The sequence below is a fragment of the Rhinatrema bivittatum genome, chromosome 8, assembly GCF_901001135.1.
Source record: "Rhinatrema bivittatum chromosome 8, aRhiBiv1.1, whole genome shotgun sequence".
In the NCBI taxonomy this organism is placed as follows: Eukaryota; Metazoa; Chordata; class Amphibia; order Gymnophiona; family Rhinatrematidae; genus Rhinatrema; species Rhinatrema bivittatum.
Genome location: NC_042622.1, coordinates 136,263,425 through 136,516,837, shown reverse-complemented (window position 1 = coordinate 136,516,837; position 253,413 = coordinate 136,263,425). Strand labels below are relative to the sequence as shown.

At 43.8% G+C, this 253,413-nt stretch overlaps 2 protein-coding genes across 4 annotated transcripts; both read left to right on the top strand.

Moving 5' to 3' along the window:
• Positions 1-25,810: 25,810 nt before the first annotated feature.
• Positions 25,811-73,954, top strand: PHPT1 (phosphohistidine phosphatase 1). Of its 3 annotated transcripts, none has more exons than XM_029612574.1 (3): positions 25,811-26,035; positions 47,867-47,991; positions 72,781-73,954. In XM_029612574.1, exons 1-3 carry the CDS (start codon positions 25,882-25,884, stop codon positions 72,871-72,873), a joined length of 372 nt encoding a protein of 123 aa, XP_029468434.1. In that variant the 5' UTR covers positions 25,811-25,881; the 3' UTR covers positions 72,874-73,954. The 3 variants fall into 3 exon arrangements, 2 of the variants coding, with proteins under 2 accessions (XP_029468434.1, XP_029468432.1); XM_029612572.1 differs by lacking the exon at positions 25,811-26,035 and adding an exon at positions 27,993-28,211; XR_003858201.1 differs by lacking the exons at positions 25,811-26,035; positions 72,781-73,954 and adding an exon at positions 28,922-33,462 and having other exon boundaries at positions 47,867-47,992.
• A 26,776-nt stretch (positions 73,955-100,730) lies between these two features.
• MAMDC4 (MAM domain containing 4) lies at positions 100,731-234,068 on the top strand. Its single transcript, XM_029614094.1, has 29 exons — positions 100,731-100,865; positions 119,989-120,084; positions 124,580-124,753; positions 128,043-128,168; positions 132,283-132,428; positions 139,080-139,164; positions 139,441-139,566; positions 140,109-140,234; positions 141,104-141,204; positions 150,959-151,117; positions 151,739-151,829; positions 154,562-154,711; positions 158,963-159,088; positions 172,369-172,500; positions 183,859-183,989; positions 189,446-189,539; positions 195,363-195,497; positions 205,703-205,831; positions 206,656-206,786; positions 207,187-207,406; positions 209,664-209,801; positions 210,940-211,064; positions 211,814-211,904; positions 214,062-214,202; positions 217,646-217,780; positions 219,161-219,288; positions 229,991-230,117; positions 231,754-231,920; positions 233,460-234,068. Exons 1-29 carry the CDS (start codon positions 100,820-100,822, stop codon positions 233,514-233,516), a joined length of 3,633 nt encoding a protein of 1,210 aa, XP_029469954.1. The 5' UTR covers positions 100,731-100,819; the 3' UTR covers positions 233,517-234,068.
• Positions 234,069-253,413: the final 19,345 nt, after the last annotated feature.

Below are 253,413 nucleotides of genomic sequence, written 5' to 3'. Positions count from 1 at the left end.
ATTCCAGGTTCTGGAGGGAGACACTGTCTGTGATCCCTGGCCAAGGATTTTCTTTGCAATGACTGGCTAGGTTGGAGAATACAATTAAAAAATGGGGAAAATCCCTGGGAACTTGAGAACTTAAGAATTGCCATGCTGAGTCAGACCAAAGTCCATCAAGTCCAGCACCCTAACTCCAGCAGTGACCAATTCAGGTCGCAAGTACCTGGTAGATCCCAAAAAGTAGATCTAAGTCCTGCTACTCACTTGCAGGAATAGCAAAAAGCTTTCTTTAACCTACTTGGTTAATAATGTATTATGGACTTTTCTTCTAGGAACTTGTCCAAACCTGTTTTAAACCCCGATATGCTAGTTGTCTTGATCACATCCTCTGGCATCAGGCTCCACAGCTTGATAGGGCACTGAGTGAAAAAGTATTTTTGTATGATTTATTTTGAATCTGCTGGTTGTTAGTTTCACGAGTGTCCCCTTGTTTCAGTATTATTTGAAAGAGTAAATTATTTACTCGCTCTACTCCACTCATGATTTTATAAACTTCTATCATGTCACCTCTCAGCTGCCTCATTTCCAAGCTGAAGAGCCCTAGCCTGCATAGCCTCTCATCATAGGAGAGGTGTTCCATCCTTTTTATCATTTTGGTTGCCCTCTGCACCTTTTCTAATTCCGCTATTTATTTATTTTTTTATGTATTTTTAAGTGCTTATTTCCCGCACCCTCCAAAATTTGGGGCGGGTTACAACTAGAACATACATAATAACATAAAATAAGGACACTAGATCGACAACATAAATACAAGCTAAAATAACGTAAAAATAATCAAATGAGGATAAAAATCAAATAAAAATAAAATATGGTTCAAGGAGATCAGAGATAGAAGAGAAATAATGAGGTGATTAGGAAATATATAAATCTGGGAAGGCCTGCAGGAAGATGTGATGTTTGAGAGCTTTTGTAAAATCTTTCTTGTTGGAGATTAATCTTATATCAGGAGGTAATGTATTCCAGAGGATGGGGCCTGTGATTGAAAATGCTCGTTCTCTTGTTATGGTTAAACGTGTTTTCTGGGTAATGGGATTTGTAGAAGAAGCTTGTTTTTAGATCTAAGATTCCTACAAGGAGTGAAATGTGTAGTGCTGCGGGTAACCAAGTGGTGTTATTGTAAATCAAGTTATGAATAATTGTCAGAGTTTTGTATTGAATGCGTCATTTGACCGGAAGCCAATGTAGTTGTTGAAGAACTAGGGAAATATGATCATAAGGTCTGCTATTGGTGAGAAGATGAGCTGCGGAATTTTGTAATACTTGAAGAGGTCGGATAGTGGATTGGGGAAGGCCTAGATATAAGGAATTGCAATAATCTATACCGGACAGAATTAGAGCTTGTAGTATTGTGCGGAACTGATTTGGCTCAAGTAGCGATTTTATGTGTCTGAGAAGGCGTAGCTTATGATAGGATGATTTGAGTAGTATTTTAATGTGTACGTTAAGGTTGAGTTTTGGATCTAGTATAATGCCCAGGTTACGAACTTGTGTCACAATGTTGATGGTGGAGTTATCAATGCGAATAGAAGTTGGTATGTCATCAAAACAAGGGTTTCCTAGAATAAGTATTTCGGTTTTTGATAGGTTTAAACTGAGTTTATTGTATAATAGCCATTTTTTGACGGTAGATAGTGAGAGTTCTAGAAATTTTAGTGTATCGTTCCATGTGTGTTTGGTGGGAAAGTAAAACTGAATATCATCAGCGTATATTCTGTATGTTACCCCTAGAGTGGAGAGTAACTGACAGATTGGAGTAAGATATATGTTGAATAAAGCGGCCGATAATGCGGATCCTTGAGGAACACCTGTGTTTAGAGGAAAGGGAATTGAAGAAGTTTGATTGACTAAGATTTGTTGAAACCTGTTTTTTTAGATATGATTGAAACCAATTAAATACTGTTCCAGAAATTCCTAGGTTAGAAAGTTGAGTTAGCAGGATTTGATGATTTATGGTGTCGAAGGTGCCTGAAAGATCAAGAAATACAGAGATGTAGGAGGTTCCTGAGTCAAAACCGCTATTTATTTATTTATATAATTTATATACCGGAGGTTCCTGTATAATATACATATCACCCCGGTTTACAAGGAACAGTAACTATCGCTATGTCTTTCTTGAGATGGGTAGTTAAGAATGAAGGCTCACAGCCCCATAACCCCAGAAGAGGCCAATGGAGCAAGAAGCCCAAAAGGAGGAGAAAGAAACTGCTGGCCCAAAAAATATTCTCTGTATGCAGATTCACCTTCTGTACAGTGAAAGTGGGATATAGAGAAAATGCAGTTTCACATTTATTCCACAGCAAATGAATATGGAAAAATGTATTTAACCAATAAACTGAGCAGAGAAAATCTGGAGGCCATTGAGAAGCCAAAGATACCCAGAGAAGTTGTATTTAGAGTTCAGCAGGTACCAAGGTTGCCAACTCATGAAAATAATATTTTTTGCTGAAAATCTGTCAGATTTTTATTGACAACCTAACTTTTTTTCCATACACGTTTTGTCCTCTCCATTTTATGCATAGCTGGAATTGCTATGCTTTCATTCATTCTTTATGCATTGAGATATAGTCTCCAAGTAGTGCTCCTTCCCAAGGCCTTAACCTACAGCACTAGAGACAGGTCCCATCGCTCATAATATTTTTACTGACATGAAATTATTTTTTACAGTCATGCCATTTCTGATTTATTTTCTACTGACAGTTGGCAACCCTGGTGGGGCCCTTTAGACTGGATGTACAAATGGTAAATTAAATTTAATATGGACAAGTGCAAAGTGATGTGCTTAGGGAAGAGTAACCCAAATTATAGCTATATAATGCAAGGATCCACATTAGGAGTCACCCCTCAGGAAAAAGATCTAGGTGTCATTGTTGAAAATATGTTGAAATCTTCTGCTCAGTGTACAGCAGCAGCCAAACAAGCAAATAGAATGCTAGGAATTATTAGAAATGGAATGGGAAATAAGTATGGTGTGCAGTTCTGGTCCCCACATCTCAAGAAAGATATAGCAGAATTAGAAAAGGTACAGAGAAGGGCAACCAAAATGATAAAGGGGATGGAACGATTCCCCTATGAAGAAAGGCTAAAGAGGTTAGGACTCTTCAGCTTGGAGAAGAGATGGCTGAGGGAAGATATGATAGAGGTCTATAAAATAATGAGTGGAATGGAAGGAATAAATATTAATCAGTTATTTATTCTTTCAAAAAGTACAAATTACAGGGGACACACAATGAAGTTACTAGGTAATACATTTAAAACTAATAAAAGAAAATCTTTTTTTACTCAAGACATAATTAAATTCTGGAATTCGTTGCCAAAGAATGTGGTGAAAATCATTAGTGTAGCTGCGTTTAAAAATGTTTAGGACAAGTTCCTAGAGGAAAAGTCCATTAACCATTATTAAGGTAGAGTTGCAGAAATCCACTGCTTATTCTTGGGATAAGGAGCTTGAAATCTACCCTTTGGGATCCTGCCAGGTACTTGTAACATGGCTTGGCTACTGTTGGAAACAAGATACTGGGCTTGATGGACCTTTGGTCTCACCCAGTATGGCAAGTCTTACCCTTAACCTAAATACCTTATTAACCAACAGACAGTGCAGTAATTAGTGACTGAAAAATGTGTACCCATCTTGCTCTTAACTCTCAGATCACTTGGCTTGATCATACACCACTGAAAAATGAGTTTTAACACCACACATTCTAACTCTGATCACAGATAGATTTACCTTTGGCACATCCCTAGGCACAGGAGCTGAAAGGGAGGTCCCCTCTGAAGTTACAGACGTGTGTTTGTGTATGGGTGGGGGGTGTTCCCTTGAAAGCTGTATTGGGGCAAGAGGAGAACATCCCTTCTAAAGATGCATCACAATCAGTGAGCACCTCCTTCTTCCTCTGGGTGACCCTCTCTCACTTCAGATCTGCCCCCTTTCCTCTGGAAACAAGAGACTCCTAGACATGTGCCTGCTTTTCCTAGTTGAAAATTGGGCACTAGCTATGATAGTACAGCTATCACAGTTCCAGGTTGCTGTCCCTGTCTTACACACCTTGGAACTGCCCCCAGTCGACAGCAGTACATTTAAAGAGACACAAACTGGCAGCCAGGTGATCTGTCATTTCAAGGCCAGCTACTTCTCATGAAATTGCCACTGTTTTGGATTCAGAAGAATGTCTTTGATTCACAACTTTAGTAAACAGTAACCAACCAATTAGCATGCCTAGAAGCGATAGTATCAGCATTCATGCTACAGTCTGCATGGGTATACCACAAAGGAAATCTCTTTTGAGAGCTACTTTTAAGTTTCTTGCTGGTGGTGAACAGCAATGTAAAAAAGAGCACTTTCTAGTTTTCTGTGGATGATTATTCTGAAGCATCTATCCAACTACTTAAAATGTCTTTTTCACCTTTTTTTCTTTGCACAGTGAGAACACTGCAAAGCTCATGATGTGTTTTCAGACAGCATTCTAGTCTAACATTCTATTCTAAGGACATCAATCACAGAGAGAACACAACACATCCTGAGCTTTCTGATCCATTTTCTCTGTGCAGTAACTTAGCATAAAAATGGTAATTTATGTCAGACAGATGAGTAGATATGGATAAATCTGACTTCATGAAACAGCCACATATGCATACAATCTTAGGGACTCAGTTTTGAACAGCCACTGAAGTGAAGAGAGGATTCGTTTTGCATATTATCACTGATGCCTCTTTATTCTCAGTGGCTGCAGTGACAAATAATGTAGCTGGGTCAGTGGCAAAATACATGCCACTGTGGATGCCCCTTTATGCTATGTAAAATGCCCAGCAGTAATTTCTATGGAGGCAGAGTAGTTGATAACCAGTAATCAGCCTGCTGCGATCTTCACTATCCTCTTGCCAGTCCAGGCCTTGCTGTTCTATGATATTAACCTTAAATTGCACAGATCAGAAGATTAAACACTGGTAGGTTCTGGGGTGGGTGGTGTTAAATTTATTTATTTTTTTACGTATCCCAAGGTATTTTCAGATTTGTAGTTGTATGTTTGCTATGAAAAAAATAAGACTGCAAACTCCCAAATGCTTTCGAATAGGATCCAAGAGTTAAAAAAAGAATGGAAAGTACAGGTCTGATGTTACATAAGAACATACATAAGACTTGCCATACTGGATCAGACCAAGGGTCCATCAAGCCCAGCATCCTGTCTCCAACAGTGGCCAATCCAAGTCACAAGTACCTGGCAAGTACCCAGAAGGGTCTGAAGCTTTCTCTTGCTCCAAAAGACAAAAGCTTCTCAAACACTGAACATCTGTACTGTTTTGTTATTGAAGGCTTTCATATCTCTGTGGGTTCAATGGTATGACCCACAGCAAGTAAGCCCAATTGACACTTAATCATGGAACCACTGAAAATTTTTATTCTATCCATCCTTCTGTCCGTAGATTTTTAAAAACCTACGTGAGCGTCCATGTGCACGTGCTACCTGGTGCGCACACATGGACAGGACACGCGATTTTATAACATGCGCGTGCCGATGCGTGCATGTTATAAAATTGGCGGCGGTGCATGCAAAGGGGGGGTGGGTCGTTTTTGTACACATTCGCGCGGTGACGCATCGGGGCCTTCCCCAGTTCCCTCCCAATCCGCTCCAATTTAGGAGCGGACTGGGAGAGGACTTTCCTACCCCCCTACCCTAACCTCCCTTCCCCTTCCCCTCTGCTCCCCACCCTCTAAAACACAATTTTAAATTTTTTTACCTTTTTTTTTTTTTTTCAAGTTACTTCAGGGCCTGACCTGAAGTAACTTGCGTGCGCCGGCAGCCGGCCGGGATATGACGCTCTGGGACAGCGATCAATGGCGCTGCCCCGGATCGCCCCTTCCAAGAGGCCCAGCACTTGAGCGCGTCCCAGCCTTTACGCGCGTGGCCTCATGGAAGATTCGCCTGGCGCGCGTAAAGGCCGGGATTTACGCACGCAGGACATTTAAATTCTGCCCTAAACATCGGGCCTGGTTTAGTAAGCTTTTTTCCCATCCATTTGCATTTCTTCCCTTCTCATTTATTTTTGCTGGTGCTTATGGAGCTATCCGATCATCCAACCAGTAAGCCTAGAAGTCACTCAGGTGGCTAGGTGCCCTTATGTTACAAGTAAGTTGACTTCCTCTACCATATGTATGTTATCAACATCACTGAATAGGCTTGAAGCTTAATCACTGAAGAACAAACTTGTGCATTTCTCTTGTAAGCCTCATAGAATTCCTGGGATTCTCACCCCTTGGTATCGTAATTTTCCTATATTTTGATCTATACTCTGCCAAGCTTCATTTGGGCTTTTTGGCATCTTCACTCCTCCTAAAGCAGCGGAGAGTGGCCAGCTCTGATCTTTGAATGATAGGGTCCTGCTCCCAAGATTCCCACAAACAGCATTCATCAGCATAAAATGAATTAACTTTAAACATGAATAGGTTTCATTTAGCCTGAAAATCAAACCCGTTTGTGGGCTTTGATTATTGGAGTTGGCCATCCCTTGTCCTAGGTTGACAAGATAGAAATCCAGGGGAAACCAAGCTAAGTTCTTAATCAGACAGCATTCTAGAATTTGTGATTGTTTTTTTCCAATGATGATGACAAAATGCTTGAAAATAGGATTTAAAAAAAAAAAAAAGCATGACTAGAAAATAATTTCCCAGAAGTCATAGTGATCTAGTCATATACCTTCAATGCTGGTCTTCACCAGCTGTACTTGTGGATCTAGAAAATGATGTGTACATATGGGCTGTAAAGACAAGTCAATGAATGTACAGTTTAGTCAGAGAATGTGTTTTAAGCTGTCAATCTGCTAATGTTATAATATTTTCATAGCAAGACTTCAAGTTTACAGATTGTGTGCACAGCTGACACTGTGTCAATAGAAGCCCTTAAACACTAAAGTGTTGAACTTTAAGGGGCAATCTTCTTAGCCTTCAGGGTGAGGTATGAACTTTATTTTTAAAGGGAGATAATGCTGCTGTCACATAAAAGGTGAAAACCGCAAATCTCTAGCTGTTCTGTGATATCTAGACATGGTTTTCGTCACTGGTTGTTGTGAAGATGCTTTTTCTAGATCTAACTTTTTAGACTTGCCAAAAATTTGTAAGAAATGCCTGACATTTTCTAGTTGAGGGGTGGGAGATGGGAAATAAATGTTTTCTTTCAGAATTACGGACAAAGAATGAGCCAGATGTGCGACAAATCTTTACCCTAGACCCAAATTGGAAAAGCCCCTTAGTACATCTGTTTTAAAATATTGTATTGTCCATCCAATAAATTTATAGTGCCTGGAAAGAAGCTGGTGGGGGAAAGGCAGCTGCTTCCTCTAGTGCTTTCAGATGCAGCACCTGCCAACTCAACCTATGACAGGCAGGTGACTCAGCTACCAGCTTTTCCTCTATAGTGAGAGAGGAACATGAATAATTGACCAAAAAGGAACCACCCTGCAACTTTTTACCTCTCTACATATCCTCACTCTGATACAGTATAATAGATATTTTAAGACCTCTCCCTCTTAAGACTATCACATGGCTCCAGGCCACTAGAGATATATTGATGTGAGTTTATTTTCTTAATACGAATTGCACTGCATGCAAGGACTGTCAGTCTTGCCTTTTTTTTTCTTTTAAATCAGGAGGCTACTCACTTCCCAGAATATAGTAGGACAAAAACCTCCAGAACTTGCCTACCTGTTTTGGGCAGTGGAGCATTTTGGTTGGATCGTAGAGATGTATAAGCTGAGCAACTTGTTTAGTTCTCTTGTCCACTTCTCACTGTCCACTTTGAGCACACCACTGTGCTCAAATTTAGATTGTAAGCTTTTTTGCAGCAGGGATGTTGTAAACATGTAAATTATCTTGTACAGAGATGTGTACGCTGATGGAATAATGTAACTAATAAATAGTATTATTATTATAAATGGCATGACATGATATTGATCTCCAGAGGTTCAAGCACATCAGAAGGGATGAAGAAATGCACAACAAATCAAGTGAAAGAGTCAGGAGGTGCAGAAAAAAATACAGAGTGTCGACATTGAAATTCAAAGATAAGAATTTAATAGTGGCACAGATGGCTCTAGGTTGTATATACATGTGCTGGAAATCCCCCAGCATGCACTGTATGGTGAAATTTATACTTACCCATTATTTTCCTTTCCTTTAGTCCTAGCAGACTAGTTCATACAGGTGGGATGTGCCCCCTGGCCAGCAGATGGAGGCAGAAATAAAAATTCAAGGGCTGACTTCACTCCCTATAAAAGACCTGGGGCTGCTTCAGCTCCTCAATATGTAGTGCCAAAGCTAGAAAACCAAGCAGGAGCCATTGTTGGTTCTGATGTCCACAATCGCCATTATAACAAGAACCTACTACCATCACCAGGGTCTCCTCCTTGGATACCAGCCCTAGAACCCAAATACCAATTCCAAGCTCGCAATCAGGACTGCTGCATTCCGCCTTTGGTTCTTCCGAGTGTAGCATTCAGCTGGAACTGCAAAGAGAGAAGAAGAAGAAAAAAAGGACATTAACCCACAAGAATAATTTTCTTAGCCAAACCACAAAGGACAGAGGCTGAGGATACCCTCTGCTTCTCTTTCCCAGGGCCGCATTTCTCTGTTGGCAGAAAGAATTTAGCAAGAAGAGGGCCTATCTGTATGTCTACATATATCTATATACAAAAGAGCCCAATATATAGCAAAACGAGAATGTCCAAAAATAGCTTAACATATATTGCAGAAAACAATAAATCAATAATAATGAGAAAGCTTTAATTTATCATTGGGACCATCATACAACCCTTTTGGTTTTTAGAACGTTGTGATGTTCGAGAAACAAACCTATAGGGTCTTATATAATCATTTGTCCTATTTTCTAATAATTTTAAGTGTAATGACGTCCACCAAAGTGCAAAAAACGTTTTTTACTTCCCCTTCTGATGAATGCAATCTTGCCAAGCCCGATACGATACCATATTTCGCTAGAGCTGCTTCAGGGGCTTCATTTTTATTAACACTTCCAAGCTTCTATAGGAAATTCTTGGTCCCTCAAATATTTTCTAAAAAATAAGAAACCATGTTTTAGCATCCCATCATTCAATGAAAAACAGGATGTTAAAGGCATAGACTTAGAAAATATTTGTGGGACCAAGAATTTCCTATAGAAGTTTGGAAGTGTTAATAAAAATGAAGCCCCTGAAGCAGCTCTAGCGAAATATGGTATCGTATCGGGCTTGGCAAGATTGCATTCATCAGAAGGGAAGTAAAAAACGTTTTTTGCACTTTGGTGGAAGTCATTACACTTAAAATTATTAGAAAATAGGACCGATGATTATATAAGACCCTATAGGTTTGTTTCTCGAACATCACTATTTATTTATTTTTATTTAAAAGTTTTTATATACCGCCCTGGGGGTAGTAGTCTATCCATCTTAGCGGTTCACAAAAAATAAAACATACACAATAGCATCATACATCAACATAAAATCTTAACATACATGATAATCATTACATTATAATCACCTTGCAACAGATACTAATGAATATCAACAGAATTGAAAAGGTCACTCAATTATATTATGGGGTACATTTTCAAAAACAGCGAGCGCGCGAACAAAAGTACGCTGGATTTTATAATCCAGCGTACTTTTATAATCTTATAAAATCCGGGGTCGGTGCACGCAAGGGGGTGCACATTTGTGCAACCTGCACGCGCCAAGCCTGGCGCGCGCTGCCTGTTCCCTCCGCCTCCCCTCACCTTCCCCTCCCTTCCCCTACCTAACCCACCCCCCCGGCCCTATCTAAACCCCCCCACCTTTGTCGGCAGATTTACGCCTACCCGAGGCAGGTGTAAATCTGCGCACGCCAGCAGGCTGCTGGCGCGCCATCACCCGACCCGGGGGCTGGTCCAGAGGCCTCGGCCACGCCCAGAACCTCCCCCTGACCCCACGGACATGCCCCCTCCCGCCCCTTTTACGAAGCCCCAGGACTTACACACGTCCTGGGGCTATGTACGCTCCGGCAGCCTATGCAAAATAGGCGCGCGAGTGCCCTGCGCGTGTAAATCCGGCCGGATTTACACTCGCAGGGCTTTAAAAATTCGGCCCTATATGTGCAAGTAAATAAATACGTTTTTAATGCTTTTTTGAACTCATTATGATTAACTGTTAGTCAGATATATTCAGGAATAGAGTTCCACAGAGTAGGTCCTGCAACAGAAAAAGCTCTTTTTCTGGTTAATGCTAAACTTGCAGATTTAATTGTTGGAATTTCCAGCATACTTTTATCCATGGATCTAAGCTGTCGGTTAGGTTTATATAATCTTAACATTGAACATAACCATATTGAATTAGGGTTGTGTATTAAATTATGAATTGTAGATAAGATTTTATATGAAATACGAAATGATATAGGAAGCCAATGTAGATTATACAGAATTGGTGTAATATGGTCTCTACGTGTAGCATTACATAATACACGAGCTGTTGTGTTTTGAACAAGTTGCAGTGGTTGTATTGAACTTTGAGGCAGACCGAAATATAAAGCATTACAATAATCTAGTGTGGACAATATTAAAGCCTGAGTAACAGAACGAAAATCTTTTGGTAGCCATAGAGGTTTTATTTTTTTCAACATATGTATCTTGAAAAATGATCTTTTTACTACTTCAGAGATGTTTTTGGATAGTGATAACTGAGAGACAATAATCATTCCTAAATTCTTAGCAAACAGTTTAATGGGCATGGATTGATTTTCAAATGTAAAAAATTGAGGAGGTTTGTTCTAAAACCAAAAGGGTGGTATGATGGTCCCAATGATAAATTAAAGCTCTCTCATTATTATTAATTTGTTTTCTGCAATATGTTTTAAGCTACATATATCTATAGGCATGTGTGTGTATATATTACATGCATACATACACACACATATATATATTAGCAGATTCTTAAAGCACTTGATGGAAGAGCTCAAAACGCCTCAGCAAGTGCTTTAAGAATCTGCTATTGAAGTGCTGCACATAAAACATATTGAAGGCTTGTCTGTTTTGAGCAACAACGTTTTGAATAGCCAGTGTGTGTTGTTCTCAAAGATTCCCTGCAGAAGCCATTCTCAGATGGTGAAACAAGGGCCTTCAGTTAAGTATATTTAACTATTTAGCTATTCATTTACACTACACTATATTCATCAGACTAAGCAGCTATAATATAGAATGTATTTCTACAAATGGTGCTCTTTGGTGTATCTATCCCATATTTTGGAAGGCAAGACTATGACTGAGTAGTTCACATAAAGATACAAGAAAAATATTTTAAAAACCCCAATTAATTATAAAAGCTTGAAGCCGCTCGGCACAATATGCAACGTTCCAACGAATTTGCTTGCTACTTCAGTGGTAAGTTATGAACTGGCTTTTTCCCTCATTTTAATTTTATTTAATACAATATGAGGTAGATCTTCAAACGATACGCAAGCACATGCTGCGCGAACAAAAGTACGCTGGATTTTATAAGATACGCGCGGATCTTATAAAATCCGGGGTCGGCGCGTGCAAGGCTGCACAAAATCGGCAGCCTGCGCGCGCCGAGCCGCACAGCCTGCCTCCATTCCCTCCGAGGCCACTCCGATTTCGGAGCGGCCTCAGTGGGAACTTTCCTTCGCCCTCCCCCCACCTTCCCCTCCCTTCCCCTACCTAACCCACCCCCCCGGCCCTATCTAAACCCCCCCCCTTACCTTTGTCGGCAAAGTTACGCCTGCTGAAAGCAGGCTAACTTTGCGTGCGCCGGCCGGCAGCCCCGCTCCGTCCTCCGGTCCCGGGGGCTGGTCCGGAGGCCTCGACCACGCCAGCGCCACGCCCCCGGGCCCACCCCCAAAACGCCGCGTCGTTTCGGGAACGCCCCCAGACATGCCCCCTCCCGCCCCTTTTCGAAAGCCCCGGGACTTACGCGCGTCCCGGGGCTTTACGCGCGCCGGCGGCCTATGCAAAATAGGCGCGCCGGCGCGCGAGGGCCCTGCGTGCATAAATCTGGAAGGATTTACATGCGCAGGCCTTTTAAAATCCGCTCCTATATACATAACTTTCCTATTTGCCACTGCATGTTTTAAATATTATAGTTGAAAAATGTTCTTGCAATTAGAGCATTCCTATTACTGCTATACAACTATACTACTATACAACGCTAATCACCTGTGATTTTGGCTTTACCACTATAGTTTTACCTCTCTCTCTCTACATATATAGCAGGTCCATCTATTTGGATCAACATTCCTTCAAGCCTCCGACTAGAACCCTGTCTCATTACATTCAGGAAAAAACTTAAGACGTGGCTATTCCTCCAAGCCTTCGATGATCCTCCAGACAACCCTTAGTCTTCTTTATCCACACTTGGACGTAGAAGATTAAAGTCTGACAACCATTCAAACGAAGAACTCTGGCACTTACTGATTAAAGCATCTTGCTTTAATCCAAATTCCTTTTGGACTATGCTTCTTTAATTATTTTTTGGCATTTAACTTCCTTCCAGCTTTTAAGCTTCCCAAGTTTTTACTCCTTGTTAAATGTAACTTTATCTTATTCTCTTCTCTTGTTAATTACTTTTATTTATTGCTTCTGTTATACCCTTGTTTTATGTAAACCGATCCGATATGGTTTATTTACTATGAAGGTCGGTATAAAAAAGTGTTAAATAAATAAATATATATTTATTTATTTATTGAGAGATTTTTATATACCGCGGTACGTATAGTTATACATCGCCTCGGTTTACAGTAAACATTAATTTTAGCAACAGGCTTTACATTAAACAGTTTATACAATAAGTAAACAGAAAAGTAAATATAAGTTAGCAACAGCTTTTATATATAACAGTTTATAGAGTAAGTAAACAATTCGCAGCTTGAGGCTTTACATAAATAATGTTTAAATAGACCAAAATATAACTACTGTAACAATAATCAACCATGTATGTTTAATTTAAATAATTATATATATCCACACTCACACATATAAGTCACTCGATCCCCTTTTATTTTATTTTTTTTTACCACAGTTCTTTTCTTGGGGTGGGTCCTGGACTAGTCTGCTAGGACTAAAGGAAAGGAAATTAATGGGTAAGTATAAATTTCACCTTCCTTTTCATCCTGCAAGATTAGTCCATACAGGTGGGATGTAACTGAGCAGCCCGGGTGGGAGTTACTTAGGCATACTTCCAGGATTCTCATATTAGTTGCTATATCTATTTTTTTTTTTCATTTAAAAATATTAATTTCTAATATTCTGTCAATGTATATTGAGATGCCCTTGTAGCTGCCCTACAGATTTCTCCTAGTGTCACTGGTCTGCCCGGTGCAGAGGACGCTGCCTGGCCTTTGCCAAGTGCACTTTTAGGTTCCGAACCTTGCCTTTGCTTTTAGCATGCACGCTGCCGTAAATTGCTTCCTTAATCCATTACGCACTTACTGCCTTGCTTTTGAAGTCACTTCTTTCTTGCAGGTCTCTGCATCCAAATATAACCTCCCGCTTGAGTTCTTGCACTCATTAGGAACTCGTATCCTCGAGGAGCCTTAAGCCTATCTCATGATCTGAGCTTCCACTTCTACTTTAACCTTTCACAATAAAGAAAATCTTGAATGACATGTCTCATTATTGTCAAAACATCAGGGGGGGGCATATTGGGCATGTGATCCCCCCCCTTTTTTTTTTTGGAAGGACTACTCAAAAATAGAGATGTGTATCTTTTTTTTTTTTTTCGGTTCGTGGTTCAGTTCGAGTCCCCTGCAGCTAATTTTGTTTTTTCCACAGTTCAGGATTTTTTTTTCTTGGTTCCCGAGTCTCGTGTTAGTGCTGTGTTTTTCTCAATGTAAAACGCCCATCTCGTATCAGCCTGACACGGGATCATGTTTCGAACAACCGTTCTTCATCAGGGTGCTATCCTCAAAATGTCTGTTGATGTAGTGGCACAAAATCAGAAACGATGATGTCATTTTGACATTCGAAACATGATCCCGTGTCAGGCTGATAAGAGATGGGCATTTTACGTTGAGAAGAACACAGCATTCTGCATAGGGAATTACCTTGGAGAAAATAGTTTTCTGGTGGCTGTTTGACGTTATTCACACAAGATAAGTTATGGTATTATAATTATACAATTTGAAAAACCAATGTTTATTTGATATTTTTCTAAAGTGCATAACAAAAAAGAAAAAATAATGGGACTTTATCTTCAGCCTTATGTATAATCATAGGTCTACGAGAATTAAAATGTTTAATTACATTTCTCTGATGACGCCTATTATGATGGTCTATAATATAATAGCATAAAGTCGTTGATGAGATGGAGTACTGTGGTTTTACATATAAATACGTGCATTTCTCTATATGAAAACCCACAAAATGTTTTTGACACAAGCAGCAGGAGAGAGGCTATTGAGACTGCCTCAAGACTGAGTATCATTGCCTTTCCAAAGGTAGTCTTCCTTTTACTCTGTTAGAACCTTCTATAGGTTCTAAGAGATTTTTTTTTTTGTTTTTAACAAGGTACTGAACCTTCTAAAAACCAGAACCCGGCCAGGAGATAGAGTAAGAAAGGGCACTAGAACTTGGATTTCACAACCAGGTTCCAGTATTATAATCATCAGCTCTGCATGTGAGTCCAGCCCAGGAGGTTACCAGAGTGTTGCAACCGTCGCTGACAGACGTCTCCACCCCGCCCACCTTACCTCTGTGGCGACGCCCTCTTTGCTTGTTGGATGTTTGGCTGCCACGGCGTCATCTTGCCGTCCTCCGGCGTCCCCGGACCGGCAAAACGCTGCACTCCGCCATGTTTCCCAGAAGCCTAAGGGCACGCGTGCGGCGCGGCCCCGACTCAAGTACCAGCAGTGGCGCTAACCCCCTGAGATGACGTCATCCGCACCGGATATTTAAGGCCTCTGAATTCGCTAACTAATCGAGTTAGCAAGGATTCCAAAGGAAAGGTTTCTTATGCTCCTAGCTACTCTGCCTCCTCGGACTTACCAGGGGTACCCGCTCCTCGGGGGCCTCGTTTCTCTTTTTCCTTTCAGGTTGCAGTCTGGAACCGGTACTCGCTCCTTGAGGGCCCACATTCTCGGACCTGCTTCTGAATACCACTTCTGCCAGGAAGTCATCGCTGCCTACTACACCAGTGAGTTACCATCTTTCCCTCAGAGCATTCCCTGGAACCAGATACTCGCTCCTCGAGGGCCTAATCCATTCCAGCTCCTGGGCTGCTTCAAGAGACTATTGTGTGAGTGTTACCATCAAGGTTCTGTTCCTGAACTCTGCATACCCTGCCTACTCACTATACTTAGTTTCTCTACAGCTCAGCCATCCTGGGATCGCTGTTCCAGTATCTGAGGGACTACAGCCCAGCCTGGCACTTCCAGCTCACTACTGCCACCTCTGGTGGTTCAATATACTGTTTAATAAAAGAACTAGTGTGTGTCTGTATCCAAATTCTGAGCCTCTCGGGATCTTCCCCCGGGGGCAGATGACCCCGGGGGCAGATGACCACGCCCCCGGGATCTTCCCCCGGGGGCGTGGTCATCTGCCATCAGCCCAAGGATCCACCCACAACTATCCCAAACAATAACACAGAGTTCCAGGGAGATAGTCAGCCAACTGTAGTCAGCTGCACAGCCTTCTCATTAGCACTTCTGCAACTCCTAATTGGCCTTGCCTGCCTCTTGGTAAAACACCCTCACAGGAATTTCTCACAGTTGAGAACTTGTTACTTCAATTACAAAACATAGGTACCTTTACCTGAAGCTGGCTCCAAAAAGTAGATGGGTACAATAGCCCATGTAAAACATATTGACATTCTCCCATTCAAGGAGACATGCTGATTTCCTTTGCCTTACCTGTGGTATCATCTTCTTCGATTCAGGCTCATACCAGGGACAAATCAGTCCCTATGCCTGCTGGCCTGAGAGCCCACTCAACCAGAGAAATCAGGTCCTATGCCTGCCATCTTGGGAGTCTGTGTTTACCAGGACATTCAGGCCCTTTGCCTGTTATGTGGGAGCCCACTTCCACCAGGACCCATTTCCTGGGCTTCTGCTTCCAGCAGGACTTCCAGGACCCTTTGCCTGTATTTGGGGCTCTTTGACTGTTTTCCTGGGCTTTTTGCTTCTACCGGGATATTTTAGGATTCTTGCCTGTTTTCCTAGAAGCCCGGATTGCAGTTACTGCTGCTAAAGACATCACAGGAATAAGTTATTAAGAATCCATCTATTTACCAGTCTACGCATCTGCTGAGGCAGAGACATGTTGAGGAGCTGAACCAGCACCACGCCTTTTATAGAGAGTGAAGTCAGCTCTTGAAATTTGTCTCTGCCCCACCTGCTGGCCAGGGGGCACATCCCATCTGTATGGACTAGTCTGCAGGACGAAAAGGAATTCACATTAGCTGCTTCTGGAGGGCCTAACAGCTGAAATGCATAAAAGATATGGGGCAAATCAAAAGAGGCTAACAGCAACAAAATAAAGATATATGCACATTCTACTAATAATCTGAAAGGGTCATAACAAAGATCTGATATATATGGAAACTAGCACCATGTATACCAGAAATATGCAAATGAGTGTACAACAATAAGTAAAATCAAATATGGAATCATAATTTCTTACCATTGATCCAAAAAGTCTCAGAACACAAGTCTGATATCTATGCAGACTAGCAACATGTATATCCAAGAACAATCCATCTAACTCTTAAAAAACAGCTGAGACCAACAGCACCAAAAAAAATCACGTTACAAAATAACCAATCAAAAAAGCAAAGATATAACATACAACTAACTTACAAATACATCAAAAACATCATTAAAAATTATCAAAATGTATATATGACATATTAGGAACATTTAATGTATTGGAAGAAAGTTAAATAAATAATGCCAAAGACTCTCAAAGACCTGCACAAAAGCTACTCAGCACCTACATAGCCAAAACAAAACTAACTCCAGAACTCAGCAACACCCTATCAGGCCAATGCAATACCGTGCACTAGGTCTACTGCATGGCTTAACATGCGATTGGAAGCACGTTTTGGATGCGCATCCCTAGCCTCTGATGCAATACAGGGATTAGCGCGTCCAAAACCTGAGTCCAGTAGAGCACATAGCTAATAGCACTCATCACATGCAAATTCCATGTAGATGAGACTATTAGGTATTATGCCGCAATGCCAGAAATTGCCGCACGGCCAAGGAGCCCATTTTAACGAGGCAAATTTAACACCTGCCTGGGGGCTGGTGTTAAGATATGCCACAATCAAGGGCTCACTTAAAAAAGAAAATTATACTTTCTGTGATTCCTCCTACTAGTATCATCACAGAGTCATATTAAAAAAAAGTCACGAAAAAAAATTTCTGGGTGCCCAATATACACCCACAATATACACAATCCAGGCCATGTCTATTGTGGGTGTATATTGTGCCGATAGCAGGAGAAAATGGACACTCATATTGAGCATCTGTTTACTAAGCCGCACTGACAGCCACCTTTCCTGGGCGCCCGATGCCGAGGAGGTGCTAGGGACGCACAATTTCTCCTAGCGCCTCCTTTTTCCTGTGGTAGCTCATGTTACTATTAAATTGCGCGCCCGGGAGAGCAGGCACTCAATCATGAGCACCTGTTGTATGCACACTGATATTGCATCGGCCTGTATGAAAAGGCAATGCTGCAAATATTACACCAGACCCTAGAACACCTCCTGTTACAAAACTGACCAAGCCAGACTGCTACAGACCCCTACACAGAATCTAGACGTTAGCAGAATACCTGATCTCACGCACACGTGCAGAACACAGACCCTCACCAAATACAGAATAAGTAACCACAAATTAGAAATAGAAACATGCAGACAAAACGGAATTCTTTGTTGCTCTCATCTGTTCACTTCAGCCTTCCCTCCTGTTCCCTGCACACTGCCTGGGAAGGTTCAAGGCAGTGGCCAGTAGAGTCAATGGAGCACAGCCCTATGCGCATATGCCTAGCAAAGGCCCTGATGCAGCCCCTAAAACTGTGCCACACTAGGTGATCGCTCAGTTCACCTCATGGAAGAATCAGCCCTGAGTTTATCTCATGCATATTTATGTGGAAATTCTGCAAACCTGACTGGCTGTGAGGTCACCAGGACAGGTTAAAGAAGCACTGGTCTAGCTAGCAGTGGCCAGGATGCCAGAAAAGTGATGATGCACTAGAAATCCCCAAATTCATTTCAGTCAGGAGTTACAAAAACAAACAAACCAGAACTAGATGAAAGCAGCCCCATGTTCATGTTGCTATCTGATCACCACTGTTCCCTCTAAAGCTGTGCGTGTGTGTGCTCATGCACACAGGTCATGAACTCTGTGCACGCAGCAAAACATAGCGCACACAGGAAATCCTGATATTATTTGCATTATACTGACTTGTAATGCACAAATTTGTTCTTGACTTATAAAAAGTTGCACAAAAAATGTGAGGGAATATTGCTGATCATCATATTATAGGTCTAGTTTGTCTGAAAAAATAAATCAGAGCTGCATGTTGCAGAACTCTCTGAAACATATTATTTAGATCTGCAGTTTTCAACTAAGTCATTGGGCCCCACCTGACCAGTCTGGTTTTCAGGATATACCCAATGCATGAGAAAGAGCTGCATGCACTGCTTCCACTGTGTGCAAATATATGTCTTCATGCATATTCATTGTGGATATTTTGAAAACCAGACTGAGGACCACTGATTTAGATATGTTTCTTTTAAGGAAAGTAGGCCTGCAAGCCCAAAATGTGAGCTACTAAAAGAGTGCTGGATCAGCATGACACACGTAATCTAGGTCAGTTGACAGATGTGTTATTCATAAAGAAGCCTCATGAAAATGCAAATATTTTTCAGTGCAAACTAGCTGTTGGGTATCAGTGGTTAAATATTTAGCATCACTACTTTGTATTTGGTTGTCTGTGTCAGTTTTGGTTGCATGCAAGTGTGGGTTTTGTTTCTTTCAGCTTTGTCTTTTTGCCATGTTGTGGATGCCAGATTAAAGCTAATGTTTCTCTCCTCTCTAGTCCAGCGCCTTTCGTGATCATTTTATACCTGTCCTTACCTTCCAAAGCCTTTATAGCACATTGGGCACATGAACAGTGAGCATCTGAATACTGCATAGGACTGTGTGCATCAGATGAGTGCTTAGAGCAAGTGAACGGAATTATTATCAGTCTCTTCTTTCTGTAACAAGATTATGTTCCTCTTAACAGCATAAAGACCTTTTTGAACATATATTTACAAAAGCACTCTTCTAACAGGCGTGCTCTTAAGCAGAGCTGTATTGAACTATGAAATATTTGTATAATGGGCTGGTCACGTTTGTGAGAGGGTAGGTTAGTTCCCAGGTTCATCTAATTCTTGGCCTCTCTCTGCTGAAACAGCCAGTGAGGATGCAGGTTTTGGACAGTGGTTTCACTGACCTGGACGTCATCTGCTGGGACCTGGGCTGAGATCAACCAGTTCATTTTGCATAAGCTGCAGAATGGTTTTCATTTGCTAATGGCATTCAGTCACTGTCGATCTGATCCGGATTAGATTCAATGACCCAGAAGTGAAAGAAGGTATCCTTGTACCAGCTCACCAAGCCCTCCATTTTTCCCACTAAACAGCTCTTATTTTTTTTTTTTTTTGTAACCTTTATTTATAACGTTTTAACATTTACAACCACAATCAGGTACAATGTGCAGATTATCATGCGGTCACAATCCCCATCCATCCCTCCCAACCCCAGCCCAGACCCCATCCCCCCCCCCCCCCCCACCGTCCGCTATGTCCCCTTGACCAAACAATACACGTAAAGCAATTGGAACAACTGTTGTACCAATAGACATTACCAGGGAATACAGTGCCATGAAATACATGAAATACTTGAAAATATATGAAAGACCTATAGCCTAGAGACAATACCCATCTCAGAAAAAACCACAAAAAAAGAATAAGAAGAAGAAGAAAAAAGAAAAAGAGAGTCCAGGTGAGTAGTCCAGACGTTGATGGAGCCGGCCGAAAGGGTCCATTTCAGGAGGAGAAGTCTAAAATCTTACTCCTGGCTCGCTGATGTAAGGTCAAGAGATATGGGTTCCAAATTTCCAGAAACTGGGCTTGTTTGTTAGACGACAGGGAAACTTTCGCCGTTATCTGTTCATATACCACCATCTGATGAAGTTTTAGACGCCATTGCGTAAAGGTTGGCGGGTTTTTTTCCATCCAGTGAGATAGAATGGCCTGCTTGGCTAAGAGAAAGCCTTTGCGTAAGAAACGTCCCAGTGCACTAGTGTGTGACCCCAACCCTGGGTCTGACGAGAGATGGAGCAAACACAGCTGCGGGTCCCGAGGAACAACACAATCCCACAGCCTCCCCATATAGGCCAAAACTTTCTGCCAAAAGATGCTGATAAGGCAGCAGTCCCAAATGTTATGCCGGAGATTGGCCCCTTCCGACCCACATTTAAAACAAGCGGAAGAGGTGGTCATCTTCCATTGGCAGGCTTTGGCCGGAGTAACATAAATTCTGTGGAGCAACTTGAATTGGACTTCTTTTAATTGTACATTATCCGTGTAGTAGCCAATGGTGCGGAAGCAAACTGCCAGTTGCTTTGGGGAAAGCTGACCTAGCAGATCCTCATTCCAGCGATCCGTCAGGTGGTTCAACCAGGCTGTGGAGTTTAAATTGGTAAGTTTCGGAAACATCGTGGCACAAGAACAGCTCTTATTTTTATAAGAGGGATTTCATATTCTTAGGGTCAGAATCACAAAGTTAATGTAGTGCTGAGGTACATGTTACCCTAAGAGTATGAGAGCGCTCTGGTAAGAAAAAGGGCAGCTGTTAACATATAAATCCATCATGGATAGTAGCAATAGAGGCCGTTTTTTTTGTATTTGTGTACCTAAAAATCCTAGTTTGTGTTTCCTTCTGTCCTCAGATTGTGGCAGTAGATTTAGCTGAGATGCCTTTACACTTGCCTATCTATCTCATACTCAGGGCAACAACGCTGGTATATAATTAGTTGGCATCTCAAAAAGCCCATTCCTCTAACAGGGGATCCAAAGGCTAGGGCATGGGGGCAGGCCTTGGGGGCTGATTTTATAGTTTAAGGGGAGGGGCTGGGGCAGGACCTGTGATGGAGCCATTAACTTTAAAGCATCTTTCTTTTTTTACACTATGGCCACCTCCAGGTGTGATGGGAGAGAGGGAATGGAGGTGGTATGGCCAGGGTGGGCCAACATTTTTGTGCTGGTCCGCATTACGAGTTATTGGCCACAACAGGACTTGGGGGGACTCCCCTTTGAAGCTCCTCGGCGTGACAATCAAACCCACAGCCCTAGCTGCTGCAGGCATTTTAGTATCCAATAGGCTTATGCACCACCATTTTTAGTAGCTGAGGAGCCCCTGCAATCAAGGATCCCAGCCTCTTCTAAAATCAGCAAATCCTTCAATCCAAACTTCCACCTCTCTCTCTCTCATATACACACACGTTCATTCATACATGCTCACACTCATGTACCCTTCTATCCTCTCTTCTTCATACTCTCCTCTTTCATTTCCTCCCTCCCTCCCTGTCCTCTCACTCACCTTTCAGTCATTCACCTCCTCCCAGTCACTCCCTCCCCTTCCTTCTCATTTATGCCCTCTCCTCCCTTCTGAGTCACTCGCCCCCTCAGTCACTCAACTACCTAAGGTTGCCAGCGTACAACTGTGAAAATTCAAACACTTGGATGTGTGGAGAAAAATGTTCAGCTGTGTCCTTCTACACAACTATTTTATTTATTACTTGCCTTATTACTAGAAAACTATGCACAAAGTAAGGTACAACCAAATGATCCCAAATATAAAATACCAATAACATTCTATTAGAATAGTCAAGAAAACTACAATTACTTATCAAGTGCCTCCCCCCACCATTAAGAAAATATACATTTGATTTGAAGAATCATAAATATTTGTCAATTATCAGTCACCCAAACTTTCTAATAACTCATGAAATCTGTTTTTCCCCATTACTGTTGCTTATCCCTTGAGCCAGTGATTCATCTCATAGTAAGATACAGATGAAACCCAAATTGGTCCATCCAGTCTTTTCAGCTGAGATTCCTATGCTTTGGGTAGATGAGCAGACAAAATGTTAGGAATTATTAAGAAGGAAATGGTGAATAAAACGGTGGATGTCATAATGCCTCTGTATCGCTCCATGGTGAGACCGCACCTTGAATACTGTGTGCAATTCTGATCACTGCATCTCAAGAAAGATATAGTTGCACCGGAGAAAGTACAAAGAAGGGTGACCAAAATGATAAAGGCTAAAGAGGTTAGGGCTGTTCAGCTTGGAAAAGAGACGGCTGAGGGGGGATATGATAGAGGTCTACAAAATCATGAAAGGACTTGAACAGGTCAATGTAAATCAGTTATTTACTCTCTCAGACAATAAAAGGACTAAGGGGTACTCCATGAAGTTAGCAAGTAGCTCATTTAAAACAAATCAGAGAAAATTCTTTTTCCTTCAAGCCATAATTAAGCTCTGGAATTCATTGCCAGAGAATGTGGTTATGGCAGTTAGTGTAACTGGGTTTAAAAAAGGTTTGGATAAGTTCCAAGAGGAGAAGTCCATAAACTGCTATTATTCACTAGGGAATAGCCACTGCTTGTTGCCAGCATTAGTAGCTTGGGATCTATTTGTTTGGGTACTTGCCAAGTACTTGTGACTTGGATTGGCCACAGTTGGAAACAGGATGCTGGGCTTGATGGACCCTCGGTCTGACCCAGTATGGCAAATCTTATGTTCTTATGAGCAAACATATTCCCACATGCAACCCAAGACCAACTTCTCCCCACTATTTTGTGTTTTTTACAGGGTAGCCTAGTGGTTAGAGCAGTGGGCTGGGAAACCAGGGTTCAAATCCGACCGCAGCTCCTTGTGATCTTGAGCAAGTCAATATACCTTCCATTGCCTCAGGTGCAAACTTAGGGCCTAATTCACTAAGACAGAAACTTTCAAACTGATGCACGTGCGCAAACGTGCACGCATTTGCCGGCACGCGCACATGAATGCGCAGATTTTATAACATGCGCGTTTATGCACACGTTGTAAACATAAGAACATAAGAACCTGCCATACTGGGTCAGACCAAGGGTCCATCAAGCCCAGCATCCTGTTTCCAACAGTGGCCAATCCAGGCCATAAGAACCCGGCAAGTACCCAAAAACTAAGTCTATTCCATGTTACCATTGCTAATGGTAACTAGAGATGTGAATCGGAACCAGAATCGGTTCGGATTTCAGTTCCGATTCACATCTCTAATGGTAACATGTAATATTGATACTTAAGATATTTTTCCTCACCCAATTTAAAAAAAAAAAAAAAAAAAAAAAGGCTGGTCAGAAAGACTGACTGACAGCGGCACAGACCTGGCTCCAGTAACGGTTGATGATAAGCAATGAGGCATCATCTGTGGCCTGCCGGTGCTCCAGCTTCTCAATGTGCTCCCGCAGCTCATCCCGCAGCTACCCGCGTGCAATTTTATATCAATGCACATGTGCGTGCGAATACAGTCTCAACTGCGTAAGGAGGGGGGGGGGGGGGGGATTTTAGTAGGTATGTGCAGCAATGCAATAGGCCTAATCCCAATTCCCTCCCAGTTCGCCCCAGTAAAGAAGCAGATTTCCTAAACCTCCCACCTAACTTGTCTCCCTTTTACCCTTCTAGCTCCGACCCCTAAAACCCCTTTGACTACCCTTTTTTTAAATCTAACTACTTGCACGCTGCCATAGCAGAAGCAAGTTACACGGTTGTGGGATCCCGGGGTGCGCTACTGCATGGATGCAGTCCCAGCCTGCCCATGCCCCAGCCTAACCTTTTTTCGTGTCTGTATGGGTCTCTTAAAATCCACGTGGCCCGCGCGCATCCCTGTCACATGCATATCTCCCGGATTTGCAGTGCACAGGGCTTTTAAAATTCACCCTTAAGGTTTTTCTCCCATTTTGTGTCTATGGGAAAAATGGCTAGTGAATCAGGCCTCTATTTATTTATTTAAAATTTTTATATTCCGCCTATCTTGCTAAGCAGCCCCTATGTTGTAAATCCTCTGGGGATAGAGAAATACCTACAGTATGTGAATGTAATCTGCTTTGAAGTGCCAAAAATCAGAGCATAAATACATATAAATAAAGATCTAATATCACACCACTTTACCCACCAGTGCCATCACCGGGCCAGTGCAAGAGTATGAGGTGCCCTAGGCAAAGCTTATAGCCTTTCACAACTCTCTCCCTCACACACAATTAAAAATGATGCAGTTATAACAGATTTGATCCCCAATAATATGGATTCAGAGCAGGACACAATACTGAAGTCCTTCTCCTGTCCCTTTTTGACACCTTCAGATATGGGTTTGACTCTGGCACTGAATTCTTCTTAGTGCTATTGGATTTGTCAGCAACTTTTGACACCAACTGATCACGCAATACAAGTCCGCCAACATAGGGAAATAGGAATTGACAGTGTAGTACTGAAATGGTTTTCATCTTTTCTGGATGGGCGAAGTTACAAAGTTGTAGTCCCAGGAGCTCAATCAATTCTTTTTAAGCTAAAAACTGGTGTCCCGCAAGGATCCGCCTTATCAGTAGTGCTGTTTAATATATACCTTGCTCTCATTCGCCATATCTTTGTGCAGCTTGATGTCAATTATCGAATCTTTGCCAACAACATACAATATTTTGTTCCTATAAGGGCTTCTTGTGAGGATACCCTTGCAAAGGTTTCTACTTGTCTTAAAAGACAAACTGTGGTTGACCCAAAACAAATTGATACTAAATATGGCTAAAAGAGAGATCCTATATTTGGCGAGATTTCTACCTTAAGAAATTCCTAAAAAAATAAATGTAGGAAGAATCACAGAAAGTAACACCATACAATAAAAACGTCTTGATATAAAAAATTTCGGGGCACACAATATATACTCACAATATACACACTCCAGGCTGTATATACTGTGCATGCATATTGTGCTGGTAAAATAGCTGCCACTGGAAAAAAAAAGGACGCCTGTAAGTTGAGCGTCCCTTTTCCTAACTCACGCACAGTCATGTCTCCTGGGCTCTCGATGCCATGGATGTGTTAGGAACGCATAATTTATCCCTAGCGCGTCCTTTTTAGCGCATCAGCTCATTTGCTTATTGCATTGGGCACCCAGGAGAGGTGATTGTGTGCTTGTTAAAAAAAAGTATGTCCAGTTTATACACATTTTTAGCACGTCCATATTGCATCGACCTGTAGATGTGTTTAGAGGGCTGGATTGAGAACCTTATGGTATAGTTAGCCATAAAAATCTTTCGCTTTCCAAATCTGTCCTGGTGACTCCAGAGTCAGCCAAGTTTTCAGAATAGTCACAGTAAAATTTACGCTATAGACCCATATATGCAAATATATTTAATTATTGATTACAGATATCCTGAAACCCTGACTGGCTGTGGGGTCATGAGAATAGATTTGAAAAGTCTGCTTCTGCTGCTGCCACCTCTCTGCCTGTTATTATATGTTTCCATCCATTAATATTAGTTCTAGGACGCTGCACAGCTTTACTTGTCGGCTCAAAACAGTACAGCGCATGCTTCCCTTTAAGAAAGTCATTTCTGCTTTTGTCTCTCGATTGGCTGGTTACTGACTAGGGCTTCCTATTCGGCGATTCGATTGGCTGTGGTGTAATCTCTCTACCTTTTATGTCAGTTGTAATTAGTCAAGATGGGTTGCCACTCTCTTCCTTGGTTGGATGAGAGTCGGTTGACGAGCTGCTTACAGAAGCAAGATGGCAGCCGAGAGTCTGGCTGAGATCCCGGAGGTAGACATAGAGCCGGATGGTGTGTTCAAGTACGTCCTGATCCGGGTGCACGCGACCCGCCCTCCCAGCTCTGAGGATAGTAAAGACATCGTGCGGGGCTATAAGTGGGCCGATTACCACGGTGAGGAAATACGAAGGGGGGGGGGGGGGGTCTGAGGGAACGGTAGACTGGTGTCCGGCATTAATGAGTGGTAAAGCTTCTCGCCACTGTGTGGCAACAGAGGCAGTCTGTGCTGCTGGGCGCACGATTTGCGATATTAGGACAAAACCGGCAAGCCTTGCGCGCGTGCGCACTGTGTAAGAGCTGTGAACGCGCAGACTCCCCCCCACCCCGCCGCGCGCGTCTCTTAGCGCCTTGGAGCATGCGCGTTCCACGCTGCCAACTCCCATTCTTACCGTCTAGTCCTAGGGAAGGCAATGGAAAAAAAGGTAGCACGGCGGCTTAGGAGCAGGGTAAACGCGGCCGCACTTTACAGGACAGACCTGTACGTGAGGCCCTCTGAGTCCTTTAAGATATGGCAGCCCCACTGACCTGGGGCCACAATCGCATGAATTTTTGGCATCTAATAACACTGTGCTATTTTTTCACGCAGTAATATCATGGGATTCACAAAGTGGCAGTGCCAAGTAATACCCCGGGACTTTACCCCCTGGGAAAAATAGCACACCTTAGGAAATGACTCCTCAAATTTAAGCACAGGGCTTTTACATGGGTTTCCCCAGCTCTGCACTCTAACCAGTATTTTACAGTGTCAATGAAGTTATATCTGCCTTTTATCATTTAGATTTTATAAGTGTAACCCCACCCTGGTGTGCCATCTAGCATGGGTGAAGCCATAAAGTTATTTATACTCTTTGGGGCAGGGATCCTGACTAACTCTTGCTTCTCCTTTACTTCCCAAGGTGTAGATTCGCTGGACTGGGGGGAAGAAAGGAGTCCTCTCAGGTCCCGATATGTTTTGGACGCATGTCCTTAACCCCCGATGCAATAAGGGGGATCAGCGGATCCAAAATGTGTCCAAACAAAGGAGTAGCTAATAGCGCTCATCACATGTAAATGCCATGTAGATGAGGCTATTAGCTATTACCCCGCAATGAAAAAAATCCCCATGTGCCCAAGGCACACTTTTTAAGCAATAAAATTTTACACCTGCCCTGGAGCAGGCATAAAGTTTCCCCACACGTCAAGGGCTCAACTTAAAAAGAAAAAAGCCCTGCTTTTCTGTGGTTTCTCCTAAGTAGGAAGAATCACAGAAAGTAACACCATACAATAAAAAAGTCTTGATATAAAAAATTTCAGGGCACACAATATATACTCACAATATACACACTCCAGGCTGTATATACTGTGCATGCATATTGTGCTGGTAAAATAGCTGCCACTGGAAAAAACGGACGCCCGTAAGTTGAGCGTCCCTTTTCCTAACCCACGCACAGTCATGTCTCCTGGGCTCCCGATGCCATGGATGCGTTAGGAACGCATAATTTATCCCTAGCGCATCCTTTTTAGCGCATCAGCTCATTTGCTTATTGCATTGGGCACCCAGGAGAGGTGATTGTGTGCTTGTTAAAAAAACGTATGTCCAGTTTATACACATTTTTAGCACGTCCATATTGCATCGACCTGTAGATGTGTTGAGAGGACTGGATTGAGAACCTATGGTATAGTTAGCCATAAGAATCTTTCGCTTTCCAAATCTGTCCTGGTGACTCGAGTCAGCCAAGTTTTCAGGATAGTCACAGTAAAATTTACGCTATAGATCCATATATGCAAATATATATAGATATCCTGAAAACCTGACTGGCTGTGGGGTCATGAGAATAGATTTGAAAAGTCTGCTTCTGCTGCTGCCACCTCTCTGCCTGTTATTATATGTTACCTTCCATTAATATTAGTTCTAGGACGCTGCACAGCTTTACTTGTCGGCTAAAAACAGTACAGCGTACACTTCCCTTTAAGAAAGTCATTTCTGCTTTTGTCTCTCGATTGGCTGGTTACTGACTAGGGCTTCCTATTCGGCGATTCGATTGGCTGTGGTGTAATCTCTCTACCTTTTATGTCAGTTGTAATTAGTCAAGATGGGTTGCCACTCTCTTCCTTGGTTGGATGAGAGTCGGTTGACGAGCTGCTTACAGAAGCAAGATGGCAGCCGAGAGTCTGGCTGAGATCCCGGAGGTAGACATAGAGCCGGATGGTGTGTTCAAGTACGTCCTGATCCGGGTGCACGCGACCCGCCCTCCCAGCTCTGAGGATAGTAAAGACATCGTGCGGGGCTATAAGTGGGCCGATTACCACGGTGAGGAAATACAAAGGGGGGGGGGGGGGTCTGAGGGAACGGTAGACTGGTGTCCGGCATTAATGAGTGGTAAAGCTTCTCGCCACTGTGTGGCAACAGAGGCAGTCTGTGCTGCTGGGCGCACGATTTGCGATATTAGGAGGCCCTGCCTCTTGAGGCGAGGGCCGTATAACTGGGCTGACGTGCTGTAGGCAGGAGGAGGGAGGGGGGGTGAGGCAGCTGGGCTAGGTAGGAATAGGGGCGGACAATAGGATTAGTGGGGCCAGTTCAAACCTGGGCATGAGCCAGAGACAAAGAAGGCTGCCTCTCGGAGCTCAGGTACTTAGAGGTAGTACGGGGTGGGGGGAGCACATTTGCAGCCTGGAAGCGAGAGCAACAGGCTGATCTCAGCACGGCTGTGCTACAACAGTTTTGCTTTTACTTTCACTTTGCCTCCAGCACGGCTGTGCTGTAAGAGGAGCAGATCAGCTAAAGGAGCAGGAACGATTTCTTCATTACATCATTGGGTAAAGTACAAAGATTTTGTGGCTTATAGGCAAAATGTTGAGAATATTAATGGTAATTTTGTGTTGCTAAGGTCTGGAAGGTATGCTCACCCCCTCCCCCCTTTTGCATTGAACTGGCTCTGCATTACCAGTACTTTATTTAATGAAAAGGCTTTGAATGCATGGCTGCTTCTGCCTGGAATGTTATTTTATTTAAGGAAATGCCTTAGCACATGGCTGGTTATATATATTTTAACTAATATATATTTAGTGAAATGCCATGGGCACATGGCCACACTTTACCTGTTATATATATATTTTATGAACTCATGGCTGGCTTTCAGCACAATGCTTGCTCTGCATGTTGCTGTATTTATTGAAAGGGCAGCGAGTGCAGGGCTGGTTATCTTTCACTTGTAGCCTTTTAAGAAACGCCATTGAAGGGGTCTGCACATGGTGAATGCATAGGTGGTTAGAGCACATGGCTGGCAGTAGCAGGCTTGGTAGCTCAGTGGTTAGAGCACTGATCTTGTAGGCTTGCTTTACTTTACGTTTTCTATGTATTGCTTTACCCCTCGCTCTCTAAATTGCTAGGAAGTGGGCAGGCTTCATGTCTACCATGCTACCTCAACAACCTGTGGATGTGCTTTGTTATACCTAAGTAATCTGACAATTAAAAAGTAGCCAGCATCCCGTAGTTGGGAATTCTGATGATATGTCTATGGGACAGCGGTACGGCATTTGAGTGCTCAGCCAGGTTAACAGGATGTTTTTTATATTAATCCTAAAGGTGATATTTAGTATTTGGTTACCATTTAAAGGGACAGCTGTCCCATGTGCACGTTTATACTGAATTATAAGGGGTACAGGACCCTCAGCTTGATAGATATGATTTAGGCTGCGCTATGCAGCTCTATACAAAGTAAATTAAAATATTAATGAAAGGTCAGCTTACATCTTAGCATGGTATTGTGGTTCTTATTGTAAGGGCTTGCCAGCAGAGGTCAGCACATGGCAGCGGCCATTTGGGGAGGTCAGCACATGGCAGCGGCCATTTGGGGAGGTCAGCACATGGCAGCGGCCATATTTAGGATCGCCACGAGCATATTTTGACACCGGTGCCGAGATAATCCCAACTGAGAGCCTGTATTTACCAGTACAGAATGGTGACGGCGAGCCAGTGGTCATCGACCGCTGCCGAGTCCGCGACGCTGCATCAGCCCCCCCTTGAGGCAGACGGGTCAGCAGTGGGGCTGATTGAAGTTCCAAGCCGGCCCCAAAATTCAAGGCCTAGCAGGAAGACCGTAAGGAAGGGAAAACGTCAGAAGCAAATGGATACTTCCAATCCATCATAATCACACTCCGCTACAACTCCTCCCAATGTAACAGCAGCAACACCCATTCCTGCAGTTACAGCTATAAGTGACTTAGACCTGTTGCTGTTGGAGGTTAAGGAGCTTGGGACGAGGTAAGCCCCAGACTTGCGACACTTTATCGTCATCAGATTGCAGTGATACTGAGAGAGTGTTAGCCAAGTCGCTTTGCTCTCTATTCCATTGTCTTAAAAGAAAGAGGAATATGAGCCAAGGCAATTCGGCTGCCGTTGTCTGGGGTGCTAATCCGGTAACCGTGCCAGTGATCAGTGGGCAAACGGTTACTGAATCAGGGAGGCTACAGAGTATGCTGGCCACTCAAGGTATGCCAGCCTCACCCACTATACCAGCCAACACTCTGCCAGCCCCAGTTCAATCTACTTTGCCGCCTGTAGATGTAAATCCTCTTTTACACACTGCTAATTCAGCAGTGCAAATTACAACACAGCAGTTGGGGTATGAGGTTTTATGTGGGGTTACGTCCTTAGCTCACAGTGTGCCAGACACAATAAAAGACAAAATATTGAAGAGGGAGTACATTGACATATTTTCCCTCCTTGTTAGGGATATGGAAGTGGAACCCAAAAAAGGGGGATCCACTGAGGCGAAAGATAAGAGGCCAAAGGTTGCCAAGAACATCCAAAATTGGACCAGGGCTTTCCATATTTTTATGTCCGTGATTGTGGAACATGAACCTGCACATGCCCCCTTTCTCATAAGATACATGGACACCATCTTGACAGCACAAAGGAGGGGAGGGTGGGCCTGGCTTAATTATGACATTCATTTTAGGAAAAGCATGGCCCATAACCCTGCCGTCTCTTGGCAACACAGGTTGATTGACCTTTGGCTAGATGCGATGACCCTACAGAAGTCCTCATGGGCAGAGAGAGCGGGTACATCATACAGTCATCCGAGGGAGAGGGGCCTATATCAAAGGGATAGATTTTTCTTTCAAGGTTCGGGGAGGCGGGACACGTGCAGGCAGTTCAATGCTGGCCACTGCACATGGAAAATTGCAAGTTCAGGCACACTTGCTCCACATGCGGTTTTGGCTCCCACCCAGCCGCTCAGTGCCGTACCTCCAAGGATGAAAGGCAGTTTCCTCAGCAGCAGGTGGGACGCTCGCCTGATTTCGCGAGCCTCAACCCCGGTCCGCGTTGAGGCAATGCGCCCATGGCTGGATGGTTATCCCTACCAAACCGAAGCGGAGCACATTTATGCTGGTTTCCTGTATGGCTTCCGAATCCCTATTCAATCTTTACCCCCTTTAGCGTTAGACTACCCCCCGAACAATGCACGATCACTGGCGATGCATGAGGAGAAGGCGGATAACGTTCAAGCGGAATTGGCGCTAGGTAGGATAGCGGGCCCGTTCCTTATCCACCTTTTCCAAATCTAGTAATATCTCCTCTGGGAACGGTACCCAAGAAAGAGCCAGGCCATTTCCGGCTCATACACAACCTGTCTTTCCTGCCGGGTAATTCGGTTAACGACCAAATTGACCCCCATTTGTGTGTGGTGTCATACTCCTCCTTCGACTCTGCAATCCAGCTGATCAAAGATGCAGGGCCCTGCGTGAACATGGCTAAGGTGGACATAGAGTCAGCATTCCGCCTTCTGCCGGTGCACCCAGACTCCTTCCACCTTCTGGGTTTTCAATTCAAGGGGCAGTATTATTTTGACCGCTGCATTCCAATGGGCTGTTCAATTTCCTGTGCATTGTTTGAATTGTTTAGTTCCTTCTTGTATTGGGTAATCGAACAGCAGTCGGAGAGAAAGCAAATAGTACACTACCTTGATGATTTCCTATTGGTAGGGAGGGACAGCGCAGACTGCCATAACCTACTGGCCCATCGCTCAAGAGGTGGCCAGGCGTTTTGGCGTCCCCTTAGCACAAGAAAAAAAACAGAAGGTCCAGCTACTACAATTACCTTCCTCAGTATCGAACTGGATGCCCAGGCCCAGCAGTCTAGGTTACCTACTAAAAAAAAAATGTTTAAACTCAGGGAGACAATCTTGGAGATGCGCAGCCTCAAGAAAGCCACCTTGAGGCAGTTCCAGTCATTGATCGGATTGCTTACCTTTGCGTCAAGAGTAATTCCTATGGGCAGGGCCTTTTTATGCAGGTTATCACTTGCTACAGCTGGGGTTCGGAAAAAACACCACCGAATAAGGGTCTCCAGGGCAATCAAGAGTGACCTGCTGGTGTGGGAGACCTTTCTAACAGAATTTAACGGCTTAGCTTTTGGCAGGACCCCCCCCCCCCCCCACCCCAAGGCATAACAGTGAGCTAGAATTATTCATAGACGCGGCAGGAGGTGTTGGTTTCGGGAATTATTTCCAGGGAGCTTGGTGTGCCGTGCAGTGGCCGCAATCGTGGCACCAGCACAAAGTCGCCAATGATCTAACCTTCCTTGAATTATTCCCAATTGTGGTTGCCCTTGTCATCTGGGGGGAGTCCCTTGTAGGATCTCACATCATTTTCAGATCCGATAACATGGCTGCGGTGCAAGTCATTAATGCACTGTCTGCACGCACTTTTGAATCAAATGCCCTCATCCGGCATTTGGTGCTCACGTGCTTGCATTTCAATATCATATGTAGAGAAGACACACGTGCCTGTAACCTCTGTTACACGAACGGCTTTTTTACATTTCTCCTACCGCTTTAAATTCTAAAGACTAATCAGCTTCAAACCTTCGTCTTCTTACCCTGCATCTCAAGAAACCTCCGTTCCTCCCTCTCCCACCCATTTCCAGCCAAAAGGATCTTCGTCTGAGGCTACTTCGAGTTGAATCCAATAATTGTGAGTAGTAGAAAAATTATCTATGCATCTTTGTTTGGATACTGATTAAAGGAGAAAAGTTAGCTGTCTGGATGAGAACTTGGGAAGTTTTTATTGAACCAGCGTACTCAGAGACATCACTTTTCTCGAATTGTTCCCTATTGTTGCAGCAATACACATGTGGAAAACATGTTTCCACAATAGAAGAGTGGTTTTCTGGTCAGACAACATTGCGGTTGTACAGGCTATAAATTCTCTCACCGCTCACTCCCCCAGGGTCATTATGCTATTGCGCCATTTAGTACTGCTCTGCCTGCACATTAACCTGGTCTTTAAGGCTAAGTACGTACCGGGAGAGGTTAACGGCATCGCTGATGCATTGTCTCGTTGTCAGTGGTCTCGTTTCAGATTCCTGGCCCCGGAAGCAGAGCATCAACCATGTCGCATCCCTCCTTGGATTTGGGAATTAGGGTGCCCAGGATCGGCTCCATATTGAGATCGGCTCTGGCAGACAATACTTGGAGAGCATATTCACGCGGATGGAGCGTGTTCCAAAAATTTTGCCAAACAGCACACAAGTTCAGGGGACAATGACAGAGAAAAAGGTAACAGAATTCTTACTCTACCTTAAGAACTCGGGTGTATCCAGAGCACAAGCAGGGCAACACGTAGCTGCTATTGTTTTTGTCTCCAAACTATGGGGTATCGGCAACATTACCCACTCCTTTCTCATAAAAAAGATATTAGAGGGTTGGCGGAGACAAGAACCACTTAGAAGGGACACCAGAAAGCCTATCACACCGATGCTGCTTTTAGCACTGGTAAAGGAGCTCCCCAGCCTAGTTTGGGACAATTATGAGGTAAAGCTTTGGACCGTGGCCTTTTCACTAATGTTCTTTGGTGCATTTAGAAACAGTGAGCTTATCCCGAGGGCAAAGGTGACAAACAGGGTTGCGGATGGGGGTCTCCCGATAGACAACATAAGGATGGTTAAGGATGCAGTAGAGATCTTTATCAGGCGAGCAAAAAATGATCAACGGGCAGTAGGTCGGCGGATTGCTTTATACCCTGCTCATATGGGAGAGATATGCCCCGTAAGGGCCACAAGAGAATACCTCAAGGTACGACCTCCGGGGGGGGGGGGGGGGGGGGGCTCTTACTAAAACACAAAGATGGCAACGCGCTATCGCGTTACCAGTTTATCAGTGTACTGCGCAAAGGATTGGAAAAAATAGGGGAAAACGCGGGAGATTATCACACACATTCATTCCGGATAGGTGCAGCATCCTTTGCCAGCAGCAGCGGTTTCAACGAAGAGCAAATTAAAGCGGTAGGGCGGTGGAAATCCAGTAAATTCAGATCCTACATATGGCCCAATAACCATTCGGCACAATGACCAGTTTCACTGGGTAAGATAAACTGCATAGCATATAACTACCAGCCTGTTAGACAAAATAAATTGGTTATGGGGTTATGGTTATCATAGACTCGTCAGCTGGGAGTGCGAAAGTGATATGGATCATGGGGCACTCTTACATTTATTGGGCGCACATTAGAACCAAGAGAAAGACCTCCAGCGAGCAGATGGGAATTCCTTGTAGCAAGGCCAGCATATTCTGGCTGGGCAATCGAGGGATGAGGTGGGTCCAACTAATGCCTTGCATCCTCCAATACGCCAGGCAATTACCACGGCCTGATATTATCATCTGTCATTTGGGAGGTAACGATTTGGTCGCAGTCAAAAACATTGACTTAATAATCACTATCAAAAAGGACTTGACTGCAATTAAGGCTATATGGCCAGCCGTGGTATTGGTGTGGTCCCACATTATCCCCCGATTGGTCTGGAGGAACGTACGATCGCATAAAGCCACGAAAAAGGAAGGCGCAAATTAAACAAGGAAGTGGGGACTTGGTTGCGGGCAATAGGGGGCTACATCATAAAACATGAGGACATTTCTCACACATGTCCAGGCATGTATAGACCAGACGGGGTTCACTTATCAGATGTGGGGGTAGATATCTTCATTCTCGCCCTGCAAACGGCCACAGCAGCTTTAGTTAATTAGTGGGGGTAGGAAACAAATAAGGTTTTACTGTTTCCTACTTTGGCAGGGGCCCTCACCGGAGCTTAAGGGGATGTCGCTGCATAGGGAGGAAGTTCTGGGGGAGGGGGAACGGGAGGAGCACAGCACCAAGGACTTTGCATAGGGGGAAAGCGGGGGCATGGATACAACTAAGCATGGCGGAGACCGAGATAATGGCCGGTCTGGGGGTGGCCCAATGAAGGCCTGGCATAAGCAAGAACCGCGGCCTGCAAGGCCAGGGGTGGGAGGAGGCGGCAGAATACTGAACGGAGCGGCAGTAGCCACGGAGGCGTTCACGGAGCGGGATGCCAGTGGCGGGCGTTCCCCTTCACGGAGCGGAAGGCGGGATTGGCATTCACGGAGCGGGGTGCCAATGGATTACCACCTTCACGGAGCGGAAGGATGGAGGGCTGCCGTCTCCAAAAACAGAAGGGTGGGGAAGAGCAAGGAAGTGTACCGGTGAGGGCGTTGGCTTTAGTAATGCCAATTGTGTTTAAGATGCTTCAATATAAATTAATAATGTTATAATGTTAAATTTGGCTGTGGCCGTTTTCTTCCACTTAATAAAGGATATTATGGTTTACCTTACTCTGCTGTCGTGTGGTCAAGGGTGGGAGGGGCGGTCGTCCGTAAGCTACGGTGTGCCCGAGTTAAGGACAAAACCAGCAAGCCTTGCACGCGTGCGCACTGTGTAAGAGCTGTGAACGCGCAGACTCCCCCCCGCCGCGCGCATCTCTTAGCACCTTGGAGCATGCGCGTTCCACGCTGCTAACTCCCATTCTTACCGTCTAGTCCTAGGGAAGGCAATGGAAAAAAGGTAGCACGGCGGCTTAGGAGCAGGGTAAACGCGGCCGCACTTTACAGGATAGACCTGTATGTGGGCAAGAACAACGGGGAAGGCTCGCCCAACTTTTATCTTTCGCGACAAATGACTAGCTACTGCCATCTCCACATATGTTACCTGCTGTTCCTCCATCTCATTTACTCCTCAAGTATGCTGCCTCTTTATCATCACTTCCTCCTCAGCAATTACTCCTTCTATTGCCCCTTTCTTCAGTACTGCCTTGGACCTCATCCTAATATCCCCACCCCATCCTAATTACAGTAACGGATTTGAGGTTTTGCCACCCTAGCCTGCCCCCTCCTATGGACCTATCTGCAAAAAGGTCAGACAACAGGGAATTGAAAATCTAAGGCATAGCCCCACTCACTGTTTCCTGCAGCAGGGATTAAAAAATTTCTCAAGCACATTGGCAAATATCCATCGTTTATGTCACATTTATAAAACATTTTTCACAATTTGCTTATGTCTGTAGAATTTATTTTATTTTTATTGCATGAGAAAAAGGGATCTCAAGTATTAGTACAGGGAGGAGATCTCAGAAATAAGAGGTTTGATCTAGTGAAAAGGTGTGAGCTAAATATAATTAAATAAGAGAAGGAGATGGGGAAAGGTGAGAGAGGACTGGTAATTGGGGAAAGTGAGGATTGGAGGAGAGAGAGAGAGGACTGGAGATGGGCTGAATTGGGAATCCATGATGAGGCGACAAGAAGGGAGAAAAATATGAAAGGGGATAGTAGAAACTATTAGGAGTTGGGGAGGAAGATTCCAGGATCTGGGCGAAGGAAGAGGTAAGCAGGAAGGGAGGTTCCAGTATCTGGGATTGGAGAAGCTGAGATAATAAGAGGGGGACTTCAATTCCAGATGGCGAGAGAAGGAAGGAGGTGTCCCAAATTTGCTCTGGTCCTGTTGCCCCTTGCATCCCCTTTCTAACTTCCCACCCAGTCGGGTGTGTGTATATGTGTATGTATATATATATATATATATATATATATATATATATATATATATATATATATATAAATACATCCAGCACTAATCCTTTCTCACACTCACTGTCCTTCCCCCAGCTGATCTCTTCTCTCCCATACTTGCTCCAAAATGATTCCCCTTTTCTGTTTGCTCCAGGCTTTCACTCTCACCTCCTGTTCCCTGAAGCTGGATAAAGAAGCAGAGAGCTATTCTTTTCTGAGATTAAGTTCAGCAGTAAGGTAGCAAGTGTTCAATCAGTCTGCTGCCCCCATGTTTTTGTCACCCTAGGCACAGTCCTATTTATTAATTTTATTTATTTATTTACAATTATTTATAACCCGCACACTCCACAAAGTTCGGGGCGGGTTACCAAACCACTTATACGATCATATCATAAACATAGCATAGCAGACAAACAACTGATACCTAGGTGAAAAAAGATATGAAATGTAGACAGCCTCAAATGATAGATATACTTCTAACAGAGCAAAGCCTGCCAGTCAGCAGCAAAGACCCCGATAAGAGTATGATGGAATTTCTATTTCTTTCTATTTCTTCTCTGAGATAGTAAAAAGTAAACTTTTACTAATAGGAGGGCAACCTTCAGAAGGTAAACCCAGAGTCTTTATGAAATATTTTTTTAAAACTCAGAAATCACAGATTCAAATGACTAGCATAGTTCTCAAGCTCTTTAATTTTTTTATGAACAAGATTTTTATTGTGACTCACAGTGGCATTTCTTTCTGACCATCTTATACTTTCTTAGCGTTTAGTCAAATGAATCCAGAACAAGTGGGCTATGTACCTCTACCAGCAGATGAAAATGGAGCAAACTAACGGCACAGTACCTATGTGTCAGCCTGCCAGTATTCTCCGTCTCCAGCAGATGGTGGACGTGCATCTCCTCACTGGGGATTGCTTCTTTTTTTTTTTTTAATTTTCTATTTTCAAATTTTCACAAATTAAATCATGAAATTATTCTATGGAAATTCGGTACATGTTCCGGAATCATATTAACATGTTTAACCGAAGACAAGAAAAAAAAAGAAAACAAGTAAATTTCCTTCGATACACTCCTAAATATAAGAATTACGGAGGCAAGAACAACTGAACGAATTAAACAAAAATTCACTATATATTAACATAGGTGAGCAATCTTTTTTACTTAGCCGATCACACATCAGGAATTTCTAGGGGGTGTCCCATTAAAAAATCCCTCAGTTGTTTGGGGTCAAAGAGGACATAATTGTTCCCTTGAAATCTTATACAACATTTACATGGAAATTTTAAAACAAATCGGGCACCCATATCTAATACCCTTTGTTTCATAATGAGGAATTCCTTCCTACGTTGCTGGTTTATTTTAATTACATCAGGATAAATCCAAATCCTAGTATCGTAAAATAAAGATAATCTATTTCTTAAGAACATTTTCAAAACATAATTGCGATCTGACAAGAACGCAAATGATGATATTAACATTGCTTTCCTTTCTTTGACCTCTGTTTCGATGGACAATTCCAATATCTCAGAAATGTCCATTGCTGGTTTATTTTCTTGTGCTGCTTTGGGACCTCTTTGGTACAAGTAGTATGCTTTAGTACATACAGGAAGCGCAGACTCTGGTATCTTTAAAACTTCCTTCATATATATTTTAAATAATTCTACTGGTGAGATTAATCTCACCACTGGAAAATTAATCACTCTTAAATTTAACATTCTTAAATTATTTTCCATTTTTTCCAATCAACTTCCTGTTGCTAATTCTGATTTTGCAAAGTCATGTTGTAAAGACTCCATTTTCTTTAATCTTCCTTCATGGTCTTGAATTTTCGTATCAAAAGTCCCAATTGTTATATTATTGTCTTGAATTTGCTGTTTTACATCCATTATTGATTGGGCTATTGATTTTAACGCAGTATCTATTGCCTTAAGAGCATACCATACTTTTCCAAGAGTAATATCCTCAGGCTGCCCAATATTAACTTTCACTACTGTGGGTTCTATATGGGACTCACCCCTCTCCTGGCGTGTTGCCCCTTGATTGAAATTCCTTGCCGAATCATCAGCAACACGGGTCAACTGCTCTCCTTGACCCGTCTCCAGCAGCATACAGCGTTCCTCCCCTTGTGGGGTGCTCATACCATCTCCTTCCACCCCTAGGGTCACCCATTTGGTCTCCTCCGGCTCAAGATGCAAATTGCCTTGGGACTCCTCGGGTGTGAGTGCAACTGTATGCGCGGGGTGCGTAGGCCTAATCGGCTCGCCAGGGCTGAGAGTAACATCCGGGGTCGGGGGGAGCCCGCTCGTTCAGCCTGCTCTCCCAGCCCGACTGGTGTCCCGGTTGCTCCGGCTAGGAAGCCCTCGATCCGCGGCTGGTAAGGGTCCAGAACCGGAGAGCTTGTTGATGCTCCCCGGACTTTCCGGGGGATTGCTTCATTTTAAAGAAAAGGAGAATTGAGGAAACAAATTTCACCCCTCGGTCCCTCCCACAGTTGAGAATTCCTGAGGTGATTTCCGTGGTCCCTCAAATGAGTGCCTTGGTCCAGTAGCTGTTTTTTCAGCCAGTGTGAACTTAGCTGGTTAACCAGCTGAAAGGCAGCGGGTGCAAGAAGCCAGGCATGGCAGGGACTGCACATGACCTCTCCCCCCACCTCCTCCACAGTCAGAGACTGTCTCAGTACTCAGACAGGTAAGGCTGAGCTCCAGTAAGATTTTTTAAAATTTTATTTTACTTTTTTAATTAAACAGAGACTTGGAGAGGTTTTTTTTTTGTAGTGTAGGGCTTTTTGCTTTCCCTGGTATCCATGCTCGGTGCACTGTTCCGATGTTCATCCCGCTTTATGGGAGATTGAGGGACGCGGGTTGAGCAGCTTCCTTAGGCTAGGCCGCGCTCCAAGGGTTTTAGTTGCACGTCGCTTGGTAGGCCGCATGGCATTTTGTGTGCTTTCTAAGGCTGCCCTATACAGGACTGTTGGTCCAGCATGTGCATCTAGCTGTGCGTTCAGGTTGTGCGCCCAGTTTTTGGACGCACAGTCAGGCCTTGTAGTCTATGCATCCATGTTAAGCGCCGCCATAGTGGCCGCACGTTTACCTCTGCACACAACTTGTTTTTGCATATTTTTGAGCACCTAGGTAGGTGCCTAGGTGTGTGACGCTTAAGTGTTGGACACATAATTTTATGCACCTAGGTTGAGCACGCATATTTAAAAAAAAAAAAAAGCTAGATACATGTCTCCTGCTGCCACTCAGTACACTGTCAGCCATAATAGTGCCTGTGCCTCGAAAGGCTTAGTGTTAGGATTTGTGAGTGTGTGGGCCCTTTGGCCGAGGTGAAAGATGGTGCTGCCCTGGAGGAGGGGACCCATAGGGCCTTATCGTCGGGAGGCAAGATCTCCGGCTGCGGGATGGAATACAGCAGAATAGCGAGAGAGTGACCCCAGGAAGCGGGCCACGGAACGGCAGCGCAGGTGCTGTCTTCAGACTAGCTCAGGATAGCTAGAGTCACTTGGTAATAGCAGCGGCAGTACCCGAGGAGCGGGAGGGTGCCGAGAGAAGTAAAGTCACTGTGGTACACGGGAACCGTAGAACTTGAACAATCACTGTAGATACACGGGGTCCGTAGAGATGGTACAGAGGATGGTACCTCGGTGGAAGGTCATGGCAATGGTCCCGCAGAGCGGGGTACACCGGAGAGGTTTCCTTAGCAATGTCATAGCAACGGTCCGCAGTAGGGATTACAGCAGTAGACCACAGCATGGGTACTCACAGTAGTGGAAGAGAAGGAAGTTCCGGAGAAAGCTTCGGAGCAGAGGCAGGCAGAAGTCCGGGCGAAGGCCCTCCGAGGAGCAGATAGGTGAGAGACGAGGAAGGGCCCCTGAGGAGTGGGTACCCGGTAGTCTCCCACCACGGAAGCAGGAACCGGAACAAATGCTGAAGCGAGAGTAGGTGGATTCAGCAAGATGAACTCGTTGCCAAGTCGTAGGTTGCCTGGGCCAGCAGGCTTAAATAATCAAGGTAAATGACATCATCTGAGGGGGACGCCCCCGAGGTCCCCGCCATGACATGGTTAAAGCTGACCCGGGAGCACGCGCGCACGCCTAGGGGGACCCTGAAGGTAAGATGGCGGTAGGCAGCATCCATGCTGCTTGGGAGAGCCCAGGAATGGAGGCTGGAAGGCTAGTGGTAGCTGGCAGAGGCCGCGAGTTCTCACAACTGGCCCAAAGCAGAAAAGGGGGTGAGCAACAGTGGTCGCAGCTGTCTGCAACTGTGGAGTGTAACAGTCCCCCCTTCTTAGGGCCCCCCCACCCCCAGGGGTTTGGGTTTTCTTGGGTGAGAAACAGGAAACTGTTTGATCAGTTGTTTATTGAGAATATTTGCTGCAGGCTCCCAGCTATTCTCTTCTTGCCCAAAGCCTTCTCATGAGATCAGATATTCCCATCGTTTTCCTCACCTCCGGATATCCAGGACATCCTGTACCTGATAAGTGATGACTTCCTCCAACGCCAGAGGTTGCGGTTCAGGTGGCTTTTTGGAAAATTCAGACAGGATGAGAGGTTTAAGTAATGAGACGTGGAAGGTGTTATGTATCTTGAGTGATGTGGGTAGGTGGAGGCTGTACGTAACTGGGCCCAAGCAACAAAGTATGGGAAAAGGCCCGATGTACCTGGGAGCGAAGCTCCCGATGGCGGATATCAGCATTTCTTTGACTTCTGGGCAGCTTGTTGAAGGAGTCGTTTAGTGTTGTCCCAAAGTTGATGCAACTCTTGGGCGGTAGCCTGTGCTGCAGGTGATGACACTGATGGAGGTAGCCTTTGTCGGTGCCGCTCTTGCCAAGGACAAGACTATAAACTAATGAACAAAAGAGTAGAAGAATAAAGAATATCCCAAAAATATGATCTCATTCAAATAATTATTATCTTGGTTAATATTTATACCTATGAGAGATTGTAAGTGACCCAACATTGCAATGTTTCGGAAAATTTCCTTCCTCAGGAGTAATAGTTATATTGCATTTCCAATATTATACTGCCTGATTTGCAATAGCCTATGTAGAGGCTTCATCACCAATCCAGTTGAACAGAAACGCCGTAATGTCGAGTTAGAGTTAAGGGTTGCACAGAGGAAGACCCAAGATAGTTAAAGTGCACCAGCGCTTACAGTTCTCTACCTGTATCTTTCAACTCTCTTATATTCAAGATAAGTCTACTTGAGTTTTAATTTGCAAAACAAAACTATATATAAAAATTAATACTGTTGGCCAATGAGGATTCATATAGTGACCCACAATTATGTCTTAGCACATCTATTGACTAGGAACTTGAAAGTATTCGTACCTGTCAAGTACTATATGAGGGTCACTTACAATCTCTCAAATGTATATTTATTAACCAAAATAATTGTTTTTTGGGCTCTTGCATGGAAAGCACCATTCAAACGTGTGACGCTCAAAGCACCATCAAAGTTTGCGAAGGTCCCAGCACCATCAAAATTTCTGTACTCAGTACACCATTGATGCAAATTTCTTCAGGAGCTGTGAACTAAGAAATCCCCACAGTCATTTGACAAGGATGGTATAACAGACTTTCTTTCTGTTTCTTGGTTCGGAATGCAATGAAAATAGAGGTCCTCTAGAGCTGGTACCAGAACCTGAATAACCCTATTTTGGGTTACAGGAGATGCATCCCTTCAGTAACCCTAGGACATGTGGCAGTGTGTAGACAATCTCCTTATCTCCTTCATAACTGACTTTCCATGGAAAGATACTTATTTCCTCCCTCAAAGAGGAGTCCCACCCTCTACACTGCTTTGGCTGGGAAAGTCACCCAGCCCATTTGGACAGGGCTACTTTCATTATGAAAAGCTAAGCATAACCAATTTTGTTCCTTTTTCCCAAGACTTTTCCCCCTTGGAGAAGACAGAGATCTCTGTCATGATCTCCCTTACATATGAATCCGAGAAGAAAATTAGAGCTGAAATATTAAGTGCATAATCCCTGGAGTTTAGTTTAGTGCACTTGCCCCATCCATCAGTTGTGGTACAGTGTGCTCCTAAAAGAGCAAAGAAAACAAGACTCAAATAGTCTGCCAGGGATGGATCCCAGGGTACTGGGCAATTTTTCCAAAAAATCATATTTCAAAGCTCCAAGCTTAATGTGCGGTTATCTGTCCACCAATTCTACTTTAGTTCAGTATTTATATGATTGTATACAAGACCAAAGCACCCTTGGATGCTGAGGTGTCTATTTGCCATCTGTTTTGATCCACCATGTATGCTTTTGTCAGCTTTAATTGGAAAACATCATATAGCTTAGTTGAGAACCTCCTTTGAGGTGGTTTATGACAAGTTTCTGCATGGTTCCTGTTTAGTGAACACCTTTTAGGGAGGGAAGCTCAAAGAATCGAAAGCTCAAATAAAGGGACAATACATATCAGCCCAGTTCCTCTTCATAGGGACCAGAGCACCAGTCAAAGTGCACTTGCTATACTTTTAAATGACAATGTTTCCAGAGATGCCTGTGTCAGCAATTCAAACAATACTGGATCACACATTTTCATAACACCAAAAACTTCCTCTATGCACTCGACAATGGGGTGCCATTATCGAAAACCAAGACAGCAAGTCTATCCCAAGCCTGGATCAAGATTTAGACCACTCTTTCAAACCCAGTGATCATTCTCTCCAATAGGGGTCAAAATACACCACCACTTCCTGGAGGAGTTGCATAAGCTAACTGGGTTCTCAAGATTGTTTAATTTGGATACTGCATAAATCTCTTCCAGGATCCAGTGCCTCGTTGCCCAGTCTTCAATCCAGATCCATCTCACTTAACCCAACTGTGCCTGGAGATGGAGTTGGTCCTCAATTGTAGGGTGATAGACCCATTTCCGTACAATCATCATGGTCAGGTGTTTTACTTCCCCTGCTTCTTTATGCGCCCCCCCTCCCCCCACCAAAAAAAAATCTGGTGGACTGAGACTCATCCTGGATTTAAGAAGCCTGAATAAGCACATAATTCCCTCCACACAGCTCTCTCCTTCAAAGAGGGGAGTGGATGTGCGCTCTGGATCCAAAGAATTCTTATGCTCCTATTCCCATCCATCCCACTGCCATTATTAGTTCTTTATAGTAGACTGTCCCTGCTATCAGGATACTGTGCTCCCCTTTATACTGTCAAAAGTAGAGAAGGTTTCTTTTACCATATGTCTGACTGTAGTGGCACCACATCTGCGATGAGAGGAAATCAGTCTTCCTGTATCTAGACAACTGCCTTCTAATGACACATTCCCAGGAGGTTGTACTACTCTTCCTACCAAAATTAGTTCAGCTATTATGACTGTTTCTGGTGAATTTCGTAAAATTGACTCTTAATTCCCTCCCAGAACATCAAATTCGTAGGAGTGGGGATAGATTCTCTGTAAGAGAAGGCTTCCCTTCCAACAGATTGGAAGACATTTAGCTTCTTTGGCCTGTGTTTAACAGTCTATATGCAATCAACATTCAGGCACACCGCAGCCGCAATCCATGTATTTCACTAACTCGCCTTCACATGTGGCTCCTGCACTGGATCCTTTGTCCCCAATGGGACTGGTTATCATGGTCTTAACAACCAAGCTGTAGGTCTCAAAAGAAATGGAATGGGAAATGCGCTGGGACTATACTCCCTCATTTTTCTGAAGGGATCACCACCCGGTCTCCTTCCTGAATATTGTTACCAACAAATGTCTCCACAAGCACTTGGAGGAACACACAAGCCAAATTTACATTCAAGGGACCTGTTTTTTCATAGGAAAACAATTTCATATCAACCTCCTAGAACTGAAAATGATCAGAAGTATGCTCAGAGAACGTTCATTCGCCTCCTTGGTCAAAATGACAATATTAGCTAAATCTGGCCATGACTGTTCATTTCTTGCCATTTTGAAGTGTGTGTGTAAAATTAAAGTGGCTATGTCACAATTATAAACTGAGTAGCATGAAGGTATGAAATACTTATGAAGAAAAATGCTCTTATCACCAAAAAATGGAAATAAAACAATTTCTTAAAAAATGGCTTCCTATGGTATGTGTTTGGCACAGAATCAAAAGCAAGTCTAAAAAACAAAATATTTGGGGGGGGGAAGCAGCTCATAACTTATTATTGTTAGCAGGCCAACTTGTAAGACTATTACACCATGTGCCAACAGGCTTTAAGCACTTGTAATCATATCTGAGATTAAAAAAAAAAAAATCCCAATTTGAAAATATGTAATTTTTCAAAATACTTCCTCTTGTGTTGAGTACCAAGTGATATGAATAACATTTTAATAGGCTTTTTTCAATCATCTAAAAAGTATTCTGTATGGTCTTACTTCATCCCAAGTCAATCTTGACTGAAAAACAGTATTTGAATATTACATTTAATGCTGCTATTATAACTATTATAACTTCATGTAATAACTTCATGTTATAGCTCAGTATGAATCAAATCAGCTCCACTCAAATATTGCTGAGCTAAATGCATTCCATGCGGTCTTTGAATTTACGGATAATGACCCCTTTAGTATTCAAAGAAATTCCTTACTTAACACATGCTCTTATGCCTTGATGCCGTTATTGGTGGAAACAACTAACCAATCAGATGAATTAATTCGTTCAGAGATGCAGGATTATGCATTGACATTTAAGCCCTCTATCCCATCTGATGAATACACAACTCAACTAACTACATTTGAAACAATGATGGAGAAATTCTGCCAAGAATTAAAAAAAAAAATACCAAAATTGCCAAATTGAAATGGGACGAGCAAGATTACAAAGCTGCTATGTATATCTGTGGATGAATCTGAAAAGGCATCTCTGTAAGACCAAAACCTTTTGATTCTTCATCAAGCAACTCCTCCTCTGAGGCGGAACACTTTCAGGGAAAAAGAAATTAACTTACCACTAAAAAAGTAACGTCTAGAACAGATTTCAATCGAGTAATACAGGACAATTCCAATATACCAGGTTTTTTAAAATAAAGATGAATTACAGCAGGGCAGTCCTACTTCATCCTTGTATCGCAAAATGTCTTGGACACCCGCCTAGGCCCCCGGACTCGGCCATTTCCACATTTGAGAAATTGGTACTCTGAGATTTGTCATCATGGGAATCTAATAGGAGCCTTCATTGGCAGTTTTTCAATTTTGACTAAGGACGATCCACCAGACTTGTTCATCTTTGACTTGTGATACATCCATAATAATTCGACCTGCTGATATTGACCATGAAGCTTACAATCAATTAATTGATACCAATTTTTATCTTCCATTACAACAAGACCCCAAGGATTCTCTCCAAAAGTCCATACATATGCTATTGAATAAAGGGATGAAAGATAAGATAATCAGTCCCATAGAATATCATTTCTCATGGGAATCTTGTCCTCAGATGCCAGTGTTTTACCTAGTGCCTAAGATCCACAAGAATCCACGTTGTCCACTTAGCCTATTGTGTCAGCCCTAGGTTCACTGCTTGAGCCACTGTGCCCATACGTTGATCAGTTTTTACAACATTGTCTTCCTAGTTTTCCATCCTATATATGTGACTCATTACATTTTTTATTCAAATGCTACACAATATGGGCCATTTCCAAGCAGATTGGCTATTAGTTACAGCTGACATCACTGGTTTATGTGCTCATATACCTCAAACACCAGCATTAGAGATAATAGCCAATATGCTATATCAACAAAAGATTTATGATTGTCATCAGAAATTTATCATGGATTTGGCCACCATTGCTCTCTTACTAAAAAATGTTCTCATGTTTAAAGGTCAATTTTACCAGCAAATCCAATGCACTGCCATGGGAGCAATAATCAATTTATGAGCGTCCGTTTTATCACATAGCAGCTAACTTACTGGCACGATATGCACGTACAATATACATGGCCCCGAGTATGTATATTGTGGGCGTATATTGTGTGCCTCAAATGTTTTCTTTTATGTCAAGACTTTTTTTTTTTTTTTTTTTTTTTTTGCATGGTGCTGCTTTCTGTGGTTCCTCCTACTTAGTATCATTGCGATACTAAGCAGCGTCCATTTTGGACACACATTTACACGCATGATATTGCATCGGCCTTAGTGGCTCTTATTGCCAAAAAATTTTGGAAATAAATTCTTCAAAAGCAGTTTTTTTGTTTAAGTTGAGCCCTTGACACGCAGGAAGACTTTACGCCTGCTGTGGGCAAGCGTAAAATTTGAAGGGTTAAAAAGTGCTCCTTGGGCTCATGGGGACTTTTTTGCATCACGGAGTAATAGCAAATAACCTCATCTATATGGAATTTACATGTGATGAGCACTGTTAGCTACACACGAGTTTGGACGCGCATTTTGGACATGTTTAACCTGAGTAACTCTTTTCAAATTCAACCCTTTATCTGAAAAGGGACTTGTGTAATCTCAGAAATACATGTATGTGAGCATCTTTAAATACTTCCTAAAACAGGCCACAATCTAGTAAAACTCCTGTATCATTATGTGGTGATAGGATCTGCCAATTGGAGGCTTACAATACAAGTTCTTATGTCACAACCATTCTGATTAACTACACTCAGCCGACTCTGTTGCTCTGTGCAGACCACAAGCTTAAACAGCAGTGGCACAGCAGTACTGGGCTTCCAAGAAGGCTGGGGTGAATTGCAAGGAGGGACCACGATTAAAACCCAAACATCAATGAGCATGGGGAGGCTGGATTTTGATAACAGCCTCACTAACCTTTGGCTATGAGGATTATAATAAAACTTTGTAATAAGACATAGACAGTGGGGCCTGGGTGTTGGCTTAAATATTGGTTTTGCAAGAAGTAAAGTTGAAGATTACAAGGCCTGAAATGATTTACCAGCAGAGATGGAAATATTGGTGTATCAGGTTTTGAGCATGCTTGGGACAGATTTGGAGGACAGGAGTAGAAAGAGTTGATAGATCAGGTATGAAAACAGTTCAGTTGCCCAGCAGTCTGTGTTTTATGAAGGGGATACTTGCAGTGCAAAAGGTTTGCATCAGCCCTTTAATTATCCAGCTGTGCACACTTAAAAAGTGTGGGGGGGTTTATCCTTAATATTTTTGCTTCTTTTTTCTGTCCAGCTGATGTTTATGACAAAGTTGCTGCCGAGATCGAGAAGCAGGGTTATGACTGTGAATGCCTGGGTGGAGGAAGAATCGCACACAAGAGTCAGCAAAAGAAGATCCACGTCTACGGTTACTCGCTGGTAAACACACAAGAAAACAAAGAGAGCATTTTGAAATGATGGAAAATGGCTGCAGCAATGACAGTTCAGCACATTTACCTAAACTGGTTGTTGAAATATAGGCCCAAGGGTAAAAAAAAGATTTAGAAAACTTGGGTACTAACTCAGAATTTTAGGAGCCAGGAAAAGGTTTAGGAGGATTGGAGAGGTTACTTATTATTTTCTGGGGTCCAATGTTTTGGTGTGGTTTTGGCTTTATTTTGCTTTGGTTTTCTCCCATAGTTTTTGATTCTTTACTATATCCTTCCTGCAACTCCTTCCCTCCAGTGCTCCCTGGCATCCCAGCAGTGGCTCTCTCTAAGCCTGTATCAAGTACCAAATTTTAGGTACCTATGTGATCTGGCACCTGGCCTTTTTCCATTCATGGTATAGATCAATTATTTTTTGGATTTTAGGGTGAGTTAGTGTTTTGTTACTGTCACTAAAATATAGTTGAAAAATTCTTGATGTCTTCTGTGAATTGGGATAAAAATGGGTCCTTACCCAAATTGATTTTTTTTTAATTTAACACATTTATATACCGCTTCACCAATACATGAATGACCGAAATGGTTTACAATCATTTTTCTAAAAATAAAAAACAAAAATTAATAAAATTAAAATTAAAGTAAGATAAATTAAATGCACCCTCCATTCTCTCCACCTCTGCACCCTCCCTCCCACCACCCCTGCACCCCCCACTCCCGCCCCCTCACCCCCTAACAACCTCTCCCGAAAGTACTGTCACCCTTATGTACCCTGTTCCCTCCACCCCCCAACTCCTTTTCCCCTCTTCCTTCCCTCCCTACCCCCCTGCACCATTTTTAACTGTACACTCGTGCACTTGCCTCCGTCATACTGTAAACAAGTTTCATATGCTAATTTCTCAAGTGCACATGCCACAATAACCTTGTATATTAGTTCATTTGCATATCCTAACATGCTAACTTTGTATATTAGTTCATTTGCATATCCCAATATGAATGCAAATAGTTATTACTCTGCTTGCTGACTCTCCTCTCCTGTTCTTTTGTATTATCATCCAGTTTACCCCCTCCCCTGTTCATTGTAATTTCCTTTCTCAGTTACTTGTAAACCGACATGATGTGTCCTACGAATGCCGGTATAAAAAAAGTGTTAAATAAATAAAATAAAAAGTACAATTAACATCATGATCAATATCAACAAAACATATTATGATAGAATAATTTTAACCACTATGATGTATGATGTATGCTATGATGTATGCTATGATGTATGATGTAGTATGTATGCATACTAATACCGGTATATAAAAGTTTTTAAATAAATAAATAAATAAATAAATCTTACAAAAAGGAATAGAAATAACAAATAATAATTAAAACCTGGTTAACTATGGCAACACGTGAATAACTTTCATACCTAGATTAAGCAGGACTAAGTAAAATCTAGGTTCTCAAATGCTTCTTTAAAAAAGTGAGTGTTTAAAGCTTTTTTAAATTCTTTCCTGTTGTAAATTTGTCTTAAGGGATCAGGTAGCGCATTCCACAATATAGGTCCGGCAACAGAAAAGGCCCTCGATCTTGTCATGTTTAAAGCAGCCTTTTTTACTGAAGGGACTTCCAGAACATTTTTTCCTACTGATCTAAGATCCCTTGAGAGTTTATACAGTCTTAATTCAGAACAAAGCCAGATAGTATTGATATTATTTAATAGAGAGTGAATAAGTGTAAGAATTTTATATCTTATTCAATATTTAACCGGCAACCAATGTAGTTTCTGCAGAATAGGAGAAATGTGTTGTCTCATTGGTGTTGCAGTGAGGAGTCTAGCAGCTGAATTTTGAATCTAAGTGGCATATGTGTTAATAGCAAAAGCAAACTAACTGCGTAATGAAATTGTTAATGAACTGGAATTGAGTCCAAGTAAGCCATTCACAGAGCTTTTCCTTGCTTTAAGCCATGATTAAGAATAAAAATGTGAGTCTAGTGGAATCTCTTGCTTTTCATCTTATCTATTTATACAGTTAATTACTTCATCCCTCTCCTTTTTATCTAATGCTTCTGCCAAGTTAGATGACTTTTTTTTTTTTTTTTAAACTATTAAATCTTGACACAGTAGAAAACAGTGTAAAATCTTTATAGAACAGAAAAACCATATGCATTTATACTGACGTAAAAAACAATTATGTCTCCTTTGTTTTCTTTTGCTAGCAGAGAGTGGATAATGCAGGATGGTGTTAGATGACCATAGAAGTTGCAGTGGTCCTGATATTGTCTGTCTTGCTTGTCTGGGATGCTTTAACATATTTGCGGATATACACAAAATTGCTTTGAAAGAAGTGCTATTTCTAAGGGATTTCAGTCTTCTGGATATTGATTAGGATATCCCAGCTGCAATATCTTCTGAAAGCAGGAAGATCCTAGAATCTCTGCAGGGAGAACTGTTCCATTAAGGTAACAGAACCCATATAGGAGGGGGTGATATTAAACCTGGTGCTTACCAAAGGGGGCAGTATTTCTGTTGTAGTGGATGGCCTGGTTCAGTATTAGAATGCAGGCAATGAGGGTTCATTCAAAGGCAAGGATTTTAGACTTCAGAAAAACTAACTTTGTTAAAATGGCAGAATACCTCACAAGAGTCATTAGCTGGATGGGAAAATCTAGGGGAAATAGAAAAGCAGTGGGCAAAACTAAAAGGAGATATAAGGGCAAATGAAAAGTTCATTAGGAAAGTAAATAAAGGAAAGTGGAAAAACAGGCCACTATGGTTTTCTAAAGAAGTAGCTGAAAAGATAAAGAATGAGGAAGAAAGGTGACCGATATCTAGAATAGCTAAGAGAAGCTGGGACAGAGTCAGGAATGCAAAAAGTAAAATGGAAGAAAAAATAGCAAATATGGTAAAATGGGGGGATGAATTTTTTACAGATATGTTACAGATAGAAAGAAGTGCAAAGGTGGCATTGTGAGACTCTGCATGAAGAGAAGGAATATGTAGAGCCTGAAGAGGAAAAAGAAAATTGCTTAACAGGAATTTAGGGAAGAGCTAGAAGCAGGACCTCAGAAGATGAAAACAAATAGAAGTAAGGTAATCTGCAATCGATTTTTTCAAAAAGTGTGTGCTTTCCTAGCATGTAGCAGATGGACTCAGGACCAATGGGTATAGTGTACACCTGATTGCAGATGGGAGACAGAGTCATATTTCAAGCTGACGTCAGCCTACATATACCTGTGCAGGAAGTGCAGCTCTTCAGTATTTCTCAGTCTCCTAAGCAGGAAGGGACACTAAATATACTTGCACAGTGTTAGAAAATCCAAACCAAAGAAGAGAGAAATCTTACCTCTACAAGACGAGCCCCGCTCTCCTGTGGTGATACCTAAGGGTCCCTCCCCCAGTTGAGAATTCCTGAGGTGATTTCCGAGATCCCTCAGAGGCAAGTCTCGGTCCAGTAGCCGGTTCCCAGCGTGGATTTAGCCCCCAGAGTGGCTGAGAGGCAGCGGGTGCAATACCAAGCGTGGCTGTGAAGGTATTTCCCTCTCCCCCCGCAGCCGGAGACCGCCCAGCACGAGACCGGGATGCGCTGAGACAAGGTAAGGTAGAAAACTCTCTTAAAGTCTCTGGTCTTCGAGGCTCGGTTAGCCGCACAGATCGTCCTTCCGGTGTCTGTTAAATCGAGTTGAGCAGCCCCACCGGGCTAGACCCCAATCCGGTGCAAGGGTCCTCACACGTGGAGACCCTCCAGGGGGATCGCTATCTTGTTCACATGGTCATTGGCGCTATTTCTTCCCCTTGACCACCGCATTACACACTCACCTAAGCCGAGCGTACAGTGGCACGCACAACGGTGCCGGGCGCGCAGATAGACCTGTGCACAGCACCAGCGCGCACATCCTGCCAAGCGCATAAATAGCGACCTGCACACACATCTTCCACATCCTGCACTTACATCGTCAGCAGACCCGGAGCGCACAACTAAGTCTCCCGGCGCGCGTACCTACGCACACAGATGAGTTTTGAGCCACTCCAAGCGCACAAATCATGGCACCGCCGGCCAATAAAGCCAAGGGACAAGCCTCTGCCCAGCCTGCCACCTCTGAGCTGTGCAAACCGAAGTGGTCTCTGACCTATGTCTGCAGTGCAAAGAAACTTGGGGAACTGAAGCAAGGCCCCCCTAAGCCAGTAGAGGGATCCGGCTCCACCAATGATAGTACCCCGGACCTCTGTATCTCCGACTCGGCCCCTACCAAGATGGGCACCTCGGGGGGCCTCCACTGGATTCAATATGGACCAAGAGACCTTTTCTTGGGTGGAATTCTTCAAAGGGCTGCAAACCTTTGTCCAAGCGCAATCGGTACCTCCTGTGACACAGCCCCATTCTCCACCAGAAGCGCAAGACCTTCCAAGCACCTCTCGGACCTCCCGAGATGTGCCCCATCCAGGCAAAAACCTCCCCTTGGGGGACACAGACACCTCGGGGGGAAGAGTCTGACTCCCTGGAGGAAGGGGAAATCCCTCCAGGGATGGAACCATACCGAACCATGATGTGATTCTTCTCCAAAGACGAGTTACCAGATCTTATGTCTCTGACCCTGAAGACGCTGGCCATTCCAGGTGCAAGTGCCACATCGGAGCCAAAGACGAACCCAGTTTTGGTCGGTCTCCATCAGGCCTCATGCTATTTCCGAATGCTGCAGGCCATACAACAGCTGATAGACCTGGAATGGAATGCCCCAGAGGCCAGCTTCAAAAGAGGATGGGCCCTAGAAACCCTATACCCCCTGGAACCCAGGGCCAAAGATCTCCTACAGTTCCCAAAAGTGGATGCCATGGTCTGCGCTATCTCAAAGCACACCACCATCCCAGTCGAAGGAGGAGCTGCACTCAAGGATGCCCAGGACAGACATCACAAGGAGTACTGTACCATTTCAGAATAATGTAACAAACTTTATTAATTCTATCTAGACAATAAAATACTCACTATCACATTCACAATCAACCATCTACACACACACACCTCTAAAAACATTTCCAAAACATAGTGATTGCAAAAATACTTCTTAATTTTAACAATCCATATAACTAAATATAGTGCTTTACATGTCATAGATTACAATAGCTGTATTTTCATCGCCTCATAATTCTTATATTGTATTCGCCATAATCAATGTTGCATTCCAAATTGAATTTGTCCAACAAAAGATCTTTGTTTCTCCCCTCATGGGGCTTCCTCAGAGACTTATGTTCTAATTTTATCAGGGTCACATCTCCAATTCTGATTCATTAATCAAATCAAACAACGATTACTGATATCTGGAATGTAAACATAAAAACCTTCAGCCATCATATCCAATGTATACCCATATCTCAATTCCTCCCATCTCTCTAGATAGATACGCACCCAAACTAATCAATGGTGTTTATACAGCAGCTTGTCCTTCAATTTTCTCATCACATGAATTTCTCAAAAACTTCTTTTATACCATAATTAATATACCGAGTATGTCAACACATACCCTCCTGCAAGATAGCAAGCACATTATACCACATGAATTCAAAAAGCTTGTTAAATTACCTACCACATTTCAAAAGTATCCAACCCGCCACCATCTTCGCTACTCATGTACCTTACACCGGCGTACACGTAACGTAACGTCAATCACATGTTCCCAACATCATGACGAAAGACTCTACCACATCAACCATTATAAAGAGCCAACACTTAGTATATTTAATTGTCCCATCAATCCCAAGATTACCATCAAATTAATTAAAAAATGCTTGCCATTCATTGGGTCCATTTAACCCATAAGGACTCATTGTTCTCCATTGAAAAATCAAACGTTGCTCTAATCTCCACAATTTCGCCGATATATCACCCCCATTAGGGGCATATAGACACTTAATCACAAATTTCAAATCACTTACAGAATGTCTTTGTTCTCTCCAATGATCGACAAGTGGAGCATGTTCCACTTGGGCATTAATTCTACTTCTGTGCTCGATGATGCGAACCCTAATCGTTTGACCAATATAAATTAAATTACATGGGCAAACAATTAAGTATACAACCCCTTTAGAGTTGCAAGAAAATAATCCTGGTAGGCGGTAAGGGCTACTTAACGTTGGATGGCAAAACTCAGTACACTGAATCACGTGACAACATACCGAGCAGGTTCCGCATATAATTTTTCCTGTTTGATCATCATCCGTTCTCTTCAAAAATCGATATTTCAATTTTTCTTTCAAATTCTGACATTTCTTTACTGCAAACACTGGGGTATCGGCAAGTCCTGGAATAGATGACAAAATATGCCAATGTTTAAGAATACTGGATTTAATCCCCGATATTTTGGAGGAATAAGGAATGGTACACACCATCCTCTCCAATTTTTCTCTACACTGTGGAATGAGTAAGTTATCTGGATTTGCAAATCGCACTCTGGTATAGGCCTTTTTAATAACTTTTCTATCTATACCTCCTCTCTAAAAATGTCTCAAACAATTGGCCAGATTGAATTTCAAACTCAGATTCAGATGTACATAATCTACGATATTGTAAAAATTGTCCAATAGGGATATTATTCCTTAATTTTGGATGAAAGCTTTGATAATGCAACCACGTGTTGCGATCAGTCTTTTTTCTGTAAACCGTGGTGGCTAATCTTTGTTTATCAATGTACACAGTCATATCAAGAAAAGTAACCGATGAAGCGCTGTGACTCACTGTAAATTTCAGATTTCTATCAGCAGAATTCAACATTGACAAAAAAACTTGTAATTCATTCATACTACCCTGCCATACAAAAAAAAGGTCATCAATATACCTTTTCCAGGTCACCACATTGGCAAACCCTCTAGAGCAATAAACAAATTGTTCCTCAAAGGCTGCTACATACATGCATGCAACACTTGGAGATACCGGTGAGTATTTTATTGTCTAGATAGAATTAATAAAGTTTGTTACATTATTCTGAAATAGTACAGTACTCCTTGTGTTTAATATATTGTATTGTATAGGGAGGTATTGTGAAGTTTTGACCCTTTGTGTATATATTTACCAGGACAGACATCAGGAATCCATCCTCAAACAGTCATTTGATGTCACAGCAATGACCCTGCAGATCGTTTCCTACTGCGCTGTTGTGGCACATGCCTGCTTGTTTCTGTCCAGGGACGCAACCACCTCCGCCAAAACATTAGAACTAGCGATATCTTTCCTCACGGATGTGACCTCTGTCCTGGTGCACACCTCAGCCAGGGGCGTCTCCTCCATAGTGGCAGCCAGAAGGCAACTATGGCTCGACGCGACCTCCAAGACCAACCTCACAAGAATGCCTTTTAAAGGATCCCTCCTGGTCGGAAGCGAACTGGAGAAGTTAGCCAACAAATGGGGCGAATCTCCAGTACCTTGGTTACCGGAGGACAGGAACAAAAGAAACCAGCACTCCTCTCTCCGAAGAACCAAAGGCAGAGGAGCCCAGCGTTTTAGACCGTACAAAAACATATACCAAGCACCTTACCCCGCAGTCAGGGCCCAGTCCTTTCGGAACAGACACAACAAGAGGGGAGCTGGCTCAGGTACAGGCCCCGGCTGCACCCCACAATGAGAATCAACAGATCCATCCACAGAAAGAAGTCATAGAGGGCAGACTTACCCTCTTCTACCAAAGATGGGTCGAGATAATGTCGGACAAGTGGGTCCTAACCATCATTCGAGAGGGATACTATCTGGACTTTCACAGACAAATTTGTGAGATCACTATGCCACTCCCTCTCCAAGATGACAGCAGTGGAAACCACACTAACAAAACTACTCAGCCTAAAGGCGATAACCTCTGTGCCCACGCACCAACAAAATACTGGTCACTATTCCATCTATTTTATCGTCCCCAAGAAAGAGGGACCTCAAGATCGTCAACCGCTACCTGAGGGTATCTCACTTCCAAATGGAAACCCTACGCTCGGTCATAAGGGCAGTACAAGCAGGAGAATTCCTGACGTCACTGGATGGGAGTTTGATACAATGGGAATTTATTTATTTATTTATTTAACAGTTTTTTATACCGACCTTTATAGTAAATTACCATATCGGATCGGTTTACAAAGTAACAAAGGGAAAAACTAGAGTAACAAATTCACGTAAACGAAAGATAACAATAAGTAGGAATAAGTCAAAGTTACAATCAACAGGGGGAGAGAACTTGGAAGCTTGCAACAAGCTGGAAAGAAGATAGGCCGGTAAAAGAAATTTTACCATAGAGTGAACAAATTAAAAACTTAAGGACGGTGCTTTAACCTGAATGTCTCAGAGTCCATTTATTTTTTCTTTGAGAAACGGAGTGCCAGACCGGGTAGGAATGAAGGCCAACTAGTGATTGTCTGATGGTTTTGATGATGATGAATTGATGATGATGAATTGGTACATCATCTAAGAGTAATTGAGGGGGAGGACTACGGGTAGAGTGAGGGATGGTTGATAGTGCAGGATTTCAGTTTTGGCAGTGTTTAATTTAAGATGGTGGTGGGATAACCATGAATTGATTGTTTTGATGTAGATACATACAGTTGCTAGAGTATTTGACCAGGATATGGAAAATGGTACGAAGAACTGAATATCATCTGCATAAATTTTGAACTGGATATTGAGATTGGTGAGAAGATGACAGAGATGTATATTGTATGTGTATATATATATATATATATATATATTGTTCTGTCCCCATTAATGGGTACATGTTTGTGTTTGGGACAGACAACCTGTGTTTACCACAGCCCTTCCTTCAAAGTAAATGTGACACCTTTGGTGGCCCAGCAGAGAGGTCTGAGAGCCCTGCCTGTAAAAGGAAGTATGCCTTTAACAAAAGCCCCCTCCCTTCAGGTTCCCTCCTGAGTCACTGGGTCGAGAGCTCTCTCCTATTGGCTCCCGCCCTTACCTCAGCTGAGGTGATTTCTCCCGTATTCATTGCCATGACGGTGAGTCAGTTCCAGCCAAGCCAGCAGCTGTTTTACATGCTTGTAATCGTGTTACAGAACAGCTTTTCACGTTCCATCTACTGCTTAAAGAAAAGACAAATCAGCTTCAACCCCACAATCTCTTTCCCTGCACCCCAAGAATCTGCACCTTCCTTCCCTTGCCTTATCCAGCTACAAGGATCTCTGCCTGTGGCACAGACGTTTGAAACCAACCTTTGTAAGTAGTTATTAATTAGCTTTACAATAAAGATTTCAAACTTAAAAGATCTTTGTTTGAGGACTGATTGGATGGGACGTTGACTGCTTTGAAAGAGGGAACTTGGAAGTTTCTGTAAAAACAAAACAGTATAAAGCTGTACAGCGAGACTGTGCAGTTGAGAACTGTATGTATGTATGTATGTGTATATATATGTGTATATATATATACACTAGCCGTTTAAGCCCGTAACAACGGGCTCGGTCCGTTTCCTTCCCACTCCCTCCCCCTCCCTCATTCTCCCTCCTCCTTCCTCCCTCTCACTTCTCACCTCCCTCTCTCTCACCTTCCCCCACCCTCTCCTCTCTCTCCCCTTCCCTCCCGTTCCCCCACCCCCTTCCCTCTCTCTCACCTCCCCCTCTCGGTCTCTCACACCTCCCTCCCCCTCTCTCTCACCTCCCTCTCTCTCTCACCTTCCCCTCCCTCTCCTCAGTCACTCCCCCTCTCTCAATCCCCTCCCCTTTAAGATCATCCACAACCGGCAGATCTCGGGGGGGGGGGGGGGGGGGTGTGTCCCTCCCGCGCGCGGCGCCGCTAATTCTCCTCCCGCTCCTGCCGGCAGATCTCGAGGGGGGGGGGTCACGCGCGTGCGGCGCCGCTGCTTCTCCTCCCGCTTTTGCTTCGCGGCCGCTGCCGCTCCTGCTTTTTACCGCTGCCGCTCCTGCGGCCCCACCGCCATTTTTTTTTTTTTCGGGCACGCACGGCTCTGACCGACGTGCTCGCCCGCACATGCGCGGTAGAGCTGCTCTCTACTGCGCATTTGCGGGCCGTCGGTCAGAGCCCATTTATAAGGTAGATATATATATAGTGAACAAGATGGCAGATAGAGAAGAACCTTGAGGAATACCAGAAGAAGGGATATACTAGTTAGATGAGTAAGGACCAATGTTAATCTGATTTGGGCGATCGGTAAGGTAGGAGTTGAACCAGTTTAATACAGTGTCAGAGAATCCTATGGAATGAAGCTGGTGAAGATGAATTTTCTGATCGAGTGTATCAAAAGCAGCTAAGATGCAAGGAGTACTAATATATAATCAGTAAGGTGTCAAAGGAGGAAAGTAATAGTGTCTCTGTACTGTGGCCCTTATGGAAACCGTGTTGATATGGGTGAAGAAGTGAGTTCTCTGATAGATATTCAGAGAGTTGATGTAATACTACGGATTCAATTAGTTTGGCTAGGGAGGTGAGGGATGCAGTAGGACAGAGATTAATAATATTACTAAGGTCCTTTGTTTTTTTTTTGGGGTGGGGGGATAGGGCGGATGTTTGTTTGTTTTTTTATAATTTATACTTTGAGTTTTCAAATACAATCCATGTATTCAATAATTTCCAAACTTATAAAAAGTAAATAAAATCATACCACATAACAATTTACACATATTCAATATACCAAAACATTTCCTAAATTGGCTGATTTTTATACAATAAATGGGGGCCTTCCATCATAATTTTCAGACAGAAAAACAAATATAATTCAGAGAGAAAGTAAGGTCTCTTTTTAATTTTAACCCACTTCTGTTATTTGAACCTGATTCAACTTTTCTAATTCCTTATCCCTCAAAAAACTTTCCATATCTTCAGGTAATATAAAGATAAATTTTTTTCCCTCATCAGCAGGGGAACTTTAAATAAAAGGTTGCCCCAATCTCCAATGTTTTAGCTTTCAACATAAGAAAATGTTTTCTACGGCTTTGAGTGGCCTTAGATACATCTGGAAAAGAAAATACCTTTTGCCCACAAAATAATATCTCACGATTTTTTAGGGATTTCTCAAATATGAACTCCTTGTCTCTTTCTTGGACAAAGGATACAAATAATGTTGTCCTTTTGTGTATCACATCTAAAGAGTCTTCCAGAAATGTTGATATACCTGGGGATTGTAGATCAACAAATTCCCAACTTTCTTCAAGGGAAAATAATAAATCTTTGAAATGGCAGGAATTTCTTCATCTTTATAAGCCAAATTTTCTTTCAAATATTTAATAAACATTTCAAATGGAGACATTAACCTAGTATAAGGGAAGTTAACAAATCGCAAATTCTTAATTCGTAACATATTTTCTAAATTCTCTATTTCATTATGTAACATCACATTATCAGAAATTTGCATAGTTTCCACAGTTTGTATATTTTGAACATTAGTTGTTAAAGTATTTACTTTACACTCTATCTCTACCAATTTTTTCCCTTGTTCAGTGATTTCAGCTTTATTAGAATTCACCATCTTTGAAAGTGAGGAGTTTATTTGAGAAATGTTAGAGTCAAGTTTTAATAACATCCTCCACAAATCCCCTAATGTCACTTTGGAAGCATCCATATTCACTGGTTGAATGCTTACTTGTAATGGCATTGTTATGCCATTATCTACTTCTTGATGTAAAGAAGACAAAGTTAGTGGAGATCCATGACCTACCTCATCGGGTAGGGCTTCCTCTCCACTTACATTGGCAGACTTACTTCCACTGGAACTATCCAAGGTCGCTGTCCCTGGGGGTTGTGAAGGTATGGGTCCTGTGCCAGGACTTAAAGAGACTTCATATAAGTCCCTATTACCATCCTCATGTGTCATATTGAGCCGACTCAAATGAGCGTCCATCGGTCCGAGCTTGGGAGTGAGAGGGGAGGAGGTATAGGCCTTGGCCTTTCTTTTCCGCCCCATATATTCCACATAAATTTCAACACTTAGGCGACCAAAGGCGGTCAAAGCCGGTCTAAGGCGCGCGTGATTGCCGTCACCTGGTGTGTTCAGCGGTCCTCCTCTCTCTCTGACTCCTTCGACCCCGGATGTTTGTTTTAATGTATCTGGGAATGTGCCGGAGTCTAAAGATTGGTTTATAAGTTGGCTTAAGAAGGTACTGGTAAATTCACTTAGTTCTTTTAGAAGATGACTGGGGCAGTCATTAAAGGGAGATGTTAATTTTTTTTACTTTTTGTAATAAAAGTCCTTCAACCTTCATACATATATGTGTGAAAACCAGACCAATTGCATACTGGGGGCGGAAGGGATGAGTGAGAGATGGCGGATGAGTGAAGCTATTGGTAATCTTGGATATTTTCTCTTGAAAATACGGTTGCAGAGGGAGTTGACTTCATAGGGGTCTAAATGAGTGGTATTTGTTAAGGATTTTACGATGTTGAACAGAAAGGTTTCTGTTAGCGGCAGTTATTCTTTGGGAGTAATAGGTTATCTTAGCAAAGTCTATTTCTTTTTTATATTTCCTTAATCAGGTGAAATGAGTTTTTTTGTGGAAGAGGTATGATATTTGTGACAGGATGTTTCATGGCATCTAAGTACAGATTTCAAAGTTTGTAGAGATTTAGAGTACCAGGGACCACAGGGATTTGCTTTGATGGCTGTAGGAATTAGTGGAGCTGTTGTATTTAGGGTGTTATTGATTGCTGAATTCCAAGTACATACTGTACTATTTATGTTGTAACTTATTGTTATGGGCATATTGGGAAAATGGCAGAGGAGAACCTGGCATGCCATGAACAGAAAGCAATAGCTTTCTATTGTCTGTCTAGCTAATAATGTTTTATGGACTTTTCCTCCAAGAACTTGTCCAAACCTCTCTTAAACTCTGCTATGCTCTCCTATGCCTCCTCTATCTCTGCTAACAATGAGGGCATATTCATCGCTCTTTGCCTTTTTGCATGGTAATTTCCACATTGCTTTCATGGCAAACGGAAGGCATTTTAGAATTTTGGCAGCAGACTCTAGTCTTTTATGTAGATTTTTTTTGGTTACTATTCTAATTGAGGGTTATAGGGCCAGCTTATTTTATATTCTTTTTATGCCTGCATTTTACCCCTGTTCAGTATACTGAGGCAGTACCAATGACTATAGTCAGCCTCAGGATTGGAGGGTCATTTCCTCCAAGATATACCCTCAGCACTGCTAATCTGATGGCTGGGCTACCACTGTATCTACAGCTGCCTTCCCTCCCTCACCAGGCCTGTGCTGTCCTCATGTAATTAGTGTTAGTGATTCACATCTGTAGAGTAAAGTACTAGCTGGATTCCTGATATAACAGGAATACTCTTTCTTCCACAAAGACAGCTGTTCTAGGTGAGGAGGTGTAGCAGTTTGTCTGAAGTAACATTTTCTGTTCTCCCTTTGAAAATTCCCTATTTCCTTGTAATAAATCTTCCAGTCCATTTAAATGTACATAGTTTTGGTAGTGGGATGTATCTGCATGCCTCCAAATATCTCTGAAGAATCACTGGCATGCAAAGTGAGTATAACTGTAAAATATGGTAAGTTTTTTGAGACTGTAGTACTTGGTTTCATTGTTCATTGAATGGGAGTGAACATGTAAAAGAATTATTATAAATGGGTTACATAAAAGGAACTGTCATCAGATTATAGAGCCACACAAAATGCTGTCACAAAATGCAGAGCTTCTTCGATTGGATCATAGTCAATAGGTGAAAGGGAATGTGCCCCATTTGGAATGTGTTCTGAGCAGATCATTAACCACAATAGCAGCGAGATTTCCCTGATTGAGTAACAGCTTTCAGTCACAGCAGATGTTTAGTCCAGATTGTCTGGCTAGATGCAGGACAGCTTTTTCACATATCAAAGTAATCTAATGCAATCCTCCTATCTAGAGCAATCTGATAAGCTGAGAACTATTGAAAAGGAAAGTAGATGAGCCAAGTAACCAGAAGACAGTTATTTGCTAACTAGGACACAAAGGGGGCAATTTCCAAATAGTCTGCCTACATAAGAACATAAGCGCCATGCTGGATCGGACCAAGGTCCATCGAGCCCAGCATCCTGTCTCTGACACAGCTATATTTTGTATCTCCCAGGGATACTTTCCCAAGTCTACCTGGCAAATACCTGTTATGGACTTTTCCTACAGGAATTTATCCAATCCTTTTTTGAACCCCACGATATTAATTGTCTTGACCACGTCCTTTGGCAACAGATTCCATAACTTTATTGTGTGCTGAGTGAAAACGTACTTCCTTTGGTTTGTTTTAAATGTGCCGGTTGCTAGTTTCATGGAGTCCTAGTGTTATTTGAAAGGGTAAATAACCACGCTCTATTTACCCATTCTACTTCACTCATGATTTTAGAAATCTCAATCCTATCCCCTCTCTCTTTTCCAAGATAAAGAGCCCTAATCTGTTTAGCCTTTCTCCATATGGGATTTTTTCCGTCCCGTTTCATTTTTGTCACCCTTCTCTGTGCCTTTTCTATGTCCGCTATGTCTTTTTTTTTTTTTTTTTTTTAAGATGGGACAATTAGAACTGCTCAGGTGCAGTTCCACCATGGATCTATACAAAGATGATATGATATTCTCAGTTTTGTTCTCTATTCCTTCCCAAATAATTCCTAACATTATATTTTTCTTTTCTGATCGCACACCTGAGGCGAAGATTTCAAGTTATTGTCCACAAGGGCTCAGAGCTTATTTTCCTAACGTGAAGCACAGCATTGTGCACTTGTAGTTGAGATGATTTTCCCTATGTGCACTTGACCACATTAAATTGCTTTTGCCATTTAAGATGCCAAGTCTTCTAGATCCTTCTGCAGTTCTTCTCAATCTGCTGCTGTTTTAACAATTGTGGAAGGGCCAGGAGCAGGACCACATAAATTTGAATACAAATAAGACTGGAAGTGAGGTAAACCGTAATCGATTTTCAGAAAAGTGTGTTTGTGAGGAGTTAACTAAATTGAAAGTAGATAAGGCGATGAGGAGGGATGGGATACATCCAAGGGTACAAAGAAAAATTCTGGCATCTCCACTGGCTGACCTTTTCAGTGCTTCTTTAGAGTTCCTATGAACTGAGGATGTAGTTTCTGTTCGTAAAAGTGGAAGTAAGGAGGAGGCTGGGAACTACAGGCTGGTAGTCCAACTCCAGTGGGGAGCAAAGTAATGGAAACCCTGCTACATCGGAGGATAGTACAGTTTCTGGAATCCAAAGGATTGCAGGATCCGAGGAAGGTTGTTTGTTTTTTTTTTTTTTGTTTTTGTTTTTTTTAACCAGAGGTAGATCGTATCAGATTAATCTAATTTCTTTCTTTGTTTGGGTGACCAGAGAGTTGAATCAAGGGAGAATACTAGAAATAGTAGAGTTCTGTAAGGCCTTTGACACGGTTCCACATAAGCATAAATAAACGGAGCACCATTGGTATGGGACCTAGAGTGACTTATGGGTTAGAAACTGGCTGAGTGGTAAATGGAGTTTACACTGAGGAGGGGGTTGTTACTAGCCGTGTGCCTCAAGGATCTGTCCTTATACCAGTTCTTTTCAACATTTTCATAAGCAACATTGTGGATGGGTTGTTGGAAAAGGTTTGTGTTTTTGCTGACAATACCAAAACCTGCAACAGGCTAGACAGCTAGGAAGGTGTGGAAAAATGAGGAGAGAGCTTGTGAAGCTCAAGGAATGGTCTAGGGTCTGGCAGCTAAGATTTAATGCTAAAAAAAAATGCAGAGCAATGTATTTAGGTTGCAAAAACCCATGGTAGAGGTATAGTATTGGAGGTGAAATTCTTATAAGCATCAAAGAAGAGAAAGATCTATGGGTGATTGCATCTGATGATCTTAAGGTGGCCAAACAAGTGGATAAAGCGACAGCAAAGCCAGAAAAATGCTTGGCTGCATAAGGAGAGGAATGGTCAGCAGAAAAAGGGAGCTGATATTGCCCCTATTTAGGTCCTTTAGTGAAACGACATTTGGAATACAGTGTACAGTTCTGGAGACTGCACCTTCTAGAAAGATAAAAACCAGTTGGATTCTATCCAGAGGGTGGCTACTAAAATGGTAAGTGGTCTTTGTTCTAAAGCTTATTGGGATCTTTATCTAAATATGTATATCTTAGAGGAAAGACAAGATAGGGGAGATATGATAAGGACATTTAAATATCTCAAAGGATTCCATGCACAGGAGGTGAGCCTCTTTCAATGGAACGGAAACTCTATATCGAGAGGTCATGGGATGAGGGTTAAAGCAGGTAGACTCAGGAGTCAACTTAGGAAATATTTCTTTACAGAGAAGGTAGTGGATACATGAAACAGCCTCCCAGAAGAGTTGGTGGAGACACATCTGAATTCATGGAAGCATGGGATAAATACAGGGGATCTCTGAAGGAGCGATGGGAATTGTATGGCTAGATAAGCCATATGAGCTTTTTTCTGCCATCATGTTTCTATGAAAGAATTTTGTCTCATATGCATATTTGGTCATATGACAGATCATATCTTCAGATCATTTATGAATATGCTATATTGTACAGACCCATGGGGCACTCCACTAGCGATCTGTCTCTATTTGTAAAACTAACCATTTAGTTCCTATCTTTTATCCATTTACCAGTCCCCAATAGGACAACTGCCGCTGATCCTATCCATGGCTTCCCAATTTCCTGAGCAGCCTCTAATGAGGGACTTTATCATATACCTTCTGAAAATCCAAATACACTATATCAACTGGCTCACTTTTATCTCCATATTTATTTACACCTTCAAAAAAATCTAGTAAATTGGTAAGGCAAGATTTCCATTTGCAAAAACTGTTGATTTTCCCATTAAACCATGTCTAGCTATGCGATCAGTAATTTTGTTTTTAAGAATAGCTTCTATCATTTTGCCAGTCATCGATGTCAGCCTCACAGGTCAATAGTTTCTTGGATCACCTGCAGAGCCCTTTTTAAAAATTGCTGTGACATTGATCACCCTCCAGTCTTCTGATACCATGGCTATTTTAAATGATAGGCAATCGCCAGTAATAGGTCTGCAATTTCATGTTTTGAGTTCCTTCAGGACTCTGGGTTGAATATCATCCATTCCCAGTGATTTGTTCATTAAACTGTCAATCTGATTTGTTACATCCTCCTGTTTCACAGAGATTTTGTTTAGTTGCTCAGAGTCATCACCATCAAAAATGTTTCCAGTGTAGGTATGACCCCCAACATCTTCCCAAGTAAACACCACCTCTCTTACCCCTTGGTCATCTAGTGGCCCAACTGACTCCCTCATAGGCTTTTTGCTTTGAATGCACTTGTAAAAGGTATTCTTACTTGTTTTTACTTCTATGGCAAGCTTCTTTTCAAAATTTCTCTTAGCCTGCTTAATTATTTTTTTTACATCTATCTTGCCAGTGCTTACGCTCGTCCCTGTTTTCTTCATTTAGGTCTGCTTTCTATTTGTTGAATGATGCCTTTCAGCTTTAATTGCCTCTTTCACCTCACTATTATACCATGCCAGCAGTCATGATTTTCCTTCTGTCTTTTTTTAATGCATGGAATACATTTTGTCTGGGCCTGAAGGATAGTAATTTAAAACAAGTTTTTGAATCTTGGATTGCTCCTTTCATTTTTTTTTTTCTAACAAATTTCCTGATTTTATCACCGATAACTGCAGTAGTTTTCCTTAGTATTTGCCCTTCCATCATTGTCAAAATTTTCTTTATTGTAAAGTGCATGAATGCTTTTAGCATTTATACTTTAGGATAATTTTCAAGAAAACATGATTTCTCTTTGAAAATTAGCGTGAAGTGTGTGCATGCTTTGCACCTGCACTTTTGTGCTGGCAAGCAAGAGGAAAAATAGCACACATACTTGTGAAAATGTCATGAATGTGTATTTTCTTACTCCCCCGCCCATCCTAAACGTGTCTCTGGGAATGCCCTGTCTCAGGTTAGCTAAAAGTACATACGCCATGGAAACCTACAAATATTTTTACCTAGGCTGTAGAGAACAACTCAGCCAAGCTGTTTTACCCTTGTAAATAGCTTTGAAAATTGTCCTCAAACAGACTAACTAAACTACGGTAAGTTAGTGGTGGAGGAACAGCAGCAGTGCTGAGCTCTTACCATCTTGAGTCAAACACCTCTGTAAAGTTCTAGGTCTTTTAATCCAGCTGAAAATGGCTGGTTAGAGCCCCTACAGGGTTTTATTGCTAGAACAGCGCTTCCAGTTTATTCTATAATAATTAAATTTGATGGAGGCTTCATATGGTCAATAGCATGCTAAATGAAAAGTCTCTTGAAAATGTGACATTTGTTTATGCTCAAGTGTCCTTTTCACTGGCAAATGGGCTAAACCTGATTTGTTCCTTAATATCTGATGAAGAATTCAGTAAAGTTGGCTGTAATTAGTAAAGGCTAATGAAGGGAGCTATATAGGTGTATTCTGCTTATGAAGGAGGGGGAGAGAGTAAGAAGGGAGAAAACTGGGGCGATTGACCCAAGCCCTGTGCTGCTGATTTAACCCTGCCCCGACATATAAAATCACTAACTTGGGAGTGCTGGTGGTCCAAGAGCTGCAGTACCTGTGCGATGGAGACGACCGCACTGGTCTGGGATGCTGATGTCTCCATCAGCTCTTCTCCCTCACTCTTCAAGCTTAGTGGCTCTGTTCCAGTTGAATCACTCCAGGTCCTGCACCCCTTAGAACATCAGATCAACCCTGATGTTGTCCTACTCTCTTTTCTTCATGGATGAATTTTCTGTCCTCATACTGCTCAAGTTCAAGAAGCTCAGTTTCTAGCCCTGTAGAAGGAGCTGCTACATGCTGTGAAATCTCAGCTATGTGTGCTCTGGGGCCCGTTTCTGGAACATTGACCTTATTCTGTCTGTAGAAATTGGTGTAGGTTCTGGGACTTCCATCAGGCAATCACATTTTTTTTTTAATTGATCCCTGCTTTCATTTATTTAGATAAAATTCAGTATAGTTTGGATAGTAATCAAGTTTATATCCTCTTGATGGAGGTGGTGGTGTATCCCTAGTGGCTATAGGACAGCGTTATGAGTATAGATATTATTTTTCCATTGATAAGCAGGCTGAATTAGCCCTGCTATTTGGGTGACGTCACCGATGGTGCACTCTAGTAGACATCTTCTCCAAGATTTAAAAGTTTTGTTATGCTGCTCCTGCGCGTCATCACTTTCTTCAGTTATTTGTTTTTCCGCACTCAGGCATGGACTTTTTTTTTTTTCTCCATCTCTCTCTTCAGGAATTTTTGTTTGCACTTGCGATCCCCAAACAGCACTTTTCAGTGCAACAATGTCTTCAAAGAAACCAGGCTTTAAGTATTGTCAGGGCGGACACATCATGTCAGTCACAGACAATCATTTGCCTTGGCCCAGACCATGACCAAGCAACATGCAGAAACTGTGGACGCTTGTCCCCCAGGGCCCAGAGACAAAGGGCTGCAAAGATTGCCAGCCTCCAGGAGCGGGAGGAACCCTCACCAGCATTAGGTAGCTATGCACCCATTCTGGGACGTTTAGTTCAATCGTCCCCGGGCCTAAAGGCTAAATCTCAATGTGCCCAAACGTTCCTCATTGGTAGAGCCAAAACCAAAGAAGCATCGCTCTGACCCAGAACACCAGAAGGTAAAATCCAGACCTCCGACTCAAGCCCTGTGAGGGCCTAATGCAGGTGCGCTGTTTGCACCGCAAGACAATTGACGCAAGGCGCAGGGTTCAAAAGGGGCGTCTAATACAAGTACCGATGTTAATGCAAGACGCATTGCTGCCATCGTCTGCTCAGAAGCTGAAGCTTTCTGTTTCGGCACAGACTGCGTCATGCTCCGCCATGCATCAGCACAGTCGCACCACTTGACTCATGGTGCATCGACACATATACACCATCCACACAGCGCCTCTTTGACACATGAAAGGCATTCGCATATATTGTCCAATCAAAGGAATTATCAAAATATTGCTAATCAAGAGGACCAGATCTATCAGAAGAATAGAAGATCACTATCTCAATCTCACCATGCTCTGTATCCCATACTGGATATTCTATCTCATCCTTCTTGGGTGTCCCCTCTGAAGCCTCTTTCTATTAGCTCAGGTTCTTTACAAGGTAACCGTTCAGAGTGTTCAGGGTTATCTTCTTGCTCTCACCTGGACAAAATAATTCTCCGAGAAGAGTTTTCTCCGAGACAGGTTCCTCCTCTAGAGGAAAAGGTTTCTTGGGCACCTCAACCTTCTTCAGAAATACTAACCAAGGGAATACACCGCCAAAAGTCATCTTCCCATTCTCCACCAATGAGACCACATTGGTTGAAACATCATGAAATGAACATGTCTCATTCACAGGAGGCCATTAATCAGATTTCTTCAATTATAACAAAACCCAAGGCACGGAACATCATTCTTCTCAGTTGATACCGCCAGGTTCCCCAGGTGACTGTTCCCTGAGAGCTCAACTGGTATACCATCTGATCCACCAGAGCAATTTCCTGACCACTCCTCTCTGACTGAAGACTTCACTTTATTCTCAATTCGTCAAGAAACTAGGCAACCTCCTGGGAGTAGAGATCTGAAAACAGTCAGGTCGAGAACATGATTAAACAACTTAACACTGCCCCACACCAAATAGATACATTACCCATAGTAGAAATTAAAAAGATTCCTGACATCACCGCCCCAACTTTTGCAAAAATCATAAACCACTCCCTAAGAGAAGGTCACATGCCAGACACACTTAAAGGAGCAATCATCAAACCAATACTAAAGAAGAAAAACGTGGACCCCCTAATACTAGCAAACTATAGGCCAGTATCCAACCTACCCTTAATGGCAAAATTAATTGAAAAAACAGTACAAAAACAAATATCTGAGCACTTAGTAAAGAATATTGTTTTTATCTATCACAACACGGCTTCCGTAAGCACTACAGCACTGAAACACTCCTACTTGCACTAACAGATAATATACTAAGAGGATTCGACAGCGGAAAACATTATATTCTGGTATTACTAGATTTATCAGCAGCATTTGACACAGTGAATCACACAATACTAATCAAAAGGCTTGAAGAAATAGGACTAAAAGGCAAAACAATCACATGGTTTAGATCCTATCTAAACAGAACATTTCAAGTTCAAATTAAAAACACGCTATCTGAAAAAATTACCCTAAAAACAGGAGTTCCACAAGGGTCAGCACTCTCAGCTATGCTTTTTAATATATATCTACTTCCACTATGCTACCTCCTCGCCGGACTAGGAATCATACACTATGTATATGCTGACGACATGGTTTTCATTCACCTACACATGCGATGCCTTCAATGGGGATTAAAAGCATAATGGATCCAGTATCTCCAACCAGTGTCCACCGTAGTGACCGTGTCAGAATCCATGGCAAAAGACATTCTCACTGGTGGTTGAATCCAGAAGTTCTGACAGTGGGCTCTCCTCTTCTGGATCCAGCCAACAATCTAGTCCTCACCACAGATGCCTCAATGCAGGATTGGGGAACGCATCTCCTGCATTACAAGACTAGGGTCAATGGTCACAAGTCGAGAGGGTGTATCCAATAAACCTCCTGAACTCAGTCATGAAGTATGCTGTAAAAGCCTTTATGTATCTATTACAAGGTCATGCCCTCATGATTCACACCAACAATCAAGTCGCCATGTTTTATATACACTAGCAAGGCATGTCAGGTTCCTGGATTCTTTGCAAGGAAGTGGGCTCTCAGCAACTCAGTATTGTTGAGAGCAGCTTATTTGCCAGGGATAGTAAACACAATAGCCGACTGTCTCATCACAATATTTCATCCCCATGAATGGTCTCTCAACCAATCAATAGCAAACCAGTTTTCCTGCGATGGGGATGACCTTGGATAGACCTTTTTGCAACAGAACAGAATCGAAAGGTTCATCAATTTTGCTCAGTACATCCAAGCCTCCTCTGGAGCAAGCAGGATGCCTTCCTGATGTCATGGTCTCGAGGTTTCCTTTTTTGCCTTTCCTCCAATTCCTCTAATCTCAAAGGCAGTTCAGAATTGATTTGGGATCAATCTCGCATGATACTCATAGCACCTGCATGGCCGAGACAACCCTGGTTTGGTTATCTAGTACAGTACTCTGAAAACAAACCCTTGGATCTCGGTCAAGACCTGAACCTATTAACTCAGGAGAAGGGCACTCTTCTTCACCCTCTTCACTCTTCCCTCCACCTGACGGCCTGGATTTTGAAAGCGAGATCTTACAAGGCTTAACTCTTACAGCTGATATACAACAATTATAATAGCAGTGAGAAAGCCATCAATGAGAAGAAATTACTCTTTCAAATGGAAGAGATATGCCAAATAGTGTCTCCATTTTCCTCGAAACCTACAGAAATCCCCACTTACTTGCTTCACCTCTCCAAATCAGGCTTAGCTACTTCTTTTGTAAGAGTACACCTCAGCACTGTAGCAGCGTATCATGACAGACATAATAGCTCCTCCATAAACCTCACACCCTCTGATATCTTGTTTCATAAAAGTACTCTTTAATCTTCATCCTCCAAAGCAGAAACCCCCAGTTCCCTGGGATCTGAACGTAGTCTTATCAACCTTGATGAAAGCTCCTTTTGAACCTCTGCATTCTACTCATTTAAAATATCTAACTTGGAAATTAGTTTTTCTAGTAGCAATAACTTCAGTCCGAAGAGTATGTGAACTTCAAGCCTTAGTTCATTTCTCACCTTATTTACAATTTTACCACAACAAGGTAGTTCTCCGGACTCATCCTAAGTTCCTTCCCAATGTGGTTTCAGCTTTTCATACTAATCAAGACCTTAGACTTTCAATATTCTCTCTCAGGCTTCATGCCAACAGGAAAGAATCTATGCTCCATATGTTAGATTGCAAAAGAGTATTAGCCTACTATAAGCAAAGAACTCAGCCTCACTGCAAGTCTTCTCAATTCATTGTATGATTTAACCCAAACTCAATAGGGGTGGCCGTTTCCAAAAGAACCATATCAAACTGGATCATAAACTGTATTCAATTCTATCATACTTCAGCCCAGATTCCCTTATCGGTTTCAGTTTCAGCGCATCAGCTGCGAGCTAAAGAAGCTTCTTTAGTGCGCCTGTGAAATTTTCCCATAGAAATACATATGTAGAGCTGCCACTTGGTCCTCAGTTCATACTTTTACTGCACACTACTACCTGGACCGTTTAGCAGCCGCGGATAGTAACTAGGATGAGCAGGATTATCCAGTGTGCTAGACCAGAAAACCATGTCCACTGTGGAGTTTAAAAAAAAAAAAAGGGAGGGCGGGGCAGTGAAATGTAAACAAACACCTCTATTCCATACCTTGGTTTTCTCTTTATATGCTTGGGACTCCCAAATAACAGGGCTAATTCAAGCTGTGTATCAACAGAGAAAGCAAGTTTGCTTACTGTAAACTGTGTTTTCCATAGTTAGCAGGATGAATTAGCCATGCTTCTCCTCCCTGGACATGTTGCTTTTCTGCTCCTATATACTAAGGCCGCTGCCTTCTAGCTTTTTTTTTTTTTTTACTAACTGAAGAGAGTGATGACGCGCTGTGTGCGGGAAGTGCCGCACAGCACAGTACAACAAAACTTTAAAATCTTGGTGTTCTGTCCCCAGTAAAGGGTACATGTTTGTGTCTGTATACATTGCATCCCACCTGTGTTTACTGCAGCCCCTCCCTCCTGAGAACTCATGACATTTTCTGTAACCCAGGACAAAAGTCTGGGAGCCTTGCCTTTAAAGGGAGTTTGCCTTTAACAGAAGCCCCCTCCCCTCTGTCCTCCCATTGGGAAAGGGTCTGCATGCCTTCTCAGTCTAACTTGGGTCTTCTCAGGTGCCTTATTGGCTGAAGGGACTGCTCTTCATGTTCCCTCCTGTGTCACATGGATCCTAGGCTCGCTACCATTGGATCTCGCCCCTAGCCCCGGCCTGTGGGGACCTTTCCTGTAATCACTCTCCAAGATTGTGAGCCAGTCTCAGCCACGCCATGTAGAAGACACGTGCCTGTAACCTCTGTTACACGAACAGCTTTTTTACATTCCTCCTACCGCTTTAATCCTAAAAGACTAATCAGCTTCAAACCCTCGTATTCTTATCCTGCATCTCAAGAGACCCCTGTTCCTCCCTCTCCTACCTATTTCCAGCCAAAAAGATCTTCGCCTGATGCTACATTGAATCCAACAATTGTAAGTAATAGAAAAATTATCTATGCAATAAATGATTCATACTTAAAAGATCTTTGTTTTGAAGACTGTTTTGGAGGAAAGTTAGCTGTCTGGATGAGAAAACTTGGGAAGTTTTTATTGAGCCAGAACACTTGGAGAAGATGTCCGCTAGAGTGTGCCGATGGTGACATCACCCAAATAGCATGGCTAATTCATCCTGCTATCTACAGAAAACACTGTTTATGGTTAGCAAACTTGCTTTTCAATTCCATTATCAACTTCTTGCTGCGGGATCTTGACAAAGTCACATCCTTGCCTTGCTCTCAAAGTTAAATTGTAAACTTTATAGAAAAAGAAATATTGTAACCCATTTGTCTTGGACACTGGGATTATAATAATTACACTAATTCCCAGTAAGCGAATTCAAAAGGTGTTGGGCTGCTTCGTTAGCCCTGGACCTAGACAGTATTAATTTTTGCTACATGTCTCAAATGGAAGAAGCAAGTTGCCACTCATGTTCTGCTTCTGAAAAGGTTCAAAATTTGATTTCTGTACTCATTTTATTTCATAGAAATTGAATTCCTAGCCACTCTGAAATACTGTAACAAAAAGCTAGGTTCAGAAGGTATTAAGCATTTTAATTTTGTTGCAGGGTTTTGGCCGAGCAAACCATTCTGTATCTACAGAGAAACTGAAGAAGAAGTATCCAGACTACAATGTTACCTGGGCTGATGAAGGATACTAACCCTAGAAGCAACAGTATTCAACCTGGAAAGTCATGGTGCACACCATTATACCCTTATTACTAAGTACTGGAATTATCAGCCTAGCAAACAAGACAACTATATGAGCCTCATGTACCACAACAAAAGTTATTTTTTTTTTTTTTAACTGTACTGCTACCATTTTCTGCCACTCTTCCAGTGCCCGTGTTTGCTATATTTGGATCTTCCCTCGACGTTTTTCTGCTTTCATGAACATTTACCTCTGAACTTTGTTTCCTGCAAGGAGGCATGGTTGAAAATGCTCATTTCTTTTCTGTAATTAATAATTTTACATGAAATCTCATTGGGAAAACCAGGCTGTATTTATGTTTTGCTATTCAGATCTCAAGCTGAAGCAAAGGGCAGCTTTTCAGTTCTGTGAGCTTTCAGGTTGTGATGAGAGAACATCTGTACCTTCAGGAGACAGCAAGAAGCAGTGGACAAGCTCAGCTTTGTTGGTGATCACTTCACAAGACGTGTCATGTGCAAAAACTGCAGCGTCCTAGAAACCAAGAGGGAGATCTTCTTCAGTGCATTTGAACTAAGTCTGAATTCCCCTGCAGGGAGGGTAAGCTGACTGAACATCCTATGGGGACACTTGCGCTAATAGCTGTATACTTCTAAAACATGTCTGTAGCAATGTTTTCTGAGTGAAGTTGGAGGAGATTTTGAGTCTGATTATGACTCTGGAAGTTTAGTGCTGTCTAGACAGTTGCTTCCTGTAGCCTAATTGCCATTCTCCACCTTGGATTAATCCTTGTTGGTGTAAAAGGTGACAGAAGCTGTTGGGTTGCTATACTACCTTTACATAAAAAGCAAGTCTTCAGATTCCATGTAAATTTGTTTTAAAAAAAAATTCTTCCAAAGTGAAAAGAAACCGAATTAGATCTAGTTTGAAGCATTTTACCAACATATAATGAACATCTTTGAGGCATAATCTTTCCTTCAGAGGTTTGCATCTCCAGCTTCTGATTGTGCTTCTGTACTCGTGTAGCCAGATTTTTTTGGGATCGCAAACTAATGTGCCCATTTTGTTTTATTAAATGCTTTTTTTGCAATGCATCGCCTGCTATTAATGTGTGTTAGTATTTCATTACCACCACCCCAACAATTACTCATTTATTTCTTACTTGCTTTTCCAAATAAATGGTCAAAGTAAGGAACAACAATTAAAACATTAAAATACAAGTAATTAAATATAATAAAAATAAAATACAGAGGATGTAATTAAAACAATAGTAAAATCAAAGCATACATAAAAACATTCAATATTAAAATTGAAACCAAATATTATATGAATGCTACCTATCTAGAATTAAGAGTACTATATATTATTAGAATTCCCATGACTCAAACTAAAAATCTCATCCACCCAGTCTGAGGTCCCCTTGCACTGACTGTAATTGATGTGAGTCTTTAATTCAGTGCTGCCCCAAGCAATTGGGACATTAATGCAAATGGGGTTTGGAAATTTTCTGGTACCATGACTAAACTCATGCCTATGACTTTCTACATTACAGGCCTATCCAGTACCGAGCGGTAGGAAGAGCTGCGTTAGTGCCTACGGCACCTGCGGTTACCGCCCGCACAGTGCAGCTCACCTACCGCTCGATCCTGAAGCCTAATCATATGTAAATGTAAGCCGCGTCCGAAAAGCCTTAGGCCCGCGCAACCCAGGATACTGGATAGAGCGCCTATACAGGATCCTGGGTGCGCGGGCCTACGGCTTCACGCCACGCTGGTATCTGTCATTTCAAATGTCATTTGAAATGACAGATACCAGGAAGCAACGGCGGCGACAGCGCAGAAGGAACGGCGAAACGACTTGTCAGTGTCCCCCCTCCTCTCGGAGCAGGGCGCGAAAAGCCGCCTTGCTCCGGGAGGAGGGGGGACACTGACAGCGGCGAAAAGAAAGAAGCCATGTTTTTTTATAAAATATTTATCCAAATTCAGCCAAAGGCAACTATTTACAAGTATTTACAGGGGGGGGGGGCGGGAAAAAAGGGGAGGGAGCGTGCCATGGGGGAGGAAGAGGAGCGCATTCATTGACCGTCTTCAGGCGGTGGCGCTCCTGCAGGCGCCCGCGCCAAGACCAGCAATGAATGAGCTCCTGCGATTGCTCGCAGGAGCTCAATCATCTCCCGCTGGCCATGACGCAGGTCCAGCAGGAGCGTCACCGTCCGCGCAGACATGGCCTCCAGGGTGCCCATGGTGACGTTGATCTGCGCCAGGAGGTACAGCATGGAGTCAAGTCGCCTCTCAAAACTGACCTCCTGGCGCAGATCACCGTCCATGGGCAACCCTGGAGAGGATGGGCCTTCAACGTCAATGACGCTGTCCTCTTCGTCCCCCATGGCAGGCGGTGTGGTCGGGGTAGGAGAAATGGGGTGGGGGGGGGGGGAGGAGAAATGGGGTGGGGGGAGGCAAAATTATTGGGATTCTTTCTAATATGGGGGTTACAAGGTCATCAGGGGGAGTGGGGGGGGTAGGTAAACTGGGACGGGAAGGATAACGGAGGGACGGTCAAATTGGGGTGGAGGGGGGGGGGGCCTGAACTCTTCTTCCTCTGAAGTATCTGAAAAGAGAAAGAGAAAAGTTAAGGCCTTAGCCCCGTCCTCCTCGAATGCATGCACAACAAGAAACAGTATCAACAGTACGGGAACATAACCGGTATCATTACACCCATGTTCATGTGCAAACTACATGTGCGTGACATAAAGGCTCACCGAGGCGTGGTTCAGGCGCTGCGTGTTCGCCGTCATCACTGCTGCTGCTGCTTTCTGAAAGGCGAAAAAATATATAAACTTTAGCTGCTGCCCATGCAGAGATCTAGATCCTTTATCGCTTTCAGCTCTACCATAAAGGCTATTAACTGCACCTACCATCAAGTCTTCTGTGGGCCCGCAGGGCCCTCAGGTACTCCGGTTCCTCCCTCCGGATCCTCCTTGCCCTTTTTTTTTAAAGCCTCGATCTGTGGTTTAACAATATGAAATGGAAAACGTAGTCAAAATACAGAGGCTGAACAACATTCTAACATATAACAAGTCAGGTGTCATTTTTACTTTCATCATCCCCATTACAAATCTAGTACACAATACATGTAACAAGTCCAGTCCCATGTGTCCTGTAGTGGCACACCTCTACAAAGCGACCAAGTCAAGGGTCAGGTTCCAAGTCTCACACAATAGAAAACAAACCCACAAATCAAAGATGTTAAACCTTTACTTTTCCATGCATGTCACCAGATAGTCAGAGACAGAGTCATATGATCTTACCTCTCTCGGATGCTCCGCTTGGGCGTTGAATTCCGGCCTGAGCGCCCGCCAAGCCTCATCTGCCCTGTCCTGGTCCCGGCGGCGCCCAGGGCGGAAGAAGAGGTGGTGTTCATCCTCGGCAACCAGCTGGGCGAGCAGGCATATGTCTCCATCAGAAAAGTTTCGTTCTCTGGCCCTCGGCATTTTGGAAATAAATGGCCGTCCGGACGTGTTATTGCACGTGCCAGCGCCCTGCCTCCTGCTTCCGGTTGAACAAGCCGCTCTATCCCGGACCCAACCATAGACTTGAGCGGCCATTTTACAAGGGCGGTACAGCTGGGCCGCTGAACCCGGGGCTATAGCCATTTTACAACGGCGGCACAGCTGGGCCGCTCAACCCGGGGCTATAGCCATTTTACAACGGCGGCACAGCTGGGTCGCTCAACCCGGGGCGGGGCTATAGCCATTTTACAACGGCGGCACAGCTGGGCCGCTCAACCCGGGGCTATAGCCATTTTACAACGGCGGCACAGCTGGGCCGCTCAACCCTGGGCTTTCAGCGGCCTTCTGTTAGCCGTTTTACAACATTAGAACCGTTTAAAACCTAGACTGCAAAATAAAAAAATACAAAAGTACACATAGTCAAACTGAAATCATAACTTTTATTTAACTTTTTTGAAGGAAGGAAATTTACAGGCAAATTTAATAACGTAAGCACTGTATAAAACCTAGCCAGCAGAAACAAAAATACAAAAGTACACACAATCTAACTGAAAACATAACTTTTATTTTACATTTTATGGGTGTTGGATGGATGGAAATTGAGAGGCGAATGCTTGGATAGCACCGATCAGTGCTGCCATATTTTCTCGCTGAGCTACCATCATTTCAACCGTACATTCTCTAAAATCTGCTCTCAGCGATCGAAATTCATGGCGTATTTCCTCATGGTGACAATCCTGTTGTGAGGTTATTGCAGCTACTAATTGCTCGCTCAGGACATCATCGCCAAAAAGTGGTTCTTCGGGATCCTGTTCCACTGGTTCCACTGGCGCTATTTCCTCATTCACTGTCGGGTCATCCAGTTGCTCTGGTGTTTCTGGGTCTTGAAATAATGGGGGGGAGACTGGATCCTGCAGGTCCCCCAGAACGTCCGTGGATTCGTGGACAGGGACATCATACAGATCCAGTGTAACCATGTCCTCTGACACTTGCTGGCTGGGGGAGTCAGCGCCAGGCAGTGTGAAAACTGCTTCATCGTTGTGGCTGGATTCTTCCCTCTCACGTTCGCCATTGCCCGTAGTTTCTGTGGATGGAGATATAGAAAGAGATCACTGTTATTCCATAATCTATGAGAGGCAATTAACGATGCAAATGTTGAATGCTGTTTCGAAAATTTAATAAAAATAGCACACACACACTCATCGGCCATACAGTTAACATGCTACGGTAACCGGATTTTGCAAAATACATACCTGCACTACCGCCTGTGTCCGTGATATGCTGCGTCTCGACGCCCATGATGACCTCCTTCCTCATAGTTCGGAGAACCAACTCCTCCACCGGTGTAAGCACGATGCTGCACGGTGGCCCTCCACCGGTCCTCTTTGCAGAGGCATTGATTTTTGCGGCCTTCTCTTTTACCTCTTTTTTGGTGTCCCGCCACCGGTGCTGCACCTGCTTAACATCCCGTGGCATCACAGAAAGTGAGCTTACATCTTGGGCAATCTTTTCCCAAATTTTTTTTTTGCTGGTCCACGAGATCTTGGACTGGAAGAGAAGGGCATGTTTTTCGCATACCGCACGACACAATACCTCTTTCTCTTCATCCGTAAATCGAGCCTTTCGTGTTCGCTTTGGGGTTGGCTGGCTGGCGCTTGAGTTTTCCTCTTGGTGCTGCTGCACTGCATGTTCCTCTACCTCACCCATAGTGCGCTTTCCCAGCATAGTTAAACCTGAACGGTGACAAACAGCTCGTGATTAATGGGCAGCACAGCAGACATTACATCTGTTACAAATACAAAAAATTATTGTCGCCTCGCCCGGAAAAGGAGAAATCAAGAAGGGGAACACTTAAATAAATGAAAAAAAAATACATAAAGCGTGCTTTGCATTGCTTACCTGCTTAAAGCCTTGATGATCCCCCGTTGAATTTCCAACGAAACTGTTGTACGTGTGTGTAGGTGTCCAAACGAATCGAAAAGAAAATTCACTATTCACAGAAGCGACCTATATACACGGCAATGGTAGTAGTTGGATGCTGTGCTGGCCAATTGGGAACAGGAGTTTCCAAACCAGTGGGAAATTCCATTTATAGAAAGGCGAGAACGACCAGGCCGCCGAAGTCCCGGATTGAGCCGCCCTGCTGTGCCGCCGTTGTAAAATGGCGGCAAAGACAACAATGATCTTCGTATAAGAAACAATTCATTTCTCACAGTGCTCTGGGATCCAAGTGCCCTTTAAATCTTTTATTAAAAATAACTGCAATTCTCTCGTTTACACTGATGATTCCCTTACATTTTATTATTCTTTTGCTATGAAGTAAAGATTGAGCGGCTCAGCTGTACCGCCGTTGTAAAGCGGCGAAGCGAAGGCCGCTGAAGTCCCGGATTGAGCGGCTCAGCTGTACCGCCGTTGTAAAGCGGCGAAGCGAAGGCCGCTGAAGTCCCGGATTGAGCGGCTCAGCTGTACCACCGTTGTTGGCTGGGGGAAAAGCTTTCCACCTACCCTTACCCATGCCTCTACCGCCTGGGTCAGGGTAGGCGGTAAGTTTGCAGGTTAAACGCGCGACAAAACGGCAGGGAAAGGTAGCGATAGTCGGGGCGCGGATTACAGGATGCTAGGGGAATAGCTAATTGGCTCGTTTGCATGCAATATCGAGCTAATTCGCTCGTTAGCATGCAATATACATGCCGCGGGCGGAAGGGGTTGCCCGGGGAATTTAGGACGCGGTAGGAGTAGGTTAAAGGGGATTCGGGATCGCAGGAAGGGCTAACGCGGCCGGAACGTGAGTTAAAAGCGGCTTAGGAGCAGGGTAAACATGGCCGCACTTTACAGGATAGGCCTGTAAGTAATTTATTTGTGGCCATTAAACATACGAAACACTTTGTGTTCCAAAAGACTTTTTGCTGGTGCCATATTAACTGTCTAGCTGTTATGTTTTTGTGTGGGGGAAGTGATGCCTTCATGTGACATCATGGGCCTGGAAATGGAAGAAATAAACTATGCTGGTTGGGGCCAGCCATGTGCCTTAAAGGATAACTTTCAAAGATCTCTGCTCGGCTCCCTATTTGCACGAATATGAGAATGCAGAGATCTGCTGTAGTATTTTATAATCTGCATATATCTAGTCCACGTGGGTTATAAAGTGTATATTCCCCCCCCCCCCCAAAGATATGCATGTATGTTTCAGTACATGCAAATATTTGCAGTGCATTTATTTATTTATTTATTTATTTAAATATTTTTGATATACCGATACTCAAGACTGGTGTCTTATCGTACCGGTTTACATTGAAACAAGGGGTAACCAATTAACTATGGAAATAAATAAAGTTACAAAGAACAAGGGGTTTACAGGATGGGAGAGTAGAGAGCGAAAGCACACAATTAGTATAATAAGTTAAACATAACTAAGTTTAAAATAACAGGGTTTAACATATAAACGAATGTATCAGGCTTAGTCAATGGATTAGTCTTTAGGTCTATAAAGTTGTCGTTGCTTTTGAGGGAGGGGGAGGGAGGGGATCTGTGGGAGTGGATTGCATAGCTGTGCTGTTCGTGTGGTGTCCATTAAGGGAAGGCTTGGGTGAACAGCCACGTTTTTAATTTCTTTCTGAAAGAGTGCTGGCATTGTTCCTGTCGAAGTTCCGGGGGAAGAAGATTCCAATAATACGGTCCGGCCGTGGACAAGGTTCGTTTCAGGATGGAAGTATGAGTGGTGGATTTATTTGGTGGGGCATGGAGCGATCCTTTGTAGGTTGATCTGATCGGTCTTGAGGACACATGAAGTTTGAGAGGAATTTTGAGTTGTAGAGTAGATCTGTGATATGTTTTTGTGGATGATGGATAAAGTCTTGAACATTATCCTGTGGTTGATAGGTAGCCAATGTAGGTTTTTTAGGATTGGTGTGATGTGGTCTTTGCGCCGAGAGTTAGTAAGGATCCTTGCTGCGGCATTTTGCAGCATCTGAAGTGGTTTCGTTGAGGCGGCTGGAAGGCCAAGGAGGAGCGCGTTACAATAGTCTATTTTTGAAAATAGTATGGCTTGTAGTACCGACCGGTAGTCTTGAAAGTGAAGGAGAGGTTTTATTTGTTTCAGGACGTGAAGCTTATGGAAGCATTCCTTGGTGGTGGTATTAATGAATTTTTTGAGGTTCATTCTGGAGTCGAGCATGGCTCCTAGATCTCTCACGTGGTTTACAAATGGTGATAGATGGAGCGTAAGGGGATTGTTGACCTTGGGGGAGATGAATAGCAGTTCTGTTTTAGAGGTGTTAAGAATGAGATTGAGATTTGAAAGTAGACTATTGATGGAGCTGAGGCAGTTGTTCCAGAAGTGTACTGTGCTAGAGGTGGGATCCGTGACAGGGATTAAGATCTGTACATCGTCTGCATATACAAAGTGAGTTAGGTTGAGGCTCTCTAGATGTTGGCATAGAGGTAACAGATAAATATTGAACAGTGTGGGAGATAGCGAGGATCCTTGTGGGACGCCATGGTTGGAGTGTATGGGTTGGGATTCTTTCTCATTTATTCTCACCTTGTATTTCCTATTATTGAGGAATGATTCGAACCATTTGAGTGCCACGTCTGTGATGCCAATTTCCATTAGGCGGTTGATGAGAATTGTGTGGTTCACCGTGTCGAATGCTGCTGAGATGTCGAGAAGGGCCAGGAGGTAGGATTGGCCTTTGTCTAGGCCCATTAGGATGTTGTCAGATAGAGATAGTAGTAGCGTTTCCGTGTTTAAGTGTTTACGGAAACCGTATTGCGACTGAAAGAGAATGTTGTGGGAATCTAGGTAGTCTGTTAGCTGGTTATTGATAAGTTTTTCCATTAGTTTGGCGATGAAGGGCAGGTTTGCTATGGGGCGAAAGTTTGCGGGGTTGGTTGGATCCAGATTTGGTTTCTTTAGTAAAGGGTTTAGAGAGGCAGTTTTAAGCGAGTCTGGAACGTATCCTTGTGCCAGTGAACAATTAATGATGTCTGCCAATGGTTTAGTTATGGTGTTAGGGATAGTAAGAAGAAGTTTGGTGGGAATTTGATCGTATGGATGTGACGATGGTTTCATTTTCTTTATTAAAGATTCAATTTCCAGGGAAGAAGTGGGTTCAAATGATTCTAGAAGCGGTTTGTGAGTGGAGGGGGAAGGATTGTAGATGGGTGGAGGTTGGGTGTTTGCATTATTCAATGGTGCTAGTAGGTTGTGAATTTTCTTCTCGAAGAATAGAGCCAGTTCTGTGGATTTGTTTTGGGCTTCTTCTGGGATGGTCGGTGTGACTGGTGTGGTGAGGGCTGATACATAAGCAAATAGAGTTTTTGGATTTAAAGCGTGTGCTTGTCTACCTATTTCATAATGTGCAAAAAATATATAACTTAACTAATCCAAACTTAACTGTTCCAAGTTCTTTGCCCCTGTTATACGTAACTTTCTCTCTCCACACGTTTACATGGGTTTTTTCCTTGTTTGGTGTAAACCGGTACGATAAGACTTGTCTTGAATATCGGTATAGCAAAAATGAGTAAATAAATAAATAGATAATCCCCCTGCCCCCTCCTCTTGGTTTAAGAGTCACTACTACAGAGGTCACACCAAATCCGGGGACCATTTTCACCGGCCTGGATCTCTCATTCTTCTTACAAACGTCAGAATTCTGACCCTGGGTGCTGGGGTTCTACTGGTGGGAAGGAGGACAAGCCTCCAGAGCCCTAGGTGGCATGAGTGTGTGTTCACATAGTCTCTGAAGCTCCCTACTCCTCACTTTCACAGACCCAGCTAATACTCACTTAGGTCATCTTCAAATAGTTTTCAAGTAGAAGGTAACAAAAACCTGCAGTAGACTGGGACTGGTGTTCAAATAAAAAATGTTTACTGCAACTTCATCATCTGGTGCAAAAGAATAGCTCCCACTCTTACAATCTCTTTATCCATCTCCAAACTTGAATCTGCTCATGAAGGGAAAGAGAAGAATAATGCTTCTCAAGGTGGTGTAGGAAAGTGAAGGCCAAAATAATTCCTCCCCACAAACAAAAGGCAAAACCACACCCAGTGCTGTTTGGCCCAATATACCTCTTTCTGAGCACTGCAAGCCCACTTGACTAGTAGACAGATATGCATTCTCAATTCTGCTCCTTCCAGCAAGGCTGGCCAGGTCACACAAATAACAGGCCTAACTTCTGAAAGACAAAACCTTGTTTCTCACCAACAGGAAAAGCTCCTGGTATGTGAGAGTACAAAAATAGAATTTCTCTTATTTATCCAAAAGTCGTAGGCTGAGGGGCCAACGAGGATCACCAGCAAATAGCTCCAGTCCTCCCAAAATCAAAACTACAGCCAAACACACCTTGCGCATGCTCAGCTCACTTTATAAAGGGGAGCGTAGCCAATTGCTGTACACGGGCAGGGAAAACTCTAAGAGATGGGTCTAAAAAGAGCAGACCCTCTTCTAAAAGGGACACCTGTGAAGGGAATGTGGTGCTCCTTACACTTGTATATGTAAGTCAGGGGTTTTACACGTGGAAGTAGGCATATTTGAAAATAATGCGTATGTATTTGAACTCACCAGTTTGCTTACATCGCCACCATTTCACTGAGATCCTCCTACTACTTCATCCTGAACTCCCCCAGTTCATCCAGATCTCTTAACCAAAACTAGCACACAACAAATGAGTCTGATATCAATTGTGATAGTTAGCAAGTGTAAAATTGCATGAGTAAGTTTCTGATATAGTCTCATAAATCTCTTAGAGGTCCTTATTCAGTCACAATTTGAATAGCAAAGTTAGCTGGATACGCTTATCCAGCTAACTTTGAACGTATTTTCAATAGTGCAGCCACACTACTGAACATAGCCTGCTATCTTAAAGTTATCTGGCTAACTTTATCCGGCTAACTTGAAGACAGCTCTATAGGATGACCAGATTTGGCAGGATAAGTTATCTGGCTAACTCTGAATATCAGGGTTAGCTGGAAAACTTATCCGGCTAATGTATCTCTTCCCCAAAATGTGCCTAGAACACCCCTACTTTATCCAGCTAATAAGATATCCAGCCAATATTTAGCAGGGGAAGTGCCCGATTATTCATTTAGTTGGTTCTCACAGGACAAGCAGGATGGTTGTCCTCACAAATGGGTGACATCGAGGATGGAGCCCAACCACGGAAAACTTCTGTCAAAGTTTAATAGAACTTTGACTGGCCCCTACTGGGCATGCCCAGCACGGCACTGTCCCTGCAGCCAGCAGGGGTCTCCCTTCAGTCTTCTTTTTTCCGCGCAGCAGTAGCCACGCGGTGAAAGAGCTCTTAACCACGTTCCTGACAGGAATTTCGGAATTTTATATTCTGAAGAAAATTTGCCCCTCAGGGGTCTCCCTTCGACAAATTTTTTCACTCCGCAGAACTCCGGTAAGTTTTTGCCGTTTTTCGGTCGACTTACGTCGAGTTTAGCCCTTAAGGCCTGTTGGCACTTGCCAATCCCGCGGCTAAATTTTTGGCCCAGGCCATGGCGTCGGGATTCCGTAGGTGTCCTGACTGCACCCGCACTATGTCAATCACAGACCCACACAGGGTCTGTGTTTTGTGCTTGGGCAGCGAGCATGATGTCCTGACTTGCACCAAATGTGCCTTAATGACACCAAAAGGTCGCAAAGCCAGGATGGAGAAGATGGGGCTCCTCTTCCATGCTCCTACCCCAACGCCATCGATAGCATCAACGTCATCGGAACCAGCACCGTCGACGTCTCATTTCCATCGACAACCCTCCGGTGACCGTCCGCCATCGACAACTTCACGGCCGTCGACTCCTATCCCTTCCCCTGACGATCGAGGGGATCGGAGAGAGAAGCATCGCCATCCACGGCACAAGTCTCGGCCCGTCGAGGATCCAAAGCCATCGACCTCCGCACCGGCCGAGCCACCGACTAAGAGGCCTCGATCAGACCTGGCACCGTCCAAGTCTCTTACGCAGGCACCGAGGAAACCCTCACCCCCTCGGGGTGTGGGAGCCGTGACTCCACCGGTTACGGTGGCTCTTCCGGCTCAGCCTCAGCCTCCCTCTCCCGTCGAGCCGGGTCTAGTTACCCCTGGTCTCCGGGCAGAACTGGACCGGCTGGTCCAGGAGGCCATCGACAAAGCGATGCAGAAGTTCCAACTTGCACCGACTCCGGCACCGAGGACGGAACCGACCACCGAGCCATTGGTGGCAGCGCTGGCATCGCTGTTACAACGCATGGAAGCACTGATGACCGCCCTTCCACCGGTGATTCCGGTAGCACCGGCAACACCGCAATCTCCAACAGGGTTCTCATCAGGAGGAGAAACACCGTTCGTGATTCCCCCTTCCGGGGTGGTTCCATCGGTGCCTTCTCATCCATTGCCATCGATATATCCTTCGGCTCCATCGAGACTTCCAAGGCCGGCACCGATTCCATCGAGACCAGTACCGATGCCCTCGATGCCTTTTCCAGCTCCGCCTTCTGCACCGATTCCAGCAAAGTTGTACTCGGTGCCCTCGGAGCCTCAACCAGGACCATCAGGACTCCAAGCCCCTCATGATCCTTATGACACCTGGGGTGATGATTCCTCTTCTGACACGGACTTACCTTCACCACCGTCTCCTGCAGAGAGCAGAAAACGTTCTCCTCCTGAAGACCTCTCTTTTATCAATTTTGTGAAGGAGATGTCAGAGCTGGTTCCCTTTCAGCTACAATCTGAACAAGATGACAGACACCAGATGATGGAACTCCTCCAATTCCTGGATGCTCCCAAAGTCATCACTTCAATCCCTATCCATCAGGTGTTCCAGGACCTTCTCAAGAAGAACTGGGAAGCTCCTTCCTCTGTGTCCCCAGTCAATAAAAAAGCTGACTCCACATACCTTGTCCAGTCAGCTCCAGGTTTTCAAAAGCCTCAATTAGACCACCGCTCTGTTGTTGTTGAGTCAGCTCAGAAAAAAGCCAAGCGTATAAAGCCACACTCTTCAACTCCGCCTACTAAGGACAATAAATTCCTAGACAGTGTGGGGAGGAAGGTGTATCACGGAGCTATGCTGATTTCACGCATAGCTTCGTATCAGCTTTACATGACTCAATATAACAGAGCCATCCTTAAGCAGATGCAAGAGTATACGGATGCCTTGCCTGAACAGTACCAACCACAGCTTCAGGCCCTTTTAAATAAAGGCTTTGAGGCTGGGAAGCATGAGATCCGAACTGCGTATGACATCTTCGATGCTTCCACAAAGGTCTCAGCCACAGCCATCTCAGCCAGACGTTGGGCTTGGCTAAAATCATCAGATCTTCGCCCAGAGATCCAGGACAGGCTATCTGATTTACCCTGCCTGGGTGACAATTTGTTTGGAGAGCAAATTCAGCAAATAGTAGCTGAATTGAAGGATCACCATGAGACGCTAAAACAACTCTCATCTGCTCCTTCTGATTTGCCCTCCAAACAACCATCTAAGAAGGACTCTAAGAAACCCTTCTATAGACCACGTCGGTATTACCCTCCATTGGCTAAGCCTAGGCCTGCACGGTCTTCCCACAGGACTCAGCCACGCCAACCTCGAAAGCAAAGGCCTACTGTAGCCCCACCCCCTGGGCCTGCGGCAGGCCTTTGACTTTCTTGTAGAGAGCAATTGCCAAACTCCTCTTCCAGCCATCCCCGTGGGAGGTCGACTGTACCACTTCCTAGACCGCTGGCTTCAGATCACCTCAGACCACTGGGTAATAGCGATCATAGCGCAGGGCTACCACCTCAACTTCACCACTCTTCCTGCAGACTCCCCGCCTCTACAAGCATGGAGTCTTACCACGCACTTGGATCAGTTACAGCACGAAGTGTCCCTGCTTCTGTACTCCAATGCTATAGAACCCGTCCCTCCCTCTCAGCAAGGAAGGGGTTTCTACTCCAGGTACTTCCTGATCCCAAAGAAATCAGGGGGGCTTCGTCCCATCTTAGACCTCCGAGCCCTCAACATGTACCTTCAAAAGGAAAAGTTCAAGATGGTAACCCTGGGCTCGCTACTCCCTCTGCTGCAAAGAGGGGATTGGCTATGCTCTCTAGACCTCAAAGACGCTTACACCCACATTGCGATTACATAATCCCATCGCAAGTACCTCCGTTTTCTGGTAGGCCGAAACCATTACCAATACCGAGTACTACCTTTCGGCCTGGCAATCTGCACCACGAGTCTTTACCAAATGTCTCGTCGTGGTGGCAGTGATGTAACAAGTGTTCTCACAGGACAGCAGGATGTTAGTCCTCACGAAACCCGCCCGCCACCCCGCGGTGTTGGGTTCGTTTTTCTTTTTACTTTTTAGGCACTGCCTGTAGCTTTGAAAATCTGACTGAAGGGAGACCCCTGCTGGCTGCAGGGACAGTGCCGTGCTGGGCATGCCCAGTAGGGGCCAGTCAAAGTTCTATTAAACTTTGACAGAAGTTTTCCGTGGTTGGGCTCCATCCTCGATGTCACCCATTTGTGAGGACTAACATCCTGCTGTCCTGTGAGAACACCTGTTACATCAGGTAAGCAACATTTGCTATACCTAGTGTGGTATCCAGCTAAATGGCTCTGAATATAGACCTCTTATAAAATAGCAAATTATGCGTGCACCTCTTAGCCCTGCCCTAGGATGCTCCCTGGACTGCCCCTTTTATGCACAGGTAAATGTACACATGAAACTGAAAATATGTGCATACTTTTAATGTGTATTTAAAAAAAAAAAAGCATGTGAATATAAATAATTTATGTGCATATATGCTAATTTTATATGCGTAACTCCTTTGGAAAATTAACTTAATGTCAGCAGGTTACAATGCCATGCAGAGGACTTGGGTTTGATTGCTAGGCCAGGACTCTGTTCCCCTGGCCAGGCAGAGCTGGGGATACTGCAGAGGCAGCAGTCAGACCCTGGTGGGGGCGGGAAGCCTCAGATATGGCACAACAGCAGCACCTAATGTCCAGATTCAGAGACCATAATTGCAATGCCAGAGAAGAGCAGTATGGCAACTGCCTGAAGACAATTGGCACAATGGTTGGTCCAAGTGAGAGAAAAGGGATTATTATAAAATAGAGGTAGAATACCCCATTAAATCATGAATGAAGGCTCATAGTGCTGAATCCCAACCCCTGGTTCCAAGTGCATTGGAAGTAGAAGGAAACAGCCAGGCCCAAAATTGGAAATTTAAAATAAAGCTACAGTAGTGTGGATGACACCTGAAATTTTAGCTGATTATTAGAGGGGACTTTAGAACAGATGAGGCCCCTTTAGGTAAAGCTTAAAGGAAGGTATAATTTCAAGGGAGTTCAGCCTATGAGGCCAAGTGGGAGTAGAGCAGTGAGAGAGAAAAGGAGGGCTGACTCAGGCTGTAGAACTGAATTGTGACTTATAATGGGCTTTTAAGTGAAAATAGAGAGCAATGCTTACTGCGTTTCATCTCTGAAAAAGAGAAAGAAGACTAGTCCCCACTTCATAAGAGTGTGAGGAGAACTCAAGTCCACACACTAGTGAGTGCATGTAAATCTGTTTTTCTGTCTCTTGTGTACCTCCTGGTCTCTGATTCCTGGAGATTCAGGGGTGTGGCCTACTAGCTGAGTGCAGGACTGGATGTCTGAGGTACGGCTTTCTTTTCCTGCCTTTATCACCAATTCTTTCTGACTTTGGGGAAAATCACTTTATTGTGCTGTGCTGCCACTCTTCATAGCATGCTGACCAAGCATTGTATTGAGCTTTCAAGCCATCAGCTCTGAAAATGACTGCTTGTGGTGTGAACAGTAAAGGACCAGACATTGTCTCCATTTTACAAAAAACATGTTCAGTGGCGATGAAGTAATAATTGCAAAGGGTGCTGCTGCGCTCAGCAGTCATGCCCTTTAATAAAAGGTTTTTGATTAATCAACTTGTATTGTGAGAGTAAGGTGCTATAACTGGAAAGCACAGAAGGATGAAGTTTGAAAAATCTTTGCATCTCCATTATGAAAAGTAAATATGCAAGAAGAGAAAGTATCAAAGGCTAGGAGAAACATTTCCCCACATAAGAGGTTGACCCTGCACAAGAAGCTGCCACTGAATGGGCTATGTGTAAGATGTGAAGAGTCATACTGGGATCTTTTCGTAAACAGCTTGTGTACCATTCATTTACACTCTAATTGCACAGGACTAAGTCCATGATGTTAGTGTGTACTAACCCAAGACCATTGTCCTAGAAGCTGCAGGAGCAGCAGTTTATGTTTATGGTTTTCTGTGTGCCAGGCTTGCACAATAAAGCTTTGCAGTAAATGTCCTGTTGTCTTCCGCCAGACAAACCAATTTACGCTTCAGATGAACTAGCATGAGGTTAATTTACTGCGGTTATTAGTGGAGAATTAACCATATTTATCCCTTCAATGCTAACTGCAGTAGTCGGGGTAACTTCTCCATGGCATATATAGAAATTAGCCAATTATGTATCAGTGCACTGACCAGATGTCACAAGGCACGTTCTTACTATCTGCCCACTGATTTGATTCTATCATAGGAGTGTACAAGAATTAAGTTCATGTACTTTTCATATAGGCAGGGCTGAATTTCTAATTAGACTAGGCACATGCCTAAGGCACTTGATCAGTGAAGAGTGCCAACTTCCTCGGGCTAATTGCATTTATGTGGAAAATAGAGATGTGTTTAGCAGGGATTTGTAGAAGGGAGCCCTCTCTCACACCCCCTACACCTTTCCACGGCATAGGGCCACAAGACCTATAAATCCAGCCCAGCCTGCAAAAGCCATGTCTTTCTCCTGATGACAGCAATAGAACCAAAACTTGACTTACTGAGTAAGAGGTGCAGTTGGCTTATAATAGAAGTGTTTGGATGGTATATTATTTATTCTCTGTCAACAAGCAAGGCTGAATTAGCCATGACATTATGCAGCACCAAACAGACCTCTCTTTTGTAGCTTGTAGCATGGGGTGTTACCTCATGTATCCCCTCAAATCTTTTTTCATCTGAGCACCAACATGGATGAATAGATTGAATACCTCTATTTCTCTCTATTTTTTCTATAAAATTATTTAAAACTCTTAAAGTCTCCTTGCTGCCCACAAACAGCAGTTTTCAGTGTCATTGGGGAAGGGAAATAAAGATGACTTTTTTCTTCATGATGAAAAAAAGCCACCATGAGTAATTTTAAGGCCTGCATTTGTAGTAGGAAAATGTCCATTACTAATGGATATGTCCTGTGCTACAGTTGCTTGGATCTAGAACACAACCTGGCCAACTGCTATGATTGTGGCTAGATGTTCCCACATTCCCAAAAGTCAAAGGCCTGGAAAATAGAGGAACTGTGTAAGTATCTCAGAAGCTGCAGTCAGTCCTTTTCCTGACGTGCAGCCTCATCTGCCTTGCCGGGAATGGAGTTAAGCAGGAGCTCCTTAAATTTCTCCCCCCTTTGGTGGACCAGGCTGAATCCTTCAGAACAAGTAAACAAGCAGAATGTGTTTACAAAAAAAAAAAGTGCCTTTCCATGGAACTACTGGTGCATCTGGCACTGAAGAAATGAATCTCTGCACTATTGATGCACTCCCTGATGCATCAGCTGTCACACAGAGCATCTGCATCATCGCTGCATGGGGCACTGGGACAGTTGATGCACAAGGACCCATTGAGCCCCAGAACATGAAATGCAGAGATCCTCAACACCTTTGACATCAATGCATGCTGCTACAGTGCTTCCAACCCAGTTGTATGCTGGTCCGCTCAAGATTTTGACAGGGGCAGAAAGGGATATGATACCCCTACCCCCATCAATTACTAGAATTCTTACATCAACAAAATTAGTGGAACAAGGGTTACATCTGGAGGCGCCAGATCCTGTTTGCACTCTAGTATCTCTCACATTTAATTAGCCTCCATTTCAAATGTTAAAGAGCCCAGAAGATGTGCAGGATTCCATTCTAGTATCAGAGGAGAATGTTCCACCATCCATGCCAGGTTAGAGGGCCTGTCAGCTCCTCAACGAAGTTGGTAAAAGATTTCTTTACCTCTTTAGTGGCAAAGGATAAGGAGTGTAGCTTCCAACTTCTGCTTTCCAGGATTTCAGATTGATTCCCATGAGAAGGAATCTCAGTATCTCCAGTTTGTATGGATACTCCATCAGAACCTCTGTGAGGTGCATCTAGCCCATGACATTCTCTTGCAGCGGAGTCCAGCCAGTCAAGAGAATGTGTACCAAGAGTATGCCTTTCCGAGGTGACCAAGGTTCCCCTCCTCATTGACCTTTTTCATCTGTTGGGTCCTGGATTAGTGTTCTGTCATCTCTAGGTTCTGAAGAGAGATCAACAGCAATCCCCTCTGATCCTATTCCTGGAACCCCCAGCACACCCATCTTCACAGGAAGAACTGTCCTACTCCAGATTTCTGGACAAGTTGGGAAAAGTACTTGGAGTTAATGTGAATAAAGGACAAAGATCCTCGCACAAACGTCTTTGGCTTCCTCCAAATTCTGGATACACTAGTGGAGCTAGCCGCCATCCCAATCCATAATATCCTGCAAGATTTGCCACTAAGAATGTGGTAAAATCCTATTGCCTATGTACCAGTTGCAAGGAAACTAGATCTCAAATGGAGTGCAAAAATCCCCAGGATTTGGAATAGTGTAATTACCCCATCAATCAGTTATGGTAGAATTGTCTCTTAAAAGAGCAAAAAAAAAAAAAAAACCCCAAGAATATACTTGAATACACCACCAGAAAAGGCTACTGGATAATTCTGGTAAAAATATATTCCAAAGCGCCATGTTTAATGCATGATTATCTGCTCACCAATTATAAACGGTTCAGTACTTACACAATTGTATACAAAAACTGAACTGTTTTCTACTGCTGGACTCACATACCCTCAACCACTCTTGGATGCTGAAGAGTGTATATGACATCTATTTGAGATGTCTACCAGGCATTTGATACCACTGTACACTCATTATCCTCCAATTGGAGCATGCCGCATGGCTTGGTTGGAAGCCAGTAGTTATGCAATGATGTCCACAAGTTGACAGGACGTTCGCTGATTATCACTTTTTTAGAAAAAAGCTCAGAGAAACATTAGCTCATGATATGGCAGTTCAGTCCCTTACCTCGGCACATGAGCATCAGTCTTCTGCAAGCTGTACCTACTACGTTTTTAAGAGACCATATTTCTAGAGATGCCGCTTCTGGTAATTTCAATGAAACAAGATTCCATCTTTATTTCCACATTAGGAACATCTTCCAGCTTGAGCTCAACACTGTGAATGCTATTAGCCAAAAGCAGCACAGTAAGTCCTGCCCAAGCCTATATTCGGGTTTTATTTCTATTTATAGCTCTTAATTTAAAGATTTTTTCAGCATACAACAATCAGAAGGAATAACAGTGACAAAATTCCTCATATACAAAGAGTGGTATAAGTTATGTGGCAAGGCTGAGAAGGTTATATATGAGGCAAAGCAATAAATGATGACTGAAAATTCAAACCAAACAGAGAAACTCTGTATAAACCACCTACATGAATAATTCAGTTATCGGATCATATTGTATCTTCTTTATGTTGGCTATATTCTTCACTTGAGCTTGCAGGGTTAGATTTCCAGAAGGTGGCGATGGTGAATCTAGCAGCGAGCAACAATTGACCCACCAACACCCAGTATTTCACCTGGATAGAGGATTCCTCCCACCTTCCAAGAAAACCCAGCATAATTCAACATTGATAGGGAAACCTAAGTTGTCGGTGATTTCCTGCATTACTTGAGACCAGAATTGCTGCATGCCCTAGCAGTTCCATCTCCAGCAGGCAGCACTAGCACCTGAAAAGACTCTGGAGTAAAAAAATGGGAGTGATAGGGTCTGTGTAATAACTTAATCATAAGTTCAACCCATCTAGTACAAAGGGAAACATGATGAGCAGACACCCAGAGAGCCTTCCAGGCCCTAAATTCTAATGTAGTGTCTTGATCCTCATTACAGATGTCAATTAAAGACTGCGAGGTGGTGTACCATATTTTGCAGTGGGTAGTCCCCAAAAATTAGCCACAATTCCCTTAGCAGAAGCATCAATATCACTCAAAAAGTCCTCCATTCCATTCAGAGGTTGTAAAGGTCTAGTCAGGGCAAAACATTTTTTCATGGCTATCCTCAGTTGTAAATAAAAGCATGAGAATTAGAGGGCAGCTTAAATTACTGCCTTCGTGCTTTGGAAGTTTGAAATCCCCATGATTGGACTAGAAAACAAGGCCCTTGTCTCTCTATCCTTTAAATGCCGTAGAGAAAGTACAGCCTGCTAAAGTAGGATTTTCATAATCGGAGCAATACCTTCAACTTCTTTACCTAAAAATTTGTTGCCTCCAAATTTGTGAAGCGTGGGTGAGGATGGGCCTAGCTTTGCAGGCCCGGCTGCTGTTAGAAGAATCAGAGGGCAGAATGGGGCATACCACCAAGTTAACTGCCTCAGTCTGTTCCCTTTCCAAAATAAGCCAAGGGACAGCCTACAAACTGACTCATGTTTTTAAACAGATTAGATGGGCTGCCCAATAGTAAATACGCAAATTAGGTAAGGGCAGTCCCCACTGCTGCTTAGGTAACAAAAGCCAACCCATCTTAATTCTGGATTGCCTATGCTACCATATAAATTTGGACATAGAACTATTTAAATCATCAAAGACCCCAACCAGGATATTACAAGAGATGTGTTGGATTAGTAAACATATTAATCTTTAGTAGATTACTGCTACTTATACAGGAAATAGTCAAAGAAAGATTCCTAGGCCTGCAGATCCCACTTTATCTTACTGATCAGCGGAGCATAATTCTTTAAATATAAGTCCTTAAAATCTCTATGAATGTAAATTCTAATATACTTGAAGCCATCTATTGTAATCCTAAAAGAAGACAGACTCTCAGGAATTATCATCATAGAGCCCAGAGAGAAAATCTCAGATTTGTCAAGGTTAAATTTGTACCCTGCAAGGGAACCATAAAAAGTAAAGATGGGCGGATCAAGGCAATCTGCTGCTTGAAGTGAAGGATGAAATGGTACCCCCTTCCCCATGGCCTGGTGCAGGTGAAATCACCGAGGTCCAGGGCAGGGGGAAGGCAATGGTGGAGGGTGAAGTGACTTGCCCAAGGTCACAAGGAATGAAAATAAGATTTGAACCCTGGCTTCCCTTGTTTGCAGCCCACTGCTCTAACCACTCAGTTTTTGGGCCTGTTATTTTTTTGTTCTCAGTCTTTAACGTTCGCACTAGGGGGCACCGGAGAAATGTTTAATGGGGCGGGGTGGCCTTTGGCTGCCCCACCTCCTGGATCTAGAAGTAGAACTCCTCCATTCCCTATTGCCTGCCTCCCACCCTTCTCCAGGATCTGCCCCCTGGGGGTGTGAGAGGCTGGTGAATCCTGGGAGTCTGTGTGTGTCACACACTCTCTCTTACGGCTGATACAAGGGTATTAGATGCCCTAGACAAACTTTCCCTCCCCTCCCCACATAATTAAAACTTATGCATTCTTTTCCATTTTTAAATTTGTTAACTTCCCCAAACTAAAAAGGCAGATTGCATATAGAAAATAGACATTCAAAGTACAATCTTCTGAAGTAAAAATATCACAACAACATATCTATATAAATAAAAATATTAAATAGTTTGGACAAAATCGCTAATCTCAGAAACCACTGAACCGATTGCTTTCAAATTTGGTCACAATCTTCATTTCGCACACAGGAAGGTTCTTCTGTACTTACATTACAGATGTGTCACACCTGTGACAGGTAAAATAGGTTTAAAACATTTTTCCAGAAAACAGCGACATCTGCTGGACGCAAGCGCCATCTGTTACACCTTACACTAACACATGCTACACTAGTCATTTCGCCAGTCCAGGTCCACGTTTCACTTCCATTTTAACACATTCGTGCACTTTTTTCACCAGAAGATAACTATTTCCTTTACAGATAAAATACACCCACCACCCTCCTCACACCCCCCACACACATGCCAAATTGATTTACTTCCCACAGTCTCCCAACACACACAAAACCACCCTCCTCACACCCCCCACACACATGCCAAATGTATTTACTTCCCAGGCCCTCACAACACACACAAAACCTGACAGAAGTCCGGGAGGCTCCAGCGGGGGGCCAGGACCGGTCCGGGACACATCTCCTGCACTATGACTGTCGGCTGCCAGCAATCAACATGGCGCCGACGGCCCTTTCCCTTACTATGCCACTTGGGGACACCAATGGTGGCAGTAGCCCATGTGACATAGTAAGGGCGAAGGCCCCTCGGCGCCATTTTCAGGACTGGCAGCCGGCGGACCTTTGCCCTTACTATGTCAGAGGACCTACTGCTGCCATTGCTCCACCCCACTGACATAGTAAGGGCAAAGGGCCGTCTGAACCCGTTTCAGTGCTCGCAGCTGACGGACCAACGCCAATACATCGCTCCCGGACCGCTCCTGAATGCCCGCTCCACCGACTGACATTTTTATCAGGTCTCGGGGGGTCTGGAGGGTGGGGGGTGGTAATGAATTTATTGCGAACATCAAGGAGGGGTCACGAGGGGGGGCAGGTTTCATTCATTCAGCAACTTGCATGATCTCGGGAACGCACCAAAATAGCCCTCCCCAGACCACAAAACAAATTTGGAAGTGCAAATTTGGTTAGGCACTCCACTATTTGGCTACATAACGCGCACAGACGCCCAGGGACAGACCACATGTAGCACCAACAATTTTAATTTCCCAGGTCTTGGGAGGGGGCAGGAGGGTGGGGGGGTTATTATTTGATTTAAAGGGTTGGGGTGGGGGGGTTTTCACAGAAATAGAAAGACAAAGGTTTTCTGATCTGAAGGGTAGGCAGTAGGCGGGGGGAGGTGACAGTGAGGGGAGGGAGAATGAGGGGGGAGGTGAGTGTCAGGGGAGGGAGAATGAGGGGTGAGGGGAGAGAGTTGGAGTGGGGACAGGGGAGGGAAGGGGGGGTGAGTGACCAAAGGGGAGGAGGATGAGTGACTGAGATAAATGAGCAAGGGGGAGGGAGGGAAAAGAACCTGACTCTGCCACTGCAACGCGTGGCCGGGTACCGCTAGTATATTATATAGGCATACATTGCAAATAAAACCCCACACTTTCAATAATAATAGTTTAATCAATATAATAAACTACCTTTCTTATAGTAGTCAAGGCAGTTTACTGGATCCCATATGATATTGGGCCTATGGTAAGGTGCACTGGGTGTGGACTTGGGCCACAGAAAGCCAGGAATAAACTGAACTATAATTCCAGTATAGTAAGCCTTCCATATCATAATTGCCAGCACTTAACCTATGAAAAAGCCATACTGCAAATATTACATCAGGTCCTAAACGCCAATATACCTCCTATTAAGAAAACATATTAACACCAGGTTTTTGTAAATCACCTCACAGAAGCTACATGCTAGCAGAATACCCAGGGATGGATTGCAGGAAAATATCAGCACAGGGGATTTTTTTTCAAAACCAGCCCATGGGGTATCTGACTCCTTCGTGTTCCCTGTAGCATGTGTTTCAACAGTTCCCAAAAGCATTCCAAACTGGCCCTTCAGAGGTACATCATGTGATCTGGTGCATGGCAGAACTGAGTCAAAAAATATTCAACATAAATTTCACATCTTTCTAAATTAACTAAGTAGTAGAGCATACCCCAGAACAGGAGTGAGCAAACACAGCTGCAGGCCCTCTTCCTTCGAAGCATGTAATATATATATACAGTGTATATATCCTGGATTCCTGGTCTAGTATTAACGTCTTTTGCCAACCAATCAGCTCTTGAACCAACTGCTAAGTAATGGGACAACCATACTGCCAGCCAGTGTCAGATACACTCACACATGCTCTTTCAGACACCCACTTTGTGTCTGAAAGTGTGTGTGGGTATCTTTTTCTCTGACATGGAAAGACACCCACACACACATTCTCTCAGACACACACATTCTGTCATTGTTCTGCTGCTCGTACTCACACAGTGACTGCCCCCACTCCAGTACTGTCTGCCACATCCTTATGTAGTTTTTTTTTCTTGTTGCCAGCTCTTCCCCAGCCTGTAGCAGCCCCTCCCTTTCCAATTACCATCCCTTCTTGGCAAACCCACTCTCCAGGAGACCAACTGGTTCCACAGCCAGCTGCCAGAAGCCTCCCCAAAACTGCACAGGTACCTCCTCTTGGCTCACCTCATCCCTTTCTGTGACTGTTGCTTGCCTCCACTTCATCACAGTCCTATTGACTGTCTGCTGCTGCTTTACAGTTCCCTAGGCTCTGCTGTTCCTCCAGGGCTTAAAAAAAAGAGAAAAAATTAAGCCCTGGGCCAACACTGGTAATAGCCACAGAGCCCAAAGCAGCACAGCTCCAGAACCTTGCAGCCAGGGCTGGTGCATGGGTATTAGTTGCCATGGGTGAACCTAACAGCCTTGTACCTCCCAGCTCCTCCCTCCCCACACACAATTTAATATTGTGCATTTATTACAGATTTACATAAAAAAGGACATTCAAAGTACAGTCTTACAAGGTAAAACTAGCATTTATAACATACATTATATTTACATGCACTGCTGCAATGCCAACCAGAAAACCCGGCAAAACAAAAATAAATAAAACTTACATTAGGCCTATTGTAACATGTTGGGTGTGAGCTTGGCTATCACACACTCTTGGGTAAACTGAATTACAATTATAATATAGTAAACCTCCAATACAAAAAAGGCACTAAATGCCAGAAATCAAACAGTGATAACCCTACCTAAGTAAAGGCAACACTGCAAATATTACACCAGTCCCTAAAACACCAATACACCTCCTATTTGAAAAAGAGAACAAGCCAGGCTATAAATCCCTTTATAGAAACGCCATGCTAAGCAGAATACCTCACTTTAGTCACACATGCAAAACACAGATGGACCCTCACTAAATACAGAATAAATAGGGTCATTCACTAAGGGGCGGATTTTAAAACCCCTGCGCGCGTAAATCCGACCGGATTTACGCGTGCAGGGCCCTCCTGCGCTGGCACGCCTATTTTGCATAGGCCGCCGGCATGCGCAGAGCCCCGGGACTCGCGTAAGTCCCGGGGTTTTCGAAAAGGGGCGTGTCGGGGTGCATCTAGAATGACGCGCCGTTTCGGGGCGTGACGCAGCGTTTGGGGGGCGGGCCCGGGGGCGTGGCGCCGGCCCGGGGGCGTGGTCGAGGCCTCCGGACCAGCCCCCGGGTCGGATGATGGCGCGCCAGCAGTCCGCTGGCGCGCGTTGATTTACGTCTGCTTTGGGCAGGCGTAAATCACGAAATAAAGGTAGGGGGGGTTTAGATAGGGCCGGGGGGGTGAGTTAGGCAGGGGAAGGGGAGGGCAGGCGAAAAGAAAGTTCCCTCCGAGGCCGCTCCGATTTCGGAGCGGCCTCGGAGGGAACGGAGGCAGGTTGCGCGGCTCGGCGCGCACAGGCTGCCCAAAATCAGCAGCCTTGCGCGCGCCAATCCCGGATTTTATAGGATACGTGCAGCTACACGCGTACCTTATAAAATCCAGCGTACTTTTGTTTGCGCCTGGTGCGCCAACAAAAGTAAGATCTACCTCTAAAGCTTTATCGCGTGCGTTAGGGCCCTAACGCATGCGATAAGGCCAAATCGCATGCGAAAAGGGACTTTTCGCATGCAATATAATGCTAATTAGGGGAGGGGAGGAGTCGGCAGTGTCTTCGCTGCCGGCGAAAATGTTACCAACGTTATTGTCAACAGTAGCACACGAATAGCACCACCTTTCACGGTGGCGCTATTCGGTGCGAAAGCCGGCAGTGAAGACACCGCAGTGGTGCAAAGGCTGCAGGGTTTCGCAGGCCCCCCCCCCCCCCCCCGTTTTCGCTGTATTCATCATTCAGCGATGAATGATGAATCCAGGCCAAAGAGACTAAAGAATAAAGAGAATAAATTGCACTGAAATTTAAAAAAACATTTTTTAAAGTTCAATGCAATTTTTTTTGTCTGGCAAGGATCGCGGTGTTAAATTAGGTCAAAGTTGTTTTGAAAAGCCTAACATGTTGCCACAGCAAGGCAGGAGGGAGGCAGGGTACTGCATTGCCCTTTCGAATCAGTCTCCTGACTTGAAATGGAAGAAAATGCCCTTGCTCAGAATTCCAATTTTCCAGTGACTGCCCCTGAACATATACACAGGGCTGGAGGAACACTAGGTGAGCTAGGCCTGTGCCTAGGGCGCCACGATTTAGGGGGCGCCTCGGCAGGCAGCAAAATTTTGAAAGGGCAAAAAGTGCCCTTTCAAAACTCTTCCAGCCCCCGCCTCACCGTGCCACCCTCCTGACGCCCCCCTTGTGGTCCAGCGGAGGGCCCGGGAGCGATCTGCCGCTCCCGGGGCCTCAGCTTCCACTAAGAAAAATGGCGCCGGTGTCTTTTAGCCCCTACCATGTGACAGGGGCCAACCAATGGCACCGGTAGCCCCTGTCACATGGTAGGGGCTAAAGACCACCGGTGCCATTTTGGTTAATGGCAGCTGAGGCCCCAGGAGCAGAAGATCGCTCCCGGGCCCCCCACCTGGACCACCAGGTATTTTGTAAGTTTTCTTTTGGGGGGGGGGAGGAGGAGTCGGGGCTGCGGCTGGGGGCGGCGCAAGGCTGAAGGTGCCTAGGGCGCCCAATCCCCTTGCACCGGCCCTGCATATACACCCTTGCTCCTAGATCACTGTAGGGTTTCATTTTCATTTCATTCACATTTTTACTCTCTCCTTTCTCACACACTCATTCATATTGACTACTTATAGAGCTAAAGTAGTGCCACCGTACACTGTGATTTCTAAATCACTCAAGCTATGTATCACACATTTCATTCCTACCCACTCCATCACCCTGCTCATATTTTATCCACCGTACACAGCACAAAGCTAAACAGAAGCAATAAGAACGGAGACAACGTAACAGAAATAATAATAAAAAAGATAACATTTAATAAAATAAAGGAAGCATAAAAATATTCTCCCCTCACCCTCTTCTTTGAAGACCGAGGGAATGGTGATGAAGGCAGGATGTGCCTGGGTCCTTTTTGCTGAAACTGTGCAGGCCAAAAGGGAAAGTGGAACCGACAGGTACTGACCGCATCTCCAAAAAAATAATTTCTTTTTCTAGTGCTTCCACTGAATCATAGAAGGTAGTTTGGGTTTCATGACCTTAGCTAGCTGGTGCATGGCATTGCAAGTTAATATCCTCTCCTGTGTTCTTGTACGTTTGAGCTTCAGAAATGCTTGCATTGTGAATGGCAGATGAGCTTCCCTTCTCCACATTCCCTATTCCTTCCTTGTCTGTGCAGCAAATTATTGAAAGGAAAAGTGGGCTAAAAATCACCAAGAAACCTGTGTGTTTAGAATAGCAACTGAACAATACTGAATGTGGACAGATCAAGGTATTCTGTGGATACTGGTAAATTGTATTTAAGTAGCATGTTTAGCAATCTTACACACACCTAGGCAGGGACTGAATACAAGGGAGAGCCAGCGAAATTCAATTACCTTCAAACGGATGAGGAAATGCAAGAATATTGTATTCAGTTTCAAAAGATCTCTGCGTCTGTGACCCCTAGTAACTTTTGATGCGTTCATCCAATTTCATTCAAATTTGTGCCGCAGATAGTAGAGCACCCAGCAGTCTCTGGCTTACACTTTCCATGTGCCCTGGATGCTTAGAAATATCAAGCATTTTTAAAGCCATTGGTTGGCTGCCCGCAGTTTTAAATCTGCATTGCCAGTGGTTAATGCCTGTGGTCACCAACTGACTCCATTTCTTGCCTCTTTTCCTATAAAGACAAATTGTCTATGTTCAGTAATGCTCTTATTACACAAAAATTCACATAATGAATGTTGCAAATATCTGTACCAAAGGAAACTAGGGATCATGAAGTAGTCACATTTCTCTTGGCTAAACAACATTTTTCTTGCTAGATGTGGTGAATATTTGCTGTTTAGAAGGTTACATATGTTATATAATATCTATTGCAGAAATGCAGAATTTTTTTTTTTGTCCATATGATTTATTGCTGAATCTACTTGCAGGGAACTAGGGGACCCTGTCTGTAAATAAAGGATTTCTTTGCCAAGGGCACATATAGTGCTAACACAGGTTTTGTTTGCTTCAGTATGTAATATCAGAGCTTGGGTCTCTTCTTCACAATCATACCACTAGTCTACGCTGCTATCAGGCCTAATGATCCAGAGAGCACAGGAGTGAACGGCTCATCTGACCAAATGTGCTTCTTTAAGAATCTACCATTAAGTGATATGGGCTGTACTGATAACCAGAGATGAAAGTCCAGTGCAAAAGAAGTGATTCCTTGCAGCTTTAGCTGTCTGCCTGAGAGAAGCAGGGTGCTCCAGGCTCTACACCGTATAACCTTCCTCCCCTGAAGTTGAACCTTGCTCCTTGCAAAATGTATGGAACACATCCATTGTGCATTCTCCTGCTTTTTCAACCTGGTAAGTTTTAAAATGTGCTTTCTTACGTTTCTGCAGGGACTGGCACACATTGCTTTCTATTTGAGCTTATAAGTTTTACGGGAACTGTCACCAGATTTTATGGGTGAGGGGTTGTTTGGTTTTTTTTTACCTAGGGTAATAGATTATAACTTCTCAAAATTAAATTTGCCTCATGCCTACCTAGTGCCGTGCCTTAGTCTTCAATTCTTCCTGACAGGTCAAAGATTTCTTCAAGTCATGGGTATTAGCCCCAAAAACATTCATACCAATTAAGCTCCCATTAAATTAAGAATAAAAAAATGATTTTGTCCCTTTGTCATAGCTCATTCATTAACCTATTGGTCAGGTGAGCAGGTAAGACCTCAGAGTGAATTCTCAGTCTTCCTTCCTGTACCTGGCTCTTCTGATGTTTGAATTTGTCAAAACTGAATGCCATTCCAGACTTCAGAGGGATAGTGTGACTGCTGGTTTCAGGAGTTATAGAATAAGCTGTGAAAACTGGTCACTGGAAACAAGTCATGTCATGTAGAACGGTGGAACTTGGGTTACAAGGGATGCCTCTTTAATAAACACCATTTCTGACCCTGGCAATCTGTTATTTTGCCTGTAGTACAAACCTTTCTGTATTGTGCTGGGAAGAGCAGTTAATAGTTACATGTCTTCTAATTATTTAAGTCCAAATAGCAAGATGACCTTGTTTTTGAAAGAAAATAAAAGCTATTTGTAAGTCAGGCACTTCTACTTGATATTTGTTTTGGAGGTATCTGGAAATTCAGACAACCTACAAACAGACCTTAACTCAGTCCTCCAGCCTGAGGATTGAAAAGATTTCAGAAATGAATTGCATTTTCATTCCTAATATAGCTGGTTCTTGCAAAGCAGGAGGGAAGAGCATGGACAGAACATAATGTGCGGTGCTATATCTGTTTAATAAGTAAACTGATCCTTCTTTTTTTTTTTTTTATTGTATTTTTGACCTGGCAGTTTCCTCCTGTTCTTTTGGGTTTCCAGCTCAATTGGATCCAGGCTCTATTGGGCAACAGCTCCATGAGCCATTATGATAACGATGATGATAATGAATATTCATTTACAGCTACCCATAGTATTTCCCCCTATTGTTTTATAATCTTCCCTAGCCCAGCCATTTCAGTGACAGTCCTTGGCTGAGAGCCACAGACCACAATTCCCTCTGGAACAGCGTATTGCGTGCACCTGAGTTCCAGCCAGTGGGTGTTGTCATTGAGCAATAGCTGAGAATGCGCCATGAATTTCTACTGTTATCAGTTTGGGCACCTTCTGTAACACTATATTCATTTTCTTTTAAAAACATATTTTATTTCTATATTATTTTTCCATTTACAGTTATATGAGATAAGGCCCAAATACTTGTGGGCTAGATTCATCCAAATTCAGGACTTAGAAAACTTTTCAGCCAAAAGTAATTTGCTAACTAGACAAATGCAAATAATCATATCCTGTGTTAGAAGAAGATGGTTCGGAGACCCTTCATTTCTTGGAAAAGTCATAAATCTCCTTTACATGCCTTTGTAGTCTGGCCCCCACTCAGGGTAGAGCAATAGATTGTTTGCTTCATTACCATGCCATGCTGGGTCACACCAGGGTCCATTCAGCCCAGCATCCTGTCTCTGACAGTGGCCAGTCCAGGTGACAAGTAGCCAGAAGATCCCCAATGGTTGATCTGTTTCTTGTATCTCACTCCCAGGGATAAGCGCTGGCTTTCCCAAGTCTACCTGACTAATAACTGTTTATAGCCTTTTCTTTCAGAACTTGTCTAATGCTCTTTTTAACCCTAATATGTTAGATGCCTAACAGATTCCATAAATTTATTGTGCGCTGAGTGACAATTTCTTCCTACAATTTGTTTTAAATATGCTGGATACTAATTTCATGGTGTGTCCCCTAGTCCTAGTGTTATTTGAAAGAGTAAATAACTGCTCCCTATTAGTCTGTTCCACCCCACTCATAATTTTAAAAATCTCATATCCCCTCTTGTCATCTCTTTTCTAAACTAATCTGTTTAACCTATGTAATCAAATACCACAGGGAAGACCAGGCCAACAGCTCTGGGTGGAAGTACCTTTCAGAACCAGGCCACTGCATCAATGGCCTTGTGATCAGAATAACCAAAGAAACATTTAAAACAATCCAAGAATGCAAAATATTTGAAGTTAAAATGATCAGATACTTTGAAAATGACAAAAAAAGGATTCAACATAGAGCTAGGTTTCTTATCACATTATGTACCATAAAATTATACTGCTTGTCACCTTCTGATCACCCTTCAAACCACCCTCACCCATTCCTCATCATCCTATCACTGGGAGGAATGTTTTTTATGATTCACTTATGGCAGCCACACTATGTACTTCCTGATAATGTTTTCTCTTGCTCATTTGAATTCTGACCTGAAAAAAAGAGTGCTAGCTCTCAAAAGCTAGCCAAGAAATGTATGAAGTTAGTCCAGCAAAAATGTATCACCTTGTATGGTGTGTTTTTTGTTTTTATTTGTAACCGTTTATTTCTGTGCATTTACGTGGACTAATATGGTGCCAAACTATTTAGCCTTTCTCCATAAAGGAGCTGTTCCATCCTCTTTATCGTTTTTGTTGCCCTTCTCTGTACCTTTTCTATGTCCGCTATGTCTTTTGAGCTGTGGCAACCAGAATTATGCACAATACTCAAGGTTCAGTTGCACCATGGATCTATGCAAAAGCAATATGATATTTTTAGTTTTGTCCTCTCTTCCTTTTCAAAAAATTGCCAACATTCTATTTGCTTTTTTGACTGTTACTGTATACTGAGCTGAAAATTTCAAGATAGTGTCTCTGAAATCCTTTCTCTGAGTGGTGACTTCTAACACAGAATCCAACATCATGTACCTGTAGTTAGATTATTTTTCCCTTCATGCATTACTTTGCACTTGTCCACATTAAATTACATCTGCTATTCAGATGCCCAGTCTCATAGTCTCACATGGTCCTTCGGCAGTTCCTCACAATCTGCTACTCTTTTAATGACTCAAAACAATTTTGTGTCATCTGCAAATTTGGTTGACTCACTCATTGTTCCTTTCTCCAGATTATTTATGAACGTGCTAAATAACATAGGTCCAAATGCAGACCCCTGGGGCACTCCACTAATGACCTTTCTCCATTTGGAAAAATTACCATATAGATTTATCGTCTGTTTCCTGTCTTTTATCCAGTTACCAATCACAATAAGACACTGCCTTCGATCTCATCCATGTCCTCCTAATTTCCTGAGGAGCCTCACATGAGGGACTTTCTCAAACGCCTTCTGAAAATCCAAATACACTATATCAATCAGCTTACCCCTATCTGCATGTTTATTTATACCTTCAAAAATAATCTAATAAATTGGTAAGACAATACTTCCATTTGTAAAATCTATGTTGACTGTACCCCAGTACACCACGAAAATCTATATGGTTAGTCATTTTGTTTTTAAGAATAGCTTCTATCATTTTGCCTGGCACCAGTGTCAGGCTCACTAGTTTATATTTTCCCAAATCATGCTTAGAGCCCTTTTTAAAAATAGGCGTCACAATGGCCACCTTCCAGTCTTCTGATACCATGACTGTTTTAAATGATAAGCTGCAAATCACCAGAAACAGGGCTTCAATTTCGTGTTTGAGTTCCTTCAAAACTCTGGGGTGAATACCATCTGGATCTGGTAATTTGTTATTCTTTAGTCTGTCGATCTGATTTATTGCATTTTCCAGTTTCATGGTGATTTTGTTTAGTCACTCAGAATCATCACCATCCAAAAATATTTCCAGTTTGGGTATTATCCTGACATCTTCCTCAGTAAAGGCAGAAGCAAATAATTCATTTAGATTTACTGCTATTTCCTTGTCCTTTCTGAGTAACCTTTTGACTCCTTGATCATCTAGTGGCTCAATTGACTTCCTTACAGACTTTTTGCTTCAAATATACTTGAAAAAGTTTTTCTTACTTGTTTATACCTCTATTACAGCAAGCTTCTTTTCAAATCTGTCTTAGCTTGCTCGATTACTTGTTTACATCGAACTTGCCAGTGCTTATGCTCTTCCCTATTTTCCTCATTTGGGTCTGCTTTTCATTTTTTAATAATGCCCTTTTGGCTTTAATTGCCTCTTTTACCTCAATATTAAACCACATTGGCAATCTTTTGACTTTCCTTTTCAATGCATGGAATACATTTTGTCTGGGTATCAAGAATGTTAATTTTTAACAATATCCATGCCTCAATTGATTAGTGAGGGGGAGGAGCCAAGATGGTGGCAAGCTTCTAGTGGCAGCACGGTGCTGTTCTTATTGCCTCTAACCTGCTTTTCGGATTAAAAGAAAAGAACGCAGCCTAAACAAAAGGGCCGAATGAGGGTATTTCCCTCTATACCATCAGCTCTACCTGGACAGCGAACCATACTGGAGCTAGCCGCGGCTTACCAGAAAGGAGGGGAAGCTAATATCCCCGCTGATGGAGCGGCGTTGGGAGCACCTTTTGCATCTGGGGAAACTTCTCTTAGCCCCCCAGATCTATGGAATCCAGTGGCACCAGGACCCTTAAACCTCACCGCAAATACGATGCTGGAAGCGGAACCAAAGAGTACTGCAGGCGAACTGCAGGTGTTTTGCAAGGCCCAGTAACAGCGACGCCATCTGAGAATCCGGAAGCACCAGGAGCACCAGTGTTGAATCCACTGGACCCCATTGGAGGTGGTGAGTTGCCTCGAGTGGAGGAGGTTGGGAGTCTGGGCATGGAGAAAGACCTAGGAGGACAGCTGGGGGACCTGGTGAATAAGGATTTTATACAACCGGACACGGTTACCCTTGAATCCCTGTGGAAACTAGTTGCCTCATATAGCCCTATGTTTCAAGGGCTAATGAGGCAATTGAATTCGTTGACCGGGAAGTTGGACAAAGCTTCCCTAGAACATGAAAAGTTACAGCAAGAAAATACCAATAAGATAAGTGAAATACAAAAGGAGGAGAAGTCGATGCAGGATATCTGTAATATGCTGGTCCAAGACAAATAGGCTGTTAATAGAAAAGTGGAAAATTTGGAGAACAGACTGAGAAGGTTAAATATAAGGCTTCTAAATTTCCCCAAAGTGATAGGGGAACAACCTCGATTAACATTGAGGAAATATTTGCTGGAAGTATTAAAGATATCAACTGAAAGTTTACCCTCAGTAAATAAGGTTTATTTTTTACCATTCAATAGATCTAAAACAAGAAACCCACCACAGCTTGATATGAATAATCTTACAGAGTTCTTGGAATCGTCAATTGAAATCTATGAGAGAGTGACCTTACTAGTTTATTTGATAATTGAATCAGATGTGAGTTTGGTGATGAAGTTTTACTTTCAACATATGGGAGAAAGTTTTATGGGACAACGCATTCAAATATTCCCGGACTTATTGAAAGCAACACAGGAGAGGAGGAAAGCCTTTCTCTCTATGAGACAAGAAGCTAATTTGTTGGGGGCTAAGTTTCTTCTCAGATACCCATGCAAATGTGAGGTTACCTATAATAAAGATGTATATTTTTTTTAAATTGTTTTTATTATTAAAGCAGAGGGAAAATAATGATATAACAGTATAAGCCATTCAATTTACAAACAATAGCACCTTCACTGTTAGGTATAATGTAAAAGGCATATTCACACCAATGCTTCAATAGAAAAAAATGTTTTAGAACACTGTATTCCCACCCTCCCCTCCCTCCCCCCACAGAATCATGGGTGAAATCCACAAGCAGATAAAACAGAATAGAGTGGTAAAGGCATGGAAAAGGCTAAATATATTCAGTTCCAAGAGTTGCAGGCAGTGGGTAAGTGCCTGTATGGCGTCTGTGAAGACACCTGAAGAGAAGAGTGCAAGACCTGCGTCTCAAACTTTAGAGTTCGGGTCCCTGCTGCTCTGATCGTTGCTCCTGAGCCACCATCCAGACCTGGTAGGGTCCCCATATCCTAAGAAATGATGTCAGCCGATCATGGTGAATCGCTGTTAGGCGGGCGAGTTGGTAAATACAATGAAGTTTATGTTGGACCTCAGGTAAGTTGGGCACCAAGCTATCCTTCCAATGGTGTGCCAGTGTCAGATGAGCTGCAATAAAAGCTTGCTGAAGGAAACGCTGCGCATCTTTGTGAACTGTTTCCAGCAGAAGACTTAAGAGGGCATGCCAAGGCTTGACCAGCAGAGGAGTGTTCAGGATAGTGGAGGCCCAGGAAATAATTAACCGCCAGTATGTAGTGACCGCCGGGCATTGCCACCAGATATGGTAATACTTCCCACGGCACCACAGTTCCGCCAGCAATACTCGGATACGGTAGGAGACACCTTATGAAGTCTATCGGGTGAGTAGTGCCAGCGGTAAAGCAACTTATAACAGTTCTCCTGTAGTCTCGCAGATATGGAACATTTATGTGCAGATGTGAATATGAGATCCCAGTCTGTGGGTGATAAACCTTGCGTAAAGTCCTCAGTCCATACTGTTTGTTGTCGGAATGGTTGTACCACGCGACCACCAAGTAACTGGTAGATTTTAGATATAAGCCCACCGATTTGATTTGCGTGCATGCAATAATTTTCACAGAGAGTACCTGACAGTCGGATTATGCCTGTCCTAAGCCCTCTTTTAATAATATTGTAGAGTTTTGCATAAAGTAGAAAGTCTACATGATGCACTTGGTAATGAGAGCGCAATTCCTCTTGAGACATAAGGAGCCCCTGCTTCTGTAGATGATCTAAACGTGAAATACCCACTTGTACCCAGTGATGCGCAACCTCTGTAGGATGGGGCTTTGGGAGTAAGGCATTACTGAATAGATGAGTTAGCAAAGTATAGCGTTCGTCCATACTTTAAGTGTGGTTGCTAATGCATAAGGCAGGTATGTGACTCCTTGCCAAGTATGTTTTGGTTGCCATGGTAGGGCCGATAATGGTTGTGCTCCTGAGAAGGTGAGCTCGAAAAAGGTCCACTGCGGGATCATTGAAGTTCAATGTAGTATAACGAGAGCTCTCAGCTGTGCTGCACAGTAATACCATTCTAAATTCGTTACGCTAAGTCCCCCTGTTAGCTTTGGTAGATATAAGGTGCCACGAGCCACCCTAGGGGATCGTTTACGCCAGATAAAACCAAATATGAGGGCTTGCCACTTTCTGAGAATAGGGGGAGGGAAGTAGATAGAGATAGTAGTAAAAAAGTAGAGGAGCCTGGGCAGGACATTCATTTTAATAATGGCGATGCGTCTCAACCAGGAGAATGTACCTTTAGACCATTTCCCCAAATCTCTCTGAATAGCCTTTATAAGCGGCATATAACTGAGGTCAAAAAGCTGCTTGGCATGACTTCCAATGCGAATACCTAAGTATTGCAATGCTTTTGGTGCCCATTTGAAAGGGAAAAGTGTTTTGAGTGAGTTTGCCTCAGCGTCCAGGAGATTGATATTAAGTATTTCTGATTTATCGTAATTTACCTTAAGCCCGGATACTCCGCTAAAGGCCTGAAGTTCGGAAGTGATCCCTTGTAAGGAAGTGGACGGATTAGTTAAGATAAACATGATGTCATCTGCAAATAGCGAGAATAAATAAATTTTAAAATGATGATGATCCCTGGGTACACCACTGACATTAATGGCCTCGCAAATGCACTCGACAGCGGGCAGCCCTGTCGAGTGCCTCGGCCAATTGGGAAAACATCACCATATCTACCATTGATTTTAACTCTGGCGGCCGGATGATCATAGAGCTTGCAAATCCATTGAATAAAATGAGTGCCAAAGGCCATACGCCGTAACGTTTCAAAAAGAAAGGGCCAATGGACCAAGTCAAACGCTTTCTCTGCATCAAGAGAGAGAAGCACTGTTGGTATATGGGCGTGATGCACATAGTCTATAATGTTCACAATTCTGCGGACATTATCCGCAGCTAAGCGTCCCATGACAAATCCCACCTGATCAATGTGTACAATATTGGGCAGAACACTATTCAATCGGGCTGCCAGTATTCGGGCTAGAATTTTTAAATCTAAATTAATCAGTGAGATCGGTCTATAAGATCCACAGACTTCAGGGTCACAACCTGGCTTGGTAATGACAGAGATGCCCTCTGTGTTAACATCTGCAGCAAATTGTCCACTGCTTCTGAGGGAATTAAACATGTCCGTAAGAGGGGATACCAGAGTATTTGAAAACTTTTTATAATAGGTGGCTGTGAATCCGTCTATCCCCGGGGCTTTTCCCACTTTTAATGTCTTAATTGCCGCCAATACTTCCAAGTTAGTAATGGGTTTGTCTAGCATCTCAAGATGTGCGAGGGGCAGGGTCGGTAGTGTTACTGAATCCAAGTATTGCTGTATGGCAGTATCAGAAATACTGTCAACAGCAGTATATAATGAGGCATAAAAATCAATGAAGGCTTTCCTGATATCGGTCGAAGATGTTATAGTCGCCCCCTGCTTATTCCGTATTTTAGCCACCAGTTTCAGTGCCCTTGCTGCTTTCAATTTCTGGGCCAGATGTCTACCCGCTTTATTGCCACCTTCAAAGAACTTCTGTTTTAGCATGGATAGATCATGACTAATAACAGCATCGTCAAGGGCACTTAAAGAGTCTCTGACATGTACTATCTGTTGGTATGTCTTTTTAGATAAGGTAATCGTGTGACATTTAGTTAGTTGGTCCAATTCCCGTAGCAGTGCCTGCCTACTCTTTTCCCTTTCTTTATTACAATATGCTGTGCGTCCAATAAGGACACCCCATGCCACTGCCTTAGAACAGTCCCATAAGGTGATAGGTGCAATATCATCTGATTGGTTGAGCTCAAAATACTCTTGCATGTGATTGTTCATGGTTTGCACAAAGGTAGTGTCACGTAGTAGGGCGTCATTAAGCCTCCAAGTGTGGAGACCCGGATCAATGTCCTGTATATTAGCCTCTATCCAAATGGGGGAATGATCACACCAAGTTGCATTATCAATGCCCACCCGGCCTATGGCATTTTGAAATGTGTGGGAGACAAGGAAATAATCAATACGAGAATAAGTATTGTGTGGCTTAGAATAAAAAGTATATGAATGGGATCTGGGATTTCTCTGACGCCAAATATCTTCTAAGCTCCAGGTCTCTAGGAAGTCACGCCAAGCTTTCCTCACACCTTTGGTCATAGAATCTTTAGTGGACGAGTCTAAATTAGGAACTCTAGTGGCATTAAAATCTCCGCCAAGGATAATCTCTCCTTCAGCATATTGTTGAAGTAGTTGGGCTATGATCCCAAAATATAGTATCTGGTTACCATGGGGAAAACAAACATTAAGGAGCGTAAACACTTGGGACACCACTTTAATTTTGAGTAAAATAAATCTACCGGTACGGTCTATGTGCTTAAATAGGACTTCGTGGATGATAGTTTGCGCGATGAGGATCCCCACGCCTGTATACTTAGCCGCTTTAGAGTTGGCAGCCCAGTGCGCCCCTGGATATTGTTGGAAAGTGAGGAGGCGTTCGTGATGCTTCCTGACGTTGGTTTCCTGTACATAAACTATGGCAGCATTATGAGATTGGAGCTCTCTTTTCAACAGAGACCTTTTCCTGGGGGTGTTCAGCCCCTTGACATTTAAGGAGATTATACGACTGGTCATTTGATTATATGAGAATGAGAGAGAGCAGCCAAATACATGAACATCTCCTGCAGGTTACAGCTTAATGTACACTCCTGCACCCAAGCTGCGGACAACTCCACTGCACCCGTTGAAAATACAAATACCACATCCATGACCACAACCACCCCATGATATCTAAAAACCCCTGCTAATAACCCCATGATATGGAAATTAACCCCGTCAGAACTACTGGGTTAGTAACTCCGGAGGGAACCGGTTTTCCCCGACAAGAGCAGACCCCCATCCCCCCCTCCCCCACAGGCTCAAACATAACAAGTAAAAAGATGCATAAACTGAAAACATACAATTTCGAATGAAACTCAATAATAGAACCATCTTATAAGAAAAATAAGAAACCTTGAACTTCCCAAAAGGATTTAGTCCAGACTCCCTGGGTTTAGCATCCAGCCTGCACATTGAAGGAATTCTCCGATCCCTCATACAGCATACGGGTGATAATGCTCCCCTTCCATATCTGAAGTAAAGAGCTGGAAAGCATCAGCCCTGATCCGCAGCCGCGGTCGTAGAGGCCGAAGGTTGTCGGTGTAGATGTTTTCCGCCCTTAACAGCTCTCTGTCAGTGTGGATGAGTGTCCATTTTGGTGGCAGCCGCCACCATTTAGGAAGCTTGGAAGTGCGTAGGTAGCTGTGCTTGTTTGAAGGCTTCTGCTGCTTCTTCCAGGCATTTGATACGGTAGGTGACTCCCTTCATCTGAAATTGTAGACCGAACGGATAGGTCCACCGGTATCGCACATCACAGTCCCTCAGGTTAGCTGTCACCTCGCGAAGCTCATACCTTCTTTTCAAGGTGATAGGCGCTAAATCCTGGTAAATTTCCAACGAGTGGTTTTTCCAGGTCAAATTTTTTATTTTCCTGTCTACTTCATAGACCCGGGTTTTCTGCCCATAATCGTGAAAACATACTATTATATCACGGGGTCTGGAATCCCTGCGCTGTCCTAGGGAGCGGTGAGCTCTGTCCAGACGAATGGGGGTAAGAATTGCGTCCACAGTTTCCTGTCCTGATTCATCGTTATTGAGAAGGAATGAACAAATCTGCTGCACGACTCCCCTGGCGTCCTCATACTCCGCCGTGTCCAGTACCCCTCTGATATGTAAGTTACTTCTCCGGCTACAATTTTCAAGGTCTTCCACAAGCATAGACAGCTCGGAATGAAACATGCACTGTTGGGTGACTACCTGATTTATAATCTCACCTTGTTGGTCTGCCCGTATATCTAGTTCATCAACTCTATTACTGAGGGCACTGAAATCTTCTTTTAGGTCGGCCATGGCTGCCATGAGGTCGGATTTATGTTGGCGGAGATCCGCCTGAAATTCGACAAACCATGACCTAATTTCGTCCCGGAGCTCCGAGTCAGCCCCGGAGACAATCTCAGCCAGCTTAGCCCCTCGAGGGGCGTCCAGAGTCGGTTCCATGTTTTCGGGAGGGCCGGCTGCCGCGTCGTCTGTTTCAGGCCCATTATCTAACACTGACCGTCCATAAGCAAACTGTTTTAAGTCGGTAGTTTTTCTTTTTGATGCCATATGTAGTTGGTTTCCCAATCCACAGTATTTCTGGACTGTTTCTATAATAGTTATGAGATTTAGGAAGCGCAAATAGATGGTTTATAGGCCCGTGGGGGATGGAGCTCTTTGAAACAGCCCCCCCCCCCCGCTCTCATGCGCCACCAAACAGCACCCCCCCTGATGTATATATTTTTAATGCCCAGAACAACTTAGAGTATTCCTAGACTCTAGGAAAAGGGTAATATTAACATCCTCCCCCATGGAGGATTCAAGTAAAGTTAGATCTAGTGATTAAATGAGCTGGTAAATATAAGCTTGCTATGCATAAGTTTGATGAAGGATTTATATTTCCTCTATGACTCCCTATTCTATATTGCTCTCCCCACAAGAAAAGATTATGGTCTAAAAAAGAAAAAAGATTTTTGTTATTTGTATGGATGAAAAATTTCTTGCAATATAATGTTTCTGTTTTCTGAACAAAGATTACTTTGTTAATTATGTAAAACTGCATAAATAAATACTAAAAAAACCCCAAAAACAATATCCATGCCTCCTCCAAGTTTTTAACTTTGTGAATTGCTCCTTTTAGTTTTTTTTCTAACAAATGTCCTCATTTTATCAGTCTCCCTTTTATAGTTAAATGCTACTGTAGTAGTTTTCCTTAGTATTCGCCCTCCAGTGATTGTCAAATGTAATTATAATATGATTACTTTACAAAGCGGATACATCATCGTTATCTCTTGCACCAGGTCCTGCTTTCCACTGAGAGCTACATCTAATAAAGTTCCCCCTCTCATTGGTTCCATGACCAAATGCTGCATGAAGCAGTCATTGATGGCATCTAGGAACTTTATCTCCCTTGCATGTCCTGATATGACATTTACCCAGGAAGTACTCAGATATTTGAAGTCTCCCATTATTATTGTGTTGCCCATTTTACTAACCAGTCTAAGCTCTGTTAGCATTTTACAGTCTGTTTCCTTATTCTGGACAGGCGAGCAGTATTATATCCCCATTATTATACTCGTTTTCTCTTTTATCCTCGGAATTTCTATCCTTAAGAACTCCATAGTGCAGTTTGTTTCTTACAAAACTTTTATCCTGCTTGACTCTATGCCATCCTTAACATATAGTGCTACCCCTCCATCAGTTTTATCTGCCCTGTCATGTCAATATAATTTATAGTCTGGTATCATAGTGTCCTGTTGGTTATCCTCCTACCAGGTCTCCAAGATGCCTATTATGTCTATATCTTTCTTTACTGCCATATATTCTAACTCTCCAGTCTTAATTTTCAGACTTCTGGCATTGGCATACCGATATTTTAAAACAGGTTTATATGTATTTATATTTTTCTGTGTATCACAACATGCTTAATATCAGATGATACAGGCAGCTTGGAGTAATTTTTATATATCTACTCTGTATTTAAATACATCTTGGCTTTTTCAGCGTTTACAATCACATCTCTATTGGGACATTTCTAATTTAGACCTGGATTTTCTAAAATCGCAGGCCTTAGTGAATTGCGCGGTACCGGGGGGGGCGGGGGGGCAAAGTGAGGGGCGGACCTGCGAAAGCCGGCAGCGATCGCACCTCCGTGGTGCTATCGCTGCCGGCTTTCGCAAACCAATAGCGCCACCGTAAAAGGTGGTGCTATTGGCCGCGTTACTGGCGGTGATAAGGGGCCTTACCTTTTCGCCGTCAGCGATGTCTTTGCCGCGTCTGCCCCAGTGCCGCACAGACTCCTCCCCTTCCGGTGCCGACTCCGCCCCGATCTAGCTATCACACGCGAAAAGGGACTTTTTCTCAAATGGCGAGGCACTTTACTGACATCACTAAAATCTGAAACTGGGGGAATATAGTGCTCTGAGCATGCTCCAACATGATACCATGAAGAAAGGGTAAGAAATCAAGAACACTTGTCCATTCTTCAGTCATCACATTGGCTCATTTGAATATGCTTGAAAACTACTCCAGCCCAACTCCATAGGCATCACTGGGGAAACAAGTATTAATAAAAGAAAAAGAGAAACACATACCGTAATTTTAGGTTGAATAACTCTCCCCACACAGAGGCTAAAGCTGAGCGGTCACACAGGATGCCATGCATGAAGGAGCACCATCATGCTAACAGCCACTCCTCCATACCATTCCACATCATGTAAACAGAAGTTAAATGAAGGGGGGTTGGGGAATAATGGTGCTGGGCAAAGGATGGAGGAGGAAGAAGGGGATGCTGAGTTGGAGATGGAGAAAGGGGGAATCTGTATGGAGCCACCACCATCACTGATGGAGCAAGCACTGTGCCAGAGATGCCACCATCGAAGGGGAAAGGGGGCTTCAATTTCAATTTTCAGATGGGGTGCCAGTTAGCCTAAAGCCAGTCCTGATACAGACATGCTCTTATATGCATACTTGTGACAAATATTGCTATAAAAGAATTAGAAAGCCTCACCTCTATGTAGAAAGACAAAAGGGGAAATATTTCATCTTTGCACACTTTACCTTGCCCTCGCTGGTTTATCAGTGCCATTGCATATTAAAGATGTTATGGAAGACCATAACAATATACCTTTGCAACTAACATAAACATATTTAATATTTTAATGATTTTCAATAGTAATTTCTCTTGGATTAGCATGCAGATAGCATTGTTCGGCAGTCAAAAGAAGACCTCTAGGTTTCTTTCAACCTACCCAACCATGTAGCTATATGTAACTGGTATAGACAAACAAGCTAAGAATGAAAGAGGTGACATCATCAATGATATACTGTCTCACCTCAATATTGCTAATTAAACCCATTTTACATTTCATTCTTCCTTATCTTCCTTCCTTTGACTACATAGACATTAGCAATAGTAAAAATGAAGTTAAACACCACCACTTTAATGGATGTATACTCAAGAAGCTATGATGTAATGTATGGCATTGACTCCAACTCTAGTGTTAATCAAAATGGCAATGCATGCATATTTATTTAAATGATTTATATTCTGCCTATACTTAAAACATAAAACAATATAACATAACATAATACTAATATAATATTCATCATTATTAACAAAATCAAAAATTCCTGAAATCAATACCATATATAAAAACAAATACCTACTATCATCATCTAGACTCAGTAGAGACAAAACGTTTCCTGAAATAGGAAAACATTTAGTTTTTTTATGCAAGAGTTTAAGATAGATCATAGAACACAGCTTATCAAATAGACCATTCCATAGGATAGGCCCTATAATTGAGAATGCATGATGTCTTGTCTCTTGAATTAGGGTCAGCTTCACGCTTGGAATCTCTTTAAAAAAAAATTACTATTAGTAGAGCACAGAATCCATGAAGGAATATTTAATTAAAGTTTAGAATAATCAGATGATAAAATAGACCTAATTTGATACATGTAATTTTAAAAAATGAATCAAATTGAAAACCTAATTTTGTCTATGAGCAACACATGCAATAATTTCTATAAATTGAGAGAGGTAGCAAATCATCTGATCTTGGAATCCTTATAATCTACAAAGCTTCAGTTTCGGAAAAGTTTAATATTAAATTATTACAGCCCATCCAGTTGTTCACAGCAAGCAAACCACCGTATTAGAATCAATTACTGATTATACAGTATTACAAACTGAAAAGAACTGGATGTCATCTGCATAAATTTTGAAGGAAATTGCAAATGGATCAAGTAAAGAACATAATCAGGTGAATTTTCAAAGGAGTTGCACATGTAAATGCTACTTTTAGCAGAATGCATGGGGTAACCTGCACAATGCGGCAGTTACTACCAAAAGCCACTTGCTGGGCAGACTAGATGGACCATTCGGTCTTTATCTGCTACCATTGCTATGTTACTATGCTGTTATATTATAATAGCAATTTTCAAAAGCCATTCTTCCCCCATTAAATGCACTTAATGCAGGCAAAATCTATTGAGAATTCAATGGCATATATTGTAGCAATTTTCGAAAGCCTACTTATACAGGTAACATGCATTTACAGATGTAAAACCCAGTTGTAAGTGTGTAAATGCTTTTGAAAATCAGGCTCAATGGTTGTAAATAAATATTGAAAAGGGTAGAAGATAACACAGAACCTTGAGGAATACTTGTCACAGACACAAAGCAATTGGAATGAAATTCACCTATCCAGCCTGTTTGTGACAGTTAGGTAGGATATCAACCAATGTATTTCATCACCACGGATTCCCAGCTTTCTCAATCTAGCAAGAAAAATTAAATGATGAACTGTATTAAATATGGCTGATTTATTGAGAAATATTACAATTACTGCCCTCCCTGTATCCATCTTCTTTAGTAGAAAGCCATTTACAGGAATGAGTAAAGTCTCAGTGCTAGGTCCCATTCGAAAACCACACTGATGATGGCTAGGAACATTAAAAGGATAACTTTAAAGAACTGCATGTGAGCCCACATACATGTGTATTGGCCAAATGCAGATCTACCCTGGTATTTTTTTAACTCACACAAACCCTTATTTACACATTTATGTTTGATGTTTATGCAATAGAATGTACACAAGAATATGCTCATTTTTCCATGTGCAACCTTTTGAAAATTCACCTGTATGTTCCTGGACAAAATCATTTAACTGAATGAAAACAGATTTCTCCAGTAACTTCCCTAAAAACGCTAAAGGCCTCCTATAGAAACAGGATGGGGAAAAAAGCCTTAGTAAAGCAGGCCCTAAATTTGAAATCGGTCTGTAACTAGAAGAGTGCTCTACCAAAGAATTACCTTTCTTTATCACAGGTCTTCGAAAGGAACTTTTCAATACATTAGGGACAATACCCTCAGAGGGGGATAAATTAACCATTTCCATGCACAGATCTTTGAAAGTTTCCTTCAATGCATGGAAAATCCAAGTGGTGCATAGATCTAAAGGGCAAAATAATGATTTTAACTCTAAGCATTTGATACATAATCAAATCTCTCCCAGGTCATTACTGGAGCAGCAACATCAATTCTGATGCTAAATAGGAGACAAAGCAGTATTAATTTTGTTCATAAAATGGTTGGCAAACACTTAAGGGTCAACACCCCCACACATACTTGATTATTATGAATCCCACAAGAGCTTGTTAACAGTAGCAGAAAGCTCATAAGGCCGGTTCAAAGAAAACTGCAAACGGAAGGTATAATAAAGCCTCCTCGTAATCATGAACAAATTCCTATATTCAGACCAAACAACTCGAAAGGTACCTATATTTTCTAATGTAGGTGACCTTTGCCACTTTGTTCAGCCCTGTGCATGACCCTTTTCTTTTTTTATTTCTGAGTTCCTAATTGGACCAAGGCGATGACACTCTATTTTCTGATGTTTTTTATCAGTTGTTAAGGCTAAACACTCAATAAATGAATCTACCAATGAAATAGATGATTCATCAGAGATGTTAAGCTTTACCTTGTCCCATTCTGTTTTACATATATTGAGTTCACAATAAGGCTAAATAAGGACTTTAAATAGGCCCATATTTACCTCCTTTGCAAACAAAAAGTTAAAAGTTATTAAATAATGATTAGATCCAAAAGACTCTACCAAAAGATTAGACATAGTACCCCGGAACACATACCGATCCAATATATGCCCAGCCCTATGAGTGGGAGTTTTAATAAGTTGATCAAGCTGTAATGTAGATAACAAGGCTCATAGACCCCTTTGGTTTACTGTCACTATGAAGATTTAGATCACCAAGAACTAATAACTTATTTATACAAGAAAGGAAAGTGGTTACAAAATCACCAATCAAAGAAAAGTCAGATTAATCAATCCGGGCAGGCAATAAAGTAGGCTTATCAACTGATCATCTAGTTTTGCCTCTAAACACTCACAGCCACTGCAAGGTCAACATTCAAAACCATTTAGATGGATAGCTCACAACTCCAGGTTATCCATTTAAATGTTTAGTTTTGAATTATTGACCTCTTCCTGTCTCCACTGAGATGATTTTCAAAGGAAAGCAATCAGTATATATTAAACAACTCCACCACCCCTTCAATTCAACCTAGCTTATGTAAAAAAGAATACCCTACAGGACAGAGCAATTGCAGGAAAGAGACATCAGCACCATTATGCCAGGTTTCAGAAAGAAACAGCATATCTAAACTCCCATCCAATAACATAACAACATCGTCCTTTGTTTTTACAGAGTGAGTATTTTTATATGCTAAAGATAAAGGTTGATTGCAATCATATGTATTACAGAATCCCCTTGGAGGCAATCGAGGGGGGCACCACGGTCCCTAAAATTATTTACATTAGTTTTTGGAAACAAATTATACTTACCCCTACCCCACCCAACCAAAATAGCCTGGCCTTGCATTTATACTAAAAGAAATAATAAAAATACAAACAAAGGGAGGGGGCACTTTGCCAGTGCTGGGCCTGCCTGAGGGCTGTTCCTTTTAACAGCCTGAAGGGCTTCCCGGCATGGTGTCGGGGGGGAGTGGAGTGGGTAGAGCTACCTGGCTCTGACTACCAGCAGCAATGCTCGGGAAAGAAACCACAGGCTAGAAATTAATGCCCAAATTTTCAAAGCGCTGCGTGTGCTAAAACCAGGCGCATTTTAAAAACTGCCCAGTCACACGCGTATCCTCCGGCATGCGCAGAAGTGCCGACCGGTCTCAAAGGGGCGGGCCGAGGGACGTGGTCTAGGCAGGGAGGGGCGGGGGCTAACCGGGACAGCGGCCATTAGGTCCTGTCCTGGGGAAGCATGCGCCGGCAGCTGGCGGGCACGCGGAACTTACACCAGCTCGGCGGAGCAGGTAAGTTACAAAACAAAAAATTCTAGGGTACATAGAGTTAGTTCAGAGGTCGGGAAGGAGAAGGGAAAAGGGAGGAAGGGCAGGTAGGGAGATAGGGAACTGGGAAAACCCTACTTGAGTCGCCACATGTTGTTTTCTAAAATCCCCCCCATTGCGTGCGGAAGAGGCCACCCGCCCACAGATGCGCAGGCGGGCATTAAAATCTGGGGCGCATGTGCTAGCAGGAATCGCATTTTATAATATGCGTGCATGTTATAAAATAGCTGCATCTAAGTGCACGCCCTGGGAACTGCTCACACATGAACACGCGCGCGGGCCTTTTAAAATTCACCTGAAAGGGCACAGTGTAGCAGAATACAACCTTGACTCTTTAGGTTATGATACCTTTTTCTATTGGACTAAGATAAGAACTGAAATGTTTACTAGTGTGATTCTTTTTATGTTGGTCCAATATACGTATCATGATCTGGAAGGGAACCAGTTTTCTCCTGGACCAATAGCTGCTGTATCTTAATCTGGAAAATGAAAAATAAGTTAAATTTGATACTAAAGTTACTTTTCTCTTGCCTTCCACAACTGGTATGATTGTAGTCTAACTAATCTTTGATTCTCCTTTAATTATAAAATACAAAATTGAAGGCAAAACACAGTGATCACCTTGTAAACCGATCACTTATATATTATTAATTACCACCTGACCCTTGATTGTGAGACACTGGGTTGTATGAAGCATTACGGTAGCTGAAAACATTAAAAATGAACTTTAAATGGGAAAAAAAAATGATATAAAAAGAGGTGCCCAAGACCCTACTGCAGAGAATACTTTTTTAATTAAAGTATTTTCCTTGTAATTTGGGTTTTGACATGTACCCCCTTTAGAACCTATCAGGAGTTCAAGGACATATGGAAGAAATCCCTCCTACCCATCCATAGCCATGAAAATAAACCCTCTTAATTTATTTTCACCTTCTGAAGGTGTATAGTGCAATATGTTACTGCCATACCTCCTCTAGGGTCACTTGAAAAAATAAATAAATAAAAGTTCCAATATGACATTAGAATGAATCATTCTATGGTATGAACATTGTTTCCCTTTCATGAATTTTAGTCCTTTTGATTTCTGTCAACCGGTGCAATGGTCCTGCGGAGAAGCTCTGCAACTTTCGGTGCGACTGCTGGGATTGCTCAGATGAGAACATGTGCGGTGAGTCCCTGACCCTTTCATCTTTCTTTGCTTTTACCAGAGTCATTTGGCTTTTTGCTCTTAATAAAAAATTTATTTGGTATGTAAGGCACTGCATAGAGTCCTATTACTAGGAAGAAAGGGGGCTATACCAGTTATGTGCAGCAGGGGGCTCCTGAGAGCCCCTTGTTTAATTATTGTGGGGTCAATATTCAAAGCCCACTGAGCGGGTAAAGATAACCAGGTAAAATTAACCAGATATTCAGCTGCTTCTACTTAGCTAAGGATAACACTGTGGATCCATAAACTCTAGAGGATGTGAATGAAGAGAGGGTGGCTTGCGGGAATGACGGCTACTACCTGGAGATAATACCCTTATTCAATAAACATACACACGATTTATGCGACTCTAACATTGCTCTAAGCTTCAACAGCAAGAGGAAATGTGGGAAAAAGGATTTGCATTCACAAAAAAGCGGGGAGTAGCTTGCTTGTTACAGCAGTTACTACCCCAAACCAAATAAGCCTGATACTTCACTTTCAATGCATATCCAGCATAGCTCTCTGCTTCAATGGCAGGGGGAATGAAGAAAAAATGATTTATATTCAGACAACAACAACAAGGACTGAATTACATAGTCTGGGTAAACAAAATAAGCATGGGTGAAGCTTGCTTGTTACTACCCCGAATCAATTAAGCCTGATACTTCACCTTCAATGGATATCCAGCATAGCTCTCTGCTTCAACAGCAGGGGGAATGAAGAAAAGTGGATTTATATTCAGACAACAACCAACAAGGACTGAATTGCACAGGCTGGGTAAACAAATCAGTGTGGGAGTAGCTTGCTTATTGTGGTGGTTACTACCCCTAACCAATTAAGCTAGATACTTCACTTAGATGCAGTTCCAGCACTGCTCTCTACATTAATGGCGGGGGTGGAAGGGAAATAGATCCAAAAGGTTACTAAGGGCCAAGAGTAACAGATAAGTATGAGGAAAAAACAAAGTGTGAAAACTTGCTGGGCAGACTGGATGGGCCGTTTGGTCTTCTTCTGCCATCATTTCTATGTTTCTATGTTTCTATGTTATGTGGCCAAATGTCCAGCTAAATCTACTTCTTCAAAATTTGAACAGGTAGATTATGACCAGTCATTTGTGCAGCTGGACTTGAGTAGGTTCATTTAGCGCTAAATATCACAGACAAATTAGCCAGTTGCATGGCCAGATTTTTATTTGGTTAGGTTTACCTGGATAAAATGCAGACTCCGCTGGATAAATCGTATTGACCCCTTTATGTCACCAAGTGAAGGAGAGCTGGTGAGAGCTCCTTTATAAGAAGCTGGTAGAACATCACTCCACACAGCAGAATGCTTTGCATGAGAATTTAAAAAAAAGTGAAGACAGCACCAGCCTGGCTGTGGAGTTAGCTGAAGCTGTGTGGCCTCCTAGATTGTGGCTTGGTAGAAGGGCAGCCACATTGGGCATATATGTAACTGGAAGGATATAAACATATCTCAGGATGATCATGATTATGCAATAAGGTGTCGCAGTGTTACCCTGTGAGACCTCAGGAAGTAAGCAGGACTAGAAGCTGGTATGTACTTGGATGGGAACAAATGACATTAAGTACAACAGAAAGTGGTTTTAGTGGATTCATTGCATAGGTGTTTCCCTCTGTGCAAGTACTCAATCAGTGCCCCCATATGGTGATAGCTAGGTGGCACTGTTCCCTAATGTCTGGGAAAACTTTTTTTTTTTTTAGTCAGTATTGATACTTTGACACAGGGTAAGGGTGCCTGGGTTGCTCCATTTTAGTGAGGTTCAAAGAGATCCCATTGGGTTCTTTTGCCTGCAGTGTTCATTCCAATTTCTTGGCAAAATGATATATCTTATACAAGCTGGTACCCAACAAAATTCACCCTACAAAAAGAACTAAATAATTACAGAAAAAATCTCATTTTTGATCTTATAAGTCTCTTAGAGATCTGGCAAGTGGATGTGTTATCTTGGTTAAAGTTATACATGTAACCTTATCTGCATAATCAGTGGGACTTACCTGAATAAGTGTGCTGCTAAATATACATGCATAACTTTAAGCCAAGTATTTTTCTAACCAGACGTATGCACATAAATTTAGCTAGACAGCACTCAATACCTGTGCAGAGTGCAGACCAAGGGTCAGACCAAGGGTCCATCAAGCCCAGCATCCTGTTTCCAACAGAGGCTAAACCAGGCCACAAGAATCTGGCAATTATCCAAACACTAAGAAGATCCCATGCTACTGATGCGATTAATAGCAGTTGCTATTCCCTAACGGGCGGATTTTCAAAGCCCTGCTCGCGTAAATCCGGGCGGATTTACGCGAGCAGGGCCTTGCGCGCCGGCGCGCCTATTTTCCATAGGCCGCCGGTGCGCGCAGAACCCCGGGACGCGCGTAGGTCCCGGGGTTTTTGGAAGGGGGTGTGTTGGGGGCGGGGCGAGGCATTTCGGGGGCGGGACCAGGGGCATGGCGCCGGCCCGGGGCGTTCCGGGGGCGTGGCCGCCCCCTCCGGAACCGCCCCCGGGTCGGGTCTCGGCGCGCCAGCAGCCCGCTGGCGCACGTGGATTTACGTCTCCCTCCGGGAGGCGTAAATCCGTGGATAAAGGTAAGGGGGGGTTTAGATAGGGCCGGGGGGGTGGGTTAGGTAGGGGAAGGGAGGGGAGGGGAAGGTGAGGGGAGGGCGAAAGAAAGTTCCCTCCGAGGCCGCTCCGATTTCGGAGCGGCCTTGGAGGGAGCGGAGACAGGCTGCGCGGCTCGGCTGCCGATTTTGGGCAAACAAAAGTACGCGAACGCGCTTTTTTAAAAAATCTACCCCTAAGTAAACTTGATTAATAGCCGTTAATGGACTTCTCCTCCAAGAACTTATCCAAACCTTTTTTGAACCCAGCTACACTAACTGCACTAACCACATCCTCTGGCAACAAATTCCAGAGTTTTAATGTGCTACTTGCTAACTTCATGGAATGCCCCCTAGTCCTTCTATTATTCGAAAGTGAAAATAACCGAGTCACATCTACTCGTTCAAGACCTCTCATGATCTTAAAGACCTCTATCATATCCCCCCTCAGCCGTCTCTTCTCCAAGCTGAACAGCCCTAACCTCTTCAGCCTTTCCTCATAGGGGAGCCTTTCCATCCCCTTTATCATTTTGGTCGCCCTTCTCTGTACCTTTTCCATTGCAACTATATCTTTTTTGAGATGCAGCGACCAGAATTGTATAGAGTATTCAAGGTGTGGTCTCACCATGCCGCTTTTTCTCCAGAAAATATTTGTGTTCAAATTAAAATATATCCACTTGGTGGGGAGAAATAATTCAAACTCCAAAAATTAACCAAACAAAACCTTTGAATATTGATCTGTTAAATAATACAGCAGCACTTTGGATACAAGAATTATGCAGATTAATTAAGGAAGGGTGGGAGTGAGTGGACACTGCTCCTGCTCTTTGGACATAAGGACCCTTATGGATGGGATAAATGGGAGCTGAGAGGTCCCCGACCCCAGCAGAATTTTACAGGGCAGGAATAGGGGGCTCTAACTGGTATGGAGAGGCCTGAGCCACAGGGTTGTGTTTGCAGGGCAGGAGGGGGTATGAAGAGCCCTGGAGAGGCCTGTTGTGGTTGTCTGTGGGTTTTGGGGTGGTTTGTTTTTTGTTTAGGAAGCAAACCAAACCCCCCAAAAAAGATTAAACAAATCGATGAACAAAACACCCACCTTTACTCCTGAAGTGAAAAAAACAACTCGAAAATTTTTGCCTGTGCATCCTTAGAGACTGGTTAATATTAAAAGTAATGTCAGAGTGTTATAAAAAACTACTGGGAATATTTTATTGTGCATTAACAGGTAGGAATAGGATTTAAGAGGTGATTTAATAAGCAACGTAACATAAATGCTTTGCATATTAACCTGTACTGAGTGCTTTGCTCTGTATGCATCTTGATGTGAAATATTTTCCCAAAATGTGCACTTCAAGCAAATAAAAATCCCTAAGAAAAGCCACACTTATGCCAAATTACTGTGGGAAGTAACCTGTGTTAAGTAAAGACTAATAAGGCTGCTTTTCATCTCAACTTGGAAGGATTTTGCTTCCAAAAACTTTCAAAAGTAAGGTGAAAATAATGTATTTATAAATAAAAAAAAAAGCTTCTTTTAAACTGAAGTATTCAACCAACCTTTTATTTCACATCTTTCCATCAAAGCCCAAAGTGTAATACAGTACACAAACTTAATAAAAAAATAATATCATAAACTTAAAATAAAATCCGAAAATAATGCAAACATCACATAGGAATATAATATCACATTAAAACAAATAATAAAACAGGACAATATTCACATTTTGGCTGTCAGACTGACAAGGATGCTTCCAAACTTGAAGACAGTAAATTCTATCAATTCCAGCGTTCCAGGCTCAGGATGTATATTGGGATGTTGAGGTACTAATGAAGAACGTCATGGTTGCTTTCTCATGTACAGGATATCACAAGGAGTCAGCCACCCTGGGAACTCGTTTCACCTGTGACTTTGAAGAGGATGATTGTGGCTGGAGGGATGTGAGCACCTCTGCTTACCGCTGGGTCCGGGACCAGGACGGCATGTCCATGCAGGAAACTGGTCCCTTTACTGATCACACCTTGGGCACCAACAGAGGTAAACGTTCCAGATTCAACATCGTGACCCCTCTCATGATGTTTCATGATATCACATGATTTTAAAAAGTTATATTTTTAAACAGTGTCATCTGAGAGCCCTAGTAATAGAGAGGAACAGTAAATATCAGATAAAGCTGATATTTAAGCACACCTGTTTGTATGATGTACTGCTAAATAAAACAAAGATACTGTATATGTTATAATATGTCATATAATTTATTCAGCCTGTATTGTAATTGAATTGATAATAAGTACTCATTGGATAAAGGTTACATTCTGTTGTGACCCTCTGCCGTTTTGTTTGTGCAGTCACTTATACTATGTGAGGCTCCAGCACATAAACATTTTACACATGAAATCTGCAGCCATAATAATTCTAGTTTGGCTTTATATTTCACCCACGTGTGCCATAGTTTGAGAGTCTAGAAATGTCCGTGCAGCCACTTCTGGGGTGGATAGCTTGGAAGCATATTTCTGATATCTGGAAGGCATGATAACATTGAAAGGGGCTAAGGAACAATGTAATTATTGCCCAAATAATCATCATAATCAAGTGCTGTCTTTTGATGTGAAGGTTGGTAACTGTGGGGGCCTCAATTCTTTCTGAGTTAGCTTTCCTCTTTACTTTACCCAAGTTTCCAGATCTGTATCATTTTACTGCCATTGCCCCAGACTGCTCTCTGCTTTCCTCTTTCTGTCATGCCCTCCAGTACTAAATTGACTAATTTGCCACCAGAACTTCTGAATACAGGACCAACAAATTTCATTTTCCTTTTGACCAGGTCTTTTTCCCATTGCCCAATTAAGCTTTCTTAAGCAGAGGCATAGGGACAGGTCAGAGGCCACACACAGAGGCGGCGTAAGAGAGATTTAGAACTCATATTTCTGGAGGAGGAGAGAGAGACTACCTGTGGCGCTGGGCCTCGCCCGGTTCCTGCTTGAATAGCGGCGAGAAAAGAAAAATTAAAGAACTTTTTCCCGGGCGAGAGGGAGACGGACCCCGCCCCCAGTGACGTCATCGGACTGCCCCGGGTCACCTATAAAATCTGGGCACAGCGGCGCACAGGTGAGGAGGAGAGAGAGACTACCTGTGGCGCTGGGCCTCGCCCGGTTCCTGCTTGAATAGCGGCGAGAAAAGAAAAATTAAAGAACTTTTTCCCGGGCGAGAGGGAGACGGACCCCGCCCCCAGTGACGTCATCGGACTGCCCCGGGTCACCTATAAAATCTGGGCACAGCGGCGCACAGGTGAGGAGGAGAGAGAGACTACCTGTGGCGCTGGGCCTCGCCCGGTTCCTGCTTGAATAGCGGCGAGAAAAGAAAGATTAAAGAACTTTTTCCCGGGCGAGAGGGAGACGGACCCCGCCCCCAGTGACGTCATCGGACTGCCCCGGGTCACCTATAAAATCTGGGCACAGCGGCGCACAGCCGCCGGCGCGCGCTGCCGAAGCCGCGCGCCAAAGGGGCGCGCCCCTGGGAGAAAACATGGGAAGGAAGAGGAAATCTAAAAACTACGTCTCCTCGCCTACCACCACTCCCTTGATCAAGAGAACAGGCCCAATGGACTCCCATGTGGTGTATACTGGTGAGTCCGCTTTGGGGGGAGCAGTTGAGAGAGATTCCTTGTTAGGAACTCCTCATAACCCCATGGCCATACAATCTTCCCCTTCCCCCGCACAAGAAGCAACAAATGCAGTTAATGGGGGTATAGTCCAAACGGGAGGGGTGATACAAAACCGAAGTGGTAATGAATCACCACCGGGACAGACTATACATTTAGATTTAAATATGGGTGGCGAGGCAACTAATGTTTGTGTCAAGGTTAAGTGTCCCTCTGTCATTTCTGTAACAAGAAATGAAGGAGAAGAAAATATAGTAGCACCAGATAAAGTAACATTATTAGATGTGTGGAAACTATCTGCAATGATAGATAAGAAAATGTCAGGATTTATTTCAAATGTACAAAATTTTTCAGTAGAAGCATCGGAGAAATTTGTAGAACTGGATAAGAGAACTGATAGACTTGAACAGGAAGTTGCAAAATTGAACCCTGTGGTAAATAATTTGCAAACTGTAAATGTTGCTTCGATTAAGGATAATATGATATTGCATAGTAGAATAGAGAGTCTAGAGAATGAATTAAGATCAGGCAATTTAAGATTGCTAAATTTCCCTATTTCTAGATTGATGTCGGCAGAAGAGTTATATAAGAAATATGTAATAGAAATATTGCAGTTTGAAATAGAGAAAATACCATCTCTTTCTAGACTGTATTATTTACCAATAAGAAAGATAGAGCAAAATCAGGAGGGTGGAATTGATAATTTAGAAAGTCCAGGGATTTCAACCTTTTTGGAAGACTCTCTGGACTTGATAAATTCTAGAGCAACTTTACTCATTTCTTTTTCTTTGAGACGGGAAAAAGACTTGTTTTTTCATAAATATTTCCAAAATAAAGATCAAAACTTCTGTGGACAGAAAATACAAGTCTTCCCGGATGTTTCCCGTGCGACTCAAGCACGGAGGAAACTTTTCTTATCAATGAAACAATCGGTATTAAATATAGGGGCTAGCTTTTTCTTAAAGTTCCCGTGTAAATGCCAGATTCTGTTTCAAAATAACAAATTTATATTTCTTGATCCATCCCACCTGCAACGCTTTATTTCAGATAAAACTCAAGTTTTATGAAAGGGTAGAGAGGGGATATATGATTGTGTAAGAGAATGTTAAATAGCTGCAGTTAATAATTCTTTCCTCCCCCAAAATGTGGGCTAGAATAAATTTTTTTTTTCTTTGTTAATATTGATCTAAGAGTTATGTAATACTTGATTATATCATTTGTTTGTAAATGTTATAATTTTAAAAATATAAATAAAATAAAAATAAAATAAAAAAAACAAAAAAAAACTCATATTTCTGGAGTTTCCTGACTCATGGGCCTATAGGTGAATGCTCTACCCACTAGACCAGTGTTTCTTAACCTAGTTTATGCACTTATATCTCATGCTGTTCACAGTTCATATCCTGATAGACCAAACCTCTTAGGTGAGGTTCCAGGACCTGTCTGGTAAAAACTACAGTAGGCTACACCACCTCCTGAAGCCAACCTGTTAGTAAAATTTGTGGTCCAGTGGTGATCTTAATAGGACTTAGGTTTTACTGTATCTGTGACTTCCAACTGTGCTGAACAAGTATTAAAGTTGAGTATGATAAGAACTCATGGAACATTAGCCCTAAAGCTGTTAAATTAACTTTGTATAAGGTTTATGTTCCCTCTGTCTGTCTGTAGGTTGGTACATGGCAGTGGAATCTCATCGAGGAAAATCTCCTGCTACCGCTAGTTTAAGATCCCCTGTCCTGCGAGAAGCAGCAGCTACCTGTGAGATCCGAATTCATTATCACTTATGGGATGCAGGTAAAGATATTTTCTCGGCACTGTTGAATATGTAGTGTGATAATATGCAACTGTTCTAGAAAGTCAAGGCTTTCTTTAGCCTAACATATTTCAGAGAGGTTTATATGGTTTGATAAATTTTACAGCACTTGAATATGAGAGTTTGACAGTAGCGTGCTCACTCAAGGACATTGTCTGTGTTAACACTCCTATCTCTTGCATTAGCTCTATTCTTCCCAGCTTGATGAGGAATGACTGAAAAATGTATGTTTTGAAACAAATATTGTAGCATTTAGCAAATTATACTAGCAAATTAATCCAGATAAGGAGCCAATCTGATGGAAAATTTGGTGTCAACATTTTGCATGGAATCTATGACTGATCAGATTCTGGAATTTGTCTATTCAAGAGACTGCTAGGATAATATAAATAGGGCAGCAGAATCCTAGGTGTCCTTGTAGACTGGAGAGAGTTAGGCTGGGTTCACACTTAATGTTATTGTCTGTTGCTAAGTATTGTATGTAATCCTTAGTGACACAGATTTAAGAACTTCTTTTCAAAGAACTTCATTGAACAATGGACCCTATAGCAAGTCCTCCTCTTGATCGTGCTAAATTGAACTGTGTGATTTTTTTTTTATATATATAATTGAGCTGAGTTTACAAAGGATTAGATTAGGGTCAAAAAATCAAAAAAATCAAAAACAAGCCCCAAAGAACTCAGAAATCTGAGGTAACTATAACAAAGTCAAAAAACATACCACACTGTTCCTCAGTATATTTTTTTCACATTCAATCAGCTATTTTTGTAGGACCTTCATGGGAACAACTTTAAACCAACTGATAAGTTGTATATCCTTTTGGTCCAATTTTATTTAATTATATTTTTATCTCATTTTTATATGTCCATTTTCTGTAACTTTTTGTTTCTTATTATTAAAACATAGTCCCAACCCGTGTAGATCCTTAAATTGGGCCACATCCAAAACACCATATCTCAATTCAAAAAGTCTAATGAGAGCCGCATCTTTTTATCCAGAGTCTAATTTTACTCACAACCCCGACATGGCCATGTTTCGGAAGAAGATCTGCTTCAAGGGGTTCCACAAGATCTTTCAAAAATGCTCTCTATTTTCCTTTCCAACATGTGTCCCGAAAAAATTCAGCTTTTCTTCATGATTCCTTCAAAAGACCTTTAAACATGGCACCCAAATGCTCTATTTTTATACGTCAAACAAATGTGCTGATGTCATAGATTACGTCAGGGAATACCAATCCATAGCGTGGCGGGATTACTTCTGCTATGGATGGTGTGTAAGTCATATAACAAAAAGAATATGCTGGTCAGAGGCAATAGGGTAAAAGGGAGGCAAGTTAGCTAGATGAATTAGGAGATCCTCTCTTTTACTGGGGCAAACTGGGAGTGAACTGGGAAATAGGGCTATTGCATCGGTGCGTGTAGTAACTAAAATTCCCCCCACAAACGTGTGAGAGGCAGCATCTGTGAGTGTCCATATAAAGTAGTGTGCATATATACGCATGTATAGATGATTTTATAATGCAAGCATATGTTATAAGATCATCGCATTCCTGTGTGCATGCCAGCAAATGCGCGGACTCGTGTGCCCACGTACGCGTCTTGAAATTTACCTCAAAATGAGTAAGTCAGAGTAATGATGAAATTGCTAGAAAATACAAGTGAATTGCAAGTTATATTACAATGGTGAAGGCAAAGGGGTAACAAGGAGAAGGGTTCACAGGTTTGTAACAGCTAAGAGAATTTCCTATATTGGCGGGAATGGCCTATAGTTTTGTTTGTTTTTCTTTATTAGTTATTAGTGCAATAAAGTTGGGTTTCTGGCTATAGTACTTTCCATTACATGACTGTCTTCTCTTTGCCTTCATTTTCTCCATCTCCCTCCCCGTTCTCTATTCTGTCTCCCTTTATTTCTTTTCTTCTCTTTTCCTGTCTGTAATTCTTCTTTTTTCTTTTTGACCTCTTCTTGATGGAATTCCCTTCATGTTCTTGAGTTCCTTCTGATGAAACCCCCCTGGGCATATGTACATATTAATAGTTCTGGATTCGTAGCTCGCCTTTCCAAATAATGCTTGAGGTAGATTACAGTAGGGATGTGAATCGTTTTAGGACGATTAAAATTATTTTAATATCGTCTTAAACCGTTATGGAACACAATACAATAGAGATTCTAACGATTTATCGTTATAAATCGTTAGAATCGTGAGCCGGCACACTAAAACCCCCTAAAACCCACCCCCGACCCTTTAAATTAAATCCCCCACCCTCCCGAACCCCCCCCCCCCAATGACTTAAATAACCTGCGGGTCCAGCGGCGGTCCGGAACGGCAGCGGTCCGGAACGGGCTCCTGCTACTGAATCTTGTTGTCTTCAGCCGGCGCCATTTTCCAAAATGGCGCCGAAAAAGAGTGTGTATGTTTTTTAAATTTGGACACATTCTTTAATAAACTTTGTGATAATCAATGATAAAATTATAAATTTTCCTCTTTTTGAGTGTATAATATACTTGAGTAAACACAATTTTCTAAAATACACGTTTAAGTAAAGGTCTGCAATTAAATTTGCATGTGTAAAAAAGGGGGGGGCGCAGGTCAGGTTGCTCTGGGGCAAGGCCAACATTTTAGGCTTGCAAGTTATTTCATAAGCAAGGTACGCATGTGGGTTTGGAGGCTTATGCGCATATATTTACACCTGCCCTACACCTGGATTAAATGATAGGAGGGTCTCAATGACATGTAGATTGGCTGGGCAAACTGGTAAATTAGGTAACGCTGGTAATTTCTTTGATGCGCTCATGTTAGAAAATCTCCCAACTTGCACATGTAAAACCCCAGTTACTGGGGGGGGGGGGTTTAAATACATGTAAATTCTGCATGTAAAATCTCCACGCATATATTTTTAAAGTTAGATGTATATGCACTAATTTTCCCTATAAATTTCGATTTATCTGGCAAAGTCTTGAAAGTGGCACTTATTCAGATAGTTCCGGTTTATCTGGCTTTGCCACCACTAAGGATAAGTGCCTCTGCTTAGCTGGATAGATCAGAATTTATCCGGATAAATGCAATATGTATTTGCTCACTTTTTTAAAAATGTGTGCACATTTTTATAGGGTATACCTGCTCGTGTTTTATAAACTGAATATATCATATATGGATTTAAAAAAGATTTGGAAACATTCCTGGAGGAGAAGTCAATAAACTCTTCTTAACTAAGTAGATTTAAGAAGCAGTCCCTACTTATCACTGGGCGACAGCACTATGGGATCTTTTTACTGTTTGGGATTTTGCCAGCTATTTGTGACTGGATTGGAAACAGGAAACTGGGCTTGATGGACCCTTGCCAGTATGGCAAGTTCTTATGTCCTTATATGCGTGCAGGTTATAAAATACAGGAACAGATTTTCATGCGCCCATATACATGCATATCTGGAGGTGCATGCATCTGTTTGAAAGTTATCCTTCGTGTGGGTACCCTTGGCAATAGGATATAAAGTGATTTGCCCAAGATCACAACAAGTGCCAGTGGAGAAGTGGAATTTGAACCCCGGTGTCCCTGGTTCTACTAGTCCGAGCTTCTCCGGACCTGGCACTCCTGAGCTTCTTTTCTGATGTTTTTCAGTTCTCCTTGGCCAGATATTTCTTCTGGCAGGATGTTCTTGAATTTCTCTACAGTTGTTCTTAAATGTCTCCTGGTGAAACTCTCATGAATTTTGCTTGAGGTAATCCTGTGATTTTCCTAATCGGAGGTAGATTTAGGCGCAACATTAGAAAATCGTTCTTTATGGAAAGGGTGGTGTGTGAATGGAATCGCCTCCCAAGAGAGGTGGTGGAGACAAAAGCAGTAATGGAGCTCAAGAATGGAGCCCTAGATGCAAAGAAGTGATGGGAAAGCCAGAGATTAACTGAGTTATATGACAATATCCCAGAATCAAAACTGGGCAGATTAGATGGACCTTATAATCCTTATCCATCATCCTTTTCTATGTTTCTAGGGTACACTTGAGTTTCTCAGGATGCACTTAATTTAGGATTTTTTTAGCTCCGCTTCTATTTGCAGCATCAGATCGTATATCAACATCTAATGCATGCCATTTCAGGAATATCAGAAATTCCCAAGAGGAGTCTGACTGTGCAATTGGCAGAGAATAATCAAACATATGATATTTGGCAAGGCCCACAGAACAGTGTCTATGCTTGGAGAGAAATTGTCTTGTACACTGGACGGATTCCTGGAGAGTTTGAGGTGAGCACCTCTTCACATGCCTTTCCTATAATTTTACCTTATACAAATAGAAATTGCTGTCTACAAATGTGAAAATATAATTAGCTACAAATCTCCCAGCTTTGATTTGTGCTACTTCTAGTTTTTGGAGTAATTAAGGTAAGTTTTATAATGGTCCTAGATTTATGATGCCTCAACCAAAATTTACACTATTTCAGAATTGTGCAGACTGAGTTTCAGTAATTTTTTGCCATTTTTGTGTAACTAATTGATACATGGTAATTTTAAGAAGGATCTATTAAACATATTAAAAGCATATTAAAATTGGAACATAATGTACATATTAAAACCATATATAACAAAAAATATTTAAAATAGTAAAAGCATATTAAAATCAGAACATATTAAACATATTTAAAAAAGCATGTTCATGGCCACACTGTGTATTTTATTTTATTTATTTTTTTTTTTTTTAAATCAAATTTTAAAATTGGGACATTTAAAAAAAAGGTGTTTCCTGTTTTCTTTTGTCTTTGTCCTTGGTTTCCTGAGTGAATCTTATAGTGTACATCTGATTGTTAAATCTGTGATTCTGTCTTTTTTGGTCCATGCGTGTCTAGGGGCCTTCGATTTGGTGGGGGGGGTGGGGGGGGGGGGGGGTGGGGGAGGCGAGTGATGGACAGAGATGATAGGAGAAGTGTGCTGCATGGGTCAGTGGAATGTAGCTAGGGAAGATGAGGCAAAAAGAGAATGGCATCCATGAGAGAGGCAGAAAGAAATCACAAGCATGGATTGGTGATTTATAGCCAGGGAGGGGAGATCAGATGGAAAGATAGTGGCATGCATGTGTTGGGGGAGCATAGCCTGGGAGGGGAGATGAGATGGAATGAGAGTTGTATGCATGAGAGGGCGGGAAGCGAGTGGCATGCATGGGTCGGGGGAGCATAGTCTGGGAGGGGAGATGAGATGGAATGAGAGTTGTATGCATGAGAGGGCGGGAAGCGAGTGGCATGCATGGGTCGGGGGGGCATAGTCTGGGAGGGGAGATGAGATGGAATGAGAGTTGTATGCATGAGAGGGCGGGAAGCGAGTGGCATGCATGGGTCGGGGGAGCATAGTCTGGGAGGGGAGATGAGATGGAATGAGAGTTGTATGCATGAGAGGGCGGGAAGCGAGAAGCATGCATGAGGTGGCAGGTATACTTACTGGGGGGAAGAAAAGAAAGCGGGTGGAAGGGTCAGAGGAAGGGGGAGTGGGGAAACATCAATGGCGGAACACCAGGACGGCTGTCAAGGCCAGACCAACCATGACAGACATCCAGAATGTACCACAACATTGAATGGATCCTCCCCTAGTTATCCCTCACTAACTGCACTAGGACTTTCCCAGGGCTTACTGGTAACCGAACTGGAATGTCCATTATACTTCAGCTCGCCCGCAAAAGGTACCAAAAAAAGAAAAAATATATATGTAAGCCACAGAAAAGCCCAGAGAAGCACTTACACACAGCACCACAATGGACTAAAATGGCCACCAGAAATGTGAGTTAACTTTTACTCCTCTCATGACCCAGGCATTAAATTTCCTGCATTAAAATGTCTCCCTCCTAATGTGGCTCTGCATTGCCCTGTAATAGCTAACAGCTTGGTTTAAATGCAATTTGCATGCATCTGCACTAAGCACACCCTAGGTTTCTTAGCATGGGGTTTTTTTTCAGTGCTGAAAGCCATATGACATATATGAGTAAAGTTAGCACCAAAACACCCGTGCTAAAACCAGAATAAAAACCCTCAGTAGGCTTATTACATTGGCCCCATATGAAATGACTCTTAAGGACCTAAATAATATGTATCCTGGAGCGAAGAGGAAAGATGGGAGGAATATGACAAAGACAATCAGGTACCTCAAAGATATAAATCAGGCAGAAGAAACGAGCCTTTTTTTTTTTTTTTAGAGAAAAGCTTGCTCTAGTCTATATCAAGAGCTCATTTTATTTATTTATTTTTAACTGCCTGTCACTAGCTCAAAGCTCCAGGGATGTAGACTTGGCAGCAACACCATAAAATATGTCTTTACAGAAAGGGTGGTAGATGCATGGAATGGCCTCCCAGTGGAGATGATGGAGACAAAAACTGTAACAGAATTCAAGAAAACCTAGGATAAGCACAGAGGCTTCTTAAGTGAGAAAAAGAGAAGGGGAAAACAGACATCAACTGGGGCCCTATGTCATTACACCAGGAATGAAAATGTGCAAATTCGATGGGCCTTATGGTCCTTATCTGTCATTGTATTCTATGTTTCTCATCTTTTTAGTCAGAACAGGTATTATTGGGTCTGATCTGATATACTGGTTTTTGGTTTGGGAGATGCTAACTTTTATAAGAAGTCGAAAAGAGGGAGGATCTTAGGAAGTATAAAGAAGTACAATTTACTGTAACTCAGAAGGCAATAAATGTTTGGAAATTCTTAATGGCAAAGGAGGCAGCAACTGAGACATTGCTAGAATTCAAATATGTTTCAGATACAGAGAAAGATAGTAAGGGCAAGGGAAGGAGATGCCCAGATATCAAGTAGGCTCTGTGATGTAGAATGGCCAAACCAAGAGCCTAGAGGTCCTTATCTACTGACAACAACTGACTGTATATCTCATCATTCTTTTCAGTGAAGATCTCAATCCAATATTTGCATTTATATGTGGATAGTGCAACTATGTTGACAAGATAGCTCAATGGTGCCATCACTCTTTCCGAGCTCCATGGTTGCTGCTTTCAGTCCTAGGAGATTTGCTGACTAAATTGTTTGGAAATAAGAAGGAAGGTTAAAATTTGTACTAGTCAGGATTTTTAGGAGCATGCACCTGGAGCTCATTGGCAGCCTTGCTGATTCTGAGTTAGAGGGCTGCTGGTTTCAATCTCCACATCGTGAAATGTGAAGAGAAGCAAAAGTTAAGAGTAGTCAAGATTTTCAGGTTCCCTTGAAGAATCCTAAGGGGTCTAATATCTAGGTAGGTGCAATGTATAAATTGCTATCACAAGGGTAAGATGTAGATACAGATATGATAGAAGACATCCAAAGCGAGGTATATAAAGGTGATGTGAAGTTAATGGGGGACCTAAATTTACCAGATGTAGACGGTAAATTACCAGCAACTAGATCAACTAGAAGTAGGGGGATAGTGGAATCCTTGCAAGCAATCCATCGAGGAGCCCACTTGTGAGAAGGCAACACTGAAGTTGGTGCTGAAAAATGGAGACAGTATTACTTATGTTATAATGGGGACCACCTGGGGTCCAGTGATCCCTGTACAGTGTGGTTCAGTGTAAATACTAGAGCTGAACCAAACTATACTAGAATGAAATCCTAGATTTTAGAAAGCCTGATGTTAAGAAAATTCCTCTACTAAGAGGAATATACCATAAGGGTAGGTAGAGAAAATGTACTTCTATTGGTTTACAGTTTCCTCATTTGAGCTGTTCTGTTGGTAATGTCTTGGTTCTATAGACAATAAATAGAAAAAGTGCAACTCTTGTTGACACACACCAAATAGGGACAAAAAGGAGAAACAAGAGAACCCGAAAAAAAACTAATAATGCAACAGTAGGGTGCTGTTGACGTTCATATATTGATTCAGGTTGAGAGTAGGATGCTGTAACTTTTGCCACATTGATTCCAACATGGATTGAGTGTTGAGAATGAATACTGTAACAATTGATTCCAACAAGAACTGACTATTTAGATGCATATTAAAAAAAAACCTGAAAAAATATTATACTGGGTGAATGATAGAGAAAAACAGCAATGACTTTTAAGAGTCACAAGTGTCTACTGGCTTGCTGACACCCATCATCATATATATTAGATCAAATGTATTTGGTGCATTATTAGGTTTTTTTTTCGGATCCTCTTCGCTGCAGTTCTATAAAAAACCAGAGACACCATCTTAGTGTGTGGTTTTTTAGTTCAACTTTCGAGGAAGCAGGGTGACTCTGTGCTTACTCCTGTTTTCCTTTCTTTTTATTTTTAGGAAAAGGAGACTTTCTGGTTTTCTGGTTTAAGTTCTGGGTTTTGAAGGTAGAAGAGTACTCCTCTTTCCTATTATTTAAGGATAGGCTTTTTCCCTTTGGTGAATTTTGGTTGAAGGAAGTTTCATGCACTCTTCCTTCTTTTTTACTGGATTTTTGGAGTCTGATTTTATTTTGGTTGCTACCTAAATTCGCCATTCCAGAAGAATTTAGCTACCACCATCAGGAGAAAAGTTATTCACCCAGAGGGATCCAATGACCCTTCAAAGGTCATGTAAAGGAGTATAATCTTCATTCATTCCTGGGATAAGGAAGGAGAACTGTGGCACACATCCAGATATTCTGGGAAGAGGATGGATAACACATAAAATGTCTATTCAAGACATCTGAATCAAGATATTAGAAATGAGACTTCAAATTATGCCATCTAGACTAATTTAAGTATCAAGTCCAAAACTGCCCTTGAAATTGGGATGGGATATGAAAACAAAAGATCAGATTAAACCATCAGTGCAATGTCGCAGATTTATTGGAAATGGATTATGTAATGGACTGTATTGAACAAGGTTTTGTAAATTGTAATTTACTTTAGTTTAAAATAAATTAGTAAAATTATGTTGGGAACGCATGGAGTCCAGTGAGCTTTATACTTAGAGATCTTCATTTTCAGTTTTTATTTTATTTTGCCTTGGAATTTCAATGTTAGAACAAAAAAAGGAATCACTGGAAAAATGACTTTTCCACTGATTTTTCTCCTGTGTGTTACAGCAAAGTCATTTTTCCACTGACATCTTTTATACAACACTGAAATTCCCAGACAAAATAAAATTAAAACTGAAAACAAAGGTCCCTATTTATACTGTTAATACTAAAGACTGTAATAACAACGCTCAGGGCCTTGGAGAGAACTCTTCCTCCCCTCAACCCCACCCCTCCAACAAGAAATCCTGGAAAGTAATGGGCTTCTGGAAGGTATGGGAGGAGAGGACATCTTAAATCCTTGTAATTGAAGTGGGCCTTGGACTCCTCAATGAGGACCTAGGCCCAGGGGTTACGTACATCACTTGAGCTTTCTTAGACTGATGATTCACAAACCTACAGGGCCAGCGCATCCCATTAGGTGAACTAGGCGGTCACTTTGGGCACTGACCATTAGGGGGTGCTGAAGAGCAGGCAGCGTCTCTCCACCGACAGCGCACAGGATCCTCTTCCCCACCATCTCCGGCTGTGCTTCCACCGCCATGGCCTCTCCCAGAGAGAGCACACCAGCGGCCGCCCCGGCTTTAACGGGGGCGCATCGTGCGTGGTGGCAGCACCAGATGGGGAGGTTGAGGGAAGGGAGGGTAATAGCCAGCTGAGATGTGGCCAGTTTCAGCCCCAAGGGGGGGCGGTGCAACAGGGGGACAGATGTGACCGGGGGGGGGGGGGGCAGGTGCAAGGCAGAAGGTTTGCCTAGAGCACCTAATACCCTTGCACAGGCCCTGCAAACCTAGGTAATAATAAACTGAAGGAAGGGAAGCCATAAAAGCAATATGAGAAAATACATGCACTAAGAGGTTGGTAGACAGTGGAGGATACAGGAGTCAAAACTGTGGCAGAATTCAAGCATGCATGGGATAGACACAAAGGGGCCTTAGTGATGGAGGGAAGGAGAAGACCACAGATAAAGAAGATCTATGACAGCAGAGTTCGTAGGGGCAAATAGGCAGACTGGGTGGATCAAATGGTCCCATGTTGCCAACATCTTCTTCTATGTTTTATGACTTTACATGGGAAACATCACAGACCTGCTTAAAATTCATAGCAAATGTGGAAAAATGGGAATAAATTAATAATCAAATACTGTAATTTTTAAAAAATTAAGCATTCTCTTTGCCACTGGGACTTCCTGAGCAAAATTAGACCAGGAATCTTATTATATATTATCAAATAAATTTTCAGGAATTAAGGAAGGAATATTGTGGGAAGAATTCTTATTCTTCCTATATGAACTTTCATAGTAAGAGCAGTCAGCAAATCAAAAAAGAATGACAGTAATGCTTTCTAATGAACGGGAGAGGCTGAATATATCCGAAGCAGTGCACGGTCCCTCCCTTGTTGTGCCTTATCATTTCTGATTTGCTGAGTGCAGAAAACTTGCCTTTTGAGGACAATAATGAAAGCCATTTCTGTAGATCAAACAGTGTTGATTATTTCCCACCCTCAATATGGGCAAAATTACCCCCATTGTTCTACATTAAGAGAGGCTCCTGGGAGTGGGGAGAAGGCAGGGATGGAACAACAGGCATAGTTCTGTATGATCAGAAGTACGTGCTTTGTTACCGACAGAAAAATTACCCTATTTATTTATTTATTATTTTTATATACCGACATTCAATCTGAGATATCACATCGGTTTACATTCAGGTACTGTAGGTATTTCCCTATCCCCAGAGGGCTTACAATCTAAGTTGTTGTACCCTCAGAGAAAGCAGGTGTAATTTTTAAGGTGGCAGCAAAGAAAGAAAAGTCTCTCCATGGTTTTGCTTTCATCATTGCAGCAAACCCTGTAGGTTAAACTTACCTGCAGGGTTTGCCAGACTGCGGCTAGCTTAATTATGTACCCCATTTTGTGCAGAATTACTCATCAAACATGTGCTCTTCCTGATAGATCACCATCTCGTCAACCATGGCCTTCTGGAAGACAGGGCACCTTGCTATCGATGACGTGGAATTTTGGCATTGCGGACTACCATGTAAGCCTCTTGCCCTTGCTTCTATTTTCTCCTTGAGCAGCGGAAGGACAAGTGAACTGTTCCATATATTTGTCGTAATATCGAATCGTAATGTGGTGTTGATCCAGTCTCTAGTAGGTTCCACCATGAGAAATTTCCAGTTGTGGTGAGTGGCCAAGTCACCCACCACTGCTGAAAGCAATACATGAAGGAAGAAGGATGTTCATATTGCCATCAGGAGACAGCATCTGCTCCTAGGATTATAATATCCCCTTGCTTTTTTCATGTAAATTTTAGTGCCTCAGAGACTGTGCCCAAACGATTCTTTTGTCTGTGCCACGGGGGCATGTGTGGACAAGGACCGGGTTCATGATGGCACCAATGACTGCGGTGATAACTCTGATGAAAGAGCTCCTGAGTATGGTGAGTTTCTTGCACTTCTCTCATTGACCCTGCCACTAATGGCACATCAGATGAAGCTTTGCTGTAATATCCCAATTGAGCCTGATGGAGAGGAAGCTTGATAAATGTTGTGAAGGTTTCACATTCATGTCAGCACTCCATATGATTTATTTACTTTATTGACTTCTATTTGGTGAAACGTTACTACATAAGAACCTACAGTGACTTACATTAAACACAAAAACAAGCACAACATATAGTATCGCAGTTAAAATGACTTTAAACTAGAGCTCTTTGAACTTGCAACCATCCACTTCATAGATCTTATTACTGAGCATAAGGACCACCTTCCCTAGATAAACTAGTCAGCAATCCCTGTCTGCTTTATCCCAGATGCTCTGCTCCTGCTCCTTGTTATTACACAGAACTGTCACAGCATTAAAATGTTGAGAATGACCCCTGAAAGACCATAGGAAAATTAAAACTGAATAAATAAAACTGGAAAAAGAGAGCTTTATTTTCTGCTTTTTTTTTTCCTCCTCTTTTTCTTTCCCTCTTCCCAGAAGGCTTTGCCAGTTGTACTTTTGAAGAAGATCTCTGCACATGGAGCGTGGCTGAGCAGCAGGGAGCGTGGAGGAGGACAAAGGGTCCCAGGCCTACCAGAGACCACACTACCAACAGACGTTCAGGTGGGTCCCTCGCCATCTTTAAGGCAAAACTCTGTTTTGCTCTTCTCGCAGATGTGCCATTGCTCAGGAACACTTAAGAGAAGTCCCAAAGTGCTAGCAGGCAGCTGGTGGTTATGGCAGGACAGGAAGATCCAGGCCTGGTTTTCCCCACCACAATGAAAAAAGAAAGCGGGAGCAAAGGGCACAACCAGGGTAATTTTCAAAGGTAAAGGAGTGTTTTGCCCACAGAAACGGCCCTTTCAAAAATTGTGCTACTAATACGCATGAACATCACACACACACACACATAATGTGTGTGCGTATATGTACAGGCACAGAGAGGCATTTTAGGGGTGGAGTCTAGGTGGGGTTGGGACTTCCATGCATAGTCTTTGATTGTAAAAATTACACATGTAAATTCTCCTGACAAAATGATGTATAATTGTGTGTGTACAGTTTTGCCAGGGTAATTTTCAAAGCAAACTTAGTTTTGGAACTTGGGTGGAAACATCCCACAAATTTATGCGGCCTGTTCTAAAATTATCCCTACAAGTCCACACATGCAGTGGGGTAAAGCCAGGCCTGGATCAGCCTTGTCCTGCCACATGCAGGCCCCTCTCTGCTATCACCGTTTGCACATTCTGACGTATAAGAGCAGGAGTATTAACACAAATATTGATTTGAATGTCGAGTTAAAACAAGCAAAGCCACTGAGCTTCCTCTTGTGTGTTTGATTTCTGTTTCATGCTCGAAGAGATTGGGGAGCAGCTGTTCTGCCCTTCCCTGGAAGCCTGTGCAGAAACGAGTAATCAATGGCATATAATGGAGGTATCCCCCCTCAACCCCAAGTCCATGGAAAGGATCTTAAAATTGCATTCCTTTTTTGGCAGGTTACTTCCTGTATGCTGGGAGCAATTCAACAGAATCTAAAGGGCTCACTGCCACTTTGCTCAGTCCAACATTCAAGGCAACAGATGGCAGTTCTTGCTCTGTAAGTGACGTCTTCTAGTCCTTGCTTCATGGTTTTAGTGCACAGAGAGTTTACACTGGGATGATAAAAACTGTAGGGAGCTGTTACCCTCTGAAGGAAGGCTGGGCACCCAGAATCCGTGCGCTGTGTGAGTTATCTAAGTGCATCCTGGATGGGCTGGGATGAGTCTGAGCTCTGAAAGAACTATTTTCAAAAGTACCCACCTAGGTGCAAAGTCTGAGAGCACATTTACCCATGGACTTTGCACCAGTTCTCAAAGGAAAAGTACAAGCATGCTTTCCTATGAAATTTGTCTGGGGAAAAGTACTCACACAGAATTACACCTGCTTTTTGCATGGGTACTTTTTCCATACAAAATAACAAGTGTACATTTGAAAATTCTCATCTGTGTGCATTATTTCACTCCCCTGACTTGAATGCCCCTGGGCCCGCCTACATTTTACCATTTTACCATTGTTGATGCCCCATGCATACTGAGAAAGGGTTATGCAATTTTTTGACAGCCATTTTACCCAGGTAAATGATTTCTGGAAATTGCACTCTTCAAATATTGTGAGATACATAAGAACATAAGACTTGCCACACTGGGTCAGCCAAGGGTCCATCAAGCCCAGTAACCTGTTTTCAGCAGTGGCCAATCCAAGTCACAAGTACCTGGCAAGTAGTCAAACATTAAAAACATCCCAAGCTTAATGCTGGTAGCAAGCAGTGGCTATTCCTTACTGATTAATAGCATGCTATGGACTTCTCCTCCAGGAAATTATCCAAACCTTTTTTAAACCTGGCTACACTAACTGCCTTAACTACATCCTCTGGCAATGAATTATAGAGCTTAATATTGAGGTGAGTGAAAAATAATTTTCTCCAACTTGTTTTAAATGTGCTACTTGTTAACTTCATGGAGTGCCCCCTAGTCCTTGTATTATCCAAAAGAGTAAATAGCCAATTCACATTTACTCATGCAAGTCCTTTCATGATTAGACATCTATCATATCACTCCTTAGCCGTCTCTTCTTCAAGCTGAACAGCCCTAACCTTTTTAGTCTTTCCTCATAGGGGAGTTATTCCATGCCCTTTATCATTTTGGTTACCTTTCACTGTACTTTCTTCAGTGCAACTATATTGTTGTTGAGATACAGTGACCAGAACTGCACACAGTATTTAATGTGCGGTCTCAACATGGAGCGATACAGAGGCATTATGCCATCCATCATTTTATTTGCTATTCCCTTCCTAATAATTCCTAACATTGTTTGCTTTTTTGACTGCCGCAGCACACTGAGCCAATGATTTCAATGTTTTATCAACTATGACGCCCATGTCTTTTTCATGGGTGGTAACTCCTAATATGGAACCTAACATTGTGTAATTACAACATGGGTTATTTCTCCCTATATGCATCACCTTGTACTTGTCCATATTATATATCATCTGCCATATGGACACCCAATCTTCCAGTCTCATAAGGTCCTATTGCATTTATCACAATCCACTTGTGACTTAACTACTCTGAATAATTTTTTGTCATCTGCAAATTTGATCTCCTCGCTAGTCCTACCCTTTTCCAGATCATTTATAAATATAATAAACAGCACTGGTCCAAGTACAGATCCCTGAGGCACTCTACTGTTTACCTTTTTCCATTTTGAAAAGTTTATTTTAACCAGTTTGCAATCCTCAAAAGGACATCGCCTCCTATCCCATGACTTTTTAGTTTTCTTGGAAGCCTCTCATGAGGGACTTTGTCACACGCCTTCTGAAAATCCAAATACACCACATCTACAGGTTCACCTTTATCCATGTGTTTATTCACCCCTTAACAATGTAGCAGATTTATGTGGCAAGCTGGCTCATAAATCTTTATGTAAATCCAAGTTGGCTAGGTCCCCAAAATCATGTCTATATGTTCTGTGATTTTATTCTTTATAACAGTTTATATGATTTTTCCTGGCATTGAAGTCAGGCTCTCTCCATATTCAAAGGGGTTTGTCCAGATAACTTTTGAGTTAGCTGGACAAACCCTGAGGTTTAAAAATGTGGCTCCTTTAACTGGGTAAATGTTATACAGCTAAGTCATTAACTGGATAAAATTTATCAAGGATAAACTGGAGGTGTTTCAGAGTGCAGTTAATGTAGCTGGAGAATTATCAGATATTCAGAGTAAGCCAAAAAATTATTCAGCTAAGTCTGGATGTGCCTCAGAGTAAGGTTAAAAGTTATCCAGGTACATACTTCCAGATAACTTTACCTTAACTGGTTATATTTAAAATAAAAATAAAGCGGTTAAGTGGCAGAAAAAATAAAGCTAAAAAAAAGGAGTGTGTGGGCCTGCCAGCCCGATCCTTTACCCCTCTAACAAATTGTAACTAATGTCAGACCAAGTATCCAAACCACCACTTCCTCCCAAAGTCTCCCCCCTCCACACACACACACACATCCAAAAGATTGTAAAAACGTCCATGTGGTAAGTTGGTGAGAGCGGCTTGAGAAACAGCCAGAAGGAAGAAGGAGGCAGACTCTGGCTGTTTCCTTTATGTTAAAGAAATATATGAAGAGCCCCCTTCTACCAAATTTACACAATATATATGTTACATTACATAAGAGAAAATTATCTAAAATAAAATGTAACAATTCTTACAGTTTTACAACTCTTTTGTAATTACTAACAAATTATACACATATTTTCATTCTTCTAAATACCAGAGCCTTAATATTCAATAAAAACACATTCATCCATCACGGACTCATCACTTAAAATATAATTATGTACTATATTTTTGCACAATCTCCACTCGCTAACATAATATTATCTAACTTCCTACATATTTCAATATTAAAAATAATACATTAGTTATATTACACATATTCCCTACCTTTACAGTACTCTAAACAATCCTTTTATTGTATGTTTTGCTCCTTGAAATCTATAAACATTTTCATTAATCTTATACAATCCCTCTGTTTACAAACACTCCCAACAAGGGTTATTTTTTCACCACCTTATGGCAGCTTCCTCAGGGGAACATTTCCAAATAATTCAATGGACTGGACCACTGTCTCTCTAATTTTGTGCCTTGGTTTCACATTTGGAAGACAATACCTCTCTTTTATTTTAAATTTCCCAACTTCAAAATATCAATCATTCATCTATATGCAGACATTACTGAGCATGTGTCTTCTTTGATTTAACCCAACGGCAACAACAATTTCCACCACACAATCTTCCAACTTCTACTGAAGGGATATGGTTGTTTCCTTTATATGCAACTTAAATAACTACAGTACCTGAATGTAATCTGCCTTGAGGTGCTGAAAAGGTGGAATATAAATAAAAATACAGTAATTTAAAAAATACATAAAATACAGTAATATTTACAGTGAAAGAAAACTCAAACAAATGCATTTCAAGTAGCACACAGATATCACACATAGCAGATCTTTGCATAGAATGGATTCCTGTCTGTTCTGTGGGCCTCCCTAACCCTTCTAGGCTCTGAGGTTTTGTACACTGGTAAGGGGCTCCTCCCTTCACCCAGGATTCCTTGCAGGTCTGGATCATAAGGAAGACCAAGCGAGATAACTGTGCCCGGTCCCTTAAGATGATCTAAAGGAGTTTCCTAGACACTCCCTAACATATCCTCCCCCTCAGCTGACCCTTATTCGGGTGAGCACCTGCTTGTCCCAGGGATACCACTCTGGGCAGGAAATCCGCATTGGTGTTTTCCTTTCCTGCCCTATGTTGTATTTTGTAATTGAAGGGCTGTAGGGCCAGGAACCATGTCATCACCCTCACATTGGACTCCTTATCCAAAGGAACGTTTGTTGGTCTGTTACAAACGTGAACTGCCATCCCAACTGGAAGTAGTGCAAGGCCTCTAAGCCCACTTGACTGCCAAGGCTGCCTCCTCAACTGTTGCATAATACCTTTCAGCTAATGTATGCCATGGTGTGTTTTTGGCCATCATTTTCTTGGACTTAGACTGCTCCCAAGCCTACTTCTGAGGCATCGGTCTACACCTTGAAGAGCTTGGTGAATTCCGGACTTATCAGGATCAGTTCGGAACATAATACCTCTTTCGGAGCCTGGAAAGCCTTCTCTATTTCAGCTGATTATTGGACCTTCTCTGGTGCTTTCTAGGGATGTGAATCGTTTTGCTGACGATTGACAATATCAGACAGTATTTTCAAACTCGACAAATATCAGGGGGGTCCCCGAAAGCGATAGGAAAACCCCACAAAATTTTCATGGGGTTCTCTTATCGTTTTGGAGGGGGGGGCGGGAAGAAAGGGCACACAAAAACAACCCCCAAACCCACCCCGACCCTGTAAATCTCATTATTTAGAATCCCCCACCCTCCCAACCCCACCAAAACTTTTCTAAAATACCTGGTAGTCCAGCGGGGGTCCTGGGAGTGATCTCCCGCTCTCAGGCCATCGGCTGCCACTAATCAAAATGGCACCGATGGCCCTTTGCCCTTACCATGTGACGGGGCTATCGGTGCCATTGGCCGGCCCCTGTCACATGGTAGGAGCAATGGATGGCCCGTGCCATTTTTAAAGATGGGGGAGGGGGCAAGAAGTCCAATATCTTGGCTACATCCTAGAGAAGGACAAAGTTCATCCGCAAATCTGGAAGATCAAGGCGATCACTCAGGTGATAGTCCCACAAACAAAAGTAAAAGTGAGAGCATTCCTAGGCATCATCGAGTATTATAAATGATTTATCCCCAATTATTCGGAGAAGACAGAGCCTCTCACAAGGCTGTTGGTGAAGAAAGCACTAGGGATGTGAATCGGTGCCAGAATCGGTTCCGGTTTCAGTTTCGTGGACCATCGGGAAATTCTGTTTCCCATGGTCCGAACATTTTTTTTTATCGGCTGCGCCCAAGCCAAAAAACCCACCCTGACCCTTTAAATCAAATGCTTTAGAATCCCCCACCTTCCCAACCCCCCCAAAACTTTTCTAAAGTACCTGGCGATCCAGCGGGGGTCCCGGGAGCAATCTCCCGCTCTCAGGCCGTTGGCTGCCACTAATCAAAATGGCGCCGATGGCCCTTTGCCCTTATCATGTGACAGGGGCCCCTGTCACATGGTAGGAGCAATGGATGGCCTGTGCCATTTTTAAAGATGGCGCCGGCCGTCTATTGCTCCCACCATGTGACAGGGGCAGGCCAATGGCACTGATAGCCCCTGTCACATGGTAAGGGCAAAGGGCCATCAGCGCCATTTTGATTAGTGGCAGCTGACACTCCGAGAGGGGGAGATTGCTCCCGGGACCCCCGCTGGACCGCCAGGTACTTTAGAAAAGTTTTTGGGGGGTCTGGAGGGTGGGGGATTCTAAAGAATTTGATTTAAAGGGTCGGGGTGGGTTTTTTGTTTTTCGGCTCGGGCGCAGCTGATAAAAAAAACTGTTCGGACCGCGGGAAACAAAATGTCCCGATGGTCCATGAAACTGAAACCGGAACCGATTCACATCCCTAGTGCTTTCTTCACCAACAGCCTTGTGAGAGGCTCTGTCTTCTCCGAATAATTGGGGATAAATCATTTATAATACCCCATGATGCCTAGGAATGCTCTCACTTTTACTTTTGTTTGTGGGACTGTCACCTGAGTGATCACCTTGATCTTCCAGATTTGCGAATGAACTTTGTCCTTCCCTAGAGTGTAGCCAAGATATTGGACTTCTTGCTCCCCCCCCCCCCCAGGAAGCACTTCTTAGGGTTGGCCATCAATCCTGCTTTCCTCAGACTTGTTAACTCGGCCTGTTGTTGGCTTATATATGTCTTCCAAGCTGGGCTGTACACCATGATGTCATCCAAATAGGCAGATGTGTACCCTTGATGTGGGCAGAGCAAGCAGTCAACCAAGTGCTGAAATGTTGCAGGGGCATCATGGAGTCCAAAAGGGAGGATAGTGAACTGGAAAAGTCCCCTGGGCATCAAGAATGCAATCTTCTCCTTCACCACTGGCGTGGGAGACACCTGCCAAAATCCTTTTGTAAGGCCCAGGCTAGAGATTAACTGGCCTGATCCCAGATGCTCAATCAGTTCATCCACATGAGGCATCAAATATGAATTTTCAAAACTCATTGAACTTTTTAAAATCAATGCAGAACCTTATCCTGCCATCTGATTTTGGCACCAATACTATGGACAAGGACCTTTCCTTCTCCAAGCCCACAAATGGCCAAAATGCAATTTGCAGTCTTTATACAAATTGCATTACAGCTATTTCAGGCATATTGCACAGCTTAACACCAGGAAAAACATTTCCTGCATTAAAAACATGCAATAGCATGCATTATGCTATCACACAGTGCAATAATGCTCCTCATTTTCATTAATCCTGCCAAACATCTTCCCAATCCCACCCCTTTCAAAAATTTGCATTCACACAATGCATTACTGTTATAGCATTTTCACAGGCATTAATGCCATAAAGCACTTTGATGAATGACCCTATTAGACTCTTACGTTCAGCTGAATGTAGCTCCTAACTTAGGAAACCTAAATATAAGAGCTCAACTTTTTTTCAATATCAGCCCCTGTGTGTTTAACAACATTAAAAAAAAATCTTCCCTTTTGTTCCACCTCTGTTCCAGCATTGACTGAAATGGTTTGGGGAACTGAATGAGCGATGAGATTCAGTCTGGCATGAGCTGTAAATAATATACAAATAAAGAGGCTTCTGCATCACTGAATCCAGTCATGCTTCTTTACATTGCTCTCAAAGGAGAGTTCGTTCAGATGCTAGATTATAGAAATTGTGCTAGAATTTATCCTAAACAATGGGATTAAAATCCCTGCTCTGGGGGATAATACCCTGAGATTTTTAAATATCTGTTCAGTAGAGAGGGCCTTGGTTTTTGCTTGACATTTGAAGGACAGGCATTGTATACACTCAGCAAATGTCTATACATTGAATGCCAAGCAGAAAACCAACTGTTTCTCTACATTTTGTCCTGGCGACTGCTTAGGATGAATAGAGAGGGTGGTGGTAAGAGAAGACAAGCGGTGGGTGACGTAGAGTACAAAATATGGGGAGGGTGGCGCTAGTTTTAGGTTTAGATATGGAAGCACCTATGTCCATCTAACTGCAGTGGCGATGATAAACCTACTTGTACTGAACGGCAGGCCAGCTGCATCAGGGATCCTGGAAAGTCTACCAGTTGGGCTTGGCTATGTTCTCAGAACCAGTTGGGGAGAGGTGGCTGGGATGTTAGCAAGAGCAGCAGCATAACTTGACTACAGGTCCCAGTTCATTGCAAAAAGGATCAGGAGAAGACCACCTGCAGACAGTCAAGCTTATATTACACTTCTAGCTTTAGTGCAAAAGGTGATAGTAAGGACAATGAAGGGCTTGAGCTTGAGCAGTATAGGGAGGAGCAGCTGAATAGAGTGTATGAGTAACATAGTCCCGTATCAGCTGGCTACTCTGTTATGCTCAGGCGTGCAGGAAGGAACATCGTTTGTAGCAATTCTCTCTCGATTTGGCTTGTTTGCATGCAGCCAGACTAAAGTACTCATCAGGATACATCAGAATTCCCATGCAGCTGCTTTAATGAAACCTCAGAGTGTCATTGGCTGAGATGAGCTCATCTAGCTGAAAACAGAATAAAAGATTGTTGGTTTTTTTTGTTTTTTTTTAACAGGGCATTTGTCTGCCCATGAAAGGTAGTATTTGCTGTCTGTATTGGTTAGAACAATCTCATAAACAAATTAGGATGTCACTATCATGCTACATAAACTAAATACTGATCCCCCAGGGGGAAGACAGACTAGAGACCCTCTACCAATAACATTATCCTCTGCCCTTGGCTTAGGACAATGTTATCTTCTGTTGCTTTCCTCAGGGTCCATATTTTTCACTGTTAAATTCACTGCTAGTCCATACATAATAGATGCACAGACACACAACTGTGAAAAATATCTTTCAAGGGTGTTCTTGCTGAAACCAAAAAAAGTAATTTGCTTGCACAGACCGTAGCAGAAAGATTTAATGATTCATGGTATCTGTACTTGCACAGGAAAGGATCATCCAGGGACTTCAGAATGCTAATCTTATAAGCACAGAACTCGTAGATCCAGAATTGCTTCCACTACCACATAATGAAATACATTCATGCAGAACCTAGGGACTTGGCACAGATGATTTTTTTTTCTTTCTTGGACCAGTAGTTCCTCCTTTCTCCAGCTGGAAGCAGTGCTGAGATCTGGTGCCACGAGCTTTCATTCAGAGCCATCCAGGGATTTTCCCCCTTTTAAATAATCTCGCCCTCATATTGTTCCGAGTCTGCTCATTGCAGTAACAGTCCTGAGGCCGGGAGACATGCGTCAAGGCTCCTTCCAGAACCCGGTATCACGGGGTCTATATCCAGCCACCAGGTTTTGTTCCTATTGAGGGACCATGACTCCAGCCCTAGCTGACCCGGGAAATCTGGAAATCGACCCAGGGATCCGCTGAGTCACAGGATTGCTCCAGCACAGATGTTCTAGTAGGCATTTTTTTCTTTCATAGATCTGAAGTATAAGAGCTCCTATCTTCATATCCTGCATAATGTCGCATGGGGGCAAACTACATGAGTGCTTTTAATGCACATACTTCATGCAAATTTTCAAAGGGCAGGAACCTTTAGCAATTGTAAAGTATTTATGCTAAAAGCATGCATGTACCATGCATTTATTTTTGCATGGGAGGCCAAGCAGGGGCATAATAGCGCATGTAGTATTAAAAATTGCTTGTACACATGCTTTTTTTTTTTTACTCCCCATGACCTAAACATATCCACAGGAAGCCTCTTTAATGCAGCTAAGAATATGTGCAGTATTGAGCCCACCTGTACTTTTATCCACATTTGAGGAGGGCAATTTTCAGCCAGGCCAGTTTACCTGGGTGAATAGCATTTAAACCCTGTACACAGGGAGGGTCATTTTCAAACAGCTTGTGTAGCGGTAAAGCCTGCGCGTTTCTCGTACTCATAGACTTCACAGAATTTTCAAAGTGAACTTTTGGGCATAAGTTCACTTTGAAAATTCACAGATAAGTGGCCAGTTGCACACAGAAATTCACTACATAAAGTTACACCACCCCTTCAGAAGGCATAACCTGTGCACGTAGATTCAGAAAGTATGCACATACAGCAAGTATTGACTTCGCTCCAGCTTCATCCCCTCCCCTTCAGGAATGCCTCTGTTCAGTCTGCGAAAAAGGACATGTGAAACCGGATTGTGCGTGTACTTTTACCCAAACAGAGCCCCGGTCAGTTTTGCAACCGCCTTTTACATGCATAAAACCAAATTTTAAGCACATAAATTGCTTTCAGAATGACAAACTTGCCTGGCCGATATGTGGGTAAACCTCTGCCTGTATGACATGTTCCTATGTAAGTTTACCCAGACTGGGCAGAGGCGTTTCTGAGGGTGGAGTTGGGAGGGGATTGGACTCAGTTTATTTATTTGTTTACAAATATTGATATGCTGTCCTTGCAAATAGATCAGGGCGGTTTACAGAGGATAACATTCAAAATATATTAAAATACTTATGCACCTACTTTGGGATTTTAAAATGTGTGCATGTGGATTTTCTTGAAAACTTTGTGCAGATGTCTTAGCAGGTGTAACTTGGGCGGGCAGATAATTTTCAAAACCTAAGTCCACTTTGACAGTTGGTGTAATTTGTGTACATTATTTGCCGACCGTTTTATGTACGATGTTACAGAATTACCACCATAATGTGTTCCATTTTACCTTTACAGCTTGTGCTATACTATTACATGTCTGGCTCTGACACGTGCAAGCTAAGTATCAAAACAAAAACGTCAGAGAAGCTTAACGAAGTGGGAGGAAAGGCCGGGGATCGTGGAGAGGGCTGGTTCAGAGAGAGAGTGGTCTTCCTTGTGCCTGAGACCTTCCAGGTACAGTTACCCTGGCTGTGTCAGCCGAGGGGTCTGCCAGCAGAGGTTTGCTAAGCTTTTCACATTAGGAGCTCAAAGCACAAAAACTAGTCCTTTACCACCCTTGCAAACTATTTGCAAGTTTCACTTTTTACACCTCCATCGAATCTTCAGTGTGATTTCATAATGTTGTTCTTTAGATTTTGACATCAGTTTGACGAAAATTCACTTTTCATGTGAAAGATTGGGCATGCAATTCCATAGTGAAGATTTTCACAAACAGTCATGATTGCCTCTAAAATTGTCTGAAAGGAAATGAGTATTTTTCTTTACACATCCTTAGCGATGAGGCATGTGTTAGCATGTCCAGGAACCCTTATTTTAAAGCAAACTCTGGGATTATTGCTGCTCCAGGACAGGCAGTGTACATCCAGAGCACCAAAAAGTACCCCCAGTAGAACCTAGCAAGATATTTCACTGGTTTAGTTATATTTTGTGCAACGAGTTTTCACCTTCTTGGTGACTTTAACGTCTTCCTTAGGTAGGAAGAGAAGGATAGTCGTGGTGAATCTCTGAGGGCAGTTAACGTTTTCCTTGGTTTCTGCAGATGCTTTACAAGTGCTGTTTGTCTCCTCCTCATAGATGATCATTGAAGGAGCCATCGGAGAAGGAGAGATTGGAGACCTTGCCCTGGATGATCTTTACCTCTCCCCTGGATGCATCGCTGTAAATGGTGAGATGAGAAAAGGCAGAGCTGTGGTGTGCATCCCCTGACTGTGGGGCAAGAGACTTCTCGACTCTTGGTACGGGGGGGCTGAGAGGGCTGCTTACAGTCCCTAGGATCTAGAGCTGAGAGAAATGGCAAAGAGGCAGCCTGCCACCTCATCCCAGGGGGGTCATTGCAGTATTTGACTCCTATGATAAAGGGGGTGGGCTGAGGGTGGAAAACACCTATTGTGGCGTGCCATGCGTATGGAATTTGTGAATGACTATATTCTTTTTAACATTTTATGGAAGGAAAACTAAATAAAATGACTAATAAAAGATCTGGCAGCTGCTAGAAAACAAATTATTCATTGAGTAAGGTATACCCTCATAGGTGGGCCGATGTACACTTCCGCTTAACAGCGTCTTTAACTTTTATGCACTGATGCCAATGTGGCTGCCCATTCACGTTACAATCATAGGGTAACCTTTTTTTTTAACGCGTGATTAACACTGCTGCTTATTTCTTAAGGCAAAACAGTGTTAATCACGCGTTAAAAAAAAGGTTACCCTATGATTGTAACGTGAATGGGCAGCCACATTGGCATCAGTGCATAAAAGTTAAAGACGCTGTTAAGCGGAAGTGTACATCGGCCCACCTATGAGGGTATACCTTACTCAATGAATTGCGTGACATATGTGACTTTATTTTGGGATATTGTTATTACTTAGTCACATTTCTTCCAGTTTTCTTATTTTGAGAGAAAACAAATTATGACTAAAAATACTTCTCTTTCATTTTACTAACATGAACCTGCTGGTGGCCCTTCTTAGTCTTAGTTGGAACACCCACAAATAGATTTTTTTCTTTTATTCTGATTATGTAAGAGGATTGTGATGTAGTAAAATAGAAGAAAGCAGTAGATAAGGACCAATTAGCCCACCCCGACTGCCCAGGTACCCCTGCCTACGCTGCTTTGACTAAGAATATCTCCCAGCTGTCATCTGTACAAGCATAACTGCATATACTGCTCAAACAGTGGCCATCACCCTTCCTCACCCTTTCCACTTCCCTATGAGCTAGAAGAAATCTCCCAGCAGTTAGCTATATGAGCTTAACCCTTCCTTTTTTTTGCCATTACATTGGAAGTGTAGGCAATCTGTCCTATCACCCATGCTGGAGATGTACCACTTTCTTTCTGTTATAACTGAGAGAGTACTAAAGGCAGATTGCTACAACATATTGGTCAGCTTTTGGCCCAAAAGCTGTCTTTAGGTTGGTATGACTGCACCAAGCCCCATCACCCACACAGACCTAAATATGTGCTGGCTGATCAGCACAGGGCCTCTGGTGGCAGATGGAGACAGGCTTTGCCCTTCCCACCATCCCCCTCACCCAGTGCAGCTGCTTCTCATATCTAGCAGTGGCTGTGTGATACATAAGAGCCAGTGCCGGGTGGGCAGCAGGACAACCATAGCTGCTAGCACATCTAAGCTTGTTGCTGCATTCCCACCTCCTGCGGCTGATTGGTTCTCCCGAGCAAATATCCTCCTGCGGAAGGCAACAGAGGCAGCAGGCATGCTGGGAAACAGAGTCCCGATCCTGTGGTCTCTACAGTAAGTGCTGCTGCTACTGGGAGAGAGGGGACAGCAATAGGGAGAAAGAGGAGAGGTGACGGTAATTGCTGGGAGAATGAGGTGGGAGACAGAAAGGAAGGGGACGCGATAGAAGTTTATAAAATTATGAGTGGGATGGAAGAGGTAAGTAAAGGATGATTATTACCCTTTCAAAAATACTAAAATAAGAGGATATCCCCTGAAATTACAAGCAGAATGTCTAAAAGTAGAAAGTACTTTTTCATTCAAGGCACAAATTGTAGAATCTACTGCCAGAGGATGCAGCTCAGTGGAATTGAAAAGAGGAGAAGTTCATAAAACATTATTAGTCAGGTAGACTAGGGAAAGCCATCACTTCCTTTGGGTGTGGGTAAAAAGAAATAGACCTACTTTTTGGGATCTGCCAGGTCCTTATGACCTACACTGGCCACTGTCAGAGACAAGGTGCTGGGCTCGATGGACCTAATTATTTTGTTTTAATGAGGAAGAGGGGTAGGAGGGCAAGAGGGAGACAGAAGTGAGAGCATGTGGAGAAAGAGTGAGGAAGAAGATGGAAAGGATGAGCAAGGGGGCAGAATGAAGGAGGGGATATGAGATGAGTGAGCCAAGGGAAAGAGGGTAAACGAGGGGGGAGGCAGGGAAAGGCTGGTGAGCAAGGGGATAAAGACAGGTGTTTAGAAGGAGGTGAGCATGGGGAAGAGGAAGGGGTAGAGAAGGATGAGCAGAGGGGAAAGGAAGGAGAAGAGATGGATAGTGTGTGGAGGGGAGATGGGGAGAAGGAGGTGAGCAAGGAGGTGAGCAAGGAGGGAAGAGGAGAGGGGTTGTGAGCATTGAGAGGGGAGAGATATAGGGGTGAATGCAGAAGGCAAGGGGTAGATATACATAACGTGGTTGTAAAATGAGGGGCCCTGCTCTTCTTTAGTGCACCAGACCCTGCTCCAGCCTTTAAATGGCGATGTTTGGCCTCTAGTGTCCCAGGGTAGGTAGGTATTGGCATTCACACACCTAACACAAGACCCAGATTCCCTCGCTCCCCCTCACCCCGCTCCTCACCTATGTCTGTTCTTCTTACCGGAGTCTCCAGGGATGATGTATTATTTTCAGACTGATTTTATATTGTTGCTTTCACCTCTCTTTTGTCAGAGAGCCTGCCTGCCTTTAATGATTCTCAGCCCCCCTCGAGCCTGTGTAAGAAAGGACAGTTCCTGTGTGCAGACAACACGTGCATCAGCGAAGACCTGGTTTGCAACTTCCAGGAGGACTGCGAAAACGGCATCGATGAAATAAACTGTGGTAAAAGTCAAAGCCGCATGCTGTGGCCGTTCAGGATATGATGTTGCCAAACTCATTTCATGTAACGGTGCGATATTGATCTAGTCCTGCTATTCCAGCTCCCCCCTTTGTTTTGAAGAAGGGCAAGCACTAGACTGCATTGAGATGGGGGGGTCAACAAAATAAACCAACCATGGACTGGACTTGTATCTCAGGGTGACGCTGAGTTAGGTTAAAATTACTGAGCACAGTAGTCGGCATTTCCTTTGTACTGTTTCGTGGAAATGACCCTGAGATGGGCAGCACACAGGGAGGGTAATTTTAAAAGCCGTTTCTGTGGGTAAACAGTGCACGTACAGCCTCCTTGCATACCGGGAGATGGTCCTGGGGGTGGGGTGGGGGAGGGATTCCAACTTAACCGCACACTTTTCAGTTATACAAAGTATGGGCATACATTTTCGCCAGGTGTAAATTACTAACTGTATCGTGGTGCTGGTAGTTTTCCTGGGGTAATTTTCAAAGCAAACATACACTGGTGCTTTTTACTTTGAAAATTAGGGTAAAAACTACCCGCTGGTTTTGGCAACTGTCCTCATAGAGCAGGGAGGGAAGAGCAGGCCTGGATTTATGCACAGGCCTAGCCTATGCCTAGGGTTTGCAAAAATTCCTGGTTCCTCACTCAAACCTCTGATCCCTCCTCTTCACGTGGACCTCCGATGCTCTCCTGGCAACTTCCTCCCCCGATCTCCTCCCACTCCTGACCTCTTGGCTACTACTTTCACTACTGAGTGAATGTGGAAACTGAGCCAGCCCAAGCTCACAGGCATCCTCCTTCAGCTTCGATGCCCAGTGGATTCAGGGCCACTAGTTCCGTGAGTGTGAAATGACTCATTCTCCATGCTCACGCAACCTGCTGTAGTATTGTTGCTGCTGGAGCCAAAAGATCTAAGTGGGGTGGAAGCAGAGACAGAGGTCCACACAATGGGGAGGAAAGGGATGGAGGGATCAGATGTCTATGCTGGGGAGCAAGAAAGGTTCAGAGGTTCATGGAGGGGAGTGAGCTAAGGTCCCCCAAAGGGGGAGGGGCAGAACTATAACTACACATTTTAGTACCCATGACAGGAAAGCATATTTGTGCCCTACATCCCCACTTCTCTCTCTCTCTCTCTCCTCCCCCTCCATTCTGATCCCCAGTCCTCATTTCCTCTCCCCTCCCATCAAACCAGAAGGTAGGAGAGGGCATACTTCCTGGCTTTTCATCCTCTCTTGACCCACACTTGCATTTCAGTCATTTTTCTGCCCCCAAGGGTCTTTGCACCCTAGGCAGCTGCCCCTCTAACCGTTGCCTATTTACAGCTCTAGGAGGGGGTACACTGGCAGGTGCCTAGGGGAAACAAAAGCCTTAATCTGTCAGTGGGCAGAGAGTGAAAATGTTTTCCTAAGCAGTTGGTAATACCACCAGCTCTAGTCAGGTTTTGGAGTCATTTATACCTTTCAGAAGTCTCTGGAGCTCAGGCCACAGAGTTGTGTGCCATGGCACAGGCAACTTCAGTTTGAGTCTTATGTTTGAGGCTGAAAGAGATCAGGTGCACCACAGAGGAAGGTGAGGAGACAGCTGCTACTACTGTGGTGACCCATGATTGCTAAAGGAGTGGCACTGTGGGGAAATCATACAGGAGACTTATCTCCAGCTAGGGTTGTCAGAAAGGTGGACAAGATGGATGACCTCCTAGAGCGTGCCAACTTGTCTCATCAGAGATAGGGTGCTAGTACTTCATACTAAAATTGTAGAGTAGGCGCTTTACTGAGCTCTTATGTAGCCACTAGCTTGGAGCTGCATTATCCAAGGTGGCCTGATCACCCCCCCCCCCCCCCGCAGCTGTCTCCACTCTCCAGAATATCTGGGGTGTGGGTTGGTCCAATGATGGGCCTGCCTCCAGCCTCCTGAGCCAGCCTGAGTGTGTTCTATGAAAGAGGGAATAATGATGGCACAAAAACAAAATGTTCGACTGATTACTCTAATAATCCTCTAACATAATTTGTTGAAAATAATAGTTACATCACATTACTTTAAAAACCTTGTCAGAGATGACAAGTGATCCAGTTTCTGGCAGGAGATTTTAGTCCACTGCTGGATATTCACATCACAAGAAAATAAGACATGCATGCTGTGATAATACAAGGTCCATCACACAATACGCATCATGCCTCCAGCAGTGGCCAGTCCAGGCCACAAGTACCCATCATATCTCAAATAATGGATCTTTTTCTTATATCTAACTCCCAGGGATAACCACTGGTTTTCCAAAGTCGACCTAGCTAATAACCATTCATGGACTTTTACTTCAGGAAAAGTCCATAAACAGTTGTACAACCCTCTTTTGATCCCCACTATGTTAGTTGTCATGACCTTATCCTTTAATAATAGATTCCACAGGTGGATTGTACCCTAAAAGAAAATACACGATTTGTTTTAAATCTGCCAGTTGCTAGTTTCATGTAATGTCCCCCAGTCCCAGTGTTTGAAAGGGTAAATAACCATTCCCTATTTACCCATTCCATCCCACTCATGATTTTATAAATCTCAATCATATCCCTTCTCAGTCTTCTCCCTTTTCCAATCTAAAGAGCGCTAATCTTTTTAGTCTTTCTCCATAAGGGAACTTTTCCATCCTCTATCATTTTTGTTGCCTTTCTCTGTACCTTTTCTATGTCCGCTATGTCTTTTTAGAGATGGGGTGATTAGAAATGCACACAATACTCAAAGTGCAGTCACACCATGGAGCTATTCAAAGGCATTATACAAAGGCTGCATCTCAAAAAAGATATAGTTGCACTGGAAAAAGTACAGAGAAAAGCGACCAAAATGTTATCAGATCGGCTACCATACGAGGAAAGGCTAAAGAGGTTAGGGCTGTTCAGCTTGGAGAAGAGACGCCTGAGGGGGGATATGATAGAGATCTACAAAATCATGAAAGACTTGAAAAGGTAAATGTAAATCAGTTATTTACTTTTTCAGACAACAGAAGGACTAGGGGCAGTCCATGAAGTTAGCAAGTAGCTAATTTAAACAAATTGGAGAAAATTGTTTTTCATTCAACAAATAATTAAGCTCTGGAATTCATTGCCAGGGGATGTGGTTATGGCAGTTAGTGTAGCTGGATTTAAAAAGGTTTGGATAAGTTCCTAGAGGAGAAGTCCATAAACTTCTATTAATCAATAAAGAATAGTAGCTTGGGATCTATTTAATGTTTGGGTACTTGCCAGGTACTTGTGACTTGGAATGGCAACTGTTGGACACAGGATGTTGGGCTTGATGGACCCTTGGTCTGACCAAGTATGGCAAGCCTTATGTTCTGATATTATCAATCTTATTCTTTATTCCTTTCCAAATAATTCCTAACATTCTATTTGCCTTTTTGACTGCTGCCACACACTGAGTCAATTTCAAGGTATTGTCCACAAGGACTCTGAGGTCCCATTCCTGGGTGGTGACTCCTAGCATGGAACCTAGATTCATGTACCTTTAGTTGGAATAAATTTTCTCTACATGCGTTACTTTGCACTTTTCCACATTAAATTGCATCTTCCATTTAGACGCTCAGTCTCCTAGTCATACAAGAGACATTCCACCTCCTCAATGTATTCTGGTACCTGAAGTGCTGATTTCAAATGGATGGAGCAGGGATTACAAAACCCACAATGCACTGGGGCACAAACTAAAACAATCATGACTGGCAAAAAGTTCCCCAAAAGTTCCCCTCTAGTAATTGGGTCACTTGGGAGTTCTGTGTCATTTCTCCATATCTTGTGATTCTTCTCAATTCCCTGAACCAGGTGCAGGACATGGACTGTGGAGATGACCTCTCAAGGTCCTTTCCCATCTTATCTTTCCCAGGTTCTTTGTTGGTGACCAGATCCTTCTCAGGTCCCACCCAGAAGAGGATGCTGAGCTTTGGAGTTTCAGGGTGAACTAGTTAGGGAGTTCCCTAATTCAGATACCTTTATTAGCATGACAGTTTTACATTTGTTGCCAAGGTAGTAAAATTACAAACAAGAGGGATAAAACTCAATCTTTGATGCTGGTCAATATTGTCTCGGTCAGGTTTTATTTTGTAGCCTGATGAGAGGACACAACATATTTTACTGCAATAACTGCTCTTTCTCTTCTTTCCCTGAGGATTATGCAACACTTTTCCTGCTTGTTTTTTTGTGGTAAGTCTTTGATTTTTTTTTTTTTGTCAGTTCACTGACAGACTTCTGTGTCCACAGGAACTGCAAACTTTGAGAGTAGTAACAATGGCTGGATGGACAGGAGCATTGGGCGGCTGAAATGGGCAAGGACGAATGCGAGTGTGATGCTGCCAGAGAGAAACTACACCACTAACTCCTCTGCAGGTAACCTGCAGCCGCACCTCCAACTTCAGTAGCGAGACTTCCCAGTGTTTGCCTGAAAACAACAGGGTCTTTCATTTCCACCCTTCAAGTGCTCCTCTAACTCCAGACAATCTTTACAGAAGAATGTAAAATGGCCTGATTATTATCTCTTCCCTGAATGATTAATCCCGCAAAGGACCTAATATTTCCTTACCACCCTGCTACGCCAGTTCAGGCTAGTGGATTGTTCCTCCCTGCTAGAAGATGGAGGCATAGAACACAGCTTGCCTTGTATCGTCGTCATTACTAGTCACAATATTCTCTGCCTCCTGCAATGGTAGGATTGGCTGGTGGTACGGCAGGATTTGTCTTCTAGGCCTACCTATCCTTTGGGCTGGTGAGGGAGGGGCTTTGTTTCCCAGCACTATAAGACCAAGCTCCTGAGGCTGCCAGAGCAGCATGCGCTACTCATGGCGCTCCAAAAACCAGAGGGGGGGCTGGAAGAGCCGGACGGGTTTTTTGGTTGTCAGTTTTTGAATAATTAAAAAAAAAAAAAGGATCCTTAGATACTTGCCTTCCCCTCTCCCCCCAACTTCTTTCTTGCTGCCAGTCCTCTGTGATGTCGAGCGGTCAGGACTAGACAGAGAACAGACTACAGACTGGACTCTGGCAACAAACTTTATAAGCTTCTTTATTGTTAAGCAATTTTAAACAAAACAAGCTGGCTGGTTTGTGCACTTCAGCAAAATAATTGAAATTTACAGTTCATGTTCCTTGGCTTCGGTCTCTCTCCCTGGGCTTCCCTCATCACTCTGGCCCTGGTCTCTAATCCCCACATGCAGTGATCCACCCTATCCCAGAATCCCATGCTGGGTTGGGACTTAAGGAAGACCGGTTCAGATAGCTGTACCCGGACCTTTAAAGTAATCTGAGGGAGTTCCTTGCATGCTCCCTCACATATCCTCCCCCTCAGCTGGCCTTATCAGGCCAGGCATTCAGCCGTGCTCGGACTAATTCCCAGCTCTTCCTCACTGGTGACCCACCTCTGGGTGGGCAACTGATTCCCTGTGAGGTGGGCCCACAGGTCATAAACTGGGGACAACCGCATCCCCGAATAACTGGGTACGGGAGCTCAGGAAGGACTCCTGCTTCCATAACGACTTGACCAGCCATGGTCTTCAGCAGAACCTGACTGGTTGGGTATTCTTGTTTGTCCCCATGTGCGCAGGTAAGTGTCTCTCTTTTCTTGTGATTGATGCACTCTTTTTGGAGGAGGTTCTCATGAACAAGAGTCTTGCCAGATCTTGATTTCACCAACGCTTGGGTGGGGACTTTGTCCAGTTCTACCTGGATCACAAACTCTTTGTGATGCTGCTGAGGGATATCCACTAAACGACAGTTTTGTAGCTTTACAAATGTGTTTGCCCACTCTTCTTCCCATTTTTCATTCTCATTCTGGGGTTCTGTTATTGCCCCCTTCTCTTTCTTGTGCTGTTCCTCCAGCTTGCATTTACACTCCATGTCATATAACCATGAACACTCTGACATTATGGTCCAGCACTTTACAAAAAGAGCATGTCCACTGTGTGGGATTGTGTTTGCCTTTAGTCATTCTCCTTGAGGGAACTTTATTTTCAGCCTTTCTAAATAGGCAGCGGTCCTTCTGATGACCATTCAACGCACAAAGGCTACAGAAGGAAAAATTGTCCACATATTCATTCTTGGGCTGATTTGAACTCCCTAAGGTACTTTTCTTATTCCAGGGTGAGGATTTTTCCTGCTTTGGAGTTTTTCCTTTATCCCAGAGACTTTACAATCTAGAGTTGGCTGGGTCATTAAGCTGATGTTCATAACTTCAGGCCCCTCAAATCGGCAGTCCCATGCTAAATGAATTTTCTGACCACAGTTAAAGCACGTGGAAGAGACTGTGGCATGGTGCTTGGTACAGAAGACAAGCTCTTCGCTTCTGAGGGCTGCTGCTGGAAAGCTTCACTCTCTGTGCTTTGCCAGGAAGTTTGTGAAGGCTGTCTTTCTAGCCTCCTTCCTACACTGGGCATTAAATGCTCCTGGTGGAAGGCACCCGCCACTTTTAGAGCTCTTTCCAATGTGAGCCCTGTGTGTCGGCAGACCCAATTTTGCATTGGCCAGTCAAGCCCATCTAAGAATTGTTCCAGAAGCACCTGTAGTGCTACTTTGAGGCCAGTCTTAGCCTCTGGCTGAGCCACTTACAGCTGGCATCCTTCAGGCAATGAAAAAGACTTTGGAGGCTCTCCCCAGGCTGCAGGAAACGCCACCAGAACTGCTGCCAATATGTTTCTGAGGTTTACCTAGCCCTCTCCAGGATAGCAGCCTTGACTTCCGCATAGATAGTCGTCCCATCTGGGTTGGCTGCTTGGAAAGCCGCCTGACTTCTGCTCTTGAGTAAGTTAGCCAAGTACGAATGCCAATTGGCTTTGGGCCAAGCCGAAAGGTGGACAGTCCTCTCAATGTTTCTCAGGAAGACCTCCAGGTCCTCACCTGCCTTCATTTTAAACAGGATGTGAGGCAACTGATTTGTCTGGGTTAAGCTGGACACAGCGGTTTGCACAGCCTGTGCTACCTGAGTTAACACTGCGTTTTGCTGCACAAGTGGTTCTCGTAGCATCTGCTGATGATCAAGTTGAGTTTGTATGGTGTTCTGCAATTGCTGCTGCCCTTTAGCAAGGATCTAGGTCACTTGCTCCATCTTCCCTGCTTTCTGAGCCACTTCCCCACTGGGAATCTCTCTGGACAGGAGAGTGAGAAAAAACAAAAAAAAAAAACCTGCTGGACTGTTCGATCCTGACTCACTGCTTGACCCCTGACTGAGCAGGCAGGGCTATCCCCTTTAGCCTGTTGTAGCTTCAGTTGGGAGAGTGAAAATGGGGGGTCCCAGGAGAAAGAGAAGAAAACATTTTGTAGGATGTTTTTTTTTCTACTGCGGTTGTGGGCTTTGCTTGTGCTTCCTGCTTAGGCAAGCGATCTCACTGCTCCCACCATATGTGATGCTGAGCAGTCAGAACTAGCCAGAGAACAGACTCCAGGTTGGATTCTGGCAACAATCTTTATAAGCTTCTTTATTGTTAAGCAATAGTAAACAAAACAAGTTAGCTGGTTTGTGCATTTCACCAAAATAATTGTAACTTACAGTTTGTGTTCTCGAGGCTTCTGTCTCTCTCCCTGGACCTCCCTCATCACTCTGGTCCTGGTCTCTTATCTCCACTTGTAGTGATTCTTCCTATCCCAGAATCCCTTGCTGGGTTGGGACTTAAAGAGGACCACTACAAGTAGCTGTACCTGATCCTTAAAAGTGTTCTGAGGGCATTCCTTACATGCTCTCTCACACCCTCCTTTGTTAATTAAATAAAAAAAGGGAGAGAAAAAGGAAAAGGCACAATATCTGCAGAAGAAAGGCTTACGTGCAGCTAAGACTTGAAGTAATGTAAGAGCTACAGTGAAGGGCCTTCAGGGATAAGTGTTATCTTGGAGTTGATCTGCCTCTGCTGGCCGGCTCAGGGTTCCTCAAAGCAAGTTTCCTTTTTGTCCAAGCAGGCCAGTCCACATAAGTGGGTTATGCACTCCAGCTAGCAGATGGAAATGGAGATAAACTGACTCATTGATGTCACTCTCATATAACACTGTACCAACATCAGCCTGCCAGTATTCTCCGCCCCCAGCAGATGGTGGACATACATACCTGCTTGTGGATCTAGGCGTGTCAGGAGTGAGACAGGTTGGCTTATAGCTCCTGAGGTGATAGCTTGACTACCTCTCTCAGTTGAGCAAGCAGTCTGTGGATCGAACATTTTGAAGAGCTCGATGGTGAAGGCTAGTTGCCTCCTCTCCCTGCAGGCACCAGAGTTGCTTCTAGATGAGGTAGGAAGTTTTGGGCTCACTGCTTCTCTTTTTCTTCACTCTGCCTGCGGTGCTCTACTTTCCCGGTCAGGTAGTGCAGATGACTGCAGTGTGCGATCGAGGAGAATTTAACCCCTCCCCCCCTACATACACACACAAAAACAGCGTGGCTCCTATTCATAATGGCAGTGTGTCTCAGCGTGCAAGTGGCAATCTCCTGAGCCAGCAGTGCCGATGCTTCTCAGTGGGATAGTTGATTGGGGCTGGCAGAGTCGAGCATACAGTCTCCATGTTGCAGCTTGCAAACATGGTAAGCGCAAGAAGAGACTCCAGATATTTGTGACCTGCCATTTACGAGCTGTGCAGCCCTTCCTTGCCCTGAGCTTGATCCAGAGGCACTTTGAAGCATGAGGGGAACTACCGCAGGCAGAATTTACTCCCATAGGAGCCTCTTCAGCAGAGGTGGAGAGGCTAGCAGAGGGGAGCACCTGTGAAGGTGGGGTGTTCATTGAATCTCCCCTGGAAGAAGAGGAGCCTTCCCCTTCACCCTTGTTGCCTTTACCCACAGGCGCTATAGGCAATGGGTCGGAGGTCTCCTTTTCTAATCCCATGGTGCCAGGAATGAACTTGGCGTCTTTTTCATGGGTTGAATTTTTCAACGGTCTACAGACTTTTTGTAGAAGGCAGGAAGGACTGAGTGTGGGATCTAAAAGGAAATCCCAACACCAGTCATCCTCCCCAAGAAGTAGGAAATGCTCAAGTCCTTCCTCTCCCCCTCTGAGACATAAGCAGCGGAGGGGAGAAGGAGAGGATTAGGTGGAAGAAGATGAGGATTATGCTGTCTCGGATGATTCCTTAGGGGGGAGTCTGGATGTTCTCTGGGTGACTTGGGAGAAGTAATTTTGGAGGAGGGTGACCTTCCACCAGACATGGAATCGCACAGGACTATGTTGCAGTTATTCCATCTGGATGAATTGCCAGGCCTATTGTCTCAGACATGGAAGGTGTTGGGAATGGAGACAGACTTGCTAAGACACAGAAGAAAACTCCTGCTATGCTCAACCATTTGTGTAAGGCATCGTGTTTTTTCCCTCTTCCTCAGGTGATCTAAGAACTGATTGATTTGGAGTAGAGTGCACCAGAGGAAACTTTTAAGGGGGGGGGGATGTCAATCCTTGGCAGGAATCTATCCCCTGGACCCTAAGATGAGGAATCAGCTTTGTTTCGCAAAAGTGGAAGCCCTAGTGTGTGCTGTTATTAAGACCACAATTCCGGTGGAAGGTGGAGGGAAAGGATGCTCAGGATAAGAGAAATGAGGCTATCCTTAGACAGGCCTGAACTTGCAGGTCTTTGTATTCTGCTGCATGGTAGCACAGGGTAGTTTGCGCTTGACCCAAGAAGCTCAGGTGATCCTAGGAGTGAATGGACCTTATTTAGAGCCAGGTGCTGATTTTTTGGCGGATGCAGGCTATGATTTAGCATGCACTGCAGCTCAAGGAGTGGTGTCAGTGATAGCTGCAAGATGCCTCCTGTGGTTGTGCAATTGGTCAACTGATATTATTTCTAAGTCAAACTTGACCAAATTGCCATTTAAGGGCCACCTTTAGTCCAGGGAAGAGTTGGAGAAGAAGGCAGATCAATGGGGGGACTCCAAGATTCCACATTTGCCAGAGGATAAGAAGTCTGCTCCACGCTCTTCCTTCTCTAGAGGTTGGTTTCAGGATTCATGGCATTTTCTCCCCTCCAGAGTTCAGGAGCACAGAAATCTCATACTTTTGGAAGGTCTTAGTACTTTGGAGCTAAGAAGATGGGTAAGGATGGAAACTCTGGTTCTGGGGTTTCCCGTTCATCACAATGAAATTTGGGGGTCCAACCTCCAAATCAAAGATGGAATATTATCACTTCAGACCAGTGGGTCTTGGATGTAGTGAGTTTTGGCTATGCCCTAGAGTTTCATCGGTCTCCTACAGACACTTTTATGTTTTCCCCCTGCAGCTCCATAGAAAAGGGAGCTCCTGTGCAAACCATCTTATAGAGGTTGATTTAACTAAAGGCCATGGTTTCTGTCCCGAAGGGGCAGGAAGATAAGTGCCAATATTCCATTTATTTTGTGGTGCCCAAAAAGGATACTTTTTGCCCCATTTTGGATCTAAAGGGAGTCAACAAGTTTTCACATGTGACTCACTCAGAATGGAAACTTTACACTCTGTAATTATGAAAGTGCAGCAAGGGAAGTTTCTCATGTCTCTTGATCTGACAGAAGCCTATCTGCATATTCTGGTAAAGGAGGAGTATCAGCAATTTCTATGGTTTACAGTACTGGGTCAGCATTACCAGTTTCAAGTGTTGCCATTCGGTTTGGCTATGGTGTCTAAAATCTTTTCCAAGGTAATGGGGGTGGTAGCCATCGCCCTGCACAAGGAGGGCATATTGGTCCATCCGTATCTTCATGACTGGTTGTTCAGGGCCAGGTTGGTGCAGGAAAGCCAGATAGTGTCTCATAGAGTGGTACAGCTGCTACAGTAATTAGGTTGGGTAGTGAATCTAGCCAAGAGCAACTTACAGCCAACATAGACTTTGGAGTATTTGGGAATCTGGTTCAATATGGCATGAGGCAAGGTGTACCTTCTGGTACATCTTTGGGGACAAATATGAATCCTGAGGGTGAACATTCATCTGACAGTTTGGGATTATATGCAAACATTGGGATTCATGGCAGCGACATCAGAAGTTGTTCCATGGGCTAAGGCGCATATGCGTCCACTTTAAAGGACATTGTTGTCTCGGTGGAACCCTCAGCTTCAAATATACTTGGTGTGACTGTCTCACCCATTGGAGATGAAGCGGAAATTACTTTGGTGGATTCAGAGAGATCATCTCACCAAGAGGGTGGACTTAGAGTGTTATGCGCGCCGGCCACGGCAGAACCGCAGCCCGGCCCCTCACCTCTTTCAAGCTAATCCAGGTACCGGCCCCACGTCTCTAGCAGCGATAGGCCGCCGGCTCCGTCCTCAGGCCACATCTGGTGCCTCCGGCTCAGCTACAGACTCTGCTACCTCTGGACCCATCTCAGCTCCTGGTGCTCCACGTCAGGCCTCTCCACGTGGCCCACGGAGAGACGCTGCTCCTTGGCGCCACGCCCCTCTCTAGGCGCATGTGTGTGCATCACTGTGACTTAAGTAGGGCCCGCGGCCCTGGATGATGACATCAGCGGAGCACCTGTACTTAAGCCCGGGCTCCGCTCCCTAGCTTTGCCTTTGCAACAGGTCTCCTCGCTTGTCGAGCACTCATTGCCTCCTTGTGTTCCTAGTTCCTGACTCTCCTGATTCCATTCCTGTTTCCTTGTTCCTGTGTTCCTGATCTTCAGCCTTCCTTCGGATTGACTTCACGGTTTGACTCTGCATCGCCTGACTACGCCATTGCTTCTCTCCAGCCCCGGTCCTCTGCATTGCCTGACTACTCCATTGCTTCTCTCCAGCCCTGGACCTCTGCATTGCCTGACTACTCCATTGCTTCTCTCCAGCCCCGGTCCTCTGCATTGCCTGACTACTCCTTTGCTTCTCTCCTGCCCCGGATCTCTGCATTTCCTGCCTACTCCGTTGCCTCTCTCCGGCCCCGGACCTCTGCATTGCCTGACTACTCTGTTGCCTCTCTCCAGCCCCGGACCTCTGCATTGCCTGACTACTCCGTTGCCTCTCTCCAGCCCTGACCTCTGCATTGTTTGACTACGCTTTGACTCTCTCCTCGTCCAGGCCTCAGCTTGCTTGCCACTACTCTCTGTTTGCCTCCAGCCCTGAACCCAGCCTGCTCTACGACGCTCCTTCTGTCTACTTCCTGGACTTGGCCAAATCAGGCTTCAGTCTGCTCTTGCTCGGGCTCCCCCTATCAGACTTTGTTCCTATTGGCGCCTGGGTTCCCAGGACTCTGCCTCATCCAGTAAAGACTGTTACTCCTCCCTATTGCTGCCTCTGGGCTGACCTCGATCATCCCATTGACAACAACAGACAGAGGCCACCTAAGTCCAGCTGGCCCTGGCACCCAAAATGAGGGCTGGTATTGGTGAAGCACCAGCCGGCCTCTGTCCTTCAGCCCTCTCTGACTGCCATGCGGACCCGTAGGACCCTTCCTATGGGTAACACCAATCCCATCTTGGCCCAAGGGTCCACCTCCAGCACAACATAGAGATTCCCTATTGGCTAGTGCTAACTACGGATGTGAGTCTACAACAGTCAAACCCTCTCAAGGGCCAAATCAAAAGATATAACTGATCAGTATTCTGCTGCAGGGGGGCCAATAACATCGACAATCACAAAGACCTGTCGACTAGCAGATGCTGAAGATCCACATACCATGGTCGTTGCGGCCAATCTGGGTTCACCAGAGGCACCAAGTCAGAATGCTTCACAATCCTTTGCAGTAATAATTTGCCCATCATTGGCCATGGAGGAAATACATAAAGCAACTCTTCCTTTGGCCAAGTCTGGACGAAAGCATTGATCCCGAGCATCAGAGAGTCCCTCCTGCAACTGAAAAACCTCTGCACCTTTGCATTGCCGTGGCTCACCATCAGTTCTAATGAGGGGCAACCTCACAGAGACGATAAGCTGAAAGGTCTTGTTTGCCAGTTTAAATTCTTCTGAATCTAAGGCATGACAGCTGAGATAAACCACCTGAATATTGTCCACCCCTGTGAGTGAGCAGTTGACAGTGCCTGAAGATTCTGCTCCACCCAGGGCAGTAGTTAGTCCATTTCCAGACAACTCTGTTGACACCACTGTGGCATTGTCCAATATCACTTTTATTGCTAGTCCACTTAACCGATCTGCAAACTCCAAGAAGGCTAACCGAATTGCTCAAACCTCCAGCTGATTGAGAGCCAGTCCCTTTTGAAATCATTTACTGTTTTTGTCATCACAACATCTTTTGGGCAGGCATTCCAGGCATCCACCACTCTCTCTGTGAAGAAATATTTCCTGATATTGGTTCTGGGACGTCTCCCCTGGAGTTTCATATCGTGACCCCCTAATTCTACTGTTTCTTTTCCAACAGAAAAGGTTCAAAGTTTGTGCATAATTAAAACCTTTCAGGTATCTGAAGGTCTGTATCATATCTCCACTGCACCTTTTTTCTTCCAGGGTATACCCATTCAGAGCCTTCAGCCTCACTTCAGACCCCATACTATTTTGACTGCTTCTCTGGACTGCTTCTGTCCTGTCTCTATCCATTTTGAGATACGGTCTCCAGAACTGAACACAGGACTCCAGGAGAGGCCTCACCAAGGACCCGTACAGGGCATTATCACTTCCCTTTTCCTGCTGCTTATTCCTCTCCCTATACAGCCCAACATCTTTCTGGCTTTAGCTACCACCTTGACACATTTCTTTGCTGCCTTCAGATTGCCAGACACAATCTCTCCAAGGTCCCTCTCCTGGTCCATGTACAATAGTCTTTCACTCCTCATCACATACAGCTCTTTTGGATTTCCACTCCTTAGATGCATGACTCTGTACTTCTTGACACTGAATCGCAGCAGTCAATTCTTCAACCACTTTTCAAGTTTTCGTAAATTATTTTTCATTCTCTCCACTCCTTCAGGCTTGTCCACTCTGTTGCAGATCTTAGTATCATCCACAAAAAGGCAAATCTTTTCTTCTAACCCCTCCACAATGTCGCTCATGAAGATATTGAAAAGAACTTGTCCAAAAATCAATCCTTGAGGCACTTCATTTAACACTGTTCTCTCATCAGAGGTTTTATTTACCATTACACATTGTCTCCTGTCAGTCAACCAATTAGTAATCCACTGTACCACCTTGGCACCCATACCCATACTTCTCATTTTATTCATGAGTCTCCTATGCAGGACTGTATCAAAAGCTTTGCTGAAACCCAAGTAAATCACATTGAGCACTCTTCTGTGATCCAATTCTCTAGTCACCCAATCAAAGAAATCAATCAGATTTGTCTAACAAGACCTTCACCTGGTGAATCCCTGCTGCATCATGTCGAGAAATTCACATGATTGTAGATAGTTCACTATCCTCTCCTTCAGCAGAGACTCTATTAATTTTCCCATCACTGAGGTAAGGCTAACCGGCCTGTAGTTTCCAGCCTCCTCTCTGCTACGACCCTTGTGAAGTGGGACCACAACTGCTCTTCTCCAGTCTTGTGGCACCACTCCAGGAATCTAACGGGATCCACAATTTACTAATGGAAAAGATGGTTAGTCAAAAGGGGACTCTTAAAAAGAAGAAAATAATATTGGACTTGTGGGGGCCTTATAGTCAAGCTTTACCCCATAGGGCAAGAATTTAGTTCTAAATGATTTCAGAACATTTCTTTAATAGACATGAGCAACACAGGTTCATTAGATTTAACTTGGTTGCTATGATGATAGATTGAAGGGGGAGGAGCATATAATCATCTTAGTTACAGTATAGTAGAGGGGGGATTATAAGGGGTTATAATAGAGGGGGGGTTATAAGGGGAAAAAAAGGAGGTTTTTTTCCTTGTTTAAATCTGCAAGGGATGGTATGTAAAACAAATACTTATCTGTTATGCTATATTGTCTATTTTCTCACAATAAAAATAGTTTTCACTTAATTTGGTCCTCAAGGCTCTGGTTGCTTCACCGGATATCCTTGAAGCATGTTTCTATTAAGGATCTGTCTCTGAAGTTGGTGTCTCTAGTTGCACTCTGCTCAGCTTGATGCATCTCTGAACTTCAGACCTTGTCCTGCAGAGATCCATTCTTGTTTTTTCCCACAGATTCAGACACTTTCCGTCCGGTTCCCTCTTTTGCACTAAAGTTGCTTTCAGTATTTCAGCACATTTCCTTGCTCATCTTTCTCCAGAAAGGAATGCCAGTGTAACAACAGATTCTTGGATGTTCATCGAGCCCTTTTGAAATATTTGGACATCACTAATTCTTTCTATCACTTGGATAGATTGCTTGTTTTGTCTGGAGGATCATGAATGCGCAAAGCTGTCTCAAAAGTGACCTTAGCTCAGTGGATCAAAGAGATTATTGCTTCTGCTTATTTGCTCAAGGGCAGGATTGTTCCAGAGATTCTTCATACTCTCTCCACTAGAGTGAAATCATCTTCCTTGGGTATAAGTGATACGTATTTCATCAGAGGATATCTGCAAGGCAGCCACTTGGTTGTCCTTGCACTATTTTGTCAAGCATTACAGGTTGAATGTTGAGGCAAAGGAGGATGCAGCTTTTAACTGGTATTTTCAAAGCCACCCTAACTTCCTCCCTCCCTGGTTAAATGAGCTTTGGTACCTCCCACTAGTATGGACAGATGTAGCAGGATGATAAAGAAGGATACATTTTCTTACCTGTTACTTTCCTTTCCTTTAGTCCTGTTACAACAGTCCAGGACCCATTCTGGAAGTTAGACCTTGTTGGACGTGAAGATTTGTGCATTTTTTTTACCAGGGAAAGTACATTTGTATATGTGCAGAGTTCACTTGAGGTATGTTTATGCATCTCCACCTGTCCTTTGTTCATTTGTTTGCAGTCTATCTCCCATTCTCTTGAGCAGAAGAATCCTGTTTTTGTAATTTGTGGTTTCTAATGTTTGTTATGCTTTTAGTGCATTGTTACTAGGATAGAGTAAATTTTCTGGGCTGCACCACAAGTAATAGTAGTGATGACATCTCAAGGAAAACTGGGTTCTTTGCCTTCATCTGCTGTTACGGGGAAACAACCCACTAGTCTGGACTGGTGTAGCAGAAAAAGAAAATGTCTCTTTAGGTCTCTGTTATTGGTACCAGTAAAAGAAAAAAGCAAATAATGAAGTGGGGGAGATGAGCGGTATACGTGCTGGTAATCAACCATATGTCCACACTATAGCACCAGAAATTCTAGGATTCTTGTAAAGATGAACAAAAACTCAAAACATGAAGATGTTGCCAAGCATTTCCAACTTTTATTCAGAAATACCGTAGATTTCGATGCCCTGACACGGACCGTGTTTCATCACTTGGGCTGCGTTGGGAGGGAAGAAGCCCAAAACCTAGTTTCACAGTATCAGAAAAATATTCGATTGAAGCAACTTCAAAACTTGTGCGAAGGAAATGCAGGCGAGGCAAGAATGCCCAAAACAGCCCTTGCAATGCTGTATCTGGTAACATCAAGCGGGTAATGTATATTTCTCTCTCTCTCTTTCTCTCTCTCTCTGTCCAGATCCATCCTGATGGGTGCCTCGGATTTAATTTCTTGTCGTCACAGTGCCGTGTTTCTCGTGGCCGCATAATATTTTCTGTCCCGACACCTGTCGTTAAGACAGAAAAACAAAAATATAGAAATATACATTACCCGCTTGATGTTACCAGATACAGCATTGCAAGGGCTGTTTTGGGCATTCTAGCCTTGCCTGCATTTCCCTCACATAAGTTTTGAAGTCGCTTCGATCGAATATTTTTCCTGATGCTGTGACTAGTTTTGGGGCTTCTGTCCCTCCCGACGCAGCCCAGGTGACGAAACACAGTCCATGTCGGGGGATCAAAATCTACTGTACTTCTGAATAAAAGTTGGAAATGCTTGGCAGCATCTTAATGTTTTGAGTTTTTGTTCATCTTTACAAGGATTGTAGAGCCTCCAGCGCTATACTGAGGACATATGGTTGATTACCAGTAAAAGAACTATATAACAGTAGTTGCGCTTATTTCCTCTCATCCTGCTAAACCTTACCTTCACTGAGTGCTGTTTCCCCTGAGCCTCCTCTTGCCGAAGCTTCCACAAAATATACTCACACTTCAGGGATACGTGACGTCCACCATTATTTACTCCCTCTTCCAAACAGCTTTTGAGCTACTGCTTGTGACATTTTAGCACCTCTTCTCATGTCAGGTTACTTATACAAATACAACTCTTTCTCTCTAAAACACAGGCTGGGAGCCACTGAATCTCCTATCAAAAGGATTTTATATCTACGGTCACAGTCAGATAAGAATTATTTTGGACGACGAGACCTACATTTTTTATGCCTCAAAAGTAGTACTGGCGGGGGAGATTATTTCTCTCTGTTGCTTTATTGAGTAATATTGAAAGCTGAGAGTGGCACATGATCTGAGGCATGCAACAGTCAGTCCTGATCCCTGGAATCCATCCCCCCCCCCCCCCCCCACTGTTCCACGGATGCTTCTACTTCCTCAGGAGAGACATTGCTATTTTTAATTCCTTAAGCTGTTTCAAAGGATGGCAGACAGGTTATGTGAAGTTCTCCCTATGAGATATGGAATTAGTTATCAGATGCTAGCGCTGGGTTTAGAGAAGCACTGGGTGCCAAAGTAATGAAGTGTTCTCTACCCAGGAGCAGAAAGACCTGCCCGAGCTGGGCACCCTTGGAGAGGGGTTGCTAAGGCCACCTGTTATCTTGGCATGACACATTATTGCTTTTGTTTTGTTTTTCACACAGGTCATTACCTTACTTTGCAAAGGGCTGGAGGACAGCAGTTAACTGCGGCTAAGGTTCAAACTCCTCTTCTGGGCCCCTCTGGCTTGGCCTGTACTATGGAAATGTACTATTACCTTTACAGTGGACATACAGGTACTGTAATATTTTCACGGAAAATACCAGCGTCAGCAGTATGAATGCATTTAATGAAAATTATACAGTTCAAGCATTTATGAAAAATATGAATATTTCTTGTTGTAATTACATCTCAAGGCAAGATATAATAGACCATCATTTCACCCGGAATGTTGGAGCAAGTTATTGAGCTTCCAAACATCAATCGGGTCACATATAATCATCGTTCTACACTCCAATTTTTTAATTTTTGTGCATTGCAAATAAAAGCAGTCACTTCCATTGTATATGAGTGCTTGAATTATGCCAACTTCAAAGGAAAACCCAACCCCTTCACTTCGCCCAGTACAGACCATGTTTCGAACCAGCAGTTCTTCCTCAGGGGTTGATCAAATGATAGGTCTTGAACAGTAATAAAACAAAGATAAATTTTATAAACATATATATTATCACACAGAACTATTTGACAGTCTTACTTTCAGCATTGACGGTGCCTTTCACAGTTTCATCATGGCGGTGGCAGGAAACGAGGGGCGAAGTAAAGGGGCACTACATGAGCAGATGATTTATTAATACAACAACAACGACAACAAAAGATACAACTTTTCATTTAATTTTGATTAAGAAAAAAAGTGATTTTAGTGCAATATAAATGTATTTAAAAAATGATTTTGTCTGGGTGAAGAAACAATGCCGTGAGACCTATGATAATGTATGAGCCAGCTGGATAAGGCATGATAATGCAAACACCTGATGATGCCTTTTATGATGGTTTTTCATTCATTTTCTCAATTCACTCCTACAGTGTTTGGGATAATTTTTGATATACTGTAATATCTTCACCAACTGCGTTGCCTCATGGGCACCTGTGATATCATAGTGTGGCACGGCAGTAAAGGAATGATCTTCGGCCTCTTGGTCATTAGGCTGATAAAGGTCAGCATCAAGGGCGGATTGGCCCCTGATGCTGACCTTGTAAATATGGATTCCCGTCAAAGAAAATGAGAAGGGCTGCTGCGGCCTGAAAAAAAGATCTACAAAGTCGCGGCAGAGCCGATGAAGCCACACTTGAAGTGAGGCTTGTGGGCTGCATCACAGCCCATTCTGCTGGGCCTGAAGAGGACCTGCGAGCCGTGGCAGAGCCCATCCTGACGCGGCATGAAGAGAGATCTGTGGGGCCGCTGAAGAGGACCTGAGTACAGGGCCGGTGCACCACAGGTCCGGGGGCGGCGACGACAGCATGACTTCTCCTTCTTCCTCTCCACGTGGCCCAGAAGAGGAAGTGGTGGGTCAGCACAGGCGGGAAGAAGAAGAGGCCATGCGGGAAAAAGAAGAGCGCAGGCTATTGCAGGAAGAGGCAGCATTAGCCCCAAGTTCGCGTGGCATCTGAGAAGCAGCAGCAACAGTGCTCCCGCCTCGGCCTTCACCTCCATGCAAGCGCATTCCCCGGGCCGTCGCGAGAAGAGGCATCAAGTGCCGGAGGAAAAGCAACAGCGCCATTCCCCCCTTGCAGGAAACAGAGCAGCATCAGCCCCCGCGGCCTCAAGAAAAATGGAGTCCCTCTGCCGTGGAGACTGAAAGAGGAGACTGCCGCTGTACTTCTTCTGGGGAGGGGAGAGGAAGTGAATGAGTGAGAGCACGTGTGTGTGTGTGTCTGTGAGGGTATGTGTGGGTGAAAGAGCATGTCTGTCTGCGAGGGCATGTCTGTGTGCATACGTATGTGAGAGCTTGTGTTTGTGCATGTGTGTGTGTGAGAGCATGTCTGAGACAGCATGTCTGTGTGTGTTGCTCTGTGAGATCATGTGTGTGTGTCTGAGAGCATGTCTGTGTCTGTGTGTGAGAGCATGAGCATGTGTATATATGAGAGAGAGATTGGAGGGACGACCCCTCACCTCTCCCCTGCTAATCCACGACAATCTCAGGGCATCTGGAAATCAAAAGATTCCAGGTATGAACAACTGGGAATTTTTTATCCTTTTTAAGTATCGGATAGTGTTTGAAATATATATATATATATATATATATATATTTATTTATTTATTTTTTTTTTTTAAATCTGTTTATACCTTTTACAAGCATATTCATCAAGCAAAAATTACTTGAGTAGAAATACAGGTAGAACAAAGAAAACAACATTTTTCAAGAAACATCATATTTCAGGGGATTTCTTATTGTCATACCTGTCTAACAAGCCCTCAATTATATCCAAGATTACACCACTTCAGGAAATATAGGGGTAGATTTTAAAATATGCACGCGCAGCGTACATGTGCGCGTGCTACCCGGCGCATGCACATGTACACCCAATTTTATAACTTGCGCGCACAGGGTCTGGTGAAGAGCTAAGCGATTGTCTACCTTTATTTACTAAGAATTCTGTTAACTGAGATGCTTTATTAAGCATTAACATGGGAATTTCAGCATAAAAAAAACATCCCTAATTGCACTACTTGAGGTTTTAACAATAAAAATTGTCTTCTAAGTTTTTGGGATTGCCTAGACAAACCGGAAACATCTGAATTCTGCAACCCAAAAACTCCTCTGATCTATTTAGGAAATACTTTCTAAATACCCAATCTTTATCAGACTCTAACATAAAAGTCACCAGCAATGTTGATGGTCTCGCCAGATTGCTCTCTGAGTCTTCTAATATCGCAGATACATTTATACTTGGTGCTTGTACTGGTTGTAATTCCTGCATTAAAATATTCTCGTTATTATTTCCCCTGGTGGCTTTCTTCAGTGGGGTGAGGAGGTATATCTTGGAAATAATAGGTAGTGTAGCCTCTGGTAATGTAAGCACCTCCGTTAAATATCTCTGCCAGAGTTGACTTGGTGTTGACATCGGAAGCTTAAGGAAATTGATACACCGGATGATTTTACTCCTTGAAATAAGTTCTCAATTTTAAGTTGTAAGATCTGGTTTTCCTTAACCAGAGCATATTGTAGGTCATTTACCTTTCCCAGGTCAGCTTTAACTGTTAACAGTTCACTTTTAATTTGAGCATTTTCTGCTTCAATTTTATCAACTCTTATTTTTGTATCTTTCACTGTATTCAACAAAACTTCCATTTGTGTCACCATATTTAGATCATTAATAACTTCCCAGATAAGCTCCAGTATGAAGGTTTGTGGTCTTACTAGAGTTTTTAGTTGCAGAGAAGGAAAAACAGCAGAGTTCTCTCCAGGCCCCAGTCCTGCTGCTCTGGTGGATATTTTGCCAGCTCCAAGATTGAGTTGTTGGGCCGCAGCAGCCTCCAGCAGGGCTTCATGCCTCGACAGGGGTTCTATCGGGCTGACATCTTCCGATAGCCCCAGGTCTCCTTGCTCCTGCAGAAGCCTTACGGCTGGGTTTGCTGGCAGCGATCTCTCCCCAGAGAAGAGTGATGTCATCAGTTCTGGAGTGTAGGAGGACTCCTCTTGCCCCTCCTATCGCTCAGCAAACTCTCTGCCCCAACCTCCGTCCTACGGCAGAGATGAGCGTCCATTGGAGTCACAATTGGAACGGCCTCCATCGCGTCTGAGGCCTGACGCTCCTTGGCCCTTCTTTTGCGGGCTGAATGAGGCATTTTTCAGCGGAAAATTTCCAGCGGTAAACAGGATGCTCAGACCCATCTCGCTGCCGACGCCATCTTGGATAGTGTTTGAAATATTTTATTGGTCTTTGGAAAATGTGTATGAGTTTTCAATTATTAGATGTTGTTCTGTTTGTCAGCTGTTTTGAAATATTCTTTTTATTAGTATGGTTTTACTTCTATTAATGATTTATATTTACTGATTTTGATGTTTTCTAAGAAATTTGTAATGTTTCTGTTTTTCCATTGTTGCACTGCATAATAGTCTGGCCTGTTGTTGTGAGTGAACTGTTTAGTGGACCCTTGGGCCGACCTCTGAGAGACTGGGGAGAGGTGTACTATAGTCTCTGGTGAGTGACAGGTCGGGAGGCGGATACCAGGCAGGAGATGGACGTGAGCGTCACCCTGGAAGCCGGTACTCCCCCGGGAGGAGCCCGTAGGAGCCTGACCGCTGGGACTTAGGAGATCACGGAAGCTGGAGCTGGAGCAGGCAGGCAGGGAACAGGAGACAGGCAGGCACTGAAGCAGGCTAGGACTGAAGCAAGCAGGAACTGAGGCAGAACGGCTACTGGAACCAGACAGGAACTGAAGCAGGACTGGCTACAGGAACCAGACAGGAACTGAAGCAGGACTGGCTACTGGAACCAGACAGGAGCTGAAGCAGGACTGGCTACTAGAACCAGGCAGGAGCTGAAGCAGGACTGGCTACTGGAACCAGACAGGAGCTGAAGCAGGACTGGCAACTAGAACCTGGAACCAAGCTGGAACTGAAGCAGAACAGGTTACTACAAGCAAGCCAGACAAGAGCAAGACTTGGGCACAGAGCGAAACAAGTCTAAGGCAGGAACGGAGTCGCTAACGCAATAGCGCACTCCGGGGCACAGAGCAACAGAGGACTGCAAGGAACCCCATTGCAAGGCAAAGTCCTGGGCTCCGCGGCGGCCTACATAGGCCGCAGCGTCTGACGTCATCAATAGGGCGGAGCTTCCAATGGCGGGAAACGGCCTTCATAAGCGCTGGTTGCGCGCGCGCCTAGGGAGAAGGCGTCCAGGCAGGGCTTCTCGGCGGCGTCCCCTCCGCGGGGATGCCGCGAAACAGGCCGCAGACCCTCGGAGACGGGCCGGGACCAAGGAGGTAAGGACCTAGTCGCGGCTGCCGCGACTGGGGCCGCAACAGCTGTTGCGGTTAATAGTTCAGTTTTTGTCTGCACATTTGTATTAATATTTTATGGTTACTTTATTCTGCATTTTTGTGAGGGTCTGTTTGTATTTTGTGTGTGTGATTGAGTTGACGTATTCTGCTAGTATGTAGGTTCTATGTAGAGATCTGTAGCAGCTTGGCTTTTTCTGTTTTCCTAATAGTATGTGTATTGCCTTTCTAGGGCTTGGTGTAATAATCACAGTGTTGCCTTTTCATAAATAGGGTTGTTAGTGTTTGAGTGCTGGCAGTTATTGCAGTTTTGATATGGAGAATTACTATATTGAAATTGTAATCCAGTTTACATGTGGCTTTCTGAGGGCCAAGCTCACACTCAAGGGGTTTTTTTAACGTTTTTTGCAGGACTTTACAGCACTCCATACGAGAATAATCAGGGGCGGATTGCAGGCAAATAGCTCGGGCGATTTTTTCAAAAGCGGCCCACAGGGTATCTGTGACTCACTTATATGCTTTCTGTGCAGCAGTTGCTTCAACAACTCCCAAAAGTACATTGAGCTAATCACTGAGAAGTACATCACGTGACTTAGAGTCTGACAGAATTGAGACAAAAATTCTCCAACATAAATTTCACCTTTTTCCTAAAAATCTAACTAGAGCACATCCTAAACCAGGGGTGAGGAAACATGGTTGCAATCCCTTCCATCTATGCAATTGGTTGGGTCCCCCATAAGTTTGGTTATATCCGTCATATATCCTGGATTCCTAGTCTGGTGTCAAAGTCTCTTGCCAACCAATCAGCTTGAGAACTAGTTGCCAAGTAATGAGACAACCGCACTGCCAGCCAGTGGCTCAGACACACACACACACACACACACACACACATACATACTCTCTCTGGTTCACCCCCTCCCTATCTATGACAATACTTGCCTCCACTTCTCAGGGCCTCCCCACTCCAGCACATTCTCACTGTCTGCTGCTTTTATGATTCCTTAGACACTGCTCTGCCTGGGGAGGTATGTGTGTGTATGTGTGTGTGTGTGTGGCTCGGGGGGGGGGGGGGGGTTGACCAGAAGTGATCCACATTGTCTGCCTTCTCCGTGGCTTAAGAAAAAGGAAAATAAGCCCTGGCCAAGACTATATGCATCACTGCTGCAACAGAGGCTGGGGAGAACCTGGCCCATGATAGCAAAGCTCCAGATGGAATTCTGCTTTCTCACATAGAGCCACTGCAGCCAGGGCCGGTGCAAGGGTATTAGGTACCCTAGGCAAACCGTATAGCTTTACACACCCAGCCCCACCCTCCACACACACAATTAAAAATTAGGTGGGACTTCCAGTTATGGCGTGAAACGAGTCGGAAGCAGGGGAAGAGAGCTCCGGGGTCCCCTCTCTCCCTAACATCACCGGGCTCCCTCCAAACGCAGCGACTCTCAAATTGAAGAAGCGATTTAGGAACCCCTAGGCTATGGGGAGCGGTAGCTCAAAAAACAGGCAAAAACTTTACTGGGCTGGGGTCAAGCGGAGCTCAAAGAGCTGCAGTTCGGAGCGGCAGCCAATTAAAGATGGCGGCCGCGAGTGGTCCTCCCTCCACCTCGCATTGTCGGACCCTCTTCAAACGTGGCAATTTATGGATCTAAATAGCTCCTCAGGTAGCCCTACGACCCGGGAAGCGGTGGCCCTCACAACAACAACGGTGATCTTACCGGGCTGCCGGCGGGTAGCACTAGTCATGATGTGGTCCGGAGCAGTAGGAAAAACTTAATATGGCGGCCGCAGATGATCCCCTCGCTGTCTTTCACTATCGGAGGATTTAAATTTTCAGCCAGGTCTCAGAGGCGCTGGGTAGCTGGAACTTTAACTCACTCTGCCACGTTTGTACGTACTGCTTTGTCCTGCCACTTCTCCAGGCCGTTCCCGGCTGTATAACATACTAACTGCTGACAATGCAGACACAGGACTGGTGTCTGTGATAAAGGACTGCAGCTTCTTATTTCCTTTCTTTTCACAGAGTATAGTTTTGTCTTGACACCCCCTGAGGACATAACAGTTTCTGATCTCCTTTAGGTTGGTAACAAATACTGCTATTATTCCAGCTGTGCTGCGGGCTCCCAGTTCCCAATTAAAGCTTTTGTCATGCATATCTGCTTTACAGATAGAGCTTTGGGTAGCCCTTGGCTCAGGGGTGCAATAGTCCCACTACAATAAAAAAAAAAAATAAATTTTAAGAAGCGCCACACTGGAATGCGACATCACAGAAATAGAAACGCTACGATCCAGAGAGGCAGTGAGCTCAAGATGGCGACCGCACCGGAACCTATGAAAATGCTGGACGGTGTTTCGGCTGCAACCTTGCAACAGATCTCCACCAGTGTCACCACGGCTTTGGATGAGAGGCTTATTAAAATTCAGACTGCCATGGAGGAGATTCAAAGGTCTATGGATGGACAAGCCAAAAGGCTAGACCTGGCTGAGCAATGCCTCTCGGATCACGGGGACAGGCTAGGGCTGGCTGAACAACGGACTGGTGAGTTGCAGGCCCAACAGGCCACCTTGCGAGAGAGACTCGAGGACCAGGAAAATCGAAATCGCAGAAATAATTTGAAAATCATTGGGCTACCTGAGTCCTTAAAGGAGGAGGCGCTGTATGATTTCATGGAGCGATGGCTCCCTGACCGATGCATTATTAGCAGGAGAGAGGGAGGTGCACAAACTTTCTCCTTCCTCCCTCTTTCACACAAACACACACATGCATGCACACACTTTCTAATATGCACACATGAAAGCAGGCTCCCATTCACTTTCACAGGCACACACACATACAAGCAGGCTCCCAATCTCTCTTTAACAGACATACACACACACACACACATAAGCAAGCTCCCAATCACTCTTTCACAGGCACACACTCATACAAACAGGCTCCCAATCTCTCTTTGACAGACATACACACAAGCAGGCTCCCAATCTCTCTTTCACAGGCACACACACTCATACAAACAGGCTCCAAATCTCTCTTTGACAGACATACACACACACACACACACACATACACACACACATAAGCAGGCTCCCAATCACTCTTTCACAGGCACACACTCATACAAACAGGCTCCCAATCTCTCTTTGACAGACATACACACACAAGCAGGCTCCCAATCACTCTTTCACAGGCACACACTCATACAAACAGGCTCCCAATCTCTCTTTGACAGACATACACACACAAGCAGGCTCCCAATCTCTCTTTCACAGGCACACACACTCATACAAACAGGCCCCAAATCTCTCTTTGACAGACATACACACACAAGCAGGCTCCCAATCTCTCTTTCACAGGCACACACACTCATACAAACAGGCCCCAAATCTCTCTTTGACAGACATACACACACACACACAAGCAGGCTCCCAATCTCTCTTTGACAGACACACACACACACACACACACACAAGCAGGCTCCCAATCTCCCTTTCACAGGCACACACACTCATACAAACAGGCCCCAATCTCTCTTTGACAGACACACACACAAGCAGGCTCCCAATCTCCGTTTGACAGACACACACACCCATACACAAACAGGCTCCCAATCTCTCTTTGACACACACACACACACACACACATTCACACACATACAAACAGGCTCCCAATCTCTCTTTGACAGACATACACACAAACACACACACACAGCAGGCTTCCAATCTCTCTTTGACACACACACAGACACACACACACAAGCAGGCTCCCAATCTCTCTTTCACAGGCACACACACACACACACACAAACAGGCTCCCAATCTCTCTTTGATAGACATACATACACAGAAGCAGGCTCCCAATCTTTTTGACAGACACACAGACACACACACACAAGCAGGCTCCCAGTCTCTCTTTGACAGACACACACACACACACACAAGCAGGCTCCCAGTCTCTCTTTCACGGGCACACACTGTTATGTTAGGGACTGCTAGGAGAGTGATCCTAACTTGAGGGGAATGTGTGCCCTTGGGCCTCGGCATAACCCCAGACCCAAGACAGCACCGAGGGTTGGCGAGGCGTGTCCCAGCATGGGCGAAGACTAAATCTGACCCTCTGCCGGACATGCATGCTTCTGGAAGCCAACAACACTATGTTGGTATTTGAATAGTCCTCCGACAGTTCCCAGCCCTTTCGGACCTGCCGCTAGGTATTGGCAAGAAGCAGCAGGCTGGACTGAGGATGAGGGCAGCCGGAGGCCTTGTGACACAGAAGACTCAAGACGAGACAAGAAGACTCTGGAAGTGGATGAGGATCTTGGAAGACTCTTGGACGAGACGAGAAGCTGGGAAAGTTCGGACATTGGCACTGTCTCTCAGGACGCCCTACACAGTCCAGCCGCGGGACTGGTCGCGGACCACCCTGTCCCACTGCGCGCCCTACACAACCTGGAGAGGCTGGTCATGGACCACACGGAGAGCGGGACAAGCATAGGAAGGGAACCAGCTGAGACAAAAACTCCAATGACGAGAACAGGAACCGACGAGTCGGATTTATCCCAACAAGGAGTCATCTGGAGAACCAAAGGAGCTGGAGGGTCAGGAGGACTCAGAACGAGCAAACCCTTGGAACATCAGGAAGTGAAACATCAGGAAGCCTGGAACATCAGTGAGTAAAACATCAGGAAGCTTGGACTAGGAACCTCAAGACATGAAGACGTAGAACATCAGGAAGTCACAAACACAGGAAGCAGACGAGACATGGAGGTCCAACGAAGAATGAAGACCTGACAGAGCACTGGAAGACGAGACTGCCAGGAGCAAGTAACTCCAATGCAAGGCAAGGCAGAAGTGTTGGAGAAGCCCTTTATAGGGCTGAGACAGAAAACAGTCATCAGGTGAGGCCCAGAACATATCCAGCCGTGGGCCCTTTAAATCTTGTGAAGAGACGCGGCCCGCGCCTTAGGAACAGGAAGCAGGAAGTTGTGCAGGACCATGGCCAGCGACCATGCTGCTGCTAACGCGGAAGAGCAGGGCGAAGCCAAGGAACAAGCCCAGCATTGTCGGCAGCTCTCAAGCCGCAGAGGGCAGACTAAGGAGTAGCTCCAGCCGCAAGAAAGACCGGGGACTACGGCCTTCAGGCCACGGGGCAGGCAGAGAGAAGGTAAGAGGCTGCCCAGAGGGTAGAATCACAACACACACACTCATACAAACAGGTTCCCAATCTGTCTTTGACAGACATACATACACACATGCACAAGCAGGCTCCCAATCTCTCTGACAGACATATACACATACACATACACATACACATACACACACACACACACACACACACACACACAAAGAGGTTCCCAATCTCTCTTTGACAAATATACATACACACAAGCAGGCTCCCAATCTCTCTTTGACAGACAGACACACACACACAAGCAGGCTCCCAATCTCTCTTTGACAGACATACACACATACAAACAGGATGCCAATCTGTCTTTGACAGATATACATACACACATGTACAAGCAGGCTCCCAATCTCATTTTGTCAGACATACACACGCACAAACAGGCTCCCAATCACTCTTTGACAGACATACATACACAGAAGCAGGCTCCCAATCTCTCTTTGACAGACATACACACACACACACACACACACAAACAGGCTTCCAATCTCTCTTTGACACACACACACACAAAGAGGCTCCCAAACTCTCTTTGACAGACAGACATACACACAAGCCGGCTCCCAATCTATCTTTGACAGAAATACACACACACACACACACAAGCAGGCTCCCAATCTCTCTTTGACAGACATACATATACACAAGCAGGATCCCAATCTCTGTTTGACAGACATACACATACATACACACAAGCAGGCTTCCAATCTCTCTTTCACAGACACACACACATACAAACAGGATGCCAATCTGTCTTTGACAGATATACATACACACATGTACAAGCAGGCTCCCAATCTCACTTTGTCAGACATACACACACACAAACAGGCTCCCAATCACTCTTTGACACACACACACACACACACACACACAGAGGCTCCCAAACTCTCTTTGACAGACATACATACACACCAGCAGGCTCCCAATCTCTCTTTGACAGACATACGTCTTCTTCATCTCTCCTCTTCTTTTGGCTGCTAACGGCTTCTTTAGGCTCTTTGCTCACTGGAGCAAGCAATAGATGCAGCAGTCAAGCTGCCGCCTTTCATCATGTGACCAATGCAACCGGCCCACCGGGGCATGCCTGAAGCCCCGATAGGCCAATCCACCCCTGAGTATAATATACATGTTGTAAGTGATATTTTTACCTCACAAGACATTTATTCTGGAGATATTTTGGCTCATTTCTGTCGGGTTCCAGAGTTAACTTGGCATGCTTTTGGGAGCTCTTGACACATGTGCTGCAGGGAAATTACATGAGTGCGTCAGTTACCCCATCGACTGGTTTTGAAAAAAATCACCCGGGCTGATATTTTCCTGCAATCCGCCCCGGTCAACATACTGGGGAGCTGACAGCAAAGGGAGAATATAGTGAGGACTGTATATTGCATGCTGCCAGATCTTCATGATTTAGTTTTACTGTTAGTGCCATGGATGTCCTACATTTACAGTTTCTCATTTCCTTCTTTGTAGGGTCCATTACTGTCCATATTACAGATCCCAAACTGGGAACGCACAGAAGTTTCTGGTATGTCCATGGTGATCAAGGACCAGCATGGCAATACATTAAAGTCCCTATAGGAGAGCATGCCAGGCGCTTTCAGGTATGGTGAGACTTCTTGGCACTGCTTTTTCTTTCTAGGATGATCAGGCACATGAAGGGCGTTTGCATTCATGGAACAGCAGCAAAGGAACTGTGGGGTCTGTGCCATCAGCTCAAATCTAATGATACTTGTTAGTAAGTAGGCTTAAAATGCATATATTTAGGAAAAACATTCACTGTGCTAGTACATCACATTAGTGTTTTTGCTGCCTTGCAAGACCAGAGAAAGGAGAAGGGAGAGCAGCTGCGGTGGAGTAGAGTCCATCCTACCACCAACTAAAGAGACCCTGCTCCTCCTCTTAGCAGTTGAGAGTACTGAGAGGAGATGTGAGGATCACCTTGGTGATGGTTGGAAAGAATTAGTAAGTGCTGCTTGGAGAAATTTTTAAAACTTAAAAGTTCTGGGGAGAAGTAAACTATTGGGATATATTATTTAGTGTGTTTGTGAGTTTTGTTTTAAATAGGTAGTCAGAAAGGCAGGCAACACACAGAAGTTTGTGTGTTTGTAGTTCCCAATCCTCCCACCCCTCTCCCACCCACCCCTACCTAGCTCATTCATTAATTTATAAGCAGGTGTCACTTTCACACTTGAAATTTTTTTTTTTTAAATCAGCCTTTTAACTTAAACTCAGAAATTCCCCACACCTTATCAAGAGTTTGATCATTCCTTTGTAGGTCACTACCAGATATATAGTGAATACACGAATACATTTAAAGGAACCTAATTGTACGCAGTCCTACTCTCATAGCAACCTAAAACTTAACTAGGAACTGAACAAATTTAAGATGAAAACAGCAGTCCAGCAGCAAGAGGGGGGCCTCTCAGTCTTTTGCATCGAGTGTCACATGTATGATTTTTTACCCACAGGTGAGAAATTGTACATGTGCATGCGATGCAAAGAGCTCCTGTCTCTCAGAGAATGAGTCCGATCTCTGGAGGCTAGAGTGGCAGACCTGGGAGAGCTGAGGCAGATAGAGAGGTATATAGATGAGACCTTCAGGGACATAGTAGTCAAGTCCCAACTCCAGTCTGGCAGACCTGCTGCTGCCTTGGAGGAGGAAGGTCTCATGATTAGAGAGCATCAAACTAGCACAGCAGGAAATGACCCTGTAGCAAGGACCTGCTCTCCAGTTGGTGCATTGTCCTCTCACACTGAGGATGTCTCTCCCAGGGCTACTGCCCAGGAGAGAAGGGTTAGGTCGGCCGTCATACGGGCCAATACAGTACAGTGTGCTCTGGGTCTGGACGCGTGTTTTCGACACACTAGCTTTACCCCTTATACAGTAAGGGGTAATAGCGCATCGAAAACGTACAGCCAACCCTCCCCCTCCCAAAACTAATAGCGCCCGCAACATGCAAATGCATGTTGATGGCCCTATTAGTTATTCCCGCGCAATACAGAAAGTAAAATGTGCAGCAAAGCTGCACATTTTACTTTCAGAAATTAACGGCTGCCCAAAGGCAGGCACTAATTTCGGCCGGCACCGGGAAAGTGTACAGAAAAGCAGAAAAAACTGCTTTTCTGTACATCCTCTGACTTAATATCATAGCGATATTAAATTGGAGGCCCCAAAACTAAAAAAAAAAATTTAAATTAAAAAAAATATATATTTAAAATGTGCCCACGGCCCGCGGGTCGGAAGACGGATGCTCAATTATTCCGGCATCCGTTTTCCGAACCCGTGACTGTCAGCGGGCTCGAGAACCAACACTGATATAATTGAGCGTCAGCTGTCAAACCCGCTGACAGCCGCCGCTCCTGTCAAAAAGGAGGTGCTAGGGACGCGCTAGTGTCCGTAGCGCCTCTTTTTACCTCGGGCCCTCATTTGCATGCGGGCCAATACTAAATCGCGCGCACAGGAGAGTGGCCTGTGCACGCGTTGGGGGATCGGGCACACGCCGGCTCTCCCGCACTTATTTTTGTATCAGCCCGATAGTTAGTGATTCGATTATTAGGAATGTAGACAGCTGGGTGGCTGGTGGGCATGAGGATTGCCTGGTAACATGCCTACTTGGTGCGAAGGTGGCGGACCTCACATTTCTTCTAGATAGGATTTTAGATAGTGCTGGGGAGGAGCTGGCTGTCGTGGTACATGTGGGCACCAATGACATAGGAAAACGTAGGATGGAGATTCTGGAAGCCAAATTTAGCCTCTTAGGTAGAAAGCTGAAATCCAGAACCTCAGCTCCCCCAAAGGCAGACAGAGTTCTGGAGTCTCAATACGTAGATGAGATGATGGTACAAGGAAGAGGGATTCAGTTTTGTAAGGAACTGGAGAACCTTTTTTGGGAAGGGGGAATTTTTTCCAAAGGGATGGGCTCCACCTTAACCAGGGTGGAACGAGGCTGCTGGCACTATCCTTTAAAAAGGAGATCTAGCAGCTTTTAAACTAGAACAAAGGGGAAAGCCAACAATCACTCAGCAGCTCATGGTTCGGAGGGAGGTATCTTCAAAGGATACTAATGAAGCATTAGAGTTAGAGCATCCCAACAGAGAGGTTCCAGTAATAAGAAAAGTAGTCCAAGTGCCTATAATTAAAAACTCACCTGAGCTAAAAGATTCCAATTTATCCCTATCAAATGAAAAGCAGAATGTAAATATAAACAAAAAGCACACTTTGAAATGTTTGTATGCTAATGCCAGAAGTCTAAGAAGTAAGATGGGAGAATTAGAGTGTATAACAGTGAATGGTGTCATAGACTTAATTGGCATCTCAGAGACATGGTGGAAAGAGGATAACCAATGGGATAGTTCTATACCGGGGTACAAATTATATCGCAATGACAGAGAGGAGCACCTGGGAGGGGTGTGGTGCTTTATGTCTGGGATGGCATAGAGTCCAACAGGATAAAGATCCTGCAAGAGACTAAATGCACAATTGAATTTTTATGGGTAGAAATCCCATGTGTGTTGGGGAAGAGTATAGTGATAGGAGAATACTACTGTCCACCTGACCAAAATGGTGAGACGGACAGTGAAATGCTAAGAGAAATTAGGGAAGTGCAGTAATAATGGGAAATTTCAATTACCCCATTATTGACTGGGTAAGTGAAACATTAGGGCATGCTAGAGAGATAGTTTCTGGATGGAATAAATGACAGTTTTATGGAGCAATTGGTTAAGGAACCAACAAGAGAGGGAGCAATTTTAGATCTAATTCTCAGTGGAGCACAGGATTTAGTGAGAGAGGTAACGGTGGTGGGGCCACTTGGCAATAGTGATCATAATATGATCAAATTTGAATTAATGACTGGAAGAGGGACAGAAAGTAAATCCACTCTAGCGCTAAACTTTCAAAAGGGAAATTTTGATAAAATGAGAAAAATAGTTAGAAAATAATTGAAAGGTGCATCTACAAAGGTAAAACGTGTGCAACAGGCATGGACGTTGTTAAAAAATAGCATCCTAGAAGCACAGTCCAGATGTATTCCACACATTAAGAAAGGTGGAAGGAATGTAAAATGATTGCCGGCATGGTTAAAAGGTGAGGTGAAAGAGGCTAAAAGATCTTCATTCAAAAATTGGAAGAAGGATCCATCAGAAGAAAATAGAATAAAGCATAAGCATTGGCAAGTTAAATATAAGACATTGATAAGACAGGCTAAGAGAGAATTTGAAAAGAAGTTGGCCATAGAGGCAAAAACTCACAATAAAAACTTTTTAAAATATATCCAAAGCAGAAAGCCTGCAAGGGAGTCGGTTGGACCATTGGATGTTCAAGGGGTTAAAGGGCCACTTAGGGAAGATAAGGCCATCACGGAAAGATTAAACAATTTCTTTGCGTCAGTGTTTACTGAAGAGGATATTGGAGAGATACCCATTCTGGAGAAGGTTTTCATGGGTGATGATTCAGATCAACTGAACCAAATCATGATGAATTTGGAAGATGTGGTAGGCCTGACTGACAAACTGAAGAGTAGTAAATCACCTGGACCAGATGGTATACACCCCAGGATTCTAAAAGAACTAAAAAATGAAATTTCAGACCTGTTTCAATTAATTTGTAACCTATCATTAAAATCATCTGATGTACCTGAAGATTGGAAGATGGCCAATGTAACCCCTATATTTAAAAAGGGATCCAGGGGTGATCCAGGAAATTATAGATGGGTGAGCCTGACTTCAGTGCTGGGACAAATCATGGAAACTGTTTTAGAGAATAAAATCACAAAACATTTAGATAGATATGGTTGATGAGACACAGCCAACATGGATTTACCCATGGGAAGTCTTCCTCACAAATCTCTTACATTTTTTTGAAGGGGTGAATAAACCTGTGGACAAAGGTGAACCGGTAGATTTGGTGTATTTGGTGTTTCAGAAGGCATTTGACAAAATCCCACTAGAGGCTTCTAAGAAAACTAAAAAGTAATGGGATAGGAGGCCAATTACTTATGTGGAGGAGTAGCCTAGTAGTTAGAGCAATGGTGATTTACCACTCCATTATCGCTCCTTGTGACCTTGGGCAAGTCACTTTACCCTCCATTGCCTCAGGCACAAACTTAGGCCAGGATTCATCATACCTTGCAGAACGATGAATGCGGTGGTAAAAGGGGGTGGTCGGGCGATAGCCCACAGCTGGCCATACCACGGCAGTGCAGTTTCACCTGCCGCTGTACACCCGTACTGCACACTATCGTGGGCATAGTGCCACCGTAAAAGGTGGTGCTATTTCCCATGCTACTGCCGGCGATAATGTTCTAAACATTATTGCTGGCAGCGGTGCCGCTGGCCTATTTCCTTAGTCCCCTCCCTAACTCCTCCCCTCCACCTAATTTGAATGCTACCGTCGCGATAATGGCCTTTTGCGGGTTGGAAAATAACCCCCTTAGATTGTAAGCCCTCTAGGGATAGGGAAGTACCTGAATGTAATCCACTTTGAAGTGCTGAAAAAAGTGTAAAAAGCGGAATTTAAATAAAATAAAAGACAGGAAATAGAAAGTAGGATTAAATGGTTGGTTTTCACAGTGGAAAAAGGTAAACTGTGGAGTGCCTCAGGGATCTGTACTTGGACTGATGCTTTTTAATAGATTTATAAATGATCTGGAAAGGGGTGTAATGAGTGAGGTGATTACATGTAGACAAGGCACTAAAGATTATAGTCCAGGGTTGGCCATTTCCAGTCCTCAAGAGTCACAAACAGATCTGGTTTTCAGAATGCTCCTAATGAGTATGCCGGGGATCTATTTGCATAAAATTAAAGCAGTATATGCAGATCTATCTCATGCATATTGATTATGGATATCCTGAAATTAAGGCCTGTTTGTGGCTCTTGAGGACCTGAGTTAGCCACCCCTACTAGAGTCCATAACATGGATTCAGTGGCTTGGGATCTTTATAGTATAAGGCACTGCAGGACTCTGCACAAAAGCAACAGAGGGTTGCATGCTGCGCATTCCCTGTTCTGCTCTGATGATGTGTGACTGTCACCCATGCCAACCTTCTCCCTTTGCAGGTAGAGCTGATGAGCACATCAGAGTTCCCTGGCACTGCCGTGGATGACATTCGGTTTCTTGATTGTGCTCCAAACATTACCCTCAGTGATGAAGGTATTTACCAGTGCATTTAACGTGAGCAGATCCAGTCCTCATATTAAAAGGAATGAATAGGTGTATTGTCGCTTAATATGAAAACAACAAAGAATTTTCAAGATTGAATCAATGCCTCAGAAAGCAGATGAATGATACCAGGCCAGCCCCAAAGAAGCTGAACGGTTCCCGGACAATATTTGTATGTACTTGGCAAGATCTCAGAGCTTTTTAGAGAGGGGGAGGAAGGCTTTACCTATTCACCTATTTTGGAATGCATTAATATATTTTGGAGTGGACAAACCTTGTGGAAGGCAAACACAGAAAAGGAGCATTTTAGGAGATAAATAAGAGGGTCTTATCTTCTAAAATTTAGCAACTCTGCCTTTGTCAGTTAAAGGAAACATTAGTGATCTGCTTACCACATGGTCTGAAACCCCTATGAGAAGCTTTCATTTTTAACCTGTTTAACATTCCTTTGCAATGTCCTGGGATTTTTCCCCTCATTTTATAACTCCCTCCAGAGCCCTTCAGTCATAGGCCCCAAATCCAGCCTCCAGGATGTCCAGATTCAGCCACTGGCCAGATTGCAAAGTTAGTTGTATAAACTTATCCTGCTAACTTTGCAGGCGTATCCAATAGTGCAGCTGCACTGACAGCTCTTTGGCACATCCAGACACACAGGCCGATACAGTAAGACGTGTGGGAGAGCCGGCGAGCACCTGCTCTCCCAACATGCGCCCAGGCCACTCTCCTGGGCATGCGATTCAGTAAAGAAACATATGCAAATTAGGACCCGTGGCAAAAGGAGGCGGCAGCTGTCAGCGGGTTTGACAGCCGACGCTCAATTTTACTGGCATTGGTTCTCGAACCCACTGACAGCCACAGGTTCGGAAACGGACACCGGCATAATTGAGCATCCGTCTTCCAACCCGTGGGCTGCGGGCAGATTTTTAATTGTTTTTTTATTTATTTTTGGAGCCTCCGACTTAATATCGCTATGATATTAAGTCGGAGGGTGTACAGAAAAGCAGTTTTTTCTGCTTTTCTGTACACTTTCCCGGTGCCCGGAGAAATTAACTCCTGCCTTTGGCAGGTGTTAATTTCTGAAAGTAAAATGTGCAGCTTGGCTGCACATTTTACTTTCTGTATCGCGCGGGAATAACTAATAGACCCATCAACATGCATTTGCATGTTGCGGGTGCTATTATTTTCGGGAGGGTTGGCCGCGCATTTTCCCCTTACTGCATAAGGGGTAAAAACAGCGCGTGGAAAACGCGAGGCCAAACGGGGGCTAACAGTGCGCTCAGCCTGAGCACACTTTACTCATTGGCCCGATAGCTGGATAAGTTATCATATCATAGTTAGCTGGATAACTTATCTGGCTAACGTAACTCCACCCCCGAACACCCTTACTTTATTCAGCTAAATTTTACCCGATAATAAATTATCCAGCTAAAGTTTTGCCAGATAAGTGTCCAAATATTCAAAAGTCAGCATTTAGTTGGATAATTTGTGAGTTATCTAACTAAATACTGCTGCTGAATATGGACCTTTAGGTATCTTCATTGCACAATGGGAATGACTCCTTCCCCCCCAGTGGCTGTGAATGCTGCTTCCCCAGTTACCTCCATTCCCAGCCAACCCAGAAAATGGATAACCTGAACCAGGAATCAAACCCAGGTCCCTCTGCATACCAGTGTACAGCATTTGCTACTGAGCCATCAGAGCAGCTCATGAGAAACTTTCTGATATCATTGAAGGTGACAGTGATTTTCATACTTGGGAACCTTTGATTTCCTGTACCCTGAGATTGTCAGGGGGGGGGGGGGGGGGCGGTGGTAGCAGTATGTGCACAAACTTTCTCACAATAGCACACTCACATGTTCACTTACACACATACATGCACTTTCTCACATACACACACACTTCCCTCCCTTTATCATACACATGCACTCACTGCTCTCCCTTTTTCACACACACACACACACTTCTCTCCCTCTATCATATGTATTCATGCACTCTCACACACACACATGCACTCAGTCCTCTCCTTCTTCCACACACAGTCCTCACCCCAAAGCTACCAATGACACCAGCCTCCTCTTCCAGGGTGGACAGATCTCCTTCAAGCAACTTCCTTTGCATGGGCCCAATGTAGTTCCTCCTCTTTCCTATATGCCTCCTCCTTGCAGCTGCATTGGCAATGGATCTCTTCCTTTTTTAGGGGTGGGGGGGGGAGAGGGAAGTGCTCCTTGTTCTTCTGCATGTGTTCACTCGCAGCCCATCTTCATTCCGGCGTGGAGCCCGTGCTCCTCCTCCTCGCGCATATGGCTCGACGGGTCTCTTCCTTCCAGCATGGGGCCCACTTTCCTCCTTCTTCCAGGTTGTGCAGCCTCGATAAATCTCCCTTCAGCCGCACGCCTGGCGACTTTTTTTTTTTTCCAGGGTCTGCTTCTGCAGCAGGACCCGGAGTTTTCTGATGTTGGCCCAGAGACCTGGCAATTCCTTTAGAATTCTGGAGTCTCTGGGCCAAATCCGGAGAGTTCCCAGGTATGGTAATTGTATATCTTCCCTAAATCTGTGTAAGCTGTTTGAGAGGAAAAGACATGTTAGGGTACCTTGAGAGAAAGTGTGACACAGTCTAACAGCCATACCATGTAGACAGAGTTATACACAGGGCTTGCCTTGGCAAGGAGCCTTGTTGGGTCGACCATGCTTTGACAGGCCACTGCTGCCATAGCAGCTCTGCCCCAGTAGATAGAATTTCCTGTCGGCCATCTGACATCATTTCCCTTTCTGCAGTTGCTGTTGGTGTGTGAGAGCGCTGCAAAGCCAAGAGTTGCCATCTGCTGTGCTGCAGATGATCCACCCTCCTGCTTCCCCCACAACCACTGTTCCCTCTAAGCTGTGCGCATGTGCTCGCGCACACAACTCGTGAACTTTGCACAAAGCAAAATACAGTGCGCACAAGAAATCCTGATATTATTTGCATTATACCGGTTCAAGGTACACAAATTTGAACTCAGCTTTATAAAAAATAATTGCACAAAAGAACATTTTTGCTCACATAACTTTTCAACAATTAGAGCTAGCATTGCTCCCCCCCCCCAACACACACACACACACACCCCGAGCTCTGGCCGATTTGCCCTAGGCCCGACACCCCTACCGAGGGTCAGACCTGATTGTATATTTTGACAGCCATATGAACTCATGTAGACCGAGAGTGGTACAGTCCAACAGCTATACCGACCGATATAAACAAAGTGTGGTAAGTAAGAAAGACAGGATGGTGCAGACTTGAAGCCATCTGTTTCCTTCGATTATTAAAGCGTACCTCAATGCAGTCAGACATTCTGGATTAGGTAAAGTGATAAGCTTTCAAAAGCTTTTTCGGGACGTCATGAAGCCCCACTGAAATGTACTGAGTTAAATGATTTTTTAGTGCAGGAATGAATTTTTAAAAATTCACTAAAATGAGAACGCGGCCCTCCAGACCCATCACAGTTAATTGCCATGTAACAAAGTTGTCAAAATCACTTAACTTTTGGCAAAAGTACTAAGTAATAAGAGACGATGATAAAACATAAATATTAAGTTTGTGACTGTGTCTTTGTTTCCGTGAATGAGAGGAACGCTGGTCCTAAATCCCAACCCCAAACAGACTGAAAACAGCCCTAGACTCTTTCATTGACTGTCATCACACCTGAGGAAGAATGTTTTGTGCCAAAAAAAAAAGAGTTGACCATAATATTTAGCATGAAATGTCCTTGTGCTGTATGATGCGCCATGTCATGCAACAACAGATGTGTGTGTGCGACTTTCTATCAGGAACTGGGCACCCTCTGGTGGCTGAATGTGTGCAGAGCAGAAAGTTAAAGGCAAGATAGGACTCGTGTGTTTTCTCAGAAATGTATTTATTTTGCTATTTTTTTAAATCAGGTACCCCAAACATTTTTCTTACCATTATACCAAACCTGATGGTGCCCCTTTAGCATTGTGTTTGGGAAGAAAGGGGAGTTATTTATACAGATTTATATAGCACCATGCAGATAATAGCATACTGATGCAATGATAATTGCATACTGATGCAATTTAATGCAATTTAATAGGCCCCATTAATGACTAACATGCATTTACACACTAACACAATTTGAAACTAAGGCCTCATCTGAGGAAATGGGAGAAAAGTTATGTTAGAGTGAATGTCACTGGGAGAGATGGGATTTGAATCCTTGTCCTATGGCTGGTGACCTCTTAACCTCTCCATTAGAAACAAATCAGTAGAACTAGGGGTCATGAAATGAAACTCCAAGGAGCACGCCTCAGAACCAATATCAGGAAGTATTTCTTCAAGGAGAGGGTTGTAGATGCCTGGAATGCCCTTCTGGAGGAGGAGAAAACCAAAACAGTGAAAGAATTCAAAAGGGCATGGGATAAACACTGTGGATCCCTAAAGAATAAAGGATGGAAATGAATAAAAGAGAGCATGGAGTAACTTGATGGTGTGGCAGTTACTACCCTTTAACCAAAAAGCCTTGATACAGTTGATGCAACTCCATCATTGCTCTCTGCTTCAACGGCAGGGGAAAAGAGGAATTGGATTCATTCAGCAACCGAGGGCCCCGACTTTTATGATCTGGGGAAACAAGTAAGGGGGGTAACTTGCTGATGCGGCGGTTATTATCCTAAACCAATAAGACTGTTACTTTGATGCAACTCAAACACTGCTCTCTGCTTCAACAGCAAGGCATAAAGGGAATTGGATTCAACAGCAATCAACGAGGTCTCTGTCTTTTATGGTCTGGGAAACATTTAAGCATGGGGTAACCTACACGCTACAGCACAAACTACCATAAGCTTACTGGGCAGACTGGATGGACCATTTGGTCCTTTTCTACCGACATTTCTGTTTCTGTGTTTCTCTGCTGGCTATGTAGTGCTGTTCTCTGGGCAGGCTGAACAGTACATCCCTTTACCAACTTGTTAACACTGTGAGTGCTGGATGCTGGTTCTTGCAGAACATTTGTCATTCGCAGGCGAGCACACAGGGGTTTTGATGTATTTTTATATTCCTTCACCTTGGCTGTGGCGACTTGCAGTCTTTGCAGGGTTGAAAAACCCTTTTTAGCAGATCCAAAACACATCACTCAGATCCAGACGCAGCCTGGTCCACATTGCAAGGCTCCAACACATGATAAGCTCAGGGGTGGCAGGAACGTATAGTAGCTTGCTACATTTGTTTATGCTTTTAGCAGACACAGATGGAGGTGTTGGAGATAAAGACAGTATCTAAATTCAAAAAAACATGGTACAAGCACAAGGGGTCTCTGGGGGTTACGTGATGCCATAGCAGTGGCAGGGTGTATGTGAGCTGAGCTCCCGCGATCCCATGCTATATTTACCTCCTGAAAGCATTGTTTTTGTCTGGAAAATGTCCATGGATAAAGGTAGGGGAGGGGTTCAGATAGGGCCGGGGGGGTGGGTTAGGTAGGGGGAGGGGAGGGCGAAAGAAAGTTCCCTCCGAGGCTGCTCCAAAATCGGAGCGGCCTCGGAGGGAACGGAGGCAGGCTGCGCGGCTCGGCACGCGCCGGCTGCCCAAAATCGGCAGCCTTGCGCGTGCCGATCCAGGATACGCGCGGCTACGCACGTATCTTATAAAATCCAGTGTACTTTTGTTGGCGCCTGGTGCGCCAACAAAAGTACGCGATCGCGCTTTTTTTTTTAATCTACTCCTAAGTGTAATAGCCAAACTGCTTGATTTTAACGGTGAACCTTTAAAACAATGATTTCATGTCCAGCACTTTCTGGTTCCTGATTTTATTTTTTTGCCTCTTCTAGTCTCCTGTAACTTTGAGATGAGCTCATGTGGCTGGTACCAAGATCAGAATGATGACTTTGACTGGGCACGAGGCAATGGGAATGGTGCTGTCTTTTCAAGCCACAGACCTGGGTTTGATCACACCTTGAGCACAGGTACAATAAACTTTCCAGCCACCAGGTAACCACACTTGTGCTCAGGGCCAGTCTCAGGCAATAACAATCAATACAACTGCATTAGGCCCCACTGTTTATGGGGGCTCTGAACAGGCCAAATGGGAAATGTTGGGAGAAATAGCTCCCTATAGATCTTGTGCCACTTCTGCCCATGTCACCATTTTGCTGCTACTTCTGCCCTCTAGGTATTAAAAAAAAAAAAAACAACAAAAAAAAACCCTGTTTGTTTTGCTCTGCTGCCTCACTTCTGCCCTGCAGGACTTGTCCCCACTCTGTAAGGGAAAGAAATGAAGTGCACTGCAAGGTGAGGGAGGAGTTTGGCAAAGGGGTGAAGTTTTTGTAGCCAGGTGTAGGATGTAAATTATAAATTTCTTTGCCACCAAATGTATATATCAGTCATAAAAGGAGGTTTTTATAAGCTCATGGTCATAAAAAAGCTCAAGCCCCTACTCCATACTCATGATCTAAAAACTGTTATCCAAGCTACCTTAATATCTAACAGGTCAATACAGTAAAGTGGGGCCGCGGTTACCCTGCTCCTAACCCGCTTTCTACCCACTTTTCAGCCGCGTTAGTCCAACCCGCGATACACTATCCTCTTTAACCTACTCTTACCGCGTCCTTAAATCACCGGGTAACCCCTTCCACCCGCGGCATGTATATTACATGTAAACGATCAAATTAGCTATTCCCTCCCATACAGTAATGCGCACCCCGACTATCGCTTTTTTACCCTGCTGTTTTGTCGCGCGTTTAACCTGCTAACTTACCGCCTACCCTTACCCCTGTGTTAGAGGCAGGGGTAAGGGTAGGCGGCAAACTTTCCCCCAGCTCCCGCTCACCTGCCCTGGCCGCGTCCATGGGTGCTGGTCTCCGGGGCAGCCCCAGTCCTCTCCCCTCCTCCCGAAGCAACGAAAGCGGAAAAAAGCGAAAAAGCGAAAAAAAAAAAATGCGAAAAAGCGAAAAAAAAAAAGTTGCAAGAGAGAGAGGGGAGAGAGGACGGGCAATCCTATGCTCGGGATTGCCAGTCCTCTCTCCCCTCCTCCCGAAGCAAGGCTGCTTTTCACGCCTTGCTTCGGGAGGAGGGGAGAGAGGACTGGCAGTGTAAAGCAACGAAGCGACTTACTTTTTTTGCAGCCCCCCCTCCGGAGACGGACATCAGCGAAGACGACCGCGGCTCCCCTGCCTCCAGCTGCCTGCGAAGATGGACGCCTGCATGGGCGAAAGCGGCCCCTGTGTGGGCAATTGGGCCGCTCAAGGCATGACGTCACGACGTTTGGCGTCATAGCATGTGAAGTCACGTCTTGAGCGGCCCAATTGCCCACACAGGGGCCGCTTTCGCCCGTGCGATGCGTCCATCTTCGCGGGCAGCTGGGGGCAGGGGAGCCGCGTCCGTCATCGCCGATGTCCGTCTCCGGAGGGGGGCTGCAAAAAAAGTAAGTCGCTTCATTGCTTTACATTGCCAGTCCTCTCTCCCCTCCTCCCGAAGCAAGGCTGCTTTTCGCGCCTTGCTTCAGGAGTTGGGGAGAGAGGACTGGCATTTCCGAGCATAGGATTGCCCATCCTCTCTCCCCTCTCTCTCTTGCTACTTTTTTTTTTTTCGCTTTTTTGCTTTTTTCCGCTTTCGTTGCTTGCTTCAGGAGGAGGGGAGAGAGGACTGGCAATCCTGAGCGTCGGAGAACCGTCCACTTCCTGGTACCTGTCATTTCAAATGTCATTTGAAATGACAGGTACCAGCGTGGCGTGAAGCGTTAGGCCCGTGCACCCAGGATACTGTATAGCGCTCTATACAGTAAAATGGATTGCGCGGGCCTAACGCTTCACGGATGCTTCTTGGACACAGCTTGCATTTGCAAGCTATTTACATACAGTATCGAGCGGTAGGTGAGCTGGACTGTGCGTGCGGCAACCGCGGGTGCACCCGGCACTAACACAGCTCTTCCTACCGCTCCTTACTGTATCGGCCTGTAAATTGGATTACTGTAACGTCTTGTACTTTGGCCTCCCCTACTCCACCATCAGACCTCTCCAGATACTTCAAAATGCCACTGCAAGGATAATCAGTAACACACGTTAATCAGACCATATAACCCCCATTCTCAAAGACCTACACTGGCTCCCCATCCCCTCCCGCATCCTGTTCAAAACCCTTTCCATCATACACAAAGCTATCTACATTCATAACTCCTCATGGCTCAATGAACCTCTTCAACTCACACAATCCTCCCGCCTCACCAGAGCGAACCTCAAATGCACATTAAAAGTTCCCCCACTTAAGAAAGCTCGACTCTCAGCTACAAGGTACCGTGCCCTTTCAATTGCTGGCCCTACCCACTGGAATGCTCTTCCTCCAAATCTCCGTCTGGAACCCTGCCCTTTTAAATTCAGAAAATTACTAAAGACTTGGCTTTTTCACCAGGCCTTCCCAGACTAATAACTAAGACCCTAGTTGCTTTGCCCCCCTGTTAGCCTCTAGCAGACCTCTCTGTTTAATCCTGTAAAACCATTCAACCTTTAAAACCCTACGTAATTTCTATTAAACCGCCTGTAAACCATGTAATCCCTTTAGAACCATATGTAAACCTGTAAAAGAGTAACCTTATTATATTTATTATAATATATCTGTACATTAGTTAACCTTGGTACCTTCTATCCCGTTTCCTTCCTTCTCTTGTTTATGAGGTTTCGCTGTTTTGAGCCCCCTATTGGTTGTCCGGCCCCCCCCCCCCCCCCCCTGTTATTTGTATTTTCCACCTTTTGTTATTATGTAAACCGATATGATAATGTACTTTAATGTCGGTATAAAAAAAAGCTGTTAAATAAATAAATAAATAAATAAATAAACGTGTTGCAGGAGAGGGCCTCCAAGGCTGCTGTTGCATTGGGGTAGATTTTCAGACGAGCGCGAACAGCCTACTTTTGTTTGCGCTCCAGGCGCAAACAAAAGTACGCTGGATTTTAGTAGATACGCGCGTAGTCGCGCGTATCGGCTAAAATCCTGGATCGGCGCGCGCAAGGCTATCGATTTCGTATAGCCTGCGCGCGCCGAGCCGCGCAGCCTATCCCCGTTCCCTCCTAGGCCGCTCCGAAATCGGAGCGGCCTAGAAAGGAACTTTCCTTTGCCCTCCCCTCACCTTCCCCTCCCTTCCCCTACCTAACCCACCCGCCCGGCCCTGTCTAAACCCCCATCCTACCTTTGTCGGGGGATTTACGCCTCCCTCCGGGAGGCGTAAATCCCCGCGCGCCAGCGGGCCTCCTGCGCGCTGGGCCGCGACCTGGGGGCGGGTACGGAGGGCGCGGCCACGCCCCCGGGCCGTAGCCACGCCCCCGGAACGCTCCCGACACGCCCCGAAAACGCCGCGCGCTCCGGCCCCGCCCCCGACACGCCTCCCGACACGCCCACTCCGAAAACCCCGGGACTTACGCGAGTCCCGGGGTTTTGCGCGCGCCGGTGAGCCTATGTAAAATAGGCTCACCGGCGCGCAGGGCCCTGCTCGCGTAAATCCGCCCGGTTTTGGGCGGATTTAGGCGAGCAGGGCTCTGAAAATCCGCCCCATTGTGTATAACAATTTCTTAAATGTGACCTGATTGTGCTATTAGGTGCTGCTCCCCCTTTCATGTGGAGGAGTAGCCTAATAGTTAGAGCAGCAGACTATGAACCAAGGTTCAAATCCCACTACTGCTGCTGCTTGTGACTTTGGGCAAGTCACTTCACTCTCCGTTGCCTTATGGGAAAACTTACCCCTGGATGCACTAAGTGTGGTAGTTGCAGGAGGGGATCCCACTATTGCAGACAGGAGGGGGGGGGGGTTACTGGGATAGTGAAGCCCCTCCCCTGAAAAGTCCTTGTGGCTCTCTGGCATGTTTTTTGTCTCACGGCCAAACACTGCAGGACAAAAGAATGCTGTGAGCGCCCCTTTAACGCAATGGCAGCCCCCACCTCACAGGTCCGTCAGCACCTTAAAGGGCTGCTGGCCCAAAAATTAAAAAATAGAAATGAAATATAGAAATGACGGCAGAAGAAGACCAAACGGTCCATCCAGTCTGCCCAGCAAGCTTTCACTTTTTTTTTTTTCCCTCTCCATATTTATCTGTTACTCTTGTCCCTTGTAAGTGACAGCAAACAGGGAGGTTGAGCAGGGGTCTGTCCTGACCCCCTTGTCAACCCAGAGCTGCAAATTGAGGCAGCCCCCAACTCCTCCCAAAATGTAAATTTAAAAAATGATCCTGTGTGGCACCACCTCCCCCCAGTCTCTCCAATAAAATAATGGATCTGGCCCCAGACTACCCTAATCATCCCCACCCCCACCCCCCAAGTGACAGAGACGGCTCCCCCAATGGAAAAATACATTTCCTGGGCCCCACCCCCAAAAGGAAAAAAAATTGAGTCCTGCCCCCACTCACCCCACTCACCCCCCCACCCCTGATGCCTCTTCCACACCTCCCCATAGCTAAAAATGGATCCTGCATCGGGACTGGGTACACCTTGCACCCAGCACAGTTGGTGCCATTTTTCAAAATGGCACTGATCTGACCTTGGCCCAGCTAAGTGACTGGGGTAAGGTCCGGGGATTGGACCTTGGCCATGTGGCTTTGGTCGGCTGCAATCAAATATTAACATAAAATTGAATATTGTTATGCGAGCCGTCCACGGCATACCCATGGCACGGCCCCCTCACCTCTCTGCAGTAACTCCAGTGCCTGGTTCCTTGTCCCTGGCAGCAGTAGGCTGCCAGCTCCATCCTCGGGCCACCCCTGGTGCCTCCGGCTGAGCTACAGACCCTGGTGTTCCCAGTCCAGCTACCACTTCCACTGCTTCACGTCGGGCTTCTCTGCGTGGCCCGCGGAGAGACGCTGCTACTCAATGCCGCGTCCATCCCTAGGCACACGCGTGCACATCACTGAAGCTTAAGTAGGGCCCGCAGCGGGAACTGAGCCGCAGCCCTGGATGATGACGTCAGCAGAGCACTGGTACTTAAGCCCGGGCTCTGCTCCCTAGCTTTGCCTTTGCAACAGGTCTCCTCGCTGGTCGAGTACTCGTCTCCTGAGAGATTTGTCTCACTCTCGTGTTCTTGTTCTTTGCTGATCCTGGTTCCTGATTCCTTTGTTCCTACGTTCCTGCTTTTCACCTTTCCTCGGATTGCCTACATGGACTTTGACTTTGCTTTGCCTGACCATGCCGTTGACCCTCTCCAAGCCTGGACCTCTGCATCGCCTGACTACGCCGTTGCCTCTCTCCAGACCCAGACCTCTGCATTGCCAGTTTGACTATCTCCGTGATCAGACCTCAGCCTTGCTTGCCACTGCCTACAGATTGCCACCAGCCCTAACTCAAGCTTGTTCCACGACGCCTCTTCAGCCTACATCCTGGACTTGGTCTATTCAGGCTTCGGCCTGCTTTTGCTCGGGCACCCCCTTTCTGCCTTTGTTCCTTTGGCGCCTGGGTCTCCGGGACACTACATTGTCCAGTAAAAGACTGTACCATCTCTCTTCTGCTGTCCCTGGGCTGTCCTCGATCTCTTCATCAACGATGACATATGGAGGCCCACCTAAGTCCAGCCGACCCCGGCACCCAAAGGCTCAACCAGCGAGGAACGAGGGTTGGTATTGGTGAAGAGCCAGCTGGCCTCCGTTCATCAGCCCACTCCGCATGCCAACGGTGGGGACCCGTAGGTCCCTACCTACGGGTTGTGTCAACCCACCTTGGCCCAAGGGTCCACCTCCGGCGCAACAATACTAATGGCCTTCTTTGCATGCATTTGCATTATTCATATATGCAAATCACATGCAAAGAAGGTCATTCTAATAAGGGAGGGTATCTGTAAGCAGATGCAAAATATCACGTATATTGTGCAATATCGCTGTGATAGTGTACGAGATACACAATATAACATGCATTGGAGCACTAACGTGACTTGATGCACTGCTCAGTTAGATTGTAAACCCTCTGTAAGTACCTGAATGTAATCTGCTTTGAAGTGTTGAAAAGCGGAATATAAAATCAAATAAATAAATAAATAAATAAATAAAATGCCAGTGAACAAGATAGAAAATAATCAGAGCTGAAAGATGCTGTTGGTTCCAGGGCTTTCTCCAATGATTCCTGTGTCTAACTCACCTGAGCAGCTGGATTAAAAAGCTTTATTTGTCTAAGATTGCTTTATTTCCTGGCTCTATACTAGACCCCTCTTGGACAGGTCACACAAAATGTGAGAGGGTCTGGCATCTGAATAAACTGAGTCCCAGTCTTTCAGGATGGTTCAGTAGAATAGTGCAGAGGGTGTAGTGGACCTTGGTCCAGAAGCAGGAATGCCAAAAGCTTTCTGGGTTGGATGGGACTGGACAGGGAAACTTGTTACTTAAATCTCCCCAGTATGAACTTTGGTCTTTACTATACCAATTGTTTAGCTGATGTTCCACCTGTATACAAACCAGATCCACTCCAATGTATATTCTAAACAATTTAACTTTTATTTCTGGGGATACCAGCAATCAATATTTACAAAAATAATAAGGTATAATACAAGTTACAAGTTGTTCACAGCTTTCACAGCCAAAATGCAGCTTTAGTAATATTAAGTTAACGGTTACAAAACTCTTACAAAAGTCAGAGACTTCTTTCCTATCTCTCAACAGTGCACTCAAATACTCATTACTCCTTAGGAAATATAGTATGTTGCTCACATTGCTGAATTTACATTAGCTCAGCTCTGCCATTAACTGGGGTACATCAGCTTTATTTACATCACTATTTATAATATATAGGGTAGCACCTCACCTTAGGCCAAGTAACTCTGTATTCTTGACTTCAAGACTCTCCTTTAGGCAGTATCCAAGGACTTCCCTGGCATCTTCAGCACACTCCTCTACTCAACTTCTTCTCTTTCTCTGGTCCTCTATAGGCTGTAGGGCCATGCATCTCTCCTATTCTGCCTCCTAGACCCGGATAAGATCCCTTGACTGTTTCCTCATGGAAGGAAACCTTTATTCCCAGGAGAGGGACAGTCCCTGCAGGGCCCTCTCCAAATGAGAAGGGATCCCCAGGCTCACCAGCCTTCTGATGACTCCCTCCAATCTCCCTCCACTAAATTCTGAACCACATATACTGTGAACACTCCCCCTAGAGCAGCGATTCTCAACCGGTGTGTCGTGACACCCCAGTGTGTCGCCATGCACCGGCTGGCGTGTCGTGTGCTACCCACAGCCGGCGGGGCTGAAGACCGGAGCTGCTAGTCGCCACCGGACATCAGGCCAGTAGGACTGAATGCTAAAGATCAATGCTGCTGGTCGCCGGCGGAGAGAAGGCTGGCGGGGCTGAAGAAACGAAGACCAGCACTGCTGTCTGCCGCTGGAGACCAGGCCGGTGGGGCCGCAAATCGGATCCGCTGGCTGCTGATGCCCGAAACCAGGTTGGTGGGACCAAAGATTGGAGCCGCTGGCTGCTGCCACCAGAGACAAGGTCGGAGGGGTCAAAGATTGGAGCCGTTGACCGCTGCCACCCAAGACCAGGCTGGTGGGGCCAAAGATGAGCTGTTCAGCTGGGGGCCAGTGTGTATGTGTATGGTATGTGAGACAGGGAGGGTGCTTCTGTGTGTGTGTGGTGTGTATGTGAGACAGGGAGGGTGCTTCTGTGTATGTGTGAGGTGTGTATGTGACTCAGGGAAGGTGCTTCTGTGTGTGTGTGTGTGTGTGGTGTGTGTGTGAGACAGGGAGGGTGCATCTGTGTGTGTGTGTGGTATGTATGTGCAATAGAGAGATGGAGCATTGTGTGATTGAGCCTGTTTATAAGAAAGAAAGAGAGCATTGTGAGATTGAGCCTGTTTGTAAGTGAGATAGAACTTGTGTGTGTGATTGAGAGTTTGTGTGTAAGTACGAGAGAGAGAGCATTGTGTAATTGAGAGACTGTTCAGAGAGGTGACGTGTATAATTACTGGGTATTATGTGATGTGCTGCTGTTTTGAAATATTTTATTGGTGATTGAAAAATTTTAAATAATTTTATAGAGTTTTTAATTGTTAGATGATGTTCTATTCATCAGCTGTTTTGAAACATTTATTCATATAGTTTTACAATTATTTCTGTGTGGGGATCTATAGCAGCTTGGCTTGTTCTGTTTTCCTAATTGGAAGTGTATTAGTGTTTAGGGCCTGGTTTAATATTTGTAGTGTTGCCTTTTTAGAGATAGAATTGTTCCATTTGAGTGCATGCCATAATGCAGGTGTAATTTTGTGCGGATTACTTTGTGTGTATTATTGCAGATCCTAGTACTATGGTAGATGCTATATTTCTCTTTCCATTTCTCCAGTTTTGTACTGCATGCAGAGTGGCATTTTGGGGTTTCCATTCCAGTTAGAACATAAGAACATAAGAAATTGCCATGCTGGGTCAGACCAAGGGTCCATCAAGCCCAGCATCCTGTTTCCAACAGTGGTCAATCCAGGTCATAAGAACCTGGCAATTACCCAAACACTAAGAAGATCCCATGCTACTGATGCAATTAATAGCAGTGGCTATTCCCTAAGTAAAATTGATTAATAGCCATTAATGGACTTCTCCTCCATATTTGTAATTTGTGGTCTCCTCCATATTTGTAATTTGTGGTCTTTCTGTACTTGGTGAAGGTCGATCTTGTGTGTATGACGGAGGTGAGCTTTTTAACTAGCATGTAAGCTAGTAAAATACCTCATTTTATTTGTTGTGTTTTCTCAATAGGACGTGCATTGGTGGTGAATTGCTGTCTTTTTATAAGTAGGGCTATTGCGCCTGGTAGTAGAGGGAGTTTGTGTTGCTGTTATTGATATAACACCAGAATATCTTTTTTTATATGGTGAGTTGTAAGGGGAATGTTCTAGTTCTGCTTTATACCCATTACTGAGGGTCAGGGGTGGGGGTGGGGTTAGCCTTATGATTGTCCTGTGTTCAGTGTGTCACGCATGTGAGAACTATCTATCAGATTTGTTCCGACAGAGAAAAGGTTGAGAACTACTGCCCTAGAGTATCCTCTTCCCCACACTCTTCCATCCAGAGCTTTCTCATTGGAGTTCAATGCATAGTGTTCTTTCACTATATACTCTGCCACCTAATGGCTATTCACTGCAACTGTCTACATAGTGATGTGTTTGCTCTACAAACACACTTACAACCTTTATTAGTCATGAACAAAACCCCAAGAACATGTCAAAGTCTCCCTCATCCAGACTCTCATCCAAGGCCATAATCCAGTGACAAAAGGCCTGTTTATGGAGGCCTGTCACAGTTCTGTAGAGAGTGCACTTGCTTTTGAGCCAGAATGTATGTGTCTTCAGCAGTAGACTGGGTCTTGGGCTCTTGCCCAGGACAGAAGAGGGAGAGAGAGATGACAGGGTAGGGATGGTGCACTGCTGGAGGTGCTGTCCTGCAGATGAGACTTAAAGCAGGGTCCTGCTTTTCAGAGATGGAGATGCTTGTAGATCAGATTGAATTCCAGCTTCTCTAACTGGAACGATATGTAGCATGTTGTAGGCTACTATTATTGCAGTGTTTCCCAACCTCTCCTGGAGGCACACCTATCCATTTGGGTTTTGAGGATTACCACAATGAATAGGCATTAGATAGATTTGCATAGCCTGGAACTCTAAATGTATGCAAATCTCCCTCATGCATATTCATTGTGGATATTCTGAAAACCTGACTCCAGGAGAGGGATGAGAAATCCTGTACTATTGTACTCTAGAGGTGTCTGCATTTTCCAAGAATCATTTTTAAAGTACTTTGAAGATCCTGTTTTTTATAAGTAGGCAAGTACATTTTAGAATTCAGTTATGTTTTCCATCTACTGGCACTGTAAGTTCTAGCTCTGATAAGTCAGGGTGGCAAGGTTTAATGAATTTATTTTTGTCAACATACAAGATGAGCAGTAGCAATGCTGCCTCTGCCACTGGGTTTCATTATCATATGAGATGGACTACCTTGGAGATGGTGCTTCAATTTCCCTGCTTTCCCAGTCCAGGACTGTTTTGATAAAGGTAGCTCTTGTGCTGTTGGTTATGAGTCATTGAACCAAGACCACCAATTAATTGCATATGCACCATCTAATGACCCTTAGCTTCTAAGAGTGTCCAAAGGTTACTAAGCGAGTGAATCTGTATTGATATTCTATATGTGATGTGCTCTATATTTCTGTAATTCTATATCTATATTTTAAGGTTATTTCTTGTATGTTGACAACCGAGCGGCGCGTGGCTCATCGGCAAGACTTGTCAGCTATCCAAGATCACCAGTAGCAAAAGATCAGTGTCTCTCATTTTGGTATCACATGTATGGACCTCGCATTGGTAAGTGCCATCATTGGATTGGCATTTTGATGCAGGATGAGTCTAGTATGGGCATAGCAATCGTGCAGATCATTATACACCGTGATCTTCTGCTTATAGGAGAGTTTTCAAGAGCTATGAAAGGGCAGCTTTATCATCCAGCTACATAAGGCTAGCTTGTTGGCTGGATGCTAGTGTAACAATAAAATGAAGACATTTGCTAATAAGGTAACTTAAAACTATGGGAATCCCATTTGTGCCAAGCAGCAGCAACAGTCTGAGAGTTGGGTTCATCTATTTGGTAATTATTCACAAGTAGAATATACAGAATAAGGTGTTCTTTGGGGTTTACAGCGCAGGACTGGCAGTAAGAAGCCTTGAGAAGCCTGGGTTCAAATTTCAGCTCTGCCATTGACTCAATTTGGGCTTCAGGTTACTGACATGACTGAAAAATAATTACATTATCCTTTCTCAACCTTGCAAGCTTTCGTGCTACATGTGAGACAGTATATGAGGTCCATTCTCAGCCATTGTGTGGTTAAGCTAGTTAGTCAAATAAACCTATCCAGCTAACTTAATCTGTATATTCAGCGGCATGCCTAGTCTACGGGATGACCAGATTTACCCAGTTAAATCAGCTCTTCCCTGTTATACCCTTGCCCCACCTGCCACAGAGCCAGCTAACTATGTGGCGCTGAATATGGACCTCATATGTGTGCATTCTCTCTGGAGATAGCTGCATGATTCTTTAAGTAGCACTATAACTGTATAGTGAGTGGGCTCCGTGTATGATACAGTAAATTGTGCTTGATATTGTGACCCTAGACCTTTGTCTTTCCACACAGGCACACTAAATTTAAAGATAAAGTACGATGGGGGAAATGAGAGCCTGCTTTGGTCTGAAACGGGATCCCATGGTAATGTGTGGCACCATGGATTCCATACTCTGAGGCCTCAGGATGGGAAGAATTACCAGGTAATCCAGCCTTAACAGGGATGCCCCAGTCTACTGCGAAGAGGGATAGGCTTCTCACAGGGAATTCTCCAAATGTGGATTAAAAGAGTAAAAAGCAATCAGAAAGAGGGCTGAATTCAAGGGCAATCCCATTATCTCCTCTTAGTCCTTAAATTACAAAAATTCTTAGATGGGCAGCAGAGAGCTCCTGTCTAAACAAAATCTAAATCAAAATCCACAAGGGTTGATGGTGCTGGCGCATGTTAAACTGCTAGGGCACTCCATCTGCAGCCCCCATATGGGGGAGTAAAACCTAAATCTCTGTTCCCTAACCTCCCCACCTAAATGGAACACTTCTTTTTGTTAAGGGAAACCAACGGTTCCCTACATTCCATCATTGCCCGTCTGTTCCCTCTTACAGCTGATCTTTGAGGCCCTGTCGGATGGTTACCATGGAGACATCGCTCTCGATGATATCACTCTGAGATCGGATGTGTGTGTGCCTCAGAAGCACTGCTCATTTGAGGTCGGCACCTGCAGTTACACGTCTGATGGGAAGTACACATGGGTACGGCAAAGCGGTCTTATGGGCACCACCACAAATGGCCCTGAGCTGGATCACAGCAGGCAAACAGTCAGAGGTAACTGTGAACAGAAGGCCACACAACATACTTGAAGCTAGAAAAGGGAAGTCAGGGAGATCAGTGCCCGAGGTAACTACACACAGACACAACACACATACATATGTGCATAAAGCCATGTGATCAGTCTACTTAACCTCTTTTCCCTTCATCCTTCTGCCACCCTTCAGGCTCATGACGCTAACATAGCTACTTGAAGGTATAAAAGGCCTTCCTGGGAAGATCCACTACCACTACAGGATATTTGAATTTTGAAACATAAAGAGCGCAGCCTCTGAGTGGACTGCACTTTGCTGGCAGCATATATGGTTTTTAATTATTAAATTGCATTATTGTAACCATGTGTGGAGTTACCAGATGGCTCTGTAGCAAACTCGCTTGTTCAAGGGTTGCAAACAGGTCTTGTTTTCAGGATAACGAAGATAGACAATTTAACTCAGTTTTTACACTAAATATATCTCATGAATATTCATTGTGGCCATCCTGAAAACCAGAGCAGTAAGCAGCCCTGAGACCAGAATTACCTGCCCTACTTCTAGGTCACAGGGGTCCAGGATTTGCCTCACTGTGAGGTAAATTTATATAGTTATTTATGCAGATCAGAACTGATTTACTTGCATAAATGAGTTGTCTGAAACTTGCCCTCCCTCAGTGTGGCCATGTTTCACAACATGAATACTGTTAGCTGCATTTAGGAGAGGCATTCATGGGGCATGTTTTGGGTAGTATCACAAATTAACATACATAGGGGCAGATTTTCAAAGGCTACACACGTAACCTGAGAAAATCTGTCCCTGCGCGCACTGAGCCTATTTTGCATAGGCTCGGCGGTGCGCGCAAGCCCCGGGACGCGCATATGTCCTGGGGCTTCGAAAAAGGGGCGGTCAGGGGGCAGTCTGGGGGCAGATCTGGGGGGGCATGATGGCAGTCCGGGGACGTGTCCCGAGCCCTCCTCTGTTCCGGCCGTGCTGGATGTTTGCACGCCGGCAGCCAGCCAGCACGCACAAGATACACCTGCCTCCGGCAGGCGTAAGACATAAAATAAGGTAAGTGGGGAATTTAGGTAGGGCTTGGGGGTGGATTAGATAGGGGAAGGGAGGGGAAGGTGGGGAGGCTGGAAAAAAAGTTCCCTCCAAGGCCGCTCCGATTTAAAAATGGCGCGGGCCATCCAGTGCTCCTACCATGTGACAGGGGCCGGCCAATGGGACAGATACCGTGTCACATGGTAAGGGCAAAGGGCCATCGGCGCCATTTTGATTAGTGGCAGCCAACAGCCCAGGAGCGGGAGATCACTCCCGGGACCCTCACTGGACCACCAGGTACCTGTAAAATGTTTTTGGGGGGGGTCGGGAGGGTGGGGGAAGCAAAGGGATTAGTTTTAAAGGGTCGGGGTGGGTTTAGGGGTTATTTTTGTGCGCCGTTTTTCCCGCCCTCCCCCAAAACGATAAGAGAACACCCACAATCAATATCGTGGGGTTTTCCTATCGTTTCAGGGGAGCCCCCGATTTCTGACGATTTTGAAAATATCAACGATATTTTCAATAGTCCGAAGCCCGATTCACATCCCTAAAGCCGTCTTATGAACACTGGAATCTGCTTCTCTCAAGTTCCTAATGTGGAAAGTAATATTCTTGGTAGCAGTAACCTCAGCTAGACGAGTCAGCAAGCTCCCTGGAGCAACAACTACTTAGCTAGAGTTAGCTCTAAAATCAACTAAGGGGACTCATGAGGCAATGACTGAGCAGGAATTCTGCATATGCTCAGCAAAGCAGAAGCTTTATGAGCTAAGAGAAAGAGGTTCATTCAGTGCTGACGGATGATGTCACTCCACATATAATAGCTCATTCATCCTGCTATCTACAAAAAAATAACATTTATGGTAAGCAAATCTGTTTTATTTCATTAATTAAGTCCTTGCTTGCAGCAAACATAATAAAGCTTTTAATGATTCTGGTCCTGAAAAATACAATACTCTTAACAGGAAGTGGAAGAATGAGAGCTCACAAGACACTGAAGCCAGGCCAAAGAGATTTCTGTAACCTCTGCTCCTGGACCGTTGCTTTAGACTTAGCTCCAGTTACCAACCGCAGGTGCTCCCATGCCTGCTTTTTGGATGTGAAATCTATACCGTAGGTTTAACCAAGCTGTATTCTAGGTGAACAGAGTGCATGTGACTTCACTGGAGATAGTGTGGTGAGATGGAGGGGCAGAACATTAGAGAACTATATTTGTAATCTGTTGTCTGATTATTTTTTAGGGTATTATATGATAGCTGATACAAGTAAGGCTGTCCTGCCCAGCAAACAAGTTGCACTGATGAACTCAGAACAGTATGAGCCCTTTACTCAAGAACGATGCCTGGCATTCTGGTACCACATGAGCACCAGCAGCCCAGGTAAGTTTCTCTGCCTTTGTCTCTATTTACATCTCAGCTTTATCTCTGCATACCTTTGTGCAAATATATTTCCACCTGGAACACCAGAGTTTTCTGAGCCAGTTCCAATGGAAGCCAAAAATTGCTTTTCTCCAAGACATGCATTTGAATAAGTTGAAAGAGGTAAGCTGACACACACACTCTCTCTCTCTAGCATATCTCTTGACTTTTTCCACCACATTCCCCTCATCTTTTCCCCTGGTCAATTGCCTGGGTGAATCAGGTCCTTTTGCTGGCTCAGGGCTGGAAAGAATGTCTCCATCAAGACTGAATCCTTCAGGGCCACTCTAATGCCAGGAGAAGTTGCCCTTTGAGTGATAATCATCTTCCTTGCCACTCCCAACCCTTCAATGTCCAAGTGTATCATGTTTGTGACTTTCCTGAGCATTACTGATCCCATCAGACAGAAGACTGGAAAATCAGGTCTCCAGCACCACAAGGCTGCAGCCTATCCATAGGGTTGGTCTTCTAGGATTTTCCAAGTGCCTTAGTGGGAAGGTTATCTATTTGATACGGGTGTGCATTCGTTTTGAACGCATATGTAAAACGCAACTTATTTTTTTTTTAAACTTAAAAAAGTGATGATGCGCAACGCATCGCGATTTTCAACTTATTCAACATAGCTATGTTGAATACGTTGAACCTAAATAAACACTTAAACCCCCCACCATCCTGACCCCCCCAAGACTTACCAAAACTCCCTGGTGGTCCAGCGGGGAGTCAGGAAGCCATCCCTGTATTCCTTTGCGAGGAGCACGTGACGTACGCGTCACTCCGACGTGACGCCGACGTCACGTGCTCCTCGCAAAGGAATACAGGGATGGCTTCCTGACTCCCCGCTGGACCACCAGGGAGTTTTGGTAAGTCTTGGGGGGGATTAAGGAGGGTGAGGGGTTTAAATTTTTATTTAGGGAACCGGTGAACGTATGGACAGACCCTCAACTTATGGAATTCTCCATATGTCCATATTGAACGAAATCGACCCTCAACTTCAACTTATCAACGCAAACTTTTTGTCTGCACATCCCTACTATTTGATTCCCTCTCTCTCAGCTCAGCAGGTCTGACCCCTTTGAATATAGTGCTTCTGGTGTTACAGGCTCCCTGAACATCTATGTGGAGGAAGAGAAGAAACAGAAGAGGCAGGTGCTGAGTGTGAGCAGAAAACAGGAGGACCTCTGGCACTACATCAGTGTCAGCATCCAAGCAGAAAGAAACTGGAAGGTAATGTCCCAGAGACCAAAGAAACAGACAGAGAGGCTAGAGAGAGGCAGTCAAAGGACTGACAAATTAGAAAAAAAATGCAGAGTGTCAACAAAATAAGACACATGGTCAGAGAAAGGACAGAAAAAAGCAATGTGCATGAACTGGGTGGATAGATGCCTCAGAGGCAGAATGTGGGGACATGCAGAAAGAACTCTGTGCAGTCACAGGACGCTAGCAAAAGAAGGAAGCAGAATGCAGAACCTCCTCCTCAGCCCAACACATCTCATTATACTGCTGAACCCTAAACCTCTGCTGTTTCTAGTCAAAGTCCATTGCCTGGGTCCTACTTTTCAGCATAAACTTTGAATTTTTCTGATTCCTGTGACTACATTTGTAATGTCAATGCTCCTGTAACAGTAATTGTAATATTGGATATTAAGACAACACTGTCCATGTCCACAGCACAGTGCAGAAGATAAAAATCCCATGCATTCACTTTTCTATAAAGTGCTTGTGGAATAGCATTCATAAGGTTCAGTGCCCCTACCCCAAAGAGCTGCATTGTAAATCTGAATGCGGGGAAGTGAAGTCATTTGCTGAGTGTCATGCAATGAAAGGGATCTGTAGACCCACGGCTCCACACATTAACCCCTCTGCTTCACTGCCAGCCCTGAAACTGAAACAAGTTCTCGCAAGGCATTAAAAGCAAACAATAAAGTGAGCATGCAAGGTGCCGTCATTTTCCATTTCTCTTGTTCTCTGCACAGCTGACGTTTGAGGCGGTGAGTGCTGACGGAGATCTCTCTTATATAGCAGTGGATGACATTCACCTGCACAATCACCGCTGCCCCAAACCAGGTACAGTGCATTACAATTCACACATGGTGGCCATGAAGGGAGCAGAATCTGTGCTCTCTCTCTCCTCCAAGCACAGGATGATCATGCTGCCTCCATGTCAGAAGAACCCGATGCATCCGCTCCTGCATTGCATGCAAGAAGTTGTTTTGATTTTCCTAGGAAAAAAAGAACTACAGGAGGGAAAGCCAGCACTAGATCTGTCTGTCCCCTTTGACATGAAGCTATATAGTTACCTTATCAAATCAGATTTCCACATGTAAAACCCCTTGGAATAAATGAGTGCTTCATGTTGCTTATGAGGCTGATCTGTGATGGACAATATAGATGGGAGCAATTTATAGAAAGAAATACAAATCTGTTTTAATGTTAGTGTTTCAGATGACTGCAAATGGGTTTACAATTCACCTAGTCTGTATTGTGCTAAAAATGACTAGAAAATGAAAATCTGTGAGAGAGAGCTTCATAACATTATGTGGTTGAATCTGTATCCACATCTCGAAGATTCTGAGATCAATTGACTCCTGATGAGAAGCCCTGGGTCTGTGCTATGTATAATGCTACATTCATCTCATAATGCTCAGGGGTTCTCACTGCAAGTTTAAGACTAAACTAATCTATTTATTTATTTAGGCATTTTATATACCGTCGTTCCAAAAGAAGATCACATTCTTGAGGATCCTTGAGGAATGTGCCAGTTGAGAGATACAATGCTGAACTTTATCTTTCTCTCAAGGATCAAACCAGCTCTGGTTACAAATCATCAGGCCAATGCAATATTGGCACGTAGAAAGCGGGCGCTCAATGCTGAGTCCAACCACCTCTCCTGGGCACCCGATGTCATATTTAAATGACCTGCCACACTAAAAAAAGACGCGCTAGGGAAAACTGTGTGTCCCTAGCACATCCTTGGCATCAGGCGCATAGGAGAAATAGCTGGACACCCAGCAGCTGACTTAAGTTCCTTCCTCCCAAGGTTTGACACAATGGGCCAACCAGTTCAGGTTGGATCCGAGGGTCCAGAACCTGAATTCAGGAATCTGAGGTCCTTACCATAAAAGTGCTCTTGCCAGACTGCAAATCCTCTCCCGCCCGGCCAGAAACCCTGAAAGGTGATTGGTCCTTCCAACGACATGTGACAGTGAACAGACCAATCGGCAATAAGTAAAGGAGTAAAAGGACCAATCACCTTTCAGGGTCTCTGGCAGGGGTTCCTGGCTGGGAGGGAGAAGCTTTGCAGTCTGGCAAGGGCGGTTTTATGGTAAGGACTTCTGATTCCTGAATTCAGGTACTGGACCCGTGGGTCCGACCCGGACCGCTTGGCCCATCGGGCCAGACCATTTAAAATTTTTTTTTTTTTTTTTACCTTTCCCCTTTTTCTGTTCCTCTGATTTATCGCCATGATATTAAGTCAGAGGAAGTACAGAAAAGCAGTATTTTCTGCTTTTCTGTACACTTTTTGGGCTCTTCCAAAATTAAAACCTGCACGGGGCAGATGTTAATTTTGGAGAGTAAAAATGTGCACGACTGGCGCACATTTTTTTTTTTTTTTTGCATCAGGGGAAATAGTTAATAGCGCTCATCAATATGAATTTACATGTGATGAGAACTATTAGCTACACATGCAATTGGACAAACCTTTTGGAAGCACTAACCCATTCTGCATTGGGGGTTATGGACATGTGTCCAAAATGCGCGTCCAATCGCGTGTTGAACCGTGCTCTGTGGCCAGTGCATGGTACTGCATTGGCCTGCATGAAAACTGTATCAGTCCTTTTCTAATTTGCAGGTCATATCTGTTCATTAATGGTTAAAACTGAGTTTTAAATTTTGAGGTTTTTAAATTTTATTAACATTTTACTGTTAATAATATCAGGATTTTGAGTGATTCTTTCAGGAGTTGATGATATTAAACAATAATTCAAAATGCACGAGAATAGTTATACCACTTTTTAATTTTGATATTGTTTTTCCTTTGTTTACTTTATGTTTGCACAAAGGATTACCTTTTCATGCCTTGATATTTTTTATTAAATTATGACCATATTTTTCTGTTTTGTCCTCCACTGAATTCAGCCCTAGAATGTGCTTTAACACTGTTCTCCTGAAAGCTGATCACTCGAGACAAGACTACCATGTAATCAATGCTGACCTTTGCAGGTTGCTGTGATTTTGAGTTAGGCACTTGTGGCTGGTGTAATACACAGACTCTGACTGGTTACAAGTGGGACTGGACGAAAGGGGCAGCACCCAGTAAATACCCTGGACCCAAGGCAGATCACACTCTAGGAAGCAAGGAAGGTAAGACTGTCTTATTTTTTTTTGTAATTACGGTAATGCTTTTATTGGTGCTCAACAAAAGACAATAAACATAACACATATACGTTTTTCCATTGTGTCCATCATTTGTCTACAAGTTGACAAGAATGAAAAGATACAATAATGGTACGGAAAAAGTGCAGATTATAATCGAATATAATAAGCAAAAATATGTGGATGTTCTCTAAATGAAATGCGCCTAGCAACATTAACCATCAAGAGTGTAAATACTAAGAAAGATAATACCAAACCAAATAAAGAGGTAAGATAAATTTAAAATCCTGAACCTCATGAAGCTGGAGAACTTTGGGTATGGAACCATTATAAAAAGGGTTCCCAGATCACTTTAAAATTAGCGAAGCGGTTATTTTGAATAGCAGTAAGATAATCTAGGCGGTGACAAGAAGGCAAGCGATGGATAACCTTCGTGATCGGAGGAGTCTCAGGTTGCTTCCAGCACAGAGCTAGCTCTATTTTGGCTGCTACAAAAATTAATTGACACAACCATTGAGCTCTTTTCTCCACGCCAGGCATGGGAAGATTTAGCAAAACAAAACAGGGATTGCCTGTCACCGAAAGACCCATGGCCTGGGTAATCCACTGAAAAAGCTTATCCCAGAAAAGCCTAACTATTCCACATTGCCACCACAGATGAAAATAGGTGCAAGTGCAACCGCATTTTCTCCAGCAAAGATCATATTCAGAAGCATACATAAGGTGCATTTTTTCAGGGGTGACCTGCCAGCGATATAGTAAATTGTAACAATTTTCCTGTAGAGAAGCAGAAATAGAGCATTTCCGGGCCAAAAGGAATACAGAATCCCAATTATCAGTACTTAACACTTCTCCCAAATCAAAATCCCAAGATTTGATATGCTTTGGAGTTTCAAGTAATTGGCCGTTGAGGATATCATAGATTTTCAAAATCAGCCCTCTCATGTGGTCAGCATGGTTGCAAAAGTTCTCAAATAGGGACTTACAATCGCTTAGAAGACTCTTATGTCAAATAGAGTCAAAGAAATGTTTAAGTTGAGCGTACTCCAAAAAGTGGCTTGCCGACAAATGAAATTTATCTTGTAGCTCAGAAAATCGTATAATAGATCCTTGAAAAAAGCAATGGCCGATACATGAAACACCTGAAGCTAACCACTTTTAAAAAGTACCAAATTGCAACCCAGGGTAAAAAGTAATATTACAAAATGACGTACAAGAGATAAGGTGCCACTACCTTAGAAGATTCCCATAGCGAACTTTTAGATACCAGGTTGGATGCTTTAGATTGAAAGAAAAACTGAAGATGTTCATCCAGAGATTTAGCAAAAGAATCATCTCTGACCAAGCTCTCATTAAAGTGGCAGAAACTTAAACCTTTATCTGCAGCATCAAGTTTAACACTAAGCCATATATGGGGCATGGTCCAACCAGGTTGTGTCCCCAATCCCCACTTCTACCACCCGGTTCTGTAGGAGGACATCTATAAGAAAATAATTGATAAATGAATAGGAACTATGCGGGTGAGAAAAAAAAGTGTGCATATGAGAAGTAGGGTAGCGTTGCCGCCAAATATCAGCAAGCCCCATGAGACATCAAAACAGCCAGAGACCGTCTACTTTCCCAATGTAAACAAGGGGAAGGGGAAGAGTAAGAGTTATCAAGGATAACATTTCTAGTCAAGTTAAAGTCCCCACCCACTATAAAAGAACCCTCAGCATGGTCCAGTAAAAGTCTATTCAGCAAATGTAGAAAAGAGCTCTGAAACATATTGGGAGCATACATATTGAGAATGGAAATTACTTCCTTCCCCACCCGTATTTTCACCAATCAGTAGCGACCTATAGGATCTGCAGTTTGAAATAGAAGTTCGTGAGCAAAGTGAACTGAAAAAAAACATACCCACCCCTGTATATCAGGCATCTTTAGAGCTGGCCGCTCAAACCTTAAGGGGATAATCAGGGAGATGGAGCATGTGTTCATGCCATCTCCAGAGATGTGTTTCCTGAAGTAGCTCTATAGAAGCTTTAAGACGCTGCAATTCCTGAGGTAATAGGTACCTCTTCTGAGGAGTATTGAGACTATGTTCGAAAAATGACCTTAATCGCCATGATTATATAGGTGTAGATAAAAAGAAGCACTTAAAATAGGCACTCAAAGAAATAACCAATACCACATCAATATTTTACAAACAAATATCCAGACAAATGAGGACTTCCTCCCAAAGCCCAAACTCCCCAGATTGATTCGCCCAACCATTCCACCAAAAAGAAAAAAAAATTGTGTCCTGCCCCCACTCACCCCCACCCCTGATGCCTCTTCCACACCTCCCCATCGCTAAAAACGGATCCCGCATCGGGACTGGGTACACCTTGCACCCAGCACAGTTGGTGCCATTTTCCAAAATGGCGCTGATCTGACCTTGGCCCAGCTAAGTAACTGGGGAAAGGGCTGGGGATTGGACCTTGGCCATGTGGCTTTGGTCGGCTGCAATAAAATATTAACATAAAATTGAAAATTTTATGTGTGCTGTCCACGGCAGACCCACGTCTCGGCCCCCTCACCTCTCTGCAGTAACTCTAGTGCCTGGTTCCTTGCCCCTGGCAGCAGTAGGCTGCCAGCTCTGTCCTCGGGCCATCCCTGGTGCCTCGGCTCAGCTACAGACCCTGGTGTTCCCAGTCCAGCTACCACTTCCCCCTCTCCCCCACGTTACTTAGTCTGATCACAACAACATGAATCCAGTGGGGGCAATGCACCAAGGATCATTCAGGAACTCTGCAGTCATGAGCCCTAAATCCAGCAACAGTAACATGGGATAGACTTAGTTTTTGGGTACTTGCCAGGTTATTATGGCCTGAATTGGCCACTGTTGGAGAGAGGATGCTGGGTTGGATGTTCTTATGTTCTTAACCAGGCATTGCTATTGCACGATGACCCCAATTCCTTCCCCCAAGATCTATGAACACTGCCGCCATACATTTCCAACTCCGATCGACCTGGGGAGTGGAAGGCCTGATTCAGGAATCAAATCTGGTCCTTCTACATGGCAGCATGCAGCACTACCACTGAGCCCAATGGATAGCTTTTAATGTTTTATTTTCTCTTTTTTCCTTCCTGGAAATACCCACTTGTCCAATGACTATGAAAGGTCCCACATGTTCTTTCATAGCATTTTTGTAACTTTTCCATGTCTGCAAACCCATTTTATATAAAAACTAAGCTTAGAAATGTGACAGTTTTCCCACAAAGCCAGGCAAAACTACATAAATGGGAGTTCCACTATAGAGGAAGCAACATTTGTATTGAAGGGCCTCTACTCAAGGTTTCCTAGAACTATGAAGGTACTTGGGTGTTCACGCATTTTCTGATAAGAGACCTTCTGTAGACCCCTGTGTTCTCATCCCTCTTATTCTTGTTTCCATCCTTGGTTTTAGGTCACTATGCATTTTGTGACACCAGTCAATTAGATTCTAAGGGAGCTAAAGCTGAACTTTTGAGTGAGCATCTTCCAGCAACCACGGGCTCTTGCTTCATATTCTGGTACCACATGGACTTCTCTGAACACTTCCGTAAGTGAAGCTTCACATTGTCTTGTTGGGAAAATAGAAATCACAGCAGGTTATTAAATTGGCAGCGGAAGCTGATATTCTACCCGCCATTTTCAAAAACATTGTATTTTAGCCATCATTCACTTTTCAGAATGACTGACCGAAAGGAGGGCACTGGAAATGTTTGTGTCCTTCCTATTCTATATAAATTTGAGCATAGCAGCTACTCCAGAGCACAATGTGTAATGTAAGATAATGAGAGGTAGAAATAAAATGAATCTGAAATGGTAAAAATAAGTAAAATGGAAGCAGAGTTTTAAAAAAGTACAAATTGGAAGAAAGAGGCTAGGACTGATGATGATTTCTACAATGGAGACCAAAAAGCAAGAAGTAGATTGCCTTAATATTTACTGGTAGCCAAGGGAATTAAGTATATAATCAATGCCATGTACAGAATGTAACAATATTGCCAATATGTCTCTTGCCATGTATTGAGAAGTTGTTATTGTACATGGATGCCATCTATTCTCTTACTGATTTTGTTTGGACATGAATAGATTATAATGTAGTAAGTAAATTCTTTTGAGTTTGACGATTGTTTCAAGTAGTGTGTACTATGGTTTGGTCTTCTTCTCGAGTGCTGTAATTACCTGCACATTGTTGCACTATAGTACAAGTACAGAATTGCAATGGCCTGGCACTAGTACTGACCACTAGAAAGTGAATGAGACTTGTGAGAAGGGAGTAAGATTCAGCAGAGTATGCAAAAAAAACCTCCAGAGAAGCATGAAAGACCCCAAAATGGCTTAGTATCAGATAAAAAAAATAAAATAAAAAATAATAAATAAATAAATAAATAAAATTAAATTAAAATAAAAATTAAAAAAAAGCTTGTTTTGTTTTGGGAGGTATTGGAAAGGTAAAGTCTGTGGTAAATTCCAGAGGTACTTCTCTACCCAGAGATGCCTGTAATATAGAATTAACTGTCAGAGTTGTGAATGGGGAGCAAAACATGTAAATAAATCCAAACAGGAGGTGGAAACCAAACTGCAGAGAAAATTACAAAATACAGAGGGATGGATGCTGACTAGAATTTTGGGGCTGCAGTACTAGAGGTGGATTTGTCTTTCTAGTTTACAGGAGACTTATGATCTCTTGATTCTTAGTGCGTCACTTACCATCTCTAATTGGAACCATTGACATAAACATTCCCAGCATCAACGTACACATCCCTGGTGCTAAATATCCTTTGCCCTGAGAGGAGATGGTGCCTAGATATGAAATGGGTTAAGTGTGACTGTGCTGAATACTTCATTCATATGTACTACAATGTATTCCCCTTTATTCTCATGTTTCTTAGGCCCTCACTGATTCTCTTTTTATCCCCTCTCTTTCCAACAGACAAAGGAGAATTTAGGGTGAAGCTCTACAGTTCTCTTGGTCAACTCACGATGTGGAGTGTTGAAGGGCATCAGAGCAGAGGCTGGCTATCCAAGAAAATCCTAGTGAACAGTCCTGTGGAGTTCCAGGTAACATAGTCACAGTGGTAAAAATATGTTCTAAAAAAATTAGGGGAAACAGGTCAAGGAAAGGTGTGATGTAGCAGGCATAGATTCAAGAGTAGCTTCCTCAATAAGTTCCCAGAGTGAATTTTGTTTTTGACCCAGCAGTTTCCTCCTCCTCCTTTGTACTTCCAGCTCAACCAGAACTATAGCTAGGATCTGGCATCACAAGGCTTCACTGACAACTACATGAGCATTTTTCCTCTGCTTTAATCCTCTACTCCCAAAATACCTACCGTGGTCATTGCAGTGATGGTCCTGGGCCAGGCACCATACACCAGAGCTTCTTCTGGAATCCTGCAATCATGGGCCTCTAATCCAGCCGCCAGGTATATCCAACCCTAAAGCAATTACTATGACTCCCTTTTCCTCTCCTCCTCTCACTCAATAGCAGTCCCAGATGATTTGTAGAGCAGAAGACCCGACTCAGGGATCAAATTAGAGATCTTTCACTTGGCCACTGGGCCAATAATGGATATTCAACTTTGATATAAGACTAGTTAAAGGAACCCTATACTTGTGTTGGTAAAATGTGAAAATGGCAGATGTTTGCTTGCAGCCTTGGTATAGCTGCAAAGCTATTCAAAAAGAATTGACTGAGCCTGTAGCTTCTAGCTGCATTCTCTTGCTGCTGCTCCACATAGGAACACTGAACATAAAACAGGAGATTTAAACAGAAGCATAAAGAAGTAACTTCCTGTCTCTACACGCAGAAAGAAACAGAGAGTAGGATTAAATGGGCAATTTTCTCAGTGGAAGGGAGTGGACAGTGGAGTGCCTCAGGGATCTGTATTGGGACCCTTACTGTTCAATATATTTATAAATGATCTGGAAAGAAATACGACGAGTGAGATAATCAAATTTGCAGATGACACAAAATTGTTCAGAGTAGTTAAATCACAAGCAGATTGTGATAAATTGCAGGAAGACCTTGTGAGACTGGAAAATTGGGCATCCAAATGGCAGATGAAATTTAATGTGGATAAGTGCAAGGTGATGCATATAGGGAAAAAAAACCCATGCTATAATTACACAATGTTGGGTTCCATATTAGGTGCTACAACCCAAGAAAGAGATCTAGGTGTCATAGTGGATAACACATTGAAATCGTCGGTGCAGTGTGCTGCGGCAGTCAAAAAGCAAACAGAATGTTGGGAATTATTAGAAAAGGAATGATGAATAAAACGGAAAATGTCATAATGCCTCTGTATCGCTCCATGGTGAGACCGCACCTTGAATACTGTGTACAATTCTGATCGCCGCATCTCAAAAAAGATATAATTGCGATGGAGAAGGTACAGAGAAGGGCTACCAAAATGATAAAGGGAATGGAACAACTCCCCTATGAGGAAAGACTAAAGAGGTTAGGACTTTTCAGCTTGGAGAAGAGACGACTGAGGGGGGGATATGATAGAGGTGTTTAAAATCATGAGAGGTCTAGAACGGGTAGATGTGAATCGGTTATTTACTCTTTCGGATAGTAGAAAGACTAGGGGGCACTCCATGAAGTTAGCATGGGGCACATTTAAAACTAATTGGAGAAAGTTCTTTTTTACTCAACGCACAATTAAACTCTGGAATTTGTTGCCAGAGAATGTGGTTCGTGCAGTTAGTATAGCTGTGTTTAAAAAAGGATTGGATAAGTTCTTGGAGGAGAAGTCCATTACCTGCTATTAAGTTCACTTAGAGAATAGCCACTGCCATTAGCAATGGTTACATGGAATAGACTTAGTTTTTGGGTGCTTGCCAGGTTCTTATGGCCTGGATTGGCCACTGATGGAAACAGGATGCTGGGCTTGATGGACCCTTGGTCTGACCCAGTATGGCATTTTCTTATGTTCTTATGTTCTTAATTATAAGAAAATTGGTTCCTACCTGCTAATTTTCGTTCCTGAAGTACCACAGATCAGTCCAGTCAAGTGGGTTTTGCATATCTACCAGCAGATGGAGGTAGAGAACAAAAACTTTGAGGCACTGCCTCATAACTGAGAGTGCCACCTGCAGTCCCTCTGTATTGACCTCTACCCAAGCCAAACTAGAGTGAAACACAACTATCCCCTGTCCTCCCAGGACGAATGTCAAACTAAGGTTTGGAACCCCCTGAACTACAGCCCCACAACAACCCCACGTAACTACTTAAAACCTGGTAGTCCTGTTTAGGTTCTGAATATACATATAATGAAAATCCTCAGATTGCATTCATGCAAGTCTAGCGGTCTTTCGTATATAAGGGGCTGGGTCTCTGGACTGATCTATATTAGCAGGTAAGAACCAATCTTCCTTTCTTGATCGACCCCATATCAGTTCAGACAAGTGGGATGCGCCCAAGCACCCCTACACTAGGGGGGAATGCGAAAGACCCACTCTCAACACACACTTGCCAAAACTCTGTTCCGCCAGCGCCTGAACATCCAATGGTAATACTGAGAGAAAGTATGCAATGAAGACCACGTTGTCTCCCAACAGATCTCCTGTAGCGACATCAACTGACACTCAGTCCAAGAGACCACCAGTGCCCTAGTAGAGTGCGCTCACAACCCCTCTTGAACCTTCCGACCCTTGCAGAGATAGGCCAAAATAATAGCTTCCTTTAAGCAATGAGCAATAGTGTCCTTAGAAACTTTACATCCCTTCTTTGGCCAGCCAAACAATACAAATAGATAAACCGACCACCGGAAACTGTTGGTGTCCTTCAGATACCACAACAGTACTCGAACATCCAACAAATGAAGCTCCCTTGCTTCTGGCGTCTCAGACAACCAATTTGAAAATGTGGGAAGTTCCACCATCTGAATGAGAAACAAGGAAACCACCTTGGGCAGAAAAGAGGGTACCATGCACAAAGACATCCCATCATCTGTAATTCTCAGAAACGGCTCTCTACAGGTCAAAGCCTGCAGCTCTGAAATCCGAAAGGCTGAGCAAATTGCCGCCAGAAAAACCACCTTCAGGGCAAGATCCTTCAACGACATCTTCTGTAATGGCTCGAATAGAGGTCCGCATAATACTCGGACTAAGTTCAAACGCCACACCAGACACAATCTGTGCACCAGCAGCCATAAATGCTTGACCTCCTTCAAGAACTGTACCACATCCAGATGTGACATCAAAGGCCTCCCTTGTAGCTTACCTCTGAGACATCCCAATGCTGCCACTTGCACCGAAGGGAATTGTAAACTAAGTCTTTTGGACAAGCCCTGTTGTAAAAAGGCCAGAATATGAGGGATCTCCACGTACAACAAGTCTAAGCCTCCCTCTATACACCAAGACTCAGAGAGCCTCCACACCCAGCATAAGCCATAGTCGTGGATGGTCTCCTGGCCTGAAGCAAAGTGACCATGGCCGCCTCCGAGTAACCTTTTAACTTAAATGACACCCCTGCTTGGCTTCCAAGATCTAACGAGATCAGTTATATTCAGGGCAGTGTTGCCATAGGCCTCGAGACAAAAGCGATCCACCCGATCCGAGAAGATAGGCCCAGGGCCTGTCTACTGCAAGATGAATCAGATCTGAGAACCACGAACGATGCAGGCACTCCGGAGTCACAAGAACTACCCGACTCGGATGTTTCTTGATGCGTCTTGACACATGACCTGTTAACGGCCATGGAGGAAACATGTATTGCAGGATCCCTGTAGGCCATGGGAGAACAAGAGCATCTATGCCCTCAGCTCCAACCTCTCTTCTGCAACTGAAAACCCACAGCATCTTGGCAAGGCTCTGTGACACCATCAGATCCAGCTGAACCCCAGCGAACCTGAATCGGGTTGAAGGCCTCCACTGACAACTCCCATTCCTCCGGGTACAGCTGTTGTCTACTGAGATAGTCCACTTGCACAGTGTCCACTCTGGCCACATGTGAAGCTGCTATCCCTTCCAAATGCATCTCCACCCAGACAAAAGGCTCTTGAGCCTCCTGAGCTATGGCAAGACTCTTTGTGTCACCCTGCCGATTAATATACGCCACTATTATTGCATTGTCTGAGAAAAATATCACCATACATCCTCGGGCCTTAAGGAGGAAAACCATTAACACCCTGTGAATCACCCTCATTTCCAAATGATTGATTGATAAGATGTTTCCGTAGGCGAACACCGACCTAGAGCCATCCGTCCAAGGCAGACACCCCCCCCCCCCCCCCCCCCCCCCCCCCCCCCCCCCCCCCCCCCCCCCCCCCCCGCCGTAACCACTGAGGTTGGCATCCGTGGTCACCACTACCCAGTCCGGAGTCTCCAGATCCATCCCGTTCTCCAAATTGTGGCAAGACAGCCACCATGAGAGACTGAATCTGGATTCCCCCTGCAGTGGTAGAGAGGCCACAGTGGGCAAATGCCTATGGCACCAAATCTAGTGTAGATGCCATAAAAAGCCAGCACCTGTAAATAATCCATGGCCTTGGGAACTGGCAGCCTCAAGTAATGCTCTATCTGACCGTGAATCTTTGCAATTCTCTCCGAGGTGAGAAAGATTCCACCCAACCGGGTACCAAACTGCACCCCCAGATAGTCCAACAACAGGGTCTGCACCTGATGACTCTTGGCCAAATTTATTGCCCATCCGAGCAACTGTAACACCTCCATCACCCGGTGTACCTCCTGACAACATTCCCTTTGGAATTTACTCGACTGAGCCAGGTGTCCAGTTAAGGGTGGACCCGAATCCTTTCCCTCCTTAACGTCGCCGCCACCACCACCATCACCTGGGTGAATGTTAACGGTGTCATGGCCAACTGGAAGGGAAGGGCCTGAAACTGGAAATGCTGTCCCAGCACCATAAACCTCAAAAATTTCTGGTGCTCCGGCCGAATAGAGATATTCAGATAGGCTTCTGTTAGACCCAGAGCCACTAGAAATTCTCCCTTCCGAACAGCTACAATGATCATTCGCAGTGACTCCATCCGGAAACATGGCACCCACAGCACCAGGTTGATCTTCTGGAGATCCAAAATGTGTACCCTTTTCTGGAGCAGGAACTGGCACAATAGCGTCCAGATCTTGTAAGTGAAGTAGAGTATCCCATATTGCCTTCACTTGGATCGGGATATGCAATGGGATATCATGAAAGCATGCCATAATGGATGAAAAAATTCTCTTATCACCTCAAGAACCCACTGGTCTGACGTGATTCTGGTCCACTCCTTGGAAAAGTGGGACAATCTCCCTCCTACTTCCTCGACCAAAGAGTGGACCCGCCTAACTTCATTGCGAAGACTTACCTCCTCCAGTCCCCTGACCGGCACCAACCCTGGAAATCCAGCGGGAACCCTGAAAGGACTGCTGCCGACCCAACACCTGCTTTTGCCCTACACCCGAGGCCATCTTCCAGACTAAGAAACACTGAAAATCCCTAAACAAGGCACGCGGCTGAAAGGTCTTCTTCACAGACTTCTTGTCCTCCAGCAATCTATTCTCCTTGGATTCCCCCAGGGTTTTCAACAACTGCTCCAGGTCTTCCCCTTAAAAAGAAGATTACATAGCTGTGACTTAGATCACACATCTACCGACCAGTTACACAACCATAGCAGCCTTCTCGCCGCCTCCACAGAGACCCTATTTCTGGCCGAAGTTCAGACCAAGTCATATAGTGCATCTGCCACATAGACCACCCCAGCTTCCAGATGAGCTGCCTGCTTAGAATGTTCTGGCAAATCATCCTTCTCCTGTGCCTTCTGCACAAACATGCCTGCTGCATTAGGCTACCATAAATCGCCACCTGGAGGCTCAAGGCCTACACCTCGAACATCCTCTTCAACTGGATCTCCAGCCTGTGGTCCTGTTCATCCTTTAGGGTGGCTGACCCCACCACAGGAATAATGGTCTTCTTTTTGATTGCCGAAACCTCCACATCTACCTTTTGCAGCCTCAACCGCTCCAAGGTCTCCGACAAGCAGATACAATTTTGCCATTGCCCTGTTGACCTTCAGATTTACCAGCTTCCTGATCTTCTTGGGCAATGGAATGGACTTTGGCAGAACCTGCAGGCCATTCAGAACCAGATCCCCACCTGTCTGAATCCTCCTGAGTGACCTTGATACCCTGCTCATCTAAGACATGAGGAATGAGGGACTTCAACTCCTCCTTCCAAAATAACCAAACGACTCTCAGGTCATCCCCTTCAGTCAATGGAGACTCCTTTGGATCAGCCCCATCATTCTTCATCCCTGGATTGCTGCCCAGCACGCCTGTTTCTAGGACAACCCTGGGTTGTCTCCCGGTTCGTCCTCCAGCTCTCTACCATCTTCAAATGGATCCTCCAGATCTGAAAATCCTCGGCATTCGCATGGTCCACCTCACCCGAGGACCAAGCCAGTCCCAGGTGGCACAGCAAGGCTCCAGAGCCCCCCCTCCCTGGGCCCACCTTGACCCTTCTCAAGGGCAACTGTGGCCTCCCCATCAGGGGCTGCTTCTCTGCTGCTCACCTGGCCAAATAGGCCTTGTGTAGAGGCAGGTCAAACTCTGAAGAGAAATCCTCCCCAGCCATGGGAGCAGACGCCTCTGGTCCCCGTCCCCCCACCCTCCAAAACCTCCTCTGAAGGCCATTCTTTCTGGGAAAGAGTTGGGCGGTGTTCCTGGGCCTTGTGGGAGTGGCGGTCTTTCTGCTGCATGTCTCAGAAAACACCTCCGCACTCTCAGCTCACCCAAGAACAACCAACATAGGGCCCGACGAATAGGTACTTCTCCGGCTGCTTGCTGCTTCTCCTTAGATTCATTCATCCCCTGAGGTGCAATCGCTGCAAAGGACACTAGAATTTTGGCTGCAGTTGGCGCGAGCCACAGGCTCGCCAAAATTTGGCACGATGCGATGCAGGCACCATTAGGCCTTCCACATGGCCACCTCGCTGCTGATGCGCCAGAAAAATTAGCTTGCACCTGCACCGAACAGGCACCCCTGACAAGCCCCGGGACTCCTGGTGATGTCAGATAGCTCCAACAGCCTCTTCCTGATGCAATCACAGCCTTGCTGCACCAAGGCCTAGCCACGATCAAGCCCAGCCTTAGCTCCAGTCAAAGGACTTTGTAGTCAGTTTTAAATTTAAAAAAAAAAATGAATGAATACAAAAGTTCCAATACTTCCCTGCTTGTATGCGATCCAGGGAGAGGCCCTCCGTGGGGATGAGGGAACCAGGACCCCTGGCTAGCAGTCCCCCGGGAAGATGTGGGCAGAGCCAGCCAGGGATTACCAACCCCTCAGTCGCCTGGGTGGCCCACAAAGGTACCTAACACATCAGGGAGCATTTGAAGCTGATCCTTCGCTTCCCTTTCTTCTTTTCTTTTTTTTTTTTAAAGTAATCTCACTCAGAATGCAGGTTTGCACCTCCGTCATCTGCTGGAGACAGAGAAATATTAAGATACTGCAGGTGGCACTCTTGGTTATGTAGCAGTGCCTCAAAGTTTTTGTTCTCTGCCTCCATCTGATGGCAGGGATGCAAAAACCACTTGTCTGGACTGATGGGGTATGAACAGGAAACTGCATTTATTTCCTTTATAGGGCCTAGTAATTTCTTCCTGTTCCTTTGGGCTGCCAGCTGGAATCTGATGCCACAAACCTTTATTCAAAATGACCCAGGAATATTTTTCCTCTAGTTTAGATCACTTCTTGAACTCATCTAGCCCAATTATCACAGCAAATCCTTGGCTGGGTGGTGGGGCATAGGCAGCAAGGCATCTTCTGGAACTCTGCAATCATGGGTCCTAAATTTAGCCACTAGATGTTGCTGCTGCACAACTGGGGCTCCTTCCCCCAAAGGGTTGAGCACTACCTCTGCAGCATCCCCAACCCCAACAAGACCATGGAGTGAAAGACCTGACTCGGGAATCAAACTCAGATCCTCTGAATGGCAGTGTGCAGCACTGCTACTGAAACACAGGCTGGCTTTATATAGATTTATTATTCAGGACTTGGTGAGAGAGGTAACGGTGGTGGGGCCACTTGGCAATAGTGATCATAATATGATCAAATTTGATTTAATGACTGGAAAAGGAACAGTGTGCAAATCCAAGGCTCTCGTGCTAAACTTTCAAAAGGGAAACTTTGATAAAATGAGAAAAAATTGTTAGAAAAAAAACTGAAAGGAGCAGCTACAAAAGTAAAAAAATGTCCAAGAGGCGTGGTCATTGTTAAAAAATACCATTCTAGAAGCACAGTCCAGATGTATTCCACACATTAAGAAAGGTGGAAAGAAGGCAAAACGATTACCGGCATGGTTAAAAGGGGAGGTGAAAGAAGCTATTTTAGCCAAAAGATCTTCATTCAAAAATTGAAGAAGGATCCAACAGAAGAAAATAGGGATAAAGCATAAACATTGGCAAGTTAAATGTAAGACATTGATAAGACAGGCTAAGAGAGAATTTGAAAAGAAGTTGGCTGTAGAGGCAAAAACTCACAGTAAAAACTTTTTTAAATATATCCGAAGCAGAAAGCCTGTGAGGGAGTCAGTTGGACCGTTAGATGATCGAGGGGTTAAAGGGGCACTTAGAGAAGATAAGGCCATCGCGGAAAGATTAAATGATTTCTTTGCTTCGGTGTTTACTGAAGAGGATGTTGGGGAGGTACCCGTAATGGAGAGGATGTTGGGGAGGTACCCGTAATGGAGAAGGTTTTCATGGGTAATGATTCAGATGGACTGAATCAAATCACGGTGAACCTAGAAGATGTGGTAGGCCTGATTGACAAACTGAAGAGTAGTAAATCACCTGGACCGGATGGTATACACCCCAGAGTTCTGAAGGAACTAAAAAATGAAATTTCAGACCTATTAGTAAAAATTTGTAACTTATCATTAAAATCATCCATTGTACCTGAAGACTGGAGGATAGCAAATGTAACCCCAATATTTAAAAAGGGCTCCAGGGGCGATCCGGGAAACTACAGACCGGTTAGCCTGACTTCAGTGCCAGGAAAAATAGTGGAAAGTGTTATAAACATCAAAATCACAGAACATATAGAAAGACATGGTTTAATGGAACAAAGTCAGCATGGCTTTACCCAGGGCAAGTCTTGCCTCACAAATCTGCTTCACTTTTTTTGAAGGAGTTAATAAACATGTGGATAAAGGTGAACCGGTAGATATAGTATACTTGGATTTTCAGAAGGCGTTTGACAAAGTTCCTCATGAGAGGCTTCTAGGAAAAGTAAAAAGTCATGGGATAGGTGGCGATGTCCTTTCGTGGATTGCAAACTGGCTAAAAGACAGAAAACAGAGAGTAGGATTAAATGGGCAATTTTCTCAGTGGAAGGGAGTGGACAGTGGAGTACCTCAGGGTTCTGTGTTGGGACCCTTACTGTTCAATATATTTATAAATGATCTGGAAAGAAATACGACGAGTGAGATAATCAAATTTGCAGATGACACAAAATTGTGCAGAGTAGTTAAATCACAAGCAGATTGTGATAAATTGCAGGAAGACCTTGTGAGACTGGAAAATTGGGCATCCAAATGGCAGATGAAATTTAATGTGGATAAGTGCAAGGTGATGCATATAGGGAAAAATAACCCATGCTATAATTACACGATGTTGGGTTCCATATTAGGTGCTACAACCCAAGAAAGAGATCTAGGTGTCATAGTGGATAACACATTGAAATCGTCGGTTCAGTGTGCTGCGGCAGTCAAAAAAGCAAACAGAATGTTGGGAATTATTAGAAAAGGAATGATGAATAAAACAGAAAATGTCATAATGCCTCTGTATCGCTCCATGGTGAGACCGCACCTTGAATACTGTGTACAATTCTGGTCGCCGCATCTCAAAAAAGATATAATTGCGATGGAGAAGGTACAGAGAAGGGCTACCAAAATGATAAGGGGAATGGAACAACTCCCCTATGAGGAAAGACTAAAGAGGTTAGGACTTTTCAGCTTGGAGAAGAGACGACTGAGGGGGGATATGATAGAAGTGTTTAAAATCATGAGAGGTCTAGAACGGGTAGATGTGAATCGGTTATTTACTCTTTCGGATAGTAGAAGGACTAGGGGACACTCCATGAAGTTAGCATGGGGCACATTTAAAACTAATCGAGAAAGTTCTTTTTTACTCAACGCACAATTAAACTCTGGAATTTGTTGCCAGAGAATGTGGTTCGTGCAGTTAGTATAGCTGTGTTTAAAAAAGGATTGGATAAGTTCTTGGAGGAGAAGTCCATTACCTGCTATTAAGTTCACTTAGAGAATAGCCACTGCCATTAGCAATGGTTACATGGAATAGACTTAGTTTTTGGGTACTTGCCAGGTTCTTATGGCCTGGATTGGCCACTGTTGGAAACAGGATGCTGGGCTTGATGGACCCTTGGTCTGACCCAGTATGGCATTTTCTTATGTTCTTATGTTCTTATGATTTGATCACCTAAGCCAGCTTTTCTACTTGTGTCTTCTGCCATGGTGCAGCAGCAAAATTATGCAAATTGAAACAGGATATTTTGCTGAGCGCCATTAAAGCTCTATTACCACTGGTAGCACACCAATGGGCTAATGCCTTCAAATTTATACCAAAAAACAATGACAACTCTGTGCAAAAAGTAAAACAGCAGAAGGAAACTAAGGTCCATTTTTCACCATATTGGTCCTAGCAATGTCCTTTTAGCACTGCAATGTGTGTGAGGCGAGGGATAGTTGCCTTCCTTAGAATTCTTCCCCCTACCATTTCCTTTACTCCATGCTGCTTCTTTCTACAGATTGTCTTTGAAGCTACAAAGGGGGTCTGGCCTGGTGCTGGAACCATCGCTCTGGATGACATTGAATACACAGAGGGAGCAAACTGCAATTCAGACCAAGCTGGAGACCAAACTGAAAATCACACAAGTGAGATGTAGCACGGGGGCACTGCCTGACATTGTAATGTAGTATAGTGAGCAATAGTCCTCATAGTGGAAGAGATCCACTAGGAGATAAAGGATTGTGATTAGTAGTATCATGTATCTAAGGTGAATGTGCAAGTGGCAACTCATCTTCCTACAGATCTGCATATGGAGCAGAACAAAGAAACATAATCAATTATTATATTTGATTTCCAGTTTTCCTAATTTAGATGAACAAGGCTAACTTTTCCAAAACTGGTGAAGGTATGGAATTGAAATACTGAGATCCTGGAGCAAGCTGGAAGGGCTATGGTTTAAACAAACACTGCCTGCTGCCATTTTTATCACGCATGTAAAAAAAAAAAAAAAAGTTATCCATAGTTCTAAATCCATGAGCTTCTAAAAGGCAAAATTAAAAGGTTTATTATCTACAAACTGGAATAATATTTATTTAAATTAATTTACTGATCTGGAGAGCAAGATTACAAGAATCTGGGACCCATAGGTACAGAGAGGTAAAGTGCAAGGTCACACAGAGAGAAAGTGGCAGAGAAGAGTTTGAGTCAATGTGGCAGGACAGTAGAACTGTACTGAATCATGGACCAGCACTCTTTATTATACCAAATGAAATCCCTGTCAGCTAATCAGATTGATAGTTTGCAGATTTATACCTCTAAAAACAAAATATCATCCAATCAGAAGGCATTCAACTCATAAAAAAGTAGAGTAACATTTGAACTATTGATAGACTGAGAACACACTTGGCTTCTAGTCAAAGAGCCAACTGGCTTATCAATAATGGTATAAAAACTAAATACTGGATGTATGGAACAGCCACTCAGTTGGAGATACTGAAACATAGAAATGACGGCAGAAAAGAACCAAATGATCCACCCAGTCTGCCCAGCAAGCTTATACCAATATCCACTGCACTGTGCAGGTTACCCCCATGCTTATCAGTTTACCAGACCGTAAAAGTCAGGGCCCTCGAATGCTGTTTGAATCCAATTTCCCTTAACTGTTGCCGTGGAAGCAGAGAGCAATGTTGGAACTGCAGCAAAAGTATCAGACTTGGTGATTAAGGATAGTAAGCACCGCATCAGCTAGTTACCCCCATGTTTATTTGTTCCCCAAACCATAAAAGTCAGGGCCCTTATCACCTCCCATCCATAGTGGAAGGGAAGTGAAGATAAAGCTGGAGATCATGCTGACATTGTCTCTATTTCTACATTGCTGCAATATGCCTAAAAAGAAGCTATTGGATCTCATATTTTTGGGTTTTTTTAATCATTTGGCTTCCTATAAATGGAAGGGCAGGTAATCATAAGACTTTATCACACACGGAATGAACAACTTTGAAACCATTCTGTATGTGAATACCACTGTTGTGAGCATGGATAGCCCTAGGCATTGAGAGGGACCACAGGAAAGCATCTAATAGAATTTCAGTTTTACAAGCAAAACAAATACAATGTTTGATCCAGGTAGGTAACCTGATACATACAAGTAAAACCTTTTCTAGTATGGTGGGCATGGATTTCTTATCCCCAGTGCTTTTAAATGTTATGGTTGATTTTTTTTAAGTTTTGTATCAAGAACTTTACCTATTAGTTACTTCAGTTTTCTCACTCTCTTTGTAGAGGATAATACAGGCGTGGTGGTGATTAGCGTTCTCCTTGTGATTATACTGCTGCTTGCTGCCATGGTGGGGATCAGATGCTGTCTTAAGAAGCAGAAACAGCAGGAGTCAATTATTGAGAACCCAGAAGACGGAATACAAGGCTTTGATAACATCGTGTTCTCTGTGGTAGGGAACTCTTTCATACTTTATTGACATACATCCTAAAGAACCTCTGGCTTACAAAATCTATGGTTATACATTATTCAAAGTTCTACCAACCCAGGAAATCTATTATTGTGAGGAAAGAGCAAAGCCCTTGCCTCTTCTAATTAGAAACTTCTGCTCCACTGCACTTTCTGGGTGGGAGGGTGGAATGGATTGAGAGGAGGCAAAATGGGGGTGGGCTGGGAGTAGAGAATCTCATCTCTAGCTAATTCCAAAAAGCTTTGTAAATGTACCTATTTTTTTTATAATGACCAAAATAAAGCTTTTAAATGATTATATAACCCAGCCAGTGCAGCTTAACTTGCAACAGTAATCTTCCATAATGCTCAGGACTCATCAGGCTGAAAACATGAAAATTGTTCTTGTGTCAACACAGAGCAAGTATGACTTCAAGATGAAGGCCATTAGCTTTATTTTGTAATAAAATTTTTGTCACTTGACCTGTGACTGGCTCATGCCAATACCTACTATTGTGTTTTACATGGAATATTTGACAGATGTGATAAGTAGGTGGTAGAGACACCGTACAATTAGCTAGACAACAGGAAAGAGTTTATCTCATATTATGTCTATTGTGAGATAAAAGGCCTCAATTATTTGACAAGATCTTCTAGTGGTCAAGTGAAATCACAAACAGGCTGATGTAATACCATGCGCCAGTTGCAAAACATACAAATTCATGTTGATGAGGCTATTATCTATTCCCCCTGATGCCAAAAAAAGAAATGTGTGCCCGAAATGCCTGCCCCAAACAGGCATTAATTTTGGAGGACCCCAAAAACTGTACAGAAAAGCAGAAAATACTGCTTTTCTGTACGTCCTCTGAATTAATTTTGTGGCAATATTAAGTCGGAGGAACTAAAAAAATTAGAATGCTCGAAAAAAAAAAAAAAAAAGGGTGCCGGCGGTCAAGTTAGGAAAAAGGACACTCAATTAACAAGCATTTATTTTTCCTAACCTGTGGCTGTGCACAAGTTAGGAAAACGGATACTCTAAAATTAAGCATCCGTTTTCCTAACCAGCTGACAGCTACCTCTCCCGGGTGCCTGCTGATGAGGCGGTGCTAGAGGCGCGTAATTTTCCCTAGCACCTCTTTTTTACCGCGGCAACCCATTTGCATTTTGCATTGGGCGCCCCGGAGAGGTGGATCGGTGTACGTTGAGTGGGGAACTCAATCATGAGCATCCGTTTAACAATGCGCAAATATTGCAATCGTCCTGAAACTATTTTAATGGTGATAATCTATTCTAACTCATTTTTAGAGGTTGATGAAGGAAAACAACAGCAGAGCTCGAGGATACTACATAAGCAATCACACAAAGGCTTTCCTCCACATTTGCATCCCTGTAATAGGTTTTGGTTTAGGACCTAGGGTGGGAAATGATCAACACCAGTAACTTAATTATCTTACTATTTGAATAAGTTATTACTACTTATTTTCTGAGGCAAATGATATGTTCAGTGTCTTTTATAAGCAGCTACATTTCTGTTTAATTACAGGACCAAGCTAATAACCCGCCATTGCCTTCGACTTCTGCTGATGATGCTCACTACTGAGAAATGCAGCAAACATAATGGTTCTAATAGACATTAACAGTTATAAGTAAACGTTAAAGCTTTATCCTTTGAATTCTTCATTAATCTCATGTCACATGACTCCACCCATTTGTGAACTGCTTGAAATATCAAGAAGTGAAGTTTTCTTGATCTAGCATCTAAAAAGACAGCAGCATTGATGCCCACTTCTAAAACTAGAAATATCTTAATTGATACAATGTTAAGTATCCAAACCTGCTTATCAGAATTGGCTAGTGTCTACATGTTCTATCTGCCTTTGTGTTCTGACCTAAATTATGAACCACATTTTTCTCTGATATAGGTGCCCGATTGTAAACCATTATGATGGTAAATAATTTAATGATGGTATATAAAAACTCTTAAATAAATAAATGTGTAAAATAAAGTATTAACACACAAAACAAATATCTAAATATTACCGTATCACTTAATTTTGAAGGAGAAATGTTGTCTTACAATACCTGTTAATTTACTTTCCTTGAATCCTGCTTGAGCAGTCCAGACAAGTGGGTTTATAGCCCCCTGGCAGCAGATAGAGACAGAACACAACTTTTCCATCATCCATATCCTCACTGGTATTAGCATTAGTAACATCACAGCCACTCATTAGTATGTTATGACAAAGCAATGGAGGAGAAAATCTCCCTCGCCACCTGTTAGCATGATAGAAGGGAAAAGGAAGATACAAACAACTAATTCTCAAGACCTTCTTTCCTCTACAAAAAAACATGTAACTCTGAACTCCTCAGCAAACTTCTAGCCCCAGAATTACCATCCATCGATGTTTCTACACCTAACAGCGCTCTTCAATCATGGTCCAAAATAACAAAATCAGTAGCAAACACACTTTGCCCACTGACCACCAAAAAACACTCTTCAAAGGCATCCAAAAGACAACCCTGGTTTAATGATGAACTGAGAAATCTCAAACAACTACTTCGGCAGAAAGAAAGAAAATGGCGTAAAGCCCCTTCACCAGCCTCACTCTCAGACTACAAATGCACGCTCCACCAATACAAAAGCAGTACACAGAAAACAAAAAGAGACTACTATGCCCGTCAGGTTCATCACCTCATCTTTGACTCAAAAGCCCTATTCACCTTCGTTTCCAATCTCACTAAACCTATCACTCCTGATATACCACCCGAATTCTCTCAGACCAAAGCAGACGAACTGGCTCTTCATTTCAGCAAAAAAATCTCTGACCTCCTCAATCAACTATCACTAACCACTAGCTCCCAAGACAACACATACCTTCTCCCTAACAAAGATATACAGCTTAAAGCATTCGAACCCATCACTCTCACAGAGATACAATCAGTGCTGAAGAAAATGAAACCTTCATCACACCCTTTTGATCAAATTCCTTCCAAAATGCTACTTCTCATTCCTGATACTATATCGAAATCCCTTGCCGAAATTATAAACTGTTCCCTCTCCCAGGGTATCTACCCAGATGATCTAAAAACAGCTTCAATCAAACCCCTCCTAAAAAAACCGAATCTAAATCCAAGTGATCCCAACAACTTCCACCCTATTTCCAACCTTCCATTCATAGCCAAAATAATGGAAAAATTGGTGAACACCCAACTTTCCAACTACTTGGAAGACCACGGCATTCTGTCTCCAAACCAATATGGTTTTCGAAAAGCTGCAAGCACAGAAACACTACTTCTTGCACTTTCAGACTTCCTCCTCGCCGGCATCGATAAAGGCAAAGCATTTTTACTAATCCTCCTCGACTTCTCGGCGGCCTTTGACACCGTCAACCATTACCTCCTCTTAAAACAACTGGCAAATATTGGAGTGACAGCTACTTCACTAACATGGTTCAAAACCTTCCTGGAAAACAGAGGATATAGGGTCAAAATTCACAATACAGAATCCCAATATCACCACTCCACCAGAGGGGTGCCACATGGTTCATCCCTCTCACCCACCCTATTTAATGTATACCTCCTACCACTCTGTCAACTACTCACAAAACTAAGCCTTAAACACTTCCTCTTCGCGGACGACGTACAGATTGTGATCCCTATAAAAGATTCAATCTCGTCAACAATGGAATATTGGGATAGTTGCTTATTAGAAATCAAACACCTCCTTACCAGCTTAAACCTAGTCCTTAATGCGTCGAAAACGGAATATCTCCTTATAGCACCTGAAAACAACATCACACTCTCAAAGCCACCTACCCTCCTACAAACCACCCATGTAAGAGATCTAGGAGCCATCCTAGATAACAGTCTTAACCTCAAACCATTCATAAACCGAACTACAAAAGACTGCTTCTACAAATTACATATTCTGAAAAGAATAAAGCCACTTTTCCACGCGCAAGATTTTAGATCAATCCTGCAAGCAATAATCTTCTCCAAACTAGATTATTGCAATTCTCTACTACTAGGCCTCCCAGCTTCTTACACCAAGCCTTTACAAATGGTACAGAACACAGCAGCTAGAATACTTACAAACTCCAGGAAAATCGACCATATCTCCCCCATCCTCAAAGACCTTCATTGGTTACCGATCCACTTCAGAATTATGTACAAAACCATCATGATTATCTACAAGAACATCCATCAACACACTCAACTTGACTTACAAATCCCTTTTAAAAAATACACATCCGCCAGACCCATCAGGGAACATTACAAAGAATCACTTCAGGTTCCTCATGCCAAAACTTACCAACATAAATCCTACAGTTCAAGAGCTCTTTCATCAGCAGGTCCAATCCTTTGGAACTCCATCCCACCGGACTTAAGACAAGAACCATGCGCCCCAACTTTTAGGAAGAGACTAAAAACGTGGCTTTTTAAAAAAGCGTTCCCAGAACTGGATTAAATTCCCCACCCATCAGCACAAACACAAAGTTAGTGAACTGTAATAAACCCACTAACTTCACACGCAGTCACAGCATCTTATTATTATACTTCACAACAGCATCATATTTGATCATTTTTGCTACTCATCTATATTTTATAATACTATACATATTTATTAATTGATACAGTTGGCTAAAATGTTAATATTCTTCCTTCAATTTCCTCCCCCTTTCAGATCCTAGTTATTTTTCCTTGTTTTTTGTAACTTTCTCACATCCTAAATATTGTTATTATATTTGTTAAGTTTCATTCTATATGTGACGTTGAATTGGGAAATGTTTTACTATGTTACTCTCTGCCTTTACTCACATTGTTAATAGGAATCACATCAACCCGGTTTACAATCATGAAACTCGGTATAATAAAAATAATAAATAAATAAAATAAATAATTCGAATAAAGCTCAGGCTCTCCTTAAAAAAAAAAAAAAGTGGAATGAAAGATGACATCTGCAAAACTCAAGAACTCCAACGAGAAGACATAGAGTGTAGCTGACTTCCCAAGAGAGTCCTGGATTGGTCTAGTAGGATTCAAGGAAAGCAAATTAACAGGTAAGACTAACATTTATTCTACCTTATCTTGCTAGAGCTGTCCAGACATTGGGGGGGGGGGGGGGCGGGATGGGGACAGAAGCAGAAGTACCCATGCCCAAGCTAACAGGTAGGAAGAAGAAAGGACTACCACGAAAATGCATTCCCCAAAAACCACATCTGCTTTGGCCTGTACTTCCACTCTCTAATAGTGAAGAGATACAAAGACAACTAAGTTGTCACCTTTCGAAGTTGCCTGTCCTTTATGAGGACTGTCAAACGCAGCCTGTCTGTTTTCCTAAAGGAATTAGTCATCTTTAAATACCTGAGGACTCGACAAACATCCAAGAAGCAAAGAGCCCTATACTTAGTCTTACCAAAGCATTCTTCTTTTGCAAAAGCTGGAAGAGAGATTTTCTGGTTCATATGAAAATGCAAGATGGCACTGGATGAAGAGAAGCTGCCTCGGTGGGAAAAAAAATAGGCATCTCTGCACAATAAGACCTACAATTTCAAAATACATCTGGCTGAACAAATGGCAATACTACCAGAGGAGGCAGCAGAACAGGCTTCAGTGCCAGTAGCAGCAATTGGCGCCTCCCCAATAGCCATGCGGCAGCAGTGACAGTGGCAGCAGAGGAATGAGAGAGGTTCCGAGGTACTGGCAAAAGAAAGAGAGGGGGGTCTGCCTTTAGTGTGTGCATGTGTATGAATGGGAATCTGCCTGGGGGTGTATGTGTGTGAATGCATAGGTGCCTGCCTGGGGGTCTGTGTGTGTGAGAATGAATGTGTGCATGCCTGGGGGATAGGGAGGGAGTGGTGTGAAAATGAATGGGAGCCTGCCTGGGGGTCAGTGTGTGTGTGTGTGAGAATGACTGGGAGCTTGCCTGGGTGTGTGTGTTTGTGTATATGTGAGGGAGCCAGTGAGTGTGAGAGCATCAGTGTGTATGAGAAAATCCAGGGGAGTAAGAGTTTGTGTGTGTGTGTGGGGGGGGGGGGGGTGGAAGGGGAGAGAGTGTCTTAGAGCCTGAGAGTGTGTCAGTGTCAGTGAGAGCGAGAGGTTATGTATGTGACAGTGTATGTGTGAAAGAGAATGGACATGTGAGTATGTATGAGAGAGAGAGGATAACCTCCTAATCCTCGACAATATCAGGGTGACTGGAAATCAAGAGCTCCCACAGAAGGGGACAGCAGGGGCTTTTTAAAATCCTTATTAGTTTTAATTATTGGATGTTATTTGATATATGTGCTGTTTTGAAATTTTTTTTTTTCCATTTCTTTTTTATTGGAAGTAAATTGCAAACAAGCAATGCGAATCATCATACAACTTCAACGACAGCGGCAGATTTTCATAGCAATGCAATTCTAATACATTATCATCCGCTGCTTCTCAACCACTATCACTCCCATAGTTTTAACCGGAAATCCCCCACCCCTACCCCCCTCCATATGCCCTTGTTCCAGTGCAAACAAACAATGTTTAATACCTTATGGCACAAATAAAACTAAAAAACTATAGAATCAGAAGGACCTAAGACCTCCACGAACATCTTCACTATAACAACATGACAAGTAGACCGCTTGTCTCAGTCCAAAGTCACCGTGATTGAACTGTCTCTTGCCAAGCTTCATAGGCTGTCCACACCTTGTAAAACTTTGGGAGGTATTTATGTTTACAGGCAGTTATTTTGCTCAAGGTATAGATACCAGACACCTTGCTTTGTACCTCCGATAATTTCGGAATGTCAGGTGATTTCCAGTATCTTGCAAGTATGCAGCGTGCCGCAACGAAGATATAGTAAACCAGTCAATCAATTTGCAAAGTTTCAGCTCCAGTAGCACTATTCAGTAGGACTTGACCTGCGGAGTACTCTCCAGTAGTATGATTGATGGCAGCCACCCAGCTAAACACTTGTTGCCAAAAATGTTGAATGTATGGGCACAACCACCACATATGGAAATAGCCTCCATCTTGCTGACAACCTTTCCAGCATTTCCCGGAGAGATTGGGATACATTTTGTGCAATGCGAGAGGGCTACGATGCCAGCGATATAGAAGTTTATAACAGTTTTCAATTAAGTTTGCTGCAATCAATCCTTTGCCAGTCTGCTTATATACTTCAGTCTAAGCATCATAGTCCAAGGTTACACCAAGATCCGCCTCCCAGGCCTTAATAAAATGAAGTTTGACTTTAGAGGTCGTGTTCAAAAAACCATAAAGTTTTGAAATAATTTTTGTGATCTTGTTGGCCCCTCTACATAGGCTTTCAAAGAAAGTCACTCCGGCTTTCAAGCTGTTAAGCAACATAGGAGTGTTCAGAAAATGGCTAATCTGCAGGTATCTAAATCTTTCAGAAGGAGGCAGCCCATATTTGTTACACAATTCTGCAAAATCCATAACCCCTTGCACAGTCCACACTTGATCAATAATTACAATACCACTCTTTTTCCACTTAGAGTATGCTGAGTGCGGTCTACCTGGGGTAAATGCTGTATTATGAAATAGGTAGGTTTGAGTAGAGTAGATCCTATTACCCATGATAACCTGCCGCCATTGTTCCCATATCTTTAACATATTGGATAGAGGGGCAGAGACCGACTGCAATTGCAGCCAAGTTGTTTTTGGTTGCCAGATTAGCGCTTGTAGAGGAACCCTGCCAACCATAGCTTGTTCCATTAGTATCCACCGTTTAATAACTGCTGTCCTGTGCCAATCTATAATAGTTCGCAGATGAGCAGCCACATGATACCATTGCAAATGGGGTACCCCCAGCCCTCCACTCTCTTTGGGAAGGTATAGTATTTTCTGAGCTACTCGGGGAAATTTACCCCCCCCCCCCCCCCCAAATAAACCTCAAGAAGCGACGTTGCCATTTGTCTAAATCTGCCTTGGGGACGTATATTGGCAACGTTTGAAACAAATAGAGGAGGCGGGGCAGCACATTCATCTTAAGCACAGAAATTTTCCCCACCCACGAGATATGATATCTGTTCCACTCCTCCAGTTCTTTGTATATCTTGGTCAGCAAAGGGGTATAGTTCAAATTGAACAGGTCAAGACCACCCAAATAGACCCCTAGATATTTGATTTTCTCTTTCGCCCATTTGAAACGATGGGCCACTTATAGTGGCGCCACCTGACCCTGCGGGATCGAGATATTGAAAATCTCTGACTTGTCCCAGCTTATTTTAAATCCAGACGCTGCACTAAAACTAGATATCTCTCTCTCTATCTCCGTCAAAGACTCTGCTGGTTCGGATATTGAGAATAGAATATCATCTGCAAAAAGGGCAAGTTTTGTTGTAAAATCCCATACCGTGAGACCCTTGATGTGAGGATTGTGTCGGATGCGTATTGCTAAGGGCTCCAGAAACAAGGCAAATAATAACGGTGACAATGGGCAACCCTGCCTGGTGCCTCTCTGAACCTGGAAAGTATCAGAATAACCACCATTAATTTTTAAGCATGCCCTTGGGGAATCGTAAAGTTTTGTTATCCAATTTATATAAAAGGGACCAAACTGCATCTTTTCTAGTAATTTAAAAAGATATGGCCAGTGCACAAGATCGAATGCCTTTTTGGCGTCGATCGTGAGGAGCACGGCTGGTGTCTGTGTCTGTTGCTCCCACCAGATAAAATCAACCGCTTTCCAAACATTATCCGAAGCCAACCGACCTGGAATAAAACCAGATTGACCCGGAAATACCAGCTCGCCAACCACCCCCTTCAGTCTATCAGCCAATATCTTGGCTAATATCTTGAGATCTATATTTATTAATGATATTGGCCTCTAGGAGCCGCAAATCGTGGTGTCCCTTCCTGGTTTGGCTAAAATAGTTATGCCCACTTTATTTACCAACATCAAAATTGTGCCCCCAGCCCTCAGGGAGTTGAACATGGAGGTAAGTGGGCCACTTATAACTTTCGAAAATGTTTGATAAAATTTAGCAGTGTAACCATCTAATCCCGGGGATTTTCCAGGTTTCAAATGGCGGATAGCCGCTTCTACTTCCAATTGGGATATTTCTTTATCTAGACTAGTACGTCCCTCAGCATGCAATATGGGAATATGCTTGTTTGTGAGATATTGTTCTATATCAGTGTCAGCAATTTGAGCATCAGCACTATAAAGTTCAGCATAGAATTGTAGAAACCGTTTCCTGATAACTGTAGTGTTGGTCAAAATATCGCCTTTATCATTTTTAATTTTAACAATATTGTTTTGTGTCCTAACGGCTTTCAATTTTTGGGCAAGCAATTTCCCTGCTTTGTTACCTCCTTCGAAATATTGCTGTTTAACCAGAGACAGTTGGTGCGCAATAGTGTCAGCATCTAGATTTGCTAGTTTTTCTCTCAGGACCTGTAAGGAACGCCAATACTTACGAGCAAGTGTGGCCTTATGTAATTTTTCTGTATCCCGAATCTGAGTTAACAACCCATTCCTTGCCCTAGCTTTTTGTTTCTTACCATGGGAAGCGCATGCAATTAGATGGCCTCTGACTACAGCTTTCAGCCCCTCCCATACTGTCCCCTGGGAAACTTCCCCATTACTATTGAAAGATATATATTCCTCAATCATAGTTTCTAACTGAGAGACAAATTTAGGATCCTCCAAAAGTGAGTCATTCAGCTTCTAGTATTGTTGTCCGCAATCTAGAAAATGAAAAGATAGCTGTGCCCATATGGGGGCATGGTCAGACCAAGTAATAGAGTCGATGTCTGCGCGGGTGATGCTATTAATAAGTCCTTTATCCACTAATAATAAATCTATTCTGGAGTAGGTATCATGCGGACGTGAGTAAAAACTGTAGTTTCTAGATTTAGGAAATCGCGTCCTCCAAACATCTAACAAGTTTAAAGAGGACATCATCCGTTTTAGAATCGCACGGTCTTTGCGTGATACATTAGACGTCCCCCTGGAATTATCCAGAGTAGGATTAAGCGTCAAGTTAAAGTCTCATCCCATCATTATTAGCCCTTCCACTGCATTTTGCACTGTATGGGACAGCGATTGAAAAAACTGCCCCTGATGCTGATTAGGTGCATACACTGTCACTAGGCTGAATACATGTTCCCCGAGGGAGATGACCACTATTAAATATCGTCCCTCTGGGTCTCTTACACATTTAATCTCATTAAATATAAAATCATCCCTGAAAAGAATACCCACACCAGAATATTTAGAATGCTTATGTGCTGCTGCCCAGTACTGACGCGGATACCGAGGGGAACGAATTAGATGAAGGTATCTATTCATGAGATGTGATTCCTGAATCATTACAACAGCAGCCTGCAACCATTGTAATGCCATGAAAAGCTTTTTGCGTTTGCAATGATTCTGCAACCCCTTAACATTTAAAGAGATCACATTAAAATCAGCCATGATTTCTAGTCCCCATAATTAGAATTTTTATCACAACATATTCCCCAAATTTACAATTGAGCAGATCAGGTGACAGTACAACGCTATGGGAAATATCAGATGTAGATCCCTGAGGAGCAATACAAGAGAAAATCCCGTCCCATATACACAGGAAACAACAATGAAATTTACATATGCTAATAAGGTGTACCTAGTAAACCGGAGCAAGAGCATCCCTCCCCTCCCCCTTCCTCTTCCCCTTCCCCATCCCATCCCCTGTCCCAATAGGTTCCCTTGACAGCCGTTTCCGAGGAGAGGACTGAAAGTGGACATGAGAGAAAAGTCAGCAGGATATCATATATGTCCCACGAGTCAAACAAAATCCCCAACTTGTAATTTGGACCCCAGACCGGATCCATCATTCTGAGATGAGAAAATAGCAGAACTTGAGTAGTTATCATTGCACTCCCGTACTTAGCAACTCATCTTCAAGTAGAAGCAAAGGGAGTATTTGGGCTAGGAGAATTTCTCTTCAATCGCCGACCTCCCTTCTCAACTCTCTGCCATCTTGGTACTTCTGGTTTCCTCACAGGAGGAGCTGGTGTAGACGCCTTCACGTCCTGCTCTGAATAGCCTGCTGCCCGAAGTGCCTGGGCTGCGTCAGACCCATTTTTAATTCTATGGGTGGTGCCCTCCTTCATAAAGTATAAGCCACAAGGGTAGAGCCAGCAGTTCTTCAGATTTTCCCTCCTGAGCAGCGCTGTCACAGCTCTGAGCTCTTGCCTGCGTCTCAGGGTCGCTGCTGCCAAGTCAGCATATATAGAAACAGTGTGGCCCTTCCACTGGATATTGGTGTGCTGGCGCGCCAATTGCAGAATTTTCTCCTTTGCTTGGTAATGATGAAAACAAACAACTATATCTCTAGACTGATTTTGCAGCCGTGGCCCCAGCGCTCTATGTGCCCTATCCAGTTTAAAGCTGTTACTTTCTCCAGAGTCCAAGCCTTCCTCCGGGCCCGCCAGTGCTTTACAGATCTCTTGTATGATCTCAAAGCAATTCTGTGGTTCCTCTGACTCCGGGATATCCCAGAAGCGAAGATTGTTTCTACGGCTCTGTTTTCAATATCTTTGAGCTTTAGGGATAATTCCTCATAATTTTGCTGCAGCCCCAAGAGATCAGTGCTCAGCGTTTTTATCTCCTCACCTTGCGCTTCCATCTGAGTTTGAGTATCATCTTGCCGGTGTCCCAGTTCCGCCATTTCTTCTTTAATTTCCCCGATAGCCATCATAATGTCTCTTTTATGATTTTTAATATCCAGCCTTAACTCACAGAACCACTCCTGAAATTCGGCCCGGGTCGGGACGCTGGTATCATCTGTTGTAGAGAGGTCTGGATCTGAAGCCGAGACAGGGTTATGTCCGGGCCCAGAGATCGCATCCGCCATCTTGGCTATCTCAGCCTCAGAGTTCCCGTCTGATTTCTGGTATGAGAACTGTTTGAAATCGAGCGTCTTCCGTTTAGATGTCATCCGCTCGGCTTCTGCTCTTGGAATATGTATTACATTTATTTCTGCCTCAGGCGGAAAGCACGATGTTTTGGGATGCTCGTTTGCTCGTGGGAGAGTCAGCGATTCAGGCTGCCATCCACCCCGCTGATGTCACTTCCTCTCCTGTTTTGAAATATTTTATTGATGTTTGGGAAATTGTAAAAAAATATATATGATTTTAATTAATAGAAATTCTATTTATCAGTAGTTTTAAAATATTCTTTTATTATAGTTTTACTATGTTTACTATGTTTCTTGATTTTATTTGTTTTATGAGGAATGGTGGTTCTGTTTTTCCATTGTTAATACACAGAGTCTGGCTTCTTGGGGTTTCCATTTCAGTTTTTATCTAATTTGTGAACCTTTATTTTGTATTCTGTATTTGGTGAGGGTCTGTCTCTGCTCTGTGCGTGTAACCATGATGAGAGATTCTGCTAGCATGTAGTGTCTGTATAGGGATCTATAGCAATCGGGTTTGTTTTGTTTCCTCAGTAGGTGGTGTATTGGTATTCTAGGACCCAGTGTAATATTTACCCTTGCTTTTTCACAGGTAGGGTTATTGTTGTTTGAGTCCTTGGTGTTATTACTCTTATGTTACAATGGGATTGCAGTATAGATTTTGAGTGTCTTTTTTGCGGGGTTTTGTGTTAGTTCACAATGTGCCTGGCAGTGGAAGGTGTTTATGCTGCTGTTTCTGTGAGGTGACACCAGAATTTGAAAATATCTTTTACTATGATGAGCTGTAAGGGAAACATCCAAGCTCCATTGTTTGGGGGAATTTCAGTGGATGCACAAAGTTACAGAACTGGAGGTGCAGGATTTGTATTGACATTCTGTCCCTTCCTATATATTCCAGACTTCACTCTCATAGCCATATAGAATTAGTTGAATGAAGCTATCAAATAATTTTATAGTAGTTTTACTAGAAGTGTGAAACTGGCCAGCTCTTGAAAATTACACAGAAGACCCTTAAGACTTTTTTATTAACACTTTTTTTTTGTAACCAATTTTAAACCAGGATCCATGCTATAGAGGTGGTGATGAAGAAATGTCATTTTGGCTCCCCCCCCAAAAAAAAAATCTTCTGTCTAGAGATGCCACTGATTTTCTGTGACCTTAAGCATTAGTACAAGAGGGATTAAGGGGTGGGGGGGGGGGGGGGTGCTGGAGAGGCACACAAATGCATTAGCCCCCTGGCGCTGGAGACCCTTGGTATGCCACTGGGTGCGAATCATATGGGACCACAAGCGGCGGCAAAGAAGACTGGAGATTTGGTGGGCCGCAAGCAGTGCCGAACCTGCTCACGACCCAGAAAACCACACAGCCGGTGGGCATGATCGAGAACGATGTAGGAGTCGGGGCCGAGACTGGGGGGGTGCAAGGGAGAAGGCTTGCCTAGGGTGCCTAATCCCCTTGCACCGGCCCTGATTCCCTGGTGCCACCTGCAGTTCCCCAGTATTTCTCTGTCTCCAGCAGATGGTGGATGGTGCTAAACCCTGCAGTTCTGCAGTCTGCTAAGTTCTTTTATTTTTTCTTGTGAGCCTTACTCCCAGGGACAGGGCCCTGGAGGGAAGCCTTCCCTGTTTGGTCGATGTGGCTGAGCTGGAGGTCGGGGACCTTTTTGTACGCTCGCTCCATTTTGGTCCGTGGGATGGTCCAGATTCCTCCCCTTCATGAGGCCACTTAGACAGTTCTTGGCTCAGATCTTTGGGGAATTGGTTCCCTTGCTGCTCCAGGTCTCTTCCTCCGCTTTGTTATTTTTGGCTAAGTTGGATGGCTCTTTTCAGCTTTAGGAGAGGGGAATGTTGTGATTAAAGTTTCTTTAAGAAAAAAAAAATACAAATGAATCATCAGGAGCAGCTTGAGTGGTAAGGCTCCAGGGCTCTGATGGACGGTTTTCCTCCCTCCGTATGTTCAGTTGGCTGTGAGGGAGAGGCTCATTGCTCATCCCCAGTGCTCGGCAGCATTTTGGGGGGGGGGGGTTCGTTGTCCCGCCGGCGTGGGAATGGTTCATGGCTCAGCGTGCCACGTGGTACCAGCGAGCTTGAGCCGCGTCAGACTATGCTCTGCCTGCATTTCGGGGGGTGAAGGGTCCTCTCAGACCCGGTGGCCGCAAAACGCAAGAAATGTAGTGTTGGCACGGCCGCAGCTGCATATGCTCTGACAGCTCAGGACACGTCGGGCCTTTGGGCTCCGTCGATGCAAGAACGGCGGCCATTTTAGATCCTCAGGGGATTTTGCCAGCGCCATTGGAGGGAGAAGGGGTTGTTCCTCCAAGATTTTCTCCAGTCCACCTGGGTCCTGGGGTGGAACAGGGGGGCACAGGAGAAGCAGCTGTTTTAGCTCTGCCAACTTCAGGGAGCAGGGGAGCTTGGGTTCTGTTTTTTCCAATGGCTCCCTGCTCTTTTTCCCCTGAATTTATTCTGCTGCTACATAATGCTTATTTAGCGCAGCAGGAGGGGTGCAGTCAGGGTGGCATCCCCAGCTCCGTCCCTGATGGCCCACGATTTGGCGGCAGGGCCTAGTCATTCCTGGGGTACCTGGCCTCCCGGGGTGCAGCATTTGCTAGGCCCAGGTCAGATGGATGAAGATTCCAATGGCTCTGTTGGGTCCCCAGGGATTCGGGGGTGGCATTGTCAGGGGATCAGGGTACTGATCTGGATACAGGGGACGCGGCCCTGGAGCATGACATGGAGACTCTTCCAGTTTTGGAGGGGGACGACCCCAAGATTCTCTGTTTGTTCCAGAGGGAAGAGTTAAGTCCTCTGATTCCTCTGGTCCTTGAGGAGCTGGGGCTAAAGATCCCTCAGGAAGACTTGGACATGGACAGGGCATATCCGGTCCTGGATGGGCTTAGGGTCCCCCCGACTACGTTTTCTTATCATAAGTCCATGAAGAAGATGGTGGATTGGGAGTGGAGTACTCCCGATTTTGGCTTGCAAGTGGGAAGAGTGATGTCCAAGCTTTATCCTTTGCCTGAACAGAAGTTAGAGCTTTTTTCTCTTCCTAAAGTGGACGCGGTAGTTTCGGTGGTCACGAAGAAGACTGCTATCCCCATCACTGACGCCATGGCTTTGAAGTCGCTACATACTTTTGTAAGGCACTACCGTCTGGATGTAAGGGATCTGAAGTCTCAGCCATTTGGCTAAAGTGTCTTGCGAGTGGGACTCTCCAGGTCCCACCCTCAGTAGGGAGCTTTGGTACATCCCAGGAGTCTGGACTGATCCAGGTATGTACAGTGAAAGGAAAATTTGGTTCTTACCTGCTAGTTGTCGCTCCTGTAGTACCACGGATCAGTGCAGAACCCGTCCGATCTACGGAGGTGGAGAGTCGTCCACTCAGCTGTAATTTCTTAATATAGTCTTAAGATTTTTTCTAAATTTTGTTAGGTTGTTTGGTTATTTTTCTTCAAGTTTGAACAAGTGTTTTGTGCATGAGATTTTTGCTTGGGTACAGATCAATACTGAGGAACTGCAGGTGGCACAGGGGATTATAACAGTATCAGTTAAACTTTCTCTGTCTCCATCTGCTGACAGGGATGCATAAATCCAGGAGTCTGGACTAATCCATGGAACTACGGGAACGAAAATTAGCAGGTAAGAACCAGTTTTCCTACCTGGTGCTTACCAACAGGGATAGTATTTCTGATATTGTAGTGGATGATCATCTGGTAACTAGGACCACCAGATGGTGTGGTTCAACATTAGGACATAAGAGATGAAAATTAACTTTCTTAAAATAGGGGAATACCTCAGAGACATTAGCTGGATGTGAAAATCTAGGGGAAGTAGAAGGGCAGTGGGCAAAAATAAAAGAAGGTATAAGGGCAACTAATCTTTTTGTTAAGAATGTAAATAAAAGGAAGATGAAAAAGAGACTGTCATGGTTTTCTAAAGAAGTAACTGAAAAGATAAGGGAGAAAAGGTTAAGATTCATAAACTACAAGAGATCACAGAAAGAGGAAGACAGGCGACAATATCTGGAAAAATTAAAGAAGGTGGGAAAGTAGTCAGGAATGCGAAAATTCAAATAGAAGAAAAAGTAGCAAATATGATAAAATGGTGGGATAAGACTTTTTTTTTAGGTATGAGTGATAGGAGGAAGTATAAAAATGGAATTGTGAGACTCAAAGGTGAAAGGGAGGAATATGTAGAGGCTGATAGGAAAAAGCAAAATTGCTTAACAAATATTTCTGTTTGGTGGTCACTGTGGAAGGGCCTGGAGCAGGACCACATAAAACAAACACAAATAACATTGGAAGTGAGGTAAACCTAAATTGATTTTCAGAACAGCATGTTCTTAGGAGCTAACTAAGCTTTCCTAGCATGTAGACAGATTGGCTCAGGACCAGAGCGTCATGCTCCCCTGACAGCAGACGGAGATGGAACAAGCTGATGTCACAGTATATATACTCCTGCAGTGACCTCAGCTTGCCAGTATTCTCCTTTGCCAGCAGATGGTGGATGTACATATCCCCCTATGGGGATTGCTTCAGATTTTGAAAGGAGAATTTTAACTTAAGAAGGAAAAGCTTTGCTCTCCTGCAGTGATACCAGATGGTCCCTCCCCCAGTTGAGAATTCCTGAGGTGATTTCCATGGTCCCTCAGATGTGTGCCTTGGTCCAGTAGCTAGGTTTCCTGCTGTGGACTTAGCTGAATGTTCAGCTTAAAGACAGCGGGTGCAGGAGGCCGAGCGCAGTGGTGGTGGCAGATGCCCTCTCTCCCCGTCTCTGTACTCAGCCGGTAAGGGCTGAGCTCAGGTAAGGTTTAAGAAAAAAAAAAGAGGATTTTTTTTAATCTTAAGAAATAGACACAGTTTAGAGGGGTTTGTAGGATTTCTCTGGTCTCCGTGCTCGGTGTGCCATTCCAACGTTCGTTCCTGCTCCCGTGGGGTCTAGGGGAACAGAGCAGCTTGAGCAGCCCCAGTGAGCTAGGCCCTGCAGTTAGACCTTTTGCCTGCGTGCCTGACCGCGGTAGTTTGTTTGCGCGCTTTTGTACATACTTTACTGCCCTCTGCAGGACGGCATTGTGCGTTCAGTTTTGGGCTCGCCTCTTGCGTGCACAAAGTTTTAGGGGTGGTGGTGCGTTCAAGCTTTGGCACACAAGTTGGGCGTGTAGTTTGTGGACCTTATTTTTGAGGCACCTAATTTTTATGCACATAAAAGTTTTTAAGCGAGAGTCATTTGGATGCACATTCACCATCGCCTTGCACTGTTGGCGCCGGTGAACAAGAAACCTAAGCGCCTTTCTCTCTGTATTGCCTGTCATTTTCAGGCTTCATGGAGAGCTGTCTTCCTTGGACTTCACTAATCCTGGATCTTCCCATCCTGATGATGGTCTGGTTTCGGTTCTGTCTGGAGGTACACTGGATCTTGGTACTCCCTTGACTGGCTCCTCCGCTGGTGATGGCAGTTCAGTGGGCCCTGCTCCAGTTCTTTCTGGGTTTGAACTGGATCCGGCTGCTTTTTTCTTGGGTGGACTTTTTTCAGGGTTTACAAGCCTTTCTTCAAGCACAGTCCTCAGCTTCGCCCAATCCTGTAAGGTCAGACCCTCACTCAGTGGCCCCTCCCTCTTCCAGTCCTATGGTTAAGCACCGGGGCATGCCTCAGTCGCTGCGGGTATTCCCAACAGGAACCCGGATAGCACAGATGATGAGGTAGATCCTTGTTCCCTTGAAGATGGGGAAATTCCTCCGGGGCTGAGAAGAGAAGGGATTCTGGTGCACCTCTACTTTGACAACTGACTGGTTCAAGCCAAGTCTCAAGAAGAGAGCTGCCTGGTAACACATGAGGTGATCTCCTTGCTGCAGGAGCTCGTTTGGGTGGTGAACCTGGTCAAGAGCAGTCTTCAGCCATCTCAGTCATTGGAGTATCTGGGGATTCAAATTGACACAAGGCAGAGCAAACATTTCCTGCTGGAAGTTCAGATTCAGAAATTGATGTCTCAGCTGTGTCAGTTGGTGAATACTATACACCCTTGGAATATATACCAAAAAAGATCAGGGAAACACCAGTATCAAAATTAAATAAAAATAAACTGGCTGGTGTAACTAATGAGCAAATAAATTATGTTGCTATTATTCGAAATCAATCATGAGAAGAGTTATATGACTGAAAATTGTTTTAAAATTCTCTCCATCTATATTGAGTGGTGTTTTCCTCTATTTTATATGTATTTTTATATAAGAGAGGAAAAGACCTCAGCACTGGTTCCGACTATGTATTTCATCAAGTCTAACACTAGTCATTGCAATCATAGGTGTAGAAAAACCTCTCTCTTTTTTTGGCTATAAATAAAATCTATTTTATTTTATTAAATCCTTCCAAAATATCATCAAGACTCTTCACTCTCCTCTGTATAAAGCCAAATAACATCTTTTTCTTTTGGCTATAACAGTCCTTTTTAATCACATAATCAAGTCTGTCTTATTATAGCAACGATTCGCGCGATGGAAAACAAAATCTTAGAAATACGGTACTTATCTTTCCAAACAGCTTTCGCTTTCACAAGAATTTTCTTAACATGAGTAGAGTCGAGTTCACTTCAATTGTGAAAACTTTCAAAACTTTTCCAAAAAGTTTTGAAAGTTTCCAAAAAGTGCCTAAAGTTGGCTGCTGCAAAGAAGCTGACGTTGACAACGTTTCGCCAATGCTGCGTCAGGGTGATATAACTTTATATTCTTTTCATAACCAAGCTTCTTGTGACAAATTCTGATAGCCTGATGGAAAATTTTAAAACAATTTTCAGTTATATAGCTCTTCTCATGATTGATTTTGAATAATAGCAACATAATTTATTTGCTCATTAGTTACACCAACCAGTTTATTTTGAACACTATATGCGCGACAGTGTGGTCCTATCTACAGGTGCAAAGACTGTTTATGGCAACCCTGAAAGGTTGCCGTTGCCATTGGCAAGGGCGTATATGCATCCTCTTCAGCGCTCACTGCTGTCTCATTGGAACCCGCAATCTCAGGACTATTTGGTTTGGCTCCATTTGCAGATGGAAAGCTCCTTTCGCTTCCAGTGATGGTTGCAGGAGGCTCATCTGAGAAAGGGAGTTTCCTTGTCCTTCCCGACCTGGTTGGTACTCACAACAGATGCGAGTCTCCAAGGATGGGGAGCTCACTGTCAGGAGCTGACGGCCCAAGGAAGCCTGGGCGGCCAGTTGGCATGCTTGCAGTTTAGTCACAGGCTGCAGGGTCAAATGATCCGCATGATGTCGGACAATGCGACACTGGTGGCCTATATCAATTGCCATGGAGGAACCAAGAGCCAGCAAGTGTCGCAGGAAATAGACCAACTTATGGAATGGGCGGAAGGCCATCTTCAGATTATCTCGGCCTCTCACATTGCAGGAAACGACACTGAAGAGCAGACTTTCTCAGCAGAGAGATTTTGGACCCAGGAGAATGGGTGTTGTCAGCCGAGGCGTTTCAGCTGATAGTGGATCGCTGGGGCCTTCTGTTCCTAGATCTGCTGGCGACTTCTCGCAATGAGAAGGTTCCTCAATTCTTCAGTTTCAGGAGAGATCTGTAGTCCTTGGGCATAGATGCTCTTGTACAGGTCTGGCCGGAAGACAGGTTGCTTTATGCCTTTCCTCTGTGGCCCTTGTTGGGCAGAATAATTTGCAAGATCGAAAGCCTCAGGGGGCTGGTACTCCTGGTGGCACCAGACTGGCCCAAGCATCCATGGTATGCAGATCTGTGAAGACTCCTGCTGGAGACCCCCCCCCCCCCCCCCCCGTCATCTTCCACCACACATGAATCTTTTTGTTGCAGCAGGAACCGAGGATCCAACTCGGTTCTGTCTTACGATTTGGCCCTTGAGAGGGCTCGCCTGTTGAAGTGTGGATATTCTTCTGCAGTAATTGCCACCTTATTCCGCGTTCGAAAGTTCTCCATTTCCTTAGCCTATGTATGGGTTTGGAAAGTATTTGAAGCCAGGTGTGAGGAGCTGGGTATTCTTCCTCATTCAGTTAAGATCCCACTCATTCTGGACCTTTTTTGCAGGATGGGTTGAATAAACGATTGACCCTTAATTCCTTGAAGGTACAGGTTGCGGCTCTTGCCTGTTTCAGAGGCCCGGTGGTGATTCCTTATTGTCGCATCCTGATGTGTCCTGTTTTTTGAAAGGAGTGAAGCATCTTTGGCCTCCCTTGAGTTTACTGGTTTCATTGTGGAGTCTTAATTTGGTGCTGGATTTCTTAGTGGGCCCTATGTTCTGACCGCTGCATAGCCTTTCCTTGCAGTTATTGACCTTGAAGACAGTGTTCCTGGAGGCTATAAGTTCTGCGTGTCGAATTTCCGAGCTGCAGGCCTTGTCTTGCTGGGAGCCATTCCTTGGGTGACTCCAAGGGTGTTGCAGCTGCGTACAGTTCCATATTTCTTGCCTAAGATGGTCTCAGAATTTTATTTGAATCAGTCCATTTCCTTGCTGTCCCTGGATAAGGTCAGGGACACAGAGGAATATTGCCTCCTGTGTTCCTTGGATGTCAAGAGACTTGTCAAGCAGTAACTAGAGGTTTCTGAACCTTTCTGGAAGACAGATCACCTGTTTGTCCTCCATGGTGGAAGGAAGCAGGGCAAACTAGCTTCACAGGCAACAATGGCTCGCTGGATTAGAGGTGGTCACAGCTGCATATGTAGATGCTGAAAAGCCGTTGCCTACTCAGGTTAGGGCTCATTCCACTAGGGCTCAGGCAGTGTCATGAGCGGAAGTTAGATTGTTGTCTCCTGTTGATATCTGCCAAGCTGCGATGTGGTCATTCTTACATACTTTTTCCAGGTTTTATCGTCTGGATGTGCAAGCCCGGGAGGACGCAGCCTTTGCACGTGCGGTGTTGACTGGACCATGGCTCCCACCGTTTGGGAGTAGCTTTGGCATATCCCATTGGTTCTGAGTCCATCTATCTACATGCTAGGAAATGGAGAAATTAGTTACCTGATAATTTAGTTTTTCTTAATGTAGACAGATGGATTCAGTTTCCCGCCCTTGGCTGCCGAATGATTGTGTCAATAGTCCTCCTATGGGGCTCCAAGTCCCAAGGGATTACTGGTAAGTGTTCATCTAATCCCTAGATTGGGGAACCTGTGTCCTTACTTGAGTTCAGTGTTTTTTGTTGATTGAGCAGAGTTATGGTTGCCTGTTTTTTAATCAAGTTTTTTGCTAGTCTGTCCACAGTTGCTTTTGAAGAGAATACCGGCAGGCTGGGGTCACTGCAGGAGTATATATACCGTGACGTCAGCTTGCTCCATCTCCATCTACTGGCAGGGAAGCATAACCCACTGGTCCTAAGTCCATCTGTCTACATTAAGGAAAACAAAATTATCAGGTAAGTAATTTCTCCATTAAAGTAGATAAGGCAATGGGGCCGGATGGGATATATCCAAGGGTACTAAGGGAACAGAGATATTTCTAGTCGCTCTGATAGCTTATCTTTTCAATTCTTCTTTAGAGTCTGGAGTAGTTCCAGAGGATTAGAAAAAGGTGATATGGTTCTTATTCATAAAAGTGGAAGGTGTTATAATCTGGGGTGGTTGTGGACCC

What these genes read in the sequence shown, in the direction of transcription:
- PHPT1 (XM_029612574.1), top strand. Translation starts at nt 25,882, where the DNA reads ATGGCAGCCGAGAGTCTGGCTGAGATCCCGGAGGTAGACATAGAGCCG. An exon ending in TAAGTGGGCCGATTACCACG is followed by an intron (nt 26,036 to 47,866) that starts GTGAGGAAATAC and finishes TTTTCTGTCCAG; the next exon opens with CTGATGTTTATGACAAAGTT. An exon ending in ACGTCTACGGTTACTCGCTG is followed by an intron (nt 47,992 to 72,780) that starts GTAAACACACAA and finishes ATTTTGTTGCAG; the next exon opens with GGTTTTGGCCGAGCAAACCA.
- MAMDC4 (XM_029614094.1), top strand. Translation starts at nt 100,820, where the DNA reads ATGTATGGAACACATCCATTGTGCATTCTCCTGCTTTTTCAACCTG. An exon ending in CACCTTGGGCACCAACAGAG is followed by an intron (nt 124,754 to 128,042) that starts GTAAACGTTCCA and finishes GTCTGTCTGTAG; the next exon opens with GTTGGTACATGGCAGTGGAA. An exon ending in TGGATGCATCGCTGTAAATG is followed by an intron (nt 151,830 to 154,561) that starts GTGAGATGAGAA and finishes CTCTTTTGTCAG; the next exon opens with AGAGCCTGCCTGCCTTTAAT.